Genomic DNA, 287,103 nt, shown 5'->3' with positions numbered 1-287,103 from the left:
CCAGGCTGTTATGTCCTAGTTATGCGACCCCAGGCAAGTTATGTAACCTCTCTGATGCCTCAGTGTTCCTCATCTGTAAAATGGGATTATAACAGTTCCTGCTTCACAGGGTCATTAGGAGGATTAAATGAGATCATGTTTATAAAGAGCTTAGGACAGCATCTGGCACATAATACAACTTAGCCAGCATCTACTCTGTGGAGGGTGCGGGGTGGGGTGGTTTACAGAGATCAAAGGCACCGAGTTCACAGCATGGTGACTGCGAAGAGAATCAAATGAAATAACAATTGCAAAGGCAAATCAGGTCATTAACCCCGCACGCACACCCCACTTCAAACATCGTGTGTGTGTGTGTGTGTGTGTGTGTGTGTGTGTGTGTGTGTCTCCACTGCATGTTGTGATACCTGCCTCCCTCTCCAGCCCCTCAGTCATTACCCTCCAGCCACACCGGACTCCTTTCTTGTCCTGGAACCTATCAAACTCTTTCCTGTCTCAAGCCTCCGCAGTCCTCTCTGCTTGAACTGTGGCTCCTGCAGAGAAAGCATCACAATCTCCGGGGAACTGATTGGAAATGCACATTCTCCAGCCCTGCCCAGACCTCCTGAATCAGAAACCCTGGGGTGGGCCAAGCAAGCCATGCTTTCCGGGGCACAGGTGATTCTGATGTGTGCTGAAGTTTAAGAGCCACTGGCCGAGAACATTCTTAGGTCTGCTCTTCTTTTGCCCGGCCCCTCCCTCATAGAAGAATTCCTTCTTATTCCTCTCTGAAGAGTGGCTGCTGCCAAAAAACATTTGTGAGATGGCCTGGGTTTTCTTTGTTGATTTATCATTTAGTTTGGAAGAAATCAGAAGTCTCTTTAAGAAGCCAGTATGAAACATCCGCCCCAATGGGAACAGTTCTGGATGAAGTCGGAAGATCTGGAGGCAGCGCAGTAACACACATAGGTTTTCTGGCCATACGGACATTTCAGAGAAAACAATGCACAGAGGCCTGGAGCAGGTGAACTGGCTTAAGTAGAGAGAAACTAAGTCATTTGGGGATATTTAGCACCTAATATCAAGGCAGAAATGTCAAAGACGTAATTAACAGTTATATTCTAATCTCAATAGTAGCTAAGTACAGACTTAAACATAAGCCGGTATATAACAAAATAACCCCAGGAGAACCAAAGAAAATCTAGAAAGTTGCTGCTAAAAACAGTTATGTTAGTGATATCTAGGAAAGTTTTTTCTTTTTTTAACATGTCATTGTGGTTTACAAATGAAAATTGAGGCCAGGCGTGGTGGTTCACGCCTGTAATCCCAGCACTTTTGGAGGCCGAGGTGGCGGGTGCCTGTAATCCCAGCTACTAAGGAGGCTGAGGAAGAAGAATCGCTTGAATCTGGGAGGTGGAGGTTGCAGTGAGCCGCGATCGTGCCACTGCACTCCAGCCTGGGCAATAGTGTGAGACTCCGTCTCAGAAAAAAAAAAAAAAAAAAAAGAAAGAAAGAAAATTGAAACTTCACCAATTTATGGCTATTGCCTAAAGAATTTGTAAATGCATGGGTCATTGCAAGCATCTTGCTGACATGTCTCGGTCTGTGTTACCCTGGCAGACATCACCACACTCACCTGACAGGCAGCAGCTTCCTTCCAGTAAAAGCAAAGAATCTGAAAGGAATGGAAAAGGCTCCACACAGTGCCATTTTATAGAAGGAAATGCAACAAGGTCACAGACCAGGAGGACAGCAGCCCAGGCCGGCTGGGCATGGAGGAAGGCCCAGGATGCTGCTGGGCATGAACAGACCTCCTCATACAATGTGCCTCTGAAGAAATAATGCAATTGTGCAGGGCCAGAGGAGCCACAAATAGAACAAAGGGAGGAAAGGAAAAATCAATACGCAGTAAAGAGGAGGAAGGGAGCCCGGCACGATGTCTGAATCTTGCTGGCAAGAAAAGGAAACAGGTGGTCTAAGCAAGCAACCCTTCACCCCACATTGTAATGCCTGGGCATGGACGTGTTCCATAGACCACTCACTGAGAAGTCTTCGCAAAAAACACTCCACGGCAGACACTGCTATCCGTCTTCCACACATTGGGGGATTGAGAGTCAGAAGGATTATACAGCTTGTTCAAATTATAAATAAAAGCACTGAGATTTGAGCCCAGGGTCCCAAGCCCTTTCTAAGCTACAATAGCTGCCTGGTCTATGAGGCAACTCCCTAGATATGAGCTGCAGCAAGCTTGGGAGCAGATAGGACCACTTTACCTGTGTTATGGAGTTGGCTTTCCCAGGCTGATCCACCTGGGAAACAGCCTCTGGGGAAACCTGACTCCTTCCCCTCCCTGCCCTGCACAAACTGATGCTATCTCTGCAAGCAGTCAGAGGGAGAGCTGCAAGTGGCCTTCACCGGGGCCTCGGGAAAGGGACACCTTTCTCCTTAGCTCCCTGTTCCCCTCTCTTCCTGGAGGATGTGTTATAGAGAAAAGGGATACTCAGAGAAGCAGGAAATGGCAACCTTGGAGCTCCCAGCACTGGAATCTGCATTCTTTCCTAGTCGGTCCCTTCTCAGGGAAAAGTGGGGACTCCCATTTACTGCTCCACATCCTGAGCCCCTGAGACCCAGTAGTGCCCCCCTTCCTTCTTTCCACCCTGCAGCATTTTTCACTGGAGAGTAGAACAGAACTCAATAAATCAAAGTGGTTTCCCCAGCAACCGTGGGAGAAGCAGGTTTACTTACGCCAGGTAAATAATGCATGAGCTCGGGCTGAGAAATACAGTGACCAAGTTCATGTTACTAACGGGTTCACTGAACCTCCAGGCTGAGTTTCTCAGCCGCAGTCTCAGGGGATAAGGTTGCAGTTCCCCACCAGGCCCTCCTCTCCAAAGGAATCCTTTCTGTATTCAGGCTTTTTGTTTTTTGGGTATTTTTTTCTTTTCCCCAGTCTCACTGTGCTATATCCTCCTCCCTGAATCAGATTGCCTCTGCCTTCGACAGCCAAGAGACTAGGTACTCATTCTCTGAGAGGCTTCTCCTGCTTTAAAGATGGGGCATATATGGGGAGAGGCTGGATTTTGCAAAGTCAGGCTGGCTCCCGTGTCTCCTTGGGTCTACCAGAAGACTGTTGGCTTCCAAATGCATTAGGTATACCTGACAGGTCAGCCAGGTCCCCATGCTCCCTGGCACAGATGGACTGCCAAGAAGAAATGTAAACTGAACCAAATTGTGAAAGAACAACTGTGATAAAGACCGTGGGTTCCTCCCTCCCCCCGAGAATAACTGATACTGAATCTACATCTCTCCCCTCTCAGATGTTTGACTCTCTCTGATTTGTACTCTGAAAGTAGTAAGTTCTTTTTTTAAAAAACAATTTTATAATTACTAAATTATAATATAATGCAGAAAAATCTTTTTTCAAACTTCCCTCTCCCAATCTAACATGTCCCCCACCATGTCCCCACCCTAAAAAGAATCTCTCATTTTTAGATGATAGAAAAACTTGGCCAGGTGTGGTGGTTCACGCCTGTAATCCCAGCACTTTGGGAGGCTGAGGCAGGTGGATCACCTGAGGTCAGGAGTTCGAGACCAGCCTGGCCAACGTGGTGAAACCCCGTCTGTACTGAAAATACAAAAATTAGCCGGGCATGATGGTGCGTGCCTGTAGTCCCAGCTACTCAGGAAGCTGAGGCAGGAGAATTGCTTGAATCCAGGTGGTGGAGGTTGCAGTGAGCTGAGATCACACCACTGCACTCCAGCCTGGGTGACAGAGCAAGACTCCATCTCAAAATAAATAAATAAATAAATAAATAAATTATATATATATATATTATATATATATATATTATATATATATATATATATATATATATATATATATAATTCCCATGGAGGAAAAAATTAAGAAGTTGCCTCAACACAGGCAATGAGATTTAGGCAATATTGCCATTTATTCTCTCTATTCTAACATGTTAATGGTATTATAAAATGGTCTGAAAGCCGATCTTGTATACAGTATCGAAGTGTTAATGAGTAACTATCTATGGAAATACCCCGATTAAAAGCCTTCCTGTTCCTCAGGTGGAAAGGAAGTAATTCACATTGACAACAGATGCAGCCCCCGATGCAAAATGAGGCAAGTCTTCGGGGAGTATCATAGCAACCTCATTGGTCTGTGAAAATTATAGCAGTTTCACATTAAAACCTGAAAACTGAACAGCCAAATCTGTTGGAAAAACTGCAGGGGGAAAAAAAGCCCATGGAGCAAATGTAAATAAGACAACTAAAAAAACCTTTAGGTACCTATTAAAGCAGCTTAGGTAAAATCACACAGATAAAGCAAGGTCTAGCTTGTGACTGAAATAAAGTACAATGTTTGATCAGGACTACACAGTTGCTTAGGGGATTCAGGATCATGCATTCACCACTAAACATTGTGACAGGCACATAAGAAATGGCCGGGTGCGTTGGCTCACACCTGTAATCCCAGCACTTTGGGAGGCTGAGGCAGGCGGATCACCTGAGGTCAGGAGTTTGAGACCAGCCCGCACAACATGGCAAGACTCCGTCTCTACTAAAAATACAAAAGATTAGCCGGGCGTGGTGGTGGGCACCTGTAATCCCAGTTACAGGAGAATCGCTTGAACCCGGGAGGCGGAGGTTGCAGTGACCGAAATTGCACCATTGCACTCCAGACTGGGCGACAAGAGCAAAACTCCATGTGAGAAAGAAAGAAAGAGAGAAAGAGAGAAAGCAAGGAAACAAGAAAGAGAGAGAGAGGGAGGGAGGGAGGGAGGTAGGGAGGAAGGAAGGAAGGAAGGAAGGAAGGAAGGAAGGAAGGAAGGAAGGAAGGAAGGAAGGAAGGAAGGAAGGAAGGAAGGAAAGAAATGAACGTGCTCAGTGACAACCAACTGACGAAATGACTGGAGGTATAATTGGGGGACCTGCCACCCTGTCTCCCACAGATCCTGCAAACAAGTATGTAATGATGACACAGCAGTAGTTAGCCCTGAAATGTGGGCTGATAAATGGATTCGTGCAATACGATAGCACAACCTGAAGAATGCTTCAGAAAATCGCCACCACAAAATGTACTGGGATTGAGTTGTAACAGCAGATCAACAAATCCTGTCGCACTGAGCAAACAGTCTGTCTATTGGAGAATATGAATAATTACTCTGGAAGTTATCAACAGAAACACAAAAGTCTTGATAGAAAATCACAGAACTTATCTTTTTAAAAAATAAAATAATGCGTGTCCCCAGCAGAACAGCTCTAGAGTAACTATGGAACCTGAGAAACTCTTGTAGTAAAATCGGCTATCCCTCTGGGAGTTGGAGAGGTTTCCAGACACTCACTGCCCATTTTTCAGGTATCAGGACTTAGCACATTTTGGCATCCATTCAAAAGGCAGTACATCTAGACAATTGCCATATCAGCATGACATTCCTGTCCCAACAACAGATTATTTCCACATTGTTAGCTATTAATCCCACAAGGACTGTTAGAAGTTATACAAACACAATTACATTATACCTTAAAGTTTCACAGTATCGATAGTACTTTCAAAGCATTATGGCCCTTTTATTAAACTTCTTTTTCTGTTTCTTTTTTTTCTTAGAGTCAGGAGTCTCGCTCTGTTGCCCAGGTTGGAGTGCAGTGGTGTGATCACATCTCACTGCATATTTTTGTTTCTATGCTCTCATTTTACTACCCACAAGAAAATTGTGGGACTAGTGGAACTAGCATTTGACAAGAGAGAAAACTAAAGCACAGTCAGGCCTTCCAGTGCCTTAAACCCTCAGCAATTTCAGGCCTGTCGTTGTGGCCCAGGGTATTGCTGGAGCAATACCAGTACATTCATACCCTCAAAGACACATCCCTACAGGTCAAGGTATATTATCCAAATGATAATAACACAGCACGTCACAGGCTTTCCCCTGTGTCACCCCAATAATTGAGAGGAAAAACTGGAAAGTATTTCACGACCCTAAGTTGCTAGACAATTGCAAAACTTCCACGTAAAATGTGCCATCTGCATACATCTGAGACCTGGGAGGCCCTCCCTGCTCCCTCCGCACCCTGCCCTGACACATCACCAGGGGAAGGTACATCTCACCAGGACGATTCTGCCCTGGCCCCTGACCCACCTGGCCACAGCCCTGCACCTCTCCATGAACCATGGAAAATAATTTAAGAGTTTGGGTCTAGGGAGTGCCAATCAATCAGTCCTGGGTGGGCTGCAGAACACGTGAGGTAGGGCCAGCAGTCAGCAGGGCGGAGGTCAGACAGGATTTAGGTGGAGCTCACAGACAGGCTATGTCACAGAGACCCCTGCCCCCACAAACACATCCCCGTCCCAGTTGAGAACCAGGAGGATACTACAAAGTCTAAGGTGGGAGGATTACTTGCTTGAGGCCAGGAGTTTGAGACCAGCCTGGGCAACATAGCAAGACTCCATGTCTTTGAAAATTAGAATATTAGCTGGGCATGATGGCTCACGCCTGCAGCCCCAGCTACTCAGGAGGCCGAGGTGGGAAGGTGGTTTCAACCTGAGCCCGGGAGTTTGAGACCAGCCTGGGCAACATAGCAAGACCCCATCTCTATGAAAATTAGAATATTAGCTGGGCATGGTGGCTCATGCCTGTAGCCCCAGCTACTCAGGAGGCCTAGGTGGGAAGATGGTTTCGGGCAGGGAGTTTGAGGCTGCAGTGAGCTATGATTGTGCCACTGCACTCTAGCTTAGGAGACAGAGGAAGACCCTATCTCTAAAAAATTAAAAATAAAATAATAATTTTTTTTTAAAAAAGGGAGATTTCTTTAAAGGCCAATGGGTGTGGCCTGTGGCCCAAGCCTCTAAAGCATTTTTAGGGCATGTGGGGAGGAATAGCGGCCGTCCCTGATCACTGTCAGAATTGCCCACTCTGCTATACAGCTTCAGAGCTGGGCCCTTCCTCTACTGGGCAATCTTTGACCAGATTTCACCGCCCCCCACCCCCCCACCAACCACCCGAGCCTGGCTCCTCTCCCAGTTTTTCCAGAATGCTCTTAAAATATCATAAGCTTCAGTTTAGCTGTACTGACCCCCTGCTCAGGCACCTCCTCCCCAGACAGGCTCTGCCCCTGAAAGGAAAACCACACTACACTCTCAGACTAAGCCCCAACTTCTCAGAGCCCCACTGCCATGCGCCTAACCCGCCCCGCAGTCTTCAGAGGAAGCCTGAAGCCTCTCCTAAGGCAGGAAGCAGAAGACAGAATGCTGGGCTCCAGGGCCAGAAACTCTACTCCATCTTCCCCTTGCCCTGCCCACCCCAAACATCAGTCCCATACCCAACCTCCACCTCCCACCTGATCCCATCTCAGGGTCTGCAGAGCACCTTCCAAAGCATCGCAGCACCGTAAAGTCTCAAATGCACTTTCCCATACTCAGAAAAGCTCTGCAGGGCAGGTGACCGTCCCTCTTTCACAGATAAGAAAACTGAGGCTCAGAGAGGTTGAGTGCAGAGGAGAGAAAGGAGGTTGGTACAGTGAGTGGCACATCAGGGAATGAGCCCAGGCTGCAGGTCCTCAGCTTGGCATTCTCCACATAGCTCCCAGTCCTTGCCGGGGGGCCCTTCTCTTTGGGCCCCCATTTAGGTCTTTGGAAACTGAGGCACACATTATTCTGCTCCCTATACTTGACTTTCAGCACGACAGTGACTATAAATGACAGCAGCCACAGGAAGCTGGGGATTTCCTTCCATCCTGCTTGTGAAGAGCCGTGGGGCTTGGATGGGTATGGTGGCTCACTCAAGGAGACCCAGCACTTTGGGAGATGGAGGCGGGAGGATTGTGTGAGTTCAGGAGTTCAAGACCAACCTGGGCAACATAGTGAGACCTCGTTTCTACTAAAAATTAAAAGAAAAAAATTAGCTGGGTGTTATGATGCATGCCTGCAGTCCCAGCTACTCTGGAGACTGAGGTGGGAGGATTGATGGAGCCTGGGAGTTTGAGGTTGCAGTGAGCCTTCATTGCACCACAGCACTCCAGCCTGGGCCACAGAGTGAGACCCTGACTCAAAAAAACAAACCAACAACAACAAAAAACGAACTGTGGAGGCAGTGGACAGGACCAGAGCAGCCCAGAGTCAAGCCAGGGGCTCCTGAAACAATACCAGGGGCAGTGCTGGGAGAACACAGTCCCACCCTTGACCACACATACATCCTACAGTCGGGCACTGGCCTGGTGGGTCAGCCTCTGATGGCACGGGCGCCTCTCTGCTCTGAGTCCTGAAAGAAGGCTTGGGCTTTGTGGCTGGGCCTCCCAGACCTCAGAGGCCTAATGGGATGCAAATTGGAATTTGCTCCCCTAATGATGTATTATGCATGGACTTCCTATTAGAGTTCACTTGAAAACTCATCATCCATCACCCCAGCAGGGCCGAGACAGCCCTGGGCCTGTGTCAGCAGTTTCTTATCCTTTGGTGTCTAATGGCAAATTCATCTCCCTCGGCTATGGGGTTCAGGGGACTCCAGAGGTTTGGCACGTGGCCTGGGTGGAGCGGGAAACCACTTTCCAGCATCCTTTGAGGTTTCCTGCCCTTGCTGGAAGCAGGCAGGGCCAGGATGGGAAGAAGGAGACTGGTCTGCATGGTGGGGACCATCTCCAGTGGGCGCTGGACGACTTGACCTCTTGCAAAGGTGCCCTGGAGCGTGGAGATTTGCTGGCGGTAGGAGGGAGAGGTGTGGGCTAGGAGGGAAAAGGGAGTGGGCGCTGGCATCAGGGACGGTCCCAGGACCACACGGTCTTCCACCCACGGGAGTAGATACGGTCCTGAGTGTTCTCACATGATCAGGCTGGGGCACGTTTCCTCCCTCCCACACACCCACTTGCACACACACACACCCACACATCCACATGCAACCTGTGTCCCTGTACCCCTGTATAAACTCACACTTCCCACACAGGTTCACATAAGCTCTATCTAAACCCCCACTCACACACAGCACATTCATCCAGAGTCACATACACACACCCTCACATACCTACAATGCACACACATACCCCACAGCACACCACCCTCATACATGTACACTCACACATACCCATATACCCCCACACAGCACACACAGGTTTATACCCATATGTGCACACTCACACTCACAGTCACATAATACCACACACGTAAACACACCCCTTCACACACCCTCACACAGGACACACAGGCGTATACACATATATACCCACATCACACACCCACACATACCGTGCACATAACACACACCCTCACTCACACACACTTACTCTCACACTCACATACATACACTCACACACTCACACACTATCATTCTCACACACTCACACACATTCACACACACTCCCACTCACACACGGTCATGTAGACTCACTATCACATACATACACTCACACTATCACACTCACCCATATACACACTCTCATATACACTCACACACATACACAATCACACACTCACACTCACACACATATACATTCTTACATTCACAAATTCACACTACCACTCACACACTCACATACACACTATCACACATACACATTTTACATACACTCACATACACACACACATATTCTTACATACACTCACATACACACGCATACTATCATACACACACATATACACACTCACACACTATCACATACACATACACTCACGCACACTATCACTCACACTCACACACACATATTCTCACACACGCACACTCACATATACTCACACTATCACACTCCCATGCACATATACACTCTCACATGCACTCACAAACGCACAACTGCACTCACATACTATCACCCTCACACACACATACACACATACACTCACACACTCTCACACACACGATCACATACTCACACTCACACCCTCACACAATCACACACACTGTCACACACATACACATACAGTCACACACACTCACACACACATTCATATAGTCACACTCTCTCACACACACACACCAGTGTTGTCTCAGAGGCCGCCTCAGAGCGAGCTGCTCCTCATTCATGAGAGGCTGGGAGGAGCTCTCCAGAGTCGCTAGGATACAGACTGTGTGGGCGTGTTTGGAGCAATGATAAAGTTCCTTGTGGATGTGAAGGTGGGAGTTGTGTTCCCTTCTGCCGCATCTTCCCACCATGGAGAGGCAGCTGGGCATTTAGGACGAGCAGCCTGACAGGAAGGCTTCCTTAGGCTCTGGAGATGCGATAAACACAGGTCACAGGAGGCTTCAGCCCATGAAGACTGTGGAGCGGGAATCCCATCAGCCACTGCTGACTGAGCACCTGCAGGGGCCAGGGCTGAGCCGGGGAGCCCAGGAGACCCAGACCCACTCCCAGGCGAGAACCCCTAACCCAGGGTAGTTTATGACCTGCTACACAAGGGCTTGCAAACCCTAAGTGCTAGTCTGGACGGTCAGAGGAGCACAGCGTCACTGTGGGCTGGAATGATCAGGGAAGAAGGAGAAAGCAAGAGCATTCCAGGTGGAGAGATTGCCGTGAACTGAGACCTAAGGTAGGATTATGGAAGGTGTGGAGAGAAGAGCCAACCTTGAAGAATTGGGTATTAAGGGTCTAGTCCCTGGGTTGCACTGAGGTTGGGCCTGGTTTTGAACTCACTATTGCCTCATCTGAGGAAGAAGAAAGACCTCCGCCTATCCTTCAGCCATGCTTCCACGTTCACCTCTTCCAGGAAGACACCCAAGATCTCCCCTCCTCAGAGCCCAGCACATCTATTGCCTCTAATACTAATGTCTCATGATCTCAGATTTAGACCTAGTCAGCCCATAGTTAATGAGTTTTTATGATAACTCCCTGATATAAATGGCAGAATCTCTATCTACCAGGGCAAGTCATTGAAACCACTAGCAGCCCCAGTGAGGTACATGCCATATCTCAACACAGAGTATTAGAAGTGTTCAGAGGAGGAAGAGAAAACACCCAGATAGGACCATGAAGAAAGGCTGCATGGAGGAGGTGGTGTTCATGATGGGCTGCGAAGGACAGCCTGAATGTATCCCTCACCATTCATCGGCTTACAGCTGTCTCCCACACTACATTTTGTTGATTATGGCTTAGACCTGGTCATTCCTTATAATGTCTGGCACAGACATTACAGAAAAGTAGGAGCCCACCTCCAGCCCACTCCCAGTTCTGTGAGTCTGTCATTTCTAGGGAAGGTTGGAATCCTACCCTTGGTAGCCCTGTGGCTGCTGCCTTTACTCTGTATGTCAGAGTGAGTAACAGAGTGCAATGTAGAACCTAGGAACCAGGACCTCAGAGCTGTTGGTCTTTCTTTTGCTTTTATAGCCAGGAACTAGAGATTATAAGTGAAAGTACAAAGCTCCAAAGATACTTCAATGAGATGAAAGCAAATCACACATTTAAAAGTGTGCTTTCTAATGCCAGCACTTTGGGAAGCTGAGGCAGGTGGAGCTCGGAAGTTCAAGGCCAGCCTGAGCAACACAGCAAGACCCTGTCTCTATTTAAATATATATATATATACACAAAAATTAGCCAGGCACAATGGTGTGCACCTGTAGTCCCAGCTACTTGGGGGGCTGAGATGAGAGGACCACTTGAGCCTGGGAGGTTGAGGCTGCAGTGAGCCATGTTTGTGCCACTGGGTGACAGAGCAAGACCCTGTCTCAAAAAAAAAAAAAAAAAAAGAAAAAGAAAATGTGCTTTGCAAAGAAATGGAATCAACCTAAGTGCTCATCAACAAATGAGTAGATAAAGAAAATGTGGTATATATACACAATGGAATACTACTCAGCCATTTAAAAAAAGAACGAAATCATGTATTTTGCAGCAACTTGGATGGAACTGAAGGCCATTATCCTAAGTGAAGTAACTCAGGAACGGATAACCAAAATACCTCATGCTGTCATTTATAAGTGGGATCTAAGCTAGGGATATGAGAAGGCATACAGAGTGGTATCGTGCATATTGGAGACCCAGAAGCAGGGAGGGGTCAGGGATTGAAAAATCACCTATCAGTCAGGTACACCGTACACTATTCAGGTGATGGGTGCACTCAAAGCCCAGACTTCACCGCTATACAATTTATCCATGTAACCAAAACCACTTATACCCCTAAAGCTAAAACAAAACAAAATCAGGCCAAGCGTGGTAGCTCACGCCTGTAATCCCAACACATTGGGAGGCTGAGGCAGGCTGATCAAGAGGCCAGGAGTTTGAGACCAGCCTGGCCAAGAGACCAGCCTGGCCAATATGGTGAAACCCTGTCTCTACTGAAAATACAAAAATCAGCCGGGTGTGGTGGCATGCACCTGTAATCCCAGCTACTCGGGTGACTGAGGCAGGAGAATTGCTTGAACCTGGGAGGCAGAGGTTGCAGTAAGCCGGGATCACTCCATTGCACTCCAGCCTGGGCGACAGAGTGAGACTCTGACTCAAAAAAGAAAAAAAAAATCACACTCTGAAATAACTTTTACAGTGGAGAATCCTAACAATTACTGTATGCCAGCCAGGTGACCCAGGTCCACATCAACAGTGACAAGTTATGTTGACAGTATGTGGTCTTGGTATGATAGGCTGAAAATGACCTTTGATAGCTGCAGTCCTTCTCGCCAAACCTATAACTCCAGTCTAATCATGAGAAAAACATCAGACATATTCAACCAATATGCCTCAAAACTGTCAGATTCATCAAAAACAAGGAAAGCCAAAGAAACTGTCACAGCCAATAGGAGCCTGAGGGAACATTACAACTAAATGTAATATGGCATCCTGCAATCAGAAAAAAAAGGACTAAGTAAAAAGGATATCTGAATAAAATACTGGCTTTAGTTAATAACAATGTATCCATGTTGGTTCAGTAATTGTAACAAATGTATCTATTCATGTAAGATGTTGATAGTAGAGGAACTGATGCAAATAGATGGGAACTCTCTACTGTTTTGCAATTTTTCTGTAACTCTAAATGGTTCTAAAAGAATATTTTTATTCAAAATAATTGTGCTTCTTTTTTTTTTTTTTTTTTTAGACGGAGTCTCACTTTGTCACCCAGGCTGGAGTGCAGTGGTGCAATCTGGGCTCACTGCAGCCTCTGCTTGCCAGGTTCAAGCAATTCTCCTGCCTCAGCCTCCCAAGTAGGTGGGATTACAGGCGAGGGCCACCACGCCCAGCTAATTTTTTTGTATTTTTAGTAGAGACGGGGTTTCATCATGTTGGTCAGGCTGGTCTCAAACTCCCGACCTCAAATGATCCACCCACCCCGGCCTCCCAAAGTTCTGGGATTACAAGCGTGAGCCACAGTGCCCAGCCTAATAATTGTGCTTTTAAACAATAAGGGAATTCTGTCAATGTTAGTCATTACAAGTGTTTTTGTTTTGTTTTGTTTTTTGATTTTGAAATAGGGTCTCCCTCTGTTGCCCAGGCTGAAGTGCAGTGGCATGATCATAGTTCACTACAGCCTCAAAGTCCTGGGCTGAAGGGATCCTCCCACCTCAGCTTCCTGAGTAGTCAGGACTACCAGAGGGTGGCACCACACCCAGCTAATTAAAAAAATGGTTTTTGTAGAAATAGGGTCTTGCTGTGTCACCTAGGCTGGTCTTGAGCTCCTGACTTCAAGTGATCTTCCCACCTCAGCCTTCAAAAATGCTGAGATTGCTAATGTTGATAATAGACTCCCAATCCAGTGCTCATCCTGTCCCATAATATGGTTGCTGGGCATATTCTGTGTGCCCATAGGGTCCTCTTGGCTGTGACAGTTTCTCTGACTTTTCTTGTTTTTGATGACCTTGGCAATTTTGAGGAGTCAGATATTTTACAGAATACCCTCAGTTGGGCTTTGTCTGTTCTTCTCAACTTGATTTCAAGTCACTCAGAACCATGATAGGGCCCACAGAGCTGAAACCGCTGCTTTTCCCCAGGCAAGTAGGAGGGAGAAGCACCCCTCTTCCCTACACCATGAGTCCAGGGACACTGAGGAGCCAGGGCTCAGGGGTAAAGCTGTGCTTTGGGGAAGCATGGAAGGTTTTCAGAAAACAGGCTCTGAAGGCCGGGCACGTTCTACAGTCCCAAAGTGGGACTACAGGTGTGAGGCCAGGAGTTCAAGACCAGCCTGGGCAACATAGCAAGACCCTGTCTCTACAACAAATGGATTGATTGATTGATTGATTGATTTTTATTTTTGAGACAGGGGCTCACTCTGTTGCACACACTGGAGTGCAGTGACATGATCTTGGCTCACCCTCCTGGGCTCAAGCGATTTTCATGCCTCAGCCTCTTCAGTAGCTGGGACTACAGGTACATGCCACCATGCCTGGCTAGTTTTTGTATTTTTTGGTGGAGATGAGGTTTCACCATGTTGCCCAGGCTGGTCTTGAACTCCTAGGCTCAAGTAATCCACCCACCTCAGCCTCCCAAAGTGCTGGAACTGCAGGTGAGAGCCACTGTGACTCACCTCTACAACAAATTTAAAAATTAGCCAGGCGTGGTGGCTCGTGATTGTGGTCCCAGATGCTCTGGAGGCTGAGGTGGAGGGATCCCTTGGGCCTGGGAGGTCAAGGCTACAGTGAGCTGTGATGGTTCCACTGCGCTCCAGCCTGGGTGACAAAGCGAGACCTCCATCTCCTAAATTAATTAATTAATTAATTAATTAAATTTTAAAAGGCTCCGGTCTCACTGCACCAGCGCTGGGTATGATGTTCCAGCTTCGCGTCTTATGGAAGATTTGGCCTCCTGCTAAGATGGGTCCAAGAGGAAGAGTCTTGGCTTGGGACTGGATATTCCTGACGACTAGACTCTTCACGTCTCTCCAGAGCCAGTCTGAGGGACGACCTCCTTCCTTCACAGCCGGCTTCAGTGGGTCCGTGGGGACCGATGGCACTGTGGATGCTGGTGCCTTCAAGAAGTTGCCTTGACAACCCATCCTTCCAGGTGTGGGGGAGAGAGAGAGCGCCTGCGTGAGTTCTGAAAAGGACAGAATTCTAGGATGTTGAGTTGCCTCGAAGGCTGTTGTCATCTTGATGGGTACCTTCATTATACAATTTTCTAGGCTCGACCCTCCCTTGCCAGCCCCTCCTCTTAGGACTCAGCCTGATGAGGGGGCGGCAGCAGCTGCTGGGCACTGGCCTGTGTGGGTTGGACAGAGCTGGCAGCAAACGCGGCACGCTAAATTCAGGGGACCATTCGAGATGTCTAGACAGGAAGTCAGGCCGAGACAAAAGCAACGACACTCCCCTCACACTAGAGCCCAGGCAGGCTGTCCCACTGCTTCAGGAGCCCAGAGGATCAGACCTCTGGGATCTGAGTGCCAGCCCACAGCAGGTCTTTCTTTTTTCACTTTTTAGAGCCAGGATCTCACTGTGTCACCCAGGCTGGAGTGCAGTGATACAATCATAGCTCATTGCAGCCTTGACCTCCCAGGCTCAAGCAATCCACCTGCCTCAGCCTTCCCAGCACCGGGACCACAGGCGTGTACCACCACACTCAGCTAATTTTTAAATTTTTTTGTAGACACAGTGTCTTATTATATTGCCCAGGCTGGTCTCGAACTCTTGGCCTCAAGCAATTCTCCTGCCTCAGCCTTCCAAAGCGCTGGGATTACAGGTGTGAACCACCTCACCGGCCCCAGGGCAGGTCTTTACGGAAATAAAGAGTATGTTTTGACCCAGCCCCTGTGCAGCAGACTTGTGCAAGGTGGGGCAGGGAACTGTGGGTGGGTGGCACTCAGGTGAAAGCGGCTCACTATGGCCTTAAAGTTGAGGCTGGGAGAGTAGATCTGGCATCAGTGCTTCAGGCCCTCCTCCCAGAGCCAGCATTGGGTGTGCTCTGAACATCACTTAACATCCAAGTGGGAGTTGGCAGGGAGGGCAGGGCCTCAGGGGTCTAGCTCAGCTTAGCCAGCATCCAGCACCGGGACCTTGAACAATCAGTCTGCCTCTCTGTGTCCCCGTTTGTAGAATGGGGCTAATCCTATCCCTGCCCTACCTGCCTCTTGGGTTATTATGAGATGTAGATGAAACGCTGTGTGGGAAAGACCTGTGTGAAGTGCTTGGCAGGCATGACTCTAAAGGGTGTTTACACTGTGAAGCTTGAGGCTGTTGAGCTATTCAGTTCCATTGAACTGGGAGACTCTGTTTCTTTTGGCTGTCAATGACTGAGTTGCTTAGATTGGGAAGTCTTACAGGTCATTGAGTCCCACACACCCATGTTGTTCTTGAGAAAAGCTACAGCATGTGATGTTGTGACCTCCCTTGTCCCAGAACAAGTCGGTATCTGAGCTGGGGCAACAGCCCAGGGCCCCCAATTCCCACACAGCGCTCCGTGGCTCATGCCACACGGCTTCCATGTCTGGCAGGGCCCATTCTCCTGGCGCTAAACACCTTCCTCTCGCCTCCCTCACAGAGAACCCAACAGCCATCATTTGCATTTTAGTGCACACCCGCTCCCTGCCAGCTTATCATATAACCAAACACCCATGCCAGATTCTGGGATCTTTAAGGAAATACAAAAGAGTGAAAGACACAACAGAAAGATGATAACCGAGTGTTCCTTGGGCGCTCTGCCAGTGTGGATCGGCAGTATGCCTGGAACTCCCAGCCTCAATCTGTTCACCAACCTGTTACTTCCCTCATCCAAGCTGCTCCTGAAAGCCCATCTCCTCTGGGAAGTCTTCCCAGATCAACTGAGCGACTGGCAGCTTCTGTGGTTGGCCCGGTCTGAACCTCGTACTTCCCTGGGTGTCATGCACCCACCTTCCACCGCTGCGGGCACATGGCCTTGTCCCCTCTTCCCAGTGGCTAGGCCCCTCCTGGCTCCCCGCTTCCCTTCCCGCACCCGACAGCTCCCCAATCTGCCCTGATTCCGGTCTGCAGCTTGACATACATTTGATGTCAATACTTTTTCATCTCCTCATGTATTCGCCTCCTGCTTTCATTTGGTGGCAAGTGTGCCCTCTCTTTGCTTCTTCACATCTGTGTGGTCCATCAGAGACATTTGTAACTCAGGGGGTTTCATTATCAAGAAAGGAGAACCTCATGCCTCTGCCTTTTTCTTGGGTCTGATGAGGAGATGGCTGGACTCTCATTTCCAGTGCTTTAAACAAATCCAAATTCCATGTCTCACCAGTTTCAGCTAGCTAACTGGATTCCTGCTTCCCAGAAGTCTCTCTATCCATGAGCAACAATTCTATCTTTGATTTTTTTTATTTAAGCTATGAAAGAGATAGACAAGTCAATTTATTTATTTACTTATTTTTCGAGACAGAGTCTCACTCTGTCTCCCAGACTAGAGTGCAGTGGTGTGATCATGGCTCACCGCAGCCTCAAACTCCTGGGCTCAAGTGATCCTCCCACCTCTGCCTTCTGAGGAGCTGGGACTACAGGCCCACACCACCACACCTGGCTAGTTTTTTAATTTTTAGTAGAGATGGGGTCTCGCTCTGTTGCCCAGGCTGGTCTTGAACTCCTCAGCTCAGGCAAGCCTCCCCAACTTCAGCCTCCCAAAGTGCTGGGATTATAGACATGAGCCACCACACCTGGCCCATTTTTCTTCCTCAGACTTTCTACTTACCCTGATCTTTGGTTATCTGAGGTTAGTGTTGTTTAAAAGGGGCCTGCAGAAATGCTACCATTTGTCTAAAAAGGAGGGGAGGTAGAATACACACACACACACACACACACAACACACAATACACATACACACAAGATAGCTACACATAAATATGTACATGCATAGGTATGTATGTTTTTGCTGTCGAGTTTAACTTATCTTGGAATGATATGTCTAAATTATCTCCGTAACTATACATTATCTCTGAATGATGCACCAACATCTGAAAATATCAGTTGCCTTTGGAGATTTTCATTATATGCCTTTAGAGCTTTTAAAACTTAAAATATAATAAATTATTTGATGTATATGAAGCTTAATTAAAATAAATGTTTATCTTGAGGTATAATAAGAAATACTTCTTCCCCATGGAGCCACCAGCCTCCCATCTTAAGAAATGGAACCTCACCAATGGTGCTGAATCTTACTGCAGCCCCTCCCTGCTTCCACAGAGGGAAACACTGGCCTCAGTCCTATTTTCATGCTTTCTTGGAGTTTATCACAAATGTATATATTCCTAAGTAATATATCATTTCACTTTACTTGCTTTCAACTTTATAAAAATGGTATCACACTGTTTGTATCTTACTGTGACTCGCTAGTTGCTCTCACTATAGCACTAATATCATCCATGCTGATGCTGGTAACTCTGTCTCACTCTGTTGTCCAGGCTGAAGTGCAATGGCACGATATTGGCTCACTGCAGCCTCCACCTCCTAGGCTCAAGCAATCCTCCTGCCTCAGCCTCCCAAATAGCTGGGACTACAAGCATGCACCATAATGCCCAGATTTTTTTTTTTTTTTTTTTTTTTTTTTTTTTTTTTTTTGAGACGGAGTCTCGCCCTGTTGCCCAGGCTGGAGTGCAGTGGCATGATCTTGGCTCACTACAACCTCCACCTCCCAGGTTCAAGCAATTATCCTGCCTCAGCTTCCCGAATAGGTGGGATTACAGGCATGTGCCACCATGCCTGGCTAATTTTTAAATTTTTATTAGAAACAGGGTTTCACCATGTTGGCCAGGATGGTCTCGAACTCCTGGCCTCAGGTGATCCTCCCACCTCGGCCTCCCAATGTGCTGGGATTACAGGCGTGAGCCACCGCGCCTAGCCGGCCAGCTAATTTTTGTATCTTTAATAGAGATGGGGTTTCACCATGTTGCTCAGACTGGTCTCCAACTCCTGAGCTCAAGCGATCTGCACACCTCTGCCTCCCAAAGTGGTGGGATTACAGGTGTGAGCTGCTGCACCTGGCCTGGCAACTTTTATTCATGTATTTTCATTGTTAACTAACATTCCATTGAGTGCATACACCCACTTTCTCCATCGATTTTCCTGGTGATCCACAATGAGTTCTTTCCCATATATCCACCTCCTGCTGCATGCATGCAAGAGTTCTCCAGGGTTGGCTCCTGGCAGTGGAACTGCTGGGCCAGTGGGTAGACAGACTCCCAGCTTTTGCCAAATGGCTTCCAACATGGTTGTACCAATCCTCTCAAGCAGCATGAAGGGGTTTTCTTTTGTTTACCATTTTATCCATGCTTGATATGAACAGTCTTTAAATTTTTTGCCAATCCAGTGGGTGTAAAATGGTGCGATCTTATAAGCTTCATTCACATTTTTTTGGTTACTGCTGACATTGAGAGCATTTTCTTCTGTTTATTGGGCCATTTGTGTTTCCTTTTCTATGACCCTTTGAATTCTGAACCATGTAAATATATTACCTGTCCAAAATATTTATTTATTAAAATGGGCCTGCAATAACTCATTTCTCATATACAAAGGGCCTACCACTTTACACACAAATATCATCTCTGAACAGTGTCACAATAAATAAAATTGCTAATAATACATTTGTGAGTGTTATGAGCTGAACCACATTCCTCAAACATTCATTTGTCTGGTTGGGCGTGGTGGCTCATGCCTGTAATCCCAGCACTTTGGGAGGCCGAGGCAGGCAGATCACAAAGTCAAGAGATCGAGACCATCCTGGCCAACATGGTGAAACCCTGTCCTTACTAAAAATACAAAAATTAGCTGGGCATGGAGGCACGCGCCTGTGGTCTCAGCTAGTCGGGAAGCTGAGGCAGGAGAATCCCTTGAACCCAGGAGGCAGAGGTTGCAGTGAGCCGGGATAACACCACTGCATTCCAGCTGGGCAACAGAGCAAGGCTCTGTCTCAAAAAAAGTTTATTTGTAAGCCTTATCTTCCAATACCTCAGAATGTAACCATATGTGGAAATAAGGTCTTTTAAGAGGTGACTGAAGTTAAAATGAGGTCTTTAGAGTGGGCCTAATCCAATCGGACTAGGGTCCTCATATGAAGAGGATGTTAGGACACAAACACACAGACCAAAGGACAACCATGTGAAGACGCAGGGAGAAGGGTCCCTCTGTAAGCCCAGAGAGAGGCCCCAGAAGAACTCACCTCATCAGCACCTTGATCTTGGACTTTCAGCCTCCAGACCCAAGAGACAATAAATGTCTATTGTTTCAGCCACTCGGTCTGTGCATCCAGTACAGGGAGCAAATTACGGTGTACACAGCATCTCCACATCCTCATTTCAGCTACTCATTCATCATCAAATATCAGCAGAGCACATCCTGGGTCTAAGGGCACTTTTCATTGTTAAATCTTCACTGCAGTCTTTTAAGACAGGAATAACTACTCCTGTTTTTAAAATGAAGAAACTGGCTGGGTGTGGTGGCTCATGTCTATAATCCCAGCACTTTGGGAGGCCAAGGTGGGAGGCTTCCTTGAGCCCAGGAGTTCGAGACCAGCCTCGGCAACACAGTGAGACCCTGTCGCTACAAAAAATTTAAAAACTAGCTGGGCATGGTGGTACATGCCTGTAGTCCCAGCTACTTGGGAGGCTGAGGTGGGAGAATTGCTTCAGCCCAGGAGGCAGAGGTGGCAGTGAACCAAGACCACACCACTGCACTCCAGCCTGGGCCACAGAAAGAGACCCTGTATCAAAAAATAAATAAAATAAAATGAGGAAACCAAGGCTCACTATATTTAAGTGAGTGCAAAGGAGGATAACCAGAATGACAAAGAAATTGAAACCTCCATATGAGGGGCCAGAGAAAACTCAGGCAGAGGTAATCATCATGTTTACATGAAGACAGGCTATCATGGGAGACAGCCCTTTATAGCCCTTCTTTATAGCCTTAAGGGATGGAACGATGGTGAATAGGAAAAAACCTTAGGCACACAAATTTCACCTGAATAGGAAGAAAACCATTGTCACAGTCAGACTGGTCTAAAGACAGGGCAAGGCATTTGGGGAATAATGAATCATCCCTATAGAAGCTGGACAGCCACTTAATTCGGGCTGGTGTGTGTGTGTGTTTGTGTGTGTGTGTGTGTGGTGAGATTCAAGCTTCAGGTGTGAGTTGGATGACAGGACATCAAAGGTCCCTTCCTGTCCCAAGAGTCAATGGTGTCTGAGACCAGGTGACAGGTAACCAGTGGACTCTGATTCCCAAATCTCTCCACCACACTGAACTGCCTTTAAACAGACGAGTGGCTGGACAAATGAGCTCCAAGGATGGTAGGGTTCACTCAGCCGCCTGGGGACGGGACACAGTGACAGGGAGTCTATACAGCTTTTGAAATGAGAGAATGAATTCCTTGCCTTTCCCTTTTCAGAAGTCTGGCGCATGCCTTTTTGGAAGTTTCAGGAGCAGGTAGGCAGCTGGAAGTAGTAGGGAAGGAGCCGTGTTAAGAAGCCGCCAAGCACCAGCTCCCCCATATGTCTCCTCCTTAATTAATCTTCTGTATTAGTTCCAGCTGTAAGATGACTTTTCCCCTCCATTTTACAGATGTGGAAACTGACACTTAAAAAGGCTATGGGGCCAGGGCGTGGTGGCTGACGTCTGTAATCCCAGCACTTGGGGAGGTCAAGGCCAGTGGATCATGAGGTCAGGAGATCGAGACCAGCCTGGCCAACATGGTGAAACCCTGTTTCTACTAAAAATACAAAAATTAGCTAGACATGGTGGCAGGCACCTGTAATCCCAGCTACTCGGGAGGCTGAGGCAGGAGAATCACTTGAACCCGGGAGGCAGAGGTTGCAGTGAGAGGAGATTATGCCACTGCACTCCAGCCTGGGTGACAGACAAGACTCTATCTCAAAAAAAAGAAGCTATGGAACTGTCCAGACTTACAAAGCTAAGTCACAGCAATGACCTTCACTAAATCACCTAACTTCAGGATTTTTTTTAAAAGAGAAACAGGGCCTCGTTCTGTCACCCAGGCTGGAGTGTGGTGGCACAATCACAGCTCACTGCAGCCTCCAACACCTGGGCTCAAGTAATCCTCTGACATCAGCCTCCCAAGTAGCCAGGACTACAGGCATGTGCCACCATGCCCACCTAATTTTTCAAAGTTTTGTAGAGATGGGGTATTGCTATATTGTCCAGGCTGGTCTTAAACTCCTGTCCTTAAGAGATCCTCCCTCAGCCTCTCAAAATGCTGGGATTATAGGCGTGAGCCACTGTGTCAGGCCTCCATTTTCACATCTTGTTGCCCAAAGGCTATCTGAATGCAAACAGTTTTGATTTCTTTTCTGATTTCTGTAAATCCAGACTGCTATCCTTCAGTAAAAAGCCCAGGATAAGCAAGTCTTCTCAGAGAGGACTTATATGCCAGAAGGGGATAGGACAGGGGCACTTCCTTCTTATTCTCTGATTCAGGCAATTAACAGGTGAAGTAGATGCTTCCAACCCTGGATTCCAACCAGACGGCCGCCCTTGGTCTTCTCCCTAATGAAATTCTCCAGGAAGAGAACTAGTGCTTCCTTCTCCTACAAATGTGGTCCTCTCTTCCTTCCTTCACTGAACACTTTTATTCCAGAAGAGAGTAATGCTCCCTTCTAGCAGAATCTCAGTGGAGAAGGGCGACTGCACTGGCTACAGCAGAGAGGCCTGAATGGGCCCGTTTCAAGCTGAATGATCTATTCAGCCTTCATTGATCTGCAAACTGGCTGAGAGCCCTTTGAGCTAGCCAGGAACGTGGCATCGGAGCAGGGAGTGCTCTGTGCTCTTCTTCTTCGTGTGTGTGTGCGTGTGTGTGTGTTGTGGGGGAGGGGTGTGCGTGGATCCAAAGCCAAATATAACTCCTATTTTAGTCTGAGTCCCACCCTCATTGGTTAGGACACGTAAACATGGGGCGGGCAGCGGTTCTCCCAGACAGTAAAGAGGCTGAGGGGGAGGATCAGGATCATTGTTTTCCCTTGGAGCTGGAAAGCTAGACGAATCCACTCCCCAGTTCAGCTGGTTCTGCCAGAGAGAGGAAGCTGGGAAGGTTCCAGAACAGGAAGGAACTTCTTCACTCTATCAGCTTTTCTTTGACTTCTGGGGGCTTCAAAGACCTTCCTCCTCCTACAGAGGTCAGAATCCAGGTCCTTTCTGCTGCAATCCTGTCCCAGAACTAAAGAACGGCACATCTTTAAGCTCTGGGTCCATAGGGCTGAGCTTTCCTCTCTCCTCTCAAACTTGGCCTCAAGAATTCCTTTCTCCGCAGTCCAGTTCCACCCTCTCCTGCACCCCTGACTTATCTGCCATATTATTTCCGCCATCCAACCTTCATAGAACTCAGAACAGAGCACACTCCATTGTTACAGATAACCCACCGAAGGGGTAGAGAGTTACAGAACAAAGAGAAGAAACAGTTGTTTCCCTTAGGAAGTTTAATTTAGATCAGGTGAGTACAAGGCTAAACCACTTAAATACAAAATTTATGAGCCAGTGCCCTGCACAAAACACATGTCTTGCAGGTCAGACCTGGGGACCACTGCTGGGGATGACTTTCATGCCTGTGTTTTAGGAATGACCTCGCAGAGGAGGCCAGCAATCCGCTGTCATGAAGAGGAGTGCCAGGCTGCCATCAGGGTTACAGGGGAAGCTGTGGTGTGACCGGCACGGGACGCTGTGCCCACTAAGCACAGGAGCAAATGCAGAGAGCCAGTGGCAGCTGGGTAGGAGGGAGGGACTGATGCTGTAATACCAGACACAGGGAGAGGAGATTGCACAGAGGGAGATCATCCCACTGTCAGGGACCAGGTAGTGTTTGTCACATTCCACGGGTCCAGTGGCACAAAATCCCCAGAATGGGGAACACAATGAAAATAGACACAGCCAGGCAGAGGCTGCTTACCTGCCGAGTGACCTTGGACAACACTTCAAGCTGGTTGGGCCTCAGTTTTCTCACCTAGGTGAGGAGGGGGTTGGATTTGATCAGTGATTTCCTGAATTTTAGACCAGTCTAGTTAACTAAAAGTTTGGGGGACTAACTTTTCATGCTGCCAAAAAAGAATATTTTAAAAATATCACCATCACTATCAGTTTTAAAAAGAAAGCACATTTCAGTACTAAAAAAGTACATGAGGCTGGGCGCAGTTGCACACACCTGTAATCCCAGCACTTTGGGAGGCCGAGGTAGGCAGATCACAAGGTCAGGAGTTTGAGATCAGCCTGACCAACATGGTGAAACCCCATCTATACTAAAAATACAAAAACTAGCCAGGCTTGGTGGCACATGCCTATAATCTCAGCTACTCAAGAGACTGAGGTAGGAGAATTGCTTGAACCCAGAAGGCAGAGGTTGCAGTGAGCAGAGATCGTGCTACTGCACTCCAGTCTGGGTGACAGAGTGAGACTCCGTCTCAAAAAAAAAAAAAAAAAAAAAAAAAAAAGTAGATGAGACATCATCTTAGAATACTAAGGAAAGGCCTTTAAAGAAATTCGGCTATATGGAAAACACTACATGATCGTACTTTTCTCATTTCATCAAAGACTCTTTAAAGCTTCATTATGGAGGGAAACTGATTCAAGAATAGATGACTCCAGAGGAGCTTCCTAGCTCCAAAGATTTCAAGATTTGAATCCCATCTGAGCAAATCACCTAACCTTTGAACTTCTATACAATGAGGGTGGCTCAATGAGAGAATATAGATAGGTACTGGGTGTTTCCCCAAGGCTGCAGCATAGTAATAACTCTCAGAGAATGGTGACTGATGTACTCTCTGCAGGTGATCCCTGACACCTGGAAAGAAAGCTATCATTCCTCTTGTTTAGCCGTTCCAATTTCTCCTGTGTCCTGGGGTGCCCAAGAAGCTTCCTCTAGAGATTTCCTGTAGCTGTGAAGGTCTGGGCAGGGTGCTACAGGCAGAAAGCTGGGAGATACCCCCTACTTCTTGCACTGGAGGCAATAAATCACACAGGGGAGGAGCCGCACCTCGCCCTTGCAGCATTTGTAGGTAAAAGTCTTTCAATGGGCCGACACGGTGGCTCATGCCTGTAATCCTAGCACTTTGGGAGGCTGAGGGTGGGGATGGATCACTTGAGGTCAGGAGTTCCAGACCAGCCTGACCAACATGGTGATACCCTATCTCTACTAAAAATACAAAAATTAGCCAGGCATAGTGTGTGCCTGTAGTCCCAGTTACACGGGAGGCTGAGGCAGGAGAATCACTTGAAACCAGGAGGCAGAGGTTGCAGTGAGCTGAAGATATTGCCACTGCACTCCAGCCTGGATAACAGAGTGAGACTCAGTCTCAAAAAAATGTCTTTCAATGAACATATGTTAGATTTCACTTCTATCCTCTGAGGTCCAGAGACTCTATGCTTTACACAAAAGAAAGAAGCTGTATGTGCATAGTTTTAATAGACCCCACCCCAGGCTACGGGCTCCAGAATTTCGCAACAGATGAGCCAGGAGGGAAGGGAGGTATTCTTCCCTAGAGCTGTCATTGTGGTGACAGAAACAATTGAGGGAGCAGCTCCCAACCCAGCCCCAGGATCTGGGTCCAGCAGACCCAGAGAGTCTGCCCTGGTTGCACAGACCGTGGTGGGACTGTCTGGCGGAACTGTTGTCTGGAGACAATGCAGCCCATGTGACAAGCCCTAATGAGTCCCTTCTGGAATCCCACAATGGCCAAGTGGCACAGGCTCCCTGAATAGGTCGCTGTTTTTCAGCAGTGACAGGGGCTGTGTTGTGGCAATCTCCTCTCTTATTCTACCTCCGGCAATCTCTCTTCTTTTCCTTTCTTTCTTACCTTTGTCTTTTACCTACTTTAACTCTCCTGTTCCCTTTTGATCTCTTCTTTCTCCTCCATCCTCCTGATTTCTGTTGTTTCTTAGACACAAAATCACCCTTCCTTTCTGCCCTGTGGTTGCCCCATTCCTGGATCACAGAGCTGGACAATTGCTGCAGCATGTATCCCCTCTCCTTCCAGGGGACTGCTTTTATTTATTTATTTATTTATTTATTTATTTATTTATTTATTTTTCTGAGACAGAGTCTAACTCTGTTGCCAGGCTGGAATGCAATGGCGTGATCTCGGCTCACTGCAACCTCCAACTCCCTGGTTCAAGTGATTCTCCTGCCTCAGCTTCCTGAGTAGCTGGGATTACAGGCATGCACCACCACGCCTGGTTAATTTTTGTATTTTTATTATTTTATTTTATTTTATTTTATTATTCGAGATGGAGTCTCGCTCTGAGTCTTGCTCTGTCGCCCAGGTTGGAGTGCAGTGGGGCGATCTCAGCTCACTGCAAGCTCCGCCTCCCGGGTTCATGCCATTCTCCTGCCTCAGCCTCCCAAGTAGCTGGGACTACAGGTGCCTGCCACCACGCCGGGCTAATTTTTTGTATTTTTAGTAGAGACAGGGTTTCAACGTGTTAGTGAGGATGGTTTTGATCTCCTGACCTCGTGATCTGCCTGCCTTGGCCTCCCAAAGTGTTGAGATTACAGGCATGAGCCACCGTGCCCGGACCCTAATTTTTGTATTTTTAGTAGAGACGGGGTTTTGCCATGCTGGCCAGGCTGGTTTCAAACTCCTGACCTCAAGTGATCCGCCCGCCTTGGCCTCCCAAAGTGCTGGAACACAGAGGAGTGAGCCACGGCGCCTGCCCTGGGGGCTGTTTTTAAGTCCTGTTTTCCCTGCTGCTGGGAGTGTGGAATAGTCAGCGAATCTCTGTGATTGAAAGGAAAAGCCCCTGTGATATAAGTTAGTTGTGTGTGCTGCCACGCCGTGCCCCTGTATTAAAGTTCTCTAAGCACCAGCAGGATGGCTTCTTTTTCTCTGCCATTATGGAGAATTGGAAAGGTCTGATCTAGAAAGTACGCAGTTGGGTATGTTTGCCTTCCTGCTCCTCCTTCCTTGATTGTCAGTGACAGGGGTCATGGGCAGCAGAGGCTGAGCCAATCATGGGCACCGGGGGCCCCTCCCAGCCCAGGCCACACTTTAGGGCATCTCCTGGTTGCCTTCCCTACAGCCTGGCTGGCTGGCTTCAGCTGTGAATCTGTCTGTAAGAAGCCTCACTGCTGGGGAGGGTCTCCTCTGCCGCTGCCAGCTTTCCTTCACCATCCACCCCTCAGCCTGCATTCTCCACCCCCACCTGACCTCTTCAGAACCAGAGCTGTGGAAAAATCAGCCTTGATGAATGGAGATTACAGGGCTCTGTGTGTTACAAAATGTGGTCAGGAAATGCTGAGGGTCCTCCTGAGCTCACTAGTGGATTCCCTAGAGAAGGATAATACAATTGAAGAGGAATTGAAAGGAGCTTTCCAAAGAGAAAGAAGAAAGGCAGCAGTTTCTGTCCAGGAGGGGAGATGTGGCAGAGGACAGAAGCCAGGGCCAGAGCACTGCAGCCACTCCATCAATCTGCAGCTTTCCATCACGTCAGCCCTGGCAGTGACCCTGAGGGGAAGGGAAATCCGAGGCCAGAGAGTGAGAGGACAGAGAGCACAAGAGATTGCCAAGGAAGTTATTGAGAAAAGGGATTTGAGAATCACCAATGTGTTTCAGGCTCCTGGATTGCTCGCCCTTCTTTCTCTGCCTCAATCACGTTTTCTTTGTTATCTGTCGTTACGAAACCCAGGTGCAGGATGAAATGTTGAGTGAGGATGGAACAAAGGAAGACCACTGATGAAAATAGGGAAGGCAAAGGGGGCAGGTCCTCCCCATACCTCCTTTTATTTTTTAAGAGACAGGGTCTTGCTGTGTCTCCCAGGCTGGAGTATAGTGGCGTGATCATAGCTCACTGCAACTTTGACCTCCTGGGCTCAAGGGATCCTCTTGCCTCAGACTCCCAAGTTGCTGGGACTATAGACACATACCACCATGCCCAGCTAATTTTTAAATTTTTTATAGAGACATGGTCTCCAACTCCTGGCCTCAAGCAATCCTCCCACCTCAGCCTTCCAAAGCACTGGGATCACAAGTGTGAATCACTGTGCCTGGCCCCCACCTCTTTAGATCCAAACTGGCACCAATCTGGGTGGCAGCTTCAGAATGGCTCTGTGGAGAGGTGAGCCTGGTACCACCCCCAAATGTCTAAGCAATAAACCAGAGGGTAGTTCAGGCTTTCTTGCCCATCGGTGACTCCTGGTACCCCGCACAGCAGCTCAGGTAAAGGTGCTCCACATCTAATGAGCACCAACCCAGTTAAAAAGCCCTGAGCTTTACATTCTCCTAACCCTACAAATCCACTTTACAGTTGAGAAAATTGAGGTGCAGAGAGGCTGCTAAATTTGCCAAAATGACAAAAGAAAAAATTTGTACCTTGGACAGACGGATACTTACCCAGTTCCAAGGAGAATATTGGAAAGTCAGTGAAGCAAAATGCTAAGGAGGGTTGCAGTTATTCTGTATATTTGATTAAGGATAGTCTCATTTAGATCCTCTGAAGGGCTTTAGAATTTAAATAAAAGGCCACCTGAAGCAGAAACAGGAACAGGAACAGGAAGGTAGGAAGGGTGCATAACTGCTCCCCAGTCCCAGGACAAAGCCCCCTTAGCCAGGACCAGGGGGACGGACCACATCTTTGTCTGGACAAAGTTATGTGGGCATTTATTGTCCCAATGTGTGCTCCAACGATCCTCTATCTGTCATCAATCCTCTGTTTTTGCTGCCACCAACACATGATAATCTAATCTGGAAGTAAAAAAAAAAAAAGGCAGTGGAATATCTGTAGAAACAAACATCATGAAATGTCCTGGCTCCCTTCCCAGGGCTTCAATAAAAATGCAGGAAGGAAGAAGCCACAGAGCGGAGTCTACATCAGCAAGTCCTTCCTGAGTCTCCATTAAGTACTCAGGAGAGGACTGTGCAGCTTCAGTGTGGATTGCCACGTGCTGTTGCAGAGGGGACCCTCCTGGTGGACGAACAGGCTTAAGGATGAACAGGGGACAGAGATGTGTTGAGTATTTGTATTCCTGGATTGTTCTTTTTTCTTTGCCCCCATATTCAACATTTTGACATAACAAACTTTCTTCCTGGCCAGGCACGATGGCTCACGCCTGTAATCCCAGCACTTTGGGAGGCCGAGGCTGGTGGATCACCTGAGATCAGGAGTTTGAGACCAGCCTGGCCAACATGGTGAAACCTCGTCTCTACTAAAAATACAAAAAATTAGCCGGGCATGGTAGCAGGCACCTGTAATCCCAGCTATTCAGGAGGCTGAGGCAGGAGAATCACTTGAACCTGGGAGGTGGAGGTTGCAGTGAGCCGAGATTGCACCACTGCACTCCAGCCTGGGCGACTGAGCGAGACTCTGTCCCCCACCCCCCAAAAAAACCAAACTTTCTTCCTGATTGTTTTAAAACTTCACTGCACTTAAAAACTTGGTTTTGAATCATAGTATGAAGTACAGCTCTAATTTGGGCAACTAGTGACCTGTGTTCTACTCGGGAAGCTGAGAGGCAGGGACAGGAGATCTTTCATAGAAGTGAGGAACACAATAGCCAAACAGAAAGTTTATGGTGAGAAACCTGACAGTGAAGTCAGAGACAAAACCGTATCTTTTTTTCTTTTACTTTTTCTTTTCTTTTCTTTTCTTTTCTTTCTTTCTTTCTTTCTTTCTTTCTTTCTTTCTTTCTTTCTTTCTTTCTTTCTTTCTTTCTTTCTTTCCTTCCTTCCTTCCTTCCTTCCTTCCTTCCTTCCTTCCTTTCTTTCTCTCTCTCTCTCTCTCTCTCTCTCTCTCTCTCTTTCTCTCTTTCTCTTTCTTTCTTTCTTCTTCCTTTTTTATTTTTTTGACATAGGGTCTCGCTATGTTGCCCAAGCCAGTCTCCTACTACTGGGCTCAAGTGATCCACCCCGCCTGGCCTCTGAAAGTGCTGGGATTACAGGCATTAGCCACCATGCCCAATCAAAATCGTTTCTTTAATCAGAAGACTACCTACCCCTTGCTCCTCTACTAAAAATTCTGAAAGGCCGGGCAAGGTGGTTCACACCTATAATCCCAGGACTTTGGGAGGCCAAGGTGGGCAGATCATGAAGTCAAGAGATGGAGACCATCCTGGCCAATATAGTGAAACCCCATCTCTACTAAAAATACAAAAATTAGCTGGGCATGGTGGCATGCGCCTGTAATCCCAGCTACTGGGGAAGCTGAGGCATGAGAGTCACTTGAACCCGGGAGGCCGAGGTTACAGTGAGCCAAGATCACACCACTGCACTCCAGCCTGGTGACAGAGTGAGAGTCCATCTCAAAAAAAAAAAAAAAATTCCGAAAGACAGAAGGAAGTGGAACTATAGGCAGGCAGAAGGCATGCAAAAGGATACAAATGAAAAATAAACTCGAAACATACCTAGCAGAAAGCACACTTGATTTGAAAGATTCTATCTCAGTTTTCTGTGGACTTATTCATAACACAGAAATATGGTTTCTTTTTTTTTTTTTTTTTTTTTGAGACGGAGTCTCGCTCCGTCGCCCAGGCTGGAGTGCAGTGGCCGGATCTCAGCTCACTGCAAGCTCTGCCTCCCGGGTTTACGCCATTCTCCTGCCTCAGCCTCCCGAGTAGCTGGGACTACAGGCACCCGCCACCTCACCCAGCTAGTTTTTTGTATTTTTTAGTAGAGACGGGGTTTCACCGTGTTAGCCATGATGGTCTCGATCTCCTGACCTCGTGATCCGCCCGTCTCGGCCTCCCAAAGTGCTGGGACTACAGGCTTGAGCCACCGCGCCCGGCCAGAAATATGGTTTCTTAAAATACAGTTTCTGCACTGGTGGGTTGAGTCTCCTCAAAAATGCCTTCCATATTTTCACTGGCCCCTGCTTTAGCATGAACTCATAATTCCTGAACACCATCTCCAAGTGGGCTGGCAGAACGGGAGCAGGCAGGGTGGTTCTGAAACCTAGGGACACCCTTAGTGACACTGAGATTTGGGCACACAGGTGTCAGATTTCAGCTCTTTTTTTTTCTGTCATCCCACCACCTCCCTCAACACACACACACACACACACACACACATACACACACACACTTCACAGGATCCTATGAAGTGGAACTGTTTTAGAAAAATAGTACTGGTGTTGATTCAAGCAGATTACTAACAAGTTCTCTCTAAAAACGCACACTCAAAATGTTACAATTCTGTTTGGTGTGGTTTAAACTTTTTTTCTAATAGTTGAATTTTTAAAGAAAGAGGGGTTTTAAATTCCCTTCTATAGACACTGTTAATCAAGAACAGCCTCTTTTCCCACATGGACTGGCTGGACACAAATGCTCTGGAGTCAGCCTATCTGCATTGATAGGCTTGCTTCCTTACATAATGACTTGGGGAATTATGTAGCCTCAGTTTTCTCACCCGTGAATTGGGAGCTAACAGTTGCATCTGTGAGGCTGAAATGGGATAACTTCTATAAAACCATTTACCATAGTACCAACTCATAGTAAGTATTCATTAAATAGTAGCTATTATGACTTCAAAATAAAACATACCCCCAAAAAGGCTTATGTAGAGAGATAAAATCTAACACTGTGACATTTATTTATTTATTTATTTATTTATTTATTTATTTATTGAGACACGATCTTCCTCTGTTACCCAGGCTAGAGTACAGTGGCATGAACACGGCTCACTGCAGCCTTGACCTCCTGGGCTCCAGGGATCCGCAGCCTCTCAAAGTGCTGAGGTTATAGGCCACCACGCCTGGTCCACTATTTGTATTTTCTATACAGGCATACCTTGGAGATATTGTAAGTTCGATTACAGTCTACCACAATAAAGCTAATATTGCAATAAGGTGAGTTGCGTGAATGTTTTGGTTTCCCAGTGCATATAAAAGTTACGTTTGGCCGGGTGCGGTGGTTCACTCCTGTAATCCCAGCACTTTGGGAGACCTAGGCGGGTCAATCACCTGAGGTCAGGAGTTCAAGACTAGCCTGGCCGACATGGTGAAACCCCGCCTCTACTAAAAAATACAAAAATTAGCTGGGCGTGGTAGCATGTGCCCGTAGTCCCAGCTACTCAGGAGGCTGAGGCAGGAGAATCGCTTGAACCGAGGAGGTAGCAGTTGCAGTGAGCTGAGACTGCACCTGCACTCCAGCCTGGGTGACAGAGCGAGACTCCATCTCAAAAAAAAAAAAAAAAAAATTAACCAGGTGTGGTGGCACACACCTGTTGTCCTAGCTACTCGGGAGACTGAGGCAGGAGAATTGCTTGAAGCCAGGGGGTGGGGATTGCAGTGAGCCGAAATAGTGCCACTTCACTCCAGCCTGGGCAAAAGAAGGAAACTCCAACCCTGTCTCTACTAAAAATACAAAAATTAGCTGGGCATGGTGGTACACGCCTGTGATTCCAGCTACACGGGAGGTTGAGGTATGAGAATTGCTTGAACCCAGGAGGTGGCGGAGGTTGCAGAGAGCCGAGATCGCACAACTGCACTCCAGCCTGGGCAACTGAACGAGACTCCATCTCAAAATAAAAAAAAGAAACCACTCTCGTTGCTCATCCATAAGAAGCAACAAAGCAGCTCCCCATCCATTCACGTTCTATCATGAGCTTGTAGCAATTCAGTTACATCTTCAGGTTCCACTTCTAATTCTAGTTCTCTTCCTATTTCCACCACATCTGCAGTTACTTCCTTCACTGTAGTCTTGAACCCCTCAAAGTTATTCATGAGGGTTGGCATAAACAACTTCTAAACTCTGATTAATGTGAATATTTTGACCTTCTCTTATGAATCTCAAATGTTCTTCATGGGATATAGAATGGTGAATCCTTTTCAGAAGGTTTTCCAGTTGACTTTGCCCAGATCCATTAGAGGAATCACTAAGACCGCTATAGCCTTATAAAATGTGTTTCTTAAACAATAAGACATGAAAGTTAAAATTACTCCTAGGTCTATGACTGCAGAATGGATTCTGTATTAGCAGGCATGAAAACATTTATCTCCTTGAACATCCCATCAAAGCTCTTGAGTAACCAAGTACATTGTCAATGAGCAGTAATACCTTTAAAGGAATCTTTTTTTTTCTGAGCAGTAGGTCTCAGCAGTGGGCTGTATTCAGTAAACCACCCGGCGCTGTTGTTCACGCCTGTAATCCCAGCACTTTGGGAGGCTGAGGTGGGTGGATCATGAAGTCAGGAGATCGAGACCATCCTGGTCAACGTGGTGAAACCCCGTCTCCACTAAAAATACAAAAATTAGCTGGCTGTGGTGGTGCGTGCCTGTAATCCCATCTACTCAGGAGGCTGAGGCTTGAACCTGGGAGTCGGAGGTTGCAATGAGCTGAGATCACACCACTGCACTCCAGCCTGGTGACAGGGCGAGACTCCTACTCAAAAAACAAACAAACAAACAAAAATTCAGTAAACCATGCTGTAAACAGATGTGCTGTCATCCAGGCTTTGTTATGCCATTTACTGAACACAACCAGAGTAGATTTAGCATAATTTCTAACAGCAATAGGATTTTTGAAACAGTAAATGAACACTGGCTTCGACTTAAAGTCACCAGCTGCATTACCTCCTAACAAGAGTCAGCCTGTCCTTTGAAGTTCTGAAGCCAGACATTGACTTATCTATAGCTAGAAAAGTCCTAGATTACATCTTCTTCCAGTAGAAGGCTGTTTTATCTACATTAAAAAATCTATGATCTTAGCTAGATTTTCTGGATGACTTGCTGCAGCTTCCACATCAGCACTTGCTGCTTCACCTTGCACCTTTATGATATGGAGATGGCTTGTTTCCTTAAGTTGAAGCAGCCTCTGCTAGTTTCCAACTGTTCTTTCACTGCTTCCTCACCACCCTCAGCCTTCATAGAATTGAGGAGAGTTAGAGCATTGCTCTGGATTAGGCTTTGGCTTAAGGGAATGTTATGGCTGGTTTGATCTTCTATCCAGATCACCCAAACTTTCTCCATATTAGTAATAATGCTGTTTTGCTTTTGTATCATTCATATGTTCACTGGAGCAGCACTTTTTTTTTTTTTTTGAGACAGAGTCTCGCTCTGTCACCCAGGCTGGAGTGCAATGGCATGGTCTCAGCTCACTGCAACCTCTGCCTCCTGGATTCAAGCAGTTCTCCCGCCTCAGCCTCCAGAGTAGCTGGGACTACAGGGGCGTGCCACCACACCCAGCCAATTTTTGTTTTTTTAGTAGACACGGGGTTTCACTATGTTGGCCAGGCTGGACTTGAACTCCTGACCTCGTGATCCACCCACCTCGGCCTCCCAAAGTGCTGGGATTACAGACGTGAGTCATCGCACCCAGCCTCACTTTTAATTTTTTTAAATAACTTTTGGCTGGGTGTGGTAGCTTACATCTGTAATCCCAGCTCTTTGGGAGGCCAAGGCAGGCAGATCACCTGAGGTCAGGAGTTCAAGACCAGCCTAGCCAACATGGCAAAACCCCATCTCTATTAAAAATACAAAAAGTAGTTGGGTGTGATGGCACATGCCTGTAATCCCAGCTACTCTCAGGAGGCTGAGGTGGGAGAATCACTTGAACCCGGGAGATGGACACTGCAGTGAGCTGAGATAGTGCAGCTGCACTTCAGACCGGGGACAGACTGAGACTCCATCTCAAAAAAAAAAAAAAACTTTTCCTCTGCATTCACAACTCGACTAACCATTTGGCACAAGAGACCTGGGTCTGGGCCTATCTCAGTTTTTAACATGTCTTCCTCACTAAGCTTAATCATTTCTGGCTTTGGAATTAAACTGAAAAACATGGAATTCTTCCTTTCACTTGAACACTTAGGAGCCATTTTAGGATTATTAATGACCTAATTTCAATATTGTGGTATCGCAAGGAATAGGCAGGTCCAAGGAAAGGGAGGGGTGGGGGTCAGCCAGTCAGTAGGGCAGTTGCAACACATATTTATCGATTCGGTTCACTGTTTTATATGGGTATGATTCATGGTGCCGCAAAACAATGAAAATAATGAAAAGATCACTGATCATAGATCACCATGACAGATATAATAATAATGAGAAAGTGTGAAATTTTGCAAAAATTACCAAAATGTGACCCAAAGACATGAAGTGAGCACACTCTGCTGGAAAAATGGTGCCGATGGCCTTGCTTGACACAGGGTTGCCACAAACTTTCCATGCTTAAAAATCGCACTATTTGGGAAGTACAATTAAGCAAAGCACTGGCCGGATGCAATGGCTCACACCTGTAATCCCAGCACTTTGGGAGGCTGAGGCGAGTAGATCACAAGGTCAGGAGTTCAAGACCAGCCTGGCCAATATGGTGAAACCCCGTTTCTACTAAAAATTAGCCAGGCGTGGTGGCACGTGCCTGTAGTCCCAGCTACTCGGGAGGCTGAGGCGGAAGAATTGCTTGAACCCAGGAGGTGGAGGTTGCAGAGCCAAGATCATGCCACTGTATTCCAGCCTGGGCAACAGAGCAAGACTCTGTCTCAAAAAAAGCAAAGCACCATCAAACAAGGTCCATCTGTATATCTCTCAGAAAATAAGCTCACATGCTTGGAAACCTATCAGAACCAGACAAGCGGTGTTAGGAACACAGCCGCAAATACTCGGCCTGTATCTAGCCTTAGCAAGAAACATCCTGGAAGAACTAAGGGGATTTAACACCCATGCAGATTACTTTCTAGATAGGCCTGAGAAATCCATCCCAGCTGACTCAGCAAAGAGATACCTACAGACCTCCCTCATCTGCTAATCAAAACCCTATATTGGCTGCAGGGCACTGTCGCGGTATGCCTGGCTTCTTCTTGGCTGGGCAGGCCTCATAAAGGTGCCCTGCAAGTTCTCTGCACTCATTGGCATGGAGAAAACCAGGCTTTGGTAAAGACAGGCAGTCAGAGGCATCTCTAGCCCTTCTAGGACCCAAACCATTCTTCAGTCATCTGAGATATCAGGAGATCAGCTTTCATGTTGTCCCCCTTTCTCTTTTGATGACTAAGAAGGCTTCTTTTTTTTTTTTTTTTTTTTTGAGATGGAGTCTTACTCTTGTCACCCAGGCCGGAGTACAATGGCGCAATATCGGCACACACCACCCCCGTTTCTACTAAAAATACAAAAGTTACCTGGGCGTGGTGGCACGAGCCTGTAATCCCAGCTACTCTGGAGGCTGAAGCAGGAGAATTGCTTAAACCCAGGAGGCGGAGGTTGCAGTGAGCTGAGACGGCGCCATTGTACCCCAGATTGGGCAACAAGAGCAAAAATCTGCCTCAAAAAAAAAAAAAAAGTCACTATTATTATTATTATGTTTTGCTGATTAGAAAACTAGTACACAATCAGGGCCAGGGTGCCTTGGAACATGCTGGAAGAAGGCCACTTCCTCTAGGCAGAGGCAGCCGGGCAGTAGCGCATAGGATTCCAGCCCAGGACACAACCTCCTCAACCACACGGACAGGCCTATAAAAAAAACTCCTCTCAAAAAAGTCAAACAATTTAAAGGTACATAAAAAAATGGGCCAGGCACAGTGGCTCATACCTGTAATCCTAGAACTTTGGGAGGCCAAGGTGGGAAAATCACTTGAGCCCAGGAGTTCAAGACCAGCCTGGGCAACATAGCTACAGAGACAACTCTGTCTCTACAAAAAATTAAAAATTGTAAAATTGGGCAGCCATAGTAGCATGGACCTGTAGTCCCAGCTACTCGGGAGGCTGGGGCAGGAGGATCACTTGTGCCAAGGAGTTCAAGGATTCAGTGAGCTATGATCACATCACTTCATTCCAACCTAGGCAACAGAGAGAGGTGGCTCAAAAAAATAGAGCCTGGCTCAAAAAACAAACTAAACCAAAGTATAAGCCTCTTATAATCACATTCCCAAAGAAAACCACTATTAAAAATTTGGTTAACTATTTTGTTTTGTTTTGACAGAAGAATAAAATTCAGTTACGGGGAAATTTAACCTGAATGGGAGAACACCGTCTATTTTTAAATTCTCTTCCTCTCTGACCCTACCCAGCCCAATATCACCAAAGGTTCTTAACAACCCAGGAGAAGTCAGCTGCAACCTGATTAGCATATCCTTGGATGGAATCCACTTCAAAGTTGAATCCTCAAGTATCTCAGTCTAACCCTGAAACTTTGATCTTTGTCCCTGGCAGGGCAAAGCCTAAGGAACTGGGTCCTTCACTCCTGGGGGTGGAGGGGGGTTCTCAGAAATGCAAATTGTTCACTGTTCTGCCACTGTCTCCTCTGTCACCTCTCCAGATCCCAGCCTTTGGATGAGTGGCTTTAACTGGGAGAGGGTTTACAAGTCTGTGTCAGAAAGAGAAGAGCCTTTGGAGAACCCTGAAGAAACACAGAGGACAAAAGACCAGCTTGTTTGCAGTTAGTGTTCTGAAGGGAATCACAATTCTAGACCAGCGACCATAGCTGGAAGGATTCGCTGAGGTTTTATAGGCCCCCTTAGTTTCCCCATATGTGTTCTTGTCGTTTTTCTCTTATTTCACAGTAAAACCTATAACAAAAAGGGCTGTTTATCTTGGGGTACATCAAGGAAGAGGGAGATGAGGGTGAAAAATATATCCTTTTCTGCAGCTGGTGTTGGGGAACAAAGAATCTGGGGTAGAAGTGGGGGTAGAGATGGTAAATACATAGTAAAGCCGCAAAGAAGGCTGGGTGCAGTGGCTCACACCTGCAATCCCTGCACTTTGGGAGGCTGAGGCGAGTAAATGGCTTGAGCCCAGGAGTTCAACACCAGCCTGGGCAACATAAGGAGACTACCACCTCCACAAAAAAATTCAAAAACCAGCTAGGCATGGTGGTGCATGCCCGCAGTCCCAGCTACTTGGGAGGCTGAAGTGGGAGGATTGCTTGAGCCCAGGAGGTCAAGGCTGCAGTAAATCAAGATCGTGCCACTGCTCTCCAGCCTGGGGAACAGAGTGAGGAACCCTATCTCAAAAAAAAAAAAAAAAAAAAAAAAATCCACAAAGATATGCAGGCTCCAGAAGGTGTCTTCTATCAAAGGAAAGTTCCTGGGCTAAAAAAATAATAATAATAACGACGACAATTACTACCATTTATTGAGCATTTACAATGTGCTGGGCACTTTGCCAAGGGCATTACATGCATTTTCTCATTTAATCCTTTCAACAGTCCTGGGAAGAACAGTTACCATTGTCATCTTCATTTCACCATTGAGCAAATGCAGTGTAGCTAACTAGCTTGCCCAAGATCGCACAGCAGCAATAAGTGGCAGAATCAGGACCCATGCTCAAAACTGACCCCAGAGACTAAGTGCATCCCTTCAGGGCAAAATAATTCAATGCTTCAATGACTACCAACTGTCTACCTCCCACCCCCACACCTCAACACATACTCTCCAGGCTTGCTTTCCTCAGCTATCCCAGATGAGTTTGTGGATTTTCATGTTGTCATCTTTCAAGATTCAGGCATCGCTTCCCCTGAGTCATCTTCCTTCCTGATCTGTCCTCCTGCAGCCCCCTGCAGATGCCCCTGGGGGGCACTATATGTCATGTTTGGTCTCCCCCACAAGACAAGTGAGGTTCCCCAGGCTTTGCCCTCATCTCTCTCATCTTTGGATCCACTGTGCCCGGCATAGCGCCTGACACACAAGAAGTGCTCCCTGGCACCCCAAGGCTCCGTGAATAGATGTGGCATTCAGGCCAGACAGAGCTGAGCTGCCACACAGCTCGTTCCCTTTCTCACTCCAAATTGGCAGAAGAGAGTGAATGTTATTTACAAAAACACCAAGCCAAACAAGACCCTCCCTTCCCTGACACACTGAAGCTGCTCTGGGAACAGACAGGGGTCACCAAATGGTGGCCAGATGGTGACTGATGCTCCATAACTCCAGGGGCCTGGGGCAAAAGGCTTGGCTGCCCACCTGCTCCCAGGACCTGTGAACGATCCACTTTGTAGGGAAAAACCCAGACAGTTCCCTCCTTCCAAATCCCCTTCTGCAACCAGCTCTCGGAGTGGAGACTCTGCCAGCTCTCACCACATCCTGGGGACTCCTGAAGCCTGGGCTGGAAGTTCTGCAACCTTGCCCCATGTCAATGGCACTTACTTTACCTGACTTCTTCCTTAACAGAGAGGTGTTAATTCTGCAGTATTGACCCAGGGTAGTGGGGTGATCACCCCTGGTAGGCACAGCTGAGCCCTAAAATAACTGAACCCAGACAGAGCAGGGGAGCCCTGGGGCAGAAGGAATGTGGGGAGAGGGGAAGAGGAGCTCCCTTCTACCAGGGAAAACTCTGAGGACACAAGTAGCTGGAGGAACAGGGAAGGGATTTCCTACAGTGTTCCCAAACAAAGAGAGCTGGCGGGGCTTTGGGGAGAGCTCCGTTTCCCTTCATTTCATTCAGCAGTGGTCTCCTCCTCCCACAGATGTGGGAGGCAACAGGCCCCCAACTGGTTATCAGGCCCTCCAGCATGAGGGCCTTTGTCTCCCCTTAGACATCTAGCTGGCAGGGCGAAGGGCCGACAAATCCTCCCTGACCCTCCCAGCTCTTTGTTATCTCAGAGGGAAGATTACATTTCTGTATGGGGAGGCAAGGTGCCAGGAGGCCTCGGGCAGGACAGAGACAGGCAGAGCTGCCGTCTGACCCCCATTGCCTGGATCAGCTCAGGGCTGCCCTAGGGACACTCTCCCTCCACTGGCCTGGGGCCCTTCCAGAAATGGGAGGGCTGCGTTTCAGAAAGGGGGAGGGGTACAGGAGTGGGACAGAAGGGGAGGTGGGCTGGAAGGATAAAAGCAGCCAACTCTCAATTATTCAGAAGCATGTCTGCAGTGCGTGGACAGCCCATGCCTTCGCTGAGTTTCTCACCTTCTCTGTTCAGTTGCCATCAGCTCTTTCCCTGAGAAGTGGAGAAGGGAACCCTGGCAAGTTGGCCACTTGCTTTCATTTTGGCTTCTCGATGAATCTATAGAGGATTTTTCAGCAGCAGACCCATGTGCCTCAACACCAAACAAGCATTTAGATCATTCTCTTTCTGTTTAAATCAAGAACACATTATTTAGCCTTTTCTTTGAGGTTCAAGATACTCCTACAATGGTTCTAAATCATAAGAAAAAGGGACTTGATTTAAAACCCCTTGTTCTGGGCCAGGCTCATGCCTGTAATCCAAGCACTTTGGGAGGCCAAGGTGGGCAGATTACCTGAGGTCAGGAGTTTGAGACCAGCCTGGCCAACATGGTGAAACCCTGTCTCTACTAAAAATACAAAAATCAGCTGGGCGTGGTGGCAGGCGTCTGTAGTCCCAGCTACTCGGGAGGCTGAGGCAGGAGAGTCGCTTGAGCCCAGGAGGCGGAGGTGAGCTGAGTGAGCTGAGATCATGCCATTGTACTCCAGCCTGGGTGAAAAGAGCAAGACTCCATCTCAGAAACAAAAACAAAAACCTTGTTTGAGAAGAATTACGGAGAGGAAGGGCGATACACACTCCTTTAGGAACGAAATAGAAAAATAGTAGCTAGGTGTTAACATTAAATGCTGGATTTTTTTTATGGCTTGTTTTCCCAATCATATTTCCTCAAATTGTATTTCCTCCTCTGGTAAGCCAGGTGGGTTATGCTTAGCAAGTCCATCAACCACAAATATACATGGAAAACCTCCTGAGTGGAATTGGTCAGACGCCTTAGATGAGATCCTTGTCCTAAAGCAATTTAGAAGCCAGTTAGAAAGCAGAGTAAGGAAAACTACTAACTAACAAAGCTATGGTTAGTATCAACTCAGTGGATAGTCAGAAGGTGAGCAGGGGATCCAGCGACTCACAAAGCTGGGATGGGCAGGGAAGGCCTCTTGGGGGTAGGGTGTGAGTTTGGCCTTACAAGCCTGTGATGAGTATTAATTAAAATGCAGGAGGTCTAATGGGTGGGCAGCTTATTTAGGAGTATAAACCAAACCTGACCAGGAGCTGAAGGGTTAAATTGTAGGGGAAAACTCTATAAACAGTGGCTGAAGTTCATTTATTCAACAAAGATATGAGTTCTTGTTTCTCATTTTTTGTTTTATATTATTTTGTTTTGAAACAGGGTCTTACTCTGTCACCCAGGCTGGAGTGTAGTGGCTGATTATAGCTCACTGCAGCCTCAAAATCCTAGGCTCAAGCCATCCTCCTTCTTCAGTCTCCACCTCCAGCTAATTTTTAAAAATATTTTGTAGAGACAAGGGCTCACTTTGTTTCCCAGTCTGGTCTTGAACTTCTGGCTTCAAGTGATCCTCCTGCTTTGGCCACCCCAGGTGCTGGGATTACAGGCGTGAGCTGTAATTTAGTTGTTTATTTATTCATTTGTTCAACAAATACTTATTGAATATTTGCTCTTTGGCCACTCAAGGAATTTTATGAGTGTCTACTATGTGAATAACACTGTGTTGGCCACTAATCTGTCACCTACTGGTGGATTAGAAAAATAACGCGAGGACCCTTTTCTTTTTTCTTTTTTTTGAGACGGAGTCTTGCTCTGTTGCTAGGCTGGGGTACAGCGGCAGGATCTCGGCTCACTGCAACCTCCGCCTCCCGGGTTCAAGCGATTTCCCTGCCTCAGCCTCCCCAGTAGCTGGGATTACAGGCGAGTGCCACCATGCCTGGCTAATTTTTTTGTATTTTAGTAGAGGCGGGGTTTCACCTTGTTGGCAAGGATAGTCTCAATCTCCTGACCTCGTGATCCACCTGCCTCGGCCTCCCAAAGTGCTGGGATTACAGGTGTGAGCCACCGCCCCCCCCCCCAACTCTTTTCTTAAATTAGCCAGGGAGGCGTGGGTGGGGTGGGTGAGGAGTTGGGTGGGGGTAACTCATTCAGTATTCAAACTTCTACAAGTTTTGGGGATGAGGTGGGTGATGGTGAGGGAACAGGCCCTGCCACTAACTTACATAGTGACTTCTATTTGTGTAGTATTTTTGGTCCACTGAGAGCTATCATTTTATTTGATTCTTATGATCATCTTGTGAAGGAGTATCAACAGATACCGCTGTTTTGATTTTATCAGATACATGATTTGTCCTACATCAAACTTCACAAATGATGGACAGAATGGAGGAATCCTTCAGACCTAGTGCTGCCTACTTCCCACCCCAACGGTGGCCTCAGCCTGGGCTCTCACATCACAGGCCCCACGGAGACTTGGAAAAAATACAGGCTCTTGGCTCCTTCTTGGGACAGCCTGATTCCTCATGTCTGAGCAGGCCCATGAGTTTGTATTTTTCAGACGTTCCCTGGAGGACCCCTGTCCATCTGGATTAGGAAACCACTACATTATACCACCCCGCGGCAAGACTCAGGGGGAAGCATTTAGCCACTTTCCTGGGTTCCACAGTACTGGAGGGTGTTCTGAGTGGGCTGTGATTAATTTCCAAACCAACCACACCTCTCCCCTCAACTCCCACTTACTCTTTGCTTCCTAGACGTTCACTTCAGGCTGGAGACTTCTGAAGACCAACAACATTGCTGTAGAATTTACAGGGTCCAGTTCCCGGTGGAGCACAAAACCTAAATTATGTGGCTGGGGAAAGCGGAGATCCAATGGAAGGGTTTGAGGAGGGGCTGACCTTCTCATAATAAAACCAGCTTGTATTTACTAAGTGTTAACTATGCGCCAGGCCCTCGTTGACCTCTCGACTCTATACGAAAAAGCACTATTATCCCCCTTTCACAGATGGGAAAACCGAGATTTAGAACGCGAAAATCATTCCCCAAGGTGCACAGACTCCAAAGTCCACGCTACCAAGTACAATCTCAAAGCTGCGGCGTCTCTTCACCTGTCCCCCACACCCGCCCCAAACTGCTGCTATGTCTAGGGCCTGACATTCCGGCGCCCTCTGGGACGCGCTCAGATGCAGGGGCGCAAGCGCCAAAGGAGAACAGGCTGCAGGAAGAGAAGGGCAGAGCGCCGGACAGCTCGGCCCGCTCGGCCGGCTCCCCCTCCTCTGGGGCCGCGGCTGGGGAACTACAAGGCCCAGCAGGCAGCGGCAGGGGGCGGAGGCGGAGGAGGGACCAGCGCCGGTGGGAGTGAGAGGGCGAGCCCTCGCGCCTCGCCGGCGCACAGCGCTCGGAGCGCTCCTTTGGCCACAGGCGCGGCGTCCTCGGCGGCGGGCGGCAGTGAGCGGGAGCTGGGACGCCGGTGCAGCCGCAGCGCGCGGAGGAACCCGGGCTGTGCCGGCAGCAGGGCCACGTCCGGACGGGACCGAGAATCCGCGTAGCGCATTGCGGCGACCTCGCCTTCCCCGGCCGCGAGCGCGCAGCTGCTCGAAAAGCCGCGGAACCCGAGGACTTTTCTCCGGTCCGAGCTCGGGGCGCCCCACAGAGCGCACGGTACCCGTGCTGCAGTCGGGCACGCCGCGGCGCCGGGGCCTCCGCGGAGCGATGGAGCCCGGTTTGCAAGGAGCGTGAGACGCCGCCGCCGCGGTCTGGAAAAGAGGGGCACAAGGTCTGGAGACCCCGGGCGGCGGACGGGAGCCCTCCCCCCGCCCCGCCTCCGGGGCACCAGCTCCGGCTCCATTGTTCCCGCCCGGGCTGGAGGCGCCGAGCACCGAGCGCCGCCGGGAGTCGAGCGCCGGCCGCGGAGCTCTCGCGACCCCGCCAGGACCCGAAAAGAGCCCGGGGGCGGCGGGCCGGAGCCGGGGACGCGGGCACACGCCCGCTCGCGCAAGCCACGGCGGACTCTCCAGAGGCGAAACCTCCACGCCGAGCGAGGTAAGAGTCGCGGCGCCCCCGGATCCGGAGCTGGCTTGGCGTCCCGAGCGGCCCCCGGCGCTGGAGCCTCCCGGCTGCGCGCTTTGCCCACCGCAGCCCAGCCGGGACCGGCGCCTCCCTCCGCTCGCCGCCCGCCTCCTCCACCTCCCGGCTCCCTCCCGGGCGATCCGCGCCCCCCTTGGGTCTCTCCTCCCTTCCCTCCGCCCGCGTCTGCTTCTGCGCCCCCTCCCTACGCTCGTCCCGCCGCTCTTCCCGCTGCCCAACTTTTCCGCCAACTCGCGCTCCGGAGCTGGCGAGGCGGCGGCGGCTCCTCGGTGAGTCCTGGGAAGGACAGGCCCGGGGCGAAGGCGGCGAGGCCCGCGGTTTCCTGGACTGGGGAGGAGGGCGGGAGTGGGCGGCGAGGTGGGGTGCGTTGTGTGTGTGTTGTGTGTGTGTGGCATTCCACTCCATCTCTTTTTGGTCGCCTTTTGGGGATTCACCCCCAATTCAGCAGGTAGCTTTGGGCTCAACGCTAAAAATCCAGGACATTCCTCAGTCCTTTTCCACCCCCGCTAAACCTGGGGTCCGGGTTGTGGGCGAATGGAGTAGGGGATGAACTGCAGAGGACGTGGAGGGCTAGGTTAGCTTCTCTTGGAATAGGCTTTAAGGAGGTGTCGTCACCAAATGGCTGAATCTGCTTGAGCTGAGAGCGAAAAACGACTCCGCTTTCCAGAAGGGGTGATCTTATGACTTGGACGGTCTCTGAAAGGGTCGGAAGTTTGGGGAACGGGAGGACGACCCACAGTCGTTAAGCCGAGGTATGGGACGGGGGCGGCAGGGCCGTTCCGTCCCAATCTGGTTCCTGGAGGTGGGGGAAGGGATGAGGTTTTTGTCCGGTGCGGTTCACTCGGCAACGATGCGTAGGCTTCTCTGGCCCAGACCCTTCTGCACCCCGCTTCCCCTCCCGTTATGTTTAGGGTTGGGAGAAAAGGGAGGCTACGACCCATGTTTGCAGAGGAATTTGTGGACCTTGTAGATGGGGTTCATATAGAACACACACCCCCTATGAAGCAGCCAGACACTTTTTTGGTGGTGGTGGGGCGGGGGGCGGGGGTGTGAAGCGTGTTTCTTGTTCTGGTCCCAGAAGCTATCAACCCGTTTGAAAAACATTACCACGATGTCTTTCTCCCCCAGCCCTCCCCCACCCCCATTTTCCAGATGTAACAGCCGCATCTGGTTCCGTTTCACCCCACACGGGTACACCGCAGCCGCATTAACTTCCCTCTTCCTCCCCTCCCCCTACCCCAAATTGAAACTCGGATTCTTCAACTCGTCTTGACCACCTCCCTCCTTAACATTTCTGGAGACTTGGAGATGCGGCGTTGAGAAAAGAAAGTTCCCTTGGATCCCGAGTTATCTAAGATCTCACTAAGTTAGTTATTCGCCGCCGCTGGTGGGTGGCGGCGGTCGGGGTGCTTTCTGGATTGCGCAGAAAAGAGGCATCTTGGGAGATGGGTCCAAGGTTTTAGGGGGTGGCATTCGCGAACAGTTCATCCGCTAGACTGGGGGGGCTCTTTGGCTGTGCGTCTGGCCAGAACTGGCCTTGACGATGGAAGTTTCTGGAACCAAAGCGTTGCTTTCTCTCCCTTGTGTTATAGCTGGAGCTGCGAGAGCGCCTGCCCTGCCCGGAGCCCGCGGTCCCCTCTCGGCCGCCCCTCGGTGGCGTCACGCGCCCCTCCCGGAGCGAGCCCGGTGCGCAGGGCCGGGGGCGTGGGCGACTGCTGCCAGAGGCGCTCCCTGTGTGTTTTTAAGGACTGATTTGGGCCGCATCCCCCGGAAACTAAAGTGGGGCGTTTTACCATTTAAGTAACGGCTACAGGTTTGAAAGCGGGGGGTTGGATTGTCCAGTTGTGTTTGGTAATAGTCTTTGAGGCAGGAAAGCGCCTTGTGGTCCAGAGTTGCGGGAGGGTGGAGAGAGTCAGTCTCTCTCACCCTCTTCTTTCCAGCCTCTTTCAAATTGAAAACACTTCTCTGGTTTCCTTCTTTGGGCGGTAGTTTTGGAGGCTGTAATGAAATCGCACTTTCTCTAGACGTGGTAATTAAGGTGACTGTTTCCTCCGCAGATGTGCCCTACCCTTTGCACCTCCGGACCAGGGCTTTTTTTGGAATACTATCTAGCCTTGAGACTGTTTAGCAGAAAGTGGCCATTTTCCTCCCTTGGCCCGGGCTCCCGGTTTCCTCCCTGAGGCTTGTTTAAAAGCGAAGTAGCAGGGCCCCGTGGGACGCGCCTTGGTCTGGTTAATCACCCCCACGCCCGGGTCATCCACCTTCCTCTCAGTGACCGAGGTTCAGCAGCCTCTGCTATTGCCGTCCCGTCTGTGCCGAGGGCCTGCCTCCCTAATGACTTGTTTACATATCCTACCCCCAGTGGGTTAGGAGAAGCTCCAGGGCTACCCCTGACCCTCCGAGTGCAGGGTGTTTGGGGACCGGGAGGCTGCTGGGGCCTGACTCCAGCTGGGAGGGTTATGAACTACATCAGTGACGAGCTCCTTGAAATATCTGTTGCATTTACTCTTAGTCATAGCTGAGTGTCAGCTTTTTAATGAGGTTCATCCAGATTGAGAGGCACTTGGACTTCACTGCCTGCTTTTCCAAACATGCCTGCAGAAATGCTCATTTTCCAGGTATTTTTCCCAGTGCGGATTCGGGCCAGAGTGGGCACCACTTGAACAATCTTAGGGTGCTTCTTTTCCTTGACCTCTGGCCATGGAGGATGTTAGAAAGTTCCATTAGGTGGCCCTTTGGTAGCCAGGGAAGCAAAGGCTCAGGAGGAAATGGCGAAGTGTCCCCCACTCCCTAGGGACAGAGGATTAGACACGTTGGGTGCATCCCTCAGGCTGGGCTAGCTTTATTCCTGGTGGACTCCAGAGGGCAAGAAAATTGAATTGAACACTGGGTAGGCAGACTCAAGCCTTAGACACCAAGGAAAATCCATGGGTTTTGCTTTTAGTGGTGTGCTCTTTGTTTTCAGTATTGACCTGAAACAAGACTCCTAAAATGGGAGATTTGCTGGTGTGAACTTGGGGGCTTAGCAACGGGCTTCTCCAAAGGTTTTTTTCTTGCCTCGGTTTCTAAAGTGTCTTTTGTCAAAATGGCTGTTAGTTACAGAACATCCTAGCAAAGTTTGAGCCTGTTGCTGCTGGAAGAAAAGGCGTTAGAATTGATTCAAATGTCTTATTCTGAAAGGGCCTCACATCACTTGATGAATTTAATTTCCTCCTGGGAAATTTGTGTCTTGCATTTGTCTTCCCCAGAGCTTTGTAAAAGGCCTGAAAGCACCAGGGACTGGTGGGAGTCCAAATGCAGAGCTTTAGAGAAGATTGTGGTGTTTCCAGAGAGAATGAAATGTCAGACTTGGGCCAGGATATTTGTTTTTCCCCCTAAGGTTGCATCTACTTTAAACAGAAATTCCTTCCTCACCACCATTTCTCTCTCCCCTACAATGAAAGAAACCATGTTTAGGGCCCTCTCTCCCATTTAATAGCACTCACCTGAGTGAACTATCCCAAGAATTTGGTGGGGTTCCACTCATAGTACATCCTGTCTTCAAGAGCAAGGTTTTCTAGATTATGTGCAGCAGTTGTGTTGGCCAGGCTGGTCTTGAACTCCTGACCTCAAGCGATCCGCTGGCTTCGGCCTCCCAAAATGCTGGGATTACAGGTGTGAGCCACCGTGCCTGGCCACTTATTGCTAATTTTTTATATGTCTTTTACTTCCAAGGACATGTAGACCTTTTTTTTTTTTTTTTTTTTTTTTTTAACAGAGACGCAAAAAAAAGCATTTCTGTTGGACCAACTAAAATTTTGCAAGCTGAGCTGAGTAACTTTCTCCATATGTTTATTAAGTACTTGCCCCCTGCCCTCTCCAACATGTGAGTAGAGAATGTTCACTTTGGGGAAGAAATATTGAAGGGAATAATGTATTGGTATTACTTCCTTAATTCTGAAGAACCAAGTTGTCCAGAAATTTTCTCGGTACCCTTTGGACTAGAGTTTGGCTGGTTAACAAGGGATATTAGCTAATTGCTTTTCTCTGATATTCTCAGCCTCTTTTTCTGGAGGAGTATCTGTATCAGTTTCTTTTCATCAGCTCTTTTTTTTCCTTCATTCACTTACTCATCCAGTTAACAAACATGTTGGCATCTCCTGTGTACAAACTAGGTACAGAGGGTATTAGCAAAGGTTAGGGAGCCACAGACCCTGCTCTGAAGGAGCCTGCAGGTTCATGGGGAGAGAAGAGAATGAAGAACATAAATAACAATCATATCATATGACCTAAGCACCATGTGAGAGGGGCTAGTAATGTGGTTTGCGAATTTGGAGGAATAAAATCCTCCAGCTAGAAGGCCCAAGAAAGTCTTATGGAAGAGACAGCTTCTTAAGGTGGGGTTCAGAGAAAAGGGAAGGCCTGGCCTGTTGCAGAACAAGGAAGGGCAAAGAAGAAAGTCTCGCACAGAGGCATGGAGGTTGCTTCGAGCTGTGGTGCCCTATAGAAATAGAACATGAGGCCGTAAGCTGTGGTGCCCTATAGAAATAGAACATGAGGCCGTGCGCAGTGGCTCACGCCTGTAATCCCAGCACTTTGGGAGGCCGAGGCGGGCGGATCACGAGGTCAGGAGATCGAGATCATCCTGGCTAACATGGTGAAACCCCGTCTCTACTAAAAATGCAAAAAATTAGCCGGGCATGGTGGCGGGCGCCTGTAGTCCCAGCTATTTGGGATGCTGAGGCAGGAGAATGGCGTGAACCTGGGAAGTGGAGCTTGCAGTGGAGCCGACATCGCGCCACCGCGCTCCAGTCTGGGCGACTGAGCGAGACTCCGTCTCAAAAAAAAAGAAATAGAATATGAGCAGCTGGGCGAAGTGGCTCATGCCTGTAATCCCAGTACTTTGGGAGGCCAAGGCAGGCGGATTGCTTGAGCCCATGAGATGGAGATGAGCCTGGGCAACATGGTGAGACCCTGTCTCTACCAAAAAATACACCAATTAGATGAGTGTGCTCATGTTTTCTGGTAGTCCCAGCTGTTCAGGAGGCTGAGGTGGGAGGATCACTTGAGCCTAGGAGGCAGAGGCTGCAATAAGCTGTAATTGCACCACTGCACTCCCGCCTGGGGGACAGAGGAAGACCCTGTTTAAAAAAAAAAAAAAACAAAGCCAGGCACAGTGGCTCATGCCTGTAATCCCAGCCCTTTGGGAGGCCAAGGCGGGTGGATCACCTGAGGTCAGGAGTTCAAGACCAACGTGGCCAACATGGTGAAACCCTGTCTCAAAAATAAAAAAATTAGCCGGGCTTGGTGGCTTGTGTCTATAATCCCAGCTACTTGGGAGGCAGAAGAATTGTTTGAACCCGGGATGCAGAGGTTCAGCCGAGATTGCGCCATGCAACTCCAGCCTGAGTGACACAGCAAGACTCCATCTCAAAGAAAAAAAGAAAGGAAGAAAGAAATATAACATTATAACGTGAGCTATGTGTACTTTCAGATTTTCTAGAAGCCACATTGGAAATTAAGTTAAAAGAAAGAAACAGGTAATTTTTTTTTTTTGAGGCGGAGTCTTGCTCTGTTGCCAGGCTGGAGTACAGTGGTGCAATCTCTGCTCACTGCAACCTCTGCCTCCCGGGTTCAGCGATTCTCCTGCCTCAGCCTCCCGAGTAGCTGGGACGACAGGCGCGTGCCACCACGCCCAGCTAATTTTTGTATTTTGAGTGGAGATGGGGTTTCACCATGTTGACCGGGATGGTGTCAACCTCTTGACCTCATGATTCGCTGACCACAGCCTTCCAAAGTGCTGGGATTACAGGCGTGAGCCACCATGCCTGGCCAAAATTTGTTTTTTAATTAATTTGTTTAGATTTTAATAATTTATTTAATGTAACTGTATTTCCAAAATATTATCATTTGAACATGTAATCAAATATAGAAATTATTGATGAGATACTTTACATTTTTTTATAACAAATTTTTAAGATGTGGTGTATACTTTTTACTTCTAGCATATCTGTTAGCACCAGCCACATTTCAAGTGTGCAGTGGCCACTGTGTGGGCCACAGATCTAGAATATAAAACATGAAGATGGAGAGTGAGAAATGCCTTTGGAAAGGTTGGAAGTTCCTGTCCTCCTGCTGCCAATTACCAGATCTCCTGAGAGTGCTATCAAGGAGTGACTCAAAGCACTACACAATGAGAATTATAAATATCTTAATATTATATGTGAAATACAAAGACATAATTCTTTACATTTGATTGGTACTTTAAAGAGGAGAGAATGAGCACATTCACCCACACCAACCATTTGAGCCTCGTAATCACCTGTGATGTAGCTTCCTCTAAGTGGGAAACTGAGGCTCAGAACGGTTAAGTGACTGTCCCAGGGTGGCAGGATCACAAATGGAAGGGCATGAATTCATACTGTCTCCAGCAGACAGGAATGAAAAGACTCAGGCTAGGTGTGGTGGCTCATGCCTGTAATCCCCGCACTTTGGGAGGCCAAGGTGGGTGGATATCTTGAGCTCAGGAGTTCATGACCAGTATGGGCAACATGGTGAGACCCCATTTTAAAAAAATATACAGCAACTTAGCCCAGCTGCTTGGGAGGCTGAGGTGGGAGGATCACTTGAGTCTGGGGGTTGGAGGTTGTAGTGAGTCGAGATCGTGCCACGGCACTCTAGCTTGGGTGATAGAGCAACACTCCGTCTCAGAAAGAATAAAAAGACTCGCCATGAATTCGTCAGATAGTTTTCCTTACGTAATTTTTGGACAAGGAGATCTGACCTTCACAGAAGGCTTTTCTCTTAGAAGCGGGAGAGCTGCAAGGTCACGGTGGTCCATCTAGCCCCTGCTGTCTCACCAGACACTGTCCACCTTTTATGTTGGATCAGTACTCCAGTGAGAAGACAGCAGGCACTTTCACCCATGCAGCCCATTCCGTCTTCATAACCACCTGTGATGGAGGCAGGGCAAGTAATTCAGCCCCCTGCGATGAGTGGGAAACTGAGATCTGCCCCCTGTCTCCTCCCCACCGAGGACCTCTGCATGCAGGCGTGAATCCCAGGAGCCTGGCTGATATTGGAGAGGCAGCGCGGGGGGGAACCAGCTGCAGGGTCTTGGAGGAAGCTGCTGTGTACACCTGCAAGGCTGCAGGTCACATCTGTCAAGCAGTGAAGGAAGGAAACTGTTCCTAAGGGATTGGAAAAATTCATTAATTAGTAGAATGAGAAACTGAGGTGAAGGAGGAGGTGGCAGGGTCCAGACAGCATGTGGACTAGTGGCCTGTCACTGTGTTTTTTGCAGGCGGGTGGCATGGGGTGTATGCCCACTTCTTATTCCAGGAGTTGGTGCCAGGAGGCCAGGTTTTCTTAACACCTTTGTTTTACAGATGTCAAACTTGAGGGCCAGAGGGGTAGGAGAGGAAGAGACTTCTTGCACCTTTTTTGGGAAAAAGCGAGAGGGAAGCTGGCAGATGAATTTGCAGTGCGTTGACCAGGGAGCTAAGAGAGGGCGGTCTGCAGCCAGCCCACACCTGGGAGGAGGCGGCAGGTTTTTCTGGGGACAGAGTGGCCGAGTCCAAGCAAGCTTAACCATCTCAACATGACATCACTGTTTCCCATCGGAACCTGAGAACTTGTTCAATACTCTGGCATTTACCATGGGACCTGGGTTTTCTTGGTCAGGTATGCATTTCTGAGTGACAGGCCTGCATCAGGTATATCTTTGGGATGTAGTGAGATGTGGAATATGGGTTTAGGGGTATCCTCTGGCAAGCACTGCTTCTATCCGGGATCTGGGAATGTACCCCATGCAGTGTCCTAGATGGCCCATCTGTGGTCTGCTTTCAAGGGTCTTTCTTTTAGTTAGTTGGTTTTGAGACAGGATCTCACTCTGTCACCCAGGTGGGAGTGCAGTGACACAATCTCAACTCGCTGCAACCTCCACCTCCCGGATTCAAGCAATTCTCAGATGCAAGCAATTCTCGTGCCTTAGCCTCCTGAGTAGCTGGAATTACAGGTGTGCACCACCATGCCCGGCTAGTTTTTGTAGATTTAGTAGATGAGGAATTTCACCATGTTGGCCAGTGTAGTCTTAACTCCTGACCTCAGGTGATAACCCGCCTCAGCCTTCCAACATCCTGGGATTATAGGTGTGAGCCACCACACCCTGGCACAAGGGTCTTTTGACCAACGAACTGCAAATCAAGGCTCTTTTGTTACCAGAGTTACCTTGGATTTGCCTTATCTACTTGGTTTGGAGAAGTTGAGTTTGCATCAGATGGAGTCAGGCTTGATCAGTCCCTTATTTACTTCCTCCCACCATGTCCTCTAATATCCAAAAACTTTGAGGCACTATTACATGCTAGCTACATTTCCTTGGGTAAAGTACTTAATCTCTTTGAGCCTCAGTTTCTCCATTGCTTAAAAGGAATAATGAAACTTATCCCCCATAAGTTTATAGTGAGGAATAAATGAAGTTTTATAGTTCTAAATTAGTTCTACTTAGGGCATCCGTAGTACATAGTGGGTGTTCAGTATTCATTTCATTTTGTCTTTTTTTTTTTTTTTTTGAGACTGAGTCTCCCTCAGTCGCCCAGGCTAGAGTGCAGTGGCGAGATCTCAGCTCACTGCAAGCTCCGCCTCCCGGCTTCACGCCAGTCTCCTGCTTCAGTCTCCCGAGTAGCTGGGACTATAGGCGCCCGCTGCTACGCCCGGCTAATTTTTTGTATTTTTAGTAGAAACGGAGTTTCACTGTGTTAGCCAGGATGGTCTCGATCTCCTGACCTCGTGATCCGCCCGCCTTGGCCTCCCAAAGTGCTGGGATTACAGGCGTGAGCCGCCGCGCCCGGCCTCATTTTGTCTTTTCTAATTCCTTTGGTAAATTTAGAAAAATGAAATTTTGAGAAATGTTTACTTCTCTTTTGATTTGAAATCATTAAAACATTTTAGTAAGCCTTGAGAGGGAGCTAGTGGTGTGGCATGTGTATCCCGCTGGCCAAGCACATGTGAATGAAGCCAAGAATCCAGGGGCTTTTCTGCCAGCCAGCACTGACTCACTTGCAAGGGGCCCTGCCTGGCTCGGGGGAGGCAGGGCTGAAGTACCACATTAGGGCATGTTCCGGGGAAGTAGATTCTCTGAATAACTTGGATGGCTCCCTGGAGCATTTAGGACAGAAGCCACCTGGAAGATAGAGATGGTCACCCCCACGTAGCCCTGACAGTGCCCAGAAAGTCTTGTCACTTGGTAAATGTTAACAGCTATGATCCGTTCTTTAAGACCCTGGGGAGTTTTAAATTTTACCCCTCCAGACCTGAGAAGGGTAAAGGGCTGCAGATTCTGTTCTTTTAACTAGGGCCAGCGTGAGCCATCTTCGACTCAGTGCTTGCAACAGCCCTTGATTCTGCAGTGGGACCTCCTAGGACCCTTTGCCCCCTGCAGCTTCTGGACTCATATCTGTCAGATGTCACTTGTCACCTTCTAGCATCAGGGAGAACTGGATCCCTCCTGGCTCCACACTCTTAGGCTCTTTGTAAGTAGCTCCCTCTGCAAGGGAGGCTGGTAGAACTATGGATGTGATTCATATAATTTTAGAGACAAAAAGAAAGTACCCAGGAGGTCATTTATTTCAACTGCTTCATTGCATAAGTCAGGGAGTTGAGCATCAAGTCCAGCAGCTACTAACTAGTTATCTCTGTACTTGGCTTCCATTTACTAGTCCTTAGCTTGTTCCATGATTCTTCATTGCCCCTTATTTCTCACCAGAGGGACTGGTTGGCCCTAGATGCAGTGGTCTTTTTTAAATTTTCTTTTTAATTTTTTTTTGAGACAAAGTCTCGCTCTGTTGCCCAGGCTGGAGTGCAGTGGTGCGATCTCGGCTCACTGCAAGCTCTGCCTCCCGGGTTCACGCCATTCTCCTGCCTCAGCCTCCCGAGTAGCTGGGACTACAGGCGCCTGCCACCATGCCCGGCTAATTTTTTTATGTATTTTAGTAGAGACGGAGTTTCACCATGTTAGCCAGGATGATCTCGATCTCCTGACCTCGTGATCCGCCCGTCTTGGCCTCCCAAAGTGCTGGGATTACAGGCATGAGCCCCCGCGCCCGGCCTTCTTTTTAATTTTTTGAGACAGTCTCACTCTGTCACCTAGGCTGGAGTGCAGTGTCGCTATCTCAGCTCACTACAACCTCTTCCTCCTGAGTTCAAGCAGTTCTCCTGTCTCAGCCTCTTACAGCTGTGCACCACCACGCCCAGCTAATTTTTGTATTTTTAGTAGAGATGGGGTTTCACCATGTTGGCCAGATTGGTCTCGAACTCCTGACCTCAAATGATCTGCCCACCTTAGCCTCCCAAAGTGCTGAGATTACAGGTGTGAGCCACCGCACCTGGCCTGGGCGGAGTGAAGTCTTATGCTGGGGAGCCATCGGCATGCTCAAACCTCCTGCAATTGTAGCACACTTTGTAAAGCTGTTTCCCACAAAAGGGCAGAATTATTTGGGACTTTCATGAGACCATTCACTTGGTAGCACATACTACCTGGAAGTTTATACCTTGGAAAACCTCATGATGGTATTCCCAGGCTTGTACATAATCTACACTCAAAACATAGCTGTAGAATTGAACTAAAGCATCCTTCTGTCCAATTAAAACATATAACCTCTTTTTGAGACAGAATCTCGCTCTGTCACCCAGGCTGGAGTGCAGTGGCGCAATCTCAGCTCACTGCAACCTTCACCTCCCGGGTTCAAGTGATTCTCCGACCTCAGCCTCTAAAGTAACTGGGACTACAGGTGTGTGCCACCATGCCTGGCTAATTTTTTGTATTTTTAGTGGAGACAGGGTTTCACCATGGCCAGGCTGGTCTCAAAACTCCTGGCCTCAAGTGATGCTCCTGTCTGGGCCTCCCAAAGTGCTGGGATGACAGAATGCACCACCGCACCCAGCCAGGACTGATAATCTAATTCATTGTTGGGGTAGATTCACAGTTTTCTTCTGGACGCCTTAGTAAGTCCATGCTTTAAGCAGCCACCACGTGGCATGCTTTACCTTCTGTTTCTCCTTGCCCCTCCCCTACCTGGACCCTCCTAACTTTTGGGGTTTTTTTTCTTTCCCCAGGGTCAGTTTGAAAAGGAGGATTGAGCTCACGGTGGAGTATCCATGGAGGTGTGGAGCCGTGTCACCAACCTCTAAGTGCAGAACTGGGATGTGGAGCTGGAAGTGCCTCCTCTTCTGGGCTGTGCTGGTCACAGCCACGCTCTGCACCGCTAGGCCGTCCCCGACCTTGCCTGAACAAGGTAAGGTACTGGCTGGGGGCAGCCTGGACTCCTGGGCCTGGGAAACAGGATGGGCTGGGAGAGAGGTGATATGGTTGCAGGTAATGTGGTCAACAGGGAAGGCTCCTTCCGAGGTGGAGCAAAGAACTCCCTTCCTGCAGGAGAAACTCTCAAGATACCTGGGTTGGTTCTGGTCTGGTTATAAACATAACTGACTTCATCAGAGGTTGGGGTCATGAAGGCTGGTGACATCCATTTACCTGAGGTGACATGTTTGTGGGAGTTAATTTATGCTTTTCTCTTTCTGAAGAAAGAATATCTCATTAGGACCCTAGTGTCACACTTTAACATAGGTGATGTATAAAATGCAGCTGGTGGTGCCATGGGGAGAGAATGACCTTTGAATTTGGATGTAGAACTTGGGTTGGAGTACAGGGGATGTTGTAGGAGGTGAGAGCTTGCTAAAGACCTCTGGCTTCTAGAAAATTGTTCCAGAGCCACATCTTCGCCAGGCATGGTGGGTCACACATGTAACCCCAGCACTTTGGGAGGCTAAGGCAAGAGGATCACTTGAGGCCAGGAGTTCAAGATCAGCCTAGGCAATATAGCGAGACCCCATCTGTACAAAAAAAAGAAAATTAACTGGGTGTGGTGGTGCACGCTGCTAGTCCCAGCTACTTGCTACTTAGGAGGCTGAGATAGGAAGATCTCGTGATCCTGAGTTGAGGCTGCAGTGAGCTATGATTGCACTACCGTGCTCCAGCCTGGGTGAAAAAGAGGCACATCTTCTATAAAAGTCAGCAGTCATGGCTCCATGCCTGCATTTTCCTAGCCTTGATTGTATCTCACAGGTCCTGTCTGGGGGCCTGCCCAGTGGTTTGCTTTGGATAGGTAGTGTTTGAGGGGTTTTGAAGTGATTGAGACCCAGGAAGCATGAAGGAGCATGGAGACCTATGGCGTGTTGGAAATTCAGAGCCATCATCGGTAACACGAAGGACTTACCCGACCATTCTTGCGCTCTGTTTGAGCTGTGAAAAGGCCTCTTGGGAGATTACAGGTATAGCATACCTGGTGGCTTTCGAGGAACTTTGAAAACTAATGTATGGGCATTTCTGCTGCCAGAGGATAGTGTGGTTTGTGACTCAGTGGCTGGTCACACAGAGAAGGTTGACACAGTGGGTGAAAGGTTGGAGGTGCACGTGATGGTGTGGCTGTGTTCAAAAGGCTGCCACTCAGCTGGCCAGGGACCTATTTGAAGGATGAGTTATGGGTGAGAATATGTGTCCCCTGGATGGAGTTGGGGGGTGAACAGGGAAAGTTGTGTGAGACTTTATAGAAGGTACAGTGTCTAGAGCAGGCATATTCATGTTGCTGTCAGTAACAGAACTGAAGGCAAGGTCTGAACTGGAGCACAGTGGAGACCCAAAGTGGGAGAGACTGTGTCTGCCCACAGGGAGCTTATGGTCAGGAGGGGATGGGCAAGTACAGGGATAAGTAACACAAGACGGACTGTGTTTAAACCACCCGGTGAAATTACAACCAAAGGTGATGGGAATGCAGAGGAAGAGGGGAACAGAGAGTACCTGAGATGGGCTTGAGTTCAGAAGGGGAAAATGAAGGGCCCTCCATGTTGAACAGCATGAGTGTTCAGAGGCAGCATGTATATGGTTTATGGAGAACGGTTTGCCTGGTGAGTAGATAGTTGGGAAGCAACACTTGGAAAAATTGGATTGAGTTAGCATATGGAAAGCTTAATGCCCTGCCAAGAAAACTATATTTAGGGCCGGGCGCAGTGGCTCTCGCCTGTAATCCCAGCACTTTGGGAGGCTGAGGCGGGTGGATCACAAGGTCAGGAGTTCCAGACCATCCTGCCTAACACAGTGAAACACCATCTCAAGTAAAAATATAAAAAAATTAGCTGGGCGTGGTGGCGGGCGCCTGTAGTCCCAGCCATTCGGGAGGCTGAGGCAGGAGAATGGCATGAACCTGGGAGGCGGAGCTTGCAGTGAGCCAAGATCGTGCCACTGCACTCCAGCCTGGGCAGCAGAGCGAGACTCTGTCTGAAAAAAAAAAGGAGGAGAAGAAAACTATACTTAGGCCAGGCGTGGATTTTGCTGGTAATCCCAACACTTTGGGAAGCCAAGGCAGGAGGATTGCTTGAGCCAAGAAGTTTGAGACCAACCTGGGCAACATAGTGAGACCCTCTGTCTACAAAAGATAGGAAGATTAGCCAGATGTGGTGGCACATGCCTGTAGTCCCAGCTACTAGGGAGGCTGAGGTGGGAAGATCACTTGAACCTGGGAGGTGGAGGTTGCAGTAAGCCATGATCATGCCACTTCACTTCAGCCTGGGTGACAGAGTGAGACTGTCTCACAAAAAAAAAAAATAGAAAAAGAAAAGAAAACTAGACTTAAATGAGTAGATGTTGGGAAACTTGAAAAGTTTTGAGCAAGGAATGTCACAATCGGCTTTCAGAAAGTTAATTTGGCAGCTCAGTGTGGATGGCTAGGGGGAAAGAGTGAGGTGCACCTGTGTTTGCGCCCTGCTCTGCCACTTGATAACTGCATTATTCAACAAACTACTCAAACATGGTACGCCGCAGTTTGCTCATCTGTAAAACAGGGATAAATAATAAAGGGTTAAGTGGGATAATCCAGATGAAGCACTTCCATGTAAGATGTTAGTAGTTGTTACTGCTGCCACCGCTGCTGCCAGAAGGATGAGGTTGAAGGTTGTTTTGAGTGTCTGGCTAGAGGAAGTGCAGGTACTGACCAGGATGGGGACTGGGAGATGATAAAGGAAGGAAAAAGTAGTAAAGACCCTATAGCAATAGCATCTGTGGGTTTAAGTAGGTTAGGTGTCAACACTGGGCAACTGGAGACTAAGATGAGAGTGTAAAAGGAGGTTTGAGGGGAGTTGAGATTTAGTCGAAGTGCAGCGAGGACCTGGTTGAGGTTTGAGAATGTGAATTTATGATGGATCCTGAAGTACTTTCTTTTTTTTGCAGCCCAGAAGGGAGATGTGGGTCTCGGGCCTGGCCGCTTGTGGGCCAGCCCAGCGGGATGAGTACAAGGAACTTTAGGACCAGAGTGAGGGTGCTAGTAGAGGAGGAGGGTGTCACGGAAGCTGCTGGGGCAGGGTGGAGGCTGGAACCTGGGGGCTGAAGGTCTTGATGAGCACAAAGTACTGGTCTTGTGAACAGAAGAAAGGGAGGAAGAGAGGTGGATGGGGCTCTTAGGAGGCCATGTACCCAGGAAGACTGACATTAAATGACCATTTTTTAAAAATCAACTTAACTGGCAAAGGCACAGTGGCTCCCACCTATAATCCCAGTACTTTGGGAGGCAGAGGCGGGAGGATCACTTGAGCCCAGTAGTTTAAGATCAGCCTGGGCAACATAGCAAGCAAGACCTCATCTTTATAAAAAATAAAAAAAGGTAGCTGAATGTGGTGGTACATGCTAGTAGTACCAGCTCTTTGGGAGGCTGAGGCAAAAGGATCACTTGTGCCCAGGAGTTTGAGGCTATAGTGAGCTGTAATTGCCCCACTGCATTCTACCCTGAGTGACAGAGCAAGACCTTAAAAAAAGTGGGTTTTGTTTGTTTGTTTTCTTAAAGAGACAGAGTTTTGCTCTGTTACCCAGGCTGGAGTGCAGTGGCATGATCTTGGCTCACTGCAACCTCTGCCTCCTGGGTTCAAGTGATTCTCCTGCATCAGCCTCCTAAGTAGCTGGAATTACAGGTTCTCGCCACTATGCCTGGCTAACTTTTATATTTGTAGTAGAGATGGGTTTCGCCCTGTTGGCCAGGCTGGCCTTGAACTCCTGACCTCAAATAATCCACCCACCTTGGCTTCCCAAAGTGCTGGGACTATAAGTGTGAGCCACCGTACCTGGCCAAACCAACTTAATTTAGGTATAACTTACCCACTATAAAATACAACTGTTTTAAGTGCGTAGTTTGATGTGTTTTGATAAATGTCTACACCCCGCGTAACTATTACCCCAATCAAGCGATGAAACATTTTCCTCATGCCCCTTTGCAGTCCGTCCCATATTTGTTGGGTCACCTGTATTTGGGTTAACAGTTTGGGCTATTAATAAAACTGCTGTGAACTTTTATGTGCAAGCCTGTGTGGGCACACATTTTCCTTGGACTGCCCTGGTTTTGATTTTGGCTCCACACCTTACTGACTGTTGGCTCTTGGGAAAGTTCCTCTTTGTGCCCTTTTATAAAATATATTGATAATGAATGTGTGCTCATAAAGTCTTTGTAAATGCCATATGAGTATGTCTGCAGAGCTCATAGGATCCTGCCTGGTCCTAGGCCGTGAGCAGTCAATGGCAGTTGTGGGTCCCTTTTCTTGGGCCTGCAGGGGAGGCAGCACACGGCGAGGAGCATGTTGTTTCATGGGACACAGCAACGGAAAGCCACTGCACTTGGAGAACAAGCCCCAGGTCTCCATTTGGTGGAGTAAACCCCATCTCACTGTGAGTGTGTTGCTTTCACGTAGCCTGTCTCTCATGAGCTTTCTGACAGAACAGAGAACTGCTGTGGCCAGGACATTCTAAGGGGAGATCTGGCTTCATGCTTTGTAAGCCGTAAGGAACTTCGTAAGTGTAAAGTATATTATATAGTCTTGGGCCTGCTGATTATTAAATAATAATGCTGCTATATTTTAAAATTTATTTATTTATTTATTTATTTGAGACGGAGTCTCACTCTGTTGCCCGGCTGGAGTGCAGTGGCACATTCTCAGCTCACCGCAACCTCCACCTCCTGTGTTCAAGTGATTCTTCTGCCTCAGCCTCCCGAGTAGCTGGGATTACAGGCATGTGCCACCATGCCCAGCTAGGTTTTTTTTTGTATATTTAGTAGAGACGGGGTTTCACCATGTTGGCTAGGATGGTCTCGATCTTCTGACCTCATGATCCACCCACCTCGGCTTCCCACAGTGCTGGGATTATAGCTGTGAGCCACCATGCCTGGCCAGTGCTGCTATTGTCTTAAAAAAAATCATAGGCCGACCACAGTGGCTCACACCTGTAATCCCAGCACTATGGGAGGCTGATGCAGAAGGATTGCATGAGCTGGGGAGTTCCACACCAGCCTGGGCAACATAGCAAGACCCCATCTCTAAAAATTTTAAAAATTAGCTGGGTAACGTGGCACACATTGGCAGTCCTAGCTGTTCAGGAGGCTGAGATGGGAGAATTGTTTGAGAGTTGCTTGAGCCCAGGAGTTGAGGCTGCAGTGAGCTATAATCAAGCCACTGCACTCCAGCCTGGGTGTCAGAAGGAGACCCTGTCTTTAAAAAAAACAAAAAGTACATTATAATCTATGTATTAAGGGCTCTGTCCAAAAGGTGAGAACGAACCACCCAAAACCCTGTTCACGCTGAGTTTTCCCCATTTGAATGGCCTTGCTGTGATTTTAATTGTGTGTGTGTGTGTGTCTGTGTGTGTGTTGGGAACCCCTCCCCACTGAGCGCAGTGCCAACGCCCCTCAGTCTGCAAGTGCTCCTGAGGGATTGGGGAGGGCCTGGAGTTTCTGGCTGTCCTTGGAAAGTTGATTTAATAAGGGTTCCAGGAAAACCAGCCTCCCTCCCCTCTCCCTCTCCTTCCCCTCCTTTGGTTTGGGATCTTACAGAGCCTCAGTTTGTTTTAGATCAGGCTTTGAGAGTGGCGAGGGAGGTGTTTGGAAAGACTGAAGCCAGTTTCAGTTGATAAGCACCAACATTCTGAGCTTGTGGAGAGTGCATTTGTCTGTGTTTTGCAGTAAGTCAAGTCTTGGTGGGGAAAGCCAGTGAGTGTGTGCAACACTGCTTGCAAGGCCACTGCTGGCAGTTGGGGTGGGGTTCCTGCCCCCTTTTCAACAGTACTGTGGGTTAAACACCCCAAGCCCCCTGCTTTTGCCTCCATGCTCAGAAAACCTGCAACTCATAAGCAATTTAATGGGCTGAGTTTTATAGCTCCTCCCACCCACCCAGATTTGAAGGAGTCTGGTGGCCTGTTAGAGGTGGGAGATGTTGCGCTTAATGGAAAAACCGCACATTTCCATTCTGGCCTCAAGCCCCCTGGATACCCTGTGTGCACCACAAAGCGGGGCTTTGTCTCTGTGTTTTGCAGAAACCTGCATCTATGGGGGAGAGGCTGTGCGTTGTCCAGAGCCATTGCCTAGCCTCAAATCATAGGACCCTTGCAGCTTCTCCATCCCTGGGCGTGTCCAGCTGCCTTTGGCCAAAAGGGGTGTGCATTTCAGCGTGGCTGCAGGGAGAGTCTCAGATAGGTACTACAGGTTCGGTAGTGGGACATCCTCTGTTCTGCTACCAGACCTGTAGTCTAGCGTCTACACTGGACTGTGGTCCAGTGTCCTAAGGCTGCCTCGGGACACAGGCATGACCCTCCCCTACTCCCACCCCATCTCCAGCATAATTTCTTCTGATGAGAAGAACTTGTTTGCTTCTCACTCACACTGGATGGTAAGAGGAGTTTCTTCATCCCCTGCCAGGAGGCTAGTGGAATTCCATGGAGCAAAAGGTGATGTCAGATGACCCACTTGAGAACAAGGGTGGAGGATTTAGGCCTCTAGAAATCTGCAAGGTGCTAAGCTCGTAACAGGTTTCCCCAGAGTATCAGCTCTGCCCTGCTTCCCCTGGAGAGGTGGCTCCAGTGCCTGGAAGGGGTGTTTGCAAGTGTTCAGAGCTGGAGAGGGAGGACCCAGCCCTCGGCCTGTGAGAGAATGTGAGGACGCTCACGTGGCCCTCTTGACCAAGCTGGGGCGAGCGCAGCAGAGCCGCTCCGAGGCTGTGTTCTTGGCTCCAGCTTCTGCATTGCTACACCATTAGCTTCACTGATTTTCCACTCTGGCTCTGCCAGGCCCGCTCCCTGAAGTCAGGGAGGAGGAATTTCTCAGGGAAGAACAAATGGCTGTCCAGAGATCTTGCTGCCAGTGGGGGAAGGGAGGGATCCCAAACAAAGACTCTGTCAGGGTTTCCATCACCTGGTTTCTGTGACTACCTGGAGTCAGGTCAGCAGGAACTGGAGAGACAGTGTCAGGGATTCTTTGGGAGCCTGTGGCCCCAGCACGGAGGGATGTTTGCTCCTGGCCAGGCAGAAGCAGTGAGTGATGGCTTATGTCTGGGCGGTGATGGATGGCCCTGGGAGAAGTGAGTCCTGGGGAGTCATTATCCCGGAGGGCGAGGTCTGGGGTCAGAGAGCCTGACCAGCAGCTGGTCCTGTTTTCACAATGCCTGTTCCTCCAGGGCCACTGGGGGCTCCAGCTCACCCTGTAGACACCACCTTTGCCTCTTTCTTCCTTTCCTGAGGCTTGGAAATGAGACAACTGTTTCCCTGTTGACCGGGGAAGTCCAGCTGCTCTCATTCTCCTGGGCTTCTGAATGGGGCGACCTAGGCCTTTCTCCTGGGCCTGGCTCTTTCACCAAATTGCAGGCAGTCCCTTCTCCCCGCCTGCCCTACTCCCCAGCCCCACTGCACCCTAAATAATTAAGCTGAAAGCTAACTGCCCTACGTGGATCTGAAAGGCCTGGGCAAATCCCAAACTGTTTCCTCCTAGGAGAAGCCTGCTGGAGTCTGGGCCACTTCTTACCTTGGGATTTGCTCTGACTTCCAGCTGGTGGCAGCCAAGTAGCAGGGCCAATTGCCCGAACCCCTCCTCCCCGGTAATGGGCCTGTTGCCTCTTAGCATTGCCAGGGTGGCACCAAGAGACATTGAACTTCTACCCTCAGAGTTCCCTCCCTTCTCCTGTTTCTTGGCTCACACAATTCTCGCCTTTCCACTTGCCAAACGAGGTATCCACTGCCTTCATGTAAAGCATTTGTGCTCTGCAAACTAGGGGCTGTGGGGTGAGGGGTCCATGTAGTTGGTTTCAGGCACTGAGAAAGATCCACCCTGGCAGAGCTTGAAACTCCACGCCCTCTTCTCGTTCACATGCTGTGGCGTAGCTGAGTCTCCTGGGATGGGTTGTGTAAAAGGAGGAGGATGGTGGGGCGGGGGCTGTGCCGTTTATGTTCCCAGGCCCTGGACATGGAGACACATGGAGCCTAAAGTGGGTGAGAGGGTCAAGGAGTTCCGCAAAGAGTGAACTTAGTGGTTACGAGGTTGGGCAGGGAAAGAGGTCAGAAACAGCAACACTGAGGTTTGTAAGAGTTAACCAACAGTGAACATTGAATTCACAGCTTAGGCCTTCCTCACATTTCTCTAGGATCAAAAACTAGCCTCTGTCTAATGGTCTATTCATTCACTGATTTTTTTTTCACTCACTCACTCATTTATTCATCTAATCAAGCAAATCTCTTCCTTTTTCCATAAATACAACGTATACTTTATACATTGTGTATCCTCGTCCCTTAGCTGGAAATGTCTGTTCCTGTCCTTTTCTTCCTTTTCACTTTTTATAATTCCTACTCAAATCTTAGTTTAAGGTTTAGTTTGGGTTTAGATTAAGGCTTAATTTAAGGGCCATCTCCCCCCGCCCCCTTTTTTTTTTCCTGAGACATAGTCTCACTCTGTTGCACAGGCTGGAGTGCAGTGGAGTGATCATGGCTCACTGCTGCCTGGACCTCCTAGGCTCAAGCGATCTGCCGGCCTCAGCTTCCTAAAGTGTTGGGATTGCAGGCATGAACCACCATGCCCTTTTGAGATGTAGTCTCGCTCTGTCATCCAGGCTGGAGTGCAGTGGTGTGATCTTGGCTCACTGCAACTTCTGCCTCCCAAGTTCCAGCAATTCTTCTGCCTCAGCCTCCCGAGAAGCTGGGATTACAGGCACCCACCACCATGCCCAGCTAATTTTTGTATGTTTTGTAGAGACAGGTTTTCGCCATGTTGGCCAGGCTGGTCTCGAACTCCTGACCCGCCTCAGCCTGCAAAGTGCTGGGATTACAGGTGTGAGCCACCATGCCTGGCCTCTTTTTAACTTTCATTCTAACACATACTTTACTCTGCCTCACATTATGTGGAGTTTTTAATATATGTCTGTTTACTCCACTAGAGCAAAGTTCTAGAAAGTCAGCAAGTATGTCTTTATCACTGTTTTTAAAAACATTTGTGTTTAGGCCAGGCGCGGTGGCTCACTCCTGTAATCCCAGCACTGGCCAACATGGCGAAACCCTGTCTTTACTAAAAATACAAAAATTAGCCAGATGTGGTGGCACGCACCTATAATCCCATCTACTCAGGAGGCTGAAGCAGGAGAATCACTTGAACCCAGGAGGCTGAAGTTGCAGTAAGCCAAGATCGCGCCACTTCACTCCAGCCTAGGTGAAAGAGCGAAACTCCATCAAATAAATAAATAAATAAATAAATAAATAAATAAATAAATAAATGGTGTTTTGATAGGTAATCTGGGTTCATCTTTCAAAATTCAGAAAATACAGACTTGTAAAGAGGAAAAGGAAAACTCCTATATTTCCATCATTCAAAAGCAATCACTATTAACTGAATTTATTGTTTTAGACTTTTTTCTTGCATTTGTATAAACCTGACTTTTCAGAATTAGGATTTATACTGTATACGATGTTTTGTAACTGATATCAGCATTTAGAGTCATACAGAGAATATTTTTCATCATGCTTAAGAACTACATAATATTCCATTGTGTGGGTGTACGAAATTGATCCAGTTCTCTACATTTGGGCATTTAGGTTATTTTCAATAGTTTGCATTCAGTAGAACATACTCTTACAAATAAAATCTGTCCATGTATCCAAGGATAGTTCCATTTGTTTTAAGTTTTGATTATATCGCTCTTATATCACTATACCAAATTGCCCCCAAAATATTATACCAGTAAATGTCTTTTAAAATAATAATAAATACTAGCCAGGCGGAGTTGCTCACACCTGTAATCCCAGCACTTTGGGAGGCCGAGGCAGGCAGATCACTTGAGGTCAGGAGTTTGAGACCAGCCTTGGTAACATGGCGAAACCCATCTCTACTAAAAATACAAAAATTAGCCGGTCATGGTGGCGGCCACCTGTAGTCTCCCAGCTACTCAGGAGTCTGAGGCAGGAGAATAGCTTGAACCCGGGAGGTGGAGGTTGCAGTGAGCTGAGATTGCACCACTGCACTCCATCCTGGGCGACAGCAAGGCTCTGTCTCAAAAGTAATAATAATAATAATAAATATCATCTCCACACTCTGCATGCTTGACATTTTCCCATTTTTACAATGATTCCACAGACATCGGTTTTATGACCATAATCAGATGAGTAAACAGGTTTGGGGGGTTAAGTAACCTATCTAAGTTTACATAGTGGGTGAGGGGTGGAACTAGGATTTAAACTCAGGTGGTTCTGACTATAGTATTTTTTTTCCACTGTATTTCACTATGTTTCTATGTCAAATTGGGTTTCCCCACAAAATCCAGGTGGACCAACTTCTGAATGGAAACATTGCTGGCTCAGTCCCCTTTGTCTCACAGGAGTTGCGCATCCCCTCCCTTTGTCAGGGTGTGTGTGTGTGTATGTGTGTGTGTGCGCGCGCGTTTGCTTGCTTGCTTGCAGTAACGTCTCCTGTGGCATTCTGTAGAGAGGTTACACATCAGTCACAGGTCTGTGAGCTGCCTTAATGAACAGGTTCCCTAGCGTAGAATAATCAGTGTAACAAAATCCCCATGGACGCTGCCATTTCCACTGTTGCCAGAGACCTCCTACTTGGAGAAGGTTCCCAAGGTATCAGATCCAACACCTGAGTTTTCTTCATAGATCACAACCTAGACTGTGTGGTATATGGTATGGGTATTGCCTGGACACATAAACTAGATTGCTTCTAATATGGCCGTGATCCAACAATTTCTGATGGATGGAAGTAAACATATCAAAAGCTTCAGAGGCATTAACATTTTTTTGAGGCTACTAGTGTATTTTTTTTGTTGTTGTTGTTGAGACGGAGTGTCGCTCATCACCCAGGCTGGAGTGCAGTGGTGCGATCTCGGCTCAGTGCAAGCTCCGAGTGAGTTCATGCCATTCTCCTGTCTCAGCCTCCAGAGTAGCTGGGACTACAAGTGCCCGCCACCACGCCCGGCCAATTTTTTATATTTTTGGTAGAGACGGGGTTTCACCATGTTAGCCAGGATGGTCTTGATCTCCTGACCTCGTGATCTGCCCGCCCTGGCCTCCCAAAGTGCTGGGATTACAGGCATGAGCCACCATGCCCGGCCTAGTGTATTTTTTAAGTAATGAAGAAGGGCCAGGCGCAGTGGCTCACACCTGTAATCCCAGCACTTTGGGAAGCCGAGGTGGGCAGATAGAGTGAGCTCAGAAAAGCCGCTTGGGCAACATGGTGTAAACCCCGTCTCTACAAAAAATACAAAAAATTACCTGGGCGTGGTAGTGGGTGCCTGTAATCCCAGCTACTCGGGAGGCTGAGGCAGGAGGATCACCTAGGCCGGGCGTGTTGGCTCACACCTGTAATCCTAGCACTTTTGGAGGCCAAGGCGGACTGATTGCCTGAGCTCAGGAGTTCGAGAACAGCCTGGGCAACACGGTGATGAGGCAGGAGAATCGCTTGAACCACGGAGTCAGAGGTTGCAATGAGCCGAGATTGTGCCATTGCACTCCAGCCTGGCGACATAGCAAGACTCCCTCTCAAAAAAAAAAAAAAAAAAAAAGGTCTGAGTCAGTTTGCCTTGGAGGCATGGGGGAAGAGAAGGATGTGAACAGGGAAGTGATCTAAGAGCTTCCCTAGGAAGGAAGGACACCCTTTTCCTGGAATGTTGTCCTGCTCTGCCACAGCCTTCGGTCGATTATCACAGCCTTTAGAATGCTGATCAGCGCCCCGGCCCTTCAGAAGTATCCTTTTGCATTCAGAAAACTCTGCTCCTCTGGTGTCAAACTCCAGAGTTTACTTTTGGAATTAAGGTTTATTTTCCTTAGGTTTTAGGAAGTAGCTTTTGAACCTTAGAAGATTCAGGTTCCTTTACTAACTACTGAATGAAGTTAGGCATTCAAAACGTGGGTAGTCATGATTTGAAGTGTCAGTTGCGGCCTGGCACAGTGGCTCACCTTTAATCCCAGCATTTTGGGAGGTTGAGGTGGGTGGATCACCTGAGGTTAGGAGTTCAAGCCCAGCCTGGCCAACATAGTGAGTGTTTCTACTAAAAATGTTTTTTAAAAATTAGCCGGGCGTGGTGGCGGGTGCCTGTAATCCCAGCTACTCTGGATGCTGAGACAGGAGAATCACTTGAACCCAGGAGGCAGAGGTTGCAGTGAGCCAAGATCGCGCCACTGCACTCCAGCCTGGGCAACAGAGACTCTGTTCCCCCAAAAATGAAGTGTCAATTTCATTTGTTTATTTCATAATTTTATAAACATATTTTTCATATGTTTATTTTATAATTTTAGTCCTTCTTCACTACCCCCAAACTCCCAATGCATTTAAAAAATTTATTTGCCTAACCGTTCTCATGGGATAATATATCATGACCGTCAAAAGATGATGCTAAAGTGAATCCTCCATGTATAGCTGGGCTTTCTGTCAGCCTTAGAATCTCGAGAAGCACTCCAGGCCAGGGAGCAGGGATGAAGAGGAGAAGCATTTATTGAAGGTGCTGGTGGCTGGAGCCCTGAGACCAACAAAGAATCGTTTTTTCTGAAGGACAGTTCAGTTGAGGGCTCTTCACTTCCCTCACATTGGAGGGAGCTTTGTGCCCACGGTGGGCACGGGAAGGGATGTCAGTAAGCGATGCCCCTCTGTCATCTCACAAGACCCAACTAAAATGGGACATTGGTTAGGGCTGGGACAGGGTCAGTCAGCCTTCTCATTTTCCAGTGGAGGAAACTGAGACTTGAGAGGGAGAGGGGAGGTGACTTGCCTGAGGTCACACAGTAAGTGATCAGCTGTCATCTGAGTGATTTCTTCAGGTGCTGTCCAGTGACAACCACCTGTGACTCAAACTGAGTTTGGGACTAAATGGTTTTACAAGGACCTCAAAGTATGCCCTCTCTCTTCTAGTAGGACATGGGGAATACTGACTTTGCTGAGAGTAAGGGCTCTTTTCCCAGGATTATTCTAGATCTCCAGATCACTGGAGCCCTGAGCATAGATACTAGGCTTTAGCTTCCTGGCTACCACAGAGCCATGTACTCCAGGTAGAAAAATCCCTAAACTGACTGGGCACAGTGGCTCATGCCAGTAATCCCAGCACTTTTGGAGGCCCAGGCGAGTGGATCAGCTGACGTCAGGAGTTCAAGACCAGCCTGACCAACATGGTAAAACCCTGTATCTACAAACAAATTAGCCAGGCATGGTGGCATGTGCCTATACTCCCAGCTGCTTGGGGGGCTGAGGTGGGAGGGTCACTTGACTCAGGCAGGTGAAGGCTCCAGTGAGCTGAAATCGTGTCACTGTTCTTTAGCCTGGCTGCAGGGTGAGACCCTGTCTCAAAGGAAAAAAAAAAAAAAAACGAAAAAAAAAACCCAAACCATGTTTTTAATTTCTTAAAACTCAGAATACTGAATGCTCAACGTTCATGTTGTGTGCATAAAAGTGAGCCTGAAGGATGAATGTGTGGTGTATGGATGGATGGGATATGAATGAAGCAGTCTCTGGGTCCATGCTCTCCTGGAAATGCGTGGAACAGACCAGTGGTCCCAGATTTTTAGATTTCATAGGCCAGTAAAATTTCCCCCCAAATTTTTGGAACCAACAAAGGATCATCAACTTTTATGTCAAGTAAGAACATTTTTGTTTGTTTGTTTTGTTTGTTTGTTTTTTATTGAGACGGAGTCTCGCTCTGTCGCCCAGGCTGGAGTGCAGTGGCCGGATCTCAGCTCACTGCAAGCTCTGCCTCCCGGGTTTATGCCATTCTCCTGTCTCAGCCTCCCGAGTAGCTGGGACTACAGGCGCCCGCCACCTCGCCCGGCTGGTTTTTTGTATTTTTTTTAGTAGAGACGGGGTTTCACCGTGTTAGCCAGGATGGTCTCGATCCCCTGACCTCATGATCCGCCTGTCTCAGCCTCCCAAAGTGCTGGGATTACAGGCTTGAGCCACTGCGCCCGGCCTGATTTTTTTTTTTTCTGTTTTGAGACAGAGTTTCATTCTTGTTGCCCAGGCTGGAGTGCAATGGCGTGACCTCAGTTCACTGCAACCTCCACCTCCTAAGTTCAAGCCATTGTCCTACCTCAACCTCCTAAGTAGGTGGGATTACAGGCATTCACCACCACGTCTGGCTCATTTTGTGTTTTTAGTAGACACGGGGTTTCTCTGTGTTGGTCAGGCTGGTCTCGAACTCCCGACCTCAGGTGTTCGCCTGCCTTGGCCTCCCAAAGTGCTGGGATTACAGGCATGAGCCACCGAGCCCAGCGCCGTCTAATTCTTTTATTGTGGTAAAATATATATAACATAAAGTTAACCATTTTAACTTTTTTTTTTTTTTAAGTTAATTGATTATGTATTTTTTTTGAGACAGGGTCTCACTTTGTCACCCAGGCTAGAGTGCAGTGTTGCTATCTCAGCTCACTGCAACCTCGACCTCCCAGGCTCAAGAGGTCCTCCCACCTCAGCCTCTCAAGTAGCTGGGACTACAGGTGCACACCACCATGCCTGGCTAATTTTGTTCATTTTTTTTTTTTTTTTTTGTAGAGATGAGGTCTCACTTTGTTGCTCAGGCTGATCTCTAACTCCTGGACTCAAGCAATCCTCCCACCTCAGCCTCCCAAAGTATTGGAGTTAGAGGTGTGAGCCACCGTGCCGACCAATTTTTAAATTTGTATTTGACGTGTAATGGTTATGTATAATCGTGGGTGCAGTATGGTGTTTTGATCCACGCACACATTATGTAACGACCAAATCATGGTAATTGCTGTATTGTATCCATCACTTTAAATATTTATCATTTCTTTGTGGTGCATTTTCACCATTTTTAAGTGTACAGTTCTGTGGCATTAAGTTTATTCACGTTGTGTAGCCATCACCACCATCCATTTCACCTTCCCCGACACCCTACCTGTTCAGCGCTAACTCCCTCTTCTCCCCTCTTCCAGCCCCCTGGTAACCACTGTTCCACACCTTTTCATTTTCAAAGGATGTTTTATTGTCTTTAGTCGCATCGTGTAAAACCACGAGGGAATTTCTTTACGGTGGGAAAAAAAAAAGTAACTTTATGAAGCCCATTCATTTCTCCACCCTGGAGAGGCTGTGACCCAGCCCCACCATTGCAGGGATGAGACAGGATTGCGGGGAGATGGCAGACACTTGGGGAGCTGAGATTCCAGGTGAACTGTGAGCTCAAGCACCCCTGGCAGGCTTGGGGGACCAGAAGACACATCCTGAAACAGCTGAAGCCTCTACTAATTCATCAGCAAGTTTAGGGAGTGGCAAGTTTTCCCTGCCCAGCTGCTGGCGTTTCCTTCCCCATGCAATTTCTGCTGAGTTTGGCGGGGGGGGGGGGGGGGGGGGGGGGGGGGGGGTGTGTTGTTCAAGAGGCCCCAGCTGGGAGAGGTTGGGGGAGGGCAATACATTCTTTTCTTTAAGGAACCTGACCGAACTTTAAGGTCAGAGCTCAGTGGAGAGTGGGAGCTGCAGGGTTACCTCTTCACCGTTGATTCATCTCTCCACCCTCCCCCACTGTTAATGATCTTTCCATTACAGAACCCAGACCAGGAAGTGCATGACAGGTCGCAGCTGCAGACACATGGCTGGGAGGCCTGGGCTCCGGGCCAGTGGTGGGAGGGTCTGAGCTCCCCTCCAGCAGTGGGACCCCTACACACACATACACACACACACACACACACACACCCCGCTTTAGCTAACAACTTGGTGGAAGGTGTTCTTATGCACTGTCACAGGTGATGACGAGTTAAATTTTGCTTGAAGTTTAGGATGTGTTTTATATTATAATAAAGGCAAGAGAAAACCCCTCCCCCAACCTGAGTGTTTAGATCCCCCCAACTTACAGTCCACCTAAGTGGTCCTTACCAGATCCTGGGAGCTTTCTATCATCGTGCAGATGCCCCAACTTCTTTTCCCAAGATAGGACCCACCCAATATGGCCTTAGAAGCTTCCCAAGGTATCCAGGGCAGTTGCCAGTCACAGTCTTAATGCCTCCGAAATAGTGTGTTTTCCTCTCTATGTTTCTATTAAAATGCCAGGCCCAAAACATGTTTCCGGGTGGAGGTCTAGATGCAACAGCATGGCCTTTGCAAACACCGATAGACTTGAGTTCAAGTCATAATGGATGAGTTGAGCCTCTCATTTTTCAGTCTTCATTGGGGATGGCTCTTTCCATTTGCAAGTTGTTCAGGAAATGTTAATTGACCCTAAACTGTGTCCTAGGGGGCAGTTGTCACACAGGAGTTTCTGTCTCCACCGCCAGCTGTGTCCTTGGCTCCCTTCCCTGAATCTGCCAAGGCGGGATTCTGGTGCCAAATGTGAAATGATGACACAAACTTCTAGGAACTGTGAGCTTGGACGGCCCTCCACCGTAGCCGCAGGGCATCTACCTTTGCTCTTCTTGGATGAGTGAGTGAACTTCCCTCTTTCCAGAGCAATGCTTTCTTCCTGTTTAGATAGGAGGGAGAGAAGCAAAGTGTATTGGGAATAGGTTGAGCGAATGGGTGTAGTAAGAGTTTTCTGTACAGCTGTGTCCTTAATATCAGTAAACAATGGGGTGAGAACTTTTGTTGGGGAGAGAGGAAGGAGGGAGGAGGGAGGGAAGTTTCTTTTAAGACAACTCTTGGGTGCATTCCTTTGTTAATCACTTAATTATAGTCCTTCTCCCAACAAGGGAGTGGACTCTCCCTTGTGAGAGGTAGGGAGGAGGTGGGGGACACTGGTGCTGATCGGAGAAAGGTGGCAAAATCCCTAGGGGAAAAAAGTACAGATTTGAAGGAGGCATCAGATGAACCCGTGCATAGAAGCTTGAGCCCCAGACTCAGTTCTGAGGCTGCGTTATCCCTTGCGACACCCAGAGTCCCTCTGTCTTTTAAGATCCACACACAACTCTCAGGCCAAGAGCGCTTTCCGCCTGGGATTCCCCAGTGGGATTCTACGCGTGTCTTGCTGCCCAGCTCAGGGGGATCTGTTTTTGGGGGGTCTTGGGGCGGGTGCAGGGTCCTGGCTGTGGCTTTGGCCAGTGCAGGCGGCTCAGCACTAAATTACAGTGACGAGGTGGGACACACAAAAGGCCGAAATCTTTTTTTAATAAAAACAAAACAAAACTCCGGGCCCCAAGCCCCTGGGCTGCTGAATGGCCATGGCTTCCTGTCAGGATTAGCCGGGCAGCCTGGGCCTGTGTGCTCTGCCTTTCTCCTCAGGAAATACCTTTAGTAAGCCCCGGTGGGGTCCCCATGGCAACGCGCGGGGGGACCTGCTGGCAGAGGCCATTCAGCCCGCCATTGTCCCCCGGCCCCTTTGTTGTGAGCTTTATTGCCGGCCCTCTGGCAAACACAGCAGTTTGCACCGTTTTGTCAGGCTGAATGTAGAGTTTTTACATTTTAATGGGCTCTTCTGGCAGTGGCCCATTTGCATGCAAAATGTCCCTTCTTACTCTTTTCACTTTCTTCAATTTAAAAAAAAAAAAAAGCGCTTCTCCAAATCCCCTGGGTCGGGGGCTGGTGGACGCCGCTGGCCCTGGGCGTCAGGCCCAGCTAATTGATTTGGTGCTCCTGGCTCTCCTTCCACACATACCTGTGGAGCCCATTTTTTGCAGCTCTCCTTCTATTTGGGGACTCCGAGAGTTGAGGGAAATACGTATTTTTTGGGCTTCCTCCACCCAAACCATTGCAGGGTGGTAGCTGTGACCCGGTGAGACGCTTCTGCGCTCTGGCCGGGTCCTGCCAGCAGAAGGTAAGTTTTCAGTTCCATTTCAAAGCCAAAATAATGTAATAAAAAAACCTCTGCAGAGGGCCGCTGGAGTCCCGCTGCGCTGTTCTGTGCTCCTTTTAAGTTGCTTTCAAAGCCACCCCGAGTTCCTCCCCCACCCACAATTGCCCCCTCATTTATCTCTGGGGAGTTTATACCAAGACTGTAAACATTTCTGGACCACCAGTTTCCCCTGTGTTGCTGGGGAGTTTAGCCTTTCTCTCTAATTTTTTTAACCCAGAAATCCAGAAATCAGAAAGATGGAATAGGGATGATAGAAATTGCTACCCTGAGACATCATGCTAATGGAGGATACCTGGATTTTGTTGGGGGTCAGTTATCTAAGCCCTAAGCCCTTTGGAGTGTAGAACACAGAGTAGGTAAGACAAATACCTGCCATCAGCCCAGCACCCCAGCAACATGACTAAGTGCAAGACATAGCCATGAACATTTTCAGCTCTAGGGGAAGGCACATTCATATTGGGGAGAGGTGGAGAATGCAGTTTGGCCAGTCTCAGAAGAGTGAGTTTTAAGGCCTAGGAAGGTGATGGAGATGATTGCTTGTTGGAGAGAGAGAAGGAGAAAGGCCTGTAGGAGAGGAAAAGGAGAATCAAAGGAGCAGTGAGGATGTTGGCTCCACTGGGGAGGTGGAACTGGGGAGGGTGGGAGAGGAGGTGGTTGAGAGGCTCCAGACCAGCTGGGGCTGTCATGGAGTGTTTGAGGTGGGGGGCGGACAGGAGGCAGCAGCCAGGTCTGGAGCAGTCAGGGCTTGAAAGCCGGGACCCCTGTGAGCCCTGTGCAGTCCTGAGGATGTGGCCCAAGAGGGAGGGCGGACCAGCTCTTTTGCCTCGTGTTCTTAATCTTCTCAGTGGGTCATCAGGGGTCATCAGCTGTAAGCTGTAATCAAGGGTGAGGGGCTCAAGAAGAGAGAAGGTGTCAGGTGACTGCCGGGGGTTGAGCTGAGGACAGGGGAGGCAGGGTGCTGTCTCCTGTGGTCCAGGTAGAGTGGCACAGACCTGGAGTGGGCCACGCCTCATCACCCCGTGTGCTGTGACAGTGCTGGCTGGACTGAGCCCTGGGAGAGAAGCTGTACACAGTGGAGGGGCCAGGACCCAGCAGATGCAGCCTCTAGAGCTTGTCCTTGTTTTGTGACTTTGGGAGCCATCTCTTAAGCTCCGTTTTTCCCTGTTTAAATGGGAAGGAACACAAGTCACCTGTACGTGAAGAAGCAGGCCCTATGAAATATTAAGTGCAATGCCAAAATGGGGCATTGTTACTGGTCTTGAGTCTGCCGCAATCACAATGAACACCTCCCCCATTTTCTCACCTGCCACATTTGGACAGCCCAGCCTGCTGGACTCGCAGAGGCAGGAGAGTGCATTTTATAATTAAAAGCACTCAACTGTAAGGTAATGATTGATACGAGCTATGGGCTTGAGGAAATGAGGGAAGGAGGGGAGGTAAGGCCAAAGCAACCAACTTCAGAATCTCACGGGAGGTGGTAGGATGCGGGGGTGCTATTAGACAGAATCAAAGAGCTGAGCCAGAAGGGCTTCCTCACCTGGGGACGTCAAGACACTGTGAAGGTTGAGGCTACCTTGCAAAGCAGTAAAGCTGGACTCTGGGTGTGTGTGGATTCTGGAGAACCAGGCTACCTATGTTTGAATCCCAGCTCTGCCACTTAACAACCTAGCTAGGCCATCTTGGACAAATCCCAAATCTTTCTGTGCCCCAGTTTCCCCTCTGAAGATAATAATTCCTTTTTTTTTTTTTTTTTGAGACGGAGTCTGGGTCTGTCGCCCAGGCTGGAGTGCAGTGGTGTCATTTTGGTTCACTGCAACCACTGCCTCCCAGGTTCAAGCGATTCTCCTGCCTCAGTCTCCCAAGTAGCTGGGATTATAGGCATGCACCACCACGCCTGGCTGATTTTTTTGTATTTTTAGTAGAAATAGGGTTTCACCATGTTGGCCAGGCTGGTCTCAAACTCCTGACCTCAGGTGATCCACCCACCTCGGCCTCCCAAAGGGCTAGGATTACAGGCGTGACCCACCGCACCTGGCCTGAAGATAACGAGGGGGAGGGAGAAGGGATAGCATTAGGAGATACACTTAATGTAAATGAGGAGTTAATGGGTGCAGCACACCAACATGGCACATGTATACATATGTAACAAACCTGCACGTTGTGCACATGTACCCTAGAACTTAAAAGTATGATAAAAAATAATAATACTAATAATTCTAACTCTTAAATACTTCACAAGATTCTAAGTTAACGCATGCTGAGAACTATGCTGGTATGTAGTAAGCCTCCGCATCTGTAGGATAGAAATCATAGTAGGATCAACCTCATAAGGTTCCTATGAGGATGAAATGGCAGGGTCTGTGTTAAAAGCTTTGTGCAGCCTATGGGATATAGTGAGTGTGCTGGAAATATCGGCCAGTAGTAGTATTGCTGTTTACTCAGATGTTTATGGATCCCTAGATAATATATGGGAAGGCACATGGTAAATTGCAAAGTGCTATGTAAACATGTTGTTTTTCTTCACTGGGTTCCTGTTAAGTTGTGGGGTTTGGGGATGGATAACTTCCAGACCAGAGTGGCTGCTATGGGACCAGGCTGGTGAAGTGGTATTTCAAAATACATTTTCAGGTGTGTTTGTCCATGTGGCATGAATGCCCTGCATTCATAGTCTCTGCAGAGAGGTGTGTTCCCTGGGATATCTTTGGTGACTCTGTTCTATCCCTCAGCTTACAAATTGAAATCATTATTTGTTATTCTCCCATGAACCTTCCGTTCCTGGCTGGCTGTACAGCCTGGCCTTATCTCCCACTGCCCCTCAGACCAGGGCACAGCCATGCCTGTAAGCACTTCATTCTCTTGTGTTCCCCCCAGACATTTCACCTCTCATCTAAATCCTCCCCTCTCCCTTCCCTGTCATTTTGTCCAACCTCTACTCTCACTGCTGATACTTTTCTTTATGTTTCATGACGTCAGAGCCAGTGCTGGACCTGCCTGTACTTGGTCCTCACGTTCTCCATTTGTCTCGTTGCAATATAAAATCTTCATCCCTATTAAGGTGCTATGCAAATCTTAGCCCCCCTGTTAGGGCAAGACATATGCCTTCTGGGCCTTTGTTTCACCCATTTCTCCTTGCACAGTGACAAGGGCTCCCAGAGTCACCTAATGGTAGCTATGTTGAAGAAAGTTCCCTGTCGTCTTGGATTTTTGAGAACTGGGGTCTCATCTTCTCATAAGAATAGCAAGGTTTGTATGGGTTTGGGCCTCTCATGGTTCCATTCCTTCACCTTTTATAGAGCCCATGACTGGTGGAAGATACAGATTTAGAATCAAGAACTGGGAGGCCGAGGTGGGCAGATCACTTAAGTTCAGGAGTTCAAGACCAGCCTGGCCAGTTTCAAAACCCCATCTCTACTGAAAATAGAAAATTAGCCGGGTGTGGTGGTGCTCGTCTGTAGTCCCAGCTACTCAGAGGACTGAGGCATGAGAATCACTTGAACCTGGGAGATGGAAGTTGCAGTGAGCCAGGATCCCAGAACTGCCTTCTACATGACTAGGAGATTTTTGTCCAGTCCTGCCAGAAGCAAAATGCCGTACCTGTTGGCTTGTTGGGATTACAAGCCTGCAGTATTTGGGGGGAAAGTAGGAAGGGAAGAGGGACTCAGTAGGGCCTCATTATCATTAATTGTGTTCCTTGAACTTGAAAGCACCATGGGAAAGTCTCCCACCCCTGCCTCTGTCCTTTCTAGCTGCTTCCTTGAGGATTACCAAAAAGTGTGGGTCTCTGGTGGGCTCCTAATTCTTTCTTAGGGGATAGAGACACCTTAGAGAAGCAGGGTAGGTTTGATGTATGAATCCCTGTCACTCGCACTAAAAGGATCACTGGTTGCAGCCAGCACAAATTCCCAAGGTCCACCTGCCAGCTGCTTTGACCCAGGAACCTGTGTGGTAATGAGATCAGCAGCCTGAGGCCTCTAATGATGTTCAAGTCAAACCGTAACCCTGACTTTCCCACTCCTGTTGGTGAGAAGAGTGACTCCATTCTGTTGGCATCAAAGCATAAGGCACCTTTTTTTTCACAACGCACTTTTTTTGTCGTTGAGACAGGGTCTCTGTTGCCCAGGCTGGAGTGCAGTGGCAAGATTATAGCTCCTGCAGCCTTGAGCTCCTGAACTCAAGGGATCCTCCTTCCTCTGCCTCCCAAGTACCTGGGGACTACAGGCATGCACCACTATGCTTGGCTGATTTTTTTATTTTTTGCAGAGACAGGGTCTGACTATGTTGCCAGGGCTGGTTTTGAACTCCTAGCCTCAAGCAGTCCTCCCACCTTGGCCTCCCAAAGGGCTGGGATTACAGGCATGAGCCACTGCACCCAATCCACAATGCATTGTTAACACATGGCACCTCGAGCCTGTAATAGTGAACAGCCAGTCTTTTTCAGCCTCAGGCTTGGTCACCAGGGAATCCAGATACCAGATGCCCTCCAGCCTCCACTCCCCACCTCATCTCTCAGGAAACAGATGCATAAAATAAGTGTTTAGGTGCCACTTTTCTCTCAGCGTCCCCGTTGTGCATTTTGAGGACAACCTTTCTATCTGATTCCAATCAATCAGGTTCTCCAAGAGTTGGAATGCTGGTTTCAAGTGACTGAACAATAAAGTGGCTTTCTTTTCTTTGTCTTTCTTGGCCAGTCCTCTTGCTAATGGACACCCTGGCCTGTTGGTCTTGACCAGAGAACCTGAGTTGACTCAGGGCAACTGGAGCTGAAGAGGCAGGAACCTTTCTAATGAGGACATAAGTGAAGGACACTGGAAAGACCAAAAGCGAATGGAAAGTACTGACTGGTAATTGCAGGGTGCTAGTGAGCAGTCATGCCCCCAAATCAGCCACCTTATGTAGAATTCCCCAAGGTCCGGGCCACTGGACAGGGTAGTGACGCGATCAAGCAGGGCCTGGAAAGCATACAAGCAGTTGGTTCCATCTCCTCCTATAGGAAGGTGGCATCATCCCTGCTTTGTAAACAGAGAACCTGACACACACCAAGAGCACTCCTAGCCATGGAAAAAAAGCCGCTAGAACCCGAGGTTAGGCTGATTTTTGGTTCCTCTGAAAATTAGCTTTTGCCAGATGCTAGATTCAGTTCTGGACCTATTGAGTAGTCTCTGGGTTTTTGACCTTGTTAGGCACTGTGGGAAAATTATAACAGGTACGTCTGTGCTGAGTTGCTTGCTAATTCCTAGGAGAGACTTGGACATTTTGGACAATTAAGAAGCAATACAGGCCGGGCGCGGCGGATCACGAGGTCAGGAGATCAAGACCATCCTGGCTGACACGGTGAAACTCTGTCTCTACTAAAAATACAGAAAATTAGCCAGGCGTGGTGGTGGGCACCTGTAGTCCCAGCTACTCAGGAGGCTGAGGCAGGAGAATGGCGTGAACCCAGGAGGCAGAGCTTGCAGTGAGCTGAGATCCTGCCACTGCACTCCAGCCTGGGCGATAGAGCGAGATTCTGTCTCAAAAAATAAAAAGAAGCAATACAGGCCAGGCACGGAGGCTCATGTCTGTAATCCCAGCACTTTGGGAGGCTGAGGCGGGTGGATCACCTGAAGTCAGGAGTTCAAGACCAGCCTGACTAACATGGTGAAACCCCATCTCTACTAAAAATACAAAATTAGCTGGGCATGGTGGCACGTGCCTGTAATAATCCCAGCTACTCGGGAGGCTGAGGCAAGAGAATTGCTTGAACCCAGGAGACAAAGGTTGCAGTGAGCCGAGGTCACGCCATTGCACTCCAGCCTGAGCAACAAGAGTGAAATTCTGCCTCAAAAAAAAGAAGCAATACAGCTCTTTGAGAAAGATGCAGTCGTAGGTGGTGTGGCGTTGCAGTCCACCCGCTCCTTCTCCTCACTCACCGCTGTTCTGAACAAGTCAGTCAGGAAGTCGCCCTGCAGCCATGGCTTTTAAAGATACTAAAATCACCTGTGAAGCTGGAGGTGACCATTCACCAAATTTGAATCCCTCTAATGAGCCACAGCGTAAAATCCCTGGAGAAAGTGTGTGCTGACTTGATTCAGAGGAGGAAAGGAAAAGAATGTCAAAAAGGGATCAGTTTGAATGCGTGCCAAGACTTCGAGACTCACTATAAGAAAATCTCCTTGTGGTGAAGGTTCAGAGTCATGGATCGTTTCTAGATGAGAATCCACCATCTACCCACTGACTTGCACAGTCCTTCTGAGATTGTTAAGCGGTTGACGTCCATCGGTATTGAGCCAGGAATTGAGGTGGAAGTCACCATTGCAGATGCTCAAAGTCAACTATTAATAAATTGATTAGCAGTTGTTTAAAAAGAAAAAAGCAGCAGCAATATGGGTCGAGTGCAGTGGCTCACGCCTGTAATCCCAACACTTTGGGAGGTCGAGGTGGGTGGATTGCTTGAGTCTAGGAGTTCAAGACCAGCCTGGGCAACATGTTGAAACTTTAACTTATTATTTTAAAAAAGAAACATTATACCCAATGTCTGTCAATTGAGGACTGCAATGTGGTATGTCTACACAATGGAATATTATTAGGTCATTAAAAGGAACAAAGTGCTGATTCTATGCTATAACATGGAGGAAGCTTGAACACATGCTGAGTGAAAGAAGCCAGTCACAAAAGATCACATATTGTATGATTCCATTGATACGAAATATCTAGAATAGCCAAATCCATAGACAGAAAGCAGATTAGTGGTTGCTTAGACTGGGAATAGGGGATGGAGGAGTGACTACTATGGGTCAGGCATTTTTTGAGGGGTGGGGGATGGTAAAAATGTTCTAAAGTGTGATTGTGGTGAATGATTGCACAACTCTGAATATACAAAAACTATTAAATGGATGAATATTACAGCATGTGAATTACCTGTCTGCTGTTTAAAAAAATAGAAACAATACAAAATAGAATGTAATTGAGTGTGAATTTGTGTGATTCAGACAGTAACTGTTTTACAGAAAATTAGAGATGAGACATTGTAAACAAGGCTTCTTAGTTTCTTGTTTTGTTTTAAGACAGGGTCTGGCTGGGTGCAGTGGCTCACACCTGTAATCCCAGCACTTGCTAACTGAAGATGCAAGGACCGAGGCGGGTGGATCACTTGAGGTCAGGAGTTCGAGGCCAGCCTGGTCAACATGGCGAAACCCCGTCTCTACTAAAATGCAAAAATAAGCCAGGCATTGTGGCATACGCCTGTAGTCCCAGCTACTCCAGAGGCTGAAGTGGGAAAATGGCTTGAACCTGGGAAGCAGAGGTTGCAGCAAGCCGAGATTATGCCACTGCACTCCAGCCTAGGCAACAAAGCAACTCTGTCTTTAAAAAAGAAAAAAAAAAAGGGTCTTTGTCGCCCAGTGGCATGATCATAGCTCACTGTAGCCCAACTCCTGGGCTTAAGCAGTCCTATCTCAGCCCACCGAGTAGCTGGGACTACAGGCATGTGCCACCAAGTCTGGCTAGTTTTTAAATTTTTTTGTAGAGACAAGGTCTCACTATGTTGCCCAGGCTGGTCTTGAACTCCTGGGCTCAAGTGAGCTGCCTGCCTCAGCCTCCCCAAGTGCTGGGATTGCAGGCATAAACCACTGCGCCCAGTCCCTGGACATTTTGGATGGTGGACTTTGAGTAGTTTGAGGCAGGAGGACTCTGGAGTGGCGCTGACAGTCCTCCGGATGGAGTAAGCTTTGCCATGCCAGGGAGGATGCAGCTGGGGCTGAAAGCATCCCGACTAGGGGGTGGGGAGGGTGGCGGTGGGGAGGGACAGCCTCTGGTAGAGAGAATGGGGTTGGCTGGAGAGAGTGGAAGCCGATTGCAGGGAGTCTTGAAGGTGAGGCAGGGATGTGAATTTTATTCAGTACACAGGGTAGATTTTGATCAGAAAAATAATGTCAAGCACATGACGGCTTGGAAGCGGGAGTCTGAGCTGCAGCCCCAGGGAGGCCGTTTAAAAGATCATCCCCGCCGGGTGTGGTGGATCATGCCAGCACTTGGAGAGGCCGAGGCAGGCAGATCACGGGGTCAGGAGTTTTAGACCAGCCTGACCAACGTGGTGAAACCCCATCTCTACTAAAAATACAAAAATTAGCTGGGTGTGTTGGCGCACGCCTGTAATCCCAGCAACTCAGGAGGCTGAGGCAGGAGAATCGCTTGAACCCGGGAGGCTGAGGTTGTAGTGAGCTGAGATCGCACCACTTCACCCCAGCCTGGGGCAAAAGAGTGAAACTCCATCTCACCAAAAAAAAAAAAAAAAAAAAAAAAAAAAAATCCCGAGATGGTTCTGGGAAAGGGAAAGGACAGAGCATACCTGAGCCACGTTTGGAAGGGAGCTGGGGTCTAAGCTTGCATCAGGAGGAAAGCGAGCTGGTTCTTGAGGCTTTTAGAGATCACGTATAGTGGAGTTTTGTTTGCACGTTCTGGTTGGGACCGTCAGGAAGGTACGGATCCAAGCTGGTATCAGCGAGAGCGGGTCTCACCAGAGCCAGTGTTCCTTTGCTGCTTTCTCTTGGGGGAAAATAAATGCTTGGGGGTTCTCTTTGCTACGGTTTTGTCTTTGGGAGCTGCTTTTGTCTCTGGGACCAGGCTGCAATAGGCCTTGGGTTGCCAGAGGGTAAGAATTCAAGTTTACTCTTGACCAACGGGTTGCACAGATCACAAGCTGCAAAATATTTAATCACTGAGGTCATTTGAGGGAAATGAGATTTGATCAATAGGAGTGTCTGCTCTGTTCCTTAAGAGTGGAGTCTAAACTGCTTTTCCCCTACCTTCATTTGGCAAAACCACAGACCATTAAAAATGGAAAGAATAACTTCTTCTAAGGCCCACAAAAGCTTATTTTTAATCAGTTGTGTGGTCTACTCACCTTTGTGGTGTTCCCCTTGACCGGACTCACAAAAATAAACGTGTGCAAGCCTAGTGGTGTCTGAGCCCTTCTAAAGCAGCACCCTTGTGTCTGACAACTCTTATTTAAGATAAAGCCCATGGGTCAATGCAGGACTGGGCCTGCAACCTCAGCCCCCGTGAGAGAAACCACTGTCAGTCCCTGTCAGTTGCTGGTCACTTCTGAAGCGCGGGACACCTATTTTCATTCTTAAGGTTTCTAGCGGAAGCCTGCTGAGCACTTCAGAAAGACTCTCTTTCAAATAAGGGGGAGTGAAAGAGAAAAGGGAGTTTAGAAAGGAAGGCAGTGAAGAGCCAGGGTGACTGCACGTGTGGTATTTATGGAGCAAGCATTTCCTGGGCGCCAGGCATCATGGTAGACGCTGGGGATTTGAAGGTACCGATGACACATCCCCACACTCAGGTTCAGAAAGAGGACTGCCCTTCAGTGTGACAGGTGCCAGGAAGGGGAGGGCACCTAACCCAGAGTCGGAGTCAGCACCGCCCTCGAGGAGAAGTCAGCAACTAGGCTGAGACAGAAGAGTGAGTATTGAGAGCTGGACAGAAACAGTCGGGGGCTCTGTGGCCGCTGGGGCAGGCGTGAGCCACAGCAGGGGCTGAGGGAGAGCATGTTCTTTCAGAGCCTTGTGCATCGCATTGGGGAGCGACAGTTCCTCTCCAGAGTCTCTTAGGGTGAACAGATGGTGAGAAAAGTCCTCTCCAAGGCTGTGGGCGGGGTGTGGGTGGTAGGTGAGAGGTGGAAGATGCCAGGAGTACGTTTGAACATCCTAAAAGGAAATAGAAACTTCATTTCCCCTCGTGAGTGCAGAGGGGTGTGTTCGGGAGATGGGTAACAGCCCAGCATGGTGGACTCAGGTGTGTCTGGGCCACGGGCCTTCTTGAACGCGTGTGGGAAGAGGCACTGGTCAGGGGAGGGACAGGTGCTCTTGGCGGTATCAGATCTTGTGTGAGGTGCGGACACCCCGGTGGGTCCAGCACTCCCACCCAGGGACAGAGAAGGACGGGGCACGGGGAGGGAGAGTGGATGGTCGGGGGCCTGAGAGGGTGTGCCCAGGCAGAGGGCTGAGGAGAAAGGACCTTTGTGTGCAACAGCTCCTGCTGCCAGAGCAAGTGTGGGTTTTATGGCAGCTGTGGGCTCTGGTTCTAATATAGTCAACAGCTCCAAATCCCCTGCCCTGACACCTGTTAGCGAGAGGTTCCCTGAGCTGACCTCTCTTTGGGCTGCCCCCTCCCAGCATGTGCATCTGACATGTCGGGGGCGAGACCCCCACCCTCGCCGAATCACACACATCCTGGTCAGCCCCTGGTTGACAAATTGCCTTCTCTCGACTTGGGCAGGGGCTGCTGGGGTTTTGAGGGGCGGGGTTTGTTCAGCTGTTGCTAGGGAAGGGTGAGGCTGAGCTATCCCAAAAGAAATGGGGTGTTCCTCTGGCAAGTGGGGATCTTGGCAAAGAACTGAGTGTCTGGGGAGGGGGCAACTCCGGACACAAAGAAGTCCTGGGGAGGGCTGACCTTTCCCCTTAGGATGGAGGGAAATGAAATGTGATCCGCTTAATGCTGCTACAGCTGCTTCCTAACTTTGCCTCTTTCTTCCTTTGACTTTTGGAGGAGTGGGGTGGAAAAGAGATGGGGGTTCCCAGGCAGCCAGCTGTTTCCCCACTGACCCATGCTCCAACTCCCACTGCCCCGGCTCAGTAGCCTCCAGTAAGTGATGCCCGGGACGGTGCGGCTCCGTGTGGCCAGCGTAATTCCCTTTGTCTCTCCCCTCCTCCCCTCTCCCTGTCTTCCTCTTTCGCCCCTTGGCCTCCCTTCCCGGCCCCATGGTGGCTGCAGCCCAGCCCTGGGGAGCCCCTGTGGAAGTGGAGTCCTTCCTGGTCCACCCTGGTGACCTGCTGCAGCTTCGCTGTCGGCTGCGGGACGATGTGCAGAGCATCAACTGGCTGCGGGACGGGGTGCAGCTGGCAGAAAGCAACCGCACCCGCATCACAGGGGAGGAGGTGGAGGTGCAGGACTCTGTGCCCGCGGACTCCGGCCTCTATGCTTGCGTAACCAGCAGCCCCTCGGGCAGCGACACCACCTACTTCTCCGTCAATGTTTCAGGTTGGTAGCCAAGCCGTGCCCTCGCCCCTCCCTAGACCCACCCCCTCCACCCCTCTCTGCCAGTATCAGGGGAAGGTGAACCTCCTCCCCCTCTGTGGTCTGCCCCCACTCTGCTTCAGAAACTGCTGCCCACTAACATTGCTCCCTGCCTGCCGCGTGGCTTGGCTCTCAGAGGGGTGACCAGGTGGGGTGGGCCCCAGGGCCGGAGATCTGGGGCTTCCAGGACACACCTCGGAGGTGATTGCCAGGGCTATTGGGATGTTAAGACCCTGTGATTTTTTTCCACCACAGCTTGCCCAGATCTCCAGGAGGCTAAGTGGTGCTCGGCCAGCTTCCACCCCATCACTCCCTTGCCATTTGGACTTGGTACTCGGCTTAGTGATTAGAGCCCCCGAACAGGTGGTGGGATCCCTGCTCTGCTGGAGAGGAACCCAGGTGCACTGCAAGGGAGCTGTGCGAGGGCAGCCAGGGAGCCCTGGAGCTCTGTGAACTTGGGAACCTGCCACTATTAGAATGTGACTTTCACAAAACTAGGAGTTGAGGAAGCGTTGCTGAAATTTTCTTTATGCCATTTTTGCACCTCGGGGTGCGGGCTTGGCACCAGATCCCCAAAGGTGGTAGGAAGGACTGGAGAAAGATCTGGCATGAACCCTGATGGGTGAGATAACATGTGTATCAAGCCTGTTCTTACAAGAAATAAATACTGGGGAGAGGTGTTGGCAGCTGCCGGGGTGTTGGGTGCCCTATCTGCTCTGGTTAGGGAGGGCAGCCCCCAAACCTTAGTGGACACATGCTAGAAAAATTCTGACTGTGGAGTGTTTAGCCCATTGTTTGGAAATAGCATCTAGCCACAATGTGTCTAGACCTGCCTGGGTTCCCCTGTAGTCAGTCGTCCAAAGAAGAATACACGCTGCCTGGCACCAGCACACCCAGGTGGTACCACAAGTTGAGAGAGAGCCTTTGAATGTAGGACGGAATTAAGTTAAAGAGGAACAGCTGACCCTGATGGAACCACCCAGTGTGAAGGCTTCCAGGCAGTGGGAGCAGTGCTTTGGGGAAGGAAGGAAACACGCACAGGAACTGTTCTTAAACAGTTTCCATCCCACCAAGAGATCGTCACTAAGGGAGAAGTGGGACTGGTATCCCCATGGGGAGGGTGTTTGTGTTCATCTGGAACTGCACTAGCCTTGGCGAAATCTAGGGGTCCCTAGGAGGAACCTCAGTGCCCCTTCTTCTTCCCATAGATGCTCTCCCCTCCTCAGAGGATGATGATGATGATGATGACTCCTCTTCAGAGGAGAAAGAGACAGATAACACCAAACCAAACCGTATGCGTGAGACACTGTTTCCTATCTTACTGCCCTTTGGGTCTGGGCGTTGGGTTTAAGAGGGGAGGGGAAGGCTGAAAGGGGAGGAAGAGAGGGCACATGGGGTCACGGTGCCTGTTCTGCTAAGTGCCAGGCACTGCTCACAGGTGTTGGGCAGATGGGCAGGGCACCCCCAGGTCCTGGCCTGGGCCCTGCTCCTGAGCCTGACCAGCTGCTCCTCCCCACCCTGCCTGTCTCTCTCGGCTTTCCCCGGGCAGCCGTAGCTCCATATTGGACATCCCCAGAAAAGATGGAAAAGAAATTGCATGCGGTGCCAGCTGCCAAGACAGTGAAGTTCAAATGCCCTTCCAGTGGGACCCCAAACCCCACACTGCGCTGGTTGAAAAATGGCAAAGAATTCAAACCTGACCACAGGATTGGAGGCTACAAGGTACGTGTGTGTGCATGCGAAAGTTGAGTAACGGGAACAGGGGAGGCCAAGCTGGGAAGTCCTGATTACACGCTTTTCATTGTTTTAAGTAATACTTTCTACCTATACAGGTTATGTATTAAAATTTTTAAATGCAAAAAAATGCAAATAAAGTTTAAAAATTTCTTCAGTCTTCTTTCTGTGTAATATGGTTTTTACATAGTTGATCACGTCATGTATAATAATTTCCTTGCCTTGTCATTTGTTAACATGAGTGTTTTCATGATATATTTCAAGCATGAATGTTTGAAACATATAAGATTCCATTATTTTTAAATCCCATAATTTGGCTGGGCACAGTGGCTCACACCTGTAATCCTGTCACTCTGAGAGGCCAAGGCGGGCAGATTGCTTGAGCTCAGGAGTTCGAGACCAGCCTGGGCAACATGGTGAAACCTCTCTACTAAAAATACAAAAAATTAGCCATGCGTGGTGGCAGGCTCCTGTAATTCCAGGTACTCGGGAGGCTGAGGCAGGAGAATTGCTTGAATCCGGGAGGCAGAGGTTGCAGTGAGCTGAGATCATGTCACTTCACTCCAGCCTGGGTGACAGAGCGAGACTCTGTCTCCAAAAAACAACAAAAAAGTCCCATGATTTAATGAACTATTTTGTGATATTAGGTATTTTCTGGTTTTTCACCATAATAAATAATGTTGCAGTGAATCTCTGTCAGCATTTTTAAGTGTGCTTCCTTAGGACAGATTGTTACAAGTGAAATTACCAACTTAAAGGGTGTAAGCATTATTTATTTATTTATTTATAGACGGAGTCTTGCTCTGTTGCCCAGGCTGGAGTGCAATGATGCCATCTTGGCTCATTGCAAGCTCTGCCTCCCGGGTTCATGCCATTCTCCTGCCTCAGCCTCCCGAGTATCTGGGATTATATGTGCAGGCCACCATGCCCGGCTGATTTTTGTATTTTTAGTAGAGACGGGGTTTCCCCATGTTGGTCAGGCTGGTCTTGAACTCCTGACCTCAAGTGATCTGTCCTCTTGGGCCTCCCAAAGTGCTAGGATTACAGGCATGAGCCACCGCACCCAGCCAGAAACATTTTAAATTAATTCACCATGCACTCACTACATGCAAGACACCATGCTTTAAATGCTACAAGACAGTGTTCCTGCCCATAAAAATTTTCCAGTCTCATCAGAGTCAAATGTCCATGAGTGGCTACCGTGAAAAGCAGACTGATCAGTGCCCTGGTAGGCAGAGGAAAGGGTGAGCACGGTTCTGACCAGAGACTGGACTGGAGGAGATGGTTTTTGAAATGAGCCGTCAAGGGCAGCAGGGGCTGGATTCTTAGTATAATAGGAGAGGTGCACAGTTGGGAACATTCCTGGTGTATTTGGAAGTGTTTGCAGAAGGCACATCTGTCCAGATCACGAATGACCTTGAACATCACAGTGGAGACTTCCAGAGTCTTTACACCCCATCTACCACCTTGCAGAGTGTGAACGGGCTGGTAGTGGGGGCAATCCACGCCTTGTCCTAGCCAACCCTGCAGCCTGGAGCCCTGTGCCACCAGACTCTGATATGGAGGGCAGGTGCCACGGGGTGCCAACATTGTCATGGGGCTTCTGCCTACATTTTCCTTCGGACTCTGAAAGTACCCCTTCGGCATTTCCCCTCAGGTCCGTTATGCCACCTGGAGCATCATAATGGACTCCGTGGTGCCCTCTGACAAGGGCAACTACACCTGCATTGTGGAGAATGAGTATGGCAGCATCAACCATACCTACCAGCTGGATGTCGTGGGTAAGAGGACAGAGGCAGCAGGAGGAATGCATTTAGCGGGAAGAGCTGGGCTTGGAGAACACAGCCGGGGTGTCCAGGTTTCTTAGGGGCAGAGTCAGGATAGCGGTTGGCACTTCTTGGCTTTGTCACCTCGAGCAGGTCACTTCTCCCTTTTGAGTCTCACTTTTTTTATCTGTAAAATAGAGTTAAGATCAGACAGTAACACATGTCAAAGCTGGTTGTCACTGTGAAATGGAAGGTGGTTTCAGAGTCTGTCCTGAAGGAGATGCTGTTGGAGAGGTGTTAAATGTAGCGCAACAGGAGCTGTCGCTTAATGCCAGCAATATGCCAGGCTCCTTAAATACCTGCTCTGTAATGCTTGTGGCACACCTGCAAGGTAGGTGGTATTAGTCTAGCTCTGCACAGGAGCACAGGCACTGAGGCTCAGAGAGGTGAGATACCTTGCTAATGCAGAACTGCACACCTGTGCCAACTTCAGGGCATCACAGGAGACTCTAGGAAGAATGTTGAGCCTCTTGGAGCTATTACCACAGCGTTTTCCTTCTAGGAGTTCTGAAAATCACTCCCTAGAGATCACTGGGTACAGAGTCTCTCAGTCAGTGTTCTTCTTGTGATAATATGGTCTAAAAAGGAGATTGTGGCCAGGCGCCGTGGCTTATGAACTCCAGGTGGTGTAATGAGATTACTCATGCCTGTGATCGCATGACTTTAGGAGGCTAAGGCAGGAAGATTGCTTGAGGCCAGGAGTTTGAGACCAGCCTGGGCAACACAGTGAGATCCTGTCTCTATAAAAAAATTTAAAAATTAGCCTAGTGCAGTGGCATGTACTTGTAGTCCCAACTGAGTAACTGAGGCTACTGAGGTGGGATGATCACTTGAGCCCAGGAGTTCCAAGCTGCAGTGAGCTATGAAGACACTCTTGTGCTCCAGCATGGGTGACAAAGTGAGACCCTGCCTCTAAAAAAAGTGAAAAGGAGATTCTGAGCCAAGAGGTTGGGGTAAGATCTGAGATCCCGCATTTCTAACAAGCTCCTAAAGGATGCTGGTAGCACTGCTGGTGGACCACACTTTGAACAGCAGGAGTCTAAGTGACTCTGGTTTTACTTAAGGAGGAGCAGGTTATGCTGAGGTCTGGGGGTGCAACTGAGTTAGAAGGTTCTCCATTAAAGCATGAGCGATTTACTGTGACTATAAATATGACCGCCTTAGGAAGGAAGATCCTGATGGCTTAGGGCCTGAAGAGATGGTGTCCCTTTCCCCAGCTCTGTTTTGAGAGGCCTGGGCTCAGCAGAAGTGCTGGGAGGTTTACAACCCATCGCTGGGAAAGCCAAGTGGGACGCAGGTGAGCCCACCCTTCTTTAGCCCTGGCAAGGTCCCCATGACAAGCGCCTCCTCTCCCCTCTTCCACAGAGCGGTCCCCTCACCGGCCCATCCTGCAAGCAGGGTTGCCTGCCAACAAGACAGTGGCCCTGGGTAGCAACGTGGAGTTCATGTGTAAGGTGTACAGTGACCCACAGCCGCATATCCAGTGGCTAAAGCACATCGAGGTGAACGGGAGCAAGATTGGTCCAGACAACCTGCCTTATGTCCAGATCTTGAAGGTAATCACGGCACCAGTCTTCGTGGGCCAGTCTGCTGGGAAGGAGACCAGTGTCTCGAGGGCTCAAGTTCCTGTGGGCAGGCTCAGTGCCCCCAAATGGGATCATTCTTCACCCTTCAGGCACACACACTCCATCTCGGTAGGGATCTAGCCACATCCCCCAGGACTAGTGACAGAGGTCACAAAGTGTCGGTGAGCTGGGAACAGAGGGCTGCAGGGATGGGTGATGCTGGTCTGTTATAATTTTTGAGAGCAACGTCACTGGGGCTTTGGGGTCAGCTACGCGAGGAAGGCATTTGGACCCCTGCCTTTTCATTGCCCGAAACCAGAGCCTTACCGACAAGCATTTCCCAGTCTTAGCCCTGCGTCCTGAGTTACGTACAATCTTTCTGGCAAGTGGGGTGCATGATAAGAGCATCTTTTATGAAGAGTTGGAAAAACAGATGCCACCTATAAATTCTAAGCCATATGAGGAGTAATGAATGGCATTTTCTTCCTTTTTCCTCTCACTCCCAGACATTCATTGTCCCTGAATGCTCCATTAATCCAGGGAAGGTAATTGCCTAAATCTCCAGTGGATCTCGCAACAGGAAGGAACCAGAAGCTGGGAAAGTTGTTTACTTCTTTGTCCCAGAGTTAGACCTCATCCTCCCCTGGCTTGGCTGTCTCAGAGATATACTGGCCCTCCCTTCTCTTCGCTACTGGTGCTAAAACTGCTCTGTAGGTCATTGGCCACTGTCCCCACTCACAACCCCTGCTCTAGTCCTGGAGGGAGTGGGTTAAACACAAATAGAACATTCCATTTGAAGCAGTGATTTTTTTTTTTTTTTTTAATCAAATGCTTTGGACTTTTGAAGTCCACTTGTTCTGTCCTTCTAAAAGGGAAAGAAGGCCGGGCGCAGTGGCTCATGCCTGTAATCCCAGCACTTTAGATCACTTGAGGTCAGGAGTTTGAGACCAGCCTGGCCAACATGGTAAAACCCCATCTCTACTAAAAATACAAAAATTAGCCTTGTGTAGTGGTTGGCACTTGTAGTCCCAGCTACTCAGGAGGCTGAGGCAAGAGAACTGCTTGAACCCAGGAGGCAGAGGTTGCAGTGAGCTGATATCACGCCACTGTACTCCAGCCTGCGTGACAGAGTGAGTGAGACTCTGTCTCAAAAAAAAAAAAAAAAAAATCTAAAAGGGAAAGAAAATAAATCTCACTTAACATCTCCCTTCGCTCCCTGGGCCTGCCTGAAAGTTACACGGGAGCAACATGCGTGGCCACATCTCAGCGTTTGCCCAACTGACTGGTGTGTCGTTGGTTTGTTCCAGCATTCGGGGATTAATAGCTCGGATGCGGAGGTGCTGACCCTGTTCAATGTGACAGAGGCCCAGAGCGGGGAGTATGTGTGTAAGGTTTCCAATTATATTGGTGAAGCTAACCAGTCTGCGTGGCTCACTGTCACCAGACCTGTGGCAAAAGGTAATGGGGAGATGGATGGGATCCTGTGCTGGGGATTTGACATAGGCCCCAAGCTGCTGGGGCAGGCGGAGAAGCCAGTACCGGACTGTCCTTGCCACCCTACTGTATTTCTAGTGCCCAGAGCCATGGAAAAATACCCGGCCTGGGAGGCTGGTTTGGTTTGGTATTGTGTTGGTGTCTGCGGGCTCCCTCTCTGCCTTCTGTGTGTTCCTTGGCTGTGTGTGGATCCATGCGAGGACTCACGGGGACACGGTCTTGCTGTGTTACAAATAGTACTTCAGACTGAAGGTGTGAGTGAGTGGTGGTGAAGAGAAGGGGCCATAGGCCAGGCACGGTGGCTCATGCCTGTAATCCTAGCACTTTGGGAGGCTGAGGTGGGAGGATCGCTTGAAGCCAGGAGTTTGAGACCAGCCTGGGCAACATAGCAAGACCCCATCTCTACAAATTAAATAAATTAGCCAAGTATGGTGGTGTGTGCCTGTAGTCCCAGCTAGTCTGAAGGCTGAGGCAGGAGGATTGCCTGAGCTCAGAAGGTCGAGGCTGCAGTGAGCTACATTTATGCTGCTGCACCCCAGCCTGGGTTGACAGAATGTGACCCCATTTCTTAAAAAAGAGAGAAGGGGTTAGGCATTCCCTTGCATACTCGCATCTGCTGGCTGTGTATGCACACATGCGCGCGAGTGTGTGTGTGTGTGTGCGCATGTGTGTGTCTGCAGCCCCCGCCATCCCTCCTGTGTTCACCTTCTGGCTATCTTTACCTGAAACCAAACAGCCCCTGCCCGCCGGCCCCATTTCTCCATGCCGCTCACCGCCCGCATGCTCGGATGGGCCAATGGCTGCCAGCGTCTGGTGAAGGGTCGTAACCAGCCGTCATCTTCTCAGGTCTGCCGGAGTTCCTCCCTAAGGGTCTCACCCTCTTCCTCTAACAGGTTTTGCTGCCTGGTGGTTTTCGTTTGTTCCTTGTTGCAAAGAAGATGCGGGGGAGCATTTCTTCCTCTGGTCCCCCTTCTCTCTGTTTCCTTCCCTTGCTCTGCGTCTCTTAGAGGTCTCATGTCCTATGCTTGTCCATTTTGCTTCCATTGTCTCTTCTAGACTGCTGGAGTTAATACCACCGACAAAGAGATGGAGGTGCTTCACTTAAGAAATGTCTCCTTTGAGGACGCAGGGGAGTATACGTGCTTGGCGGGTAACTCTATCGGACTCTCCCATCACTCTGCATGGTTGACCGTTCTGGAAGGTACACACTGTAACTTCTCCTCTCGATGTCCTGCCCTTGCCACGGGCACGGGGGGAGCATGCATTTCCGGGCTCAGGGAGACACAGAGGCAGGAGAGCTGGAAGAATGGGCTCCTGCCTGCCTGGTGCCACATCCTGCCCCAGCTTTCAGAGCTGAATCCTCTCGGCTCAGAGAAGAGCTTCCCTAGTTTTGCAGGCGCACGGAGGCCTCCCACCCATACACCTGCCTCTGCTCTCCCCCTGGCCATTGCAATGCATGCCCGGAATCTGGGTTTACCCTGCAGCCGGACTCCTCCAGGGCAGGCTCCTTCCGTCCTTGAGTCCAGCAGCCTCCCCAATCCGCTGGGCACTGAGTGTCTGAAAAGTCTCAGATAGGGCCCTATGCCTCTTCTCCTTTCTCAGGTGCTCAGCCCAGGGGTGGGGCTTGCTGCTTGCAAAGGGCAGTCCACCCTTCTGTACTACCATCCTCTTGCCTTTGGAGAAAGAGGTCAGCCTGGACAGGTGAACTGAGCTGCCTTCAGAAAGGCCTGTCTCAGGCAGCCGCAGCAGGCTTCATGACACCCATGTATCCTCTTTGGCTGCTGCCGTCTCTCCTCTCCCAAGAGGGGAAGTCTGTGTGTTGAGCCAGGGAGGAAGGAGCCTGCAGCCTGCTCAGGGTGGTGGCTGGTGACCGTGGGGCCAGGGCTTGCTGCTGTCTCGGAATGTCCTGCATGTGGGTCTGGCTGTTCCTGCTGGCACTGCCCTCTCCTCTCACCCCTCCTTTCCCACTCTGCCCTACTTGCCTGTCAGGGTCTACGGATGCCCCTACTGGAGGCAGAAAAGCGTTCTGTTTTTATCGTCATCCCTGTCTTGGTCCTGTCCGTGCTCCCCATGTGCTCCCAATCAATTGTCTTCGTTCCTCAACATCAGGGAAAGAAAAAACAGCAACACTTCTCCCTGTTATCAGCTCTGCTGTCTCCTTGTCAGACTTTGGGACGTTCTCCTCTGGGCTCAGTCTGGGGTCGTGCCTCATGCCTCTCTGGGGGGGGGTTCCCAGGGGTGCCGCCTCCATGGCCGGCTGCTGGGTTTTAAAGGGGAAGGTTGGGAGGAGGCCTGTGGAAGGAGGAGGGTGTCCACACCTGTGGGGCAAAGCGTGTTCCGTGAAACCAGTGCTGCACGTGCTGGGATGAAAGCCTCCCAGCCTTCCGTGCTGAAGGGAAAGGTGGACCGAACTGGCTTAGCTGCTGTGGCAATGGGGGGCGGGGCGGGCGGTGAATCCTAATCGGAAGGTGGGAGAAGAGATAACAAAATGCAACCCCGCCCCCTGCCGCCGCATTTCCTTAAGTTTTAGGAGTTGGAACCTATAAGTAGAATTCGTAAGAACTACCAGAAAAGTTTATTTTTGGAAATTAAGTCAGCTTTGCCTGTGGTTTGGCTAGGAGTAAATATTTACCTGTGTGCCCCGACAGAGATGACACAGACCCAAAGTGGGACATTGAGCAGAGCACAGGCTGGTTCCCCTCCTGTCCTCTGTCCTCATTTTGTGAGTGCCACCATCACCAGGTACTGTAGCCCGCAGAAATAAACGAGGCACCAACCCTGCCTTCAGGGACCCTGTGGCTTCTTAGGGACAGAGGACTCAGAAACACCTCTGTCCCTGCATGTTAAGTACACGCACACAGTGCTGAGGCGTTGCAGAGAAGGGCCATGGCTCCCAAAGGAGACCAAGAAAGGCACACAGAAGTGACTTCTCAGTTGGCCCTTACAGGGTCCCTGGGTGCCTGTACCTCTCCAGTCCAGTTGAGCGAGGAGGCTCAGGAGTTAATGAGGATGTAGCATGATGGTTCTAGGCCATCCCTCTTCCATGGCTCGAGTCCATTGAAGGCAGCCTCCAAGATCGGGGGTTGTCTGATCCTCCTCGTGCCACAATCCCGGTCCTAGCTAGAACCTGCCGTAGTTCTTCTCCTCCCTAAAAGTTCCCAGGACACAGGAGATAGGTGTTGTTTTTCTAATGGAGCGGGACCTCGCATGGACGGGGCCCTCCGAGCCTGCTAATACCCTCTTCGCACTGACTCAGCTCTGGAAGAGAGGCCGGCGGTGATGACCTCGCCCCTGTACCTGGAGATCATCATCTATTGCACAGGGGCCTTCCTCATCTCCTGCATGGTAGGGTCGGTCATCGTCTACAAGATGAAGAGTGGCACCAAGAAGAGCGACTTCCACAGCCAGATGGCTGTGCACAAGCTGGCCAAGAGCATCCCTCTGCGCAGACAGGTAACAGAAAGTAGATGGGGGATTTGCACGCTCAGCACCACCTCTCTCTCTGGGCCTCTAATGCCCTGCCCTCTCCATTGTCCCTAATCTACAACTTTGGGCCTTGTTTTCTGGCTTCTGGGCAAGGCACAGTGGAATGTCATGAACTAAGTGTTCCAGAGTCTGTTTCAAGCTAGTGTAGCCCGTGAATTTCCTGCACCCTCCATATCCCACTGCAAGTCCTCCAGACCCCTGGGACATGGATTGGGAGGAAGTCCTATTTGGACGGAATGTGCAGCTGATAACATGAATTTGAGCTGTCCCCAAGGGCTGCTTAGAAGTGCAGAGATGCAGGGTAGAGAAGAGGACTGTCTGTATTAGTCCATTTTCACGCTGCTGATAAAGACATACCCAAGACTGGGCAATTTACAAGAGAAAGAGGTTTAATGGACTCACAGTTCCACGTGGCCGGGGAGGCCTCACAATTGCAGAAGGCAAAAGGCACATCTCTCATGGGGGCAGACAAGAGAAGAGAGCTTGTATAGGGAAACTCCCCTTTATAAAACCATCAGATCAGCTGGGTGTGGTGGCTCACGCCTGTAATCCCAGCACTTTGGGAGACTGAGGTGGGTGGATCACAAGGTCAGGAGATCGAGACCATCCTGGCTAACACGGTGAAACCCCATCTCTATTTAAAATGCAAAAAAATTAGCTGGGCTTCGTGGCTAGCGCCTGTAGTCCCAGATACTCGGGAGGCTGAGGCAGGAGAATGGCATGAAGCCGGCAGCGGAGCTTGCAGTGAGCCAAGATCGCACCACTGCATTCCAGCCTGGGCGACAGAGCGAGACTCCGTCTAAAAAAAAACCAAAAAAACAAAAAACCATCAGATCTCGTGAGATTTACTCACTATCACAAGAACAGCACGGCGAAGACCTGCCCCCATGAGTCAGTGACCTCCTACCAGGTCCCTCCCATAACACGTGGGAATTCAAGATGAGATTTGGGTGGGGACACAGCCAAACCATTATCAGCCATACCATACCCTTGTCCCCTGTATGCCCACCCTTCTGCATGGGAGGGTGTGTGCAAGAGTGGCCATTTCCTCAGAAACCTGTGCTCATTCTGGAAGGTGCTTTGGGAGTTAGGAATCCATAAACCAAGACAAAGTAGTTGCAAAGAGTCAGGAGAATAGAGTTGTTACTGTGATGATCAGTTATAAAATGTCAAGCTGGAAGAGGTGCATTTGGTCTGCTTAATTTAAAGGTGAGTGAAGTCTAGAAAGGCCAGCTCATGGCAGAAATAGGTCAGTCCTAGAAGTTGGGCCTCCTGGCCTGCCATGGTCTTTGAAACACTCTGTGTTGGGGAAGGAACATCAGATACACAGACACGTGTCTCTGCCATTGTTGGGAAGCCCTGACTAGGAATTGAAAGGAGTCACCCCTGACCCCGCTCCTTGCTCTAGGGTGACCCCACTCTTCCTTGCAGGTGTCTGCTGACTCCAGTGCGTCCATGAACTCTGGGGTTCTTCTGGTTCGGCCATCACGGCTCTCCTCCAGTGGGACTCCCATGCTAGCAGGGGTCTCTGAGTATGAGCTTCCTGAAGACCCTCGCTGGGAGCTGCCTCGGGACAGGTAATAATACTTTAACTCCCAACTTTTTGAAGGCATTCCTTGCTTGCTATTCTAGTGGTGGAAGGTGCATATACTAACACCTTCTGGGCGGTGAAGGTTCATGAAATGCCTGCAGAAACATTGCCACTTTCTGCTTGCAGTTGGGTGAAATACAGAGAGGTGGAGATGGGGTGCCTCTCAAGGTTTGAACTTCACCAGCCCCAACTTATGCCACTCTCTGTTTTCCCTGAAAGACTGGTCTTAGGCAAACCCCTGGGAGAGGGCTGCTTTGGGCAGGTGGTGTTGGCAGAGGCCATCGGGTTGGACAAGGACAAACCCAACCGTGTGACCAAAGTGGCTGTGAAGATGTTGAAGTGTAAGTGATGCTTCTGTCCTTGCAAAGAAAATCTTGTCCCGTTCCAAGCAAGCAGCAGGCCTCGGGCCCAGCAGAACAGCTTCTCTGGTGCCTTTGCTGCCCAAAGCTGCTCCCCTGCCTGCTTGGGGTTACCTGGGAGTGGAGGGGGTGTTCTGCACCCTGAGATTGTTCTGTGACCTCACTCTGTTCCTTGGTATCAACCTGGGCCGTGGTCAGGTGTTTATCCTGGGTCCATCGCTTGCAGGCTTTCCTCACCACATCCCTGCCCACTCACTACCACCTATTGCAACAACGACTCCCATTAGACGGAAGAGAAAATGAGTTTGGATGGAAGTGGGGAGGAGAGAATCAAGTCCCAGGGAAAAGCAGCCCCTCGACACATACCCCACTCCCTTAGCTTTTATCCTGCCCTCCCTTCCCAAGTAAATGAGTCTCAACATGTTCTTTAAAGCGGACGCAACAGAGAAAGACTTGTCAGACCTGATCTCAGAAATGGAGATGATGAAGATGATCGGGAAGCATAAGAATATCATCAACCTGCTGGGGGCCTGCACGCAGGATGGTGGGTACCGGCCAGACTGGCCTTCCCTGCCCAGCCGGCAGAAGATCTGAGCTGTGGTATCAGTCCCAAGGCCTCTCTCAGCCACAGTTAGGGAAGGGGGGTTAAGAGAGGCCACATTAGCAGAGGTAAAATGTGTTATTTCGGGGTCTGGGCTCCGCTCATTGGTGTTCATTCAAGAATACAGATACCTAGATTCACACACATGGTGTATTAACAGAGGCAGCTGAGTAATTATGGGCTAAGAGTGCTCAGGCTGGGTGCAGTGGCTCATACCTGTAACCCCAGCACTTTGGGAGGCCAAAGCAGGTGGATCACTTGAGATCAGGAGTTCGAGACCAGTCTGGCCAAAATGGTGAAACCCCGTCTCTCCTAAAAATATGAAAATTAGCCAGGCCTGGTTGTGTATGCCTATGATACCAGCTACTCCGGAGGCTGAGGCACAAGAACTTGCTGGAACCCGGGAGGTGGAGGTTGCAGTGAGCCAAGATCATGCCATTGCACTCAAGCTTGGGAGACACTCCCTCTGTCTCAAAAATAAAATAAATAGGCCAGGCACAGTGGCTCACACCTGTAATCCTAGCACTTTGGGAGGCCGAGGCAGGTGGATCACTTGAGGGAGGTCTGGAGTTCGAGACCAGTCTGGCCAACAGGTGAAACCCTGTCTCTACTGAAAATACAGAAAGTAGCTGGGCGTGGTGGCACATGCCTGTAATTCCAGCTACTCAGGAGGCTGAGGCAGGAGAATTGTTTGAATCCGGGAGGCGGAGGTTGCCGTGAGCGGAGGTTGTTGTGAGCCGAGATCGCGCCATTGCACTCCAGCCTGGGCAACAAGAGCAAAACTCCATCCCAAAACAAAAAACAAAAAAAAGCCAGGCGTTGTGGTGCATGCCTTTAATCCCAGCTACTTGGGAGGCTGAGGCAGGAGAATCGCTTGAATCCAGAAGGCGGAGGTTGCAGTGAGCCAAAAATTGCACCACTGCACTCCAGCCTGGGCAACAGAGTGAGACTCCATCTCAACATAAATAAACAGACAAACTGGGGCTCTTACCCCAATGTTGCTTGAGAATTTTCTGGACTATGCAGGGAATAATTATTTCTCTGATTTTCTTTGGGTAGTAGAATGGATTTCCCAGGTCCCCTAAGAGGAGGCAGGAGAGGGGAGGTGGCCAGGGTGTGCTGCTGGGGATGGGGTTTCTTTGAGGTGAAGCCAAACCTGCTCACCTGCTGCTGGCCCTGTGGCCTCTTCTCCTGTGCCCGCAGGTCCCTTGTATGTCATCGTGGAGTATGCCTCCAAGGGCAACCTGCGGGAGTACCTGCAGGCCCGGAGGCCCCCAGGGCTGGAATACTGCTACAACCCCAGCCACAACCCAGAGGAGCAGCTCTCCTCCAAGGACCTGGTGTCCTGCGCCTATCAGGTGGCCCGAGGCATGGAGTATCTGGCCTCCAAGAAGGTGTGGAACCTGAAGGCTCCCCTGGGTAATGCCAGGGTGGGAACAGAGCCCCCCCTAGTCCTCCAGCCTGTGACTTGTCATCTTGTGGTAGCATTGTGGATGCACTGAGCACTGGCCATGTGTACCCTGTGTGTTGTCTTAGGCTCTCTGGGAACCGCAGAGTCAGGAGAACCCATGTAGCCAGGTGGCCTTGGGGTCAGACTGATAGAAGGTCAGATGTGTGCACTGCCACTTTCTGCGTAGCCTCAGGCAGCTACTTAGCATCTTAAAATTCTTCGAATACAAAATAAGAATAATATCAGCTGGGTGCAGTGGCCAAGGTGGGAGGATTGCTTGAGCTCAGGAGTTTGAGACCAGGTTAGGCAACATAGTGAGACCCCGTCTTTAAAAAAAAAAAAAAATGAAGTGGGTGTGGTAGTGCGTGCCAGTAGTCCAAGCTACTCGGGAGGCTGAGATGGGAGGCTAGCGTGAGCCCAGGAGTTTGAGGCTGCACTGAGCCATGATCACACCACTGCACCCCAGCCTGGGTGACAGAGCAAGGCCCTGTCTCAAAAGAAAATAAAGTATAACAATACCTGTTGTAGAATTGTTATGAGGATAAAATGAAACTGTCTGTGAGTGTTGAGTGCAGTGTTTGGTGTGTAAGGGCTGGCTTGGTTTGAGCCCAGCCACATGTGGACTTGTAGTGCTGGGAGGCAGGATCTAGGAGCACGCACCCCTGCAGACCCAGCAGAGGCATAAGGGGCCAGCATTTGGGAAGGGAAGGGAGGAGCGCTTGCTGTGATGAGAAGCCTAATGCTGGCAGAGAACATTAGAGGAGGGAAAGCAGAGGTTCGGGGGCAGAGCAGTGTGGCAGAAGTCCTATGACACAAGTCGGCCAGTTTGCATGGGTGGCAGCCCCCCCCACAGAGCCTTCCAGCTCCCTCACCTCCCCGCTTCCCACTCTCCCTTCCTCCGTCCTCAGTGCATACACCGAGACCTGGCCGCCAGGAATGTCCTGGTGACAGAGGACAATGTGATGAAGATAGCAGACTTTGGCCTTGCACGGGACATTCACCACATCGACTACTATAAAAAGACAACTAACGTGAGTGCCAACAGGGCTGCCCCATGCTGGTGGTTTCATCTGAGAAGCTAGGAGTGGGGTGGTCTCAGAACCCACCCCCCCCCCATCCCTTCCCACCTGTGCTCTCACAGCCCTGCCTGGGGCCACCCCAACCTCCCCTGTGCTGCTTTCAGGGTCGACTGCCTGTGAAGTGGATGGCGCCCGAGGCATTGTTTGACCGGATCTACACCCACCAGAGTGATGTGTGAGTTTGTAACAGCAATTGCCAGGGAGGTGTGGGATAGAGAGCTGCTAGCACTGCAGAGTCGTGCATTTTCCCTGGACTGAGGAGTCCTCCTTCCACCCCACAGAGGAAAACAAAACATTGTCTGTGGTCACTTCCTCTGCTCCAGATGTTGAAAGGCTGATCTGTTCTCCACTCTGTCTCCTGGCACTGCCCTGGGTGGAGGATTTGTGCTGGAGGAGGGGAGGTGGAGAAGCTCTGACACCCCGTGGCTCTCCGCTTATTTGCAGGTGGTCTTTCGGGGTGCTCCTGTGGGAGATCTTCACTCTGGGTGGCTCCCCGTACCCTGGTGTGCCTGTGGAGGAGCTTTTCAAGCTGCTGAAGGAGGGTCACCGCATGGACAAGCCCAGTAACTGCACCAACGAGCTGTAAGCCTGAGGAGATGTCGGAGGCCCTGAGCCAGGCCCTGGGGCAAGAGTGGGCTTGAGGGGCAGGCGCTAGATGAGAGGGTGTCCATCTCCAGTAGGCGGCCCTTCCTCCCTGATCTTCCGGTCCTGCTGCAGGTACATGATGATGCGGGACTGCTGGCATGCAGTGCCCTCACAGAGACCCACCTTCAAGCAGCTGGTGGAAGACCTGGACCGCATCGTGGCCTTGACCTCCAACCAGGTACGGCTGCCCATGCCAGAGCCAGAGCTCAGGCTGTCCCCACTGCGTGCATGCACCTCCCTGAGTAGGGAGGAGGGGCCCGGCCCATCACTGCTTCCTCTCGCCCATCACAGGAGTACCTGGACCTGTCCATGCCCCTGGACCAGTACTCCCCGAGCTTTCCCGACACCCGGAGCTCTACATGCTCCTCAGGGGAGGATTCCGTCTTCTCTCATGAGCCGCTGCCCGAGGAGCCCTGCCTGCCCCGACACCCAGCCCAGCTTGCCAATGGCGGACTCAAACGCCGCTGACTGCCACCCACATGCCCTCCCCAGACTCTACCGTCAGCTGTAACCCTCACCCACAGCCCCTGCCAGGCCCACTGCCTGTCCGTCCCTGTCCCCTTTCCTGCTGGCAGGAGCCCGCTGCCTACCGGGGGCCTTCCTGTGTGACCTGCCTTCACCCCGCTCAGCTCACCTCTTCCTCTGCCTCCTCTCCACCTGTTGGTGAGAGGTGCAAAGAGGCAGATCCTTGCTGCCGGCCACTTCATCCCCTCCCAGATGTTGGACCAAGACCCCTCCCTGCCACCAGGCACTGCCTGGAGGGCGGGGAGTGGGAGCCGATGAACAATGCAAGTGAGAGCTTCCTGAGCTTTCTCGTGTCGGTTTGGTCGTTTCGCCTTAACCCGTAAGCCCCTTGCACTCTGGTGGCAGGTGCCTTGTCCTCAGGGCTACAGCGGTAGGGAGGTCAGTGCTTCGAGCCTCGATCGAAGGTGACCTCTGCTCCAGATGGGTGGTGCCCGTGGCTTACTAATCCCGATACTAGTTTGCTTTGCTCACCAAATGCCTGGTACCAGAGGATGGTGAGGTGAAGGCCAGGTTGGGGGCAGTGTTGTGGCCCTGGGGCCCAGCCCCGAACTGGGGGCTCTGTACATAGCTATGAAGAAAACACAAAGTGTATAAATCTGAGTATATATTTACATGTCTTTTTAAAAGGGTCGTTACCAGAGATTTACCCATCGGGTAAGATGCTCCTGGTGGCTGGGAGGCATCAGTTGCTATATATTAAAAACAAAGAAAAAAGAAAAAAAAGGAAAATGTTTTTAAAAAGGTCATATATTTTTTGCTACTTTTGCTGTTTTATTTTTTTAAATTATGTTCTAAACCTATTTTCAGTTTAGGTCCCTCAATAAAAATTGCTGCTGCTTCATTTTTCTATGGGCTGTGTGAAAAGGGTGGGAATGTCCACTGGAAAGAAGAGACACCCACAGGCCCTGGGGCTAGGTCTGTCCCGAGGGCACTGCACGCTCCTGGCGCAGGTTCCTTGTAACCTCTTCTTCCTAGGTCCTGCACTCAGACCTCACGACGCGCCTCCTGCCTCTCCGCTACTTTTGGAAAGTCAGAAAAAGAAGATGTCTGCGTCGAGGGCAGGAACCCCATCCATGCACTAGACGCGCTGGGCGGAGAGTCAAGGCCCAGCAGCCAACCACCATGGATGGTTTCCTCCAAGGAAACCGGTGGGGTTGGGCTGGGGAGGGGGCACCTACCTAGGAATAGCCACCAGGTAGAGCTAAAGTGATTAAGAGGTAGCCAAGGGCACAGTTGCTCACACCTGTAATCCCAGCACTTTGGGACGCCGAGGTAGGCAGATCACTTAAGGTCAGGAGTTCGAGACCATCCTGGCCAACTTAGTGAAACCCCATCTCTACTAAAAATATAAAAATTATCCAGGCATGGTGGCACGCGCCTGTAATCCCAGCTCCACAGGAGGCTGAGGCAGGAGAATCCCTTGAACCTGGGAGGCGGAGGTTGCAGTGAGCTGAGATTGTGCCATTGCACTCCAGCCTGGACGACAGAGAAAACAGAAAGGAAAGCAAATGATGAAGGTCTGCAGAAACTGAAACCCAGACATGTGTCTGCCCCATCTGTGTGGGCGTGGTTTTGCCGGTGCTTGTAACTGCAGGAGAACATGTCACCTGAGGCTAGTTCTGCATTCAGGTCCCTGGCTTCGATTCTTGTTGGTATTCCTCCCCAGATCGTCCTTCCTGTATCCTTGTGACCAGACTGTATTTATTGGGACTGTCACAGATCTTGGCTTCTTACAGTTCTTCCTGTCCAAACTCCACCCTACCCCTCAGGAAGGGGGGAAAATTCTCCGAATGCTTTTGTTTTTTTGGCTGCTTGGAATTTACTTCTGCCACCTGCTGGTCATCACTGTCCTCACCAGGCGGATTCTGGCTCCCTGGTACCTCATGGCTCAAACTACCACTCCTCAGTTGCTATATTAAAGCTTACATTTTGCTGGATTACTGCTAAATACAAAAGAACGTTCAATATGTTTTCATTTCTGTAGGGAAAATGGGATTGCTGCTTTAAATTTCTGAGCTAGGATTTTTTTTGGCAGCTACAGTATCGGTCACTATTGTAAAATTATCTTTGTTTCTCTCTGTAAATACGCACCTGCTAACATTACAATTTGTATTTATGTTTAAAGAAGGCATTTGGTGAACAGAGCTGGGAAATGAATTTTTAGCTCTTAAAAGCATTTGCTTTGAGACCACACAGGAGTGTCTTTCCTTGTAAAACAGTGATGATATTCTGCTTTGGACCTACCTTGAAGCAATGTTGTGTGAAGGGATGAAGACTCTAAAAGGCTTCATAAGCCCTTGGGAGAGGTGCTAGAAAAATATATGGCACTATCATAATTACAGTGATGTCCTTGCTGTTACTACTCAAATCACCCACAAATTTCCCCAAAGACTGCACTAGCTGTCACATAAAAGAGAGTGAAATTGACCTGAGAGAAAATGAAATGGCCATTTTACGTAGAGGACCAGATTGGGTCTCCTGAGGAAAGGAATCCAGTTTATCTAATGAAGATGTTGTGCCATCAAGGCACTGAGTCTGTCTGGTTTCCTGAGGGTTAAAAGATTAGGGCTGGGATCACCACAGCAGTAATCAATACTGCCTTTCCGTCTTTTCTAATTGCCATAGGCTGAAGATCATCGGTCCCTTGGCCCTGCTAATGTAATGTATTGATCTCAGGTAAGTAAGATTGAACATCAGATGAGGGAGGAAATCTGTCTCAATGTTAATGAGGTTGCTGTGCTTATTAGCTACCACTGGGTGGAGCCAGCGAGCTGAAGTTTCAGTTGGCATTAGGTGAACCACCAGTCAGCTCTCAAGTCACATTGGTCCAACTACTACCTGCTAGTATGTGTTGGTGGTGAGTAGGAACTCTTTAGCCTAGATTTGGCATTATGGAAAAATTGATTGGACAGCACTGATATGGCTTGTTTTGGAATGATTTAAGTATAGAATTAGACATGAGACAAGTGCAAGGCCATAAGTGTTAGTGGCCACCACCTCTCTATTGTAGCAGAATTCTATGTGAGACACAGGCCACATCTAGCATCACTGCAGTTGGGTTTTAGAGAATGCCTAAAGTGGCTGGGCATGGTGGCTCACGCCTGTAATCCCAGCACTTTGGGAGGCTGAGGCAGGCGGATCACCTGAGGTCAGGAGTTCCAGACCAGCCTGGCCAACATGGTGAAATCCCATCTCTACAAAAATACAAAAATTAGCCAGGTGTGGTGGTGCATGCCTTTAATCCCAGCTACTCCAGAGGCTGAGGCAGGAGAATTGCTTGAACCCAGGAGGTGGACGTTGCAGTGAGCCACGATTGCTCCACTGCACTCCAGCCTGGGTGACAGCGAGACTGTCTCAAAAAAAAAAAAAAAAAAGTCATACCCAATGAGATCATTAGCAGCAGGTAGAGCCAAGGCATCTGCATCTATAGAGAAGGGAGCAGAGAGGAGAAAGCTCTGAAGCAGCCGGAACAGCCTTCCATTCCCTCTGCTGAGGAGAGCCAGAGAAGAGGGTGGTCAGTAAGAACCCAACTGCTAAGACTTGGTCTGGGCGGGTTCCCTCTAGGTGGACCCTCCAGTATTCAGGAGCATTTCCACCGTAACTGCCCCACATGCAGGTCTCCGCACACAGAAGGGATCTATTTCATAAACATGCTAACTGGAGGTGTAACTGTCTCATTACCCCGGGAGGCTAGCACCAGTCTGGTGTGTGGTGCTGGCTCTCAGGGGACACTGCATGTCTCCTCCCAGCTCTGCACTGTCCAGTGGTACCATGGCAGTGGCTTGAAATCAACATGGTGGGAGGATTTATATCACTGGAATCACCAGATGCTATAAATCAGGGCTCCCCCCGCCACCTCAGAGTTGGTAGTTAACGATTTACCAGAACACCACTAGCTGGGATTAGATGTAAGGATCATTGAACCCAACAGCCAAGCACCCTAAGTGATGAGAACAACGAAACATCCTTGACTTCTCTGAGCTGCTAGCAGGAGAGTGGGAGGAGGGGTGTATCAAGTGGCCCGGGTCCTTTGACCGGGTCATGGCTCATTCCCACCCTGCTCGGAAGGAAAGCCAGAAGGAACTGTAGGACAGCCCAGCAGTACCTATGACTCATTCAGCTAAAACAGGATTGAGCAAGTTTAACTAGCTAATCCTTTTCCCACATTTAACACCTGAAATGTCGACTAATTAAGACACCCGTCATTTTTGAAACGGGAAAATGTATTGTGAATCACCTCGCTAGGCAGGATCCATGACTGCTGTATTTGCACAGTAGGGATTCATCATTCCCAAACAACTGGGCTTCATTAGTGGGACATGGTGGGGCTTCTCTGATGGAGCAGAAGTTTAGAAAGCACTGTAGAATACATATTCTTGTTGTGAAGTGCTGGTGACCTTCCTCATTTAGGTGATCCCAGACAGGACAGTTGAGTTTTACTTATTTTAACTGACTGCTGTCTAACCACAGCAAGTAAATCTAATTTTATCACCTACGGCTGAAATACCTTTGGCCTTCTAACCACTCCCCAAGGGAAGAAAGCCCTTGGTCAGCTGCATGGCAGTCTATTATTTCAGTAATATTAATACTGAAAACCCCAAACATAAATATCCTAATGTGATACTTGTTGCTGGGTAGCACAGGGATTATATCAGACCTTCACAACCCCTATGACTAATAAATAGTCTTGTGAAAGACAAACTGACCAGAAACACACACACCCAACACAAACAAATGATTAAGGTTTAAACCCTTAATTATGCTTCCTAGCAAAATGGTGGCTAATGAAAGCCATATGCGCTAGAAGAGTGGCTGCCGAGCAGATTGCTGCAGCCTCTGCAGGCCCAAGAGGGGGATGTCAGAAGCAGCCAAATCTTTCTGATTGCCAGTCTGTTTAACTCCCCATTTTCTCCAAGAAGCTTCATTATATCCAGAAAGATCTTTTGGGGAGTATATCCATCCCGTCTCATAAGGTACTTTGTTTCCAGGGTGCTGATTCTACTGGTGGATCATTCAGAAAGTTAATCAGGTGCTCCTAAAATGGTTTTTGGAACTTCCAAGTTCTTACTCAGAATTCCAAGCCATAGGAGACAGAGGTATCTAAGGTGCCAAGCTGATTCCATTCTGCAAAAAATTTCCTCTCTTAAGGGACGTACACATGAAATTTAAAAAACAACATGGTGGGGGGTGGGCTTTATACAAAGTTGAGTGGGGTGACAATGGCACAGAGGAAATGGGACTTTGCAATTACATTTTTATAAGGGGTCTGAATTTGGTCTCACTACTCACATCACCTGGAATGGTTACCAGGCCTCAAAGGACTGCCCCATGGGCTAAACGACTGATCCACTCTCTGAAGCCAGACAGAGTGTCTTAGCTGGGAGGTCCTTTACAGATGCCACTGTTGAGGGCCGGAAGCTGGAGAGAGTGAGCTCCATCCTCAAGTAGTCCTTATGCTCCTTTTGAACTAGCCTTGCTGTTCTGGGCCGTCATTTGTGATTTGGCCTGGAGTGTCTAGGTGTAAAAAACAAAAGGACTGTAGGCATTAGTCACAGACGTGTAAGTTCTTAAGGAGTGAATGCCATTTTTGTTTTCTTAATCAAAACAGTGACAGACCACAAAGTCAAATCTGAGATTATAATTTACCTTGGTAATAAAAGATATAGGAGATTTACAAAAAACAAGGTCTGTGTGTGCTTGGGATGCTTTTCTGGGCTTACCCCGTATGTGTCTTAATAGATTCTCTGTCTTGCCAGCCGTGTCTTTGGTTCACAGAAGCCACTTCCCACTTCAGCTCTCCCACAACCTCCCCACTGTTTACTCTTCATGCCCTGTGCTCTTGCCCCAAATCCCTTCACCCAATTGGGAAGACTGGATGATAGATAATTTCTTATTTACGTGCATTTCTCCTGAAATTCAAGTTGCTTTCCAGCTAGTATTTCCTGACATCAGAAGCCTGTGTAAAATACACAACACATGGAAACTATTTCCATCTGGCACATAAGAAAAAAAGGGTCTGCCTATATTGTAACTGGCTTGTAAGCATGTTTTAGTCTGACCCACAATTGTATTGGTTGTTTTTTGCTTTTGGATAGTTGAAGTAAAAAACGTGGTTATAAGATGACTAAAGTTCAGCCTACAATTTCCTGTTTGGACAACAGGAAGAATTGTGCAGTGTTTTGCAACAGGACTAATTCTAGATTCTCACTACCCTTAAAGATAACTGGAGGGAGAGGGTTTTTCTTTTTCATTTATTAAAGATACTTACAGCTTCTTTAGAAGAAGTGATTGATCCTTTAGGTAATGAAATAGGTGTTGATGGTGTTATGGGTGGTGATGTAACTGGTGGCGGCTGTATAAAGTCTTCATCCTTAAACATCAGAACCAAGAGTTGGGTTACTGATTTAAAACAAAATGTATTAATCTACAGTCCACTACCTTGACTACCAGGAACTTGTCACAGCTACCTCATATCCTGGCACAAGATTCAAAAGGCAAAATCTGGAACCTAATTACATACAGCCAAATAATAAGCTTCCTCTTAGAAACAGATCAAACAGTACAATAAATATTCCTTATTAAGGAACATTATTGTATTGAATTTCAGTTTCATTAAGGAGATTAAAACAGGAGAAATTGACCCATTGCTATTTTCATTTTTTAATCTAACCAAATGGAAAGTAACTGTCTAACCTTAGTTCCCTTCAGTTGAGGTGCAAGATCCACTATGTTCTCTTTAGATTTGGTGAAAGTAGGTAATTCCATAAGAATATCAGTCTTTGGAGCCTGGGGAGAGAAACATTTTATGTATAATAAGCTTTCTGCTCTTCTAAAACCCAGAAACTTTTATAGTAGTCAATGCCTTTTTTTTTAGCACAATTTGCTTTCCACTAAATCCCTAGCTTCCTCCTCCAGCTCCACCCTTTATGAGTACCATGAAATATGCCCCTGACATAGCAACTTAGTATTATTTCTCTTTGAGTTTTGAGTCCTTTGTATACAAAAGTTGCACTCGGATAGATTCTAGCATTTAAAATAATCATTAGCAAACCACTGATGGTACTGGTCCTGCTGTCAGCCTCAAAAAAAAAAGGCCATTTCTCAATTATTATTCTTTTTTCTTTTTTTTCTTTTTTTTTTTTTTAGATGGAGTCTTGCTCTGTCACCAAGGCTGGAGTATAGTGGCTCAATCTCGGCTCACTGCAGCCTCCCCCTCGCGGGTTCAATCAGTTCTCCCTGCCTTAGCCTCCTGAGTAGCTGGGATTACAGACGCCTACTACCATGCCTGGCTACTAATTTTTGTATTTTTAGTAGAGACGGTGTTTCGCCATGTTGGCCAGGCCGGTTTTGAACTCCTGACCTCTGGTGATCTGCCCGCCTCAGCCTCCCAAAGTGCTGTGATTACAGGCATGAGCCACCGCACCTGGTCTCAGTTATTTTCTAATAGCATTGATATAACTTGGTCTATGTTGCATCTTTTTCATTTTTAGTATCTAATAATAAATGATAAAATAGCCTGATTTACTAAAATGGTAAGCTCTTGTAATGCAGGGAAGATGGGGAGAGGAGTGGCATTATAGATTACGATCAGAATGGGGGTGGTGATAGAATAGCTAGCTAACCTATCTTTAGGAATTAGATTTGAAAAACAAATATATCACTGTGCTTTGAAAGTTATTTGTGTACTTTGGAAGGATAAGGCTACATACATCCAAAATTACAGTATATTTGATGTCTCTATTCTTCACAGAACCTAGCATGCTACTTGTTCTCATTTTGTATATATACATGGAGAATAGAAGTTTAAAAACATGGGTGGGAAAAAGCCAATAAATTGCTTAGGAGCTTATCATTTTGTCCTTAATTCCTTTCTCACCCACTCCAGAAAGCAACGTCTGGATAAAGAGCTGATGGCTCTCTAGAATAATTCTGAGAACCCAAATTTAGCTGAGACAGTGAGCTCCTCCAAGATTTCCTAGCCCCTGAGAGCAATCTAAGAATGACTATTGACTTTGGTCTGTCTCACATGAATGGTTCCTTGAGTTGGATAGAATAAGAACCCACTAGCCTGCCTTTTAGAACATGGTCTATACTACTCCTAGTCTCCCTAGAGTTTTTCCTGGACAAATCCCAAAACCAGATTACTCTAGAAATATGAAAAGGGAAAGCAAGATGGTGTTTCCTGAAGTTGGGTTTTCATACTGGACTTCAGATAATTTTCCTTGGCTTGTCCAAGGAGTCAACAGCGTAATTAAGATATAAAATGGCCCTCACTTAGTACTTGGACTAATCCCCTAAACCACAGTATAGCATCTTCTACAAGAGTCTCCTTTCTTACTCATGCGGGGTTCTGAGTCAGACAGGAAGCCACCAGCTATAGAAGCGGGAGGCCCTTTCTGATGGGCCCAGAGCAAGATGCTATAGTGACTGGGCCAATCCTATGCTCTTCCTACAACACCAGGAAGAAAAATCACTAAGGAAATGAGTTGAAGGACATTCTAGATTAGCTATTCAATGCTTAAAAACTAATAGGAATCTGGACAAATGAACAGGAAACATTCAGTCTAAAAGGAGAATGCAACAGAAACACCCACACACACAAGTCGTCTAATGAAGATGAGATAGTTAAGGAAAAGGAATAAACTGCTCCTATTAGTAAAATTCTCAAACTGGGCTCAAAGGCAGTAGCAGCCTTAAGGCTGCAGGTAGTCTGAGTGGCTTCAGTTTTCTGTTTGTTTTGTTTTGTTTGAGATGGAGTCTCATTCTGTTGCCCAGGCTGGAGTGCAATGGCGTGATCTCATCTCACTGCAACCTCCGCCTCCCAGGTTCAAGCAGTTCTGCCTCAGCCTCCCAAGTAGCTGGGATTACAGGCGCCCACCACCATGCCCTGCTAATTTTTGTATGTTTAGTAGAGACAGGGTTTCACCATGTCGGTCAGGCTGGTTTTGAACTCCTGACCTCAGGTGATCCACCTACCTCGGCCTCCCAAAGTGCTGAGATTACAGGTGTGAGCCACGGTGCCTGGCCTTTGTTTTGTTGTGGTTGGTTGGTTTTTCAGGAATTTTTAAAACATAAAGCCAGTTGGGCCAAATTCTAAAAGGCCAAAAGAAATGCCTGCTCTGACTGCAGGAGTACACCAAATGTTTATGGAGAGGCCTCCGCTGGATGGACGTTGAGGGTGTGAGCCCAGGTACTCACCTCCCCGCTGAGTGGTATCTCAATAGGCTTGGGCTTCACATCTATCAGGTAGAAGGTGCGGGACAGGAGCAAAAGGGAAGGAGGGACGTTCTCCTTCAGGTGGAGGTCCTGCCACTGGAGAACAGGAGGGGAACGACACGTGAGAATCACAGAACGCCAGAGCCGGAGTGATCCGCGGTGATCTACCGCCTCGCTCGCCGACACCTTCCCACCGCCCCCGCCCCTTCCGCCAAGCCGCTCAGGTGATGAGTAACGGCAGAACACGGACAGGAGCCCAGCCCTGGCTTCTGCACTGAGTGGGTACCCTGCCGACTCCTTCACTATGGTGGAATCACTCTCGGAGAATTCAATTAAACTGTCAACCCAGTCAAGTATCTTCTCCTGGACAAAGTGTAGATAATGTGAAAGAATAAATCACAGGCTGAGCAACACAGGGCGACTCTGTCTCTACAAAAAAATGTTCTAATTATTTGGGTATAGTGGTACATGCCCGTGGTCCCAGCTAGGGAGGCTGAGGTGGGAGGATTGCTTGAGCCCAGGAGTTTGAGGCTGCAGTGGCCTGTGTTAATGCCACTGCACTCCAGCCTGGGTGACAGAGTGAGACCCTGTCTTCTTAAGATCAGTAATATATGCACAAAAGATAAAATTCAAAAAGTACCATAAAAAAAATTCACAAAGCTTGTGCAGTGACCATGTCATAGCCAACGTTCAAGAAATACATGATTTTAAGGATCTTTCTCTACAATGTGCTGTCTTCCAACCAGAGCTGGTCCCACATATGAGAGGAAAAAGTGGCCTAACATGGTTTCCAAGCCAAGGCTGGTATCCTAAGATTATCTGCGCACTCTTCATGGCATTTTTTACAATGATGGGAATGAAATGTAATAGGAGTTACTCCTTTGTTTTAAAGCATGGATGCTCTTAAAGTACAAATATGCTATCTGAGGAAAAATATTAAACATGGGTTACCACAGCGTGTGTTGGTTTGGGGCACTAACTGAAAAGCAGCCCCAGGTGGGCCACCAGGCAAAGTGGGGACCTCCAGACAGATTCACGCAGATAACAGGCCTTGAACTGAAATTTTTGCCAGGACCCTTTACACTACGTGGAGTAGGTCAAAATTCTGGGGTGGCTCCAAGACACCTTGTCCCTACAGCACCCACACTCTTTCCTAGTTATTCAACAGTATTCTAGGTGCTGTGTGAAGGGATTCTACAGGTGTAACTGAGGTCCCAAGTCGGTTGACCTTAAGATAGGGAGAATCTTTGGATGGGCCTCACCAATCACATGAGACCTTCAGTCTGGGGCTAGAGGTCAAACACGGGGGAAATTGGAGATTTCAAGCACAAGGAAGCTCTGGCATATAAGAAGTTCTCTGATGTTGGCTTTGCAGATGAAGGAGGCCAAGAGGCAAGGAATACAGGTGGCCACTAGATGCTGAGAGTAGCCCTGGGCTCACAGCCAGCTGGGAAACAAAGCCCTCAGTTCGACAGCTGCAAGGAACTAGGTTCAGCCAACAAATTGAATGAACTTGGAAGCAGGTCATTTCCCACAGCCTCCAAAGGAAGACAGCCTGCACTTCTGACCTACCAACTGTGAGCTAATATACTGGTGTTGTTTTAAGCCACTAAGTTCATGGTCATTTCGTAGGCAGCAATGGAAAACTGATAGAGATCCCAATCAAAGTGAAAAATCAACCTAGTTCTTCAACATCCCAGTGCTCAATGAAATAAGGCAAATTAGGTAAGACGGTTCACTTGCAAAGGAGAAATCACATAAGGAGGTCTGCATATTGTAGAAGAGACTTCTAGGGAAGAGGACCCCGGAGGGGTGCTGCTACTTGCCTCCGTGAGCTGTTGTCGCAGTTGTTCCTCCGTGAGACCCAATGATCTCATCCCTCGGGCCCTACAGGCAGACTGTAGTTCTGATACACTCAATGCCCTCACCCCTTCCTTGGCAATTATCTGAAAGAAATGTAAGGGATGGAGCTGGAGCTTTTGATTCCAATTTTATGCAATCCCCAAATTCCAGTAAGTCAGTGGAAACAGAATCGGAGGCTTGGACACTTTGTACCTTGCCCTGGCTGCTGAGGCAAAGGCGATGTAGGGAGGTGGCAGTTGAAATAACGGGAATCCTGCCAACAGGTATTAGCAGTATTAGGGATATTTACATAACTCCTCCCCAACATTCTGTCATCAGTGTAATTATTTCCCCTCTTGATCTGCATTTTGTCTGGTTATGACATATCTACTTTTCTCTTCCGTGGCAGCTTTATGGTTCATTAGAAAAAAGTAGTTCACTTGAAACACTCACAATGTACCATTTGTTGCATGTCCCTGTAGTGTTTTCCCCTGCTGTCCCCCCACCGCCCCCAGAAATGGCCCTGACACACTGATCCACAAAACTCCCTCAGTAAATAACACAGTTTCTGCTGGCGTAACCCAAAACTATGGTATTTCTGGGACCAGTGTTGTTTATTGCAAAGCTCTAAGAGCAACAACTGAAATCTAAATGGGGCCAAAGGGATCATGCTTTCTCAGTTCTGGGAAACCTGCTCCCCCAGGCGGAATGCTTATAAAGTAGCTGATTCTGAGTCAAGAAACATTCCTTCCATTTTTTCAAAAAGCCTAATTAGTAGTTATAGTCCAAGGGTGCCTTTCTTCTACAAGGTGTTGAGGCTCTGCTTTTCCTCCCAGCATTATGTTTTGCATACCAAGCCAACTACCCCTTCTTGGCAGGCCAATGCGCCCAGCAGAATATTGACTTTGGCATCAGCTTCCCGGTATGAGAGCACAAGTGTGGGAGCAGAGCTTTGTCAGGAATCTACTGAGCTGCTATTTCCTTCCCAGCAGGTCCTAACTGCTTTAGATGAGTCCCAACTAAGACATCCAAATTACTAACTGCTTATGATGGCCTTCTCAATAAATGGGTAAGGGGATGACAACTCCTCAAATGAGTAATCAAGGTTCAAGTTGTCATGGTAATGGTTGTTTAAACCACTCATTTTGTCAGAACCCAACATGACCAGACCCAATGGAAAATACTGCACTTCTATCCAGGCGTGGTGGCTCACACCTGTCATCCCAGCACGTTGGGAGGCTGAGGCAAGCAGATCACTTGAGATCAGGAGTTTGAGACCAACCTGGCCAACATGGTGAAGCCCTGTCTCTACTAAAAATAGAAAAATTAGCTGGGTGTGGTGGTACATGCCTGTAATCCCAGCTACTTGGGAGGCTGAGGTGGGAGAATCACTTGAACCCGGAAGGCAGAGGTTGCAATGAGCCAGGATTGCACCACTGCAGCCTGGGCGACAGAGCAAGACTTCGTCTCAAAAACAAAAACAATACTGCACAGTTCGTCCCACAGCACCCTAAGGTATCTCCCAAAACCTTGCTAATTCCCTAGAGCTATGGTTAAGCTCTTACTTCATCATCTGCTTTTATAGACTTCAGTTTCATCAGGAGCTGAAAGCGGAGCAGGTTGTTGGTTCCAAACGTCTGCATTTCTAGCAGTTTGCAAAGGGCAACCAGCTGAGGGCGATCTAAGTGTTCCAGGGCCAGCTGGTCCTCAAATAGTTTGGAGAAGCGAACTATCTCCTTTGTGCTGGGCTTGTGGCCTGTCTGGACCTATGCAGTGGGACAAAGAGGCCAATTAAAATGTGTTTCCTACTTAATTTAACTTTCCCAATAGGCTATTTGAAAGAGACACCAAAGCATTTATGGGACTCTGTCTGACATCTGGAAATGGGTCTCGTGGTATAAAGAAAAGATATCCATCCGAAGTCAAACTACATCAGCTGAAAAATCAGGAGTTCAGAAGTTTGACTCTAAGTCTACTGTTCTTTCCAAGAAGTTATCAATGTCTTCAACATGCTGATTACTTTAAGACAGGCTTTTCTGCAAACTACTATCAATGTTTATAATATTAAATGTTTACAATATTGTACGTTCATAATTTAGATATTTGCAATTCCAAAGATGGTGAACAGTTTGGGAAATCCATGATGACATGTGTTTTTCATATAACTCCCAACCCTGAAGTTGTTTGGCATTACATAAAAGATGGACACCTGCTTCACGTAGGATGACAGCTGTGTAGAGGCATCGCCCATCTTCGCTCTGTTCCTCCTTGCCATTTCTGTTATGGTTTCTTGAAGAAATTTTGCTAGTTCCAACTTTACAGCCATTTTCTTTTTCTGTTTTTCTTCCTTAATGGTAGAAGAATAAAAGTTACTCAATCCTTCATGATTGCAAATTGGTAGATAAAGATGGGGGAAAAACAACCGTCTCCTTGTTATTGCTCATCCCTACATCATGTAATAACATGATGCTCAGGCATAGCTGAATGGGTTTGTGAGACCAAAGCAAGTAAAAAGAAGCCTCTATTTGGAACTTGTCTCCTTACTTTTGTTTCTCACTAATACAATAATCATAAGCATTTGATAGATCCAAAATGTTCCCCCAATGGGAGGCTTTATCATTATTTAGAATGAGATACTATCTCTCTCTCTCTCTCTCTCTCTCTTTGAGATGAAGTCCCACTCTGTTGCCCAGGCTGGGGTGCAGTGGCACGATCTCGGCTCACCGCAACCTCCACTTCCCGGACTCAAGTGATTCTCCTGCCTCAGCCTCCCAAATAGCTGGGATTACAAGTGTGTGCCACCACACCTGGCTAATTTTGTTTTTTGGTTTTTTTTTTTTTTTGAGATGGAGTTTCGCTCTGTCACCAAGGCTGGAGTGCAGAGGTTCCATCTTGACTCACTGCAACCTCTGTCTCCTGGGTTCAAGCAATTCTCCTGCCTCAGCCTCCCAAATAGCTGGGATTACAGACACACGCCACCACACCGGGCTGATTTTTGTATTTTCAGTAGAGTAGGGATTTTTGCCATGTTGGCCAGGCTGGTCTTGAACTCCTGACCTCAAGTGATCCGCCCATCTTGGCCTCCCAAAGTGCTGGGATTATAGGCTTGAGCTACGGCACCCAGACAAGAATCTCTTAACCTGGTGCAAACTATTCAGTCTGCCAGTTGAGCCAACTCTGTTTGAGTGGCCCTGGGTTTTGCTTTACAAACAAAGAAAACTAGGAAATGGACTCTACACTAATATAGCTTACAGTTTAATAGAAAACAGACATAAGTAATTACAATACAATGAGTTAAGTGCTCTAATAGACATGAACACAGCACTACACAGAAGAAAAGTAAATGGATACTCGTAGGACACTGTTGGCTGGTGTTTCTCAATCCTTGTTCATCATCAGAAATGTACTATGGTAGCATTTTCAAAAAAACCACAGTCAGGACTCAGTGGTAAAGAAGAACAGGAATCTGTATATTTTTAAGTTGCCTAGGAGATTCTAATTATCAGCCAATCATAAGAATCACTGATTTTTAGATAGATCTTAAAAGACATAACAACAACAACAACAAAATCACACAATAGCATGATCAGAACCCACTTAGTGGCCGGGTGAGGTGGCTCACACCTGTAATCCCAGCACTTTGGGAGGCTGAGGCGGGTGGATCACCCGAGGTCAGGAGTTTGGGATCAGCCTGGCCTGTCATGGTGAAACCCTGTCTCCACTAAAAATACAAAAATTAGCCAGGCGTGGTGGCACATGCCTGTAATCCCAGCTACTCAGGAGGCTGAGGCAGGAGAATCGCTTAAACCTCGGGGGAGGATGCAGTAAGCCGAGATTGCGTTACTGCACTCCAGCCTGGGCAGCAGTGCAAGACTCTGTCAAAAACAAACAAACAAACAAACAAAACCCACTTAGTCATCCATTTCATTCATCCATATCCTTCCATCCATCCATTTATTTATTGCACATCTACCATGTATTAGGTACTGGAGATAAAATGAACAATAACAGGTAAGAATTCCTGCCATCAAATAACTTTTAGTATAGTGGGAGAGACAAACATCAGTGACTAATGATAATCCCGTAATTCTTCACATTAATGTAGAAGCATAATGGGTAAGTGCTATGAAAGAGAAATACATGGTGCTGTGATCTGATGTAAACAGAAAGCTCCTCTCTCCATGGAACAAAGCAAACAAGAATTTTCTGAGACGGTGGCCATGATGTAGACATATTTGTATGTTTCAGGGAATGAGTGGTGTTCAGGAAAGAGGTAACATTTAGATAAATCACTTCCTCTACTCCCCCCATCTTCCTGAATTCACTAATACTTTTCTTGGAATTTTATGGCATTAATTCTAGATGCTGATTTTTTTTTTTTTTTTTTTTTTTTTGAGATGGAGTCTCGCTTTGTCGTCCAGGCTGGAGTGCAGTGGCCGGATCTCAGCTCACTGCAAGCTCCGCCTCCCGGGTTTACACCATTCTCCTGCCTCAGCCTCCCGAGTAGCTAGGACTACAGGCACCCGCCACCTCGCCCGGCTAGTTTTTTGTATTTTTTAGTAGAGACGGGGTTTCACCATATTAGCCAGGATGGTCTCGATCTCCTGACCTCGTGATCCGCCCATCTCGGCCTCCCAAAGTGCTGGGATTACAGGCTTGAGCCACTGAGCCCGGCCGATGCTGATTATTTTAAATGTAAGCAAATTAAACCATTGTCAGGCAGTCAAATATTGTAATTTGATTTTATCCTGTGAAGGTATCCCGAATTTGTCTTCAAGACTTTTTTTTTTTTTAAAGATAGAATCTCACTCCATCACCCAGATTGGAATGCAGTGGCACGATCTTGGCTCTTGGCAACATCTGCTTCCTAGGTTCAAGTGATTCTTCTGCCTCAGCCTCCAAAGTAGCTGAGACTACAGGCACGTGCCACCACGCCAGGCTATGTTTTGTATTTTTAGTAGAGATGGGGTTTCACCATGTTGGCCAGGCTCGTACTGAGTTCCTGACCTCAAGTGACCCACCCACCTCAGCCTCCCAAAGTGCTGGGATTACAGGCATGAGCCACCACGCCCAGCCTTCAAGTCTTTATTCTTATTGTTAATTTCATAATGTATTCTCTGTCATCTCTCTCTTGGGCTAGCATTCCAGCTGGTTTCCCTTTCTTGGCTCTACCCTCTGCAGCCCCTCCTGTAGCAAAATTATTCTTCCAAAACACAGATCTAATCATGTCATCTACCCAGCTACCCTGCTTCAAACGTTCCGTTTCCATTATTCACCATGGTCAAAGGGAAAGCCTAAATTCTTAAGCTGGTGGATGCCTTCCAACCTGACCCCAACACATCACTTTGTCTGTTTCCTGTCATTGACGCCCTGGAACTGCCTACTTCAACCACAAATAACCAACCAGCGGTCTCTGATTACATCATACTCTCTCATGCCACTGAGCCATGTTAAATGCTATTCCTTTTATCCAGAATACCTTTGGTAAAATCCCACTTACTCTTTAAGTCTCAGTTCCAAAGTTACCTTTTCTGTGAAAAATTTCCCAATCTTACTGATTTAAAAGTTGCCTTTAAAATTAGCTGGGTGTGGTGGCAGGCGTCTGTAATCTCAGCTACTCAGGAGGCTGAGACAGGAGAATTGCTTGAATCTGGGAGGCGGAGGTTGTGGTGAGCCAAGATTGTGCCACTGCACTCCAGCCCAAGTGATGGTGAGAGACTTCGTCTCAAAAAAAAAAAAGTTGCACTTTTTGTCTTCTCATAATGTTTTGTTCACACCTTCTTACCGTACGCTGTCTACGCTGTCTAGTAGAGTGGCACAGAAAGGGGAGAAGGAAGGAGCTGCCTCTGTTTTCTCGCCTGCACGGTGACTGCCACACTCAATGAAGGCTCCCTCTTCTCAGGGGCTGCTGAACAGGTCTGTTGTGCCGACTAAATCATACCTACTGTTCCACTAGTCACCGCAGTAACAGTGGATTTCTGTTTTCTTTATTCTTTTATTTTTAAACAGGATCTCACTCTTGCCCAGGCTGGAGTGCAGTACAGTGGCATGATCTCAGTTCACTGCAGCCTCAACCTCCTGGGCTCAAGCAATCCTCCCGCCTCAGCCTCACAAGTAGCTGGGAATACAGGTGCATGCTACCACATCTGGCTAATTTGTTTTACATTTTTAAAAAATTGTTTTTTTAGAGACAGGGGTCTCGCTATATTGCTCAGGTTGGTCTTGAACTCCTGGGCTTAAACAGTCCTCCCACCTCGGCCTCCCAAAATGCTAGGATTATAGGGATGAGCCACTGCATCCAGCCTGTTCTCTTTATTCTTTTGACAGTTAAAATCAAGTTAGAATTTGGTGGAGAAGAGAAAATCTTTTCAACAAATGGTCCTGGAAAAGCTAGATATCCATATACAAAAAAGAGAGAAATGAATCTATATACTGACATTATAGTTTTCATAAAAATTAACTCGGCCTGGAGCAGTGGCTCACATCTGTTATCCCAGCATTTTGGGAGGCCGAGGTGGGTGGATCACCTGAGGTCAGAAGTTCAAGACCAGCCTGGCCAACATGGGAAAATCCTGGCTCTACTAAAAATACAAAAATTAGCTGGGTGTAGTGGCACATGCCTGTAATCCCAGCTACTCAGGAGGCTGAGCAAGGAGAATTGCTTGAACCCAGGAGGCGGAGGTTGCAGGGAGCCGAGATCGCACCATTGCATTCCAGCCTGGGCGACACAGCAAGGCTCCATCTCAAAAAAAAATAATAAATAATAAATAAATAAAATGGATCACAGACATAAATGTAAGACAGAAAACTGTAAAACTTCTAGAATAAAATAGGAGAAAAATGTAGGTGACCTTCAGTTTGGCAATAAGTTTTTAGCTACAACACCAAAAGCATGATTCATGAAAGAAAAAAACTGATAAGCTGGATGTCATTAATGTTAAAAGCACTTGCTCTGTGAAATACATGGTTAAGGGAATGAAAAGATAAGCCACAGAGTAGAAGAAAACATTTGCGTATTATATCTGATAAAGGACTTTTACCCAAAATATACAAAGAACTCAAAATAACACTCAGGAAAAAAAAAAAAAAACATTAAAAAGTCAACCAAAGGGCCGGATGCAGTGGCTCACGCCTGTAACCCCAGCGCTTTGGGATGCTGAGGTGTGTGGATCACCTGAGGTCAGGAGATCAAGACTAGCCTGGCCAACATGGTGAAACCCTGTCTCCACTAAAAATACAAAAATTGGCTGAGCGTGGTGTGGATGCCTTTAATTCCAGCTACTCGAGAGGCTGAGGCAGGAGAATCACTTGAACCCGGGAAGCAGAGGTTGCAGTGAGCTGAGATTGCACCACTGCACTCCAGCCTGGGTGACAGAGCAAGACTCCTTCTCAAAAAAGATAAAAAAGTCCACCAAAGATCTAAACAGACACCTCCCCAAAGAAGATACACAAATGGTAAATAAGCACAGGAAAGATACTCAACATCATGTGACATCAGAAGATTGCAAATCAAAACAGTGAGATACCACACTACACACCTATTTCGTGGCTAATGTCTGGAGCACTGACAACATCAAATGCAGGTACTCTCATTCTTTGCTGGTAAGAATATAGAACAATACAGCCACTTCAGAAGACACTTCAGCAATTTCTTAAAAGCTAAACATAGTCTTACCATACGATCCACCAATTACTCTCCTAGGTATTTACCCCAATGAGTTGAAAGCTTACATCCACACAAAAACCTGTACATAAGTGTTTATAGCAGTTTTATTCATAATTGCCAAAACCTGGAAGCAATCGAGGTATCCTTTCATAGGAGAATGGATAAACAAACTGTGGGACAGCCATACAATGGATTATCATTCAGTGATAAAAAGAATTGAGCCATGAAAAGAACTTGAAATGCATATTGCTAGGTGAAAGAAGCCAATCTAAAATGGCTACACACTGTATGATCCCAAGTACATGACATTTTGGAAAAGGCAAAACTACAGAGACAATAAAAAGATCAGTGGCTGCCATGGGTTGGGGGAATAAGGGAGAGGGACAAATAGGTGGAGCACGGAGATTTTTTTTTTTTTTTTTTGAGACAGGGTCTCCCTCTGTCACTCAGGCTGGAGTGCAGTGGCACTATCATAGGTCATTGCAGCCTCGACCTCCTGGGCTCAAGCAATCCTCTTGCTTCAGCTTCCCAAGGAGCTGGGACCACAGCATGAGCTACCATGCCCAACTAATTTTTGCATTTTTTGTAGAAATGGGGTCTCACTATGATGCCCAGGTTGGTCTCAAATTCCTGGGCTCAGATGATCCACCTGCCTCAACCTCCCAAAGTGCTGGAATTACAGACGTAAGCCACCGTGCCTGGCCCACAGGGGATTTTTAGAGCAGTGAAACTATTCTGTACGATACTGTGATGGTGGATACATGAAGTTATGCATTTGCAAAGCCCACAGAACTGCTTCAACATAAAGAGTGAACCCTAAAGTATGAGCTTTAATAATAACATATCAATATTGGTTTTTTAATCATTACAAATATAGCACACTAACGCAAGATACTATTTACAGGAGAAATTGTGATGGGGTGGGGTGGGGAGAAGTAGTACTTTCTACCCAATTTTTCTGTAAACCTAAAAACTCCTCTAATAAAGTTTATTAAATTTTATTAAAGTTAAAAAATCCTACATACCTTTTTGGATTCACTTTCAAAAGTTGATGGCAACATCTCTGGGAAGAGTTTCAGAAACACTGGTAATAAGAATTCCATGAAGGGTACAATTATGAACACCATAAATGGAACCAGGCGGAAGAAATCAACACAAGTTCTCAACAGCTATAGAATTAAATGCATATGCAATATTCATTATTTTAGGGCATGCCAAAAACAAAAATCAAAAACAAAACCAAAAAAACCCTGTCTTGGTTCATTTTCTTTCTTTCAAGAGATAGTGTCTTGCTATGTTGCCCTGTCTGGCCTCAAACTCCTGGGTTCAAGCAATCCTCCCACCTCAGCCTCCCAAGGAGCTAGGATTATAGGCCTATGCGCCATGCTCAGCTTGGTTCTTAAAGTGTTAAAAACCCAAGACAGGTTTTCTGCAGCTGTTTATAAAAATGAAAAGGCAGGGTTTTCCTGTTTACCATAGCTCTGAAGCAATTTTTATGGGATATCTTAAAGGAAGTCTATGACAATAAAAATATTATTGGCATCTCCTAGACTTCATCTATGTTAGAGGGTCCATACTTTAATAGCATTGTATCACTTAAAATTGTTTTTTTTTGTTTGTGTTTTTGCAGCGGCATCTCACTCCAGGCTGGAGTGCAGTGGCACGATCTCGGCTCACTGCAACCTCCGCCTCCCAAGTTCAAGCCATTCTCCTGCCTCAGCCTCCTGGATAGCTGGGACTACAGGCACCTGCCACCATGCCCGGCTAATTTTTGTAATTTTTTTAGTAGACAAGGGTTTCACTGTGTTGGCCAGTGTTTCACTGTGTTTGGCCTCCCAAAGTGATGGGATTACAGGTATGAGCCATCGTGCCCAGCCAAAATTGGGTTTTAAAATGCATCTGCTTAACATATTAACAACAGTTGAAACATGAAGCCTCTCAGCTTCTTGGAAAAATTTAAAAAACATAATTATAACCATTCTACAAATGTGCACATGTACCCCTGAACCTAAAATAAAAGTTTTTTTAAAAACCGTTCTACAGGAAAATATATAACAAATTCCAGAATACTGACTAAAGTTGTACAGTAAGTCAGTTGCAGACAAGAAACTGGTTCTCACCAGCAGTTATTATTCCTACTCTGAGATTTTTAAGATGAAGTTTACATTGAATTTAAATAGTTGAGTTCCCAAATAGTTCATTTTAATTTCACATTTTCTTTCTCAAATATGATTCTTGCCTACCCTTCGTCTCTCTCGTCTGGTCAGGACCTGTCCATGCAACAGCCTCCAAACCATTCTGGCAGCAACTTTGGCATCAATCCAAAGTAAGTAGAATCCATTGTAAAAATATTTAAGTTCATCCATGATTTTTTGTCTATAAGATTGTTCGCCTTCTTTAATCTTCGTGCCAGTTTCTTTTGTGGCCTGAGGGCTCGTCACCTGTGGATGTTTTGGGGCTTGCTCCAGCTGAGGTTTGCCAGGAACCTCTCGCAGCCAGCAAGTGGATGTGTGTAGCTTTTGTATTAGTCTAGTTCCTGGGTGAAGTACTGTATTGCCTGGCTGACTGGGATCCGAGTACTTCTTGCTCTCATAGTTCTTCATACATGTCTTATTTAAATGGGAATCTGGCAAGTGAAGAAATGCACATGATGGGGAATAAGAAGAGCAGGTAGGATGGACAAAATGGCTAGGGAATCTGGAATAAAAAGAACATCCTCTGAGTTAAGTACATACTATTACAAAGCACACACTATCATAAAGCACATACTATTAAAGAAATAGATAGTACATCCGGTCAAAATACAACAGCTTTTTTTTTTTTCTTCACTCCCATTGCCCAGGCTGGAGTGCAGTTGCACGATCTCAGCTCACTACAACCTACGACACCTGGGCTCAAGCGATTCTCCTGCCTCAGCCTTCTTAGTAGCTAGGATTACAGGCACAGACCACCATGCCCGGCTAATTTTTGTATTTTTAGTAGAGATGGGGTTTCACCACATTGGCCAGGCTAGTCTCAAACTCCTGATCTCAGGTGATCCGCCTGCCTTGGCCTCCTTAAGTGCTGGAATTACAGGCATGAGCCAGCATGCCTGGCCAAGGAATATTGTTTCAAAGACACATTTGATGGTCACTGTAGGAATTAACCAGTCACATAATACTGCCTTACCTATTCAGTGTCTTTGAACTCCTCAACTTACAGCTGAAATACCCTTCACCTAAATTCTTCAAGAACATTAGGGCTGGCCACGGTGGCTCATGCTTGTAATCCCAGCACTTTGGGAGGCCGAGGCGGGTGGATCACCTGAGGTCAGGAGTTCGAGACCAGCCTGGCCAACATGGTGAAACCCAGTCCCTACTAAAAATACAAAAATTAGCCGGGTATGGTGTCATGCACCTGTAATCCCAGCTACTAGGGAGGCTGAGGCAGGAGAATCGCTTGAACCCAGGAGGTAAAGGTTGCAGTGAGACAAGACTATGCCACTGCACTCTAGCCTGGGCAACAAAGTGAGACTCTATCTCAAAAAAAAACAAAAAACGAAAACCAAAAAACCACACAATTAGAATTGGGCACCCCAATTAAGGGTCTCTACCTTCTGGTATTGCAACAGCCCAGGGTTTGCAGTTAAACTACCATATCAGATTGTTTGAAAATAAAAATATGGGCCATGCGTGGTAGCTCACACCTGTAATCCCAGTACTTTGGGAGGCTGAGGGGGGTGGATCACGAGATCAAGAGATCGAGACCATCCTGGCCAACATGGTGAAACCCGTCTCTACTAAAAATACAAAAATTAGCTGGGCATGGTGGTGTGCATCTGTAGTCCCAGCTAATCGGGAGGCTGAGGCAGGAGAATTTCTTGAACCCGGGAAGCGGAGGCTGCAGTGAGCCGAGATTGTGCCACTGTACTCCAGCCTGGGTGACAGACCGAGACTCTGTCTCACAAAAAAAACAAAAAACAAAAAACAATAAAACAAAAATAAACAAACAAAAAATTTGTCTTGGTTCTTTCTTTATTTTTTTTTTTGAGACAGAGTCTCACGCTGTTGCCCAGGCTGGAATGCAGTGGTGCGATCTTGACTCACTGTAACCTCCGCCTCCTGGGTTCAAACAATTCTCCTGCCTCAGCCTCCCGAGTATCTGGGAATACAGGCGCCCACCACCACAGCTGGCTAATCTTTACATTTTTAGTAGAGACAGGGCTTCACCATGTTGGCAAGGCTGGTTTCGAACTCCTGACCTCAAGTGATCTGCCTGCCTCGGCCTCCCAAAGTGCTGGGATTACAGGCGTGAGCCACCACACCTGGCTCTTTTTTTTTTCTTTTTGTTTAAGGGACAGACTCTTGCTGTGTTGCCCAGGCTGGCCTCAAACCCCTGGGCTCAAGCAATCCTCCCACCTCAGCCTCCTAAGGAACTGAGATTACAGGCACATGCACCATGCCTGGTTTAGTTCTTAAGGTGTTAAAAACCCAGGCTGGAGTAGAGTGGTGTGATCACAGCTCACTGCAGCCTCGACCTCCCAGGCTCAGCATCCTGAGTAGCTAGGACTACAGGCCCACACCACCACGCCCAGCTAGTTTAAAAAATTTTTGTAGAGATGAGGTCTCACTATGTTATCCAGGCTGCTTTTTTTTTTTTTTTTTGAGATGGAGTCTCGCTCTGTTGCCCAGACTGGAGTGCAGTGGTGCGATCTCGGCTCACTGCAACCTCCGCCTCCCAGGTTCAAGCGATTCTCCTGCTTTAGCCTCCTGAGTAGCTGGGACTACAGGTGTGTGCCACCACGTCCAGCTAATTTTTGTATTTTTATAGAGATGGGGTTTCACCACGTTGGCCAGGATGGTCTCGATCTCTTGACCTTGTGATCCGCCCACCTCGGCCTCCCAAAGTGTTGGGATTACAGGTATGAGCCACCGCGCCTGGCCCCAGGCTATTCTTGAACTCTTGGGCTCAGGCTATCTTCCTGCCTAGGCTTCCAAAAGTGCTGAGATTATAGATGTGAGCCACTGCAGCCAGCCTCAGACTATTTTTGAAGGATGCCAAGATAAAACACTCTTTGAATGGCCAAAAGGGGAAAAGTAAGTGCTCAGTGAATAGTCTTTATTTATTCTCAGTGAATAAATAAATGGTGGCCGGGCATGGTGGCTCATGCCTGTAATCCCAGCAGTTTGGGAGGCTAAGGCAGGTGGATCACTTGAGGTCAGGAGTTCAAGACCAGCCTGGCCAACATGGAGAAACCCTGTCTCTACAAAATTACAAAAAAATTAGCTGGGCATGGTGGTGCATGCCTGTAATCCCAGCTACTGGGGAGTCTGAGACAGGAGAACCACTTGAACCCAGGAGGCAGAGGTTGCAATGAGCCACGATCGTGCCATTGCACTCCAGCCTGGGCAATAGAACGAGACTTCATCTCAAAAAAAAAAAAAAAAAAAAAGGTAACAGACCGTAATGGGACACAAATATGCCCTAAGACTGGCTGTTCATCAGCCATTTTACTGGCTTTACATCTAAGGACCTCACATGATGTTCATCAATTACAGAGATGTCACTCTAAACCATTACATCTTCTGGCTGGGCATGGTGGCTCACGCCTATAATCCCAGCACTTTGGGAAACCCAGGCTGGCGGATTACCTGAGGTCAGGAGTTCAAGACCAGCCTGGCCAATATGGCGAAACCCCATCTGTACTAAATATACAAAAATTAGTGGGGCGTGGTGGTGCATGTCTGTAATCCCAGCTACTTGTAACACTGAGGCAGGAAAATCTCTTGAACCTGGGAGGTGGAGGCTGCAGTGAGCCAAGATATGCCACTGCACTCCAGCCTGGGCAACAGAGTGATACTCCATCCCAAAAAAAGAAAAAAGAAAAAAAAAAAAAAAAACTGGCCGGGCGCGGTGGCTCAAGCCTGTAATCCCAGCACTTTGGGAGGCCGAGACGGGCAGATCACGAGGTCAGGAGATCGAGACCATCCTGGCTAACACGGTGAAACCCCGTCTCTACTAAAAATTACAAAAAACTAGCCAGGCAAGGTGGCGGGTGCCTGTAGTCCCAGCTACTCGGGAGGCTGAGGCAGGAGAATGGCTTGAACCCGGGAGGCAGAGCTTGCAGTGAGCCGAGATCTGGCCACTGCACTCCAGCCTGGGTGACAGAGCAAGACTCCGTCTCAAAAAAAAAAAAAAAAACAAAAAACAAAACAAAACAAAAAAAAACAACTACATCTTCTATCTTTTTTTTTTTTTTTTTTTTTTTTTGAGATGGATTTTCACTCTTGTTGCCCAAGCTGGAGTGCAGTGGTCCAGTCTTGGCTCACTGCAACCTCCACCTCCCGAGTTCAAGTGATTCTCCTGTCTCAGCCTCCCAAGTAGCTGGGATTATAGGCTCCTGCCACCATGCCGGCTAATTTTTGTAGTTTTAGTAGAGACGGGGTTTCACCATATTGGTCAGGCTGGTCTCAAACTCCTAACCTCAGGCAGTGCCCTCGCCTTGGCCTCCCAAAGTACTGGGATTACAGGTGTGAGCCACTGCGCCCAGCCTCCAAGAAACTTTTAATTGTGTACTAAACCAATCCTTTTACACATATCCTTTCCATCTAGAAGGATGAAGTTCAGGCCAGGCGAGGTGACTCACGCCTGTAATCCCAGCACTTTGGGAGGCTGAGGCAGGCGGATCACCTGAGGTCAGGAGTTCCAGACCAGCCTGGTCAACATGGTGAAACCTTGTCTCTATTAAAAATACAAAGATCAGCCGGAGGTGGTGGCAAACACCTGTAATCCCAGCTACTCGGGAGGCTGAGGCAGGAGAGTAGCTTGAACCCGGGAGGCAGAGGTTGCAGTGAGCCAAGATTGCGCCATTGAACTCCAGCCTGGGCGACAGAGTGCGACTCCATCTCAAAAAAAATAAAAATAAAAATAAAAATAAATAAATACATTTACAAAAAAAAAGAAGAATTAAGTTCATATTGGGGGGTAACTCCAATGCTTACCTTGTTCGAGCAATAGCTAAGACTGGATTATAACTGTAGAAGGCCATATTTATTTTTGTCTCAAGTAGTTAACATAGGGACCTAGGCAAAAGGAGTAAGTAAACGATTTAGTACTTTAAAAACACATCAATTAAAAGACATCAGGATTTTAGTGTTTTTAACTATTGCAAAGGTAGAACATTTGCATAGTTAAGATACAAAATCTCCTTCAAGCTCATGTCCAACAATCAGATATTTTCTTAGCTCTGGACTTGAGAATGGTACCTTGAGATTCCAACAAATGGTAATGATCTCTAAGATGATGTCGCTCATGAAGATGGTACGGTCTTCAGAGACATTTTGATTTCTGGTCAATAGTATCTAGTAGTGCAACTTCAATGATTGCCAAGTACTTAAAAAGTAGAGCAATATATATCTATTTGTAGCCTTAAAATATAGGTAGAAAGTGGACATCCTGAATTTCTTTTCAGTTAGCATTGTTCTATATTTAGGCAAGCTGTACCAAACCCTGAAGATTGGAAGTACCCACTAATTTAATTTATATAGCAGTGGATGAAGGTAGACATGGAACCTACTAATCGCTCAAGTGGAGGTAAAACTGTTTCCCTTGCTAGTGATTCTCCAGAGCGCAAACTGAGCTTTGAACCTGTATATAACCTTCACCAAAACCCTTCTCCATCCAGGAGCGCTTTTCTGCTAAGGGTCGCGAGGAGCGGCAGAAGAGCTGGCATCTCCCAGTGGCAGCTTTGCTCTCTTGCGGCTGGAAAAGGAGTTCCAGGGCCTCTCCTGAATAGAAACCTCAGCCACAGAGCTGACATTTTGAACAGGGCCTCGAAACCTCTGGACCCACACTAACGGTGGGTGGCGTTTCGCGGGCGGGAGACGACACCTGAGGCGGCGGTTAATCCGCTCGAGCCCCGGCGCTCCCGGGCGGCGGACACCACTCGCACTCGCATTGGCGCCGCCCCACGCCCGCTGCTCCCGGGCTCCCTCGGCTTTGCTCATCACCCCACGGGAGCAAAACGCGCCCTGGGCTTCCTCGCCTGGCGGTTTCGGCGCCCGTGATGTGTGCGCGGCCTGTATGGGTCTGGGGGTTATGCTTTGGTTTTTTGGTGCGGGGGTGGGACAGGCACTGGAACCACGACCCTCGTGGATGATCGGGGTTGTTGGAAATGAAGCCGAGGAGAAGCAGGGCCTGGGACTGAAAGGACTGAGCGCGCTGTGCGGGGGAGGAGAGGCCGAGCTTCGGAGTTCGCACTGTGCTGGGGACTGGCGGGGATGAGGTCGTGGGCGGAGGAGAGCGTGGTGGGAACTGCAGACGGTCAGGAAGCCTGGATCGGGCGCTGACTAAAGGAGCAGGATGAGAGGAGCAGGATGCGGACGGAGCGGGCTCCGGAGGAAAAAAAAGGCAGCGAGGCCCACCAGGTCGTGGCCTGAGGGCTGGGCCTGCCCACCCCTACCTCCTCGGCCGGGCTCCGCGGATCGGCAGCCTAGGTCCTCCCAGTTCCTTCCCCGGACCCCCAAGCTAGAAGGGCCAGAAGCCAAGTCTCTACGGCTCCGCCTCTTACCTTGCCCCTGATGTCACTCTGAGTGACGACATCACCAACCAATAAGCTCTCAAGTTCTGGGGAGGGCGGGCGTCCTTCACCTTAGCAGCCCAGGAAGCCGCAAAGCCACGTTCCCATCGCCGAAGTGACTTCTTTGTGGGGCTTGGTTTAAGGAGCTTTGGTGCTGGGGGGCCCGAGGGTTTTTCTGCCAGTCCACACTCTGCAGGCAGTGGTTAACGCCCGAGGAAACCCTTGATTGAAGACTAAACAGGCTCTTACCCTACTGACAGAGTAATATGTCTGATAGTTGCCATGGTAACCATCTCGGAGTCATGAATGACATCACTTTGATGTATTCTCCCTCGGCCCCTGCAACTCCGGAACTGCCTAAGGGGCGCGGAGAGGACTTATGGTGTCGCAGAAAGGGCGGGAATCGGAAGGACAGCATTCCTTTCCAGAGGCCGGAATACTGTGAAATCTTCATATGGAAATCTGTATTCTACTAAAAATATTTGCTTCCTCAATGTTCCCTTAACAAGTGTTGTTTGTGATTAATAGTTTGTGTAGAAATCTCAACATATAAAATGTATGTGATAGTAGCTGTGAAATGACAGACACTATAGGTTTGAGGGCACTTCATTTCCTAGGATGGCCAACTGAGCCATCTTGGGAAAATGAAAGATCTAGAAATATTCTCGTTCCCCAGTTATCTTTTCCCATCCATTTTATCTGGCTCCAGAAGAAAGATTCAAAAAAAAATTTTTTTTTAGGCTGGGTGCGGTGGCTCACGCCTGTAATCCCAGCAGTTTGGGAGGCCGAGGCGGGCAGATCACAAGGTCGGGAGATAGAAAACATCTTGGCCAACATGGTGAAACCCTATCTCTACTAAAAAAATACAAAAATTAGCCGGGCGTCGTGGCATGCCCCTGAAGTTCCGATTACTCTGGAGGCTGAGGCAGGAGAATCGCTTGAACCCGGGAGTCGGGGTTGCAGTGAATCGAGATCTCGCCACTGCACTCCAGCCTGGGCGACAAGAGCGAGACTCCGTCTCAAAAAAAAAAAAATTTTTTTTTTTTTAGTGGCTCTACTCGACCACCATACAGCAAGGAATCGCTTTCTCACGGAGAATACGTCTCCTAACATGTGAGCTGACCACTGACTTTACTCATCTGGGCTACACATTTTTAAGAATGGAAGACGGCGGTATTAAACGTCAGTAAAAAATGCAGACTGCTTTTAATCCACAAAGGATTTTTCAGCTAATAACCAAATAGATCAACTGTTAAACAGGCAAAACTTTTCAGTTTGGCCACTAGAGGTCTCTTTGTGCATGTCTGATGTTCAACTTTGCACATAAAGGTTTCACTTCACGTTCTGTTTACCAGAATTAAAATCTACAAAGCTTTGGACTCTACTTTTCCCTCACTGAAAATTCCTGGTGGTCAAATTTTGAGTTCTAGAAGGTAGATGTAGTTTTCATACTAATTTCATCAATTAATCGTTGCACTACCATGTATTGGTACTTTTCTGGAAAAGATCATAAAGGATGCAAATATATTTTCAGTTCCCTGGGAGACATTTTATACGGGGAAATATTCTTATTCATGCATTGTATTCACTTACAACCAGGCACAGTGAATATCATTAAGTATTCATAAACCAGATGAATGATTCCATGCCCAGTATTTGAAAGATGACCTAGGTTTTCTACCATGGCCATATGTCAGCAATCCTATCCTAAAAAGGGAAGGGCTAAGAACCCTTCTTATTGAAATCCGTTTGTTCAAAGTAATGTCCATCTTCCCTAATTATGAGACTTGGCAATTTCTTTGACTTTCAGGATAAGAGATTTATCATGTAAGGAGTTTCTGTATATAATCTTCAGAAGAGAAATTTTTAAAAAAATATTTTTTCCCCATGACTCTGGCCCTGAGAACTGTTAGGTTGCTGTCTTAATGAGTTCCTTGCTCATTTTCTATGGCAAGAGTAATCATCGTCTAAACCTCAGAAGATGTTAGATACTGAAAATGTAAACTATTATTTTTAATGGCCATTTTCCTACATACGCCACCAGATCAAGTATTACTAACTGTATTTTGTAATGCTTTGCAGGAAAAGACTATGCATCTACTTCACATAACTCCAATTTTAAACTCCTGCTGTCAGCATAGCTATTAGAAACAGGCTAATATAAGATCCCTGGGGACAATTTACTAGATTCTCCTCAAGGGAGAAACCCAGGTGCCGGGTGAAGGCAACAGTTTATCAACAAAGCAAGGAAGACACAGGAGGAAGAAAACGAAGAACGGAAGTAGAAAGGCTCATAGAAAAAAAAAAAAGACTAATTTAATCCCTCTTTCCTGGAGATAGAATTAAGCTAGACTTGGTGGCCCGCTTTGGCCATCTGTGTTTTAAAATGGCATATCACAAATAAAAAGTATGCTTTTTACTGATAGCTTTAACCTGTGGTACTACTTAAAGCATATGTTTAAAAATATTTAATTATTAATAGTAATGAGAATTTTTATTTATTTATTTATTTTTTTGAGACGTAGTCTGGCTCTGTGGCCCAGGCTGGAGTGAGGTGGCGCGATCTCGGCTCACCGCAATCTCCGCCTCCGGGTTCACGCCATTCTCCTGCCTCAGCCTCTCGAGTAGCTGGGACTACAGGCGCCCGCCACCACGCCCGGCTAATTTTTTGTATTTTTAGTAGAGATGGGGTTTCACCGTCTTAGCCAGGATGGTCTAGATTTCCTGACCTCGTGATCCGCCTGCCTCGGCCTCCCAAAGTGTTGGGATTACAGGCGTGAGCCACCGCGCCCGGCCAATACTGATAATTCTCAGTATCACCCTTAGTATTATTAACCGGGTTACGTTTAAAAAAAAAAAAAAACTAGTTCATAATTAGTGCCCTTTTAAATAACTGATCTGTAGGAATCTTTTAATCTCCTTAAATGATAAAGAGAACAGATATCTAATTTCTTGTAATAGTACCAAAGACATCCAGCACTATAACGTCTACAGAGAGTATGACGTCTAGCGGTAAAACGGCTTTATTCTCAGAACAGAGAGTATCAGTTTCCTCATTTGCTTGCTGCCTGTGTTTCCTTTTTACGTTCAGATCTCTGTGCTGTAACCTTCTAAATCCTTATCACCAGGCCCCAGGAAATATCACCTGGTCGGCACACTCCTGCAGGGCTAGATCACTGTGCACACACTTAACCTTCCATTGTTTTCCATACGTTTCCTAGGATGCGGGTGGCTAAAGGATGACGGAGAGTTGCCTCCCGGTTCCTCCTCTCGTTCTTATCTGGGCCGTGTAGGACAAATGTACCTCATGTCCCTCGATGCGAAGGTCTGGCTGCGAGCAGCCGCGGCCCCCGGCACGTGACGGTCACGGAGCCTTCGCGGTCTCCCGCGGCTGGGGGGCACCCGGGGATGCGGCCGGCACTGACGTCGTCCTCCCGGTTACCCACAAGCCTCCGGGCCGCAGCCGAGCAGGAAGAGGCGCGCGGGGCCGGCGCCTGCCGGGGAGATCGGGGCGCTCCCTCAGCGAGCCGGCGCCGCCGGCCCGGCCTCCTACTGCTTGCAACCGGGGAAGGCGGACCCTCTGACAATTCAGCCGGGGCTGAGAGGGAGACCGACGCCAAGGCGGTCTTGCATCGCCCCCGGCTTTCCAGATGCAGACCCTCCTGGAATGGGAGCCCTTCCCTGACAGCTGTAGGACGGGAGACTGCCGAGGGGACGCCTGGACTGCCCCGCCCTCGCGCGGTCACCCACCGGGGACCGTGCGACGGTCACTCCTAACCCCAGGAGCTACAGAGCCGAGTCACCCTGAGGAGCGCCATATGGCGCTAGTTGCGCGCTGTTCTTTAATCAGCCACACTGAACGCGCCGAGCCCAGTTTTACCTCCCGGGCCCCACCTTTCCACGCCTCCTCCGGCTTCCCGGGGTGTTTTGTGTGTCATTCTCTCACGTACCGTCCCTCCCCGTCCCTCGGCCCTCTTGCCCAGTCTCCCTAGTCTTCCAGAAGCTAGCGGCCGCGGGCGTTCTTGGTTCGCGCTCCCGCCCCCTCCGCCCCGCTGACTCGCCGCTTCCTCCGGAGCCCCAGCGTCCCGAACCCGGGACTGCATTTCCCGGCAGGCGCCGCGGCCCGCGGCCAATGAGGGACTGAGGATTTGGCGGCGGCGGCGCCCCGAGAGTCGGGGTGGGGGGGCTTTGTGCGCGGCGGCGGCGGGAGCGGCGGCGGCGGCGGCCAGCACGGAGGCGGAGGCCGAGGGTACTGTGCACAGGTCGCCGCGGAGAGGCGTGCGAATTCCGAGCCGAGCTCCGAGGACCCTGCTGTCCTGGCCGGGCCGCCAGCTGTAGGCTCCTCTCTGGCAGCAGCGGCGGCGCGGCGACCCCATCCCTCGGCCTCCCCTTCCCTCCCCACCTCCCGAGCCTTCCTCTTCCCGCAGCACGCCCGGCCCGGCCCGGCCGTGGCCCTCCTCGGTGCCGGCCGCCATGGCAGAGGCGTCCGGCGCGGGGAAAATCTAGCCCGGGGATTTCATGCGGCCTAGCTCGGTTCCGCCTCCTCCCCGCGCGGCCCCGGCGGCTGCCCGCAGCCCAGCCCCACTCCGGGCCTCCGTGTCTCTCCTGTGATCGCACTGACACGGCCGGGGGGTTAGAATGGAACAAACTGAAGGTAAAGTGCGTGTGCGTGTGTGTATGTGTGTGTGTGTGTGCGCGCGCGCGCGTGTAGTGCTAGGAAGGGCTGAGGAGGAAACGACGGGGAGGGGGCGACCTAGGGATGGGGCGCCAGACCCCAGGAGGAATGGAAGGGGAAGCGAGTGGCCTGAAAGGGCTCGAGGGGGGTCCTGACGGAGGAGCAGATGGCAAGGTGGGGGGTGTGGAGGGAATTGGGGGGTGGGGCAGGGGAGGTGGGAGTGGGATCGGAGTCGGAGTGGCGCTGAGCTGGGAATTGGGAGAAGTGGGATGGGGGCGGGGATAAGGATGGGATTGGGGAGGGGCAGGGAAAGGGGAGAAGAGTTGCATGGAGATTAGAGACCTGGGTGGACTGATAAATAGGGAGGTTTGGGGATGGAGTGTGGGAACCAAAAGAGTCTGGGAGAAGGGGATAAATTTGCTGGAGAAATGGGGCATTTTATGAGAATGAAGGGAGAAATGAGGAATGGAAGTGAAGGAAAAGGTGGATTAGGGAAAGGGATGAGGCAGGCTGCAATAGGAGGATGGGAAATAGACGCAGGAAACTGGAAGACAGGATTGGGCTAGGGAAGGAAATTAACTGAATGATGACAGGGATGAGAACGATCGACTTAGCGTCAGAGTGGGAGGAAAAGAAGGGGATGGAGGTCGTTAAAGTGTTAGGAAGGGAGGCCTTTTGTTCCTATATTTGTGTGTATTCTGTGCCTTTCTTTCAAGACTAGAGAATAGAGAAGCTAGTGGTTATGGGATTGTGATTGTTGTGAAATGGGGAGGTGTGGGTTTTACTGTTTTGAGGGAGGAGACGATGTGTTTGTGTTATGGAAGAGAGGCAGGGAGAGACATGGCCATAATTTGATGGTTTTGGGGAGGAGTGAAGATTATTCCGATTTAAAGGGGGCAGGGGCAGCCATGTTTGCTGCCAGGCACTGCAGTGTAAATAAATTCCTTTTCCTCTCCGACATCAGTATGAATCTGGAAGGGGCCAGTTCAGATTGTTAGCCCCCTTTCTTTCTATTCATGAACTCTTTTCCCCTTACATCTTGGGTCATTTTAAATTATTCATAACCGCCAAAGTGATGTTTTCCATCTTGTGTGTTTTTGCTCCTTTTCTCCCTCTCTTTACCCTCTTCCTTCTGGTTGCAAACAAGGTATGCTAATGAGCTGCAGTGTAAATTTAACCCTTGTAATCAATTTAAAACTAGATTTTTACCAGCTGAAGGAATCATTACTACGCTTACATATCAAACATGATCATGAAGTCTTTTACGTATTGAAAATTCGTTTGTTTCAGAAGCCTCAGAAGCAGTCAACATGTTTTCTGCAATTCTTTAAGTAAACAAGGAAATTGCATCGGTTATTTTACTTGGGCCTGTGCTCTTGGCAAAGCGCTGTGTCCGGGTGAAAGGGGTAGGAAGCTCTGCTTGTGGTAGATTATCTGCTTGCTGTTTTTTGAATGTTGAAAAATTAGAAATATATGTATTTTTAAATAGTATTTCAGATAGCTCTTGCTTATAGGTGATGAGCGTGTTAAGAGTGTTGAGTGTGTTAAGAATAGTATTTTCTTTTTAAAATAAACTCTCTTTCCCCCATCTCTTCTCTTTGCCTTCATGTAGCTAGCTCAATATAATCTCCAGATGCCAATTCAGCACAGTGCAATGATCTATGAAGTAGGCATGCAGTTCTTAGAGTCTCATTAAGATGCCAGGGTTTTTTTTGTTGTTGTTTTGTTTGTTCATTCGTATTTTGATTGGAACTTCAGGTGACTCTGAGGAAACTACAGTAACTAATGTATTCAACTGTAACTACTTGTACAATTTGAAATAATTACTATTCTAAGGTTTAAATTCTGACAAATTTACAGTACATACATTGATGTTAAGTAGAGCCTATTTTATTTCATATCGAAAAGGATTAAATGTGTGTGCATGACCTTTTGTTTTTATTATAGCAGTTGGAGTAATCCAAACTTTAACCTATCACATTGATACTGAAACTGTTCTCTAATACCAAGAAGGCCTGTTAACATTGTAATATGGTGGACTCAAACCAGTTGAACTACATTTAACCTACCTAAATGGCAGCATCCTCTCAGTTGTTATATAGAAACTTAGGATATATTCTTGGTTTGTTAGAAAAATTAAATTGAATGTTGTTAAAGTGGTACTTTAAGAGGGTGCTTTTAGTGTAAAAGCCAGATTTACAGCTTGGAGTATTTTAAGTTGATAATATTCAGCTGAATTTGTTTGAAATTCTGTGAGGAACAATTGCATTTAAAAAAAAATTCAGCGTGCTTTTTCTGGAATTTATTTTTATGGCGATTTCAGTTTTATGTCTCCTACTTGATTGACATGTTATTTGTAATTAGCTGGTAAATTGTGTGCATGAGCTATCAGTACTGTAAATTTTTAGGAAAGTAAGCAATCATGAAATAGAAAAATTTGTGTTGGAAGCTTTCATTCTTCAAAAAAAAAAAAAAGAAAAAGTTTATTTTTATGTATTCAGCATCCTTTAAAGATCAGGGTTCCTGCCCAGCTGTGGTAAGTATCCTGGTTCCTTGGACAGGTATTCATATACGAAGAAGCCTACTCTTGTTAAATAACACTTAAAACGAATTAATATGTCCATCAGCCCACCTGTTACCTATGATAGCTTTTTTATTTTTCTAACCCTTAAATTAACAAATGCCCTCTCTTATACTGATCAGATTGAATGAGTTTTGGATAAAGGAAACTGATTGTCTTTGAGATTGATGATTGTTGAGTGAACTGTCAAATCTGATTCTAATGACAGCAGTTTCTGGAATTTATAATAATATTCATAATCCACTAATAGCTGCTCACAGTTGTCCTCACACTGTGCTATGCTGAGTGTCTGACATGCATGATTTCCTTTTCTCCTCCTAACAGTTTTATGAAGTCAGTACTTTTTTTTTTTGAGCGATGGAGTCTCACTCTTGTTGTCCAGGCTGGAGTGCAATGGTGCGATCTTGGTTCACTGCAACCTCCGCCTCACAGGTTCAAGTGATTATCCTGCCTTAACCTCCCAAGTAGCTGGGATTACAGGCGCACATCACCATGCCCGCCTAATATTTTTTTTTTTTTTTGGAGACGGAGTCTTGCTCTGTCGCCCAGGCTGGAGTGCAATGCCATAATCTTGGCCCACTGCAAGCTCCGCCTCCCGGGTTCACGCCATTCTGCCTCAGCCTCCCGAGTAGCTGGGACTGCAGGCTCCTGCCACCACGCCCCGCTAATTTTTTGTATTTTTTAGTAGAGACGGAGTTCACCGTGTTAGCCAGGATGGTGTCAATCTCCTGACCTTGTGATCTGCCCGCCTTGGCCTCCTAAAGTCCTAGGATTACAGGCGTGAGCCACCGCGCCTGGCCAATTTTTATATATTTTTTAGTAGAGACAGGGTTTCACCATGTTGGCCAGGCTGGTCTCAAAGTCCTGACCTCATCATCTGCCCGCCTTGGCCTCCCAAAGTGCTGGAATTACAGGCATGAGCCACCACGCCTGGCCAAGATGGAGTTTTTTATTTTTTATTTTATTTATTTTTTTTTGAGACGGAGTTTCGCTCTTGTTGCCCAGGTTGCAGTGTCTCAAAAAAAAAAAAAAAAAAAAAAAAAAAAGGTTATTCACTTATTCACATATCATAGAAGGCTGAGAGGTTAAAAAAAATACAGTTAGCATTCTTCATTCTCCACTGATAACCACTTGAATTTTCTTGTATGTCCTTCTAGAAAACTTCTATGCATGTATGTGTATATTTCCCTTAAAATATTTACAAATGGGTCATACTATCTGCATTTTGCTTTTTTGTTTTTTTATTTGTTTGTTTTTCGAGACAGAGTTTCGCTATTGTTGCCCAGGCTGGAGTGCAGTGGCGCAATCGTGGCTCACTGCAACCTCCGCCTCCCGGTTCAAGCGGTTCTCCTGCCTCACTCTCCCGAGTAGCTGGGATTACAGGCATGCACCACCATGCCCACTAATTTCTGTATTTTTAGTAGAGACGAGGTTTCACCATTTTGGCCAGGCAGGTCTCAAACTCCTGTCCTCAGCTGATCTGCCTGCCTCGGTCTCCCAAAGTGCTGGGGTTACAAGCGTGAGCCACCGCACCCGCCCACTTTTTCGTTTTAACAGCCTATCTGGGACATCTTTTTAAATTAGTACCTATGGATCCGCAACTGGGCGCAGTGGCTCACCGCCTGTAATCCCAGCACTTTGGGAGGGAGGCTGAGGCGGGCGGATCGCTTGAGGTCAGGAGTTTGAGACCAGCCTGGCCAACGTGGCGAAACACCCATCTCTACTAAAAATACAAAAATTAGCCAGGTGTGGTGGCGGCACCTGTAATCCCAGCTACTCGGGAGGCTGAGATGGGAGAATTGCCTGAACCCCGAGGGGGAAGCTGCAGTAAGCTGAGATTGCGCCACTGCACTCTAGCCTGAATGACAGAGCGAGATTCCGTCTCAAAAACAAAACAAGGCCGGGCATGGTGGTGGCTCACGTCTGTAATCCCTGCACTTTGGGAGGCTGAGGCGGGAGGATCACTTGAGGTCAGGAGTTTGAGACCAGTCTGGCCAGCATGGTGAAACCCCCGTCTCTACTAAAAATACAAAAATTAGCCGGGCATGGTGGTGCTTGCCTGTAATCCTGGCTACTCGGGAGGCTGAGACGGGCCAATCACTTGAACCCAGGAGGCGGAGGTTGCACTGAGCTGAGATTGTACCACTGCATTCCAGCCTGGTAGACAAAGCGAGACTCCGTCTCAAAAACAAAACAAAACAAAAAACAAGAACCATAAAAATTAGTACATATGGATCCACAGCTTTTTTTTTTTTAAAGGGTCCTATAAGTATTGCATTGTTTAAAATATTAACATTTAGTTAGCAGGTTTTGCTATTATAAGTAAATAATAGTTGGTCGTGAATTAAGTTCCTAATAGCCTGTTAAATGGAAGCTAGTACAACTACTTTATTTTACAAGAGAGAAAACTGAGGCCTATGGAAGTGAAGTCCGGGGCTTTTGTGGCAAACCCATTACTTGGTTCTTTATAGCACAACCTATTACTTCCTTACTATAAAAGTGTTGGAGCTGCCTGGCCGGGGGCAGTAGCTCACCCTGTAACCCCAGCACTTTGGGGGGCCAAGGCGGGTGGATCACCTGAGGTCAGGAGTTCAAGACCAGCCAGGCCAACATGGTGAAACCCTCTCTCTACTAAAAAATACAAAAAATTAGCCGGGCCTGGTGGTGTGCACCTGTAATCCCAGCTACTCTGGAGGCTGAAGCAGGAGAATCGCTTGAACCGGGAGGCAGAGGTTGCAGTGAGCTGAGGTCACACCATTTCACTGCAGCCTGGGCAATAACAGCAAAACTTCTCAAAAAAAAAAAAAAAAAAAAGAAAGAAAGAAAGAAAAGAAAGAATTAGAGCTACCTATGAAAGCTCAAGGTGACGGGGCAAACTTAAGGTTAAGTATATTTAGTATAATGAGTTAAAGGGGAGTAAGCTGCAGTGAGGAAAGAGATCTTGTATTTTTTCATATTTTATTCACCATGTTGTGAACATATATGCACAAAATATTTTTACATGCAAAAATGAATTGTGTCCAAGTTATCTTGAAGTGTGTGTTTTTGTATGAAGTGGATTTTAGTGGACTTTTTCCTGTTTGAATAAAATTATCAATAAAATAAGAGCTATGAAATGAAAAAAATTAGAGGTCCATCATGATCTTAGAAAAGGACCTGGAAAAAAAATAGAGACATTGGTAAAAATTTTAAAGTGAGCTAAAAATCCGTATTTGAAAACAAGTTAAAAATCTTAGCAGGCACTGTTGATTACTTTATTTAAATTTTTTTTTTTTCTATCAAGAAGAAAATGGTTACTTATTCATTGGGATCTTTTAAAACAAAAAGATAATCTTGTCTGTTGTAGACACTTAAGAAATTAAAATCGTTAAAGCTTTAAAAATGCTTAGAACTTGGCATCTGTCCATAAAATCTGTTTTTCAATGCAATTCTGTTTTTAGTTTTACTTTTTTTTTTAAAAAAAAAAGCAGTCTATTATTTTTTGAAAAAGCAACTAAGATAATTCATTTATTTGTTAATTAACATGTCCAGCATTTGAGTTTTTAAATGAATGGTGAACTTTATTTCTGCAGGCCAATCTTTTTATAAATTATATTTATAAGTTATAAATAAGATTTATATTTTTATAAATATTAACAGACAAATTTAAGAAATTGCTTATACTAACATTACCTAACCTTTTTTAAAAAGCTTACAGTTTCGTTTTCATTTTTACTGTTGTTCTTAGTAAATATGTAGTAAAGACTTTAAACACTTCTGTAGTATGTTGTACCTACACTGTGTAACATGAAAAGAAGGCAAAGGTATATTTAAAATTGTGTGGACTTAGAGAATGTTCAGTTTTTACTACATGGATGTGTTGTTACTCCTAAAGCACAACTTTTTTGATAAGATTTTGAATTATAAAAGCTCTTTGAAAAAGTATTCTTAGCTTGTTTTTTTAGATGTGGATCTTTATTGTCATTAACTGATACACAGTGATAACTTTTTCCCCCTTCTAATATTTTATTACTAGGTTCTTTTTTCCATCTATGTTTAGGGCTACTTAAAGAGAGTAACTAGGAAAATGAAAATTGTTAATATTCGTACTGTTTCAGTTTTAGCCATGTGTAGCATGGAAAGATAAAACATGAATAATACCTTACATTTATTTGGCATCTTCTGAGGTGTTTGGTAGAATTCCCACAGAATAACTTGACTTTTTTAAAATGTAAAGTTAGAAAGCACAATAATTGTTATTTATTTATTTATTATTTTTATTTTTTTCCGAGATGGAGCCTCCCTCTGTTGCCCAGGCTGGAGTGCAGGGGCGTGATCTCGGCCCACTGCAAGCTCCGCCTCCTGGGTTCCTTCTTGGGCTCAAGCAGTCTTCATGTCTCAGCTTCTCTAGTAGCTGGGACTACAGGCAGGTGCCACTGCACCTGGCTCTGTATGATTACTTAAAAAAAAAATTAAGAGTGTGTGTGTCCTGATTTTTCTTCATAGCTTATATTATCCACATTCCAATAGATAATTAAATATTAAGTAACAAGTATTTTTCTACTATAGATGTGCTTTTTCTTATTTTGGTATAAGTTATCCTAAGATATATAGGAGGTTTATTTTTATTTTTTTTATTTTTAGAGACAGGGTCTTGCTCTCTTGTCCAGGCTGGAGTGTAGTGACATGATCCTAGCTCACTGCAGTCTTGAACTCCTTGGATCAAGCAGTTCTCCTGGCCTCAGCCTCTGGAATAGCTATGACTACACACATGTGCCGCCCTGCCCAGCTAATTTTTTTCTTTTTTTTGAGACAGGGTCTTAACTCTACCACCTAGGCTGGAGTGCAGTGGCACTATCATGGCTCACTGCAGACTCAACTTCGCAGGCTCAGGTGATCCTCTCACCTCAGCCTCCTGAGTAGCTGGGACTACAGGCATGTGCCACCACTCCCAGCTAATTTTGTTTTTCTTTTTTTGTAGATACCAGGTTTCACCAAGTTGCCCAGGCTGGTCTTGAGCTCCTGGGCTCAACCAGTCTTCCCACCTCGTCCTCCCAAAGTGTTGGGATTACAGGCATGAGCCACTGTGCTGGTCTCCCTAGCTATTTTAAAAAAAATTTTTGTAGAGATGGAGTCTCCCTTTGTTGCCTGGCTGACCTTGAACACTTGGCCTCAAGTGATCCTTATGGGGAGGCATTTTAAATTTAAGAATGGGTAGCTTATTGGGATTTCATAGGTTAAAAAAATTAGTTTATCAAATTGATTTGAGATTAAGAAGATCATATGGAGATACGCCTAGTGGCATTTGGACCATAACCAAGACAATATTGTGTCTATTTAATCTTATGTTATCTAATTTCTCTTAGCTGTGGAGGCTTAAGAAAGCTGTATGTAAAAAACAAACAAAAACTTTAAGAAATAGGCATTTTAAAGCCTTTTACGTTATGAAATGTGAAATATAAAAAAGCATATAAAACTTGAATGTACAGTATAAACAAATAATTAGGAAGTGAAAATACAAAAATTAGCTAGGCGTGGTGGCACACGCCTGTAATCCCAGCTACTCGGAAGGCTGAGGCAGGAGAATCACTTGAACCAGGGAGGCGGAGGTTGTAGTGAGCTGAGATTGCGCCACTGCACTCCAGCCTGAGCGACAAAGCAAGACTCTCCGTCTTAGGGAAAAAAAGTGAACATCGGGTAACTATCACCCAGGTAATAAGTCCTTTAAGAAAAGCTGCAGAGACAACCTCATTGGTTTAGCTGGTATTGCTTTGGTGGTAGTTGGACATTAGGGACAAAAATGTATTGATGTCCTTGGGTTTTTCTTTTTTCTTTTTTTCTTTCTTTCTTTCTTTCTTTTTTTTTTTGAGACAGAGTCTTGCTCTGTTGGCCAGGCTGGAGTCCAGTGGCGCAGTCTCGGCTCACTGTAACCTCCGCCTCCTGGGTTCAAGCGATTCTCCTGCGTCAGCCTTCTGAGTAGCAGGGACCACAGGCGCCCGCCACCACACCCAGCTAATTTTTGTAGTTTTAGTAGAGACGGGGTTTTGCCATATTGGCCAGGCGTGAACCAGGCGCGGTGGCTTACGCCTGTAATCCCAGCAGTCAGGGAGGCCAAGGCGGGCGGATCACCTGAGGTGAGGTGTTGGAGACCAGCCTGGCCAACATGGCGAAACCCCATCTCTACTAAAACGACAAAAATTAGCCGGGCGTGGTGGTGGGCATCTATAATCCCAGCTGCTTGGGAGACTGATCCAGGAGAATCGCTTGAACCCAGGAGGCGTAGGTTGCCGTGAGCCGAGATTGCGCCACTTCACTCCAGCCTGGGCGAAAGAGCGAAACTGTCTCAAAAAATAAAATAAAATAAAATAAAAAAGAACCTGAAGAATTCATAACAATGCAAGTTCAACGAATATAAAAACTGAACAGCTAGTTTTTAATTGTTATTGCCAGAAGGGGTATCTGAACAATGTTTTTAAGGTAGCTTTCTAACATTTATTATCAGTGTTTAGTGATTTGAAATCTTAGTTCCTTACCGATGAATAACAAAAAATAATACTGAATCCTATAAGAAAATGCTGTTTTATACAAAGTGTTTAGAGTTCATCTCTGTTGCACTTTTTGGTAAGATTCAATGATTAGGTTTTAAATTAACATGCAAACTCTAAAATTACTTACTTAGAAAATGTCGATTTGTCTATATTGTTAATTTCTTAGATTAACTATCTTATTTAACAAAATCGAGTTTACACTCTTGCTTTTGCAGTATTGGAACCATTCAAAAACTATTAACCTGAGAAGTAATCAGTGATGACAATCTATGTTTGACGCTTCATCCTTGGTACTTCTTGAGTTTTAACTTTTCTGTAATTTGGCCAAGAGAACCAAATTTCTTTCGAAGCTGGAGAAACTGCATTATGCTTTCCTGGCCTTCAAGAATATTTTCTTAGGTATTTGGAAAGGTTAAGTGTTGATTTTTGAGGATTAGGATAGCAGAAAAATTTGAATGCTTTTTTCCCTCTGAGTACCTGCTGAATACGGTCTATTTGCGTACAGCTCTGCAATGTGAACTTTGAGAAAGGCATTTTTATAAATTAAAGCCTTTATTTGGTTATTATAATTTTGTCACTCTAAGCGGTCTCCTTTTGTATGATCTCTGCAAGATTCAAATGCATCAGAATACAGTATTTCATATTAGATTGTGGTGAGAAACTTCTTGCTTTGCTTTATTGTATCCTTGAATTCTTTTCTGTAGTGCAATGGCATGTTTTTCTTTTTTACTCCCACTGAAGATTAAATATATTTCTTGCTAATTTTTCCCTTGCATGGGTGATAGCGATTTTAAATCTTGAAAGGAACATGTATGTTGAGTTTTCCTAGATGTGGAAGTAAATATAACTTGATATTTTTAAAAAGATAAATTAAGTAGTTTGGCTTTGTGTATGCAGTAGAGTTAATATGCTTTTATTCACCTCATGGTTTCTGTGTCATTACCACCTGTTAGTTTTTATTTTTTAATGAAAAACTTGAACTTCTCCAAAGTGACTAGTTTTAAAATAACATTTATGTAAGGATTGTTTATTACAGAGAAATTGGAAACCAGAAGGTATAAAGAAAATTAAAATTATTTAAAATTCTATTAACTAGCAGTAACTACTGTTAATATTTTGTTGTATATCCCTCCAATACTTTTTCGTATGTATTTTTTTACATAATTGGAATTGTGCATCCATATTATTTTGTAACATGTTTTATTATTTAATACATTATGAAATAAATGTTTGTGATTTTAAAAATTGATATAGAATTTCAATGTACAGGTGTGCTATTACCTGTTTACCATTCTGTGTTGAGGGTCTTTTAGGCAGTTTGCAATTTGGGGACATTGTAAGTTGATGGACATCCTTATACATTAAAAAAATTATATGGCTGATTATTTCATTACAATAAATTCCTAGAAGTAAAATTACCTAAAAGATATAAACATTTTGAAAGCTTTTGATACATATTTCCAAACTGTTCTCTTGAAAGATTTTTAAAAATAACAGTTTTATTGAGATATAATTCACATACCATAAAATTCATCCATTTAAAGTATACCATGCAGTGGCTTTTAGTATGTTCACAGGGTTGAATAACTGTCACCACAATCAGTTTTAGAACATTTCCAGAAAGGTTTGAACCAGTTTAAACCCAGCAATATTATAAAGTTTTGTTTTAAAAACAGCATTTATTTGTAACATCTAAAGTGTAGTACAGTATACAGGAACACAACAGCTTGTGTGACATATACTTTATATGCATTTGAGTGACATTTTAGAAAGTCCTCCGTGAAAAGATGATGCTCCTACGTCCCATTTTAAGAAAACCTGACATATTAAGTTTAAGCTGATGAAACAAAATATGAGGTATATTTTTTGGATTATAAAATTATTCTCCTGGACAGTGAGAATGTCTTTATTGAGAGAGTATTGTGTATGGCTTAAAATGTTTTTTTAAAAATTCAAATTTGATTTAGAAACACTTTATTTTAGAAAACATCTGTGGAAAGTGTTACCTATACAGTTAGCTGTAGCAAACTTATCACCTTATAGAAAATATGGCTTTCTTTTTATTAAGAGACGTTTGCTTTGTTCTAACTGACCTTCACCCCTGAAAGTTGTTCTTTTGTTTTGCTTGCTTAAGCTATTTAACAAAACATTTTTTAAAAACTGAGTGGGTTGGCTGGGCGTGGTGGCTCACACCTGTAATCCCAGCACCTTGGGAGGCCGGGTGGGTGGATCACTTGAGGTCGGGAGTTTGAGACCACCCTGGTCAACATGGTGAAACCCCGTCTCTACTAAAAACACAAAAATTAGCCAGCGTTATGGCGCTCGCCTGTAGTCCCAGCTACTCGGGAGGCTGAGGCAAGAGAATCGCTTGAACCCAGAAGGCAGAGGTTGCAGTGAGCTGAGATTGTACCACTGCACTCCAGCCTGGGTGACAGAGTGAGATTCCATCTCAAAAAAAAAAACAAAAAACAAAACTGGGAGGGCAGTGAAGTATAGGGCAAGAGTCAAGGAGGTCTGAGTTCCTATCCCAACTTCACTTTACCACTGAAGATCACTGTTCTTATCTCTAAAAGTGCAAATGAAAATTATTCTTGGAGTTACAGGGATTCAAATTAGAAGTACTAGACTGCGTGTAGAACTGTACCAGACATATAGTGGATAATGAATAACTTTTTTAATAGAAGAATAATAATGTACACAAAATGAACTAGTCTTTAGTCACATGTTTAATGGAAGAAGAAATGAACTCAATTGGCCTAAACTCACTTTCATAGAAGTTAAAAGTTGAACCTCAACTAATACCTGAAGAGAATCTTTGCCTAGGTTATATTGGTAAGAGAATTCGTGCTGGTTCAAATTTGAACATGAAGTTAACTTTCCAGTCCAATTTCACTTCCATTGTTGTTATTACAACTTCATGATGGCTAAAGCTTCACTAAAGCTTGGTATTCTGATTAAACAAATAGGTGACGTGAAATTTGGATATATAGTATGAAATTCTGAATTTTCTAACTTTTATTGCTTATTTTGAAAACTGCTTGTTGAGTACAGTTGAACCTAAAATACTAAAGTGATAAACAAACAAAACCCACACTGGTCTTTATAGAAAAGATATACTTAGTAAATTATTATTTTAGATACAATAAATTGCTTAGTGTTTTAAAAACTACATATCATCTTTGGCATACATTCTATTTTGCCTTTTTGTGGGGAATGGAAAATACAAGGTAAAAGAAAGTAAATTTGAATGCTTGCAAAATTTTAAGAACCAATCTCGAACCATTTTACCGTAATTTAAAAGTTTGTCCAGGAAGTAGGTAGGAAAATATGTGGATGAATTTGTTAGTTTACTAGAGTTCATGGTGAATGGAACAAGATGACTGATGAAAGTTGTTTGTAGTAATTTTCATTGTGAGCAACTACCCTTGCTGTAAAGGATTGGAAAATAATGTAATTTCCTTCAAGTAGTAATACCATGTCTGTTGTTGCCGGGTGTGGTCAACAACAAAGTGAAGATAGTTGAGGTTAAACTAGATAGATAAGGGAAACAGGGTGTTTTACTAGTAGGCTTTGTATTGGTAAAAGGCAGTTCAATAGTAATGTGGTTTAGTCAGGAAAAAAATAGGAACTACAAAGCAACCTAAAATGTTGTATAACTTAATGGAATCATAGTCAAGTAAAAACCATATGATTGAATTTAGTGACAGAGTTTATGGTTAAGTGAAATACTTTTTTGTTGTTTTCTTTTTTGTATTTTATTAACTAAGTTCAACTTCATTCAGGTCACTTCCTAATTCAGGATATTTTAATGTCTTTAACCATCATCCTTCTGTAAACATTCTTCTCTAAATTTTTAGTGGAAAATTTAAAGTGAACACATTTCAGAAAATATTTGAGGTGACCACACTAGAGTTAAACAGATTGTGGAGTAGCACAGTTATTCTTTACAGATAATTTGCTGCCTGGCGCAGTGACTCACACCTGTAATCCCAACACTTTGGGAGGCTGAGGCAAGTGGATCACCTGAGGTCAGGAGTTCGAGACCAGCCTGACTAACATGGTGTAACCCCTTTTAGATGGGTGTGATGGCACATGCCTATAATCCCAGCTACTTGGGAGGCTGAGGCAGGAGAATCACTTGAACCCTGGAGGCGGAGGTTGCAGTGAGCCAAGATCGTGCCACTGCACTCCAGCCTGGGCAACAAGAGTAAAACTCTGTTTCAAAAAAAAAAAAAAGATGTTTTGCTCTATTAGTAGTTTAAACTCAGAAAAGTTAAAAGAAAACATACTTCTCTAACACGCCTTAATTCCATACTAGGATTTTGTAAAGAGAATTATGGTGGCCATGCTGATTTTACTCCCTAAAATCCTATTTATGTAGCTAAGTGTATTGGCTGTGAATTTCATATAATTGTTTGATATTGCAAATAATGGTCATCTTAAATATTGTTAAGGTGGCAGATAAGATTTAAAGTTGTTTATTTATTTATTTATTTTGAGACAGAGTCCCAAAATAAAAAAGATAAACTTAATAACTTAGTCCTACCCAGGCTGGAGTGCAGTGGCACAATCTCGGCTCACCACAACCACCACCTCCCAGGTTCAAGTGATTCTCCTGCCTCAGCCTCCCTAGTAGCTGGGACCACAGGCACCCACTACCACACCCAGCTAATTTTTGTATTTTTAGCAGAGACGGGGTTTCACCATGTTGGCTTGGCTGGTCTTGAACTTCTGACCTCAGGTCCGCCTGCCTTGGCCGCCCAAAGTGCTGGGATTACAGGCATAAGCCACCACACCTGGCCAAAAGTTAGTATTTTAACCACATATATATTCTTGTTAGAATGAAAACTCAAGCGCTACACTTATTTATTGATAACTAGGAGGAATCACAGCTCATTTTCCCATTTTTTGTGATCATTTTATATATGTGGATCACCTGATCCAACCTTTCTTATGATGTTAAATGAAAACCCAAAGATATTGTCTGTCCTCAGAATTTATGCAGCTAAGTTAGAGGTAGAAGCAGAACTAAAATTCAAGTCTCGTGACTCTAAGACCAATGTTAGAGTACATCCTTCTACTTTGTGGACATTTTGCTTGTCCCTAGATGGCTGAGTTTGTCTTGCTCTGCCATAGAGATCTATTTGCTGAACTTCCTCTTACGTGACTTCTTTCTATCATCACAGTAATATTAACAGATTTCTTTAAAAATTTATAATTAATCTTATTTTTTATACGCTTTTAAAGGATGTTTTTGTTAAGGTAAAATTTGAAAAATAATGTAGATCAGCACTGTCTAATAGAATTTTCTGTGATGACGGAAATACTCTTTATCTGCACTGACCAATATGGTAACCTTAGCCACATGTTGATGTTGAATGCTTGAAATATGGCCAGTGTAACTGAGGAACTAAATTTTTAATGTAATTTAATTTTAACTTGTTTAAATATAAATAGCTACACGTGGTTAGCCCAGAATTAGCTATTCTTAGTGAAGGGAAAGAATTAAGTAGATATAGGCCGGGCGCGGTGGCTCACACCTATAATCCCAGCACTTTGGGAGGCTGAGGTGGGTGGATCATGAGGTTAAGAGATCAAGACCATCCTGGCCAACATGTTGAAACCCCATCTTTACTAAAAATACAAAAATTAGCCGGTGTGGTAGCGGGCATCTGTAATCCCAGCTACTTGCGAGGCTGAGGCAGAGAATCGCTTGAACCTGGGTAGCAGAGGTTGCAGTGAGCGAGATTGCGCCATTGCACTCCAACCTGGTGACAGAACGAGACTCCTTCTCAAAAAAAAAAAAAAAAAATTAAGTAGATGTGGACGTAATTGTACATTCTTTGCCTTGTGATTACTATATTTGTGTGTTTTTGTGGGCTAGACACATTAAAATCTCATTTTTCCAGTGTGCCTGCTATGTTAGATGGTAAATACATTCTTCATGGGAAAGAAAGATAACTATAATTTATCAATAATATTGTTTGGAAGTTGAAAGCTGGAATATTTTAAAAGTCTTTTAATCAATGCAATTATTAGCAGACTATAGATTGCCAACCAACAAAATGATTTAAATACATAATGCAGTGCTTTCATTTCAGTATTTTTTTTTTTTTTTTTTTTTGAGATAGAATCTCACACTATCACCCAGACTGGAGTGCAGAGGTGTGATCTTGGCCCACTGCAACCTTCACTTCCCAGGTTCAAATGATTCTCATGCCTCAGCCTCCTGAGAGTTCCATTTCAGTATATTTTGGACCAGTTATGTTTATGTAACATTTAAGATTTAAACTTTATACTACATGGAATACTTGAGTAAACCATAATTTAAATCTTTTTGCTATAGTCATAACTCAGAAGCCTCTGAAACAGAGTGAACTTCAAAGGAAATAAAAGATATTAACTGATGATCATCTTTTTCCTTGTCTTTTTCAAGCCTCTCTATTATGACTGATTCCTGGTTTTGGTTTCATTAGTTTTTTTGTTTATTTATTTTTTTTTTTTTTGAGACAGAGTTTCACTCTTTTTGCCCAGGCTGGAGTGCAATGGCGCGATCTCGGCTCACCGCAACCTCCGCCTCCCGGGTTCAAGCGATTCTCCTGCCTCAGCCTCCCAAGTAGCTGGGATTACAGGCATGTGCCACCACCCTGGCTAATTTTGTATTTTTAGTAGAGACGGGGTTTCTCCATGTTGGTCAGGCTGGTCTTGAACTCCCGACCTCAGGTGATACACCTGCCTCGGCCTCCCAAAGTGCTGGGATTACAAGCGTGAGCCACCGCGCCCGGCCTTCATTAGTTTTTTTTAATAAAAATCTAAACAGGGTGTGGTGGCTCACGCCTGTAATCCCAGCACTTTGGGAGACCAAGGCAGGTGGATCACTTGAGGTCAGGAGTTCGAGACTAGCCTGGCCAACATGGGGAAACCCCGTATCTACTAAAAATACAAAAATTAGCTGGGTATGATGGCGGGCACCTGTAATTGCAGCTACACTGGAGGCTGAGGCAGGAGAATCGCTTGAACCTAGGAGGCAGAGGTTACAGTGAACTGAGATCGTGCCAGTGTACTCCAGCTTGGGTGACGGAGCAAGACTCCATCTCTAAAGAAAAGAATCCAGCCCCCTGTCCCTTTATTGTATTACCCTGTTTTATAGTAGCATATCACTGTCTGAAATTTCCTTGTTTATTTTAGCTCCATGAGACTAGAATCTTATTTCTTTGGATTTCCCAAGACCTAGAACAGGGTCTAGTACATAGTTGGTGTTCAGTAATGGACCACATCACAGACAAAACAAAAGTAGGACTCTACAAGAGAAAGGTACATAACATAGCACTTGGAATCTAGGAATAGGCAAGGTAAGACTCAGCTTTTGCTTATTTTGGCAGTGTTGGTGTGGGTGATTCAAGCTGATTAATTTTGTATAGAAATTTTTCTCTAGGAACTCAATTAAAAATAAAACTTTTGTCCAGACGTATGATATATACTAAATAAATTCTGTCCGCCTTATAGAGCTAGAAAATGGAAACAAACGTGAGAAAATATTTCCGTGGTCAGTTTTTGACTAGTCAGTCTCATGTATTTGGGAAAACAGAGGTTATGGGATTTACTAAAAGTCATTTGTATGCCATTGGTGGAATGGAGAGGAGGACTGCCAACTCCTAATATCCAGTGTGTTTTTTGACTTATGATCCATGAATGAACATCACTTTGTAGCAGACATGGGCACTTTGATATAAGCAGCACTTGGCTGATGCTGGTTTGTGTTATCTGTGAGTAGAGATCAAACATTCTCTTATAGTAAATTAGGTGACTTAATTCCTAATTTTTGAAAGCCAACATGATAAATGTGCGATGGGTTTTGTTTTTACTCAGTTATTCCTATGCTTGTTCTTGAGTAGTGTTTTAAAATGTGAATGAAAGTCTGTTTATTTTTAATTAATTTATTTTTTTTTTTTGAGACGAAGTCTTGCTCTGTCACCCAGGCTGGAGTGCGATGGGGCGATCTCGGTTCACTGCAAGCTCCGCCTCCCGGGTTCACACCTTTCTCCTGCCTCAGCCTCCCGAGTAGCTGGGACTACAGGTGCCCGCCACTACGCCCGGCTAATTTTTTTGTATTTTTAGTAGAGACGGAGTTTCACCGTGTTAGCCAGGATGGTCTCGATCTCCTGACCTCGTGATCCGCCAGTCTCGGCCTCCCAAAGTACTGGGATTACAGGCGTGAGCTACCGCACCCGGCCGAAACTCTGTTTAGTTAGGAAACTTGAACATTATTTATCTTTACAAAACATATTTCCACTTAGTGGTTATTCTTTAGAAAAAAATGTTGGATTAATATAATTCTTTGTGATGGCTATGAGGGACTTTTCTTAAAACTGTGACTATTACGTGTTTAAATTAACAAGACTTTAAAAAATGATTCTTACTATAGTGCTGTCTTTATTACTACAAGTTTTCTTTCTCCCTATATATTTTTATGAAAATCAGCCACGAAATTCAATGTAGCCCAGATATTTTGGTTGTCAGAAATTGAAAATCTTAAATAGGTGTTTTAGTAGTAAAAGGACCCATAGCATCTTATTATGTCATGCATAGTAATGGCTTGACTGCCATTTTGTTATTTGTGTCAGGTCTACCCTTGGAATGACAGTAAACTCCAGAGCATAGAAAACTGCGGCAGCTGTGCCAGTGAAATGGGAGAAATAATTTCTGTTTCTTCTGCTTATGTGAGAGATGACAGTAACACCCTACCAGCAATTAAAATCTGAACGGCTTTTCCTGGTTGTCCAGGGACAAATTGTAGGTCACATCATCATGCCTGTATCTATAGATAGAACAATTTATGTTGTGATGGGGCAAGACTTCTTTCGTTGTTGTTGTCGTCGTCGTCGTCGTCGTTGTTGTTTGAGACAGAGTCTTGCTCTGTCACCCAGGCTGTAGTGCAGTGGCACAATCTTGGCTCACTGCAACCTCCACCTCCCAGGTTCAAGCGATCCTCCCACCTGAGCCTCCCGAGTAGCTGGGACTACAGATGAGCACCACCACGCCCAGCTAAGGTTTTTTTTTTTTTTTTTTTTTTTTTTTTTTTTTTTTTTTTTTTGTATTTTTAGTAGACATGAGCTTTCACCAGGTTGGCCAGGCTGGTCTGGAACTCCTGACCTTAAGTGATTCGCCCACCTTGGCCTCCCAAAGTGCTGGGATTCAGGCGTGAGCCACTGCGCCTAGCCTAAGACTTCTTTTTAAAGTGATATTTCTATTTTAGGTACCCCAAATCTGAGGTTAATGAATCTAGGAATTCCCCTCCTTCTGTTTATAGGGATGCTCCTGAAACTGAAGACAACCAAGTGAGTGGAAAGGCTTTCAGAAAATCCCTTGCTGCTGCTGTAACAAATTACAACAAACTTAATGGCTTTAAATGACACAGATTTATTCTTCTAAATTTCGTGATGTCTGACATGGGACTAAAATCAAGATGTCGGCAAAGCTGCGTTCCTTCTGGAGGCTGTAGGAGAGTAACTGTTACCTTGATTTATCTAGCTGCTTCCTTCCTTTTTTTTTTTTTTTTGCGACGGAGTCTCACTCTGTTACCCAGGCTAGAGTGCAGGTGCGATCTCAGCTCATGGCAACCTCTGCCTCCTGGGTTCAAGTGATTCTCCTGCCTCAGCCTCCAGAGTAGCTGGGACTACAGGCACGCGCCACCATGCCCAGCTAATTTTTGTATTTTTAGTAGAGGTAGAGTCTCACTATGTTGGCCAGGCTGCTCTCAAAGTCCTGACCTCAAGTGAGCCACTCGCCTATGCCTCCCAAAGTGCTGAGATTACAAGCATAAGCCACCATGCCCGGCCCTCTTCCTCCATTTTCAAAGTCAGCAGTCTTGAAATCTCTGAGTCTGATCCTTCCCACCAAAAGGATGATGAGGATCCTTGTGATTATGTTGAGTCCACCTGAATAGTGTAGGATAATCTCTCCATTGCAGCATTGTGTTTGCTGCCATTCCTATGTTCATTTAGCAGCTTTCATCCCTCACATACTAGGGGACGGGGATACAGCAGTGAGCAAGCTGTAGAAGTACACAGTACCTTTGTTAGCACGGAAGTAGTTTTATTTTGTTTTTCTTTCCATGACTGAAGGCACTACTACACTTTGCTTTGGAAACTAAAGATTAATCTGAACTTCAGTTATCAGTACACATTTGACAATTCTCTAAGCACTGAAGTTACTCAAAGACACCTAAATATCTCATGACATTCCAAAATAAATTGATTTTATATTGAGCACAGGTTTTGCATTAGTCTATAAATGATACAAAAAAGGAAGTCGTTTTATTAGAGTTTCAGATTCTCATTATGTGTTATGTTCTACAGTGATGATGTTGTGACAGTTTCTCTTATGCTGTTCATAGTGAATGTAGGTTTTGTGTACTGATACAAAAGACAAAGCTTCATGTCATAATATCCCCACTGTTTAGGAAAATATGAATCACAATATGTTGTCAATTGTTTATATCTGCTTGTAGAATTATTATTAGATTCATGGTACAGCACATCATATTTAATGTGGTTATGTAAATATTTAAAGTTTCTTGAAAAAAATTCTCATCAAGTTGTGACTCTTGGATGATGTATTTACACTCTGTATTTTGAGCACTTAATAAAATAGCATCTAATTTAAATTTTCTAATGAAAAGATTACTTGCTAAAATTAAAAAAAATTATATACTAAACTTTTTAAAAAGTTTAGAAATAATTGGGGCAAAATTTTTTTGTGTTTTCCTCTGAGTGACGTTATGTTTATGAGGCCTTTCTTAGGAAGGGAAAAACAAATCTGTATACTCAGTTCAAAATCCATGCCATTAAAAAACAGCCTGTGATATTTCAATAATACTAGTTACTTAATGGTATTAGCACATATTAAGCTATTTAAATTGTTAATCCAATCTTGTGCCCCCCCCCCCACCGCCTCCCCTCGCCTTACTGTAATACTCTATTCTGTTTTGGATTGATTTGTTTATTGATAATGTGCCAGGCACTATAGTTGGCTCTGGGAGTTCAAGGATGAACTAGTTTCATGTTCTCAAACTTTCAGTCTGTCCGTATTCTCTGGCATCTAAGTTGTTTTTATTTCCTGGAATTTTATAGTGTGCTTTCATTAAATACTTATAATTTGGTTTTGCAACATATCAAGAAAAGCCCTTCTAAAAATCTAGATCATTTGAAACCTGTGATACTAAGAAGCCAAGAAGGTTCTCAATGGAAGTCTTTAGGTACTGGTTTATAGTAGGTCTTTGGAAAGGAGCCCCTCTCTCTTCCACTGCAGGTTAGAACTTGTTTCCTAGGCCAAAAATGCCAGAGGTCCCCTGCATCCTCTCGCCCCGTCGTCACACCCCCAGCTTCTCAACCCTGGATATTTTCCTTTGTCATCCAGGACACTTGTCCCTTTCTGTCAGTAGGGATCAGAAAACAAGGATTTGTTCTCTGATACCCAGGACTTGACATCATGCAGGCACTCAGTGTGAAATGAATAAATGCATCTCATGAAGGGCGATTTCCAAGCCTCATCTCCAGCACTTTCCTTTTATTGCCTTTCTGTCTCCGTCTCTTCCACATGGTGATGTAAGCTGTATGACTGCAGGGACCTTGTCTGAATTTTCATCCTTATAACTTTAGTGCTTAGCTCAGTGTCTGGTCAATAGGTACTCAATAAATATTTGTTTTATTAGAGAAGCCTGTGTAGGTTGGGGTGGGGACAACTGGCTGTAACTTTTGGTCACCTTCCCATTGCTGCCGCAGCAGAGTGGAAGGGAAGGAAGTATTCACTTGAACCTCAGCACAACCTTGTCTCAGCATTCAGAGGACAATTAAACAGCAGCTGGTGTCTAGAATTTCTGTAATAAAGTATTTTACTATTCTTTCTTACACAAATGTTTTGAGGTCACATTCACTTATACACACACCCTTCCTGTATGTCAGGATGGCCTGTAGAATGTGTTTAGTGCTCTGATCGAGTATAGTAGGATGCCATGCCAGCAGAAGGGAATATGCATTCTGGCTTCAGAGGGTGTGTGGTATGTGGGGATGTTCTGGAAAAGCTTCTTTGAGTATTTTCACACCTCTGAATAGAATCTTTAAGGTTGAGTGGGAGATAAGAGAGGAAAAGCTAGGATGGTGGAGGGCAAGATGGGTAGGCCAAAGCAGCAGGAGAGGTGGCCGGACAAAGAAGCAGGGGCCACATTATGAAGGGCCTTTGGATTTTATGCTGAGGCATGAGGAGCCATGGAATGTTACTAAATTTAAATGGTTTGGGGTTTTGTTTTTAAGCATTGTCAATGTTGTAGAGGGTGGATTGGAGGTAGACAGGGTTGGAAGTAAGAATAGCTAAGAAGATGTTGTTCTAATGCAGATGAGAAATGGTAAGACACAGCCAATGAACACAGCAAGAATCGGGCAGATCCAGAAGAAAGTTGGAAGGTAGAACTGAGCTTGAATTTATGCATTGCGGCTATCTTCTCCCAGTCTTGGGATTTATCTTTCCACTTGTGTTGTCTTTTGTGATACAGCTTTTAAAATTAACATCGTTGATTTCATTAATCATTTCCTTTATGTTGTATACTTGTTATATATTTAAGAAATCATTTCCCAACCTGAGTTCAGAAAGATGTCCTGTTCATATTTTTGTTTTTTCTTAAAAGTTTTAAAGTTTTACTGTGTATACGAGCTCTTTAATCCACCTGGGGTTGATACATTACGTGGTGAGTATCTAAATTTTTTTCTCAATGGATAAGCAGTTGTCCCAGGACCATTCTTTGAATCTTCTATCCTTTTCTGGCTACTCTGCAGTGCTGCTTCTGTTGTATGTCACGTTCCCATAGAATGGTTCTGTGCCTAGGATCTTATTCTGTTTCATTGTCCATCTTTTTCTAGTACCTCACCTTTTAATTACTATAGCTTAATGATAAGAATAAAGGTTTTTATTTTAAGCACATTTAACATGTGTACAAATCAGTAATTCTTTAGGTATTGGAGACTTTATTGTTGAGAAACATACATAAATGCCTTGTTGATTTTTTTAGAGCACTTTTTTGTTGAGATGTGATTTATGTTGCATAAAATTCACCCTTTTAAAGTATACAATTCAGTGATCTTTAGTATGTTCACAAGGTTGTGCAGTCATCACTACTGTCTAATTCCAGAACATTCCATCACCCCAAAAAGAGACCCTGTATGCATTAGCAGTCACCCTCCATTCCTTCCCTCCTCCCGAATCCTAACAATCACCAATCATCTTTCTGTCTATATGGATTTGCCTCTTCTGGACATTTCATGTAAATGGAATTATATGGCATGTGGCTTGATTCTTATTTAAATTGAGTAAATTTGATAGATTAGCAGGGTATTATATAGGAATATTACTGTGTGTTTAAGAAAATAGGACAATTCAGGTGCATTAGTGTGTACCTTTAGTCCCAGCTGCTCAGAAGGCTGAGGCATGAGGATCACTTGAGCCCAGGAGTTCAAGGCCTCAGGGCACTATGATCCCATATATGAACGGCCACTGCACTCCAGCCTGGGCAATATAGTGAGACCCCAAAAAAGAAAGACAAAAATACTATATCTCAGTGAGGAGAAAGAAGAGAAAATCACCAATATTTATTTGTTTTATTTTTATTGTTCAAGTGTCAAATGTAATTTATTTCTGGCTGGGAGCAGTGCCTACAAGCCCAGCACTTTGGGAGGTCAAGGCAGGCGGATTGCTTGAGGCCAGGAGTTGGAGACCAGTCTGGCCAACACGGTGAAACCCTGTCTGTGCTAAAAATACCAAAATTAGGCTGGGCGTGGTGGCTCACACCTGTAATCCTAGCACTTTGGGAGTCTGAGGCGGGTGGATCACTTGAAGTCAGGAGTTCGAAACCAGCCTGGCCAACATGGTGAAACCCCGTCTCTACTAATAATACAAAAATTAGCCGGGCTTGGTGGTGCGTGCCTGTAATTCCAGCTACTCAGGAGGCTGAGGCAGGAGAATTACTTAAACTTGGGAGGCGGAGGTTGCAGTGAGCTAAGATCGCACTGCTGCACTGCAGCCTGGGTGACAGAGTGAGACTCTGTCTCAAAAAAAAAAAAATTATTTCTCCTTCATTTATTGAAAAGAGTGGTCCTTCTTATGCTTTTGCTTAGTTGTTTAATGACTAAATGTCATATAGCAAATCCTGTTCTGGAAGGGTAACTTTGGTCGATACATCTTGAGTTTATTATATATAGATGGAGCTAGACTACTTTGTTTTGGATGCATGTTGTTAGTAATTATACAAAAATGACATGATTTGCTCCATGTATTGGAGGAAAGTGAGTAAAATTACGTGAAAATATAAAGGGAATGTATTTTTCCCAAATTGTTTATTTTTTAAGCAAGCAGATTTTCCAGTTTAACCAAGAAATTAGTCAGCAGCTTAGAGTTCTTTCTAAGGCTACCACGGAAAGTACCTTTAAGTCAAGATATACAGATAAGGTTTACTAATATAGAACATTTGTTTTACATACTAAAATGCTGTAAGCCCTTTGTGTCATTTGGAGAATTGATGTTTTATTAGTATAACTGCTGAAAAGTAGTACAGGAAAATGTTTTCCCCTAAATCATAGCCTTAAGCTTTGAAAGAGTCAGCCTCAACCAGAATGGTAGTAAACTTCTTTCAATGATTCAGAGTTTGACCAGCAGTCTTTTCAAACCTCATAATTTTGACATCCTCAAGTGTTCGTTAAAAAAGCTGTAGGAGAACTAAAAATGTGTTAAGTGCTTATAGAATTAATATATAATGGCCTTTGAATCTGAGAAGTCCAAGTATATGCATTACCATGAGAATTTAAGAAATTGTTTGGACTGGCACAGTGGCTCATGGCTGTAATCCCAGCCAAAGTGGGAGGATTACTTGAGTTCAGGAGTTCAAGACCAGCCTGGGCAACATGGTAAAACCCTGTCTCTACAACAAATTTTAAAAATTAGCCGGGCATGGTGGCGCATGCCTATAGTCCCAGCTACTTGGGAGGCTGAGGTGGGAGAATCACCTGAGCCCAGGAAATTGAGGCTGCCATGAGCTGTGATTGTGCCACTGCATTCCAGTCTCAGTAACAGAGTGAGACCCTGCCTCAAAAAAAAAAAAAAAAAAAAAAAAAAAAAAAAAAAATCGTTTGAGAGGAAATGCCCACATTTTAGTCAGAAATAATTTGCATTTTACTATTGTGGTTCAAACTTTTTTGGATAACTGTAACTGCCAACTGTATAACACTTGGATGCCACTAAAAGCACTGTGTTTTGTTTGTGGGTGAAATAGATCTGTTTTACCCTCAAAGGATAAAATAATCTAAAGACAAATGGAACAATCACTTGCATTCATAATTTCATTTTTATTTCCTTGACAAAACATTTTCAAGCAGGATCCATTTTGTTTGAAAGTTAACGTTGAGTTGTATAGTCACTGTACCAAATTTGGTTATTGCTTTTGTCTGTAGTGAGGGCTAGATTAGATTCTATCGATTGTACCTGCTTTTAGTGAATAAAAGATAAACATTTTTGTTCATTTCCTTTTTAGTACCATAGGGGCGTGGTCAAGTTCTTAGAACCAGGTGGTTAGGTTTTACTTTTTGTTTCCTCCAGAAGTCCACACCGCCATCTCTGCTTTTTCTTGTGTACGTGTAGGGTAAGGGTGAAGTTAAAATGTGATTAGAAAGGACTCATGGCTTGAAAAGGAAGAATATTGATTTTTAATGTAATTTGTGTCCGGTCCAGACAGTAGAAATTGACTTTTGCTTCTGTTCATACTTCATAGCAGTTTGGTTTTGCTGATTTTTAAAGGTATGTGTTTGGGTCCTTTAAAAATATGTATGTATTACTTCAAAAAGGGATGAGGGGCTTACAGTTTCACAATAAATAGCATTAAAACATACCTCCATTATTTTTAAACAATACACATTTGTTACTATATTACTAAAAATTTTTAAATTATGAAAACCCAAATGGGCAATACCAGAATTTATAAGTTGTAGTCAAAGGGTCACTCTGATCCTATACTTAGATTAAAATATTAGTAGAACACAGAACCAGAAAGAATGGAGTCTTTTTTAAAAACTGACGTTAGAGGATTTTAGCATCTTCCTATAGTTATGCATTTTTTCTTCATAGAGTTTCTGGTTTCACCCTACCAAACCCATGTACTGAAAATAATGGAGCATGTTAAAAAAAATTAACTGTTCCTTTCCCCCCATTTTCTTCTTGGTGTCAATTTGGGGAAAAAAATGTAAAACAAGAATCTCCCTTGATGCTGTCCCTGTCACTCAGAGATCTTTATATTCTGTGATCAAATGTGAGTCACATTCAGAAGATGTTTTTAGAGGGGCTTTGTGTGTATGTACATATTAAATTGATTTCAAAGACAAGATCCAAATACAGGATCACTGAAACATTAAGTGATCATTCAGTTAGAAATTAGTATATGAATATATTTGATAGCTTTCTCTTTATACTTCACAGAATCTATGGTTAAGCTTGTCTTTATGTACTGCATTTCAATCTTTTGATTTTAAAACAAAATAACACTCTAGTTTTTTAACATTATGTATCTTAAAATTTTTTTTAAATAATATTTTTGCTGCATAAATTGCCAAACATGCCAGGTTTTCAAGAACCAGCATATTTGGTTCGTTACTGTAGACTGTCTGCATGCACTCCATTCTTGTTACTATGGAAACACATTGAGTGTGGATTTATCATAAACCTTGAGAAATACTCTGTGCAACAGTTCACATAAAGAAACATCTGGATCCCTTGTTTATCCTGGGGTAAAGGAAGACCACCCTCTTCCTCTGTGTTGTGAAAATCATAGTGTATTCCACTATTTTTTTCTAGCTGTAAAAATTCTAATGTACATCTATCAAGTATACTTTGTTTTATAGTATATGATTGATTATGTTTACTAGAACAGCTTTGGTAAATAGATTGATTTCCATACTGATTCAATTAACTACAACTATGATGATTGTATTTTGAGAGCTTCTACATTCTGAATTTCGGATCTACATTAATAAGGTTTTAAATAGATATATTCATATGGGTTTCTTTTTTTAAATATATCTTGGTCTTTGATTGGGTTTACACTCCCTCTGGAAGTTTATTTGACTTCATTCCAGTCTCTTGGAACTTTAAACCTTCATGAAAGTTAAGTCTAGAACTAAAGAGAATCTCAGTGGCATCTAAGTGAGCTAAGTTGTTAGTCTCATTTTACCAAGGATATTACCTGAGGAGATTGTAGCTGCTTTTATATTCTTTTACTACCTCCATGCAAAGACCCACAGCAGCTCTGTGAAGCATTTCATTTATATAAAATAACTTCTTTAAGTTTATGCAGTTTAGTTTGAAAGATTCATTGGAGCCTCTCCTCTGAGCCTTTGAGTTAGGTTTCAAGAGCATATATGTGAATAACATTACTTCCTGCTCTTTAGAAAACTCACATAAACAGATTATTTTATGAATAATTCTAAGAGGCATGCATAGAATATCTTAGAACACAGAGGAAAGTTACTCAAGACTAACTTAGAGCTTAAGTGACTACTTCTTGGAAATGACATTCTGAGCTCAAAAAATGGTTAAGAGTCAAGCAAAAAAAATAAAAAAGGAAAAGGGTGTATTATGGATAGGAGATAACGTTAGTAAAGGTACAAAGGAGTGAAATTATGGTGTGCACAGAAATTTCCAGTGATTTTATATTACTAGAGTACAAAAATGACTTGGGGTTGAAGAGGTAGGTTAGCGACTTTGTTTGGAGGGTCTTATATGATCTGTCAGTCTAGGTGCATGGGTTTTTTCGGGGCAATAGGAAACCATTGAAGGATTTTAATCAGGAGAGTGATGTGGTTAGATTTACAGATTAACCTAGGAATATATTTGTAGAGTAGCTGGGTCTGAAAACAGAAATAGGCAATTTATATGACATCTTAAAAACCACTTCAAATTCCAAAAGGCTTAAATAATGATATCAATGTGAGGAATTTTTTTTTCTTTCTTTTTTTTTTTGAGATGATGTCTCTATCATCCAGGCTGGAGTGCAGTGGCACAATCTCAGCTCACTGCAACCTCCGCTGCTCGGATTCAAGCAGTTTTCCTGCCTCAGCTTCCCAAGTACCTGGGATTACAGGCGCACACCACCACGCCTGACTACTTTTTGTATTTTTAGTAGAAACAGGGTTTCGCCATGTTAGCCAGGCTGGTCTCAAACTCCTGACCTCGGGTGATCTACCCACCTCACTCTCCCAAAGTGCTAGGATTACAAGCGTAAGCCACTGCTCCCAGCCTAAGGAATTTTTAAGTGTAATTAAATATAAACTTTCTTTTATTGAGAAGAGACTGGCATTTTAAACATAGAAAAAAATGAATATATACAGCACAACATGTAATTCTATAGACTCCAGCAATACATTCCACAGAAATAATTGTTTATGAATTTGTTATAGTGATTTAAACTATAAATTTAGCACATTATGAATACTTAATTGATATTTATAGGCTCAGGTTGTTCATCTGAAACACGTGACATGATTTCTTTCTTTCTCTCTCTTGCTGTCTTTTTTTATTTTAGAGAAAGAGTTTTACTGTGTCACCCAGGGTGGTCTTGAATGCCTGGCCTCAAACAGTCCCTCTACTTCAGCCTCCTAAGGAGCTGGGATTGCAGGCATGAGCCACCATGCCTGGCTTGCTTTCTTTTCCTGCTTTTGTTTTTTTAAACTCTGTATCTGTGATTTGGCTTAAGGATTCTATAAATTTTTCTATTATCACCCCACCACCCCCCGCCACCATGAATAAGTTGGTAAATAATAAGAGCACTAAAGCTTTAATTGATAATTTTCAACATTTTTTGCTTATTTAAAACTGTATAGTTTCAGCAAAATTATAAGTATTCATTGATTTATCTTTTTTAAAAAAATTAGCCTAGAAACATTGTTCAGATGATGAATTTATCAGAAATGGTTTTATGTGGTGATTTCATTGACTTGAAAGTATATATTAGAATGGATAGATTAGTACAATTATTTAGTCTCCCACCAAATTGTTAGTTAACTCTGGGGAGTGGGAGTGGAGAAGTGTGAAGTGAGGTTCTGTTGTTTACTTTACATGTTTAGGGATTGTGGGAAGTAAGCTTTCTTGTTAAGAGCCAATGCTGTGGAACACAGTGTGTGTTTGAACCCTCCATTTACTTGATCTCAGACTATGGGCAAGTTATTTGATCATACTGGCCTTGATTTTTCATTTGTAAAATGGGATAGTAATAGTATTTCCTCAAAGGGGTGTTCTGTGAAGTAAAATAATATAACAAATGTAAAACGTGTAGAATAGTATTGACACTAAGCTCTCAAATGTTAGCCATTAATATTATTGCTTTAAAAATGAATTGAACACACCATCTTTATCAGGGATTTATTAAGGACAAAGGTATAAGAATTTTTGATGGCCTGTACCAAGTAGTTTGAAAAGCAGTGCGTGAAGAACACCTTACTTCCACATCCTACTTGTTTCTTGTGGCCTAAAAGCCTCCTTGCCCAGCATTGTTCTTCTCAGATGTCTGTCACAATTGTAGTAGTAACACAATTCAATTCTTAGTCACCTTCTGTTTCACACTGTTTGCTACTATTTTATGTGTCTTACTCTCAAAATCTTACATTATCTTGCTAAAGAGATTGAAAGTACCTGTAGGTCAGTGATTTTTTTTTTTTTTTTAACTTTTTACCAGTTTTGTGTGCCCAGCATTGCAATGAATGATAATAATAGCCAACAAGTGGCCAGGCTCTAACTGTATGCCAGGCTCTGTCTTAAGTGCTGTTCATAGATTAACTCTTAATTCTTACAGCAACCCTGTACAAGGTACACAATTACAGGTATCCAACATTTCTGGCTAAGGAAACTGAGGATTAGAGGTACTGAATAAGTCGCCTAAAGTCACACAGCCAGCAAGACTTGAAGTATGCTTTTGAACTTAGTTGGATTCTGAACCTGTGCTCTCAAGCATGGTGCTCAGTAGAGCCTCCTAATTTAGTAAGGTCTTAACCATTGTGTCAGTTGGTGTGTCTGCTGTGTGAAGGCTGGCCGCCAGACCCCACTGCCCATAAAAATCACTATGTAAAGAAATGTAGATGTAGTCCCAAAATATCTGTTTTTATAAACCACCGAAACTGCTTTCTTGATTGCATTGTTGTATTATTTGGAGGCATAATATGAAGAAGTATGGCTCTCTTCATGCTTAGGGTTTCTAGAAAATATAACAATGTGGCCCCTTTAGCTTGTTTGCTCAGAACATGGCACCAGAATTTAATGGAGGTTCATACACCTTAGGTACCTGTAGCTTTTTATTTTTAGTACTTCTTCCAAACACTAGCCAAATCATTTGGGGTTTTTTTCCGCAAGCTTTTCAGTTTTAAAATTTTCAAACCTTTAGAAAAGTTAAAAGAATTTACATTGAACAACTAGATTCACCAGTTGTTAAAATTTTGTCTCCTTTGCGTTACTCTAGGTATATATACCTTTTTAAAAATTCTGAACCATTTCAAAGTTGTAGATACCATGACACTTTATCTCTTTACCACGTATTTCAGCATAGCTCTCCTAAGAATGAGAACATTCTCGTATATAAACAGAATAGCATTATCAGGCCCTTGAAATTAATAGCTCCATTGTTTACAGCCAGTTCATATTTTAAAATTCTCTAGTTGTCTCCACAATATCTGTTTAATCTGGTGTTTGTGTGTATTTAAATCCAGGATTTAATCAAAGTTCATGCATTGTATTGGGTTGATAAATCTTATCTCTTTTAAATCTAGAATAGTCTTTCCACCTTTTGTTTGTTTTAGACATTAGCTTTTTTGAAGAGCCCAGGCCAGTTGTCTGGGAGAATATCACCCATTTTGGATTTGTCTGATTATTTCTTCACTTCAGATTCAGTCGAAGCACTGGGAAGAATACTTCAAAGGAAGAAAATGCAAGATTTGCTAAATGACTAGTTTTATGGCTTAACAAAGAGGGAAGAATCAATCACCCATGAGCCTGAGATTTCTAGTCTGGGAAGCTAGAAAAGTGATGGAAGCAATGACAGACTGGGGTAGTCTGAAAGGGACATTGTGCTAGGAAAAGGACAGTGCATTTAGTTTTGAACTAATGACTTTTAAGGATTTAGTGTAGTTGTCCGTAAGTAGTTGGTTATTCTCTGGCAGTGGGATATTGTGAAAAAGAGCACAGGATTAGAAATCAGGAGAGTGATTATTTTTCAAGCTTTATTACTAATTAACTTTGTGGAAAGTCAGTATTTCAAGGGTTCTATGTAGATAGCTAAAAAATGAAGTTAATGCACACCTTGCCCTGCCAGTCTGACAGAGTTGTTTTGAGGATCAAATACAAATGTATATGAAAACACTCTGTGATATGAATGTATATGAGTTCATTCCGTGGACTCCTGTGTAATTATAAGAAGGTAATGTTATTTTCTTAGTTCAGACTAAAATGAGATATTTGAAGTTAGGGCTAGAGAAGACAGGAAAAGGGGAAAATATAAAACTTCTTGTGTTTGAAACTCAATCAAAAGCATCAGAAATCTCAGTCTCTGAATACATATGCCTGAAAAACCCTGAAGACTGTAATTTGGGAGACGAATCTGGGAGCTGAGCTTGTATATGACAGTTATAAGAACCAAAAACACAGGTTGCATCTTGTTAGATGTCATTATTTGACTTGCCTTCAAGTTGGAAGTATAAATGAGAACTTTGAATTCTGCCTGTGTAGTTGCTCCATGCTTGTTAACAGAATTTTTGAACATTTCCTTCTTATGTCTGTTGGCGTGAGCTATACATTTTTGCCCCCAAGTTAAATTAAGGTAATGTTTCAGTTCTTAAACATTGTCAGTAAATATGGTATGCTAATCAGGAGCACAGACCCTGAAACCAGGCTGCTTGGGTTGAATCTTAGCTCTGTCAATTAATTACTAGCCATGTGCACTTGAGCAAGTCATTTAACTTATCTGTGCCTCTATATCCCTATGTATAATAGGAGATAATATCTACATGAAGGTTGCTGGAAGGATTAAATGTATTACTTATGTCAAGCACTTAGAATGGTGCCTGGCACTTACAGAGTACTATGTAAGTGTTAATGGTGGTTATTAGAATATTTGTGATTTTGATAGTGACCAAGGAATAAAGTACCTGAACAAAAGAATTCTTTTCCCAGAACTGATAGCTGAGGGAAACAGAACTGATACAGTAGTAAAAATCATGGACATCGGGAGCTCGAGATCAGCCTGGGCAACATAGTGAAACTCCATCTCTACAAAAAATACAAAAAATAAGCCAGGTGTGGCGCGTGCCTGTAGTCCCAGCTACTTGGGAGCCTGAGGTGAGAGAAGGAAGTCAAGGCTGCAGTGAGCTGTGATTGCATGTTTCTGCACTCCAGCCTGGGCAACAGAGTGAGACCCTGTCTCAAAACAAACAAACAAACAAAAACAACATGGACTTCAGAGTCAGACATGCCTGGATCCAAATTCGAGTTCTCCCCCCTTGTGGTTTAAGCAGGCCACCTAACCCCTCTGAAGCTCACTTTCTTTTACCTGTGAACCAGAAATCACAATCCCTATCTTGCAGAGTTGTGATGATTAAATGAGCTGATGTGTAAAGTGCCTGACCCTGAGGTGACACTAAGAAAATGAGAGTGCTCTGGATCCCTCCCACCCCCAGCCAGTGCAAAGCAGTACACACAGTTCAATTTCTTGTATGCGGTCTTATTCATTTGTTTGTAATTTTAGGACTTCCAAAATGATTTCCGTTTGTTAATAGTAGAACAAACAGTGGCTGTATAATTGGATACACCTTGAAAAGTGTATTGTCAGCTTTGTTTCCCTCTTCCATTTGCTTTTTGGGGTTATTTGTTTTATTATTACAGCAAACCTACTGGAACCAAGATGGTTGACACTCAGTCTGTTATTAATCTATTAATAATAGGCATTGTTAATGATTCTGTTATTAACAGAGTCAAACTGGAATGTAGCCTCAGGATCCTCTTTTTTTTGAGACAGAGTCTCACCCTGTTGGCCAGGCTGGATTGCAATGGTGCGATCTTTGCTCACTGCAACCTCTGCCTCCTGGGTTCAAATGATTCTCCTGCCTCAGCCTCCCGAGTAGCTGGGATTACAGGCACCTGCCAGCATGTCCAGCTAATTTTTGTATTTTTAGTAGAGATGGGGTTTCACCATATTGGCCAGGCTGGTCTCAAACTCCTGACCTCGTGATCCACCCACCTCGGCCTCCCAAAGTGCTGGGATTACAGATGTGAGCCAGGGCGCCCAGCCTCAGGATCCTTCTTCACAGTATTCCAGGCAGCTACAATCAGTTCATCAGAGTTGATATAGTTGTGAAAACTGGTGTTCTTCCTGCTTTAGAACTTTCTAGAAGAGGCCGGGTGTGGTGGCTCACGCCTGTAATCCCAGCACTTTGGGAGGCCGAGGCGGGTGGATCATGAAGTCAGGAGATCGAGACCATCCTGGCTAACATGCTGAAACCCCGTCCCTACCAAAAAAAAAAAATACAACAACAACAACAAAAATAGCCAGACATGGTGGTGGGCGCCTCTAGTCCCAGCTACTCGGGAGGCTGAGGCAGGAGAATGGCATGAACCTGCGAGGCGGAGCTTGCAGTGGGCTGAGATTGTGCCACTGCACTCCAGCCTGGACAACAAAGCAAGACTCCATCTCAAAAGAACTTTCTAGAAGAAATGCTTATGGGATTATCAAAATAATATATGGATTGTCCATTAATCTTCTATCCTGTGATATGCACTTGTCATACCTTGTGACAAGGCAGGGTGGTCTTGTAGCATTTTCTAACAGATGCTTATGTATATTGTAACATTATTACATAATGTAGGCATCTTCAGACACCTACTAGAGGAGATGCAATAATTGAAAAGTTATAATGCAATGATCCAACCAAGAATATGCATCAAAATTACTGGGGATATAGTCTTAAAAAACTTACGCCCAGGACCCCACCCCAGATTTATTCAATTAGAATCTTTAGGAGATAGACTCTGACACATACATTTTGTAAAAGTACCCCAGATGCTTCTGCTATATATAACAGTTGTTAAAAATAAGTAGATACTGGCAACAGTGTAGAGAAGCACACACTATTGGTATGAGAGTTCATTGACATAGTATAACCTATAGAACAATTTTACAGTATCTATCAAAATTTCAAATCTGTCCTGTAGAAATATATATGTGCACAAAAATCAAGTTTCAAGAATGTTTCAGGCCAGGCATGGTGACTCATGCCTATAATCTCAGCACTTTGGGAGGCTGAAGCAGGAGGATTACTTGAGTCCAGGAGTTTGAGACCTGCCTGGGCAACACAGCAAGATCCTGTCTCTATTTGAAAAAAAGAATAAAGAAAAGAAAAGAAAAGTAAATAAAAATAAACAAGGTTTTCTGCAGACACATTTATTATATCAAACAATTGCGAGAAACTGTCAGTACACAAATGGTTAAATACATTATGGTAAATACCATGTTTATTTGCTATGCAACCATTTAAAGAATAAGTATGAAAATTGTCTATACATGCTGATGTAGAAGCTTATCTAGGATATATTGTTAAGTTAAATAAGCAAGTCACAGAATAAGCCCTATTTTAAAATTTTTATATGTAAAAATGTAGAGAAAGATGTGAAAGAATACCCATCGAAGTGTTTATAGTGGTTGTCTTGGCATAGAAGAGTGGGAATAATGAAGTAGGGAGAGGAACAGACCTTTTCACTTTGGTGTTTAAAATATTTGCAGGCCAGGCATGGTGGCTGACACCTATAATCCTAGCACTTTGGGAGGCTCAGGCAGACGGATTGCTTGACCCCAGAGTTCAAGACCAACTTGGGCAACATAGTGAAACCCTGTCTACAAAAAATGCAAAAATTAGCTGGGCGTGGTGATGCATGCCTGAGTTCCAGCTACTGGGGAGGCTGAGATGGGAGGATCACCTGAGCCTGGAATGTTGAGGCTGTAGTGAGCCATGACTGCACCACTGCATTCAAGCCTGGGTGACAGAGTGATACTGTGTCTCAAAAAAAAAAAAAAAAAAAAAAAAATTGCAATAACAGTTTATTATTTTTGTGATTAAAACAACCACTGAACAAAATATGAATGATGTTAAAGGAAGCTCTTATGGAAGCAGATTGATATGTGTCAGGACACTGCTTATTTTGCAAACACCAGTTTTAACTTGAGACTTATGATCTCTAACTTGGGAGATAAAAAGGAATGTCAAAACTATTTCGTGTGTTGGCAGTGATGATAAAATCTTGTTGCCACAGTTGTTGTGAAAGTAATCAGGAGTTTCAAACAGATAAGCATTGAAGATAAAAGGTATTTACCCTGTGTCAGAATATTGGTTATCTGTTTTAGAAATGTTTAATGTCTATGCATATCTGGATATGAAAATTGAGTTCAAAACATTTTAATTTAATCCTTTTTCAGTTGATTAGCCTCTAGTCAATGATAATATTAACACCTTCTAATCCCCTCTTTTATAATTTTAGGCCCGATGAGAGAAAGGGAAAGTTAAGGATGCTGGAGCAGAACAATGGATTTCTCTTTCTCTTTCATGCAAGGGATCATGGGAAACACAATTCAGCAACCACCTCAACTCATTGACTCCGCCAACATCCGTCAGGAGGATGCCTTTGATAACAACAGTGACATTGCTGAAGATGGTGGCCAAACACCATATGAAGCTACCTTGCAGCAAGGCTTTCAGTACCCAGCTACAACAGAAGATCTTCCTCCACTCACAAATGGGTATCCATCATCAATCAGTGTGTATGAAACTCAAACCAAATACCAGTCATATAGTCAGTATCCTAATGGGTCAGCCAATGGCTTTGGTGCAGCTAGAAACTTTAGCCCCACTGACTATTACCATTCAGAAATTCCAAACACAAGACCACATGAAATTCTGGAAAAACCTTCCCCTCCACAGCCACCACCTCCTCCTTCGGTACCACAAACTGTGATTCCAAAGAAGACTGGCTCACCTGAAATTAAACTAAAAATAACCAAAACTATCCAGAATGGCAGGGAATTGTTTGAGTCTTCCCTTTGTGGAGACCTTTTAAATGAAGTACAGGCAAGTGAGCACACGAAGTCAAAGCATGAAAGCAGAAAAGAAAAGAGGAAAAAAAGCAACAAGCATGACTCATCGAGATCTGAAGAGCGCAAGTCACACAAAATCCCCAAATTAGAACCAGAGGAACAAAATGTGAGTTGAAAAGTCTTTTTGAAAAATTTTGTTCTATTTCACATTTACTGGAAGTTCAAGAGATCTTTTTGGTTTTTATCTCTTTAAATATGAATTTTTCTGATAATTTCTTTTTTCTAATCACTAGGAAAGTGCTTGGAATATTATAATAGATGCTGAGTATTTGTTGAATATATGAATGGATATTAGTTAAGAAATATTTTAAAAACATGTAAAACAAATCTTGCTGCTTATGTTTCTTTGTCCTAATGGCCTCGGTTATTTTCATTTGCTTACAATAGACTGTTGGTTTTTGAAAATGAAAAGGAAAGGCAAAGATAAGATAGTTAATTATATTGAGTTTTCATTATTTTAGACCAACTTTTGCCAGTAGAGCTTAGATTTAACACTCATTGCTAATGTTTGCTACAAAATAACCTGAAATAATAGAAATCTGTTTATTAAAATCAGAGTTAGTATTAATATATATTGATTAAAACTTCAGGTGAGTTTTTATAAAAATCATCCTTTATAGGTAACTTAAGATATGTGCTGCTGAATTTTTTAATATCTGAGGTTTCAGTGTGAATTTGCTTAGCAATAATATAATAAGTATGTAAAAAATAATTCTAGCTTAAATGAAGAGTTCATAATATGAATTGCAAATGTTTTCTAAACTTTGACTTAGGAAAACTATATTTATTTTTGTGACAGCTATCTGCTTTTATATGTGTTATGCCTGAATAAGTTAATTTATTTTCTGTTCAAAGAAATGTTTACTTCTTACCAACTCATCTTTTCCTTGGTAGCTGGCTTCTATTACTTCATGCAACTCACAAGTGATGTTTTTCTGGAGTAAAGGTCACAATGGTTCTAGACTCTCACAAGTCCCAATGTGACATTTCAACATGTTTTCTCATTTTTCTGTAGTTTTCTTATTTATTCATTAACAAATGTTGGTGAAATACTCCTCCTACTGTGTGCTAGGCAATGCTCTAAGAATCAAAGGTATTGCAATGAATGAAAAGTAGAAATGAAAATTCTGCTCTCAGGATGCTTATATTCTAGTGAGGGGAGCCAGAAAATACATATATATATATATGCATGCATATGTATGTACATAAATTCAGATAGCTTTAGATGCTGTGAAGACAATAAAACTGGGTAATGAGATAAAGAGTCATCAGTGATGTTTCTAGTAGTCATTTTGCAATTAGATTCTAAAACCAGTTCTGTCTTTGTTAGATATCTGCTATACCTAGTTCTTTATATCACCTAAACCTTCAGTTAACTATTAGAGCTCAGGATTACAGTGCTTAGATTTTATTTTGTTTTATTTTATTTTGAGACGGAGTTTCACTCTTGTTACCTATGCTGGAGTGCAGTGGCTCAATCTCTGCTCACCGCAACCTCCGCCTCCCAGATTCAAGCAATTCTCCTGCCTCAGCCTGCCAAGTAGCTGGGATTACAGGCATGCCACCACGCCCAGCTAATTTTGTATTTTTTTTTTAGTAGAGATGGGGTTTCTCCATGTTGGTCAGGCTGGTCTCGAACTCCCGACCTCAGGTGTTCTGCCTGCCTCAGCCTCCCAAAGTGCTGGGATTACAGGCATGAGCCACTGCACCTGGCCCAGATGTTTAGATTTTAATTTAAGGGTTTTAGTTCATTTTCCTTTTTATTGAATCATAATGAGCAAAATTTACTATTTGATGTTTAGGATCTTACAATAGCTTGGGATAAAGGAATATCAATTTTGACCAAAAGTATACCTGGAGAAAGTGGCATTAACTGCCTGGAATATTACTAGGAGCATTGCCTGAAAGTTGAGTCTTAGGGGGAAATCCAGGTTTTTTTCTTGTTCGTTCTCTCTCTCTCTCTCTCCATCTCTCCCTGTCTCCTTCTCTCCCTCTTCCTCTCCCTCCCTCTCCCTGCTCCCCTCTCTGCCCCATTCCTCCCTCTTTCTGCCCTACCCCCTCATGCCTTCCCTCTTCCATCCCTCCCTTCTCTCCCTTCTTCTCTCCCTCTCTCCTCTCTCTCTCTCCCTCTCCTTCTCCCCCCTTCTCTCTTCCTTTCCTTCAAAGAAGTAAAGAGGTAAGTTTTTGTTAATTTAATTTTGATTAATTAGAATTGTATCACACACAGGGGCAGTTGTAGAAGTTGTACTCCATTCTGACCACAGACTTTCACAGCCAGAGCTCCCACGGCTCTTGCCTATCATTAATGTCATGCTTTTGCTAAGCTAGAGATGTGTATAAATTAATGTTTCACAACTGCATATGTTTTTAAATTAGATTTCCTTAACTTGAACAACATCTACAGTGCTTCCTTCAGGACAGTTATTTTAATGGTCAATACCGTATGCCTACTGGTTATCCATAGGGGTCCCAGCCCTTGGTGTTTAGCATTGTAGAGGACTGAGAAGTGGAAGGGAAGCCCAAAGAAGCATCCACTGACTTCACTGGACAGCTTCCCTCCCCCAGATGCCCCAGGGAGACATAATGAAAACTGTATTCCTGGAGAAAAAGTCTGATATAAATCTCCTGGAGCTGGATTTGCTTTTATATAGATTTTTTCTTTTACTTTACTTTGTTGTTGTTGTTCCTTAAAAGCCCACTCATAGGTTCATAGGTTCTTTTTTGAGCAAACAAAATCTCGTATAGTTGAGTTCCATGTTTAACTCCAGGCGTGGTGGCTCACCCTGTAATAGCAGCACTTTGGGAGGCCGAGGTGGGTGGATCGCTTAAGGTCAGAAGTTTGAGACCAGTCTGGCCAACATGGTGAAACCCCATCTCTACTAAAAATATTTAATAATTATCCGGGCGTGGCAATGGGTACCTGTAATCCCAGCTACTCTGGAGGCCGAGGCACAGGAATTGCTTGCACCTGGGAGGTGGAGGTTGCAGTGAGCCAAGTTCGTGCCACTGCACTCCAGCCTGGGTGACAGAATAAGACTCTGTCTCAAAAACAAACAAAAAACACAACACCTTAAGATTTCACCTGCTACTTTTTTCTTAGTACTTGATGTGTAAGTATTTCCCCCTAATTCTAAGCTATTTGGCCTTCTGAAGAGTGGCTGTTATTTGGAACAACCTAAGTATATCTTCTCAACAATGAAAATGTGTCCAAACATCTAGGCAGCAGGAGACCTGAGATCACTACTGAAATTGTATATTTTAAAAATCTGCATGAGCTGTTTTTCCTCCCACCAAATCAGAAACATGTGGCTGTGTTTCTGCATGTCTTCCTCCTTGGCAGGTGGAATGCCTCAGGCATGTGAGCATAGGCCCTGTTATTCAAACAGTCGCTGGTCTCCTATCAGCACTTCAGTGGGCTAATCCACTAAGGCAGAGTCTCATTAACCCTTAGTTTGCCATATCCACTTATAAAAAGCAGAGTGACTGGATCAGTCCCATGAACAGTAAGGTAGCAGGTTTGGCTCTCTAGCCTCAGAGTATTAGGCCTTAAAATTCTTAGAAACTCTTTATATGCAAAATGTTCTTTTGGTACACATTTTTTATTTAATTTTATTTATTTATTTTTGAGACGGAATCTCACTCTGTCACCCAGGGTAGAGTGCAGTGGCGCAATCTCGGCTCACTGCAACCTCTGCCTCCAGGATTCAAGCGATTCTCCTGCCCTAGCCTCCTCAGTAGCTGGGATTACAGGTGTGTGCCACCACGCCTGGCTAATTTTTGTATTTTTAGTAGAGATGAGGTTTCACCATATTGGCCAGGCTGGTCTTGAACTCCTGACCTCAAGTGATCCGCCCACCTCGGCCTCCCAAAGTTTTGGGATTACAGGCGTGAGCCACAGCACCTGGCCTGTAATATATTCATCTTAATGAATCCCTTGGTTTTAATAAAAGTACTAGGCTAAAGGCCGGGCGTGGTGGTTCACACCTATAATCCCAGCACTTTGGGAGGCCTAGGTGGGCGGATCATGAGGTCAAGAGATCAAGACCATCCTGGCCAACATGGTGAAACCCCGTCTCTACTAAAAATACAACCGGGCACGGTGGTGCGTGCCTGTAATCCCAGATACTCAGGAGACTGAGGCAGGAGAATCGCTTGAACCTGGGAGGCAGAGATTGTAGTGAGCTGAGATCGTGCCACTGCACTCCAGCCTGGCAACAGAGCAAGACTCTGTCTCAGAAGAAAAAAAAAAAAAGTGCTAGGCTAAAAATTTTACAGGAATATTTAGGATAATGTAATTTATTTTAGCCACTCAACATAATTTTTAGGTATTCTTATGTGGAGTCTATTAAAAATGTAAAAAAGTGGTATATACCCACAAAATTCTAATTTTTAAAATTAAGATGAATTGAACATTAAGGAGAGCTAACTCACTGTCATCTTTTTCTGATGCTTTCTCTTCCTGACAAAGTAATGGAATTAGTACCCAAAGAGAGTATTTCTGTCCCGACTTAATTTTAATGTCTTAAAGTTGTCTCTGTCTCTAAATGCCTACCAGGTATATCTGTTTGGCTCATGCATTAGCACATTTTATAATAGATACTTCCTCTCTATTATTGCAGCATCCTTACTTGACTTCTTTTTCTTCTCTTATTTATATAGTCTTGAAAGCTTAGAATAAATCCTCTTGGGCATCCTTTACTCCCTAGCCACTTCTTTCTTTTAAAATGACTGTGTAAAAAACTTTAATTCTTTGAAAGTGATTTTGATGGCGTTTCAAACCAGCGTGAAGGAAACACCAATAATCTGGAACAAATCAAAAAAATTTTAAAAAGATTTAAAAAGATAAGACATTTGAATTAGAAGGTTTGAAAGGAAGTCCTTTTTTTTTTTTTTTTCCTTTGGAGACCGGGTCTCACTCTGTCACCCAGTACACCCACTGTACTCACTCACTGGAGTACAGTGAGGTGAGCATAGCTCACACAGCCTCAAACTCCTGGGCTCAAGCAATCCTCCCACCTTAGCCTCCTGAGTGGCTGAGATTATATAGGTACACATCACTATGCCTGGCTCTTTTTTTGTAGAGATGGGATCTTGCCATGTTACCCAAGCTGTTCTTGAATTCCTGGGCTCAAGTGATCCACCTGCCTCAACCTCTCAAAGTGCTGGGATTATAGGTGTGAGCCACTGTGCATAGCTGGTACCGTTTTTAACCTCAGCTATCTCACACATGCTACTCCTTCCTCCTGGAATGTTCTTTCCTCCATGTTTTACTAAGCTAATTCTTCGTCCTTTGATTCTTAGATTGTAATTTCATTTCTTTTCTTGTTTTTTGTTTTTTTGAGATGGAGTCTCGCTCTGTCGCCCACGCTAGAGTCCAGTGGCACGATCTCAGCTCACTGCAGTCTCTGCCTCCCAGGTTCAAGCGATTCTCCTGCCTCAGCCTCCTGACTAGCTGAGACTACAGGCGCCTGCCACTGTGCCTGGCTAATTTTTGTATTTTTAGTAGAGACGGGGTTTCACCATCTTGGTGAGACTGGTCTGGAACTCCTGACCTAGTGATTTACCTGCCTCGGCCTCCCAAAGTGCTGGGATTACAGGTGTGAGCCACCACGCCTGGCAGATTGTAATTTATTTTCTTAGAGAGGCTTTTCCTGACCTTCATATCTGAAAATACATATACACTTACACACATTATTTTTCTTTTTCTTCCTAGCACTTACTTTTTTTGTTTGTTATTGTTGTTTTAAGAGACAGGGTTTCGCTGCATCACCCAGGCTGGAGTGCAGTCATAGCCCATTGAAGCCTTGAACTCTGGGGCATAAACGATTTTCCTGCCTCAGCCCCCCAGAGTAGCTGGGACTACAGGCATTTGTTGTTTTTAGGTACTGGGTCTCACTGTGTTGCCCAGGTTGGTCTTGAACTCTTGGCCTCAAGAGATCCTTCCACCTTGGCCTCCCAAAGTGCTGACAGGTGTGAGCCACACCATGCCCAACCATAGCACTTACTTTTTAACTGGATGTTTGTGTTTCTGTTTTTTAATATCAATCTCTCCTGCCCAACTGTAAACTCCTTGGGGTCAAGAATCACATCTGTTTGTTTCACTATTATATATAGCCTATGTAGCTTCTAGAACTGAGCCTGAAATACAGTAGGCACTGTGAAGTGAATGTTTGATACTTGGGTTTGGGGACATTAGTCTGTCTTACAGAACATATCATTTTCCTAAAACTTAAAAACCTTTTTAGGCCAGGTGCAGTGGCTCACACCTGTAATCCCAGCACTTTGGGCGGCCAAGGCAGGTGGATCACCTGAGGTTAAGAGTTCAAGACCAGCCTGGCCAACATGGCAAAACACCATCTCTACTAAAAATATAAAAATTAGCTGGGTGTGGTGGCGTGGGCCTGTATTCCCAGCTTCTCAGGAGGCTGAGGGAGGAGAACCACTTGAACCTGGGAGGCAGAGGCTGCAATGAGCCGAGATCTCACCACCACACTCCATCCTAGGCAACAGCAGAGCAAGACTCTGTCTCAAAAAAAAAACCTTTTTATACTTTTTTAAATTTAATAAAACTTTGTTTTCACAACAGTGTCTTTAAATGTTTTGAAATAATAGAATGAGAATTTTAAGTAACTTTTAGAATTAATCATATTCTTTTAGTAGAGTTAAGACCTACTTTAATGGATATACCCTCTTTTTAAGCCATCTAAATTAAATTCTGTTCTCTGGCCGGGCGCGGTGGCTCAAGCCTGTAATCCTAGCACTTTGGGAGGCCGAGACGGGCGGATCACGAGGTCAGGAGATCAAGACCATCCTGGCTAACCCGGTGAAACCCCGTCTCTAGTAAAAAATACAAAAAAAAAAAAAAGTAGCCGGGTGAGGTGGCGAGCGTCTGTAGTCCCAGCTACTCGGGAGGCTGAGGCAGGAGAATGGCGCAAACCTGGGAGGCGGAGCTTGCAGCGAGCCGAGATGGGGCCACTGCACTCCAGCCTGCGCGAGAGAGCAAGACTCCGTCTCAAAAAAAAAAAAAAAAAAAAATTCTGTTCTCTAACAAGTAACATATTTTAAAAATCTTTTACATTGTAGAGGTAATTTGGCTTTTTGTTTTTACAGAAAAGACAAATAGTTAAAAGGTATAGAAGATCTTCCTTCACCATTTCCCTCAAGTCATTTCCAAAAGATAATTACTGGTATCAATTTTGTTTACATTGTACCAAATATTTTCAAGGCATGTATAGATTACATATTTTTAAATAAAAAGTTGGAAGATATTGGTAGACATGCAGATTACTGACATGAAATAATACTGCTCTGCTTAGATTTTTCTTAGCAGAATTCCTCTGCTTAGATTTTCTTGTTTTGCATATTTCTGTAGAATAAATTTCTAAAATGTGATTGCTAGATTGAAGAGTGTACATATCTTAAATTTTGATAGCTACTTCCAAATTGCCTCCCCAAAGGGTTTTAGAAACGTCTTTCTTTCTTTCTTTCTTTCTTTCTTTCTTTCTTTCTTTCTTTCTTTCTTTCTTTCTTTCTTTCTTTCTTTCTTTTCTTTCTTTTCTTTCTTTTCTTTTTTTTTTTTTTGAGATGGAATTTCACCCTATCCCCCAGGGTGGAGTACAGTGGCGCAATCTGGCTCACTGCAAGCTCCGCCTCTCGGGTTCATGCCATTCTCCTGCCTCAGCCTCCCAGGTAGCTGGGACTGTCGGTGCCTGCCACCATGCCTGGCTAATTTTTTTTTTTTTTTTTAGTAGAGATGGGGTTTCACTGTGTTAGCCAGGATGGTCTTGATCTCCTGACCTCGTGATCCACCTGCCTCGGCCTCCCAAAGTGCTAGGATTACAGGCATGAGCCACTGTGCCCGGCCATAAACTTTAAAATAACATACTTGTGGGGTTTATGATTAGAAAAGTAACAATGTTTAGTATAGACAATTTGACAAATACAGAAAAGTACTGGCCAGACACAGTGGCTCACACCTGTAATCCCAGAACTTTGGGAGGCCAAAGCAGGAGGATCACTTGAGCCCAGGGGTTTGAAACCAGCCTGGGGAATAGCAAGACCTCATTTCAGCAACAACAACAACAAAAATTAGCTGGGCGTGGTGACACATGTCTGTAGTCCTAGCTACTCAGGAGGCTGAGGTAGGAGGACTTCTTGAGCCCAGGAGGTTGAGACTGCAATGAGCCATGATCACGCCACTGCACTCCAGCTTGGGTGACAAAGCAAGACCCTGTTTCAAAAAAAAAAAAAAAGAAACAGAAAAAGATAAGCACTCCAAAAAAATCACTTATTTTATTACCTGGTGGTAACCTTTTATATCCTTTTAGTCTTCTGTGCATATAAAAAAATTAAGACTTGAACCATACTATTCAAACTACTTTGCGATGTGCTGTTTTAAAAAAGCATTGTAATTAGTGTTATCTTAAAATATGTTCTACTTAGCTATACTATAATTTATTCTAGATGTTTGGACATCTAGATTATTTCTTTTTTTTTTTTTTTTTTTTTTGAGACGGAGTCTCACTGTGTCACCAGGCTAGAGTGCAGTGGCATGATCTTGGCTCACTGCAGCCTCCGCCTCCCGGGTTCAAGCGATTCTCCTGCCTCAGCCTCCCATATTGCTGGGACTATAGGCACACACCACTATGCCTAGCTAATTTTTTGTATTTTTAGTAGAGACAGGGTTTCACCATCTTGTCCAGGATGGTCTTCATTTCTTGACCTCATGACCCGCCCACCTCGGCCTCCCAAAGTGCTAGGATTATAGGCGTGAGCCACCAGGCCCAGCCCATCTAGATTATGCGTAATACTTAGCTCTTATAAGTAGCAATAGTATGCATATCTTCAAACTTATCCATATTTTTTACATCTCTCAGTGCTTTTCAAATATACATTCTTAGAAGTAGATTTGCAAGGTCAGAGTCTGAAAATTTAATGCTTTTCATATATACAGCCAAATTGCTCTCCAGAAAAGTTTCAAGTTATGTCTTACTAGTAATCTTAGAGTGCCCATTTTTTTCTAGAATCTGAGCATTAAAAAGAAAGTTACCAGTTTATTTAGAAATTAAGTTTTTTGTTTTGTTTTGTTTTGTTTTTGAGATGGAGTCTCACTCTGTCACCCAGGCTGGAGTGCAGTGGTGCAATCTTGGCTCACTGCAAGCTCCTTCTCCCAGATTCACCTGCCTCAGTCTCCGAAGTAGCTGGGACTACAGGCGTGCACCACCATGCCCAGCTAATTTTTTTATTTTTAGTAGAGATGGGGTTTCACCATGCTGGCTAGGCTGGTCTCAAACTCCCGACCTTGTGATCTGCCCGCTTTAGCCTCCCAAAGTGCTGGGATTACAGGTGTGAGCCACCGCACCTGGCCGAGAAATTAAGTTTTAAAAGTAAAAAAATAAGGAAAAGGAGATAAAGCTATGGTATGGGATGGAAAATGAATGTTGAGACAGAATTAGGTACTGAATAAGTTGTATTCTTACTCCTTACATTGTTCAGTTAATAAATGCCCTTTATTCTCTTTATTTAGTTTTCTTTGATTCTTTTTATGTACGTCACTGTTTTTTTGTTTGTTTATTTAATGCCATTTTATTCAACTTACCTATACCTTTTCACCTAGAGACCAAATGAGAGGGTTGACACTGTATCAGAAAAACCAAGGGAAGATCCAGTACTAAAAGAGGAAGCCCCAGTAAGTTGTTTTACTGAATACTGTCTAACCAAATATGGTGGAAGAAGGTGAAACACAGTGACTGAATTGCAACACATATTGGTACTACGCTTTTTAATTTCAGAAATTATATTGAAATAAATCTTGGAGCTGGCTTGAGAGGTGGATATTTTCAGTGAATTATTTTCCTTTTCAGAACTATGATCTGTTTTTTTTTTTAATTGATCAGGTGTATTCTTAACATGCCTTTTTAATAACTTGGCAACAGAAACCATCAATCCTATCTTCAGTATTTGGGGTGGGGCTTATTAATATTTTTTCTCCTTCCCTTTTGCTAGTTTTAGATAGGAGACATCAGAGAAAAGTATAATTGAAGATAAATTTACATTGTTAGCACTTTTAATGTACTTTATACATAGTTTCTTTTTTTGAATTTCTGTTGTTTTTAACCCTTTCCTGTATCAAAGTATAATTGAAGATAAAATTACATTGTTAGCTTTTTTAATGTACTTTATATACATAGTTTCTTTTTTTGAATTTCTGATGAAGTTTTTTGACCCTTTCCTGTAGGTTCAGCCAATACTATCTTCTGTTCCAACAACAGAAGTGTCCACTGGTGTTAAGTTTCAGGTTGGCGATCTTGTGTGGTCCAAGGTGGGAACCTATCCTTGGTGGCCTTGTATGGTTTCAAGTGATCCCCAGCTTGAGGTTCATACCAAAATTAACACAAGAGGTAAGAAAAGGCATAAACAGATGCTGAGTAAAAGGTTGGAAATGAAAGTGACTTTTAAATGTTGTATGTGAATATAAAATACACACATAATATATAATCTGATACAAAAATGTGCCTATCTGTATCAGTTTTGTGGGTTTGTGTTTTTTTTTTTTTTTTGAGACAGATTTTGCTCTGTTGCCCAGGCTGGAGTGCAATGGGGCAATCTCGGCTTATTGCAACCTCCGCCTCCTGGGTTCAAGTGATTCTCCTGCCTCGGCCTCTGGAAGTAGCTGGGATTACAGGCACCCACCACCATTCCTGGTTAATTTTTGTATTTTTAATACAGATGAGGTTTCACCATATTGACCAGGATGGTCTTGAACTCTTGACCTCAGGGAGTCCACCTGCCTCGGCCTCCTAAAATGGTAGGATTACAGACGTGAGCCACTGCGCCTGGCCTCTTTATCAGTTTTTAAAACCAGTGAAATACTGATAGTCATCTTAAATGGCAGAGTGCTTCTATGACTGATGCAGTCATTATTTGCCTTATGACACCCTACATTTGCTTATAATTTTCTTACACTTGCTTTTTTTAAAGACCTTAATCTGACTGAAAATATGACCTCTTATTTCCTAAAGAAAGCATATGGACAACTGATCAGATGTTTTATATGAGCTTAATAAGCATTTGGGCCAAGCCTTCTTTGAACATTTTTATTTCATTGTTGACTGCTATGGATAGTAATTTTTTATCCAGACAAGTACTTTTCATCCTGGCAAATTTTGCAGGATGCTTTTTTTTCCTCTACACTCCATTCTTGAATCTGTAAATTTACTGGGGCATCCTTGTAAATTTGATATGACATCAAATGTAGCCTGAAGGTGGCTATATAATATAGGATCCTACCTTAGGAATGTTAATAAAAATTAAGAAAGACAATTCTAACTTTTCTGTACTCCTTTGCTGGGATTTGACCAAAGAATGATGTGGATTAGATTGCAGAGATTCTAGCATTTGAAATGAACTTGCTTAGTAGCCAAAGAAAGGTTTGAGCTTGGAACTTACTTCTGGGTGTTAACTTTGTGAATTGACTCTTGTCATGTGTAGAGCTCCTCATTGTCTGTGACAAGTTTGTACCTGTTTCTTTTTCTTTTACTTTAAACCATCTGTCTTGGTCCTTGTTCACTCTTCTGAGGGGAGAAAGTATCTGTTTATGTCTGGCAAGGCACATTTGTGATAGGATCAGCCATATCTGTGATTCTTGTGCTGCATAAACAAGAATCTCTCCCAGTATAGAAGGCCATCTGGCTGGATCATTTTTCGTCTTGTCAGTGTGACCCACTGATTAAAGGTTAGGAGAGGGGTTGTGTCAGTGAGGCAGAAATGAAAAACCAACATTGTTGAGTGTCTGCTTCAGTGCAAGATCCTGTGTTCAGTAGTTCTTATATATTTTCTTAATACAATCCTCACAGCAATACAATGAAGTAGGTACTATTATTATCCCATGTTTTAAGTAGGTAAATAGAATCTCAAAGAAATCTTAATTTCACAACCTCTCCTCCTAAACACTGCCTTATATTACAGGGAAAGCAGTTAAATTCACCCAGTCATCATTTACAGAGGTTGGGGAGGCAGTCTTATTATAGTTCCTTCAATTTATATAAGAAGGGTATTGGACTAGTCGTCTCTGAAGTACCCTACCCCTGTAATGATCTAGGGTTATGTGAGTGGGAAAAGAAAAGACAAGGATTTTCCAAGAAGACCATGCTTTCTTAAAGAAAACAATTCATGTCCACATCTGGGCCTCCAGAACTCTCTAAGAAGTTATATCATGTCAGAACTGTGGATCTTCACTTCTCTCCCTTGAGGAAAGCATACTGTTAAGATTATATAAAGAGTTTCATATTCAATTACTTTATGAAAACCTGCAGATTTCAGCTTTTTTCAAGATACAAACGAAAGCACAATTTATGTGTCATCTGTATTTCAAAGGAAGTGTTTACATTTAGTTTTATTAATTAACCTAATCTTGGCCAGGCAAGTTGCCTCATGCCTGTAATCCTAGCACTTTGGGAGGCCGAGGTGGGTGGATCACCTGAGGTTAGGAGTTCAGTACCAGCCTGGCCAATATGGTGAAACCCCATCTCTACTGAAAATACAAAAATTAGCCGGGCGTTGTGACGCCTCTAATCCCAGCTACTCAGGTGACTGAGACAAGAGAATCACTTGAACCCAGGAGGCGGAGGTTGTGTTTGCAGTGAGCTGAGATCCACCACTGCACTCCAGTCTGGGTGACAGAGTGAGACTTGGTCTCAAAAAAAAAAAAAAAAAAAATCTAGCCTGTTACCCCCTAGGCAGTTTCCTACTTTAGTGCTGGAAAAACAGATTTCATTTATATTATTACCAGAAGTCTGAAATTTTAGGTTAAAAAATGCATATATTTTAACAGAAATTTAAATTGTTTGATTTTTCTATAGTAGTTTAAAAAAGCTTTATTGAAATGTAATTCTCATATCATAAAATTCACCTTTTTTTTTTCTTTTTTTTTTTTGAGATGAATTGTTGCCCAGGCTATTGTTGCCCAAGCTGTAGTGCAGTGGCACAATCTCAGCTCACTGCAACCTCCGCCTCCCGGGTTCAAGTGATTCTTCTGCCTCAGCCTCCCCAGTAGCTGGGATTACAGGCACCCACCACTACGCCCAGCTAATTTTTTTTTTTTTTTTTTTTGGCATTTTTAGTAGAGACAGGGTTTCACTGTGTTGGCCAGGCTGGTCTCAAACTCCTGACCTTGTGATCTGCTCGCCTCAGTCTCCCAAAGTGCTGGGATTAAAGGCGTGAGCCACTGTGCCTGGCGAATTCACCCTTTTAAAATGTGTAATTAATTGATTTAAAAATCTGTACATTCACAGAGTTGTGCAACTGTCACCACAATCTATTTTAGAACATGTTCATTAACCCCAAAAAATCCTGTGTCCATTAGCAATCACCCTCATTTCCACCCGCTAAGAAGCCAGTAACTACTTTCTGTCTCTGTAGACTTACCTGTTCTTCTGGCTTCATTCACTTACCATAATGTTTTTGAGGTTCATCTATGTTTCAGCATGGTATCAGTGCTTTATTCCTTTTTATTGCCAAATGATATTCCATTTATGGCTATAGTTTTAAATGCAGTATATAGTATAGTTTTAAATGCAGTAGTTTTCTGACAGTTTTTCTGAAAACCAAAAAATACAGCCTAAAAATGTTGTTAATTATGTTCCACTCATGATGCTTATTAAGCATTTTATGCTGCTCATTATTTTTTTTAATAGCACATATACTGCATGTATACATGGGAGATACTCAGAGAAATGAGTGAATCTCCTGTGTAACTTTCTATCTAAGCAACTTTGTAAAATTTATCTTAATCATTTATAGTAATCACTGGTTTCCATATTGTTATTAGTCAGTATTTTTATTAGATTCTTAGCATTGGAAAATGTACGTAACAATTTTTCACACATAAAGATGTAATAATTATTTGTAAGAGTATGCTGAAAGATGTTCACATCACAATTCTATTTTAAGTTGTATTTTATTACTTAGGTCTCATTAAAAATTTAACTCTTCCGTCAGAGACAGATGTGCTTGTTTCTTGACTTTTCAGGTCTGTAGCTTCTTATTTCAGTCTTATTTCATAGTTTGCCAGGTATCAGGAAACAAAGTGCTAACAAATAGGCAAAATGTTTGTCTTGTTTCCTCTCTAGTAAATGATTTAATGGGGGAAGAAGTTGAAAATATAGATTAAAATGAAATTGTGTTATCTATAAATTTCAGTTTTTATGTTAAGTCCTTTGGGATTATCTGTTTATATCTGAAGAAATAACTGATGTTTGGAAACTTTATGTACTATGTTTTTTAAATCTGAATAGCTCTACCCACCACCCTGTCCTTGAAATTCACTAATTAGTTTAGGTTATATTTCTATTATTCCCCCCAAAAATCCTTTGGATTTTAGATAAATCTTCTTTGATTAATTATCGTTAGATTTGTGCTTGGGTCTTTATTCTCAGATGAGATGATGCCGAAATCTGAGTCCACTGTTGCCTTTCTCTTCCTAATTACTTTGGGTTCTCTGAAAAGATCAGTTCCTGCATTTCTCCATTGATGTAATACTTTTTCTCTAGAACAGTATTTCTCAGACATTTTTGGCAAAAGATGAGTTTTTATTTACTTTTTTCAAATGTCTAGTCTACTATGAACTAATACCTCTGTAAAATACAACCAAACTTAATTATTTTAAAAAAAAAGATTGCCTTTCCCCTGAAAAAAACACCTAGTGCAAGATTCTTGATCGTGTGTCTAGATATCATAACAACGTCAAATTGCTGTCAGAGCTTCTCAATGCTTACTCAACTTCTTTACTTACTTTGTCACAGACTGGCTTGTCAAACCAATTTCAGAGTAGCATTGCCCCTAATCAGCAGTTCTCAGGTGTTATAGTTCCAGGACCCCTTTTACTCCTAAAATTTGAGGACTCAAAAAGACTTTTGTTTATGTGGGTTATATCTAATGTTATTTAAATTTGGAAATTAAAGCTGAGATGCAGGCACAAGTGGCTCACGCCTGTAATTCTAACACTTTGGGAGGCTGAGGCGAGAGGATTGCTTGAGCCCAGGAGTTCAAGACCAGCCTGGGCAACATAGCAGGACTCCATCTCAGTTTAAAAAAAAAAAAAGAAAAAAATTAAAGCTGAGAAAATTTCAAAATATTTATTAATTTATTTAAAAATAAGAACCTGCCGGGTGCGGTGGCTCACGCCTGTAATCCCAGCACTTTGGGAGGCCGAGGCGGGCGGATCACAAGGTCAGGAGATCGAGACCATGGTGAAACCCCGTCTCTACTAAAAAATAGAAAAAAATTAGCCGGGCGCAGTGGCGGGCGCCTGTAGTCCCAGCTACTCGGGAGGCTGAGGCAGGAGAATGGCGTGAACCCGGGAGGCGGAGCTTGCAGTGAGCCGAGATTGCGCCACTGCGCTCCAGCCTGGGCGACAGAGCGAGACTCCGTCTCAAAAAAAAAAATAAATAAAAAAATAAAAAAAAAATAAAAATAAAAATAAGAACCTATTATAGGCTGGGGCCAGTGGCTCATGCCTGTAATCTCAGCACTTTGGGAGGCTAAGGCAGGAGGATCACTTCAGGCCAAGCAATTGAAACCAGCCTAAGCCACATATTAAGACTCCCATCTCTGCCAAAAAAAAGCAACAAAAAAATTTATTAATTAACTGAGCATGGTGACATATGCTTGTAGTCTTACCTGCTCAAGAGGCTAAGGCACAGGATTGCCTGAGCCCAGGAGTTTGAGGCTGCAGTGAGCTAGGATCATACCACTGCAGTCCAGCCTGGGCCACAGAGTGAGACCATGTCTCTAAAAACAAGAACCCCTTACTTACTATCATTAATTTTATTTTTATGAAAAATGACTATTTTGTTAAGTTAATGAGAAGAATTTTTTTTTTTTTTTTTTTTTTTGAGACAGAGTCTTGCTCTGTCACCTAGGCTGGAGTGCAGTGGTGCAATCAGTTATTTGTGGTGATTTTTACAGTAGCTATTAGTTCTGTAACTGGTGGGTATTAGAATGTATCTTTGGACAATCTAAACATACAAGTTTTAGTGGGAGTAATACTGAGGAAGCTGGGTTAGATTCCCATTTTTGGCAAAGTAGATGTGAATGCTTATGTTCTGAAATGGTTAATAAGAATTTTTACTTACAGGTGCCCGAGAATATCATGTCCAGTTTTTTAGCAACCAGCCAGAAAGGGCATGGGTTCATGAAAAACGGGTACGGGAGTATAAAGGTCATAAACAGTATGAAGAATTACTGGCTGAGGCAACCAAACAAGCCAGCAATCACTCTGAGAAACAAAAGGTAACTAACATGTTAATATTATTTACCTAGTATGGTTTTTAAAGAGCTTAATAACTTAGAAGAATTTTTCATACTTGAATTCAGACAATTATTAGAATCCTTTTTTTAAACCCCTTTCAGCTCAGTTTTAATCATAATGGCAAATTACTAGTAAGTTTGTAAGTACACCAATGAGTTTTTATATGTCATATAAACAACGTATAGTACTATTAAAACCTTTAGCTACTTGCTTAATACAATACTAGATTCTATTGTGAGTTTCATTAATGTGCATAAGATATACCAGATACCAGTGAAATGTGGATTTTGCCAGGGATTTTTACTCTTTTTTCTATTTCAGCATGTTTCCATAATTTCTTTTCATTCTTATTTAACAAAATTGTTTTATGAAAGTAAAGTTTTAAAAATATTTAGTGAGTGCCTATTGTGAAATAGGTATGGTTTTAAGCATTTTACATATATTAACTCACTTATTATTCATAACAACCTATATGAGGTAGATACTATTATTCCCGTTTTTACAGATGAAGAAATTGAGGCACAGAAAGCTTATGTAACTGGTTCAACCGAGATCACACAAGTGATGGAATCAGGAAATATATTTGATGTGGTGGTGGAGATTTTAGAATTTTGACATGAACTCTTGGTAATCTGGTTAAGATTTTAAACTCAACTAATTTTAGTGTGGGTCTCTTACAATTCAGAAATTTGTCATTTTTTACACTTGAAAAACTAAATTTTATCACAGAATTTTGATTAATTTTATGAGACTTACATTTTACAGATTTATAGATCAGTATTTGACATACACTATCTCATAGTTTTATTAACTAATTTCTGGCTACATCAGTCTAGCCACCTGGATAATTCCTAATTGCTTTGGCCATCTCACACATCTTTATTCAAAGTATTTTTACCCCTCTTGCCAATCCGAAGTCTTCTGATCAACCCTGGATCTAGAGACCTATGGAAACTATAATTCCAGGTCTACCTTTTTTCTCATCCATGCCTGTTCTCCTTTGTCTTATTAACTTTCATTTGTTCCTTGGGGCTCTGTCCTTTCACTTCATTCTGTCCCTGCATGCATTGTGGTTCAAACTCTGCCATCATTTGTTGTGATCTCTGTAGCACCCCTGACTTGCCCTCTGCCCTAGATATGGGAGAGAATTGGGAGTTTCAGGGTATCATTTTTAATGATAATAGTCATTTCTGTCATCATTGTTCTCTTTTCCCTCATTATCACTAGCTTTTTATGTATATGAAAGGAGAAGGATGTCTCCCTCTTGGGGGCCTTGTCCAGCAGAGTGATCAGCAAAGGAAGGATATAAAAGAGAGGCGATCCTCATGTTATCTAATATCTATTTATCAGAATTATGGAGATAGAATATTCCACTTGTTTGACCAAAGAACTGAAGATATTTATGTAGACCTGAAAAGATAATAGGATCACATGGGAAATACATGTCAATTTTAATGTACCTATTAGAGTAAAGCATGTCTGATAATCTCTATCTTTTTTAAAGATTCGGAAACCCCGACCTCAGAGAGAACGTGCTCAGTGGGATATTGGTATTGCCCATGCAGAGAAAGCATTGAAAATGACTCGAGAAGAAAGGATAGAACAGTATACTTTTATCTATATTGATAAACAGCCTGAAGAGGCTTTATCCCAAGCAAAAAAGAATGTTGCCTCCAAAACCGAAGTTAAAAAAACCCGACGACCAAGATCTGTGCTGAATACTCAGCCAGAACAGACCAGTGCAGGGGAGGTGGCCTCCTCACTCTCAAGTACTGAAATTCGGAGACACAGCCAGAGGCGGCACACAAGTGCGGAAGAGGAAGAGCCACCTCCTGTTAAAATAGCCTGGAAAACTGCGGCAGCAAGGAAATCCTTACCAGCTTCCATTACGATGCACAAAGGGAGCCTGGATTTGCAGAAGTGTAACATGTCTCCAGTTGTGAAAATTGAACAAGTGTTTGCTCTTCAGAATGCTACAGGGGATGGGAAATTTATCGATCAATTTGTTTATTCAACAAAGGTACCTCCTTTTTTCATGGAGTTTTTTGGGGGATGGTATTTTAAAAGTGGTCAACCTTGGCATTTAAAACAATGACCTTGGCATAATTTAAATACCCTTTCTACCCACTGAATTTGAAACATACAGTCATTGTACTCTGTGGGCAAAAAAGACAGGAAAAAGTCTATGTTTTTCTTCTTTTTTCCCCCTTTTGTGATATTCCCATCTGTAGTAGATTAGTCTTGAGCTGTGCAGCCAAAATTGAGCTTAGTTCCCTAAAGTCATGGAAAAAACTGGGCACTTTGCCTGTTTCTAGTTTGTGTAGTTAGCTTTTCTTAGTTGCAAAATGTGCTGCTTATTAAAATCATTTTTATCAATTATATGAATTAACCATTGTTATAAAAGCCACTGTAATAATTGTACCTGCTGACCTGTTTGGTTCCACCAGCAATTTTGTTAGATTCTTATTGGCTTGGGATATCTAACTGCCTTTCAGAGAAATCCCAGAACTGTGTTCGTTCTTTAACAATTAGCTGTGGCAGTAACTTGGGTAATGGGGTAAAAACAGCCTCTGCAAACTGTGTGCCTTCATCAGTTTGTCCTGGGCCTCCATTTAGGGCACTTATACTTTAGCTTGAAGACTTTAAAACTCTTCCATAATATTGGTGGTATTTATTCCATATACCTCTTCACTACCATCCCATCCCATACCACTGTGTTGAGTTTGTGATTTTGATTTAGTTGCATTTCATTCATGTGTATTAAAGAATTCTATGCTTATTTTTTCCTAATATAGTCATATGCAGATTAATTAGTTAAACACAGGTATGCTTAATTAGTAATGCATCTTCCTAGAGAAATGTTAAGGGTGCTCTTTTAACCTGGACTGCCCATAGGTTCAACTGACTTCAGTTAAGGCCAAGCCACCTGGAAGAACTTGAATTGCAGTCCCTACTTGGTTCTCTTGATAGCAAATGTATATTTTTCATCTTTCAAATGGCAAATGAGTATGTTGCATCTTTTTTGAGTACAAATTGGCTTTATTCTTGGAGCTAGTTTTACTGCTTCTGAATGTACAAGTCAAACTTTGTCACCACCACCCCAAAGAATGCTATTTAAAGGAAATTCAAGATGAAACTGATCTTTTCAAAATGAAGGCTCTAAAAATACATGCATGTATATATTTGTTTATTTTTTTCCATTTTAAAAGATGAGATCTCGCTCTGTGACCCAGGCTGGAGTGCAGTGGTCGATCGTAGCTCACTGCAGCCCCAAGGGATCTTCTGCCTTGGCCTCCCAAAGCACTGAGATTACAGCCATGAGCCACTGTGCTGGACCTTTTAATGATTTTTTGTAGAGATAGGGTCTCACTATGGTGCCCAGGCTGGTCTTGAACTCCTGGCCTCAAGCTGTTCTCCTGCCTCAATCTCCCAAAGTGTTGAGATTACAGGCAGGTGTCACGGTGCCTGGCCAAAAAAATACATATGTATTTATAAATCACTTCTTTACTTCTATTCCATCGCATTAAAAATACCTAAAATGACACCTAAGTTAATTATACCTGCCTTCTTTCTGCTTCAGATTACTTATTGGGTCACATATGTGACATATTTCTGTATTTAGGGATATTTCCATGAGTGACATATTTCTGTATTTAGGGATATTCTTGTCTCTTAAGACATATTGGCATTGTTCTCTGTGTAATAGAGCACGTTACCAAATGAAAATGACTAGAGTTCTCTTACTGTGATATGTATAAAGACCAGAAAATACTTTGTTTTGATAGAAAATTGAGTGATACAGGTATATTTTTTGGTGACATTTATCACCTGGACTTAGACAAATATTCTACCTCATGTGATCTTATTGTGCATTTAAAAATGTATCTTGGAATTAGCTGGGCATGGTAGCACGTGCCTGTAGTCCCAGCTACTTGAGAGGCTGAGGCAGGAGAATTACTTGAACCTGGGAGGCAGAGGTTGCAGTGAGCCAAGATCTCGACACTGCACTCCAGCCCAGGTGACGGAGTCAGACTCCATCTTAAAAAAATTCTTTTTTGGCCAGTTGCGGTGGCTCACGCCTGTAATCCCAGCACTTTGGGAGGCCGAGGCAGGCAGATACCTGAGGTCAAGAGTTCGAGACCAGCCTGGCCAACATGGTGAAACCTCATCTCTACTAAAAATACAAAAAAAATTAGCAGGGCATGGTGGCACGCACCTGTAGTCCCAGCTACTCGGGGAGACTGAGGCAGGAGAATCACTTGAACCCAGGTGGTGGAGGTTGCAGTGAGCCAAGATCACACCACTGCACTCTAGTCTAGGCGACAGAGGGAGACTTCATTTCAAAAAAAAAAATTTTTTTTAATTAAAAAAAAGTGTCTTGATCACTTAATCAAATTGTTCTGATAAAGGCTAAGATAGCTTAATTGCAATCAAAGACCATATAAAATTTAAGTAAATTATGATCATTTAAAGCCATCTTTATAAGCCCATGATGCCACTTGCCTGGTAATCACCTGTTTTGTTGTTTTTTCTTTTGCCTTATTTTAAAGGGAATTGGTAACAAAACAGAAATAAGTGTCAGGGGGCAAGACAGGCTTATAATTTCTACACCAAACCAGAGAAGTGAAAAGCCAACGCAGAGTATATCATCTCCTGAAGCAACATCTGGTTCTGCAGGTTGGTATGAGTGAAGAGTATATATAGAGGTCCATTTTGAGAAATCCTTGTTCTGTTCTGCTATAATATGGTAGCTGTGTTCCTAAGAAACTCTTAGTTATCAAAAGTAAATTATATTTAAAAATCAAATTATAAAAGCAGTTACTTTAATAGGAAAGAATGGGTTAGAGGCTAGAGAACTTTATTCATAGCAAGTTATTTTTTGTACAAGAATTAAAATAATGTGATTCTATAATTAAAAGTATATAGCTATAAAAATCTATATCTATCAGAGTAAATACACCATTGATTATCTCTCTTTGCATAATAACAGCTTACTTTTCCTGCTCCATTAGCACACACATACCATTTCCTCCTTTACCCCTGTTGGAAACAAACTGGCAGATGCCAAAGCTCTTGTCATTATTCCTAGGTGTGCTAGATACTAGTAGCTGAGGGGCCTAGAGCCTAATTGTCCTAATGTAACCTATTTTCTGATTAGCAGATACCATGAATTGAAAATCAAGCCATATTATTCTTGTTTAAAGGAGAAGCTGTATTCAGTAAGATTGTGCCTTTGGAATGTTTAACTTTTTTTTTTTTTTGAGACAGAGTCTCACTCTGCTACCCAGGCTGGAGTGCAGTGGCTCAATCTTGGTTCACTGCAACCTCCGCCTCCTAGGTTCAAGCGATTCTCCTGCCTCAGCCTCCTGAGTAGCTGGGATTACTGGGGAACGCCAACACACCTAGCTACTTTTTGTATTTTTAGTAGAGACAGGGTTTCACCATGTTGGCCAGGCTAGTCTCCAACTCCTGACCTTCTGATCCGCCTGCCTTGGCCTCCCAAAGTGCTGGGATTATAGGCATGAGCCACCGCATCTGGCCTTTTTTTTGTGTGTGCGTGTGTGTGAGACAGGGTCTCACTCTGTCATACAGAGTGGAGTACAATGGTACGATCATGGCTCACTGCAGCCTCAACCTCCCAGGCTCAGGTGATCCTTTCACCTCAGCCTCCCAGGTAGCTGGGACCACAGGCGTGCATCACCATACCTTGCTAAGTTTTTGTATTTGTTGCCATGTTGCCCAGGCTGGTCTTGAACTCCTGGACTCAAGCATTCTACCCGCCTCGGCCTCCCAGTGTGCTGGGATTATAGGCCTGAGCCATTGCACCAAGCCAACATAATTTTTTTTTAGACTTACTAAGGATTTTAGAATTTTAATTGAATGTCTGGTGGGTTTGGTTTATGTAACAGTATTACATCAGTAGTATTTATGTAATACTGCTTGCTTCATATAGCCATCAAGAAAAGAGTTAAGTATTAACTAGCTTGTTCATTTGGAATCTTAGTTTAGGAGAAAGGAATTCATTTCATTTTGTTCTTTAAAAATTTGTTTTGAGTCTAAGAAGCGACTATAGTAGAAAAAAAAAAAGATAAACTATTTTCTGAACATACTTATAGACCCATATATGAGTTTGTTTGTTAGTTTCCCCACACTGACCAGCTGGGTGTCCTATGATTCAATTTGATTCTCACACTGTTTCCCTGGTGTTAGAGTCCAATCCCTCAGGGTAAGGGCTCAACTCTCTAAGACTGCCCTGACTTCAGATGTCAGTTGCAAGTCTGGGGCTTCAGAACTTCTGACTGACCAGCTATAAATTGGAGGTTCTCATGACCCCCTCCTTGAGTTTAGTCATTTGCTAGAGCAGCTCACAGAATTCAGACAAGCCCTTTCCTTACATTTACTGGTTCATGTTAAAGAATATGGCAAAGGATACAGATGAACAGCCAGATGGAAGAGATGCACAGGGCAAGGTATATGGAAAGGGCTGTAGAGCTTCATGCCCTCTCTGGCCATGCCACCCTACAGGTACCTTTGTGTGTTCAGCAACCTGGAATTTCTCCAAACCCTGTAGCTCAGGGATTTTTATGGAGGCTTTATCATGTAGGCATGATCAATTAACTCAGTCTTCGGCCCCACTCCCCTTCGCAGAAGATGGGGAGTGGAACTTAAAGAAAGCATCTAATCATAGCTTGGTTTTTCTAGTGACCAGACCCCAACTAGGAACCCACCAAGAGTTGCCTCTTTAGAACAAAAAACACTTGTATTATGCAGCAAATTCCAAGGGATTAGGAGCTCTGTGCCAGGAACCAGGGGTAGTGATCAAATATATATTTCTTATCATATCACAGTATCACAGTGACCAAGTAATTTTCTGGATGGATCAAAGTCTTAAGACCTGAAGTGGTAATCTTGAATCAATAGTAACTTAGCAAACCTGTGATTGAGTGGCATAAAGTGTAAATATTTTTGTAAGGGAAATTTAAATAAAATTCTAATTATTAAAATAGCAAAGTAAAAACAATCATTGTTCACAAAAGTACTTGGGATAGCTTTTCATAAAAAGAAAATAATGGAAGCTGCAGGACAGGGAGAGGTAATGCCAGTGGAGATGGGGCACATGTTGGATGGGGCATTTTAAACAGCCTTTTTAAAAATGGAATTGGGAAGGAAAGTTGAGTTAAAGAAAGGAGGGAGTGAATAGCAAAGTCTAGTACTACATTTGCAAATTGTGTCATTTCAAAATACTTTATAAAAAGATGAACTTACAATGTCAAAGGAATGGGTAGATGGACTTAGAAGATTTCACATTAGCCATAATTGAGAATATTCCCTTCTTTGAATATTAAAAGAATCTTTTGGCCTCCACTTTCCATAATTAGGTATGTCAGTTTTTTTACCTCTTTACACTAAATGATTAGTAATTTGTCTGAATTTAAATGGGATATCTGGAATAGGAGGATCTTTATTTGAAATCAGTTTCCTAAGGAGAAAGTAAATTCTTCCTATATTAGATTGATCTTAACTCAAATATGGTTTTATTTTAGATGGAGCTTGTTTTTCTTCTTCCTCTCAGTTACTGAACTTTTTTTTTTTTTTTTTTTTGACACCGGATCTTGCACCCAAGTTGGAGTACAGTGGTGTGATCATAGCTCACTGTAACCTTAAACTCCTGGGTTCCAGTGATCCTCCTACCTCAGCCTCCTGAAGTAGCTAAGACTACTGGTGCCTGCCACCATGCTTGGCTAATTTATTTTATTTTTATTTTTTGTAGAGATGGGGGTCTCACCTTGTTCCCCAGGCTGATCTCAAACTCCTGGGCTCAAACAATCCTCCTGTCTTGCCCTCCTGAAGTGTTGGGATTACAGGCATGAGTCGCTGTGCCCGGCCTGAACATTTGCTTTTTATGTAGTCTTTTCATTGTAAGATGTAATTTCTGCTATGAATATTTCCTTTTTTTCTAGGTGGAAGGTTATACTTCTTTGTATCTGGAAAAAGGCAGTATTGCTTTTTGCTTAAGCAGGCACATAGAATTTAGGTTGTAAATTAAGATTGAAAACTTAATTTTGGGCCGAGCATGGTGGCTCACACCTGTAATCCCAGCACTTTGGGAGGCTGAGGCGGGCGGATCATGAGGTCAGGAGTTCGAGACCAGCCTGGCCAACATGGTGAAACCTCATCTCTACAAAGGTACCAAAAAAAAAAAAAAAAAAATAGCTGGGCATGGTGGTGCGCGCCTGTAATCCCAGCTATTCAGGAGGCTGAGGCAGAAGAAGCGCTTGATCCCTGGAGGCGGAGGTTGCAGTGAGCTGAGACTGTGTCATTGTACTCCAGCCTAGGTGACAGGGAGAGACTCCGTCTCAAAAAAAAGAAAAAGAAAAGAAAACTGAATTTAGGGACTGGTGCTCTAAAGCTTTGAGCTTGGCTGAAGTTTGGTTAGCAGCCATGGTTGATAAGCATACTTTGTATTTTTAAGTGACCATTTTGCTTTTTGTGAAAATAACTTCAGTAGTTGAAAAGTCAAAATAGAGACTTGTTCACCCTTCATAAACCAATTGCATCATCTCAGCTAGTGTTAACTGCTTAAGGAAATTGTTGAGCCTTTTCTTAGTAAATTTCAGGGATATATAAAATGTTTGGCACTGTCACATTTTTGTCATTTGAAGAATTGTACTTGTATTCACACTAGATTTCAAAGCTATTTTCCAAACCCAGAAATGCTCACCTCCTCTTTCTTAGAACATGAATATAATACTCTTCAATGGTTTTAAATTTATATGTTCTTTGGGTAACTTTCAGAATCATTTTAAGAAATCATGTTGCTTTATCCTCTCTAAGACAGTAAATCAAATATCTTCTGCTCTTCATGATGTGATTATATTACCCTCAACACAAGTAAAGATTTTTTTTTTTTTTTTTTGAGGCGGAGTCTCACTCTGTCGCCCAGGCTGGAGTGCAGTGGTGCGATCTCATCTCACCGCAAGCTCCGCCCCTGGGTTCACGCCATTCTCCTGCCTCAGCCTTCCGAGTAGCTGGGATTATAGGCAACCGCCACCACGCCTGGCTAATTTTTTGTATTTTTAGTAGAGACAGGGTTTCACCGTGTTAGTCAGGATGGTCTCGATCTCCTGACCTCATGATCTGCCCGCCTCGGCCTCCCAAAGTGCTGGGATTACAGGCGTGAGTCACTGCACCCAGCCTTTTCTGTTTTTAAGCAATTCCATTTTCATTTTTGCCCTCCCTAGTAGTATTAGAATATTGACACTTACACTAAAGTATGGATCTCTGGGATCCTCAGGTTGGTCTGGGAGGATAGCATATCTGTTGTCTTAGTAAACATTTTTGTCAGTGTAAGGAGAAGAGTGAGAGTAAAGAAAGGAGCCAACACCTTTATTTGTGATTACTGTAAATCAATTAACCACAGCTCCAAAACAATATATTATTATCAAACTACCCACTCTTTCCCAAAAACAAAGTAGTTGCATCCCTCATTTTGGCTTTGAACTAAAGTGAGGGAAGTCATTTATACATAGCCAAGAGTAATGAAAGCAGAAAATATAAAGGTTATATGAAAGGCTTTATAGATAGAGCTTCTATCTGATTTTATAGGTCTTAGTGGCTTCTTCCTATGGCAAGCCAGAAGTGACTATGATTTAGGAAGGAATATGTAGGTGGTCCAGGCACTGAAAACATGGAGAACAGCTGCATTGCAGGTATCATTCCTCCTCAGGCTTACAGAATGAAATCATTCCTGACTTAGTGTTATTTCAAGTTGTGTTCTTCAATTTCAGTTTTATCCTTTCCAAAAATGGGGTCCATGTGAGTTTTCTTCAATTTGCTTTTAAAGAATTGTACTCTTTAAAAATCTTTTTTTTTTTTTTTTTTTGAGACGGTGTCTCGCTTTGTCACCCAGGCTGGAGTGCAGTGGCGTGATCTCGGCTCACTGCAAGCTCCACTTCCCGGGTTCATGCCATTCTCCTGCCCCAGCCTCCCGAGTAGCTGGGACTACAGGCGCCCGCCACCACGCCTGGCTCATTTTTTTTTTGTATTTTTAGTAGAGACGGGGTTTCACCGTGTTAGCCAGGATGGTCTCGATCTCCTGACCTCATGATCCGCCCGCCTCGGCCTCCGAAAGTGCTGGGATTACAAGCATGAGCCACCGCGCCTAGCCTAAAAATCTTCATAGTTTGTTTTACCATTTAACATGAAAAAGCTTGATAATTTGTTTCAACTAGTTTTCGATGACTAATTATTTCCAAAATATAACAGATCCCTTGATAGTCAAATTAATGATTAGGTTTTGGTCACATTTTTGTGCCTTTCCTGCTTTTCCTGCTTTTGTTATTAATAACAATAGCAAAACTTATATAAGTGCAACAAGCACCGTTAACCATTTTACATATAGAATTAATTAAACTCCTTTGTTAAAATGCAGCATGTGTAGCACTGATTGAATTTTGAGCCAATAATTTCTAATGCCAAGTGGGTAATAAAGTTATTTTTATGCATCCTTCGGTCCCTTCATTCCCTAATTATATTTACCTAAAGATGTTTATGTGCTTTTAAAATTAAACAATGTCTCTGCTGTTTTAGTTTGACTTTTTAATTTTTAAAAAACCAATCCCCCTTTATTTGTATAATTTAGGACCCTTTGTGAATCCCAGTCTCAGCTCATCAGCCTTCACAATTTGATCTGTTAAATAATTTATATGCTCCTGAGTATTTAGCAGATTTTAATGACTTTAATTAAAATTCCAAAAATAATGGGTAAGAAAAGCAAATAATTTGGTCATATCTTAATTACATGGATGTCAAGGTATCCTTAAATGAGTTTTTGTTTGTGTGTTTAAATCATTTCTTAGGCTCAGTAGAAAAGAAGCAACAGAGAAGATCAATTAGAACTCGTTCTGAATCAGAGAAATCCACTGAGGTTGTGCCAAAGAAGAAGATCAAAAAGGAGCAGGTTGGCTTCCTACATGTAGAGAGTTAAAACATTGTATTTGTAAATGTTGTGGCTTACATTCCTGTCTTAAAAGAAAGAGAAACTTTCCCCCACACTGAGTTTCCTTTCTGGACTATCTTACACTTCTGTCCCTGTCCCCGGTGGGTTCCAGTGCTCAATTTTAATACAGCCATTCCTGTGATTCTGCTTCAAGCATTTTCACAGAAAACAAGCTTCAGGAGATGGGAAGCCAGTGGTGCAAGACTCTTAAAAAACTCCTTTACATTTATTTAGAAGTTTCTATTATCAGCAAAATGATTTCATGTTTTTATGATTTTTATTTGGAACCATCATTGAGTTCCTTTTTTTTTTTTTCCAAATTTTGATTTTTGGTTTAAGCTGCTGGTATGTATTTTTTTTATTTTTAAACAAATCAATTTAATTTATATTCTTATATTTAAGAAACAGATAATCATAGATGATCTGGTTTTTCTGTTAATATCGCAGATTTTTTGGAATGTTATTTTCCCAGTGGAATATTCGCCTGGTATCAGGTTGTCAGATAAATAATATTTAGGTTAAAAAAGGTGTGTATGGGGGATTGCATTTTGACTGAAGTGTATTAAACCAGTGTAATCAATGTAGTAAGATTCATTTAAATGACCTTTTCAAAGAAAATTTTAGAAGCCATTCTTCTTTAAACTCACAATCAGATTTTTTCTTAATTTTTTTAGTGAAAGGATATCCATTCTTACAGCCTAAACACCTGCTAGTAAACAAAACAAATTCTGAATAGAATTAGTTCCAATAAGTTTTATATTTTTTAAACCATTTAATATGGAAGAATGTGAGCTTTTCTATTTAAAATATTTCCTTCATCATTTTAAACTTCCAAATTTAAAAGCTAACTTTGTGGGTGCTCTGTGGTATCACCAAGCAAGTGAAACTGTTTTTCCAGAATATTTAACTAAAATTTAAATAGAATACTAATTTGTCATTCATTTATCATATTAACTTTCATATTGCATACTTAGGAAACTATATTCCAAAAAATCTTTCTAAGCTCTTGAAAATCTATAGTATTCATTTCCAGAATGAAGTTGTGATTTTGCCAGCTGGTTCCCAAATTCAGTCTGTGACCAGTCAGTTTAAAACTAATAAGCAGAATGAGTACAAAGAGTGGGACAAATTGTTAATGCCACTGTGTTATAGTTAGTAGTAGAACAATACCAGTGATTGTTTAGAAGATTTTATATTTGTATTACTAATTGTATCTTATAAAAGTGTTTCTGTTGTATGTTTTTTTACCTGTTGTAAAAAAAATAAAAATTTTTTTAAAAAGCTTAGAACAATCCTTAAATATTTACAAAATGTGTTTCAACATTCATATTTCACCACATCTTAAAGAAACATGAAATTCAATTTATAGCTTAAACAGGAACTCCTCCAAACAGCCTCCTTTCTCTAATTCCAATGGTTCAATCCTCAAATTACCACGTGTTTTACATATACATTGGCAGAATAACTTCTGATCTCGCTCTCCTAATGTAGGATCAAGACACTGTTCATAAGACACTCAAGAAAGTGCTTTTGCAATATCACAAACTTATTTTCTTAAGTTTGTACTAGCAGCAAAAGTATTGAGCTTCCAGCTGTATGGAGCCCTGTAGCACTCTCTACAGAGAGGGTCCTGATTCCCAGCAACTTAGCTGTGAGTGCAGGCGCGGAAGGGTCTTAAAGTGGCGTGAGTTACATTAACCTGAGTATCATAGTAAGTAAAAATTTATCCTAACGTCTTTGGGGCGGGAGGGGTTTTTAGCAACATTGGGGCCGGTTGCAGAAACAACCCCTCTCCTGCCTTCCAGACACTGAGGAAAGTATTCTTGTTCTCTTCATATACCAAGGGAATGGTGGGAAAAGTCTTTGCTAGAGAGCATGTGGCTGTGTGTTGTCACTTGATATTCAGCACAGGCAGCTAGGATTTAAACCCTCCCTGATCTTGAGACAGAGAACTTTACCCAGAAGATGGGACTGAGTTCAGATTTCAGATACATTAATCACTCATCATTACTTAGATTGATGAAAAGTATCTTTTCCCTCTGTTAATAATTAAAAGGGAAAAAAATTCTTTGTTAATGCTGTATTTTTCTGTCCAAACAGGTTGAAACAGTTCCTCAGGCTACAGTGAAGACTGGATTACAGAAAGGTGAGTTAGTATTATAATGTTGCTTTGCATTTCCTTGATTAAAACCAATTTTTAAGAATTACTTATTTGTACTCCATGTATTTTTGTCTGTCTCTGTAAATCATTGTTGTTGCTCTTCAGTGTGAAATTGCAGTATTCCCCGGTGTTTGTGTGTGTGTGTGACTTTTAGAGTTGATCTTATTCTGTACCTCCACGTGAAAAGTCTTACTTGTTTTGGTAAATTGGAGAACACCACGTAGACTTGATACTGTTTCCAGCCTTTCTCCATAAGATTCTGGGGTTTCACTGGCTTATAAACTAGGGATGTGACGAATCCACTTTTTTTGGTATTCGACTGAATACCGAATAGTAGCTATTCATGTTTGTCAAACATGGACTATGACAAATCAGACAAGACAAGCTGATTGAAAAAAATCTTGCCACATTTATTTTTACAGTGCTGTAAAATCTTTTTGTAAATTAAAATGATTCATAGCATATTTATGGCCACTATTAGATGACCTTATGCGAATCTATTTGAGATATGCACAAAGTTTAAGAAAGCTTAAACTTATATCTGTATTTTCTGTGTGCAATTTGACTACAGTACAAACTCCATAGCATGATTCGTGCGTTTTTGGTGAGATCAAACTGTATTTAATACCTGTAGTTTACTCTGGGCAAATTGCATTATTTAAAAATAAAATAAAACAACAGCCTCTCTGCATTCTCGGGGAGAAGTCTGCAGCGATGGTCTCCGTGGAGATCCTCAGCAGAACTGAACAGCCTCTCGGAGGGAACACTGCTTGGCGGAGCTCCAAGAAAAGACATCGCGATCGCTGCGAGATTAGGAGGCCTGATTGCGTTGTGTTTCCACCATTCCACAGGGTCGGCGGACCGGGGAGTGCAGGGCTCTGTCAGATTCAGTGACAGCTCCGTCTCCGCAGCGATTGAGGAAACTGTGGACTGAGATTCCTGTACAATTTCATCCCAGAAACTCCAGACTTGTAGTCTCCATGCAAGATTTCTTTGTCGGCGGCTCGATAAACAGTTTCTTTGTTTTCGATTTTGATTTCGCCAATCATCATTATTGGCATTTTCCTGCCTGGTTTCTTCTTCAAGACTCTGAACAATTGCTTTTACAGTCAGATGATTTTTTTTTTCGGTTGGAGCTGGATGGGTACAGCTTAAATCATGGGTCCAGCCTAAAAACCACCATTTAACTTACACTGATCAATTTCAACATGGACTGTTTTTGGTTTTTTGTTTTTAAATAAAGCATCATTAATGCACATCTGCAGGGTTTTGCCAAACAGCCCAAACTGTATACATTACAATCATTAAAAGTTCTTATTTTTTTTTAATATTAGTGCCGTTATCATGGAGAACAGCATGACAGCTGTCTTTGGCAGTCTGTCATTTTTCTAGCATTTTCAGAAACTCATCGGAAATGGCGGTACCTGTGTTTCCCTTCGAAAGCCTCTCAGTACAGCACTCCTGTTCCTCTGTTAAAACTCCTTGTTAATCCAGTGATCTTTTAGGCCAAGGAAATATTTTGTGGTGGTGTTCTGGGTCCATACACCAGCAATGAAGGAGATAGATTTGTGTACTTGTGTTTTTTAATCAGCATTAACATGGGCAGGCACCCTCATTTATAGATGTCAGGAAACATTCAGTGAAAAACTTGTAGAATGGGATGTGATAACGAGGTTCCAGTAATCTGAGCAGTCTAACGAGGCCCACCTCCTCCACCACAGAACGTGGCTATGTTCCAAGTGCTACTCTCACTCAGCCTGTTGCGGATCTTCATGGCCTCAGGAGACTTGTTTCTCCATGGGCTCTTCTGGACTGCACACTTCCACCATAGCTTGCTGGGCTGATCTAGATGTCTGTTTGTTGTATGGAAATTTTGGGGGAAAAAAATCCAAAACACAAACTGTGGGTTGAAATATTAACCGTCTCCTTGGTTCCTTGGTATTCACCGTGCCTGATCTGCACATTTCATCGTGGCTGTTTCTGTATAGCCTATACTGCATTAGCCCAAGAGATTGTTGCTTTGTAACTTTTTGCACTATTGTTTTGGCTGGATTTGTATTACACACAGTTTTAAAAAAAAAATTCCACACTATTCTCTGCCTTTTTTTTCCTATTTATTTCTTCCCGCACAAATTCCACATAGAGGCCTTCCCATCCAGCTCTACGTGATTTGGCTGCACTTGAACACTGTCCATTTACAACCCTCAGCAATGTGCCTCCTAAATGGCATGACATATGTAGATGTGCTGCAGCGCTTGTTAATGGTCACAATAAATGCCACTTCACCAAGGAAGTCTCAGATGAACAATTAAGAACATCCAAATTTTATTGGGGGGCAATAATCAACTGAATTGCAAAATTCAGGGGAAAATGGCACTATCCGTGTACGAATCGAATACAAATCAAAGATTTGTCACATCCCTAATAAAAACAAGATGGAGATGTCTCTGCAACCATATTTGTAAGCTACACAGTGTGTTGGGTTTTATGTCTTCCCCCTCCAAATTGAATGGTTCTTTGAATTGCTCCAAATCCATCAGCTATCCTGCAATTTTGATAGAATTGATTTTTAGGTTGGAACGTGGGCTCTGTTGACTGAAAATAGCTTTAGAGAGGAGAACTGAATTAAATGTTTTGATAGAGCGGTTGTAAATTAATCAGTCACTACCAGGAAGGTCAGAAGTTCTGAAGTTTTGACTCATTACTTCAGTGTTACAAAGAGAGCTGTGCTTTTTCCACACTAAAGATGAGTTTGGGAAAAGAAAATATTCTCCCACACAAAAAAAAATTAAAACAAACCTTAAGTACTATTTTAGGATTAATTTCAGTGTGTTGTATTAAGGTGCCAGCGAGATTTCAGATTCCTGTAAACCTCTAAAGAAAAGGAGTCGCGCCTCAACTGATGTAGAAATGACTAGTTCAGCATACAGAGACACGTCTGACTCCGATTCTAGAGGACTGAGTGACCTGCAGGTAAATATGTGCAAAGGTCTAGACAAAGTGCTCTTTCTTGAACATAATGCTTTTGCCTTATTTATTTGGGGAAATTGGGACATTTTTTAAATACTCATAGACAAAATCACTATGGTTATTTTGAGCTTCTTAATTCTTTTGCTCTCATGTTATATAACAAAACTATAGTTTGTTTGTAATTTTAACTACAGTTTTTCCCAAAACAGCAGACCTATGATATCTGTGGATTTTGGAAAGAAAGGAAGGAAGAAAGAGGTGGTTGTGTCAAGATCTAATGTTTGAGCAAGTCTTACTAGGATTTTCATAGCATCTTATCTTTGAGGGAATTTTTGTTTTGTTTTTCTTAAAAATGCTATGTTTTCTATGTAGGTAGGCTTTGGAAAGCAAGTAGATAGCCCTTCAGCTACTGCAGATGCAGACGTTTCTGATGTGCAGTCCATGGATTCAAGTTTGTCGAGAAGAGGCACTGGAATGAGTAAGAAGGACACTGTATGTCAGGTAGGCAGGTAACTGGTGTTATGGCTTGAAATAATTGCTATTATATTCTGCCAGTAATAGACTTAACTCCTGTTGAAGAGGGTAATATGTTTCTAAATTATTATGATATTACTTTAAAGCTATAGATCTAAAACCTCTTTCTGGTTCTTTTTTTCCCTTTCTGAGTTGGAATACTTACCCACATGCCAATCTTTAGTGTGATATACTATTATTAATTGGAAGTAAATGGCAGATGACTGATTGAAAAAACTTTCTTAAATTCAAAATTTTAAAGTAATAACTTTCTCAATGTATTTTTACTGTTCTTGAAAAATACTGCTTTGCCCTGTGAAGAAAAGTTAAATATGCAGATCCCAAAGAAGGAATCCTAAAAGATTAAGTATGACCTTAAACTTTATACCATATTGGATCTGGAAATACTGTAATTGTCTAGTTCTCTGGTTTTCAAAGTGAAGGCCAAGGACAAACAACATCAGCATCTTCTGGATATGTATTAGAAATGCACATTCTTGGGGCCCCCACCAGACCTACTGAATCACAATCTGTGGGTGAGGGACCCAGTAATTTGTGTTTAACAAGCCGCCCTTGTGGTCCTGATGTTTGCCAAAGTTTGAGAACCACTGCTTTTTGCCATATTACAGATTTGTGAAAACTCTGGTGACTCTCTGATTCCTTGTGAGGGAGAGTGCTGCAAACACTTTCACCTGGAGTGCCTGGGATTGACATCACTCCCTGATAGCAAGTTCGTCTGCATGGAATGTAAAACCGGTAAGATGACTTATTTTGATAGTCATGAAAAGATGAATGGGATTGTGCCAGGAATGTGCACTGGCAACCTCTCCTAGGACATCTTGTTCCCATCACTTTTATTAGCCCTCCTCCTCTCTTCCCAAAGGTATTTCAACAAATTAAGATTTGGCTTCAAGATTTAAAAAGTAGTTAAATTTCCTCCTACTGGTGCCTTCTACCATAAAATCTATCAAAGTACCAAGATGAATTTGTGTTTTATCTAAAGAGTTATACAAAGTATTTAATTGAGTTATTTTTCAGATGGGTTTGAGATTTTGGGGGCTCAATAAATTGGTTTAAAGTTCTTTAAGAGACTGGAATAAGTATCAGTGCATAACCACAGTGATTATATTTTTAGTGGAAATTTGGAGCTACTGGAAATCATTTTTTAAACTTGGGATTCACCATTTATTTCTTATCTCACTATACATAGACTACTACCTACCAAAATAATTTGTAGAGAAATAAATATGCTAGTTTATATTTCTTCTCTCTGTAGCTGTAATTCTGGTTAATATCGTGGAAAGCAAGTCGTAGTTGTTTAATCTGTAACAACATGGCAAATAAAAAATAACTGGAGATGAGAGGGACATGCTTCTAGGAACCATGTTGACGTGTTTTTTGTTTTGTTTTGCTTTGTTTTAGCTATGAGGAACTAAAGCCAACTGGATAGCAAGTATACATGATATGCTGACTCTTTGTTATTTTTCTACTCCTTTTCCTTTTATTTTGATTCTTACAGATACTTATTTTATCTTTTCTTATTTGATTGTATGCCTCCTAAAATCTTTCGGACAAAAAGTTAGTAATTTTTTTTTTTTTAAACTGAACACTGACTTACTAAGTGTTAGGTGCTACAAGTACTAAGCATTTTCTCCTGCTATTTCATTTGATCCATGATGAGATAGGTACTATTATGATTTCCATTATACAGAAGGAGAAACTGAGGATTAGAGAGTTTAGTAGCTTCCCCAAAGTCACAAAGATAGCCCATGATGACTCTGGGATTTAAACCCAGGCAGCTGGACTCCAGATTTATATTTTCTTTCTCATGGTCTTCTATTGCCCTGGTGAATAGAATGGACATCACAAGTCATATGTCATATATCCCAATACACAGTCATTCACATACATACACACACATACAAATACACACACACATACATAAAGTAAGCTTTGGAAGCTGCTTAGAACATATAACTTAAAATTTCTCCCTTATAAAATATTTTATTCATCACATTTAGACTCTGCAGTAAAACTTGTGAACAGTTTGCCAACTGGCAGCCCCTGGGTCATATTATCTGCACATCGTTTTATTTGGCCTTCAGAATGTATTTTCATTTTTGAACATAGGTGGAGCATGTAATCCTGGCTCTTCACATTCCCCATTATTCCTTTTTCTAAAACTCAGTCATTCAAGTCACTTATATATCCTGCCTGGCCCCTTTAAGCATTCACATATTGTATTAGGGAGTTCCTGCATTGCTATAAAGAAATACCCGAGATTGGGTAATTTATAAAGAAAAGAGGTTTAAATGGCTCACAGTTCTGCAGGCTGTATAGGAAGGATAGTGCCAGTATCTGCTCAGCTTCTGGGAAGGCCTCAAGAAACTTACAATCATGGCAGAAGGCAAAGTGGGAGTAGGCACTTCAAATGGCAAAAGCAGGAGCAAGAGAGAGAGTTGAGGGAGAGGGCTACACATTTTTAAATGACCAGATTTCACAAGCACTCACTCACTGTCGCAAAGACAGCACCAAGCCGTGTGGGATCCACCTCCATGATCCAAACACCTCCCACCAGACGTCACCTTCAGCATTGGGGATTAGATTTCAACAGGAGATTTGCGTGAGGACAAATATCCAAACTATATCAAGTATGCAATCCCTGATTTAAGATATTGATAGGAAGGACCATGTATCTCAGTATTAAAACACTCTTAGGGCTTCTCTCCTAACTCTAGAATCCAGGAGAATTCTACCAACAGAGGCTAGGTTTATTTAATTTGGTACACATCTGTTAGAAAATTTAAGAGGGAAATTTGCTTTAAAAACAGTTAAGTATGGGATGTTGTCAGTGAGAATGAAAAAAACTTTTTTATTAAAAAAAAAAAATTGGGTAGAACAAGGTCAGAGGACTCACATTTCCTCATTTGAAAGTATACTACAAAGCGACAGAAGTCAAAACAGTGTGATACTGGCATAAAGACAGACATATAGACCAATGGCATAGAAAGCCCAGAAATAAGCACTTGCATATATGGTCAAAAGATTTTTGATAAGGGTGTGAAGACTAGTCAGTGGAAAAAAAGACAGTCTTTCCAACAAATGATGCTGGAAGAGTTGGATATATGCCTGTAAAAGAACGAAGTTGGACCCTTACCCAACAGCATAAACAAAATTAATTCAAGATGAATCAAAGACCAAGATGTAAGAGCTAAAACTATAAAACTCTTGGAAGAAAACATAGCATAGAGGAAAAGCTTCATGACAATGGATTTGGCAGTGATTTCGTATATATGACACCAAAGGCACAGGCAGCAAAAGGAAAAACAGACAAATTGTACTTCATCAAAATTAAAACTTTTGTACACCAAAGGGTCTTATCAACATAATGTAAAGGCAACTCATAGAATGGGAGAAAATATTTGCAAATTCCATATCTGATAAAGCATTAATACCCAGAATATATAGAGAATGCCTTCAACTCAGCAATAAAAAACTAAACAACTCGAGTCAGGCATGGTGGCCCATGCCTGTAATCTCAGCACTTTGGGAGGCTAAGTCGGGCAGATCACCTGAGGTCAAGAGTTCAAGACCAACCTGACCAACATGGAGAAACCCCATCTCTACTAAAAATACAAAATTAGCCTGGCATGGTGGTGCATGCCTATAATCCCAGCTACTCGGGAGGCTGAGGCAGGAGAATCACTTGAACCTGGGATGCAGAGGTTGCAGTGAGCTGAGATCATTCCCTTGAACTCGAGCCTGGGCAACAAGAGCAAAACTCCGTCTCAAAAAAAAAAAACAAAAAACTAAACAACTCAATTCAAAATTGGGCAAAGATCTTGAGCAGGTAGTTCTCCAAAGAAGATACTGCAGATGGCCAATATACACATGAAAATATGCTCAATATAATGAGTAATCAGGGGGCCAGGCGCAATGGCTCGTGCCTGTAATCCTAGCACATTGGGAAGCCAAAGCAGGTGGATCTCTTTGAGCTCAGGAGTTTGAGACCAGCCTGGGCAACATGGTGAAACTCTGTCTCTATTAAAAAAAAAAAAAAAAAAAAGTAATCAGGGAAATGCAAATCAAAGCCACAATGAGATGCCACTTGATACCCATTAGAATGACTAGTATCAAAAAAAAGAAAACAACATGTTGGCTTAACTATGGAGAAATTGGAACCCTTGTGCATTGTTGGTGGGAATATAAAATGGTATAGTGGCTGTTGAAAACCCGATGACGGTTTCTTAAAAAATTAAACAGTAACAAATGATCAAGCAATTTCACTCGGGGTATATACCCAAAAGAACTGAAAGAAGGGGCCAGGCGTAGTGTCTCACGCCTGTAATCCAAGGATTTTGGGAGGCCAAGATGAGCGGATTGTTTGAGTCCAGGAGTTCTAGACCAGCCTGGGTAACATGGTAAAACCTCATCTCTACCAAAAATTAAAAAAAAATAAAAAAAAAATTAGCCTAGCGTGTGTCCATAGTCCCAAATACTCAGGAGGCTGAGGTGAGAGAATCACCTGAGCCCAGGAAGTCAAGACTGCAGTGAACTGTAATTACATCACTCCACTCCAGCCTGGGCAACCAGAGTGAGACTCTCTCTCTCAAAAAAAAAAAAAAAGGACTCCAACAGATAATTGTACTTTCATATTCTTAGCAACATTATTCACAATAGTCAAAAGGTAGAAACAATCCAAATATCCATTGATGGATGAATAAACAAAATGTAGTATGTACCTACAATGGAATATTATTCAGCCTTAAAAAGAAATTCTGATACATGCCATAGCATGGATGAACCTTAAGGACTTTATGCTGAGTGAAATAAGCCAGGTATAAAAGGCCAACAAATATTGTATGATTCCATTTATATAAATTACTTGGAATAGTCAAATTCTTAGAACAGTAGTCACCAGGGTTGTGGGGGAGGGTGAGATGAGGAGTTCTTTTAATGGGTACGGAGTTTCAGTATGGGATGATGAAAATGTTCTGGAGACAGTGCTAACAATGTGAATGTACTTAATGCTACTGAACCATACACTTAAAAATGGTTAAAGTGTTACATTTTATGTTATATATATTTTACCACAATTATTTTTTTAAAATTAAGTGCTTTTAATTTACTTATGACATGAAAATTAGTTTGGTACCTATTTGGTACACTTCTAACATATTAGAAGTGAGAACTCTGATTCTTCAAACCATTGTTTTAGGTCATTTAGGCAGTTTTCCTTTGTTTACAAAAGATAAACACTTCACATGTAAGGAGTATTGCAGATACCTACCTAATATGTTCTTAAACTACCACTTTCTATTATTTAAGACGAATGTGATTTCTAGAAAGAAAGCATTTTTATTTGCCCTTTTGAATAAAATGTACAATAGAATAAGGCTCCAAAAAGAGTTCTGTAATAGGTAGTTTTACTTACTCTTTTTTTCCCCACTTCCCCTGTGGTCTTTGACTCTGGACTGATGGACTGACTTCTTTTTTTTGGTCCCATTGCCCAGGCTGAAGTGCAGTGGTGCAATCTCAGCTCCCTGCAGCCTCGACCTCCCAGGCTCAGGTGATCTTCCCACCCCAGCCTCCCGATTAGCTATGGGGACTACAGGCACGCACCACCATGCCCAGCTAGCTTTTTAATTAATTAATTAATTAATTATTTTTGAGACAAATTTTCGCTGTGTCGCCCTGGCTGGAGTGCAGTGGCGCAATCTCAGCTCACTGCAACCTCCACCTCCCAGGTTCAAGTGATTCTTGTGCCTCAGCCTCCCGAGTAGCTGGGCTTACAGGCACACACCACCACATCCGACTAATTTTTGTATTTTTAGTACAGCCAGGGTTTTCCCATGTTGGCCAGGCTAGCCTCGAACTCCTGACCTCAAGTGATACACCTGCCTTGGCCTCCTAAAGTGCTGGGATTACAGGTGTTAGCCACTGTACCCAGCCTCCAGCTATTTTTTTGTACGTTTTTTTTTGTTTGTTTTTTGTTTTTTAGGTAGAGAGTTTTTACCATCTTTACCAGGCTGGTCCTGAACTCCCAGACTCAAGCAATGCACCCACTTGGCCTCCCAAAGTGCTGGGATTACAGGCGTGAGTCACTGTGCCTCACTACTCACTGATTTATTCTTAATGAAGGCCATTTCCTAGTGAAAAGGAAGAGTATGGAAAGCACTCACATGTTAGAGCTCTAACCTAAGTCTTAAAGGAGTTTGATAGTTCAGCTCTCTGTTAGCATAACACTTGCACTAGTTTTAACTATTTTCATTTATATTAGGCTTATTTTGATCATTACATAAATGAAGTCTTATTTTATGTTTTCTTGAGACAGGTTCTTGTTCTGTTGCCCAGGCTGGAGTGCAGGGGCGTGATCATAGCTCACTGCAGCCTCGACCTACCGGGCTCAATCCTCCCACCTCAGCCTCCTGAGTAGGTAGAACCACAGGCACATACCACTACACCTGGCTAATTTTTTAAAAATTTTTTTTAGAGATGGGGTCTTACCGTGTTGCCCAGGCTGGTCTTGAACTCCTGGGCTCAAGTGATCCTCCCACCTTGGCCTCCCAAAGCACTGGGATTACAGGCATGAGCCACCGTGACCATCTGAAGTCCTATTTTATTCTTACAGAGAGTAGTTTATGCATTAAGCCCATGTGTGAAGTCAAACTTCCTACCTTTCAAATATATTTTTTTAATTTTTAAAACTTTTAAAAGTTATTTTAAAAATATAATTACCTTCATATTTATATACATGGTAAAATGTACTTTATTGGCCTTAACCATGTGGTGAAAAAATGTACTTTGAAATTACGTATATACAATGGGACCAAAACAAAACCCCACCTTACTGTACTTTATTTCTGCAAGACAATTTAAAAAGTGAACATCACAGTTTTAACTACTCATTTTAAAGAACTTTTATAATTCAGCCAATTTGTAAAGATTAGGTACTTCCAGAATCAAAGAACAATAATGCAGTTCACCTAACTTTCTGTAAAAAAACAAAACTATTCCTTATATTTTTTCCTTCAGATTTTGAATAGGCATTATAAGTGGACAAAAGACTTGAACATTTTCAAAAGATGATATCCAGATGACCAATAAACATTTGACAAGTTTGTTGTTATAATTTGCAATTCTCTGCTTAAAGTTAAACATTTCTTTCTGTATATTTATTGACTTTTGTGAATTATCTGTTTATGTGTCTTATCCATTTATGTTTTGTGGTGTTAAAAGTGTTCTTATCATTTGTTAATATTTTAAATTTATTTCTAATTACACAAGTAAAACATAACCACATTGTTTTGAAAATATTATAATTACTGTTCTTGCTGATGTCACCCTTGATCATCAGTCTTAATCCTAGGCCCTTACTTAATACCAGTCCCGACAACCATTGTCAGTTTGATGTGTAGCCCTATAAACCTTTGTGTGTGTCTGTGTGTGTGTTGTAGTATAAATGTATCATACCATTGTTCTGCCGGAGCTCTTTTTATGTCAATACAGATGCATTCTATTTAATTGCTGCATAGTGCCCTAGTATACATATATTCATAGTTTATTTAACTCTTCCCCTGTCGAAGGACCCTTGAGTTACTTTCAGTTGTTTGCAATTACAAACAATGTTTCAGGCAACATCCTTTAACATTTACTCTCAGTCTTCCCCAATGTAGTTATTGAGAAATTGAATTTCTAGGCAGAAAGTGAATGTACTTTCATTTTAATGACTATTGCCCAGTTGCCTTCTAAGGTAGCTCATTCCAACTTAAACTTCTACCAGCCCCCTACACCCTTATCAATAATTAGTATTATCACTGTAGTCCCAATTTCTCTGGATTCTAGGGCATGAGAATCACTTGAACCCAGGCGGCGAAGGTTGCAGTGAGCCAAGATCACATGACTGTACTCCAGCCTGGGCGACAGAGCAAGACTCTGTCTCAAATAAAATAATAGGTATTATCAAACTCTTTTAAGTTTTTTTCTGTTTGTTTGTTTGTTTTGTTTATTTTGAGATGGAGTCTCACTCTGTTGCCCAGACTGGAGTGCAGTGGCATGACTTGGCTCACTGCAAGTTCTGCCTCCTGGGTTCATGCCATTCTCCTGCCTCGGCCTCCCGAGTAGCTGGGACTACAGGTGCCTGCCGCCACGCCCGGCTAATTTTTTTGTATTTTTAGTAGAGACGGGGTTTCACCATGTTACCCAAGATGGTCTTGATCTCCTGACCTCGTAATCCACCCGCCTTGGTCTCCCAAAGTGTTGCGATTACAGGCATGAGCCACCGCGCCTGGCTGTTTTTTTTCTATTTTATAACCGGTTTCAGTTATCATTTATCTGATTACTAGTGAAGATGAACATATTTTAATTTTCTTTTGGCTGTTTGTCTTTCTGTGAATTGCCTGTTTACATCCTCTGCTCACTTTTACATTAGGCTGCTGTGGTTTTTTTCTATATTGATTTGTAGTTTGTAAGTCTTATTCCATTATCTTTGCTTATATATGTTGTGTGCATTTTCTCCATATGTAAACTGTTTATACGACAAAACATAATCTTTTGTCATTTTTGTTGCATGTTTCCCTATATCTGTTTGTCTTTTACTTGTTTCTTCTTTTTTTCCTGTTTAGTTTTTTCGTATTTGGCATTATTTTCTTCCTTGAATGTCTGACATATTCACCAGTGGAGCTATCTGGGCCTAAAATTTTTTTTGTTGAAAGATTTCCAATTATAGTTTCAATTTCTTTTAATAGTTTACAGAACTATTCATATGTCCTGTTTGTTTTTGTGCCAGTGTTGGTAAGTTCTTTTTTTCTAGGAATCTGTCCATTCATCTAAATTTTCAAATTTATTAGCAAAAATATAGTGATACCCTTTTACTATCTTTTTAATGTTTGTAGGATTTGTAGTGATGTTCCATTTTTCATTTCTGATATTAATATTAGGACCTTTCTCCTTTTTTTATTATTCTTACCAGAGGTAATCAATTTTATTATTCTTTTTTTTTTTTTTTTTTTTGAGACGGAGTCTTGCTCTGTCGCCCAGGCTGGAGTGCAGTGGCCGGATCTCAGCTCACTGCAAGCTCCGCCTCCCGGGTTTACACCATTCTCCTGCCTCAGCCTCCCGAGTAGCTGGGACTACAGGCGCCTGCCACCTCGCCGGCTAGTTTTTTGTATTTTTTAGTAGAGATGGGGTTTCACCGTGTTAGCCAGGATGGTCTTTATCTCCTGACCTCGTGATCCGCTCGTCTCGGCCTCCCAAAGTGCTGGGATTACAGGCTTGAGCCACCGCGCCCGGCCAATTTTATTATTCTTTTTCAAAGAACTAGGTTTTGTTAATTCTCCCTAGCAAATGTTGATTTCACTTCATTCTTGACGAATATTTTTACTGGGTATAGAATTCTGGTTTGGTAATTATTTTCTTTCAGCCCTTTGAAGATAGCATTCTATTGCTTTTTGGCTTCCCTTTTTCTCTTTCAGTCAGCTCTGTTTGAAAGTAATTGTCTTTTTTTGTGGATAATTTGAATATTTTCTTTGTCGTTGATTTTCTGTAGTTCGAATAAGATATGTCTAGCTGTAATTTTCTTTTTTATTAGGATTGTGAGTTTTCATTTTATGTATATTTTGTACATAGAAATAATCAGTGATTATCTAATGGAATCTGTCTTTCCTTTGGTAATTTATTTATTCTATGTGGGGAAGACTTTGCTGCTGTCTGCTACGAGATGTTAAACTCTGTTCTGGCTTTTCTGTGGAATCAGTTTTGGAGATCTAAATTGTTTTTAGTATTCTGTCTCCAAATTGATAATCAAATATTCTAGCAAAATTTAAAACATAATTTGAATTTAGCATTTATTTTAAGTGCTTTTTTGTGCATTAAATTCTTAAATATAGTATTAGAGTCTGTTTTAGGAGTAGCTGTTTGATGTCTATAGCTGCTGCTACTTGAATATGCTTTAGTCAATTTTATTTGATTTATATTCCTCACCAATTTTACAGGGCAGCACCCATGTTTCTCGTGTAAAGTGTCTGGTAAAGATGTGAAGCGTTGTTCTGTTGGTGCTTGTGGGAAATTTTATCATGAAGCCTGTGTCCGCAAATTCCCCACTGCCATCTTTGAATCAAAAGGATTCCGCTGTCCTCAGCACTGCTGCTCTGCCTGCTCTATGGAGAAAGATATCCACAAAGCAAGTAAAGGTAAAACAGCTGAAGAAGAGACAAAGATTTTTGTTTTAAGTGCAGTGGCAAATAACATTATCAATTATATATTACAAACAACATAGGGCATTCTCCTTCTGTGTATCTCTCGCTTTAACAGTTCAGCCACAGTACGTGTTAAGTAGAGATTACGTTCCAAATTCAGACCATGAGAAGAAAATTCCATGTGTTCCAAATACCCTTGAAAGTCCTTCAGTTAGGTGCCCTGTTGGATACCACCATCTCTGCAGCATTGGGACAAATAATTTTTTCTTTGGACGATCTCTAAGTGACTATTAGGCTTACATTTAGGGGCCATATAGCATAGGATGACAGAGCCAGACTAGGGAAGAAAAAATGCTTTATATCTACTGTAACTAGCATCTCATGGGGACCCAAAAAAGTCCAACTCCAAAAACTCCTTTTTATGTCCTGCGGATGCCTTATTAGATTGCTTTTTGACTTGTCTTTAAACAGGCCGCATGATGAGATGTTTGAGATGTCCAGTTGCCTATCACTCTGGAGATGCTTGCATTGCGGCTGGAAGCATGTTAGTATCCTCCTACGTTCTCATCTGTAGTAATCATTCCAAACGGAGCAGTAATTCTTCTTCTGCTGTAAATGTAGGCTTTTGTTTCGTTTGTGCCAGAGGTGAGTGTCTAACTTTTCTCTTCATTTATTTTTGAGATCATTGGCATATTTCTTCATTAACATAGAGTCTCAGCATTGGGAAAGAACTCAGGCCATCTAGTAGAATCTTCTACCCAGTGCAGAATTCCACTGTAATATATCCCTGAGAGAGATGAACATTCCAGTAACTTTTATAATGCCAGATGTCCAAAGTGTTAGAATAGTAATTCTTCCATAAGTTAAGCTAAAATCTGCATTTCTAAAAATAACAGAATTATAGTTAAGTTCTTAGTTTTTCTGTTTGGAGCGTTAAAAGATTAATCTTTTCCCTTCTGCAAACAACTCTTCTATTCAAAGCAGATCCTTCCCATGTTATAATCTTAAACCAGAACTTTCAAGTGATTGAGATTTCACTTGGAAGGCAAGACCAGCACATCTATTTTTCAGTTGTTTATGTTGTATTTTATCATAATGTTTTGATCTGGCATTGAGGAGGGCCTGATGGGACACAGCCAAGGCAGCATATGTGGTGGTGTTAGTTCAGAGCCAGCCATGTGGGCTTTCTTAAAGCCAGCTGTTGGTATTTAAGTATGCCAAGAGATTGATCAACTAAAAACAATACTGTAGCCCTACAGGGGTCAGTGAACCTGGGTTCGTGATAAATATAAAATGAAACTTCTTTAGTTGAATGTTAAAAGAGAATATCTGGCTTTATCTCAGCCATATTATAATAAAACTTTTTTGGTACTTAGTAAGTGTTATAAAAACCAACTAATATCCCTAAATATTGCTTTCGTTTTGTTTTTAAGTGCAAAGTTTTCTGACCTTCCCTCTGTCTGAACTATTCTCAAGGCCTCTAAGGCCCATCATGCTTGTTAGATTCTATTTAGACCATACCGAAGATGAAAGTAGTTTTTGTTTGGTTGGTTGGTTTTGCTTTAGGGGACAGTTATTTTAATTTGGTGAAAGTACTATAACAACTTTTTAAAATAGAATTTAGGTAGTATGATAGATCTTAGGTGGTTTTGCTTTTGTATCTCATTATGAAAACATTACTTGGAGGTAGGCAGGAAAAGATTAAATCGTAGTCCTTTGTGGAGTAGCTGGCGGGGTCTGTAGTAGACACTACTTTCTGTTTGCCTGCTTTATAAGCACATGTGACTGTCTGCCTTTGGAGCAGGAAGTACTGTGTCTTTCTTAACTACAGCAGTGTCAAATGTATCCTGCTCTGAAACCTGGCTGGTATCATGGAGGAGTAGGTCTGAAATGTTTCCTGCCATATGGTAACAGGTGGGCAAATAATAAATAAAAAGGTGTCACTCATTGCCTTTCCTATCTCTGCATTCCTAAGAAAGTGATGATTAGAAAAAATCATTGTATTATCAGTTGAATATTTAGCTTTAGAGTCTTTTAAACAGATGAGTGGCAGTGATAACATAAAGTCATTCTTATTGCTTTGCAAACTCTGTGCTACCATTGCTGGGCACTGACATTTCCTGTCAGTGTATAAGCATGTATCATTTAGCCTGTATTTTAATATCAAGTTTATAACTATTATGTTGGCTTATGTTGGGGCACATTCTGAATCAAATGCCATCAGTAGATTAATCAATATTCTCTTTTGCTCTACTTCATTCAATAATTGGGATACCTTTAAAATAGGTATTTTCTGGCTGGGCACAGTAGTTCACGCCTGTAATCCCAACACTTGGGAGGCTGAGGCAGGAGGATTGCTTAAGGCCAGGAGTTCAGGACCAGTCTGGGCAACATAACAAGACCCCATCTCTACAAAAAATAAAGGAATTAGCCAAGCATGGTGGTGTGTGCCTGTAGTCCCAGCTACTCAGAGGCTGAGGAGGGAGGATCACTTGAACCCAGGAGTTCAAGACTGCAGTGAATTGTGAAACAAAATATACTATTTTCAATTTAGGACAACTAGAAAATTGTACGCTTATAGAAACTCTAGCCATTTTGTTAAATTTAACTTACATAACTTGATTAAAATTCTGAGAATAATGTCAGTGGAGGGAAAACCCATGTTTAACAACAGAATCAGTATTTACATCTTAATAATTTGACAGTTATTCTGGAATATTTACTGAATTTAAATGCCTATTTAAGCAAAATTATTTAATTCCCACATATTTAACTGTGAGACTTTGTATGGTAAACATAACCTTCATTTTATTTTTTAGCATTTGACAAAGACTTACTCTAAATAGATCAGATGTTGGGAAGGCTTAAATCAAAAGTCTTTCACAAGTAAATAATATGTGTTCTTTTATAAATATTTATAAAGGTCACCTTTTTAAAGGAGACATAACTAATAAATCCACACACAGAAAGGAGCACGTTAGTCATTTATGTTTGGGTATTAGAAAACTTAGCTTGTCTTGCTTGTTTCTTGCCTCATACAGAATTTTTCCCTTCACATAGATTTTCTCTTAGTTCTTGGTTATTGGGTGTTTAGAATCATTAAACTATTTCTTAAGGACTACAATGTCTGGCAGTATTTTTCAAAATGTTTCAGGGTTTGAGGAACATCACTCCTCTTCCACATGCCACCTAATTGTAGATTCACAAGAAGCATGCAGACATTTTTCAGTATAGTGCTTATTCTTTAGCATCTCCTTTCATCTTAGAGAGCTGGGTAAATTGAGTTACTTAGCATTCTATGCCCTTCTTTGTAATGGTACTTTTAAATGGGTAATGTAGGCTGGAGTTTTCTTTTCATTTTAACAGTAAATAATAGCAATTTATTTTGCATATGTAAGTCGAACTTTACTAAACACTATCTGAATGAATTGCCACAGTTTCCCTAAGAAGTTCTCTCTCCATGGTATACAGGTGAGAACACTGAAACCCAGATTAAATAATTTACCTAATGTCACACAAGTTAAATGGAGGGACCAGCATTTGTACTTGATCCTTCTTATTTCAAAGCCCATATTCTTTTACACTACACCATCTCCCTCTATTAAATGTATGAAATGTATGAAGTTTATTTCAACATTATATAACTTTTTTTTTTGAGACGGAGTTTTGCTCTTTTTGCCCAGGCAAAAAGATCTCAGCTCACTGCAACCTCTGCCTTCTGGGTTCAAGCGATTCTCCTGCCTCAGCCTCCCAAGTAGCTGGGATTACAGGCATGCACCACCACACCTGGCTAATTCTTTTGTATTTGTAGTAGAGACTGGGTTTTTCCATGTTGGTCAGGCTGGTCTTGAACTCCCGACCTCAGGTGATCCGCCTGTCTTGGCCTCCCAAAGTGCTGGGATTACAGGTGTGAGCCACTGTGCCCGGCCTATATAACTTTTATTAGAAGATTCTGGCTGAGCACCATGGCTCATGCCTGTAATTCCAACATTTTGAGAGGCAGAGGTGGGAGGATTGCTTGAGCCCAGGAATTCAAGATCAGCCTGGGCAACATAGCAAGACCTCGTCTCTACAAAAAAATCAAAAACGTAGCCAGGCATGGTGACAAACGCCTGTAGTCCTAGCTACTTGGGAGGTTGAGGTGGTAGGATCACTTGAGGCCCAGGAGGTCAAGGCTGCTGTGATCACGCCCTGGACTCCAGCCTGGGTAACAGCGTGAGACCCTGTCTCAAAAAAAAAAACAAAAAGAAGACTGTCATATTGTTAGTAATTTCAAGTTCCATTCTGTTATTTAGGCCAGAGATATTTCTTGAATTTGTCTCAGTGTAGAGTATTAAGATAATGCCCACAGAGAAAAGTAAATGGTAATTTCCCTCCCCTTCAAAATGATCTCTAAATAAAACTGCTGCCATAATTTGTATTCTAAAATCCTACATCGTTATACATTCATGCAGTAGCCAAGATAGAGGATAGAGAAATGTCCCCTGGTCTCACAGTTGCCTAGGTTTAGGAGTGGCTTGTAGCTACATCATGAATTAACTGGGGGAGGGGGAAGGGAAAGAAGAGGGAACCACAGGTAGCTTTAGTGTTTTCCTCCAAGTAGCAGAGCTATAATTGGTAGATCAAAAGGATTGATTTTATTAACCCTTTATATCGTCTCAGGGAAAATATGAAAATGTTTGCATTACCTCAGTAAAGTTCAGGAAATTATGGCTCCTTTAAAATCATGTACCAGACCTGGCACAGTGGCTCATGCCTGTAATCCCAACATTTTGGAAGGCCAAGATGGGAGGATTACTTAAGGCCAGAAGTTAGAGACCAGCCTGGGCACAGAAGCTATTATAGACCCCATCTCTATAAAAAATTTTAAAATTATCCTGGTGTGGTGGCATGTACTTATCTGTAGTCCCAGCTACTCGGGAGGCTGAGGCCAGAGGATTGCTAGAGCCCAGAAATTCAAAGGTGCAATGAGCCATGATCACACCACTACCCTCCAGCCTGGGTGACAGAGCAAGACTCTGTCTCAAAAAAAGATAAAATATAATATAAAGTGAAATAAAACATGTACCATATTGATAGGGAAGAGTTTCACTATCTGGCAGAGAAAGTTAGGATTTCTTTGAGTGTTTCTGAAGATATGAATAGAAAAAAGGAGAGACTTCCATTCTACCTTAAAGTGCTACTTGTTATATTGAAGGTAGATCAGGGTCTACTTATGTAAATGATTCTTGTTTCAATCTCATTACATGATATATAATATCCTTTTGTTCTTTGGGTTGTCGTCATTGTACATCCAAATATGAAGCAGTGTAGCTTTGTTTTCCCTAAGGGGTTTTCTGTATGATTTCAAGTGTTTATATCTTCAAATTATTTGAAGTTTTCTTCTGCAGAATATAGGTTTCTATAATATATAGGGATAAGGAATTGAGTAGTTCAGACTCCCTTTGAAAACTATAGAAAACCTTTCTGTCAGATCTTTCTTTTTTCTTCATATTCTCATTTTCGCCCTCCCCCCCCAACTTTGAAGCATACATAATAGGTGTTGGTTTATTTTTTCCTCATGGAATCATGGGTAGTTTCATTGCAGCTCATCTCTTTCTGTTTGTTTCGTATAGGGCTGATAGTTCAGGACCATTCAGACCCCATGTTCAGTTCATATGCCTATAAGTCCCACTATCTACTGAATGAATCAAATCGTGCTGAGTTGATGAAATTACCTATGATTCCTTCTTCGTCAGCTTCCAAAAAGAAATGTGAGAAAGGTAATAATCAAAATAGTTTCTCTTGCTTTTATTTTTGCATTTCCTATTTTTTTCTCTTTCAATGTAGGGGGGAAATGTATGCCTGTCAAGCACCATCTGTTGCTTTTGGTAAATTCTGCCTTGGTGGTTGTGATTGTGTCTTCATATGGCTGCACAATTATTAAAAAGGGCTTAAAATAATTCCATTATTGCAAATTTTTACTTATTCTTCCCTTGAATAAATTTTCACACATTCCATATTTACAAGTTATTAAAATAGAAAGACTAGGATTTTGGTCAGTATAAATATAGAATAATATTCTAAATGTTCTTTCTCTTTTTCCTGGTGTGAAACTATCATTCAAGTTGGAATAGAAAAGATAGGGTATAATTTGTTACTAACTTGCAACTAATAAGGTAGGTTGTTAAAAGAGGGAAACTAAGATACTGATACTTAAAAGTTTGCTTTTAGAATATGTTCTGTCATTGTGCTCTTAAATGTTCGGTTAAGATGCTATGAAAAGTAGTTGCCCTTCCCTTAGGAGACATTGGTAGGAAGCTGGTGGGGGAGAATACCCCTAATGCTGGATGCTGGAAGGCAGCCCAGCTGAATTGCTGATGGATAATTATCCACACAGTACCAAGAGCTAAATAGATATTTGTATTCTCCCAGTTAATTTAACCTATGGAAGATAACTTTATATTGTGTTTAGTTTCCATAATCCTACCTGTTATAAAAATGATTTAACAATGATGTATTATTTGGGGAATTATTATCCCATAGGGAAAAATAAATGAGCTTGAAAGATGAGGGCCTTTTCCTGTGTACATTCCCATTATGATCTGGGGCCAAGTTCAGAATCTTTAAAGAAAACTTCATTCATAACTAATATACCATACACACACACACACACACACACACACACACACACACACACACTAGGTGTATTTGAAATGGGCTTTAAAAAAATTCTTTGTGTTGCCTGTTTGATGTATCTTTGCTCTTTGTCAGACATCTGAAGTGGCAACTCTTGACTAAAAGAAAGTGCGACTCAGCAAGTCGATTGGAACATATTAGAAGTATTGGAGAGAGTACTGGCTTTTTTGTCTGTTTTCCCCAGTCAGATTATATCACTTTATTGATAATACTGCCTGCTTTCAAAACAAAAAATGAACATAGGTTTGACTCACTCCATAATTATTCTGCCTGAGACATTTTAGGAAATGCTTTATATTCCTGCTGGTACCTATATAAAATTAGATTAATTCAATTGTTGCTTACTTTGTTTTCAGTACTCAGTATTAACTTTGACATGAATTGAAATTATTTTGAGCCCTCTGTTTGCTTAACTTGAACCATATCTCACTTCTCTTGTATCCCAGTTTTCTTGCATAGCACCAAAGTGGACCATTCATATATTTTTTATTTCCCTTGTGTATTTTAATCATCTTTATCATGACAATTTTCTCTGATGATTCTGGCTCTGTATTTCCTCTGAAATAAGACTTAAAATTAAGAACTATTCCATAATGTTAAAAATGACCAGCCTGACTTTTCTACGTCAGTGCTAATAATCACATGTCCTCTAAAGCTGTTTGCAGACTTTTCTCCCTACTGGTCATTCCTTTCTGATGGAAAAAAAAGGAATAATCTCATTTTACTTTAAATTTATAGATGAATTCCCTACCTAAGTTTAGAGCACTTGGGCATCTGATCTCTAGGTTGGTAAACTGAACCAGTTAATCCATATTGAGATGTAGTCCCAGAAAAAAAAATCTTGATGGTTGAAGTAAAAGCTTTTAAGCAGAGGAAATATAGTAATTTAATTCATCATGGGTTGTATATGGATTTTCTTTTTGTTTTTATGTTAATCAGAAGTTTGAAAATCTATAGGAAGACAAGATTTTCTGGAAAATTGGTAGCAAGCCCTCAGAAGGTTGGAGCATGTGATTTGATAAAGTTGCATAGAGGGCTCTTACCCTTTTGCTTATGAGACTTTAAATCTCGGTACACTCATGAGTTATAGACCTGATTTTCCAATGAAAAGATCCGGTTTTTTTCCAATAAATATTTGTCTTTATTATATTTCATCTTCAGTGGTTAACAACATTCTCTGTCACGTATTGAAATACATATTAGAAATACCTAATTTCCTCCCAGAATTTCATATTTCTTAGCATTTACAACTATTTTGTTTGCCACACCTATTTTGGTCTCAGTCCAGAGAGTATTTTGTGTATCTAAAAGGAAAGAGTTTTGACAGGGAACCTGGAGTGAGCCCCTTGCATATGGTACTTCATTCTATACTGATAACTACTTAATTTTATGCTATAAAGCAGTGGTTCTCAATATGAAGTCAGAAGAGACGTAAACAAAATTTTTGAACTATGTTTAATATTTCAGAAAATCTAACAGAATTACACATTTGTACAGAATCAGGCTGCATGAGTTTTTTAAATTTGGCTATGATTTAACAATTTAATGTGATAATACTAGTTTTGTTATTGGGATCAGAATCTCTGATTAGCAGTTATATATTTCTTTGGTTAATAAAAATTGGAGAAATTGTTACTTTTAAAATGCAGATTTTGGCCAGGCATGGTGGCTCACGCCTGTAATCCTAGTGCTTTGGGAGGCTGAGGCAGGAGGATTGCTTGAGGCCAAGAGTTCAAGACCAGCCTGGGCAAGATAGTGAGATCCCGTCTCAAAATATATTCTCTGTATATATATAGAGAGAATACATACACACACACACACACACACACAGGTTTTTTGGTTGTTGATAAAATACTTGAAATGATATGGGTTCATGAGGAGGGAAAAGGGAATCCTTGGTGATGAAAAAGTTGCAAACCACTGCTGTATAGCCTGTATATCTTCACCAAAAGGTAATGATAACATAATCACCAATTTGAGATTCTGTGTTCCTTTTGCTTTTTGTATTCTTTATGGAAAGAAAAAAGTACTGATCAACCTATTGGCTATTTTTTTCTTGCTAATTATATTGTAAAGGAATTTAGTTAACCATGGCACTGGATTAAAATACAACAATGACTTGCTTTCTTTTTTACCTCTGAAAGAGAAAAGAAAGTTGCTACTTACATGTTTGAAAAACCTCTCAAATCTACTCAGTCAAAAGATTTTATGCTTCAGTTTGGTCATATGTTAAGAGTTTAGCTTCTAAACTGATACCTCAGTAGCCCATAGTTTAAAGGAGTAAAGAGTACATGGATGCTTTTGGTACTACTCAGAAGCTCTGAGTTTCTGGCCACTGAAACCCTGAAAAGTAGCTAAATACATTCATTTGCTATTTTAATCCATCACTGTAGATATGACTCAGTCCCTTTGTTATTTTCCCCCAATTTGAATCAGATTTAATGTGCTGAAAAGATAACTTTCTCCTTTTTCTTTGTTTTTCTCTCTCCTCTTTTCTCAGTTATTAAGACTGTTTATTTGTTTCAAGGTGGAAGATTGCTCTGCTGCGAATCATGCCCAGCTTCCTTCCACCCGGAATGCCTGAGTATAGAAATGCCAGAAGGCTGCTGGAATTGTAATGACTGTAAAGCTGGCAAGAAACTACATTACAAGCAGATTGTTTGGGTCAAATTGGGAAATTACAGGCAAGTTTTTCCAAGAACAAAGAGGAAGTATCAGTCATTGTGCAGACCAGTTTCATGCTCTGGGTGCAGAGGGGCTTGGAGATAGAGAGGTAGACAGCGTGGACCTACTTCCTTAAAAAAAAAGAAAAGAAAAGAACCATGTTTTGAGGCTGGATTCTTAAGGGGTTGGGAAGGTTATGTTCCTAATTCATTATTGAATTTTTTTCTTTTTCTTTTTCTTTGGGATTGGTTGGTTGATTGTTTGTTTGTGAGACAAGGTTTAGCTTATCACCAAGGCTGGAGTGCAGTGGTGTGATCTCGGCTCACTGCACCTGCTAGCTCAAGCCATCCTCCCACCTCAGCCCCCAAGTAGCTGGGATTACAGGTGCACACCACCACCCTGGCTAGTTTTTTGTATTTTTAGTAGAGATGATGTTTTGCCATGTTGCCCAGGCTGGTCTCGAACTCATGAGTCAAGTAGTCTGCCCACCTCAGCCTCCCAAAGTGCTGGGATTACAGGCATGAGCCACCATGCCCACCAATTTTTAAGTCCTGAAAGTTGTTTTATACTAATGGGCTATGTAACTACTAGATTTTGGAATAAAAGTTCTTATGTGGACAGTGGAGATGATTTTTTTTTAACTTTTAAATTATTATTATTATTATTATTATTGTTTGAGACGGAGTCTCACTCTGTTGCCCAGGCTGGAGTACAGTGGCACGATCTCGGCTCACTGCAAGCTCCGCCTCCCGGGTTCACACCATTCTCCTGCCTCAGCCTCCTGAGTAGCACCCGCCACCACGCCTGGCTAATTTTTTGTATTTTTAGTAGAGATGGGGTTTCACCGTGTTAGTCAAGATGGTCTCAATCTCCCGACCTCATGATCCGCCCGCCTCGGCCTCCCAAAGTGCTGGGATTACAGGTGTGAGCCACCGCGCCCAGCCTTAAAATGTTTTTTTAATTTAAATTGAATAAATATAGTGAGATATGGAGTCTCACTGTATTGCCTAGGCTGGTCTCAAACTCCTGGGCTCAAGCGATCTTCCTGCCTCAGCCTCCCAAAGTGCTAGGATTATAGGAATGAGCCACCACACTTAGCTAGATTTGATATTTTCTTTGTGTCTTAATTAGATACATGTTGATTTCTGATTTCTAATAAAATCGTTTATATTCTGGTCAAAATAGCTCTTTGCCCCTGAATCTCGTCCATTTTAGCCCTAAACCATGTGTAAAGAGAAAACTTTATAGAATTTAAGTAGAGATTATTCCATTAAGAGGCTTCAGTCTTAAGGGAATGAAGCAGGAAGTATGTGAGTACCATTATTTTAATAACACTTTCTCCTTTAAGGCTTTCAACGAGCCTTCGCTGAACAGGTATAGTGATACAGTTTTAAAGCTTGGCCAGGTACAGTGATTCATGCCTGTAATCCTAGCACTGTAGGAGGTTGGGGCAGGTGGATTGCTTGAGCTGAGGAGTTCAAGACCAGCATGGGCAATGTGACAAAACCCTCTCTCTACAAAATATATATACAAATTAGCTGGGCATAGTGGCGTGCCAGGTGTGGTAGCATCATAACTACTCGGGCGACTGGTTCTGGAGGATTGCTGGAGCCCAGGAGGTTGAGGCTGCAGTGAGCCATGATTGTGCTACTGCACTCCAGGCTGGGCAACAGAGCAAGACCCTGTCTCCAAAAAAAAAAAAAAAAAAACTAAAAAACTCTACATTTTGAGGCAATTTATCATTTTACTAAGAAAATAGATACTATTCGAGATAGCACAATAGAGTTCTGCTTTTCAGTTAGAATCCTAGATAAAATATATTTCTTTTTTTTTTTTTTTTGAGATGGAGTCTCACTCTGTCACCCAGGCTGGAATGTAGTGATGTGATCTCTGCTCACTGTAACCCCCACTTCCTGGGTTCAAGCGATTCTCCTGCTTCAGCCTCCCAAGTAGCTGGGATTACAGGCACCTGACACCACGCCTGGCTAATTTTTGTAATTTTAGTACAGACGGGATTTCACTATGTTGGCCAGGCTGGTCTTGAACTCCTGACCTCAGCTGATCTGCCCGCCTCAACCTCCCAAAGTGCTGGGATTACAGGTGTGAGCCACCATGTCCGGCTGTAAAATATATTTCTAGAAAATTTCTAACATACTGTAATTTTTTTAGCAAGAGCTATGTTTGTTCTCTCTCTCTTTTTTTTTTTTATTAATTTTTTTGAGACAGTCTTGCTCTGTCGCCAGGCTGGAGTGCAGTGGTGTGATCTTGGCTCACTGCAGCCTCCGCCTCCTGGGTTCAAGTGATTGTCCTGCCTCAGCCTCCTGAGTAGCTGGGACTATAGGTGCGCACCACCACACCCAGCTAATTTTTGTATTTTTAGTAGAGATGGGGTTTCACTATGTTGGCCAGGATGGTCTCAATCTCTTGACCTCGTGATCTGCCCGCCTCAGCCTCCCAAGGTGCTGGGATTATGGGTGTGAGCCACTGCGCCCAGTCTGTTCTCTCTCTTTTACATATGTTACAAGTTTAACCATTTAAATTTTAGAACTTCATTTTTAGCTGAGATCTGGGGTATTGAGATCAAACCTCCCCCTGCTTCTTTTTCTTTCTTTCTTTTTTTTTTTTGAGACGAAGTCTTGCTGTGTCCCAGGCTGGAACGCAGTGGTACAATCTTGGCTCACTGCAGCCTCTGCCTCCCGGGTTCAAGCGGTTCTCCTGCCTCAGCCTCCCGAGTAGCTGGGATTACAGATGTATGCCATGACGCCTGGCTAATCTTTGTGTTTTTATTAGAGATGAGGTTTCACCATGTTGGGCAGGCTGGTCTCGAACTCCTGACTTCAAGTGATCTGCCTGCCACAACCTCCCCAAGTGCTGGGATTACAGGCTTGAGCCACCCAACCCGGCCGATACAATGTGTTTTTAATACCTGGAAAGAAACACATCTAATGTTAATAGTGTCAAGGATGAGATTACAAGAAGAGGCATTTTCACTTTTCTGTTATACATTTCTGCATTGCTTTAATTTTTAAAAGAAGTGCATACTGCTTTCATAATTGAAAAATATGTATCTTTCTGGTGTGGAGAAGGGTGCACAGTTTGAAAATTAATATATTTAAGTCATTTCTAGATAAGAAATACCTAAAAGAATGTAAGAAGCCTTCAGATCTTCAAATAAACTTCAGTTTTTTAAAAGTTATGAATATGAAAATGTCTGACTTATTTTAATACTTAAGTTTTAATTACATTACATTTTAAAGAACCCAAAACAGTGCTCCAATTAAGTTCACAGTCCAATGAGATTTTGTATCTAGGTCAGATTCTTCTTGTATGTTTTGGAAAGACTTCCATCCATGAACTAATTCTTAATGTATTTCTTTCTGATCAGGCCCAGTGGGGCTGCATGAAGCTGTTTATTTTCAATAACCAGTTACTCCAATGTATTGCTTCTTGGGGGAAAATAGGAGGACCTGGAACAAACCCAGGCAGAATGTGTGCCTCTTCCTAACTGACGTTAGTGAAGGCAGTAACTGTATACATATTTACCTTAAAGTTGTTTAGAAATAGAGCCTGCTTTGAGAACGAACCAAATATCTATCACAGAAAATAGTGGTTTTTGTTTTGTTTACAATATGAGCATGGATTCTTACCCATGTTTTTAATTCTTAGATGAACAGCAGAGTACCTTTCAGGTGACACTTTATCATCAAGTTCTGCAATATGAAATCGGGGAGTGCAATCATGTCACCATTTATCTTCTCAGTAATACAGTTATGTGTTAAAAAATTGTTTTATTAGGCATATGTAAAATAAGAGATTGAAAAAATTTACATCTATGTATATTTACTACAAAAGCCTGTGAGGTTGGTCTCATTTTCTGACTGTTAGCTTCATCATTTAATTCTTAATTTGTCTGCTTGCTAGAAACTGTCAGATTTTCTCACAGATGGTTTCATTTAGTGACTGCTGTAGTATTCAATTATCATAGCCTGAAACAGTTATATTTTCATTCTGTCCTCTATTCCATGTTTATTATGATCTAAGATGAATTAGATTCTGAAATACAAAGTGATATAAAACCTAGTACATTTGACCGAGAGGTGTTTGCCCAGGTTGACTACAGACTAAATGCTGATTTGAATGGGAGTGGTCATTCTTTATTACAGCATCAGTTTATTCTCAAAATTATTCCATTGACTACTAGAAATAAACTGTTATACCTGGAAAGATAATCTCAGTATTAAGTTTGGAGAGAAACATGACTTCTAGGATTGAAATTAGGTTTAGAATGTCATTGGGTAGTAGGTTCAGTATTATGATATTTTAGAACATATTTTCATGATATGTATTTTATAAATATGAAATATTTTTTCAAAGAAAGTACATCAGGTGATTAGGGCCTAATTTGTTTAGTCTGTGTTCACTATTTCATTAATTACTTAATTTTTTTAATGATGTGCGGTATTTTATGTTCTTTGAATCTGAATGAAAATTGCAAAATACAAAATTTTTTTCCCTTCTGCCAACCTTGTAAATAGTGGTTTTTTGTTTTGTTTTGTTTTTGCCTTCTTGATCTAAAATTGCTTTCGTTTTCAGATGGTGGCCAGCAGAGATCTGCAACCCCAGGTCTGTGCCACTGAACATCCAGGGCCTTAAACATGACTTGGGGGACTTCCCTGTGTTCTTCTTTGGTTCTCATGACTACTACTGGGTACACCAGGGCAGAGTGTTCCCTTATGTTGAAGGAGACAAAAGCTTTGCTGAGGGGCAGACTAGTATTAACAAGACCTTCAAAAAAGGTAAGCTGGATGATGTTTACAATGACTCAAAACTACAACTCCGGTGTCGGTTTCTCAACATCTCCTCACCTCCCTAATATTTCCGATATTAGAGAATTTTCACTAGGCATTATGATCCTGTGTCCATAAGCTTCCAGTCACATTAGAACCAGGTTTGAAATACATTTCAATATTGTAGACTGTGCTGTGTATTTGAAAGGAATTTCTTCAGTGATCTTTCTATAAACACAGATTATTCTAGGAATAGTCTTTGTTTTTTTGTTTGTTTTGTTTTTTTTAGACAGGGTCTCACTCTGTTGCCCAGGCTGGAATGCAGTGGCATGATCACAGCTCACTGCAGCCCTCAACTCCAGGGCTCAAGCTATCCTCTTGCCTCAGCCTCCCGAGTAGCTGGGGCTACAGGTACCTGCCATCATGCCCAGCTAATTTTTGCATTTTTTATAGAGATGGGGTTTCACCATGTTGCCCGGGCTGGTCTTAAACTCCTGGGTTCAAGCAATCTGCCCGCCTCAGCCTTCCAAAGTGCTGGGATTATAGCTCTAAGCCACCAACCCCAGCCTGAGAATAGTCTTTTTAATCAAGTGAAGTTCTTTTGCAACAGAAAAATAGTAAAGACTTCCCATGAAAAGCCTTACAGTTGCTTTTGCAGTGTTTGGCTTTCTGGTAAGGGTAAAATGAATTTAAATCTAGTATAAGGCAAAAAGCTGCTGTTAGGGTCACTTGGAGACCTCTGATCATTGAAGTAGAGCCTCTTCCCTGAGGCAACAGCATGCACAGAGCATAGTGTTCAATGAGTTATATCCTATTTCATTGTTACCCCATCCTGGTGGTAAACAGTAACTTCCAGAAAATAATTTTAAACAGAAAAATCTCAGGCCAGATGCAAAGCATTGGGAAGACAGTGTAAAACTACTATCCCATCAATTTTCCTTTGGTTTTTGGTATTTACATACTTTGTGTCGTCTTATTGGCAGCACTGGAAGAAGCTGCAAAACGTTTCCAGGAATTGAAAGCACAAAGAGAGAGTAAAGAAGCCCTAGAGATTGAAAAAAACTCAAGAAAACCCCCTCCCTACAAACACATCAAAGTAAGTCTTTATCTCTGGCCTGGGATTGCCAAATAAAATAAGAAGCAAAGTAAGTCTTTACTATGAAAGCATTGGTATTTAATAGATGAGATGAAATGCATGACTCTCTAGTAGTTAAAGACCCTTTTTGACTTGTGCAAACTTTTCTAATTATCACAGTCTTCTGTAAAACAGAGCTCCTGTTGGAAGCATCAAATGGGAGACGTAGCTATTGTGCTGTGAAAAGTAGGCCTTTGATAAGTCCTCTCATACCTAGTAGCAACATGTCTTATGTGAAATGCTGTTCTCGTTCTACCAGGTTATCCTGCCACCAAATGAGAATATAGGTGTTTACTCCCTTTATTTTAGAGAACTCCCAAACAAGCATATTTTCTCTTGTTTTCAGTTATGAAATTTCCATCTAGTGAAAGTAGAGATACCCAGGATAAATAAGTGAAAATTCACATGAGGCTTTGATATTTTTGTCAACTAAATGACAAAAGAGATGGTTATTAATTTCAGCTTACTCATCAGGAAAGATAAAGAACCTTTCTTGGAGTAGCACCACGAGGCAGTAGCATGGATATTTTAGATGTTCCTGTCCACATTGCCAGATGACTTACCTGCTGCCTCCCTCTTGCTTGTTATTTTGTTTTCTAGGCTAACAAAGTAATAGGAAAGGTGCAGATCCAGGTTGCTGACCTGTCAGAGATTCCCCGCTGTAACTGCAAGCCAGCTGATGAAAACCCTTGTGGCTTGGAATCAGAGTGCCTGAACAGAATGTTGCAGTACGAATGCCACCCACAGGTGTGCCCAGCTGGAGATCGTTGTCAGAACCAGTGCTTTACAAAGAGACTGTACCCTGATGCAGAGATCATCAAAACAGAGCGGAGAGGCTGGGGCCTCAGGACCAAAAGGAGCATTAAGAAGGTAGCATGGGATGGTGGTGGGGGGTGGAAGAGATCAGAACCTGGGCTTTTTAGGAATGCTTCAATAGGGAATAGTTCTAGGGATAAAATAAACAGGGATTTATGGTAAAATTTTAAAACTTCCCATGTTGCGAGTTTGGTACTTCTTGAGCAAAGAAGAGTAGTAGGAAGAAGGTGGTGATAAAATGTACTTAAACTTTTGAGTGTCCAGTGGCTAGTCATAAAAAGGAGAGAGGGGACACTGGTAATTTCTATGTGAAATAGTTTTTACTTGTTTTTTTATTATTTTACTTTTATTTTCTTTTAAAGACAGGGTCCCCATTCTGTTACCCATGCTGGAGTACAGTGGCATGTTCATAGTTCACTCAAGCCTTGAACTCCTGGGCTCAAGAGATTCTCCCGCTTCAGTCTTCCAAGTAGCTGGGTAGGGTCTCACTACATTGCTCAGGCTGGTCTCAAACTCCTGGACTCAAGTGATTCTCCTGTCTTGGCCCCCCAAAGTGCTGGGATTGTAAGCATGAGCCATTGTGTCCAACCTAAAATTACTCTTGACATTTTTCTACCTTTTAAAAAAAATTGGCTGGGCGCAGTGGCTCACGCCTGTAATCCCAGCACTTTGAGAGGCCAAGGAGGGCGGATCACAAGGTCAGGATATTGAGACCATCCTGGCTAACACGGTGAAACCCCATCTCTACTAAAAATACAAAACATTATCCGGGCGTGGTGGAGGGTGCCTGTAGTCCTAGCTACTCAGGAGGCTGAGGCAGGAGAATGGCATGAACCCGGGAGGCGGAGCTTGCAGTGAGTTGAGATTGCGCCACTGCACTCCAGCCTGGGCAACAGAGTGAGACTCCATCTCAAAAAAAAAAAAAAAAAATCCGGTTTGTAATTTAAAAATACCATCTAATATAGTAAAGAAAAGTCATACAATACGATCAATACAATACAAAAAAGATAGCAGAGTGAAATTCTTCCTTCATCCCTTCAATTCTTCATCTCATCAGAGATAACCGTTGTTAATAGTTTGATAGGTAGCCTTTTATAACTTTTTCTATATAGTTATAAACATACATAAAAATATATGGTTTTTTTTAGGATTTTCTAAACATAAATATCTGACATTTTCTTCCCATTCACACACTATATTATAAATACATTTGTGGCAGTACATATAGATTTTACTTCATTCTTTTTAACAGTCTCCTTTTAGTCATAGTAAAATGTACCATATTTATTTAACCTATTTCCCAGTAAGTAAATAATTTAACCTATTCCCAATAAATAAATAGATAAATATTTTTAAATTCCATAATGAATGTTCTTGGTCATCCACCTTTCTGCACCTATTTCTGTAGGTCAGATTGCTTGAAGTGAAATTCAGTTATTCGGGACAAGTGTATTAAGCTGCTTCCTATGTGGTAGGTACTATTCTCAGCACTTGGAAAACAATAGTGAACAAGACACATGAGACCCTTACCTTAGTGGATCTGCTTGAGGAGACAGATAATAAACATGTCGAGTGCCACTAACTGCTGTGAATAAAAATAAAGCTGGAAAAGGAGCTAGCTGGTGACAGGGATTGCCCTTTTCAATTGACTGGCTCAGGAAGGCCTGAGGAGGCGCCGTTTGCCCTGTGTGTAGTAGAAAGCCATGCAGGTGTGTGCAGGAGAAGAGCACATCAGACTGGAGGCAGGCAGCTGTAAAGGCTGCAGTGTGCTCCAGGAACAGCAAGGAAGTTCTGGGCCTGGGGAGGAGCCACAGGAGAGGAGGGAGAGGAGCTGCAGTGAGAAGGGCTGCCACCAGCTAGATAGGATGGGACCTTACTGGCCATATTGGCCATGGGATGGGGAATATCTGGAGGATTTTACTAGGGAGTGACTTGATCTGATTTGATGTATTAGTTTTCTGTTGCCACATACAAATGTTACCACAAAGTTTAGCAAATTAAGACATAACACGCATTTTATTATCTCACAGTTAATATGGGTCAGGAGTCCAGGCGATCCTTAGCTGGGTCCTCTACTGAGGGCCTCACCAGGCAGCAGTCAAGGTGCCAGCTGGGGCTGGGTTCTCCTCTGTGGCTTGACTAGGGAAGGATCTGCTTCCCTGTTTGCATGGTTGTTGGCAGAACTCCGTTTGGCAGAACTCCATTCTCTAGCTGTAGGGGTGAGAGACTCCGGTTGTTTTTGTTTTTGTGGGGGGTGTGTGTGTTTGTTTGTTTGTTTTGCCGTTGGCCAGGAGCTGCTTTCAGCTTCTAGAGGCTGCCCACAGTTCCTTGCCACATGGGATTCCCAGCATGGCCACTTGCTTCCTTACAGCCAGCGGGGGTGAGAGACACTACATGAAGATGGACACTAAAGTCTTATGTCATAAACTCACATAATCACCCGTCGCCCATGCCATATTCTGTTGGTTAGAAGCTAATCACAGGTCCTGCTCACACGCAACAAGGGAAGGAGGCAACACAATGGCATGAACACCAGCAGGCAGGCATCACAGGGGCCACCTTGAGAGTCTATCTGCCACACTTGGGTTTCGAAAGGATAACTGTGGCTGTGGTATGAAGAACATATGATAAGAAGGAAAGAGCGATCAAGGGAGACCATTAGAGTCGCCCAGTAGAAAGACCATGGTGATGTGGAACCACTGGGGTTGTAGTTGAGCCAGGAGAGAAGTGGTTGGATTTCTGACATTTTAAAGGTAGAGCCAACAGGATTTGCTGATGTACTGGATATGTGGACTGGGCTGCTTGGTCCAAGGCCAACCACATCTAAAATGTCATCATATAATGCAAAATGTTTTATATTGCTTTAGTGCCATGTATATCATATATACACATTTTTGCCTATGATTTCATGGGAGTTTATGGGGCCATCCTGAAATCCATCCACTTTAATATTGTGTTAACACCTTTTAATAGTAGTTGCACTTATTCTGAAATGTGTTGTAAGATAATTTATTAAACAATCTTGATTTTCCTGCTCTTTAGCACTTGAGGGTTTGCTGATGTAAGACCATTGGTCTTTTACAAAATAGCTACAAATATACAATCATTGAAAAGTGTAATCAGAAAGACATTATAGCAACATGAATAAGATATTCGGTGTATTTACAGGAAAGAAGTCCAATATGAAATGGAATGTACACAGTCAGGTCCCCTTCTTTCTCCACAGAACAGATTCCTGAAAATGTGTGCCAAACTAGGGACTTCTTGTTATGAAGTAGTTTCTTTCTCAGAAAAAATGTTAAGGTATTAAATATTGAATTACAGCCTTTTTGCTGCAGTCTTTAAGGACAGATCTGTAGCATTTTTTAAGTTAATGAATTTGTTAACAATTTTTGTTCACAATTGAATTCACAGTTAATGGTTTTTAAGTCTAGTAAGCAACTCTTTGAGGCTAAAGATCTGTCTCTTAGAACATCTGAAATATTTCCATCTTTACAGTGGTATCAAGTTTATGAGACTTGCTATCATATTTGATATCAGCACTTAATTTTTCTATGTTTACTCATTTTCATAGACTGATTAAAGTGTAAACCACAATAAATCATGATCAAGCTTTTAAATTCACAAAACTATTTCTTCAAATGAAATCTTACCTTGAATCCCAATGTGTGAAAAGAGAAGTAGTAGAGCTGATTTGGTTGAAATTCTCCTCTATAGGTTTCCACTAAAGAAAATTTGCCGTAGGCCGGGCAGAGTGCCTCACACCTGTAATCCCAACACTTTGGGAGGTCGAGGCAGGTGGATCATTTGAGGTTAGGAGTTCGAGACCAGTCTGACCAACATAGTGAAACCCCATCTCTACTAAAAATATAAAATTAGCTGGGCATGGTGATGCACGCCTGTAATCCCAGCTACTTGGGAGGCTGAGGCAGGAGAATTGCTTGAACCCAGGAGGTGGAGGTTGCAGTGACCTGAGATCACACCATTGCACTCCAGCCTGGGCAACAAGAATGAAACCCCATCTCCAAAAAGAAAATTTGCCCTAACATCATTAGGTATAGTAACAGTAGGTTGCAATGCAGCCAAGATGGCAGTACAATCTTCTGCTACCCTTTGATATCATATCATAGTGCAAAATGTTGTTCATCGGCTGATAACAAAGTCCAAACTGGATACAGGAAAAGCCATTTGAGGCTGACAGTGTATGTAATAGACGAATGTGCAGAACAGTCCCATGTCCTTTGTGAGAAAGGACTGGAAGGAAAAAGTGAAGGAAATTAACTGTTTATGGTGCTGCATTTACAGATCAATTTTGTTTTTATTTCCTTGAAACGGAGTCTTGCCCTGTCACGCAGGCTGGAGTGCAGTGGTGCAGTCACATCTCGCTGCAGCCTTGAACTCTCGGGCTCAAGTGATCCTCCTGCCTCAGCCTCCCAAGTAGTTGGGACCACAGCCATGCACCACCACACCTTGCTGATATTTTTTATTTTTTGTAGAAATGGGGTCTCACTGTGTTGCCCAGGCTGATCTCAAACTCCTGGCTCAAGCAGTCCTCCTACCTCAGCCTCCCAAAGTGCTAGGATTACAGGCAGGAGCCACCACACCTGGCTTGTTTTTCATTTTCTAACTGAATTCCGTGTCATAGCTTATACAGTAGATAAAAACAGGAGCGGGAAAAAGCCATCGGTCACCTTTGGTAGTGACTGCTCCGCAGCTGAAACATGCAGCTCCGTGAAGCAGAGCAGTGCTTCTCACTAAGCTCACTCACCACATGCCACCAAAGGAAGAGTCAGGGAGGTTAGGGCCCTTCTAGTTTAACCATTCATTTCTTTTCTCTTACTATAATCTATTGTTATCAATAGACAAAGATTAAATATTTTAAAGACCATTGGCTTATGTTCTTAATGATTTTCCACAATCAGAAAACGTGATGCAGTACTTCTCTTCAGATAGTGACTACCAACAGTTCTGTGATACCAAGAGCTATAAGAACGGCTAGTGGAAATTTGTGGGGTGGAGGGAGGGAGGGAGAATAGGACAGAAATCTGATAAAATAAGCCAATACATTTTTGTTTTTCAAGATATTTATTTTCCTCTAAAATATATTTGTAAGACTGGTAAGTCCTTATAGAGAATGTTGACCTAGACTGAATCAGCAATGCTTTTGAGGTGAAAAGGTTAATGATTATGTAATTATAAACACAAAATGTTGAATGTATAATATTTGCTCTTATTTTAAAAGGAGCTTATCACTGTATGCCTGTTAGGAACAGCTAAAATGATAAATAGTGGCAATACCAGATGCAGGCAGGACGTGGAGAAAGTGGATCTCATGAACTGCTGGTGGGAGCATATGACGGTAGAGCAACTCTGGACAGTAGTTTGGCAGTTTCCTTAATAAGGAAACATACACTCACCATATGGTGCAGCAGACGCACTCCTGGCCATTTATCCAGGAAGATGAAAATCTATGTCCACACAAAAACTTTCACCAGAATGTTCATAGCAGCTTTATTTGTAAAGCCAATATCTGGAAACAATTCAGATGTTCCTCTATGGGTGAATGGCTAAACAAATGGCAGAAACACTACTCAGAGATTTAAAAAGAACAACCTGTTGATATACTCAGCACCTTGGGTAGATCTCAAGGGAATCTGCCTGAGTTTTTTTCTTTAAAGCCAACCTCAAAAGGTTCTGTACTATATCATTCAATTATAAAATGTTCCTTTTTTTTGTTTTTTTTTTTTTGTTTTTTTGAGACAGAGTCTTACTCTGTCACCCAGGCTGGAGTGCAGTGGCACGATCTCGGCTCACTGCAGTGTGTGCCTCCTGGGTTTCTGCAATTCTCCAGCCTCAGCTTCCTGGGTAGCGGGGATTACAGGCATGTGCCACCACGCCTGGCCAATTTTTGTGTTCTTAGTAGAGACGGGGTTTCACCATGTTGGCCAGGCTGGTCTCGAACTCCTGACCTCAGGTGATCTGCCCACGTCAACCTCCCAAAGTGCTGGGATTACAGGCATGAACTACGGCGCCCAGCCAAAACATTCTTGAAATGACAAAATTCTAGAGATAGAGAACAGATGAGTGATTGCCAGGGGTTAGGATGGGATGAGTGGAGGAAGGATGGAGGAAGGGTGTGATTATAAAGGAGTATCACAAGGAATCTCTGTGGTGAGGCACTAGCTCTGTATCTTGATTGCAGTGGTGACTACGTGATCCTATGCCTGCTAAAACTGCATAGAAATATATACAAACACAAATGCATGCATGTAAAATTTGTAAAATCTGAATAAAGTCTGGATTATACCGATGTTGGTTTTCTGGTTTTGATATTATAGTGTAGTTATGTCAGTTGTTACCATTGGGGGAAACTGAGTGAATGTTCTCAAGATTTCCCATGTACTATTTTTGCCACTTCCTCTGAGTGTCAGTAATTACTTCAAAAGAAGCTTAAAAACAAAAACAGAGCTCACTTGTTTCAGATTCAGATCTCTTCCAGGTCTTACCCCGAAACTTGCATAGCCACAAACTAGTAAAAGTGTGTTATAATATAGCTTCAAAGGCTAAAGTTAGCTTTATCCCCAGATCCCAGCGATGTACCACATGTTGTCAGTTGGACTATAAAAATAGTATTGTCAGCAAGAAAAGGCAAGCAGATTGTCACCTTCTGAGGCGCTTATACCAGAAAAATAATGCCACCTGTATGCCTATGAATAAATAACCATTTCTTTCTAGGGTTGAAGTTATATTTTCAGGGTTCTCTTTAATTATTTTGGGTTATACATGCATCATTAAGCAATGCTTTATATAATACACTGATTTTAAGTTACATATTGCACATTTATCTCCAGGGTGAATTTGTAAATGAATACGTCGGTGAATTAATTGATGAAGAAGAATGCAGATTGCGAATCAAGCGAGCCCACGAGAACAGTGTAACTAATTTTTATATGTTAACTGTTACCAAGGTAAAATTGCTTTTTTTTTTTGTAAGAAAAAGGGATTTGTTTTTGTTTTTGTTTCATAGTCTTAATTTGAACTCAGTTTCTTTTAATTTGATTTTTCTTCAGGCAGAGCATAATGATTTGCAGTAGCTAGTGTGCTGCCTACTATAATGTGCCAGTTATACCAGAGTACAAAAATGAATGATACTGAAGCTTTGCACATGTCATGTGAGACAGCACTGTGAGTGAAAATAAAACCAAGAGCAGGGTTAGCATATCTGGATTTTAGTCTGAGTTCTTTGTCAAAAAAGTCCTGGGCCTCAGTTTCTTTATTACTGAAGGAGAGAATCAACTCTGTGATTCTAAGTTATAAGCCACTGTTATTAAAGTTCTACTGTAGCCAAAACTCCACATTGTTTTGTATATTAAAACTTTTTGGCAGGGCACAGTGGCTCACGCCTGTAATCCCAATACTTTGGGAGGCTGAGGAGGGCAGATCACGTGAGCTCAGGAGTTTGAGACTGGCCTGTGCAACACAGGAAGACTCTGTCTCTACAAAAAATAAAAATAAAGTTACCCAGGTGTGGTGGCACGTGCCTGTGGTCCTAGCTCCTCAGGAGGCCGAGGCGGGAGGATTACTTGAGCCCAGGAGGTCAAGGCTTTAGTGAACTGTGATCACACCACTGCATTCCTGCTTGGGCAACAGAGCAAGACCCTGTCTCAAAAAAAAAAAAAAAAAAAGAGGAAAATAATGAGTTCTGTCATAAGAAAAATGATAGTAAAACTGCTAGTTTAATCCCTGCAGTTGTAAGACCTATTTGATACACATTACATCCATTATCTCAGTTAACTTTTTTGTCAGTTCTCTCATTTACAGAGGACAAGAAGCTGATGTCCAGCCATGATAAGTGATTTGTTGACTATTTTGTTACAGTTTTAAGAACCAAGACTAGTACCCATGTTTCCTGTGTTCTAGGCTATCATATCTCTAAAACTGAGATTCAGAGTGTCATTAAAGTAAGAAATGGAGCTTAAAAGTATTTTAACTGATATGTCATTGTTTGAAAGTTTTACAACTTTCATAAACATGTTTCATAAACATCAGTTAAAATGCCATTCTTTATGATTGCTGGGATCTGACTCCTTCAACCCTATCCTCCCTGCCAGTGGCCCCTCCAGCCATCGTGACAGCACTTTAGAGGCTCAGTTCTGTGGAGCTTATCCAGATTATTAGAGTTCAAATTCAGGAAACCTGAAAATTCAGCTTTTTAATGTATTGTGAACTTTAAAAACAGAGCAAATAGATAAGCACTGGAGAATATATCCTACACGGTAGTCCTTCCATCAGACAGATCTCCAAGTTTTGTTTCTCATTTTTCTTTCTTCTTTCTGGCCTAAGCTGTCATGTATCCCCTCCTATACCAGTTTTGCTTCCTGCTTGGAGCAGAAAAGGGAGGCTAACAGCAAAACACCAGAGTAGTTATCAGAACTTTGAGCTCTCTAATCAGAAAATATCATTCCTAAACCTCTGACCCACTAATCTTCTAAATAGCATTATTCCGTGGTCTGTTTGTTTCTAGAAGCAAACTTAAAAAGCAACTAAATCCCACTTTATCCTAATTACTTTACTTTGACTTGAAGGTCATCAAATAAGGGAAAGAACTTAGTAAATTGCCCAGGCAGTCTCACATTTCCTGATTTGTCAGTTGTCAGACACCAGCTGGTAGCAAAATGCTGCTGCCTGTGATCCTTGACTGAGTTGGATGTTTCTGGGAGAGACTTGATTTATGAAAAAGGTACCTTTCTTTTCTTTCTGAAGGATCGTATAATTGATGCCGGCCCCAAAGGAAATTATTCTCGCTTCATGAACCACAGTTGTAATCCCAACTGTGAAACACAAAAGTGGACAGTGAATGGAGATGTTCGAGTGGGACTGTTTGCTCTCTGTGATATTCCTGCAGGTAAAAAAGTGGCTCGTTCCCCATGCTTTCCTCCCTAGGAAGAAAGAATATCCTATAGAGTCAGGACATGGTTCTTCAAGGCTTGATGCTTAAGAACTTATTCAAATAAGAGGAAGGTTATATTTAGAAAACGTATTCAAATAAAAGGCAGGTTATATTTAGAATTGAGTGTTAGCTGCCAGTGAGAGGCAAAAATCTATAACCTCAGAAAGGAATTTAGTGAGAACTTTTATGTAAGAGTGGGTATGACAGGATTCTGTGTCCACAGTCCTGCTGAATGAATTCTCCAAGTAAGCTGCTGTCCGTACAGTGTAACCAGATGTTTTAGCTGTTGTTTTCTTTTTAAAACATATTAACAGTAATTAGCTTGTGTCAGCAGCAACTGGTTCCTTAGTTGCTGGGATTTTTTGTTGTTGTTTTCACTTTGAAAGATCATTCTGTTTCAAATTAGACATAAAAGCCTCTGAAGCCAGAGCTGTTGTTTTCATTTTTCCTTACCCATCCAGCATCTGAACAAAACTTGGTTTCTCCTTTGTTTAGTTTGTAGAAAAATAGGTGAGAAGAGAAATGCTGTAGCTAAAACAGATTTAAACTGTGTTTCTAGAACTCATTGTGGATTGTTTAAGCCCAGCTAGAAGAAAGCTTAGGAGTCCCTAGTTTGAGTCCCTGGATCTTTGGTGTATGCAGTGAACCTTCATTTTGGATCTTTATTTGATCATAATATAAGGCAGTAATTACTGGAAATAGTATTGTCACAATTCCATGGTCATATTGTTCATTTAGAAACTAGTGTGAGTTAGCTATAGGAAAGAAGGCTGAACTAGAACCTATTCTCCTGCAGATTCTTAGATGCTGTCACATTGGTTTCAACCACTGCTTTGAGAAGGACATGACTTCTTTTGAGGATGTGTAGTTTTGCTGTCTTTGTTCATGGGTGGGGATGTTTTTCTCCTTTTCTTTTTTTACCATCACTGTTATCAATGAGGTAGAACACTGGCAAGGGAAACGCCTTCATGCCAGAATGATGTCTCTTTTTTCATCAGGGGAATGTGCCTGTGAGAGCATTTCTCTTCCCCATGACTCGAGTTTGAATAATTATTTCTCCTGTGTTTCAGGGATGGAGTTAACATTTAATTATAACCTAGATTGTCTGGGCAACGGCAGAACGGAGTGCCACTGTGGGGCAGATAACTGCAGTGGTTTTCTAGGAGTGCGGCCAAAGGTCAGTCTTGCAGGGGAGCGCCCCCAGCCAACAGGAGATAAGGAGTAGGACTGTTAAGGAGTCTCTCTGGCCGGGCGCGGTGGCTCACGCCTGTAATCCCAGCACTTTGGGAGGCCGAAGTGGGTGGATCACAAGGTCAGGAGATCAAGATCATCCTGGCTAACACGGTGAAACCCCATCTCTACTAAAAATACAAAAAATTAGCTAGGTATGGTGGTGGGCGCCTGTAGTCCCAGCTACTTGGGAGGCTGAGGCAGGATAACGGCATGAACCCGGGAGGCGGAGCTTGCAGTGAGCTGAGATCGCGCCACTGCACTCCAGCCTGGGTGACAGAGTGAGACTCCGTCTCAAAAAAAAAAAAAAAAGAAGTCTGTTTGTGTGTTTGTGACCATCTCAGGAACCTGCTGGCAGTTGGGCACCTGGATTAGTTTGTGGGTCATCAGCTGGGCTTATCAAACATTTAGACTGTGACTTTCCAAGGAAGCTTGTTTTGGTAACGTCTGTTAGGTTCTGAGAATGTATTTTATTTCAGGTTGAATATGAAATTAGCAAAAAGCTAATTTAAAAGTTTTTAAAAATCCACAAAATAGTAAGGGCCATTGAATTATACACTTTAAAATGGTGAATTCTGTGGTATGTGAATTATACCACAATGAAAAAAATTAACAGGTTGCCTAAAGGTTGCTTGGATTTACCACTACCTTTGCAATTAAAAATAAAAAGCACCTGGCTGGGCACGGTGGCTCACACCTGTAATCCCAGCACTTTGGGAGGCCGAGGCTGGTGGATCATAAGGTCAGGAGTTCGAGACCAGCCTGACCAACATGGTGAAACCCCATCTCTACGGAAAATACAAAAATTAGCCAGGTGTGGTAGCACACACCTGTAATCTCAGCTACTCAGGAGGCTAAGGCAGAAGAATTGCTTGAAACCAGAAGGCAGAGGTTGCAGTGAGCCAAGATCACGCCATTGCACTCCAGCATAGGTGACAGAGTGAGACTCCGTCTCAAAAAACTAACTAAATAAAAATAATAAAAAGCACCCTATTCAAAGGTCAATGAAGGCCAGGCGCAATGGCTCATGTCTGTAATCCTAGCTCTTTGGGAGGCTGAGGCAGGCGGATTGCCTGAGCTCAGGAGTTCAAGACCAGCCTGGGCAACACAGTGAAACCCCATCTCTACTAAAATACAAAAAATCAGCCATGTGTGGCAGCACACGCCTGTCGTCCCAGCTACTCAGGAGGATGAGGCAGGAGAATTGCTTGAACCCAGGAGGCGGAGGTTGCAGTGAGATGAGATCGCCCCACTGCACTCCAGCCTGGTGACAGAGTGAGACTCAGTCTCCAAAAAAAGTCAATGAAAGGCTGAGGCAGGAGGATCACTTGAGCCCAGAAGTTTGAGACCAGCCTGGGCAGTATAGCAAGACCCTGTCTCAACAAAAAAAATTACAAAAATTAGCCAGGCATGATGGCATGCGCCTGTAGTCCCAGCTACTTGGGAGGCTGAGACAAGAGGATTGCTTGAGCCCAGGAGGTCAAGGCTGCAGTGAGCCAAGATTGCACCACTGCACTCCGGCCTGGACAACACAGCGAGAACCCTATCTCAAAAAATAATAATAATAATAATTTTTAAGTCAGTGAAAACAAAACTTTATTTTTGTTATAGTATTTGTTGCAGCATAAGGCCTTCTGATGTTTTTAGGTAATTATACAACAGATGAATTTAAATGAATATGAGGTTGTAGGGTTTTCCTATCTGTGTCCAGCTTCATGCACTGTCTGTGATGTTTGAAACTATGATCCTTTCTTTCCTGCCAGTCGGCATGTGCGTCAACAACTGAAGAGAAGGCAAAAAATGCTAAGTTAAAACAGAAGAGACGAAAGATCAAAACAGAACCAAAGCAGATGCATGAAGATTACTGTTTTCAATGTGGAGATGGTGGAGAGCTGGTCATGTGTGACAAAAAAGACTGTCCCAAAGCATACCACCTCCTATGCCTTAACCTGACTCAGCCACCATATGGTAAGCTGGACCTTCAGGACCCTTTCCCTAACTTGTATCTTTGCCAACTATGTGTAACTCAGAATATATTCCATGCCATGGGATAGGAAATGTTGAATAGAGCAAACAATAGCAAAAAATTATGCTGGCAAAAAAAATATTTCCCCTTACACATTTGGGATACCCTGTGGTTCATCAAGGATTGGTTTCTTGTATACTGTTCCCATAGGTGGGTAGTTGGTACCTATGGCGTTGGGTTTTGGCCAGTAGCTCACATCCGTCCTAAATAATACACCCAGATCTGTGTTTGGTTGAAATTTGGAGTTGTATTCAATTGAATTCCATCTCCAATTAGAGAAAAAGGAACGTGGGTTTTTCATGGGTAATCAAGACAGGCACTAACTTGGGCACTTCTTCTTCCTCCCCTTCTCCCCGAATTAGGAAAGTGGGAGTGTCCGTGGCATCAGTGCGATGAGTGCAGCAGTGCAGCTGTTTCCTTCTGTGAGTTCTGTCCACATTCATTTTGTAAAGATCATGAAAAGGGGGCCCTGGTTCCCTCCGCACTGGAAGGCCGCCTCTGCTGCTCGGAACATGACCCCATGGCTCCTGTGTCACCAGAATACTGGAGCAAGATAAAATGTAAATGGGAATCACAGGATCATGGAGAAGAAGTAAAAGAATAAATGTGTGGTGTCCCCTCCTTTCTATTTACGTGAAAAAAAGCAAATAGATCATGCATTTAAAAAGAAGAGACTGCTACAGTGCATACAGCCTTTGCCATCGGAACTGCCTTATTAAAGCCAAAATGGGAAACCAGTTCATGCAGGCAGAAGCAGTTGGTGGTGTCTGGTTTTTCTGTTTTGTTTGGTTGGTTTGGGGATTCTTTTGTGGAGGGTTAAATTCCCTTGGTCTTTTCTTGCCTTTTATTGTGCTTCAATGCCATTGCAGCTTGAAAAAGAAATGTTTTTGCTTTTAAAATAAGAACAAAGAGAAAAGAAAGTTGTGTTAATGAGATAAATTTAAAGTCTAAGATGTGTTCCTTGGTTGTATAAAGCAAAAGTAGCCATCATTCCTTTATTTATTTTCATTTTTAGGAATTTCAAGAAGTGTAGTTCAATAGTCTAATCAAGTGTGTGTGTGTGTTAAGTAGGAATCTGAGAAAGCCCTCTAGGAAAGGGTGTGATAAGCTTTATATACCTCTTTACTGAGCAGTAGGTAGGCTCACTTCTCTTTCCCTTCAGAATGCTTTTCATAGACTTAGAGAAGGGCTCTATGGAAGTATTAAATCTGGCCTCTTAAAAACAATGCCTCGGTGGATTTTACATCTGTGTTCTTAAACAAGGTGGGCTTTGTACTATGGTAACTTTACCTTATAGAAAGGTATATGGTGTGTTTCCTTGGTGGAAGGAAAAAGAGGAATGGATGTGCTCACTGATTTTTGAAGCGTTCTCCATTGACAGGGATGGTTTGGATTTTGGATGAAGTGCGTTTCTGTGGATATGAAGCATAGTTGGAATGGTCACGCCTGTTTTCCTGACACTGATAAAGGCAGCTAAAGGGGGATGAAGGCACAAACCAAAAGTTGTATCATATAAGCACCATTTTCTGTCCAATTTTATTGTAGACCCTGGTCTAAATTGGAAAGAATTACAGGCATTTTATTTTTTGTCTCTGTTTTCCTCTCCTACTCAAACATTTCTTTTGTCACCTGACCATTCAGTCATGTTTCCTGGTAAAACCACACAAGTGAGTTTGAATTGTATTTGAACAGATCTTTTTGGTTGAGTTCCTAATTTAGGGGGTGAAAGTTATAGGGGCATCCCCAGGTTACATGTAAAGAATTTCTATTATTATCCAGTACTTAAGATTGCTCCCATTGAGTAAGGGGAAGAACTTCTACTTTTACAGGGTACATAAGAGCCACACAAACACACTTCATCTTAGGAAGCACTTGGAGAAAACTCTCAAGAAAGTCAGTGTTAGCAAAAATGGTTGACGGTGACGCTTGACTCTTATAGACGCGAGTATACCAAGATGTCTGCTCACCAAACTCACTTGGCTTTTAATGCTTAGGAATATCTATATTCCAGTATTCCTTGTATGAAATAATTAGTAATGTCAGACATTGTTGTAACACTGTACTAAGTAGAAGTCTAGGGTTAGCTTGAATGAACGTTAACTTTCTCTGTGAATTTTGACTGCTTACAATTGCTGGTACCTGGTTAGCATTTATTTTCCCTCAAGTACCTAGTAACCTTATGAAGGTAGGGAGGGTAGATGCTCTACCACATTCCTTTCAGCTGTACTGAGTGTTCCATTTGCTTATCAATTTAGAGCTCTTCTATGGAAAGAGGGTGAAAAGCTGTTTTGTGCCTCTTTTTTTTGTATGTAAATGTGCAATTATACTGGATTTTCTCTTGTAAAAAACAACACTACAATTCTTTTACTGAAGCTCCTAAACTGCCATTTGCCTGACTCCAGCAATTAATTCTGCGGTGACTCATTGGGCTTCCAATACTTCTGTTGATTAGATATGGTCCCAAAAGAGCAAAATGGAAAATGCAATCCATGTCACCAAATATAATTGCTACAAGTAAGATGAAATACAGCTCACCAAAACACTAAACTTTGCTCTTGAGCAATTATAGAGTTTGATGTCCTTTTAAAAAATAAGAAAACCTAGGTTTTATCATACTAAAATTTTATTTTGTATATGATGTTTGGTTTTTTAAACTTACTAACATAAGGATTTCCTTTAATATTCCAAATACAGTTCTTGTTGAAACAGTATCCAACATGAAATCTTATCTCCTTGCTTTTAGACTTAGTGCTATTTACTATCTAATGACTTTTATATGGTAAGCCAGGGTACATCCTATATACTACAGATACCTTAGGTTTCAGTACTTTTATGCAGCTTCTTCATTGTGTCATATCTGTAACAGAGCTCTGATGAAATTAAAAAATATATGATTAATAGGATTGTTTCACCATTTCAGAAATCAGAGTAGAAAACAAAATAGCTGCCGGGTGCAGTGGCTCACACCTGTAATCCCAGCATTTTGGGAGGCTGAGGTGGGCAGAACACGAGGTCGGGAGTTTGAGACCAGCCTGACCAACATGGTGAAACCTTGTCTCTACTAAAAATACAAAAAGTAGCTGGGCATGGTGGCACATGCCTGTAGTCCCAGTTTCTCGGGAGGCTGAGGCAGAAGAATCACTTGAACCCAGGAGGTGGAGGTTGCAGTGAGCCAAAATCATATCACTGCACTCCAGCCTGGGCGACAGAGCGAAACTCCTGGTCTCAAAAAAAAAAAAAAAAAAAATGCTAACCATAGTTCTGAAGTCTTTGGCCATGAGTGTTCTTTAATGGTCTAAAAAGCAGTTTTAGTCATGCCGGTGCCAAGGAGCTCTCCTCACATCTCCATAGTGTCAATGTTGACCTATTTTATATATTTTTAAGTTGCAGATTATACATACAGAAAGAGAAAATTGTCCTTTATGTGTGCATGAGTATACATGCACTGTGCCTGTGCTACACCAATGAAATATTCCAAAAGACACATTGCTCACTCATAGTCTGAAGTTGGTATTTGTTAACTTTTAAATCTATATGTGGTCAGTGTAAGTGGTTGGTTTTTATTCTTGTCAAACAATGAAATAACTTAAAGCAGCATGGGCTAATGGTGGTATTTTTTTTTAACCACATGTTAATTTGTTGAAGGAAGAAGTGAACATAAGATTTTTGATAATCAGCCTAAAGCTTCAGAAATTGGATCAGGAAGAGCTAAAGATGAAATCCTGGGAAACCTTCCCAGGCACTGTGCAGGGGAGGGAGGGGCTGGACCGCCACTGCTGTGAGGGAGGAATGGGAAGAGCAGCCCCTGGCTGGGTGAGAAGGGCAGAGTGGATGGCCCTTCATTCCTGGAAGGCGGAAGCAGCCAGAGGCAGTGATTCATCTCTTTAATGTCTAATCAGGGAGAGATACAGGAGTGACGTGAGTTTTATTTTCATTTTTGTTTTAACAAGTTCCCACTCTATCTTAATTCTCAAAAATGATCTGGCCTAATCTATAGAACTGGCTGAGTTTGAGAATCATTTAAAATTTGGAATTTTCTATACAAGTCAGGAACATACCTGAAAGCTAAAACAGTAATGGAGGCAGGGGGGCTGCCCCCAGCTCCCTTCTGCCATTTACATAAAATATTTGAAAACATGTCTGTAAATAATGTTGTAGAACTGAGATATTGAGTATCATGTAAAGGACCCTCAGATGGGACAGGCTGTTGAACAACTTTCCTAGATCATGAAGTGGAATTTCCTTTTTGAGTAGTTTCTTGCATGGTGTATTCCAATAGTTCAAACCCAGACCTACAGTTTGCAACCAGGCCATCTGTAGAGAATATAATCTCTGGACTGCCCAGGACTTGTTGCTTGTCTTTCATTTCATTTTAAATACAAAGCTCTTCCTTTAGCATTCACCTTAAAGTCAAGGTGCTGGCTGCCACCTGCCATGTCCTCTTAGAAGATAAGAAAACAGTGGCTATGGAGCCCTCACGGCTGGGAAGCTGACATTCTATGTACTTCCACATGAGAAAAAGGACATTGGAAAGTTGCTTTATTTCTGGGCAGCGTAGACTAAAGTTACTTTTTACAAGGCTGATGCATCCAGCCACCCCCAGTTGTCCAAGTTGGTGCAGACATGAATTGATTAACTGAAACACTTTCCTTTAGCCTAGGGCCACCTAGAGTTGGTCTCTGGTTATTTGTAAAACAAAAAGTAGAACTTGGTTCCATTTTCAGATGGACTAGGGAATACTGTAATTTGACAGCTTTGCAATGAATTAACAAATACTGAAAAGTTGGAAATGTGTATATACTGAAATCTCACCAACTTTTACCTGGGGCGGGGTACCAGGAGAAAGGGGGTTATAATAGGGTAAGGGGGGGGGGGATAATGTTTACCACAGGTACGAAGTAGTCACTTTAACATTGAGACCTCTGCCTCATTGAATTCAGGTTTTTTAAGTACTTGAAACTCTTCAGATTCTCCTTATTTTACAGTTTCTTTTTACATTTATGAAGTAGAAAGCATTGTTTTGTAAACCATTTTGAAAATAAGTAGCCTAGTCTCTTATCCTCTTTAGCGTGGATTAAAGGTGAAGTTCTGCAAATGGGAGAGTGTTCACAGTAGATAGCTCGGATTGATTGAACACATTTGAGGAAGAGACTCCTGCATGAGATACCAGCATTTTTACAAATACTTCTTATGTATGTTCTTTATTTTGTCATTTTGTCAACCCTGTCCCCAAGCACATCTTCTTTCCTTTTACTATGTCTATGTAGGGGAAAAAAACAAAAAAATTGCACTTACGTTACACTCCCAAAATGTGGGTAATCTGTGTCTTTCAAAAAACATTTCTGTTTTTTGTTTTGTTTTGGTCAGTCCATTGCGTAAGTGACAAGTTTGGGTGCTTGTGGCACGTATGTATGAAGTGGGAGGGGGATGAGAATTGCCTGTCCTTCAGTAGGCTGTAAAAGTAATTTACATGTAAGTAAAAAGGGAAAATAGAATAGATGCCAAAGTCATTTATTCAGTCTTTTAAGTTTTCTTATGTGGCATTACTGCATCTGCTAGTTAGTGAGAAAGCACCCTAAGCTTTTACTGCTCCCCTCCCTGCCTGCCAACACACTTGATGTGTGCAAACAGCCCTCAAGTATCTGTCAGATTACCTATAGAAGGTATTGATAAGGTATTCTTGTCAGTTTAGAAATGGACTGGATAAAACTTACTTTGTTGTCATTATTTTATCTCATTTGTCCTGTTACATGCCCTATGTTAAGAAAATCATATTGCCACTAATAACCAAGATGCTAAATGAGTATTACAACTGGCTAATATCATTTTTTATATACAAGGGTATGTGTATATTTGGAATTGATACAAGAAATTCATTTGTACCCATTTGAGTGATATTGCACAACAAAACACAGATACCTACAGACTCCGTTTTCATTTTCTCGTGTTCTTTATGATGATGATCTTTGTAGATTGGTTATTTCTGTACTTTATCTGTAATAAACTTTGTAGATCCTGTGAACTGTTATTTTGCCTAAATCACTTGAGACTTGAGTCTTTAATAACAAAGCATCAATATTCACTAAAGTCAATCTCTTTTGAGTTTCTGTGACTTGGCTAGAAGCTCTTGACACTAAGGGATTAGTGTTCATTTTCCCTGGGGGTGTTCCACTAGGGCATTACTGTATAATGACTTGATGTTGCCACATAGACTTCAAGATATATAATATTTTGAGGATTTTGTTGATTGGCCTATGTTTTATTGCATAGTGTGAAATGTGTAAAGCTTGGTTAACCTGTATATAGATAGCTTATTGTTGACTAGTTACAGTGTATTTAGGATTGCCTGTAATATTTAAGCTTCTTTACTGATGTGTGTGCTGGTAGGAACATATAATTTTTGTACATTATATTTACTGATGTTGCCTTTTTTATTTTACAAATACTTTGGAATTCCAATGTGTTTTTTGCTTCCGTGAGGATTAATTTGGAAAGGTTTTTAATGACATTCCACTGATTTCAGATTTTGCTTGAGATTGACTTCAATAAATTGTCCTGTATGTTCCAAATTAAATATGTGGGCTTGTTCTTTGCCAGTAATTTTTTGCTACAACACTCTGGGCAGGAGGCCATCCTGGGTGGGAGGACTAAATGACACAATCTAGCCAACCTCAGCCAGTGTAGTTTCCTGCAGAATGCGGCTGTGTTGCTAAGGAACCAGGATCTGAGAGCGAGCTGTTTGGTTTTCTGTTTAGAGGCGAGGTCCCGGGAGAAGACTGCTCCCCGCGGTTGTGTGGTTGGGGTGTGGAGAGGAGCTGCTCATGGACCGCACGCCGACCTACTCGGCTGAAACTGGGGCGTTGGCTCCCTGCTGAACGCACCGGAGGGCAGCTCCGCTGACTTTGCGTCCCCTTTGCCAGATGATGCCCTCGGCACAGCCGCCAGGCCGGCTTCCTGGGCAGCGGCCGGAGCGCAGGCGGCTGGGAGAGGGGGCGGTGAGCAGTTCCCGGCCCGGCCCTCCCCGCGGAGGCGGCCACGTCAGCGCGGCGTCGCTCGGGGCTCGCGACCGGATGGGGAAGGCGGCGGCGGCGGCGGCCTTTGGGGCCGAAGTGGGCGTGCGGCTCGCGCTGTTCGCGGCCTTCCTGTAAGATCCACGGCCGGGTCCGGGCGGCCCCGCTTCCCAGGCAGGCAGGCGGCAGGGGGCGGCGGGCCGGGCAGTGGGGAAGCAGGGAGGAAGCCAGGCGACCTGCTCTGCGCTTCTTTGTTCCCCTCTAGGGTGACGGAGCTGCTCCCCCCGTTCCAGAGACTCATCCAGCCGGAGGAGATGTGGCTCTACCGGAACCCCTATGTGGAGGCGGAGTATTTCCCCACCAAGCCGATGTTTGTGCGTGGAGAAAGATCGTCCCTCTTCCCTCCCCGTAACCGGGCTTCCCGCGGGCACCTGTGCTTTTTCCTCCGTGGAGACGGCCTCTGTAGGGACCCACTACCCACTCCGCTGCTATGCGCTGGGTTCCGCCTCCTAGGGCTCTAGTGTTTAAGATCCTGATTGAGAGAGGAGGATGTCCGAGCCTCTTTCGGCTGATACAACGTTTTCCCGGGTGCTCTGTGCCTCAGCCTGAGGTACCGGGGCCTGAGCCGCACAGTTGCTGCTGTTCACTGGTGGCGCCGCCTGGCTCCCGGTTATGCGCATTCAGACACCTTATTGTTAGCGCGAGTCCTGCTGTTTCACGTTCCTCTTTCCTGTAGGAGCTACTTTAACCATGAATGTGGCTTTTTTTTTTTTTTTTTTTAAATTGTTTTTAACCTCTGACATTCTAATTTAGGTTATTGCATTTCTCTCTCCACTGTCTCTGATCTTCCTGGCCAAATTTCTCAAGAAGGCAGACACAAGAGACAGCAGACAAGCCTGCCTGGGTGAGCACTAGTCCTTTCTGGCCGGTGTCTTCGTGCTGGGAACCTAGGAAGTCGTTGTGGGGTTCAGCCACGGTGAGCCTGTGTGGAGGCCACTGAGTTCTGCATTCCTAAAAGAACTCCATCCCCGCGGGAGAGGAAAATAGCACTGCAGGGACTTGGTTATGCAGGCTACACCGCAGGCAGCCCTGTGCCTAAATGCACTGGGTTATTTGTACTTCAGAAATGTCTTTGGCCTAGTACAAAAGTTCTCGACTACAAAAGTGATCACTGAAGACCTTAATTATTTTTGTGCCCAGGTCTGGTTGGATTCTATCCATCTCAGAAACAGTACGGCTGCTCTCTTAATGAGGCTATGACCATGCCTTTCCTCCTAGACAGATCCTTCTAACTTATGGCTTTGCTTTGCAGCTGCCAGCCTTGCCCTGGCTCTGAATGGCGTCTTTACCAACACAATAAAGCTGATCGTAGGGAGGTAAGTGACGACAGCTAACCACCTCAGCGTCTGCTTCAGCCCTTACCCACCAGGACAGTGGTGGTGTCCACCACACGTCTTTCTCATTCTTTTCCCTTTATCTTCACTCTGATTTTTCTTTTCTCATTCAACGCTTACTCCCTTCCCCATACCTCAGTCCTCCAGGTGACACCTGGGCTCTTCTCTGCCCTGAACAGCATTTCCCACCAACGGCCACAGCAGAGCCGGTCAGTGTCCTCTTGAGCACCTCCTGAAGCTGCAGTGTCATTTGCTGTTTGCCCTAGAAACTAATCATGTACTGGAGTGGGATTTTCCCCTAATTTAAATGCTGACCTTGGAAGTAAGACTTTTCTCTTAGTGTGGTGACTATACTAATCCAGTTACTTTATTTTGCCTGGGGCACTGTTTGACCAATAGTTAACAGGATTATTAATGTCTGCTACAACTGAAAAATAATTTCTGGAGTTAATGATTTACGTTCCAACCATGCTTCTTGCTTCCAGGCCACGCCCAGATTTCTTCTACCGCTGCTTCCCTGATGGGCTAGCCCATTCTGACTTGATGTGTACAGGGGATAAGGACGTGGTGAATGAGGGCCGAAAGAGCTTCCCCAGCGGACATTCTTCCTGTATGACTATCATATGGACTCTACCCCATGCTTGTTTTCATGTCATTGAATTTAACCTAGAAAGCTAGTAGGCTAGTAGGGATGGGAAAATCTGACTACTCTTGTTTCTAGAATTTGGAAACCCCGCCCCCTGCCCCCCCGCCCCCTTCTTTAGTAACTCCACAGTTTAGCAAGTCTGAGCTTTGACTATCTGGGTAAATATTACAGAACAGAAAGAATTTACCTTTATAAGATTTGCACAGTTAATTATTATATTATTTGCCTAGATCCTGCAATCTTGTACTAGCAGTAAAAATACCTTTAACAAAGAGTTTATGTGTGCCAGGTGCTTGGAAGCATTTTCATTTACCTAATTATAGCTCACAATAATCCAGTGAGGTGGGGACTGTTATTTTTATGAGTCCCATTTATAGATGAGGAAACTAAAGCATCAAGTTAATTCATATAGCTAGTATTCTGAAAACTATACTCTGATAAAACATGAACTTTGGGGCACTAAGTCCTTCATTTTTCTTTTTGTTTCCCTTTCCTTCACAATGATTTACACTAGAAGTACACACAAAAAAGGATTAGAACATCCTCATGGCCGCGTGTGGTGGCTCATACCTGTAATCCCAGCAATTGGGAGGCCAAGGCATGCAGGTCACTTGAGGCCAGGAGTTCGAGACCAGGCTAACCAACATGGCGAAATCCCGTCTCTACTAAAAATAAAAAAATTAGCCGTGTGTGGTGGCACATGCAAATAGTCCCAGTTACTCAGGAGGCTGAGGCAGGAGAATCGCTTGAACCCGGGTGGTGGTGGTTGCAGTGAGCCGAGATGGTGCCACTGCACTCCAGCCTGGATGACAGAGCAAGACTCTGTCTCAAAAATAAATAGATAAAAACATACTCATGCTTCCTAGCCTCCTATGTGGGGATGAATGAGGTAGCTTCCTTTAAAAGACGCACCACTTAAAAGTTTTTGTTGTTCCAGTTGCATTTGCTGGTCTGGCCTTTGCTTCCTTTTACCTGGCAGGGAAGTTACACTGCTTCACACCACAAGGCCGTGGGAAATCTTGGAGGTTCTGTGCCTTTCTGTCACCTCTACTTTTTGCAGCTGTGATTGCACTGTCCCGCACATGTGACTACAAGCATCACTGGCAAGGTAAGCAAAGTACTCAAGCCATGGAAGTTTGCATATTTCACTCATTTTATTCCTAGCACCTAGCATAGAGGAGATGGTTACTCAATATCTGCTGAATGAACAAAATAATGAATATGGATGATCTGGGTTCTATACTAAGAATATACATTTAAAATTATAGGAAAGATAAGACAAAAAGTTTGCCAAAGATATCCTAATTTTTCCATTATTTGAAGCATTGTAAGTTCAAGTTAAACTGCATCTACAGGAAATTTAAAACCTCAGAGTTCAATTTACTCTCTTAAAAATTAGGTTCAGCCGGGCGCGGTGGCTCAAGCCTGTAATCCCAGCACTTTGGGAGGCCGAAGCGGGCGGATCACGAGGTCAGGAGATCGAGACCATCCTGGCTAACACAGTGAAACCCCGTCTCTACTAAAAATACAAGAAAATTAGCCGGGTGTGGTGGCAGGCGCCTGTAGTCCCAGCTACTCGGGAGGCTGAGGCAGGAGAATGGCGTGAACCCGGGAGGCGGAGCTTGCAGTGAGCCGAGATCGCGCCACTGCACTCCAGCCTGGGGCACAGAGCAAGACTCCGTCTCAAAAAAAAAAAAAAAAAAAAAAAAAAATTAGGTTCATTGTCATAGGACTTTTGTTCAAAAACATAAGTAAAATTCAAGAAAACGTAAAATTATAATTAAACCAAACAAGTTTAAGCTGAATGCTATAGTAAGTAAAATATCCAAATTGTAGAACACCTGGCTGGGCATGGTGGCCCACGCTTGTAATTCCAGCACTTTGGGAGGCTGAGGCAGGTGGATCGCCTGAAGTCAGGAGTTCAAGACCATCCTGGCCAACATATTGAAACCCCGTCTCTACTAAAAATACAAAAACTGAGGCCAGGCGCAGTGGCTCACGCCTGTAATCCCAGCACTTTGGGAGGGTGAGGTGGGTGGATTACCTGAGGTCAGGAGTTCAAGACCAGCCTGAGCAACAGAATGAAATGCTATCTCTACTAAAAATACAAAATTAGCTAGGCGTGGTGGCACATGCCTTTCATCCCAGCTGCTTGGGAGGCTGAGGCAGGAGAATGGCTTGAACCTGGGAGGTAGAGGTTGCAGTGAGCTGACATCGCACCACTGCACTCCAGCCTGGGCAATGAGAGCAAAACTCTGTCTCAAAAATAAATAAATAAAAATACAAAAATTAGCCAGGCATGGTGGCACATGCTTGTAATCCCAGCTACTCAGAAGGCTGTGGCAGGAGAATCGCTTGAACCCAGAAGGTGGAGGTTGCAGTGAGCTGAGATCACGCCACTGCTCTCCAGTCTGGGTGACAGAGTGAGACTCTGTCTAAAAAAAATAAAAAATTATAGAATACCTTCAAAACCACAATTCCAAAAAAACAGAAGTTCTGCCCACAGGTCTTCAGGAGCCCTATTTTAAATAAACTAGTTTTCTGCAAAGAGAAGCAACTTTTTTTTTTTTTTTTTTTTTTTTTTTTTTTTTTGAGCTATTCTCCTGCCTCAGCCTCCTGAATAGCTGGGATTACAGGCATGTGCCACCACGCCCGGCTAATTTTTGTATTTTTAGTAGAGATGGGGTTTCACTTGGTCAGGCTGGTCTCGATTTCCTGACCTCGTGATCTGCCTGCCTCGTCATCTTAAAGTGCTGGGATTATAGGCGTGAGCCACTGCGCCCGGCGAGAAGCAACGCTTAAAATACTTTATTCCTTCCTCTAGGACCCTTTAAAGGGTGAAAATGGGTAGATGAATAGCAGTAAGTGGACCTTTGTTACTCTTCTGAGTTAGAAAAATTCTAATTTAGTACACTCAGAACAAAGCTTATTATACTTACTTAAGATGTGTTTTGATTTGGTGTTCAGAGAGCAACCTGACAATGATAATCCTGTAACTATGATAAAATTGAGAATAAAAATATTTTATTTAGAAACCATAAATCTGGAATTGAGGTTATTTTAAGCCCCACCGTAGAGTATCCTGGAGGGCCAGGTCCTCTATGCTACATGTGTTTGTAGTAGGATTTAGGAGCCTAATATTAAGAGAAGACATTGTTTCCACTCTCTTCAGATGTACTAGTTGGATCCATGATTGGAATGACATTTGCCTATGTCTGCTATCGGCAGTATTATCCTCCTTTGACTGATGCAGAATGCCATAAACCATTTCAAGACAAACTTGCACTTTCCACTGCACAGAAGAAGCCTGAGGATTCTTATTGTTTTGATATTTAAAAATTGAATCTGGCTGGGCATGATGGCTCATGCCTGTAATCACAACACTTTGGGAGGCCGAGGAGGGTGGATCACCTGAGGTCAGGCGTTCGGGACCAGCATGGCCAACATGGTGAAACCCCGTCTCTACTAAAAATACAAAAATTAGCCGGGAGTGGCGATGTGCCTGTAATCCCAGCTACTCGGGAGGCTGAGGTAGGAGAATTGCTTGAACCTGGGAGGCAGAGGTTCCAGTGAGCCAAGATCGTGCCACTGCACTCCGGCCTAGGCAACAGAGCGAGACCCCTCCTCAAAAAAAAAAAAAAAAAATTGAATCTACCTTAATGGAAAACAGGTGAACTAGCCCTCCTAACTGGACCATGCACAAGACAAGAAATTCTGGCCTTTTTTTCCTCTTCCAAGGTGCAAGTGAGGACATAAGCTACACTGTATTCTGCCTCCAAATGATTACACACTTTTGTCCCTGCTCACACAGGTCTATCTTGAGGAGTTACGGTTCTTTTCTACTACTGTATGCCATACATTCTAGTAAAAGGATCTTTCAAAGGTGTCCAACACGTTATAAATCTGGTCTATCAGATTGATATCCGAAGATCTACAGTGTTTTTACATTTAATTTAAACGCCATATATTAGAAAGATCTTGTCACAAAGAAGCCTTTACATAGCCCCATCTTATCTCAGAAGCTAATTATCAAATCTTAATTTCCATTTCGTATAGCTCAAGATCTTAAAATCTAGGGCATGGCCAACTAAATTACTTTGATTCTGTTTACCTTCTCTGATGATAATTCCATCAAGCCTTAAATAGGAAAATGTCGAATCTGGGGTAATTTATCACTTTTGTGCACATCTTATCTGAGTCCAGCCATCTGGTACTGCTGCACATTTTGAACACCGTGGGTATAAACAATTTGTTGAATTACTAAGTGAACACAATAATAAAGAAGAAAATGGTCAGGAGTGTGGTTTCAGCACTACTAACAGATGACTGTTTCTACCTCATTTGACCATAACTGTGCTCGTGAGCTTCCTTCCTTCCATTCATGACTGAAGATCTGCTCAAATGCACCAACACTGCCAAGTGACTAAGGCAGAAAAGAAAAATGACAGGTATCATCATCTGAAGGACAGATGAATCTTTTTCTGCCTCTTCTTCACAATGGGATATAAGGAACAATTACAGGATGTCATCAGAACTCATGCTGTAGGACCTACAGCTCCCTTTCTCTTTATTGTGATTGTACTTTAAATATGACCTTGTCTTTTATGTGTATCTTCCTATATTTTCAATGTATCTATCTTTTTCCTTCAGTAAACCTGATATTCAAATAAAATGGTAAATGTGTGCTTTTTTAAATATTTAAATTACATTAAGGGGCTGGAACTTTAGTAAAGCAAAACACTGAATTACCCATCCGCCATAAGTGATTCAACTGCTGTTATCTATAGTACTGGCTAATATTTACAAATACCAAAGGAAAGTCTCTTATAATTGCCATGCTTTAAATTCTGAACTTAAATTCTGCCTAAGACAATGAAAATACCAGTCAACGGGAAAGAACTTACATATTAGTTCTTTGCCCAAAACTTATTTTTTTGTTTTAGTAATACATAAAGGCAGAGAAAATCATGACTGTATTGATTTTCTTGACTTTGTGACGGGTGAGTCCAGGTAAAAGTAGGCCACTAGTCAGTATGGTTCCATTTTAGTATTTACTAAATTTTTAAATATAATCACGTAAAAAACAAACATTTCAAAAGTGCAAAATATTAGAAATCTAATCAGTGCTATTAATCTTTCCATGCAAACAATCTCTTTTGCTGAGATAAGTGATACTAGTTCTGCAGCTGGGAATATGTACAAAATGATGCTATACCAGACTTTAAAAATAGGCTTGGTCTAGAGATTGCACATAATACAAATGAAGCAGTGCAAATAATATATGACTAAATACAGGATTTCAATCAAGCTTATTATCCTGGGAAGATACAGCTATAATACCATGAATAGACAAGATATAAAGTTTCACAGTTACCCACCCTTCACCACTAGGAAAGAAACATTCCTTAATACAAAGAGTAGTTTATCTGGCTATCCAGGGCTATGCTGTCCATCTTTGGTTACAGGGACTCCCTCTGCTTATCCTTTGGTTTACTCTTAAACAGCACCTGTTCTGCCAATAGGAAGAGTAAACATAAATTTGAAGACCACAACTTGGCAAAAGCTTCCCCTTAATATACAGTGAATACTTAATTCTCAATAACTCAGAGTTTATATACTTTTAAAAAAATAAAGTATTCCATATATCTGAAACTTAGTGGCATACTTAGCATTAGGCTATAAGGAGATGACAAAGAAAGGCCAGGCCTGACCTATACCCCAACCTTACCTCTACAGTCTCCATGGTGACAGTAATTACCCTTCATTTTCCTTTTCTCTCCAGAAAGGGATAAAGATCACTGCTGTCTAAGGAATGGCTTAGTAAATATTAAATGCCAGTGGCTTCGGAAACCATAACATTTATAAAAAAATTTATAAACAGTAAACCACAGCTCGCCTGCCTTTGCCACTCTATAAACAGAGGCCTGTGGAATCTGAGAGCAAGTATAAAGGACTATCATAAAGAGAACTACAAAGACAGTGACAAACTCTGACCAAGGAAGAAGAAAAATCTACAGCAAAGTAGTGAAAAGACGCCTTGACAAAATTAGTGTGCAGTCACTTATGTTCTTAGAAGTAAACCTCACTTCATATGTTCCAGACTCGGCTGACACTGACTGCAATAGCTGTTTCTTGGACCCTACAGAAATAAGTTTTTCTTTCAGAATAAGTTAAATATTTCCCCCTAGCCAAACCTACCTGCCAACCAATGCTGCCTATGCCAGGAGCCTTTTAAATATGCTTTGCAGATTATGGATGCCTAAGAAGGAAAGAGGATACACAATACTACCTTAGCCCAAGTAGAAATGGCAGGTGACAAATTCTGTTTCACCATAAAGGCACCACTAAAAGATTTTATTTAGAACCTCAGCAGCCTGTACAGCTACATAATTTCAGGTTCATCAGCTTTTACAACTACTTTCAACATAAGAATAGAAGCTATTAGCAAATAACTTATATCAAATATAAAAGGGAGGCCTAGGATATACAACATCTTTGCTTTATAAAGATGCATCTAACATGAACTAACTTGTCAACTTTAGACTCTTACAGCAGCTCAAACAGTTGCAAAAACAATGAACATCAGTGATTTCTGGCAATAAGTCTGTCAGTCAGTTCTAAGAGAGTAAACAACACTTTTTTAAAGCTACATTTTAGTCTTTCTTCATATACTACATATAAGAAAGAAATGCAGGTTAAAAAATAAATCACCCAAAAGTCTTTTTCATATCCACTGAGACTTAGCCTTCAGTTCAATACAAACAAGAGATAAGTGTACTCCAAAATGCCTTCTAAATCTCAAGAATCTGTTTCCAAACTAGAACATTTTCTAAAGATAAGCAATAAGTTCCTTAAAAACATGTGTACGCCACCCAAAACAAATCAAACCCAAAATAGGCTATACACCATGTCAAGTACTAATCAATAAAGTGTGGCACCTACAAACTATCATCAAAGAATTAAAGATACAAACCACCCCCAGCTATGAAGAAAAAATGGCAAGTGTTTATATGAAGCCAGTGGTTAAAAGTAATAAGGCCTTTTGCTTTTCCATTCATTTCCAAAGAGGAAGATTATCTCCCAAAGACCACAGTGGTGAGTAAGTGGCAGCCAACATGCAGGAAATGACGCAGCTGAGGAGAGGAAAATTGCAGCAACAAACAGGTGGATTTTCTGGGGAAGGATCCCTCAATGTCCGTCTAGGGAAGAAAGTGGGAGAAGAGCTGCAGTCACAACTGGAAGGCAACCACACAGAATGCCAGAGTCGAATATACAGACTTTGTAATTTCACATCTAAAAGGCTGAGTAATTTAAATCTCAGGATGGGTGGTTGGTAATTAAAATCATAACTGTTGCCACAGTAATTCTTAGTAACAGAACCATTAAGACTCTGAGTTCAGATCCTAAAAAATGACAGGTGTCATTGGACAAAATCTCTAGCAAAACAGACATACACTAATCTTCCTCTAAATGGGCTACTGTGTTTTTTTCCCCATAAATTTCTACCAGTCCCTCTAAAAACGAATAGCAGCCTAGATCCTGGTGATAGACAATAGCAAGTATATTTACAAAGAGCTTGAGGCTCCATCGCTCATTATAACATGTGAATATGTAAGAATTACACTACATACACGACATTTTAAAACTTACATTAAGCAGGCATAGATGGATTATTTTTACTGTAAAGGCTGATCAAGGAAGATACCCTGGGTTTGGTAGATCTCTTTGAGGACCAGTAATACTGTATCTTCAGACTCCCTATAAAGAAAAAAATTATATTGAGAAAAGGAACTAACCTTTGTGCCAAATGTTTTACATATATTATCTCATTTAATCCATACAACCATTTTGCAAGTTTATTTTTCACTTTTGCAAAGAAATGAGATTCAGAGGTAATGTAATTGGCAGTGGTTTGGAAGGTGACCTAGCAAAGAACTCTGGCATTAAATCTAGTAATATAAAAAAGCTAGTAAGAGAGGCTGGGTGCGGTGGCTCACGCCTGTAATCCTAACACTCTGGGAGGCTGAGGTGAACAAGTCACTACAGGTCTGGAGTTTGAGCTAGCCTGGCCAACATGGTGAAACCCCATCTCCACTAAAAATACAAAAGCTAGGGCCAGGCACGGTGGCTCACGCCTGTAATCCCAGCACTTTGGGAGGCCGAGGTGGTTGGATCACGAGGCCAGGAGTTCGAGACCAACCTGGCCAATATGGTGAAACCCCGTCTCTACTAAAAATACAAAAATTAGCAGGGTGTGGTGGTACGCACCTGTAGTCCCAGCTACTGGGGAGACTGAGGTAGAAAAATCACTTGAACCTGGGAGGCGGAGGTTGCAGTGAGCCGAGATCACGCCACTGCACTCTAGCCTGGGCGATAGGTGAGACTCCCTCTAAAAAAAAAAAAAACTAGCCAGGCATGGCAGCATGTGCCTATAGTCCCAGCTATTCATGAGGCTGAGGCAGGAGAATTGCTTGAACCCAGGAGGCGAAGGTTGCAGTGAGCCGAAGGTTGCAGAGAGCCACTGCACTTCAGCCTGGGCCACAGAGTGAGACTCCGTCTCAAAAAAAAAAAAAAAACAAAGAGGCCAGTAAGAAATAACCAAGAATTGTTCCTTTTCCACAGAGATCATTCTAGAGACACTACTGAAGAATTATCCAGTTGGTCACCTTAACTTTTAAAATATTATGCACTTTTTGGAAAAGGTAATACAATCATAAGGTTCCAAATTCCAAAAATATAATAAAGTAATGAAGTCTCCCTCCCACCTTTGTTCCTCAACCACCACCAGTTCCCATCTTCTGACAACCAGTGTTATCAATTTCTCATGCATTTTCCAGATATTATTCTATGTATGCACAAGCAATTACTTACATCCACAGTTCATAACGAAATTTGATTTAAAAAGATTAACATTCATGAGGGACTGCCTTAAGGATATAAGGCTCTAATTCTTCTAGATCTGTGGTTCAACATTTATGGAGTCATGCATACTTTTGAGAATCTAATGAAATTATGGATTTCTCCCCAGAAAGGATCACATTGCAACCACAATTATAAATGTGTATTTCACTGGATTCATAGACTTCCCTCATCTCCCACAAACTCATAGACACAGACCCCAGCTTAAGAAATTCCTGTATCAACAAGTGGGAATTAGCTCTATCAGATATTAAAATGGTACATAAATAAGCAAATCAATAAATAAGAAGTTGAGAAATAGTCCCATTTATGTATAGGAATTTAATTAAGTGGCCATGCACGGTGGCTCACATCTATAATCCTAACATTCTGGGAGGTTGAGGCAGGTGGATCACCTGAGGTCAGGAGTTCGAGACCAGCCTGGCCAACATAGTGAAACCCCATCTCTACCAAAAATACAAAAACTAGCTGGGCATGGTGGCGCATGCCTATATCCCAGCTACTCAAGAAGCTGAGGCAGGAACATCATTTGAACCCAGAAGGCAGAGGTTGCAGTGAGCCAAGATCATACTACTGCACTTCAGCCTGGGCGACATAGCAAGACTCTGTCTCAGAAAAAAACCAAAGAATTTAATTAAGATAGAATCTCAAATCTATTAATAGTGTTGAGACATGTGGGGAAAAAAGGACCTGAATCTGAATCAGATTTATATGTAAAAATGAGATGATAAAATATTAGAATAGCCAGGCATGGTGTTGCACACCTGCAATCCCAACTACTCAGGAGGCCAAGGAAAGAGGATTGCTTGAGCCCAGGAATTGAAGGGCCTAGTGCACTAAGATCATGCCTGTGAAAAGCCACTGCATTCCAGCCTGGGCAACATAGCAAGATCCTGTTTCTTAAAAAAAGAAAAAATAAATAAATACATATGGAATATACTGTGTTGGCTGGGCGCGGTGGCTCATGCCTATAATCCCAGCACTTCGGGAGGCCGAGGTGGTTGGATCGCTTGAGGTCAGGAGTTTGAGACCAGCCTGACCAACATGGTGAAACTCTGTCTCTACTAAAAAGACAAAATTAGCCAGGTGTGGTGGTACACACCTGTAATCCTGGCTACTTGGGAGGCTGAGGCAGGAGAATCACTTGAACCTGGGAGGCAGAGGTTGCAATGAGCCAAGATCACACCACTGCACTCCAGCCTGGGCGACAGGGTGAGACTCCATCTCAAAAAACAAAAACAAACAAACAAAAACTGTGGTAAGAATTTTTTAAGAAAGTAAGGAAGATCTTTCTGAGTATGACACAAATTCCAGAAACTAAAAAGCAAATGTCAACACATTTGATTACATAAAAATAAAAATTTTGACCGGACACAGTGGCTCACGCCTATAATCCCCACACTTTGGGAGGCAGGTGCAGGTGGATCACCTGAGGTCAGGAGTTCAAGACCAGCCTGGCCAACATGGTGAAACCCCATCTCTACTAACAATACAAAAATTTTAGCTAGGCATGGTGGCGCATGCCTGTAATCCCAGCTACTCAGGAAGCTGAGGTACAAGAATCGCTTGAACCTGGGAGGCAGAGGTTGCAGTGAGCCAAGATCATACCACAGCAGTCCAGCCTGGGCAACAGAGTGAGACTCCTTCTCAAAAAAAAAAAAAAAAAAGTTGTTGGCCAGATATGGTGGCTTACACCTGTAATCCCAACACTTTGGGAAGCCAAGTGGGAGGATCACTGGAGCCCAGGAGTTCAAGACCAGCCTGGGCAGCATGGCAAAACCCCATTTCCACAAAAAAATTTAAAAAATGAGCTGGGCATGGTGGTACACACTTGTGGTCCTAGCTACTCCCAGCTGCTCGGGAGGCTGAGATGGGAGGATGGCATGAGTCCAAGGTCGAGGCTGCAGTGAGCTATAATCACACCAATGCACTCCAGCCTGGGTGATAAATAGAGGGAGACTCTCTCACAAAAAAAAAAAAAAAAAAAAAAAAAAAAAAAAATTCTGCTGCAGAGCAAATGAAACTCTCAAACACTGCTGATGGAGATGTAAACTGCTGGTGGCAAAACAGTTCGGCAGTTTCTTTCGAAGATACACCTCCATGTAGCATCCACCCATCCCATTCCTATTTACCCAAGAATATGTGCAGGTCAAGTCTTATAGAACGTTCCTAGCAGCTTTATTTGTTAATAGCCCAAAACTGGAAACTATCCAAATATTCATCAACAGGTGAATGGATAAACTGTGATGTATCAATATAATGGAATACTACTCAGCAATAAAAAGGAACAAATTATTGATACACACAACATGGATTACGTCTATAATCCCAACAGCTTGGGGGGCCAAAGCAAGAGGACTGCTTGAGGCCAGGAATTTGACACCAGCAGGGGTAACATAGTGAGACCCCATCTCTACAAAAATAAATTAAAAAAAAAAAATTAGGCCCAGTGGCACATGCCTGCAGTCCCAGCTTCTCAGGAGGCTGAGATGGGAGGATCCCTTGAGCCTAAGAGGATCCCTTGAGCCCAGAGATCTAGGCAACAGTGAGCCATGATTGTGTCACTGCACTCCAGCCTGGATGACAGAACAAGATTCTGTCTCAAAAAAAAAAAAAAAAAAAGAGCTAAATGCCAAACAACAAAAGTATATACTGTAGGATTCCAAATACAAGTCATAAGCAAACTACAGTGACAGATCAGTGGCTCCCTGGAAATGAGGAGTGAGGAAAAGAAGGAAGGGATTACAAAAGGCACAAGGAAACTTTTGAGAGTGATGAATATGTTAAGTTGATTATAGTGACGGCTTCACAGGCGTATACATGTCAAAACTCATCAAATGTGTATTCTTTTAATATGTGCAGTATATTGTACATTTTTCACCCAACAAATTGGCAAAGATTTAAAATTATTAAAACTGTTGGAAAAGCTGTGGAGAAACACACACTTTCATACATTATTGCTGGGAGTATAAAAAGGTACAACCTCTTATTTGGCAATATTTATCAAATTTTACAAATGTGTATACCCTTTATGCCATTGATTCCGATTTGAAGTATTTTACATTACAGATATACTCATGAGTAGGTGAAATGACACGAACAAGGTATGTGCAAAAGAAAAGGAAAGCTGAAAGTCCACGAGTAGAGGACGGCTTAAATAAATTATGGTGTATTTAGACAATGGAAGACTATGTAGCTAAAAAAAAATGAGGAAACTACATATAATAGGTTAAAAAATGCCAAGATATACTAGTAGAAAAAACAAGGCACAGAACATTGTCTTTAATATGACACTATTTATATTTTTAAAAGAAGGGAAAGAATATATTCACATACATATATTTATTATGGAGGCATAAAATGGATGGCTAGATATTTTACAGTAGCTGTATATGGGGAAGAAACTAGTTGCAAGGAACAAAATTAAAAATAAGCTTTTCATTATTTTTCTTTCTTTGAATTTCAAACCATATGAATGTGCTGCCCACACAAAAATATTAAAAGAACTCTTCTTTCTTTTCTGTCAAGCCAGATCACCAGAGATCATTCTTAGCATGATTTTAGTCCCTTACAAGATTGCTTTTAATGAACTGCACTTTGATTTTATGTCATGGCCTCTACTGTATTTATTACATACAAATGATAGTGATTGCATCAGATAATTCCTTATCAGAATTCAAGAGAAAAATTCTTCTTAGGACCTTTGAGCTTGCCTTTTTTTTTTTTTTTTTTTTTGAGATGCAGTCTCACTCTGTCACCCAGGCTGGAGTGCAGTGGCACGATCTCGCCTCACTGCAACCTCTGCCTTCCAGGTTCAAGCAATTCTCCTGTCTCAGCCTCCCTAGTAGCTGGGACTACAGGCATGCACCACCACACCTGGCTAATTGTATCTTTGGTAGAGACGGGATTTTGCCATGTTGGCCACTTTCATTTTTAAATGGTTTGAGCTTTCATTTTTAAAACACTTATCTCTGACCCACCTTATTTTCCTTGCTTTATTTTTATGAAAACTTCTTCAGGGATTAATTTGTATTCTTTTATACTATTCTTTTTTTCAGACATGGTCTCACTCTGTCACCCAGGCTAGGGTGCAGTGGCACCATCATGGCTCACTGCAGCCTTCAACTCCTGGCCTCAAGCAATCCTCCTTCCTCAGCCTCCCAAAGTGCTGGGATTGTAGGCATGAGCCACCATATCCGGCCTGAATTTCAATAAGCACATTAATCCATTCTACAATCCATCAGGTAACCAATTATATTTAATAATAATTCTTCCCAGACGTGGTAGCTGATGCCTGTAATTCCAGCACTTTGGGAGGCGGAGACGGATTGATTGCTTGAAGTTTGAGACCAGCCTAGGCAACACGGCGAAACCCTGTCTCTACAAAAATTAGCTGGGCATGGTGGTGCACAACGGTCATCCTACTTATTAGGGAGACTGAGGTGGGAGGATCACTTGAGCCCAGGAGGTCAAGGCTGCAGTGAACTATGAGCATGCCACTGCACTCCAACCTGAGTGACACAGCAAGACCCTGTCTCAAATAATAAAATAATAATTAATTCTGTCATATTATAATGACAGTAATATTTGTTCCAGTTCATTCATGTGCACCTAAATGGCCAAAAGACACATTTTTAACACGAAGCTAATTGAACTTATGGTTGTTGGTATCATTAGCCTCATCCATGTTCTACCCAGCTGCAAAATAAAGTAACAGTGTGTTTAAACCAGATTCTTGAAATGACATGAAATGACATGATTCTGCTTGTGCTGTCTAAATCAGAAGTCATTTTAATCCCAAAGGTCTTCTTTTTTGAAACAGGGTCTTGCTCTGTCACCCAGGCTAGAGTGCAGTGGTGTGATCATGACTCACTGTGGCCTCAAACTCCTGGGCTCAAGCGACCCTCTTGCCTCAGCCTCCCAAGTAACTGGGACTATAAGTGCATACCACCATGCCCAGCTAATTTAGTTTTTGTAGAGATGAGGTCTTGCTATGTTGCCCAGGCCGGTCTCAAACTCCTGAACTCAAGCAATCGTCCACCTTGGCCTCCCGAAGTGCTGAGATTATAAGCCTGAGCCAATGCACCTGGCCTATCCTCCTTTTTCTACATCTATCAAATATCTATGAAACAGGTAAATAAACAAAACAAACAAAAATAAACAACATTTACCAGTAGCACAGATGGCTTTGTAAAGCAAATAAATATTCATTAAAACTTTCAATAGGCTTCTCCTGTAGCACATAGTCAATGCGTTGGCCTCCATTCAGCATCCCCACATTGATAGGCAGGACTTCTTCTTTAACTGCCACAGAGGTCTCTTCTGTGTTAACATCTGGATATGGAAGAACCATAATAAGAATCTAAAACCTTTGGCCTTCAGGGTTATCCTGTTAACTTCTCCTCACACTCCAAGTTTACCGCAGAATGAGCTACTCTCTGTTCAGAGAGCTCTCTCCCATCTTCCTCCTCTCAATCTCCTTCAAGCTCCTTCTCAGGTCACAGTAATTTTGTCCAATCCCCTTTTCTGCTTTTGCGCAACACATCTCATTACCTATACCATTGATAGCTAGGTCATTTGCCTTGGGTTTATACTAAATGCAAGCAGGAATAGAGCTCTTTAGAAATTGAAAACTAAAGCAAAATAATGCAATATTAACTATGAAATTAAATGTCAAATTAACTATGAAAAACGCCACACCATGGCATCCCTCTTATCTGGCAGCTGGTCAACGTGTACAGTGTCACTAACCACTAGGCTTCTCTGAAGTTGATTCAGGTTCTGCTTCAGTTTCTTCTGCCGCTTCTGAAACTTGTAAGGCAGGGTATGGAGCTCTGGTAAAAGACTTCCAGGCCATCCGCAGCGAACCTAGCAAGTTGTTCTTAAGGTCCATACTCATTCTGGTCAAGCCCTCTCTCAGTTCTGAAACATATAAATAAAGAACATTAAATGACTTACAAAGAGTTTAGGGTCCAACACAGCTGAACAGAGTGAATGATGCCCTTTGCACTGGCCAAAAGGTCTAGAATTATCAAGTTCTATGCTCAGACTTACCTAAGTGCATCCGCTTCCTGCCTTTATGATGTGGGATCAGCATTGGCTCAAATTCCACTCCTGGGACCACCATTGGTTCAATCCTATAGGCCACAGGATCAAACTACATAGAAAAAACAAGAGCTACATTTACCTCTGCTGAGTACAGTCTGGAAACTACGTAACCTTTTTTTTTTTTTTTTGAGATGAGGTCTCGCTCTGTCACCCAGGCTGGAGTGCAGTGGTGCAATCATGGCTGAGGTACACTCCAGCCTGGGTGACAGAGCAAGACCCTGTTTCAAAAAAAAAAAAAAAAAATATCAATACCTGAGGTAGCCTTCAACTCCTGGGCTCAAGCAATCCTCCTGCCTCGAACTCTCAAAGTGCTGGGATTACAGGCATGAGCCACCATGCACAACCAGAACTATATATCTTAAGCAAGAATAATCATAAGTTCATTTAAAAAAATGTACAGCTCTGTTCCATCATTTCCAAATCAATACTATTATAAGTTGTCTCATTGCTAGAGAATGGAATAGGAAAAAAAAAATCAACACAACAGAAAATCCTATGTTCTTTAACAATAAGCCCTGTTATTTAGGTAAAACCACAATAGCTATACAATGCTTACAGGGTGATAAATATTGAAGAAACCTTTGCACGTCGGAAATCTGTAGTTGGGATCAATTCTTTTTAGTCCTCGGACAGTAAGGAACATTCCAATGGGAGATCCAAAGGCAAAGAATATTTCTGGTTTATAGATGAGCCGGGGATATTTCACAGACACCTCAAAGGAGGAAAATAAAAGCATCTCTCATTAATAACAAAAGTTACATCTGTTTCTACCATACCAATAGCAGGCGGTAAAATGATCAAAGAGAATTAGTTACCTGCCCAATGCCAACATCCAGATAATCACCATTTCTAGTATTACTGCTACTGCAGAACTCAGATTCTTTGGGGATGTTTGCCCCTGAAGCAGGCTGCAGGGTTGGTCTATTAATACCCTAAAGAATAAAAAATAGTTATGTGGAGAAGCTGGGCATGGCAGCACGCACCTGCAGTCCCAGCTACTCAGGACCCTGAGGTAGGTAGGAGGATTGTTTAAGCCCATGAGTGCAAGTCCAACTGGGGCAACATAGTCTCTATTTAAAAAAAAAAAAAAATTATGGGGAGCTACTATATAGTAAAAGTATAGACAAAGGATTATATAGTTTTCTACTGGTTTGAAAGGACCCTTAGGAAAGTTCTGAAATGGCAGCCAAAAATTGTAGGAAGATTTCCTCAGAAAACAAGATTAAATTATTGCCTTAAATTGTTAACTGACATTCTTACATGCTCTAAAATGATGAAAGTCATACATAGCCATTTCGGCAGCAGTTGAAACTTTAGGCAACAATCATAAGAGAAAACAATAGTAGGGTACTATGGGAAGATAATGCTGAGGACTGCTAGAGTTCTATGAAGTGCTGTGCCTCTATAATCAAGTAGGATGTCAATAAGCTGGGCCAAGAACTGAGTCTTTAAAAAGAACTGAGCCAGGCCGGGCGCGGTGGCTCAAGTCTGTAATCCCAGCACTTTGGGAGGCCGAGACGGGTGGATCACGAGGTCAGGAGATCGAGACCATCCTGGCTAACACGGTGAAACCCCGTCTCTACTAAAAAATACAAAAAACTAGCCGGGCGAGGTGGCGGGCGCCTGTAGTTCCAGCTACTCGGGAGGCTGAGGCAGGAGAATGGCATAAACCCAGGAGGCAGAGCTTGCAGTGAGCTGAGATCTGGCCACTGCACCCCAGCTTGGGCGACAAAGCCAGATTCTGTCTCAAAAAAAAAAAAAAAAAAAAAAAAGAACTGAGCCACCTGCTAAAAAGTTGGAAAAGAACTACCTACTGGCTGGGCATGGTGGCTCATGCCTGTATCCCCACCACTTTGGCAGGCTGAGGTGGGCGGATCACTTGAGGTCAGGAGCTTAAGACCAGCCTGGCCAACATGGTGAAACCCCATACTAAAAATACAAAAATTAGCTGGGTGTGGTGTCGCACACCTGTAATCCCAGCTACTTGGGAGGCTGAAGCAGGAGAATCACTTGAACTCAGGAGGCGGATGTTGCAAGTGAGCCAAGATTGTGCAACGAGCGAGACTCCTTCTCAAAAAAAAAAGAAAGAAAAGAACTAACTAATAAGACATGGAAGAGAAATTCAGTGACCAGAAGAACTGAATGTGGAAGTACTGTTACAACATAGGTAAACCTTGAGAACATTATGCTAAGTGAAAGAAACCAGTCACATGGCTCAAAAGGTCACATATTGTATGATTCCATTTATATGGAATGTCCAAAATAAGCAAATCTGTAGAAACAGAAAGTAGACTAGTGGTTGACTCTAATTAGTGGTTGACTCCCTGGGGGCAGGGAGCAATGAGGAGTGACAGCAAATAGGTATGGGGTTTCCCTAAAGGAGAATGGAAATGTGCTGAAATTGGATAGTGGTAATGGTTACAAAACTCTATGAATATACTAAAAACCATTAAATTGTAAATTTTAAAAGGGTGAATTTTATGGTATGTGATGTGAATTATATATTGGTAAAGCTCTCATGAAAAGAAAAAAAGCAAAAAAATAAATAAGTGGAAGGAGAATTCCAGAGGAAAGAAGACTTCTGAAGCTAATGACACTTTTAAGGACGTAAAAAAGACGGGCCAGGAGCGGTTATTCATGTCTGTAATCCCAGCACTTTGGGAGGCTGAGGCAGGTGGGTCACCTGAGGTCAGGAGTTCAAGACCAGCCTGGCCAACATAGTTAAACCCCATCTCTACTAAAAATACAAAAAGTTAGCTGGGCATGGTGGTGCGCACCTGGAATCCCAGCTACTCAAGAGGATGAAGCAGGAGAATCGCTTGAACCCAGGAGGTGGAGGTTGCAGTGAGCTGAGATCACCCACTGTATTCCACCCCGGGCAACAGAGCGAGATTTCATTTCAAGAGAAAAAAAAAAAAAAAAGAAAAAGAAAAAAAAAAGGATGTAAAAAAGAAAATGTATTTAATTTCTAGAAAGAGAGCCAAAGATTGGCCAGGTGCAGGTGGCGGGCACCTGCAGTCCCAGCTACTCAGGAGGCTGAGGCAAAACAATCACTTGAACCTGGAAGGCAGAGGTTGCAATGACCTGGCATCACACCACTGCACTCCAGCCTCAGTGACAGAGCAAGACTCCGTCTCAAAAAAAAAAAAAAAAAAAAAAAAAAAGAGCCAAAGATCCATTACCAAAAAACTGCTTGACTTCCCAGAATAAACATCCCACAAAACACAAGGATACACTATGGACATCAAAGAATTGCTTAGTCCAACAAGCTGTATTAGGCACATACCGTTGCATTTTTTCTGGTACTGAAATAGTTTAATATCTTCTTTCTTGGTCCTAAAGGAATTCCCATTTCCTGAAGATCTCGGTCTGTACATAAAGCCTATGCACAGAAAACCAAGTCTTTCTTATTTCTAGACAAAATAAAATCAATCCTGTCCCTAAGAGGATTAAGACCTAGGCACTCTGTTGCTGCCTGTCTCTCTAGTAGTAAAACATCATATAATAAATTCCAGAAAAAAAGGACCTGTTTTATTCATGAAACGCCCTAAAAAAGAATAGAAAATATCAATACTTACAATATCAACGTTACCATAATACAGACAACATTGTGTTATTGTAAAAAAAAAAAAAAAAACCAGAGAAGTTGGGTATCTAAGGACTTCAGGACATAAAAATCTTCCTTGATTTCTATACTGACTTAGATGTCACATGCCTGAGAAGGATTATACTCCTGCTCATGAATGCAAGCATTGAGAACATACAGCAAACACACAAGTACGCAACAGACTAACAATCAGGATCTCGTGTCACTCATCTTTTTTTTTTTGAGACGGAGTCTTGCTCTGTCGCTCAGGCTGGAGTGCAGTGGCGCGATCTCAGCTCACTGCAACCTCCACCTCCTAGGTTCAAGCGATTTTCCTGCCTCAGCCTCCCAAGTAGCTGGGATTACAGGTGCCTGCCACCAGGCCCAGCTAATTTCTTGATATTTTTAGTAGACACAGGGTTTCACCATGTTGACCAGGCTGGTCTCGAACTCCTGACCTCATGATCCACCCACCTCGGCCTCCCAAAGTGCTGGGATTACAGGTGTGAGCCACCATACCTGGCCAACTGTCACTCATTAGGGAAGCCTTCCTGCACCTTCTGAGACCAGGTTAATTCTTGCAATACGGTGTACTTTCCCTACTTAGTTCTTATTGTAATTGCAATGATGTGTGTGATTATTTAATATGTGTCTTCCCCAGTAAACTATAAACACTATGAGGTCAGGGATCATATGTCTTATTTACCAGTCTATCCGGTACTTGGTATAGTAAGCATTTTCTAAGTATCTGTTACATGAGTGAATGTATCACAAACCAGAAAAAGGCCAAACAAAAGTGGAAAAAACAAAAAACAAATAAACAAGCTGGCTGGGCACCATGGCTCACACATGTAATTCCAGCACTTTGGGAGGCAAAGGTGGGTGGATCATGGGGTCAGGAATTCCAGACCAGCCTGGCCAAGAGACCAGCTTGGCCAACATGGTGAAACCCCATCTCTACTAAAAATACACAAATTAGCCAGGCACGGTGGCGGGCACCTGTAATCCCAGCTACTCGGGAGGCTGAGGCAGAAAAACTGCTTGAACCCCAGAGACAGAGGCTGCGGTGAGCTGAAGATCACACCACTGAACTCCAGCCTGGGCAAGAGTGAGGCTCCAACTCAAAAAATAAATAAATAAAAAATAAACAAGCAAATAACAGTAGAGCTCTTGAAAGTACAACAGAAAATTAGAGTTGGAATAGCTAATGGTTATTTATTTGTTTGTTCTTGCACTCATGTTTTCTATGAGCCGTACTGGTTAGTCTGCTCCACTGCTCTATGAATATCAATATGGCCATCTGAACTTTGAACTTCAAACAAGGCAAAGGTCACTTGATATGATAAAAAGCAAATAAATAATGCTAAGGAACATTAATAATAAAGTATTTATGACTAAAAAGTGTCTAAAGGGTATGCACTTAGTAAACATGATGAACAATAAAAATACTGAAAATGGCTTGGCATAAAGTTTTAAAAGATTATTTTTACCAGAGCTTCCTTATCTACTTTCTCCTTCTCAAAGATATCAAAGAATTCAGAGAGCTGAAGTTTCTTCAAATCTTCCTCTAGTGTAGGTGTATCTCCTTGATCCATTACAATATTTAGCGAATCCTAAAAATAAAATTATAAAGCTCATATTTTCAAAATTTATTTAGTTTCCTTTATACTATTTTGCAGTAAAGAAACACATAGATTTCCACAGCAATGTATCTTAACTTTAACAAACTATCATTTATGCAAGATATAAATTAAGAGGTTCCAAGGTTTTGCGACTTCAATTGAAAATATGTTTTTAAAGAAATGAGTAAAATATTCATCATCATTAACAAACATTTGCTGAATTTTAAGGGAGCTCGGTGCTTAAGAAATTAGGAAAATGGTGCTTAAGAAATAAAACAGTCTAGACTGGGCATGGTGGCTCACGCCTGTAATCCCAGCACTTTGGGAGGCTGAGGTGGGCAGATCACAAGGTCAGGAGTTCAAGACCAGCCTGACCAACATGGTGAAATCCCAACCCTACTAAAGATACAAAAATTAGCAGGGTGTGGTAGCGTGTGCCTGTAATCCCAGCTACTGGGGAGGCTGAGGCAGAAGAATCATTTGAACCCTGGAGGCAGAGGTTGCAGTGAGCCAAGATCGTGCCACTGCATTGCATTCCAGCCTGAGCGACAGAGCGAGACTATCTCCAAAAAAAAAAAAAAAGAAAGAAATAGAAATAAAACAGTCTAAGACAAAAGCTCTGCTCTGGAGGAACTCATGGTCCAACAGGAGAAATAGGTACCAAATCAATCCTATAGATGATACATGGTTATAGGAATTTTTACTAAAAATGTTTAAACATCAAGTTCCCCAATACTTTCGAACAGAGTTTCTATAAATCATATCAATTTGTAGCCAATTCATTCATTTGTTCATATGCAAACTTCATTTAGCTCAATGATTCCGTAACTCAGCAGTGCATATTTTTGAGACGGAGTCTCACTCTGTCACCCAGGCTGCAGGGCAGTGGCACGATCTCTGCTCACTGCAACCTCCACCTCCCAGGTTCAAGCAATTTTCCTGCCTCAGCCTCCCAAGTAGCTGGGATTACAGGCACACACCACCATGCCCAGCTAATTTTTGTATTTTTAGTACAGATGGGGTTTCACCATGTTGGCCAAGTTGGTCTTGAACTCCTGACCTAAGGTGATCCACCAGCCTCAGCCTCCCAAAGTGCTGGGATTACAGGCATGAGCCACCACACTCGACCAACAGTGCATGTTCACAAAAGAAAATAAGATAGACTAAACAATTATTATCTGTAGAAGCATATTATTATCTTGCTTCTATAATCCAAGAATGACAGAGATAATTAAAAGTCTGTTAAAATGGAAATAAGTGTAAACATAATGTCATGACATGAAACTAAACTCAGCTAAAAAAAAAAGTCTAAAATCTATAAATCCTTACTAAAGAAAACTACAAGAAAACCTAGCTGAACATCTAAATTACCTTTTCACTGTCAATATCCCCCAAAGAATCTTTCTGATTTGTTAGGATATCAAACAATATAAGCGAACCTATAAGTAAAATAGAAGAAGGGACAATTTCTAAGCATTAGCACTAAATGGCTGTCTGTTATACAAAAAAGTCATAAGCCAATTACACATGTAAGCAAATCTACACAGCAAGGAGTCTTTCTTTCCAATTTACCACCACCCTTCCAACCCCTTCCAAATTTCTTGATCAGAGACCACTTCTAGACCTCTGAATTTCCTACTGATAAAAGACACTGTGCTTCAAAAACAGGTGTCTTTAAAATGTGATAGTCTTCTCTGGTCACACAGAATTCATTTTGTTACCTAAACTATGACCAGCAATGGATACACCCCCTTTGAAATCAGGGTTCCTCTGCAGAAAAAGTGTGTATATTCGGTTCATTTCAGAAGCAACTGTGTCCACAATAGTCTGACAGTAGGTGGGGCTATTGTAGAAGAAGACATCCAGAATTGTGTCATTGGTGAAGTGCCTGAGGCGGTTAATGCTGGGCAGGGTTATTCGCTGCAGATCTCTGAAAAAGGAAAAATAATTTAAGCAGGAAACCTAAATACATTTAATAGCCACTTCCAATTTTAAGCCTTCAAGCTTAGACTTAAACATTTTATAAGAAACAATTGTCGATTTATAGGAAAAAACAAAAAGAGGACAAAGGAACATGTGTAATGAAGCCAGAGGGATGTGATCAGCAAAATTCAGAAAATATGAAACCCTACAAGTCAAACCCATTTCTTCCATACATAAACTACAAGAAAACAATAGATGTAGACAGAGAGGTAAGTGGTAATCAAGAAATTAAGAGACTTTTTTTTTTTTTTTTTTGAGATGGAGTCTCGTTCTGTTGCCCAGGCCGGAGGGCAGTGGCACAATCTCAGCTCACTGTAACCTCCACCTCCCAGGTTCAAGCGATTCTCCTGCCTCAGTCTCCCAAGTAGCTGGGATTACAGGCGCCTGCCACCAGGCCCGGCTAATTTCTTGGTATTTTTACTAGAGACAGGGTTTCACCATGTTGACCAAGCTGGTCTCGAACTCATAGCAATTGCAGGCATGTGCCGCCATGCCCAGCTAATTTTTGTAGTTTTAGTAGTGACGGGGTTTTGTCATGTTGGCCAGGCTGGTCTCAAACTCCTGACCTCAGATGATCCACCTGCTTTGGCCTCCCAAAGTGCTGGGATTACAGGCATGAGCCACTATGCCCAGCCCAAGACAGACTTATAATAAAAGATATATCAACTAATTGCAATGTATGGACTTTATTGGGATCCCAGTTTAAAATGTGTTTGTAATTATATAAATACGTATATAAAAATTAATGTGCATATATAATTAATGTATATAAAAATATACATAAAAATATGTATATAAAATATAATAGACAACTGGAAATTTGAACACTGACTAGGTATTTGATGACATTAAGAAATTTTTAAGTGTGATAATAGTGTTATGGTTATACATTTTTTAAGTCCTTTAAAATACACTGTTCAGGGCCGGGTGTGGTGGCTCACGCCTGTAATCCCAGCACTTTGGGAGGCTGAGGCGGGCAGATCACGAGGTCCAAAGTTTGAGACCAGTCTGTCCAACAGAGTGAAACCCCGTCTCTACTAAAAATACCAAAAATTAGCGGGGTGTGATGATGTGTACCTGTAATCCCAGCTACTTGGGAGGCTGAGGTTGGAGAATCACATGAACCCAGGAGGCGGAAGATGAGGTGAGCTGAAATCACACCACTACACTCCAGCCCAGGCAACAGTGCAAGACTCCGTCTCAAAAAAAAAAAAATATACTGTTCAGTCTGGTGCAGTAGCTCACACCTGTAATCCCAGCACTTTGGAAGGCTGAGGCGGGTAGATCACGAGGTCAGAATGATAAAGAGCTCCCTCTCTCAATGCACAATTTCTAAAAGCAGAAAAAGGTGTGAGTGCCAGGTGCCAAAAGCAAACAGAATTTGTATCTGGCAGAGGAAGACCACATTGACAAAATCTAATAACCAGTTAAAGGTTTCTTAAAATTCCCAGAAAGATTCAAGTATACAACTACTTCTGCAATTTATAAGGGCTATGCCCTTAGTAACCTGTTAGCATTTGCTCAAATATTAAAGAATCCGAACCCCACCACAATGAAGTGTTTGGCAAATGAATATACCCAAATCATAGTGTACTGAGAACTGAGACACAGAATCAGAAAAGCCATTTCTGAGACCAGCATGGTCAGCTTATGAAACAATGCTGACTACTTCCTGCATCTCCTGGTTCTATTCTAGAACTATATTAGAAACACACTACTTGCTGGAGAGCCCCATATCCTCAATTTAAGCAACCTTCTCTGTCATTACCATAAAATTTACAAACAAAACTAATGGGCTTGTACCTTAAGAAAGCCGTCACTTAGGCCGGGCGCCATGGCTCAAGCCTGTAATCCCAGCACTTTGGGAGGCCGAGACGGGCGGATCACGAGGTCACAAGATCAAGACCATCCTGGCTAACACGGTGTAACCCCATCTCTACTAAAAAAAATACAAAAAAAACTAGCCGGGCGAGGTGGCGGGCACCTGTAGTCCCAGCTACTCGGGAGGCTGAGGCAGGAGAATGGCGTGAACCCAGGAGGCGGAGCTTGCAGTGAGCTGAGATCTGGCCACTGCACTCCAGCCTGGGCGAGAGAGTGAGACTCCGTCTCAAAAAAAAAAAAAAAAAAAAAAAAAAAAGAAAGCCGTCACTTAAAGTCACTGTACCAGTTATTCCCTAAGTTATAAATGCTAATAGTTTAATGTTTGAGAAATCCTCCCTTTTTTCTAAATTTGGACAAATATTATTTAAACATAATAACAAAAGGAATAACAAAATACTTTGTACATCTTGGGGTATGCATGGCTTTTGACATCTGAAAATGGAAATGGTTATACACAATGGGAAGATAGCAACATTTGGCTTTAATGCTAAAGATACAATGAAGCTGTAATAGTAAATACTAGTGAGCCAGTAAAACATACTGAAGATACACACAGCTCTCTACTCCTAACCAGGGTTAATTAAACCAAGGGACTGATCAGTATTTAATAGCATATCTCTAAGAAATTTTAGGCCGGGCGCGGTGGCTCAAGCCTGTAATCCCAGCACTTTGGGAGGCCGAGACTGGCGGATCACGAGGTCAGGAGATCAAGACCATCCTGGCTAACCCGGTGAAACCCCGTCTCTACTAAAAAATACAAAAATCTAGCCGGGCGAGGTGGCGGGCGCCTGTAGTCCCAGCTACTTGGGAGTCTCGAGGCAGGAGAATGGTGTGAACCCAGGAGGCGGAGCTTGCAGTGAGCTGAGATCCGGCCACTGCACTCCAGCCTGGGCGACAGAGCGAAACTCCGCCTCAAAAAAAAAAAAAAAAAAAAAGAAATTTTAAATATTCAGCCAGCTATAGCATAAAAATGTCCCCAAGCATAGCAATGATCAGAAAATATATTATTATCACAGCTAACAACTCAAAGGTATTAAGTATTACTCACACATCCACACCAGTAGAATGCAAAGGACTGTGCCAATTGACTGGAAGAAATTCTACCCTCCCAATCTGCTGATTTTCTTGGGCTTTCTTAAAATGTGTCTGTAGCAAGTTCAAGGAAACACTGCGAAAATCATTAACTGGAAAAGAAAATTAACTTATGCATCAACAATGAAGTAACAAATCTGTAGAATCTGGATGCAATAAATCATGTAATTATACTCTAACTACATTTGCACAGAACACATACTGACTTCTGTCAAAAATAAAGTGGTATTCAGGAAAAATTATGAATGCATATAGGAAAAGATGTTTCTTTAATAACTTTTTTTTTTTTGAGATGGAGTACTGCTCTATAATCCAAGCTGGAGTGCAATGGCGAGATCTCACCTCACTGCAGCCTCCACCTACCCGGTTTGAGCAATTCTCCTGCCTCAGCCTCTCGAGGATCTGGGATTACAGGCGCATACCACCACACCCAGCTAATTTTTGTATTTTTAGTAGAGATGGGTTTTGCCCTGTTGGCCAGGCTGGTCTTGAACTCCTGACCTTAGGTGATCTGCCTGCCTTGGCCTCCCAAAGTGCTGGGATTACAGGTGTGAGCCACCACACCTGGCCTAACAACTTGCTTTTACCATACAAAATATTTCATCAAAAGAAGGCTAACTTCAGGCCAAGAGCAGTGGCTCATGCCTATAATCCCAGCACTTTGGGGGGCCAAGGTGGGTGGATCATATGAGGCCGGGAGTTTGAGACCAGCCTGGCCAACATGGTGAAACCCCATCTACTAAAAATACAAAAATTAGCCAGGCATGGTGATGTGCACCTGTAATCCCAGCTACTCAGGAGGCTGAGGCAGGATAATCACTTGAACCCAGGAGGCAGAGGTTGCAGTGAGCTGAGATTACGCCACTACACTCCAGCCTGGGCAAGAGAGCAAAACTCTGTCTCAGGAAAAAAAATAGTATATTTAAAAACAAAAAAAAAGGAACATGAAAAAAAAAGAAGGCTAACTTCAAAACGTCAGCATCATGGGAACTGTTACAATTTTTTTTTTTTTAATGACATGACAATACAACAACAGTCTTGCAGTTGAATTCCTATCCTAACTTTCTGGTTCTTATAGATAGCACCACCCAATACTTTAAAGAAAAAAAAATACACTGTTGTTTGAAATTCGTATCACATCAATCTCAACCTTCCACAATACAATTCTAGTTTATGTTTAGAACCATTAGCCAGTAGAATAAGACACCCTAATTGGAATAATTAAACTTTGAATACTATCAGGTTTTAGAAGACACCTTTTTTTTTTTTTTTTTTTGAGACACAGTGTTACTCTGTTGCCCAAGCTGGAGTGCAGTGGCCCAATCTTGGCTCACTGAAACCTCCACCCTCCCAGTTCAAGCAATTCTGTTGCCTCAGCCTCCCGAGTAGCTGGGATTACAGGTGTCTGCCACCATGCCTGGCTAATTTTTGTATTTTTAGTAAAGACGGGGTTTTGCCATCTTGGCCAGGCTGGTCTTGAACTCCCAACCTCGTGATCGACCCGCCTTGGCCTCCCAAAGTGCTGGGATTTCAGGTGTGAGCCACTACACCCAGCCTAGAGGACACCTTTCAAAATCTAGTTATACTAATGACTTAAATCCTCCAATTACAATATCAAAGGTTTATCACAGTATGAATTACAAAAATGACTGATGCTTCTGTTATTCATTAAACTCTATCATCTTTATGGTTCCCTGTAAATTTGAAATGGTTAGAAATAGGACTATCACATCATAAAACAATTTTATAGGGATTAACTGCTTGTTCATTCAAGATTATTACAATAGTTAAGAGTATAAACTATTAACCCCAGGAATTTCCTAGCACTTCAGGTCTAAGCTGAGAAGCTTTACTACCTTGCCACCTGTCTTTAACTCTCTAAATCCTCTTATGCAGCTAAGACAACAGACCAAAGACAAGGCTTTATCTCAGCTCACAAGAGCACTGATTAATATTCTCTCACATGCTTTGCAAACCTACCACACTGTACAATGCTTCGAAAGCGGAGATCACAAGCTGGTCCAATCCCATGGACTACAAAAACCAAGTGATCTATTTGTAAAGGTTCTCCTATAAATGAAATTAAAAAGAAAATTATTCTGTATAATTAGTCATGTATTCTAATACCACTCATCACGAAAAGGTTATAAATATGAGCAAGTTAAAAGATGAACAGATAATTTAAAAGATATAAAATAGTCCTTTATTTAAGTACGTAGCAAAAATACACCGATTTTACTTGGTTTCTAATTTATCTTGAAATAAATCTGCAAAATTTTTTTCAGGATTTTTTTCTTTTTTTCTGAGCTCTGAAAAAGAAAACTTGGCTGGGTGCGGTGGCTCATGCCAACAGGTTTTTTTTGTTTGTTTGAGACCGAGTCTCGCTCTGTTACCCAGGCTGAAGTGCAGTGGTGTGATCTCGGCTAGCTGCAACCTCCGCCTCCCGGGTTTAAGTGATTCTCCTGCCTCAGCCTCCCGAGTAGCTGGGACTACAGGCGTACACCACCACGCCCGGCTAACTTTTTGTATTTTTAGTAGAGACAGGGTTTCACTGGGTTAGCCAGGATGATCTCGATCTCCTGACCTGCCTGCCTCGGCCTCCCAAAGTGCTGGGATTACAGCCCTGAGCCAACACACCTGGCCTTTTTTCAGTTTTTAAAAACTTTTTTTTTTTTTTGGCGACAGAGTCTCACTCTGTCACCTAGGCTGGAGTGCAGTGGCATGATAAACACTCATTCCAGCCTCAACCTTCTGGGCTCGAGTGATCCTCCTGTCTCAGCCTCCAAAGTAGCTGAGACTACAGACCTGTGCTACCATGCCCAGTTAATTTTTGTATTTTTTGTAGAAATGGGGTTTCACCATATTGCCCAGGCTGGTCTCAAACTCCTGGGCTCAAGTGAGCCTTCTGCCTTGGCCTCCCCAAGTGCTGGGATTACAGGTGTGAGCTACCATGCCCAGTCAGGTTTTTTAAACTTTTTATTTTTAAGTAACTAGAAATGTACAGAAAACTAGAAAGCATAGTACAGACACTCCCACGTACTTTTTACAGACATTCAACTTTTTAACAATTACATTTGCTTTATGATTCTTTGTGTGTGTACACACACACACACATTTATTTTTCTGAATCATTAGAGAGCAGGCTACATACATCATGAATAGTATTGCCAAATTTTACCCATCCTACCATATGTGCTAAGCAGTTTTAAAAGATATTTTTACATCTATTAAGATTCTTAGACAAAGTGATGCTAATCTCAACTTGGAATAAACCCATACGATTAAAGATGATTTTTAAACCTTGAAGTAATCTAAATCCGCAGAAAAAGGTCAAAATTTAAGGAGTAAACAAATACATCATAAGGTAAGAAAAAATAAATGGTTAACATTACCACAATGAATGTCAACAGAGATGTTCTCAACTCCTCTCTTCACAGTTCTTGGTCGACCCTGCTCCGTGGGTGCTGAACCCCAATCATCAGACCCTGCAACTGGCTGGTAATGCACCATAAGCTTAAACAGAACAGATCAGAGAAATAAAAATATTCTACAACACAATCATCTCTATACAATGCAGTTTTAAGTGTAGAATGATGTCTTTCAAACCACGCAGTCAAATGTGAACTGGAGTTTTGATACGCAACTCGTACAGCTTAAAATGAGAACCCTGAAAATATATTAGGCTAATGGATCTGTCAATAGTGCCCTTCTACATGGAAGACATGCTCACATAATATGTCAGTGATTTTCTTGTTCTACAGTGGCATAATTTTCCCTAAGAAAATTATTTTGTATAAGCTGAGTTGGGTAAGTAACAGTAGTAGCTACAAGTTTTTAAGTTTCATAGTTGTGAATCCAATATAAAATGTGACAAAGGTCATCCTACATAGAACGCTTAGCAAAAGAAACCAATTGAGCTCTCCCTAATAGTGCAATTAACTTTTTATCTCAACAAGATAAATGCTTTGTTTTACCTTTGGATTGTGTAAAATAATAATTTCTCTGTTGGGAGATTCCAGTTTCTTTTTCCATTCATCCAAAGTTACAGCAAGCATGTAAGTTTCCTCAAAAGAAAACACATTTCATTAGAGTTCTCTAGTAGCTTTCCTATTAAAACTGAACTTATTCACAAGAAGACTACTGTATTAATGAGTTTCAGTAAGAATATCCTACTCTAATTTATCAAATTTATTTTTAAATCCTTTTTTTGTTGTTGTTGTTGTTTTGTTTTGTTTGAGACAGAGTCTTACTCTGTTGCCCAGGCTGGGGTGCAGTGGCGCAATCTCAGCTCACTGCAACCTCTGCCTCCTGGGTTCAAGCGATTCTCCTGCCTCAGCCTCCCAAGTAGCTGGGATTACAGGCACCCGCCACCTCACCCAGCTAACTTTTGTATTTTTAGTAGATATGGGGTTTGGCCGTAATGGCTAGGCTGGTCTCAAACTCCTGACCTCAGGTGATCCGCCCACCTTGGCCTCCCAAAGTGCTGGGATTACAAGCATGAGCCACAGCACCCAGCCTATTTCCAAATTACAACAGATAGTAGCACCAGGACAAAGGGGAAAAAACACACACATACACACACACACACCCTCGCACTCCTAATTCCATCATCTACACTAGATAATTACTGTTCACATTTTAGTATATTTGTTAATATTAATGTTCTAGACCACATGTGGTGGCTCATGCCTGTAATCCCAACACTTTGGGAGGCCAAGGCAGGAGGATCACCTGAGGTCTAGTATTCAAGACCAGCCTGGCTAACGTGGCAAAACTCCATTTTTACTAAAAATACAAAAATTAGCCGGTGTAAGTCAGGCACAGTGGCTCACACCTGTAATCCCAGGTCGGGAGTTCGAAACCAGCCTGACCAACATGGAGAAATCCTGTCTCTACTAAAAATACAAAATTAGCCAGGCATTGTGGTGCATGCCTGTAATCCCAGCTACTCAGGAGGCTGAGGCAGGAGAATCACTTGAACACAGGAGACGGAGGTTGTGGTGAGCTGAGACCGCGCCACTGCACTCCAGCCTGGGCCACAAGAGTGGAACTCCCTCTCAAAAAAAAATAAATTAGCCAGTGTGGTGGGGCGCGCCTGTAATCCCAGCTACTTAGGAGGGTGAGGCAGGAAAAGTGCTTGAACCCAGGAGGCAGAAGTTGCAGTGAGCCGAGATCGTGCTACTGGACTCCAGCCTGGGCAACGGAGTGAGACTGTCTCAAAAACGAAAACTAACAAACAAAACAAGAAAAAGGCCGGGCGTGGTGGCTCACGCCTGTAATCCCAGCACTTTGGGAGGCTGAGGCAGGCGGATCACGAGGTCAGGAGGTTGAGACCATCCTGGCTAACACAGTGAAACCCCCGTCTCTACTAAAAATACAAAAAATTAGCCAGGCGTGGTGGCGGGCGCCTGTAGTCCCAGCTACTCAGGAAGCTGAGACAAGAGAATCACTTGAACCTGGGAGGCGGAGGTTGTAGTGAGCCGAGATCGTGCCATCGCACTCCAGCCTAGGCGACAGTGAGACTCTGTCTCAAAAAAAAAAAAAAAACAAATACTAATGTTCTACTCCAATTTAAAGAAAAATTTCAGTTTTCAGAGCAAGAAAAATAAAAGCTAAAAAAGATCAATCCTGTGACCATAGCATAATAGACTTTGCGTGTGTGTGTGTGTGTGTGTGTGTATTTTTTTTTTTGTAGTGATGGGGTCTCGATTTGTTGCCCAGGCTGTTCTCAAATTCCTGGGCTCAAGTCATCCTCCTGCCTTGGCCTCACAAAGTGCTGGGATTACAGACAAGAGCCACGGTGCACAACAGTTTTTTTTGTTTTTTTTTTTTTTGAGATGGAGTTTTTCTCTTGTTGCCCAGGCTGTAGTTCAATGGTGCGATCTCAGCTCACCACAACCTCCCCCTCCCGGGTTCAAGTGATTCTCTTGCCTCAGCCTCCTGAGTAGCTGGGATTACAGGCATGCACCACCATGCCCGACTAATTTTGTATTTTTAGTAGAGACTAGGTTTCTCCATGTTGGTCAGGCTGGTCTCAAACTCCCAACCTCAGGTGATCCGCCTGCCTCGGCCTCCCAAACTGCTGGGATTACAGGCGTGAGCCACCAGGCCCAGAGTACTGTTTTCTTTTTTTACACCTTAAAACAACACAGCCAGTTCCATTGTATTCTAAAATCTGAAAAAGGCCGGGCACGGTGTCTCACACCTGTAATCCCAGCACTTTGGGAGGCCAAGGCCAGCAGATCATTTGAGATCAGGAGTTTGAGACCAGCCTAGCCAACATGGTGAAACCCCATCTTTAATAAAAATACAAAAAAATTAGCCAGGCATGGTGGTGGCCACCTGTAATCCCAGCTACTTGGGAGGCTGAGGCAGGAGAATCACTTGAACCCGGGAGGTGGAGGTTGCAGTGAGACAAGATCGCACCATTGCACTTCAGCCTGGGCAACAGAGCGAGACTCCAACTCAAAAAAAAAAACAAACCTGAAAATAAGACTACTTCATCCTGAAACTTGCTTGCAAATAGAAATGCTTTATCATGTTTTATAATGTGATACAGACAGAACCAAATTCTTTCTGGAAATTTCACAAAATAAATTACAAAAGAAAGATGATTAAATAAGAGAAGGAAAGAATAAGTAAAAAGAGTCAAAAGAATACCTCTAAAACTTGGCTGAAGCTCTCCGAGTAGGGAACATACTTATTATCTTTGTCCCCCTTGTAAAACCATGTACATCGTCTCACTTCCGATGCTAGTTCATCCCAGTATACAGCATACCGCATCCTTTCCCCCAAATGAACATCGTATCTGCCCCCATCAGTAGGAACAACTCTCCCATTACAATCTTTTCCTTTCAAGGATTGAAAAGGGAAAAAGAAGTACATATTTCAAAATATATCTCCCAACATACAATTCTGAGTTATACTCTAAATAATGTTATAAAATACATGAATGAACAGTTCCTACTTGGCTAAACACCAAACAAAATGGAATTAAATTCATATCTTTTTCACTACCTACTTTACAAACCGTCAAAACCATTCCTGATTTTAATGAAACATGAAAAAAATATTACCCGAACAGTTTTGTTCTTTTTCTGAGGAAAGATAGCAGTGCCCCTTAAAAAAAAGGTATATAATGTGATTTTTCTGAGTTTGCTTGGAAACCATAAGGTAAATTAATAATCACATCATGATGATTCAGTATAAATAGAATCATTCTTGTTTTATAAAAGAAGAAAAGTCAAGTGACAAGTTAGAGAGTTCATTCTTCTGCACTGTGACACCCCACTCTATACATACTTTTTTCTGTTTTTTTTTGAGACAAGTCTCACTCTGTCACCCAGGCTGGAGTCCAGTAGCACAATCTTGGCTCACTGCAACCTCCACCTCCCGGGTTTGATTCTCCTGCCTCAGCCTCCCAGGTAGCTGAGACTACAGGCACAGACCACCCATCTGGCTAATTTTTGTATTTTTAGTAGAGAAGGGGTTTCACCATGCTGGCCAGGCTAATCTCGAACTCCTGACCTCAAGTGATCTGCCCATCTTGGCCTCGCAAAGTGCTGGGATTACAGGTATGAGCCACTGCACCCAGCCTTACACATTCTTTATAAAACAAAACATAAGCTAGAACATTAAAGATATTACTGGGGGGTTGGGCACAGGGTGCAACACGCCTGTAATTCCAGCACTTTGGGAGGCCAGGCAGAAAGATTGCTTGAACCTAGGAGTTCAAGATCAGCCTAGACAATATAATTAGGTCCCCAACTCTAAGGAAAAAAAAATTATTGGGTAACTATGCAGAAATAATAATAGATACTGTTTTCAAAATACAGACCAAATTCTGGAATATTATTGATTGGCTAGATATTAGTGCAGAAGTTCTATATAAAATGCTGTAAGAAATTATTTAACTGGAAAAATCTAAAATTTAGTTTTCATAGCACTCACTATAAGGACCATTATACTATAGTTTGAAGAGGGGAAAGTCTTTGTCTATTCCAAGTCACAATTTTCACCTACCAGAGTTATATGCCTCCTCCAGCTGCTGTGAATCATCAGAGTTGAAAGGAATCCATGTCTCCTTAGAATCTATTATCTTACAATAAAACCAATGGGGAGAAACTGGTTCATACAAGCTGCCAGCATCCATGTCTATTAGCTCAAAGGAACTACATGAGTTTGGTGATGGGGATGGATCTGACTGGGACAACTGCTCCTGTTGTGACTGCACTGATGACATTTCGCTCTCTAAAGACAAAAGAAAACTATCAGGAAAATGATTTTTTAACTGTGTAACTGTTCGCACACGTACACAAGCACAAAACTAACCATTTTACGGAGCCATTTCTGCAACAACAACATCTACATAATTTAAAAGAAAAATAACATAAATTAGCAGCTGGATGGGTGGAAGCTTTAAATAAAATGCTTCTATTAGATCAACCATTGCGTGGAGTTCCCAATTCTCTCGGAAAACTGGGTAATTTTACTCAGTCCATAAGTTATAAAACAAACCCAGAATTACAGGACCACATGCTCGAAACTTGATTGCAACAAAAACATTTTACCCTAATTTCCAATCTAAATGTAGTTAAAGGCAGAAAATTTACTCCAAGTCAGCTGGGTCATGCCCTGTCCTAGTAACGCCAAGGTTTTGGGCTCCAGGCCCCTACCATTACACAACTAACGGAATCTTAAAATACAAAAAAAATAAAACTACTCGCTCAGGAACCAATCATTTTTGATGGATCCTTGAAGTCGATTAATGGGCGGTGGCACAAATTCTGAAAAGAAATCTCGCCCGGGGCCACGGTGCGCACGCGCACGCCCACTCGCACAGCCAGAATCTCAGATGAAAGGTAACGAGCGACCTCAAAAGCCTCCTACCGCAGAGGCTGCTCTGACCAGCTGTTTCTACCTCTCCAGCACTCCTTCCATTCGGCAATGACCAGCGCCGCAGGCACCAGAGGGACACTTCTAAATTGCCCCGTAGGGCAGGGGGCAGGAGCGCATCTCACGCGGGCCCAGCGGGACGGTAGACGCCGGCTTTCGGCTCCATTGTCCTTTTACCCGCACAGACTTACCTCAGCCACCTTGGCGCGCCTCTAGCCCCCGCGACCCTAGGCCCTGGCGCCCCGCTCCGGGCCGTCGGAGCTCGGGCTCAGGTTGTCCGCCCGCAGTCCCGCGACAGCAGCAGGACAGCCAGTGCAGACCATAGGGTAAACAGGGTTCACAGGGTGCCCAGGGTTCCCCCAGGCTAGGGGCTTCCGCATCCCGGCCCCGCAGCGCTGCACCACCCACCGGCACCCAGCCCGGCCTCCCTCGGTCCAGCCGCCCGACACGGACTCACCTGGCGGCCCCGCCACTCCTCAGGCTCTCCTGCCCTCCCTGAGGGGGACACGGCATGGCCCGGCCGCGGCCTTTACCCCAGCCCGGGCGGGGCGCGGCGGAGCAGGGCGGAACCTGCGGCCCAGCCGGGCTCGCGCCGAACACCAGGCGCCACGGCGCTCCCAGTGGGCGAGTAGCGGGCCCGGATGCCGGGCGAAAAGGTGAGGCGGCCGGGAGCGCGGCGCGCGACCGCGAGTGGGGCGCGCAGGGCCGCAGGGCACGGGTGGCAAGTGTCGCGAGAGGTGGAGGTATTCGCGCGAGACGTGGCTCCTCCTGCGGGCAGGGAAGTGCAGCGCCGGGCGGCGGGCGGCTGGCGGTGAGGTCTAACTGCCAGGAGGAGTTTTGAGCGTCCGTGGCGGAAAGGGCTTCGAGGCGGCCCCTCACGTATGGGGCGGGAAAGTTGGCCTGATCCTCGTGATACGCTGCAGACCCTACTAGTGCGCCAGGGTCGTATAGGAGACCACCGGACACAGGGACGCCGCGGCCCCGGGATCAGCGGAGTAGGGCGGAGGGCGCAGTCGCCCCGCTCCTTGCCTCTGTTTCTGGGTGCTGAGAACGGGTGTCACTGGCTTTTGCCAGGAAAAAAGGCTTTGGCCCCTCCTCCGTGCATTTATTATGATTTAGAGGTTACCAAAAAGGTATCCCTAAAAAATGTGGTGTTGGCGCCTGGGTCAGAGCTACTCAGGAGGCTGAGGCTGGAGGATCGCTGGAGCCCACTGGTGCAGGTTGCATGAGCCCAGATGGCGCCACTGCACTCCAGCCTGGGTAACACTGCGCCACTAGTCTTAAACAAACAGTAAAAAAATATATGTATGTATGTATGTATGTATGTATGTATGTATGTATGTATATTTAGAGGCAACCTTAACAGGATTTAAAAGATGCCAGGGAGGTTGGAGATGAGATACTGCTGTCCAAACAGGCAGACATAACTGAGGTGAAAAGTTGAAAGGGGCTGGGCACAGTGGCTCACGCCTGTAATCCCAACACTTTGGGAGGCCAGGAGTTAAAGACCAGCCTGGCCAACATGGTGAAATGCCATCTCTACTAAAAATATAAAAATTAGCCGGGGGTGGTGGCTCACACCTGTAATTCCAGCTGCTTGGGAGGCTGAGGTGGGAGGATCACTTGAAACCGGGAGGCAGAGGTTGCAGTGAGCCAAGATCACAGCCACTGCACTCCAGCCTGGGCAACAGAGGGAGACTCCATCTCAAAAAAAGAAAAAAAGAGAGAAATTTCCCGCAGTCATGAGGTTGAGTACAGGCCCTGCCCGACTCTCCTTAGTATTCATTTTAATACCTTTTGGTATTAAAAATATATATATTTTCCTATTTTCTAACTAGATTATAGGGCAACAATTTCGGGAGGTTTTTTTTTCAGATTTTTTTTTTTTTTTTTTTTTTTGAGACGGAGTCTCACTATGTCGCCCGGATGGAGTGCAGTGGCGCAATCTCCGCTCACTCTCGGCTCACCGCAACCTCCGCCTCCCGCGTTCAAGTGATTCTCCTGCCTCAGCCTCCCTAGTAGCTGGGATTATAGGCATGCGCCACCACGCCTAGCTAATTTTTGTATTTTTGGTAGCGATGGGGTTTCACCCTGTTGGCCAGGATGGTCTCGATCTCTTGACCTCGTGATCCGCCCGCCTCGGCCTCCCAAAGTGCTGGGATTACAGGCATGAGCCACCTTGCCCGGCCTATTTCAGCTTTGTTCTTTCTTCAGAAACAGAAAAATAAAACAAATTTTTATAACACATTTTTTCTCTCTACAAATTAACAGCCACACACAAATATCCCCAACACCTTCCCTTCAAATTTATTACACTTAGAATAGTTTCTGCAAGGCCGGGCACGGTGGCTCACGCCTGTAATCTCAGCACTTTGGGAGGCCCAGGCAGTACGATTTAGCAAGGGGTGGAGCTAAAATCACGAACCCGCACAGTGTGACTTCAGAGCCTGCACCTAAGTAACTTGCCTAAAATCAGTCAGGTAAGTGACAGAACTGGAACTTTAATTTAGGTTCTCTATCTTCAAATCCTGTTGTAGCCTGTATACCAGCTGTTCTCAAATTTGGAGGGCTGTCTCAAAAAAAAAAAAGTGGATTGCAATGTGTAGTTTGAAAATATTTCAGTAAACTTTTCATATTCTGATACTATTAAAATCCATTGGTCTGTCTTGCAGTTTATTTTTGTTGTTTTGAGTAAAGTGAAAGCAAGTTTATTAAGAAAGTAAAGGAATAAAAGAATGGCCACTCCATAGGCAGAACAGCCTATCCTGCACTTTGAATGGATCTTTTTACCCATGTGTGACTTAAGCCATCATGTATTGGTCATTTGGGAAATATCAGTTCACTGAGCTATGCAGATCTTCCAAATGTTAATATATTTTATTATACTTTTTTTTTTAATTGCTGATTTCATCAGAAAAGTCTTTAATATTGGGAAGCTGTCAAGCTCAGAGTAGCAGGTACAAGTTTTCCAATATTCTGCTTTTTCTTGACAGGTCAAATTTTATCATTGGCAACAAATGATAAATTGTCTTCCTTGAAATGGCAAGTCTCCTTTGTTTTCAAGTAAAGTTCTGCTAAATACTTACATACAAATAGCCATAGTTTGTCCCTTGTACTTTCAAATAAAAATTATGTTGCATGAAAAAAGAGCATCTAGTTCAGCTTCCAATTCAAATAGTCACTCAAGTTCTTTTTCTTCAAGACACCACCATCTTACTTTTGGTATGCAACAAAATGGTTGTATGGGCCACAGTGGCTCATGCCTGTAATCAAGCACTTTGGGAGGCTGAGGCTGGCGGATTGCATGAGTCCAGAAGTTTGAGACCATCCTGAGCAACATGACGAAACCCATCTCTTAAAAAAAAAAAAAAAAAATTGGCCGGGCGCGGTGGCTCAAGCCTGTAATCCCAGCACTTTGGGAGGCCAAGACGGGCGGATCACGAGGTCAGGAGATCAAGACCATCCTGGCTAACACAGTGAAACCCCGTCTCTACTAAAAAATACAAAAACTAGCTGGGCCAGGTGGCGGGCGCCTGTAGTCCCAGCTACTTGGGAGGCTGAGGCAGGAGAATGGCATAAAACCCGGGAGGTGGAGTTTGCAGTGAGCTGAGATCCGGCCACTGCACTCCAGCCTGGGCGACAGAGCGAGACTCCATCTCAAAAAAAAAAAAAATTAGCTGAGCATGGTGGCACAGACCTGCAGTCCCAACTACTCAGAAGGCTGACATGGGAGAATGGCTTGAGCCCAGGAAGGGGAGGTTGCAGTGAGCCATAATCACGTCACTGCACTCCAGGCTGGGCAACAGAGCCAGACTCTGTCTCAAAAACAACAGGTTTTATTCATAATTTTGTCATATAGAATGTGAAAAAGATGTGAACTAATGAGTTAAGAGTTAACAAAAGTAATCATTTTTACTGATTCATGAAGGGTATTCTTAAGCGAAACTGGCACTATTATTATTAATGCATGGCAGTCAAGAATACAATGACTGACAGTGAAATTTATTTCTACTGCCTTAATTTATGCTAAGAGTGTCCACACTCTTAGCATTGCTTTTGCATCAATAGTACAAACGTCAACCCAGCAAAAAGGGCAAATCATATCTTAGTATCACTATGAAAATAGTTTCAGGCCATGCGCAGTAGCTCACACCTGTAATCCCAGCACTCTGGCAGGCCGAGGCAGGCAGATACTTGAGGACAGGAGTTTGAGACCAGCCTGGCCAACATGGTGAAACCCCATCTCTACTAAAAATACAAAAATCAGCTGAGCATGGTGGGGGGCACCTATAATCCCAGCAACTTGGGAGGCTGTGGCAGGAGAGTTGCTTGGAGGCAGAGGTTGCAGTGAGCCAAAATTGTGCCACTCCAGCCTGGGCAACAGAGCAAGACTCTGTCTAAAAAAAACCATACTTTCCACTTTGGGAGACTGAGGCGGGTGGATCATGAGGTCAGCAGATCGAGACCATCCATGGCCAACATGGTGAAACCCTGTCTCTACTAAAAATACAAAAATTAGCCAGGCATGGTGGCACGCATCTGTAATCCCCGTTACTTGGGAGGCTGAGGCAGGAGAATCACTTGAACCCGGGAGTTGGAGGTTGCAGTGAGCCAGGATCGCCACTGCACTCCAGCCTGGCGACAGAATGAGACTCTGTCTCAAAAAAAAAAAAAAACTTTTGGCCATGCGCGGTGGCTCACGCCTGTAATCCCAGCACTTTGGGAGGCACGGATCACCTGAGGTCGGGAGTTCGAGACCAGCCTGAACAACATGGAGAAACCCCGTCCCTACTAAAAATACAAAATTAGCCGGGCGTGGTCACGCATGCCTGTAATCCCAGCTACTAGGGAGGCTGAGGCAGGAGAACCGCTTGAACCCGGGAGGCAGAGGTTGCAGTGAGCGAAGATCGCACCATTGCACTCCAGCCTGGGCAACAGGAGCAAAACTCCGCCTCAAAAAAAAAAAAAAAAAAGTTTCAAACTTGTTACACCTGCAAAAGTCTCTAAGTCTCCCAGCATCCATAGACCACCCTTTGAGAACTGCCCTGGAGCTTGGAATACAAAAGTAACAATACAATACCTACCCCTGAAGGAGTTCAGTCTTAATAGTAGAGACAAACCATTAAACAAATAACTATCTTCAGTGCTATAACAGAGGCAGGTACTAGATAAATTAGTAGTTACAAAAAAGGGAGTAATCACATATCCTGACATAACAGAAATTCTCATTCTTGGTAGAATCCAAAAATCAGTTGTTGTTGTTTTTTTGT

General features: G+C 43.7%; 6 protein-coding genes and 1 long non-coding RNA gene across 35 annotated transcripts in view; 4 read left to right on the top strand and 3 right to left on the bottom strand.

Moving 5' to 3' along the window:
- Window positions 1-640, top strand: part of LOC103215724 (uncharacterized protein LINC03042) — a 16,257-nt gene extending 15,617 nt beyond the window's left edge. The window contains 1 exon segment of the mRNA XM_073018615.1: window positions 498-640. Coding sequence (XP_072874716.1) covers window positions 498-605 — 108 coding nt within the window. The 3' untranslated portion in view covers window positions 606-640.
- Window positions 641-31,412: 30,772 nt separating this feature from the next.
- On the bottom strand, window positions 31,413-42,722 carry LOC103215723 (uncharacterized). The gene is made up of 3 exons (XR_012093677.1): window positions 42,137-42,722; window positions 39,576-39,741; window positions 31,413-33,132 (listed from the first exon to the last, which is right to left on the bottom strand). It is a non-coding gene; the product is annotated as an uncharacterized lncRNA (long non-coding RNA).
- Window positions 42,723-42,769: 47 nt separating this feature from the next.
- On the top strand, window positions 42,770-102,328 carry FGFR1 (fibroblast growth factor receptor 1). Of its 6 annotated transcripts, XM_007962213.3 has the most exons (20): window positions 42,852-43,438; window positions 54,575-54,753; window positions 83,330-83,596; window positions 84,841-84,930; window positions 85,182-85,354; window positions 87,024-87,147; window positions 88,558-88,748; window positions 90,065-90,215; window positions 90,988-91,097; window positions 91,308-91,452; window positions 93,508-93,704; window positions 95,169-95,314; window positions 95,548-95,669; window positions 96,121-96,231; window positions 97,492-97,682; window positions 98,647-98,769; window positions 98,922-98,992; window positions 99,262-99,399; window positions 99,535-99,640; window positions 99,754-102,328. In XM_007962213.3, the coding sequence occupies exons 2-20, from the start codon at window positions 54,663-54,665 to the stop codon at window positions 99,928-99,930; spliced, it is 2,724 nt and encodes a 907-aa protein (XP_007960404.1). In that variant the 5' UTR covers window positions 42,852-43,438; window positions 54,575-54,662; the 3' UTR covers window positions 99,931-102,328. The 6 variants fall into 6 exon arrangements, with proteins under 6 accessions (XP_007960410.1, XP_007960413.1, XP_007960404.1 ...); XM_007962219.3 differs by lacking the exons at window positions 90,065-90,215; window positions 90,988-91,097 and having other exon boundaries at window positions 42,770-43,438; XM_037983572.2 differs by lacking the exons at window positions 90,065-90,215; window positions 90,988-91,097 and having other exon boundaries at window positions 84,841-84,924.
- A 2,837-nt stretch (window positions 102,329-105,165) lies between these two features.
- On the bottom strand, window positions 105,166-130,747 carry LETM2 (leucine zipper and EF-hand containing transmembrane protein 2). Of its 5 annotated transcripts, none has more exons than XM_007962199.3 (11): window positions 127,152-127,251; window positions 125,692-125,772; window positions 120,955-121,408; window positions 119,737-119,880; window positions 113,255-113,392; window positions 112,611-112,811; window positions 111,030-111,149; window positions 109,186-109,299; window positions 106,681-106,773; window positions 106,256-106,357; window positions 105,166-105,501 (listed from the first exon to the last, which is right to left on the bottom strand). In XM_007962199.3, the coding sequence occupies exons 2-11, from the start codon at window positions 125,736-125,738 to the stop codon at window positions 105,439-105,441; spliced, it is 1,476 nt and encodes a 491-aa protein (XP_007960390.1). In that variant the 5' UTR covers window positions 125,739-125,772; window positions 127,152-127,251; the 3' UTR covers window positions 105,166-105,438. The 5 variants fall into 5 exon arrangements, with proteins under 5 accessions (XP_007960390.1, XP_007960392.1, XP_037839518.1 ...); XM_007962201.3 differs by having other exon boundaries at window positions 120,955-121,337; window positions 127,152-127,245; XM_037983590.2 differs by lacking the exon at window positions 127,152-127,251 and adding an exon at window positions 130,573-130,747 and having other exon boundaries at window positions 105,335-105,501.
- Window positions 130,748-131,128: 381 nt separating this feature from the next.
- Window positions 131,129-245,271, top strand: NSD3 (nuclear receptor binding SET domain protein 3). Of its 8 annotated transcripts, none has more exons than XM_007962205.3 (24): window positions 131,129-131,922; window positions 166,651-167,369; window positions 176,880-176,951; window positions 177,501-177,663; window positions 183,399-183,553; window positions 185,077-185,592; window positions 188,123-188,249; window positions 194,432-194,532; window positions 196,672-196,717; window positions 199,575-199,705; window positions 200,075-200,203; window positions 200,845-200,971; window positions 210,208-210,405; window positions 210,883-211,056; window positions 216,027-216,173; window positions 219,617-219,773; window positions 224,347-224,549; window positions 225,524-225,636; window positions 226,276-226,545; window positions 233,343-233,426; window positions 235,255-235,396; window positions 236,512-236,618; window positions 238,435-238,639; window positions 239,060-245,271. In XM_007962205.3, the coding sequence occupies exons 2-24, from the start codon at window positions 166,695-166,697 to the stop codon at window positions 239,299-239,301; spliced, it is 4,284 nt and encodes a 1,427-aa protein (XP_007960396.2). In that variant the 5' UTR covers window positions 131,129-131,922; window positions 166,651-166,694; the 3' UTR covers window positions 239,302-245,271. The 8 variants fall into 8 exon arrangements, with proteins under 8 accessions (XP_007960396.2, XP_007960393.2, XP_037839493.1 ...); XM_007962202.3 differs by having other exon boundaries at window positions 233,343-233,459; XM_037983565.2 differs by having other exon boundaries at window positions 219,590-219,773.
- A 72-nt stretch (window positions 245,272-245,343) lies between these two features.
- PLPP5 (phospholipid phosphatase 5) lies at window positions 245,344-252,419 on the top strand. Of its 6 annotated transcripts, none has more exons than XM_007962196.3 (7): window positions 245,344-245,841; window positions 245,973-246,081; window positions 246,521-246,611; window positions 247,020-247,083; window positions 247,587-247,711; window positions 248,727-248,855; window positions 250,920-252,419. In XM_007962196.3, exons 1-7 carry the CDS (start codon window positions 245,618-245,620, stop codon window positions 251,081-251,083), a joined length of 906 nt encoding a protein of 301 aa, XP_007960387.1. In that variant the 5' UTR covers window positions 245,344-245,617; the 3' UTR covers window positions 251,084-252,419. The 6 variants fall into 6 exon arrangements, with proteins under 6 accessions (XP_007960387.1, XP_037839523.1, XP_007960388.1 ...); XM_037983595.2 differs by having other exon boundaries at window positions 245,345-245,841; window positions 246,578-246,611; window positions 248,685-248,855; XM_007962197.3 differs by having other exon boundaries at window positions 245,345-245,841; window positions 246,575-246,611; window positions 248,685-248,855.
- Window positions 252,420-252,784: 365 nt separating this feature from the next.
- Window positions 252,785-282,577, bottom strand: DDHD2 (DDHD domain containing 2). 8 transcript variants are annotated; one of them, XM_037983582.2, is made up of 18 exons: window positions 282,291-282,567; window positions 280,961-281,205; window positions 279,599-279,789; window positions 276,913-277,002; window positions 276,331-276,451; window positions 274,919-275,008; window positions 272,895-273,030; window positions 269,704-269,912; window positions 269,354-269,421; window positions 267,851-267,973; window positions 266,061-266,156; window positions 263,590-263,706; window positions 263,331-263,486; window positions 262,721-262,823; window positions 262,418-262,588; window positions 261,838-262,000; window positions 255,398-255,505; window positions 252,785-254,982 (listed from the first exon to the last, which is right to left on the bottom strand). In XM_037983582.2, exons 1-17 carry the CDS (start codon window positions 282,344-282,346, stop codon window positions 255,424-255,426), a joined length of 2,217 nt encoding a protein of 738 aa, XP_037839510.1. In that variant the 5' UTR covers window positions 282,347-282,567; the 3' UTR covers window positions 252,785-254,982; window positions 255,398-255,423. The 8 variants fall into 8 exon arrangements, with proteins under 8 accessions (XP_037839510.1, XP_037839509.1, XP_037839513.1 ...); XM_037983581.2 differs by having other exon boundaries at window positions 252,785-254,946; XM_037983585.2 differs by having other exon boundaries at window positions 280,961-281,188.
- Window positions 282,578-287,103: the final 4,526 nt, after the last annotated feature.

The sequence above is a fragment of the Chlorocebus sabaeus genome, chromosome 8 (assembly GCF_047675955.1).
Source record: "Chlorocebus sabaeus isolate Y175 chromosome 8, mChlSab1.0.hap1, whole genome shotgun sequence".
NCBI classification, from domain to species: Eukaryota; Metazoa; Chordata; class Mammalia; order Primates; family Cercopithecidae; genus Chlorocebus; species Chlorocebus sabaeus.
This window is presented reverse-complemented; position numbering and strand designations above follow the sequence as displayed.

Bases quoted from the DNA above. Each gene is read 5' to 3' on its own strand.
- FGFR1 (XM_007962213.3), top strand. From the start codon at position 54,663: ATGTGGAGCTGGAAGTGCCTCCTCTTCTGGGCTGTGCTGGTCACAGCC. The intron at 54,754-83,329 runs GTAAGGTACTGG...TGGTGGCTGCAG, and splicing joins CCCGACCTTGCCTGAACAAG to CCCAGCCCTGGGGAGCCCCT. The intron at 95,315-95,547 runs GTAATAATACTT...TTTCCCTGAAAG, and splicing joins TGGGAGCTGCCTCGGGACAG to ACTGGTCTTAGGCAAACCCC.
- LETM2 (XM_037983590.2), bottom strand. From the start codon at position 125,738: ATGGCCTTCTACAGTTATAATCCAGTCTTAGCTATTGCTCGAACAAG. The intron at 119,881-120,954 runs GTAGGCAAGAAT...TTAATTCTATAG, and splicing joins CCAGACGAGAGAGACGAAGG to CTGTTGAGAACTTGTGTTGA. The intron at 105,502-106,255 runs GTAAGTATCTTT...TTTTACACCTAG, and splicing joins TCACTTCTTCTAAAGAAGCT to ACACTCCAGGCCAAATCACA.
- NSD3 (XM_037983561.2), top strand. From the start codon at position 166,695: ATGGATTTCTCTTTCTCTTTCATGCAAGGGATCATGGGAAACACAATT. The intron at 216,174-219,589 runs GTAATAATCAAA...CTCTTTTCTCAG, and splicing joins CAAAAAGAAATGTGAGAAAG to TTATTAAGACTGTTTATTTG. The intron at 235,397-236,511 runs GTAAAAAAGTGG...CCTGTGTTTCAG, and splicing joins TCTCTGTGATATTCCTGCAG to GGATGGAGTTAACATTTAAT.
- PLPP5 (XM_007962195.3), top strand. From the start codon at position 245,618: ATGATGCCCTCGGCACAGCCGCCAGGCCGGCTTCCTGGGCAGCGGCCG. The intron at 246,612-247,019 runs GTGAGCACTAGT...TTTGCTTTGCAG, and splicing joins CAGCAGACAAGCCTGCCTGG to CTGCCAGCCTTGCCCTGGCT. The intron at 247,712-248,684 runs GTATGACTATCA...TTGTTGTTCCAG, and splicing joins CCCCAGCGGACATTCTTCCT to TTGCATTTGCTGGTCTGGCC.
- DDHD2 (XM_037983582.2), bottom strand. From the start codon at position 282,346: ATGCCGTGTCCCCCTCAGGGAGGGCAGGAGAGCCTGAGGAGTGGCGGG. The intron at 267,974-269,353 runs GTAATTTAGATG...TTTTATTTTTAG, and splicing joins GGGATATTGACAGTGAAAAG to GATTCGCTAAATATTGTAAT. The intron at 262,824-263,330 runs GTAAGCATTGTA...TTTTCTATGTAG, and splicing joins TCTTCAATATTTATCACCCT to TTTGATCCTGTGGCCTATAG.